The sequence below is a fragment of the Microcebus murinus genome, chromosome 2 (assembly GCF_040939455.1).
Source record: "Microcebus murinus isolate Inina chromosome 2, M.murinus_Inina_mat1.0, whole genome shotgun sequence".
Taxonomy (NCBI): Eukaryota; Metazoa; Chordata; class Mammalia; order Primates; family Cheirogaleidae; genus Microcebus; species Microcebus murinus.
In genome coordinates this window covers 52,963,905-53,252,262 of record NC_134105.1, presented here as the reverse complement: position 1 = coordinate 53,252,262, position 288,358 = coordinate 52,963,905, and the positions used below count along the sequence as shown (strand labels likewise).

General features: G+C 43.4%; 2 protein-coding genes, 2 long non-coding RNA genes and 1 other non-coding gene across 9 annotated transcripts; 3 read left to right on the top strand and 2 right to left on the bottom strand.

Moving 5' to 3' along the window:
* The first annotated feature begins 50,835 nt into the window (after positions 1 to 50,835).
* On the top strand, positions 50,836 to 184,356 carry GNG12 (G protein subunit gamma 12). Of its 4 annotated transcripts, XM_075999275.1 has the most exons (5): positions 50,836 to 50,979; positions 110,231 to 110,281; positions 152,956 to 152,973; positions 180,515 to 180,633; positions 182,274 to 184,356. In XM_075999275.1, the coding sequence occupies exons 4-5, from the start codon at positions 180,541 to 180,543 to the stop codon at positions 182,397 to 182,399; spliced, it is 219 nt and encodes a 72-aa protein (XP_075855390.1). In that variant the 5' UTR covers positions 50,836 to 50,979; positions 110,231 to 110,281; positions 152,956 to 152,973; positions 180,515 to 180,540; the 3' UTR covers positions 182,400 to 184,356. The 4 variants fall into 4 exon arrangements, with proteins under 4 accessions (XP_075855390.1, XP_075855384.1, XP_020144415.1 ...); XM_075999269.1 differs by lacking the exon at positions 152,956 to 152,973 and having other exon boundaries at positions 50,836 to 50,953; XM_020288826.2 differs by lacking the exon at positions 152,956 to 152,973.
* A 12,433-nt stretch (positions 184,357 to 196,789) lies between these two features.
* On the top strand, positions 196,790 to 196,899 carry LOC142869777 (U6 spliceosomal RNA). Its single transcript, XR_012918340.1, has one exon. It is a non-coding gene; the product is annotated as a U6 spliceosomal RNA (small nuclear RNA).
* Positions 196,900 to 202,516: 5,617 nt separating this feature from the next.
* Positions 202,517 to 205,631, bottom strand: GADD45A (growth arrest and DNA damage inducible alpha). Its single transcript, XM_012767243.3, has 4 exons — positions 205,276 to 205,631; positions 204,695 to 204,796; positions 204,249 to 204,486; positions 202,517 to 203,206 (listed from the first exon to the last, which is right to left on the bottom strand). Exons 1-4 carry the CDS (start codon positions 205,317 to 205,319, stop codon positions 203,093 to 203,095), a joined length of 498 nt encoding a protein of 165 aa, XP_012622697.1. The 5' UTR covers positions 205,320 to 205,631; the 3' UTR covers positions 202,517 to 203,092.
* A 10,142-nt stretch (positions 205,632 to 215,773) lies between these two features.
* Positions 215,774 to 262,878, top strand: LOC105872855 (uncharacterized). Of its 2 annotated transcripts, none has more exons than XR_012915943.1 (3): positions 215,774 to 215,829; positions 260,332 to 260,561; positions 262,358 to 262,878. It is a non-coding gene; the product is annotated as an uncharacterized LOC105872855 (long non-coding RNA). The 2 variants fall into 2 exon arrangements; XR_012915942.1 differs by having other exon boundaries at positions 260,332 to 260,627.
* Positions 262,879 to 267,136: 4,258 nt separating this feature from the next.
* Positions 267,137 to 288,099, bottom strand: LOC142865844 (uncharacterized). Its single transcript, XR_012915939.1, has 3 exons — positions 287,947 to 288,099; positions 277,200 to 277,353; positions 267,137 to 268,358 (listed from the first exon to the last, which is right to left on the bottom strand). It is a non-coding gene; the product is annotated as an uncharacterized LOC142865844 (long non-coding RNA).
* Positions 288,100 to 288,358: the final 259 nt, after the last annotated feature.

Genomic DNA, 288,358 nt, shown 5'->3' with positions numbered 1-288,358 from the left:
CAGGCAGGGTGCACTACTTCATTAAGTTGGAGATTACTGAACACAGCGTGCAGAATTATACAATGTTCATGCATATGCATGTGCATGTTAATTATGTGAAATTCGTGTTCTGAATCCCTGGGGCTGGAAACACGCTAAGCTTAATCAAGGGTTCCCTATGCTGACAGCTCGCTGGGAGGTGAGGGATTCCAGGTGTGTGTTTGTGAAAAAACTGTTCTGTAAAAGCAGCTGCTTTTCACTCTCACCAGCAATCCTGACAATAAACATCTCTCAAATCCCTTTTATGAATGGAGCTGTGTCAGGCACTGTGTTACCTGCCTTTACCTGCCCATTCTAATTTCCATTTGCACAATGTACATTTTTCAAAACACTTTCATACACATTAGTTCATTCAATTCTCAGAATAACTATGAGGTGAGGCAGAAGGGGTATTAGGTGTCTTTTACAGGTAAGGAAACTGAGGACATTCAGAACCAACAAGCCATACAAGGTAAGTAGCATATGACCTCTGCCAAAGCCAATGTCTGCAATGTGTGCTCCAGATTGAACCCTGCAAACTAAAGATGTGCTGGGGGAAGGCAGCACAGTGTGGAGGGAAAGGCCGGGCCTAGGCTTCCAAACATCTGTATCTGGTCCCAGCTATTCCCCAGACTGGCTTGAGATGCTTCCCCACCCTGTTAGATGTCTGTTTCCCTCTGTATTAAATGAAGCCGCAAGACTAATCAGTGGTTCTCCACCTGGTCTACACATTAGGACCACCAGGGAGCTTTTAAAAATCCCCATACTCAAACCACACCCCTGACCAATTAACTCCAGTCTCTGGAGCTGAGAGACTTGGATTCACCCATGTTTTATTAATGCTTGCTGGCTCTTGCAAAATGCAACCAAAGTTGAGAGCCCAAGCTAAATGATCCTTTGGATATTGCAACACACTGTACGCGTCCCTCTGAAGACAACTTAAAGCCTCTGACCAAAACAGAAGTTCACTATTAGAGCTGCCCCCAAAGAAACCTATTTAATATTGTTTAACCAAGCCTCTCCCAGTCATATGTGAGCACAAAAGCCTTTCTCATGTGATAATTACTAATAACCTAGTAATACCCAGAATATAATACTGAAAAACCTCCATTTGGGGGTGGGGAACCTGCGGCCTTGGGGCCACATGTGGCCTTCTGGATCCTTGACTGCGGCCAAGGACTTGACTTACTCCAAATATTATAATACAAATCCTATAGAACAAGGACTTTTGACTTACTCCAAATTTTATAGAACAAATCCTATAGAACAAGGACTTTTGACTTACTCCAAATTTTATAGAACAAATCCTTTTATTAAAAGAGGGCACAGCAGAGAAAGACGAAGCTTTTATTGCCTCCTTTGGTACTTAAAAAAAGAACAATCTTGAAATCAGAAGGCCACAGGTTCCCCACCCAATGGTCCCTAGATGGGGTGATGACCACTTCTACTTAACTCTCCTGTTTTGTGTTCACCTCTATAATTAACATTCTCTTCATCATATTCTATGTCTAGAGGTAAGAAGAGAGAACATTTCACATACATATGTTTAATATATTTCAGATGTTCTAAAGAGCCAAACATTAAAACAAGCCCATAAAAGTATAAACAAAATGTATTAGAATACATCAAGTCACAAAATGCAGAAATAAGAAAGGAAAGAAAAATAATTTTGAATACATCAAACTTTTAAATGGCAGAAGACCCCATAGACTAAAAATAAAAGAAATTATAGACTGGGAGGAAATATCTACAGCATACATAACAAATCACAAACATATGGAATATGTAAAGAAGTACTATAAATCAACAAGACAAAGACAAAGAGCCCAGACTACAAATAAATGAAGGTGTGAGGAGACAGTTCACAGGAGAAAGACAAATAGCCAATACTAAAAGATATGAAAAGATGCACAGCCTCAGCCTCAGGGAAAAGCAAACTAAAATAATAAGACTTCTTTTTTCACACAGGAGATTGGCACAGAACATAAGAAGATTGTTAACAGCAGGTTGTCCTGAGGAGTAGCAAAAGGTATACACCTCACGCACTGTTGGTAATGGTATAAATCGAAAAAGCCTTTTTGGAAGTCAATTTGGAGTATCTAATAAAGCTTTTAAGTTCATAAGGCCTCCCACCCAGAAATTCCACTTCTTGGTCTGTACCCCGCAGAGTGACTCTTAAGTTCACAAGGAGGCAGGTATAGGTATGGCCAATGCCCTGCTGTTTATAATGGGAAAAAACTGGACAACGTCTAAATAGTCATCACATACCTATTTGTAAGCAAAAAAAGAAACATCTGGACCCTCATGGGGGCTGATATATGGTGGCCAAAGTGACTACTTTATCTGTAGTATTTGATTTTTTTTTTTTTTTTGGACAAAAGTATCTTAATGACAGTGCTCAACTCATAAAGTTGTTGTAAGTATTAGATGAGCGAATATGTAAAGCACTCAGTGCCTGTCCTATAATAAGTATTGAAATGAATGTCATTGGTTGTATTTTTGTCATCTTTACCAAAAGAGAGTGATGTTACAATAACTGCCTCTTACCAGGAATGTCATCTTCCCTCTCCTCTGCCACCTCCTCTGTGGAAGGCCTGATGTCAACTACCCTGGCTATTAGATAGTCCTATTTTTAGTCCCTCTCTCCCCCATTCGACTATGCAGTGACCCCAGAGTTTCGCTTTTCTGTGTCAGAACCCATGTGCTTTCTCAAGCCTCTGAGGTGGAGACTGCCACAGGCTTCATGGGAGATACGTAAACACTGGTCACTGTGTTTAGTAATGGTGACTGCCAACTACCGAGTCACCTCTCAAAGAAACCATTCAGACTTCTTCTTTTCTACCTGCCCCCCCCCAAAAAAAGAGGTTTTACCCAGATATTTGGTCCTCTTTTCCTGCATTTCCAGCGCTCAAATTTCCATTTCTATTTGGCGGTACATGGCCTTAGAGACACCTTGCAGACTCCACGATTCTGGTACGTGGTGGTGACTTGCAAAGCTCTTGTTCTCCAGCTGCTTCTCCCTGGACGTCCACTGCAGTAGCTACCCTGTGGACACTGAATGGCCAGGGAACAGACTCCCTGTTTCTCCTCACCAGGACAAATCTCACCAGGTCTGATCCAATCCCACTTCTAAGAAGCCTTTCAGGTGATTTCCCCTACTCTGAACTCCTGTGTCACCTCACGTCTATATCACGTAAACACCCCCACCATCTCTGCAGTCTGTGAAGAACTACGGGGACTATGAGAGGTGCTGGCAGATGAAGCTGTACCCCTACATTCAATAAACATCTCTACCTTCTAGGTGCAGTGCTAGACATGGGCAGTGCAGAGACGATCAATAAATAATGTTTCCTTCCTTCATAGGCTTTTATAGTCTAGGAAGAAATACGCCGATTTAGCCGCATTTTCTCCCTGGTTCAATTGGATGGTTGGAAGAATTATCATTTGGTTCTTTTGGAGTTGGTCTCACCTAATTCCTGAACTAATCAGTATGACTTGGGACCTTTGATGAAATGACAGGTACATGTTACCTTAATCAGGGCAGTTTTTAGATTAATTCCTAGAAGCAATTAGTTCTGTGGGATAATTCCTCACTGGTATATTCCCTGCTTTCTTTTCTTACCACAATAAAAAACATCAGACACAAGTCACCATAACAAAATCTTACTGAAATATACATTTAATAGAAAATGCTTTATAACATACTTATTTCACATTCGATAGGCAAACCACTTCTAAACACTGAGCATCCCTGAATGGTCTTAGTTTCTAAAACTCACTCTGCTCACCACAGCTGCTACCCTAACACTCCTAACAGTTAGACCCACTTCCAAAAGCTCGGGTTTCCAATTTTCTTAGCTGTTCTAACTCTACTATATGTGTTGATTGAGAGTCTCTCCAAACCTTGTTGTGGAAGCAACATAAGATTTTATGTTGTTCTTACCCATAAGATAGATGCTCCAAGTATTCAGGCTGAGCAGAAAATGCTCCTTAAGTCTAGAAACACTATTTCTCTGTAACACCTAGATGTTAGCAACCACTCTTCAGATTTTCTCCCTTTGGTTCAGAACTTCAAATTCTGTGTACATTCATTTAAAAAGGTCACTTCACTGGCTCAAACTCTTCCATTTCTGTTCCATCTTAGATTTCTTGACTCTCTCTCTTTTTTCCTTAATTTGTTTCCCTAAGAGTCATTTCAGTTTACACTTGTGCCATTTCCCCAGTAAATCAATTTCAAAAGGTGTCTATGTGTGGAACATAGCATCTCTGTATGAAGGCTTCCTTCCATATAGGTCTCTTGCTCCATCTTTTGCATCTGTCCCTAGCTCTAAGTTATCCCTCCTGCATCAGATCTCCTGTAGGACGTTCTGATTCTGTCAAAGTACTTAGCTCTTTCTGTCTCAGTTTAGAATTACTGAACTCCATAGCTGACATCCCTAGTGTGTTATAAATTCCCCAGGACGGGATCTATGACTGACTCTTATTTCTATTTGTTACAGCACCTAGTATGATGCTTGGCTTATAATAGGCACTCAAAAATTTCTGCTGAATGAATTAATGATGAAAGGATGGATGGATGGATGGATGGATGGATGGATGGATGGATGGATGGATGGATGGATGGATAAGAAGCACAAGGTGAAATGGAAAAACTTTGGACTTAAATTCAAAAGAATGGAGTTCTGCTATTTCCCCTCCCTGTGACCCACCTCTTTGGGTCTCAGTTTCTCCAAAAGAAAAATGAGGATATTAAGACCTGCCTTACCTAAAGTTGTTCTAAAAATCAAATGAGGTAATTTATGTGAAAGTGCTTTGTGAACTCTAAAAGACTTTAAAAAATATAGGGACTCAAATGGCGATTTATAGGATTCCCAAGTGAATTCTGTGTAAGATATTTAAAGACATACAGATTATTTCTTCCTCTGGTACAAGTGCAAAAACACTACTGGAGAGGTGAATGAATAGAGGTTGATTAATGGGTATAAATATATAGTTTGATAGAAGAAATAGATTAGTAGGGTGACTATAGTTTATAATAATCTAGTATATATTTCAAATAGCTAGAAAAATAATTTGAATGTGTCTAGCCTAAAGAAAAGACAAATATTTAAGGTCATGGATATCCATTTATACCGATTTGATTTTTACAAATTATATGAATGTATTAAATTGTCACATGTACCCTGAAAATACATGTATCTACTATGTATCAATAAAAATAAAGTTTTAAAAAAAGAACACTGAAATCCTCAGCATTGCATAAATACCCACAGTCTTTAGGCCAAAGACTGGAAAGTATAAAGACAATTAAGTACATTACCATCACCAAATCTATTAAATTGTACTCCCAATAGCAAGTGGGAGTGAATTTTGATAATTAGGTGAGTTTATAGCCCTCTTATACTGCAAGTATATTACAATATTTTACATTACAAATTTGTGTTGAAAAGTATAAAAAGTCCTCCGGTGTTTTACAAACACTATACTGCTTTTCTCTTTTCTCCTTGGGAACAGTTTGGTGCTTTGCTTGCCTTAGAAAAACACGCACGCCATATTTCCCAGGCTTTATCAGCCTAGAGGGAAAGTAGGGACACGTAACCAAGCAGTACTCTGGCTCTACCTGTGATTTCCAAACTCAGGGGACTTTTATGGGACTTCAGCAGATACTCATGTCTCTGGGCCACTGTGCTTTTCTGCCACTGCTGCTTAGGCACCCTTCTTCTTGTGAGGTGTACAGCTGAAGTCCAGATTGATGCATCACTTGTACACCTACCAGCGACTTCCCAAATCACTAGGGTTTATATCGCAGCTCCTGGGAGGAGACCTGGGAGGTCTGGCTGACTGACCAATCTTCTATGGTTCTATCCTTCTGAAATGTGACCACTTCAAGTCAGTGGAAGAAATACTCCTTAACTACAAATCTACTCTATTCTTGTTTTTATTCCCCTTTCCAAGTCTTGGGCAAAAGTTCCTGGAGCAAAGGGCAAGACCAATACAAGTGTAAGACACCTCCTGTTGTCATTCTTCTCAAATAATGATTCTTTGTCCATATGCAAGCCTGCCCCTTTCAACAGCATCTGCTCTCAAATTAAGTTCCTTCCCATGAAGATCCCTGGACCAGTAAACAAGACTCCACACGGACCTATCCCTCTGACTATCCAAATAAGCATAACATATTTGTATACCTAGCTCCCATCATAGAATCCTGGATACAAATTCATCATGTACACCTACCAGCAACTTCTCGTTTCACCTGTGCTACATCCTGGCCTTCATTCAGAGCAGATAGCCTAAGATCTCAGATATAGTGTCTTTTTAAGAGTCTGCCCTTTTCTTCCTCTTGTGGGTGGAGACATTATAGCACAGTGTTCAAGAAGATGGACTTAAGAGCCAGGATGCCTGCATTCAAATTGCAACTCAACCTTGAATAAGTTTCTTTAACCTCTCTAGCACCAGTTTCCTTATCAGTAAAATGGTGCTATAATGGTATATATCTCATAGTGTTGTTATGAGGATGATCAAAATTATTTGTAAGCCATACCATAAACCAAGCCTCAACTAAAAAGTATTGAAATTATCCAAAGCATGTTCTCTGGAATATAAGTTAAAAATTAATAAGAATTTACTTGCTTGAAAATTCAGTAACCCATGGCTCAAATAGGGTGCTCAAGTTTTCCCCACCTGGTTTTTTTTTTATGTGGACTTGTATCCCTCAATTATCAGTGAAAATTGCTGGGGGTTCAGGGGTGGGAGGAAGCAACCCAAGCACTAATCAAGTGCAATCTAAGTGAGAACATTCCCTTAACCATCACATGCAGAAAACGGAGTGATACAGGATGCTGAGAATCATGGCCTCAGGCTTCTTTCATCATGTAGGAGCATATGTTCACACCAAACATGAGAATCACCCCTTCTTAATACACACATTTGCACAGTCTCACAACTATGTGAATTCCTATAATAGTTTTCCAGGGACACAAGCACATTTTACAGATTCCTGGAAAAAAAAGGGTTTATAAGCAAGGCACAATTTACACAGTTCAGCCTTCTCTGTTCAATAAATAGGAGAGTTATGAGCGTGTAAAATCAGAGATTTAGACACTATTTCTGAGAAGCAGAACTTACAAGCTGGAGGCCTTTCGGGCCAGGGGGTGCTGTCTGACTCACCAGGGTGCTAGCTGGAGGACTGTGTAAATGTTTCCAGGTTGCTGAACAATTTGCACTTGGCTAGAACCAGAACATTTTGTATGTGCGCCCGTGCCCAGCATTTCCGTCACCACATATGCGAAGGATATATCGCCTAGGAAACGTGAGAGATTGATGATAAAAATGTGAGTCATCACCCAGGGTTATGAATTAACCAATCCTACTCCACTCGACAAACATTTATAGAACATCTATATTTAGTTAGACACTAGGTCAGGACAACGGCGCCACTAAATGCAAACATCCAGATGGCCTGTTATAAAGAAAGCATTGAATCCTCACATCCATTTCACAGACAGGCTAGTCTAAGAAGTGAACAATGGACATGGAGTTGGAAAGTTTGTGTCCTAGTCCCAGCTCTGGCACTTCCTCAGTGCATCAGCAAGTAAAGTCTTTTAACCTTGCTTGCTGTCACACAACAAGGAAAAAAACAGTAAATCATACCTAATCCACCCTCAGTCATTTTCAATAAGGTAACAATGTGACAGCTGTTTTAATGTAGTTGAGGAGGCTCTTTGTGTAATACGGTGGAATGGTCTCCAAGAAAGTATTGTTAATTTTTTTTTAGAAAAGTGTACCCAAAAAATCGCTTCCATTTTTGTAAAAGAAAAGAAAGAAAAAGAGTACATCTATGTCCTGTTAAATGCATAGAATGTGTTTGGAGATAAACACAAAAAACTGGTATCACGTTGCTGACCTCTGAGAAGGATTACAGTGTGAAGGATCAATAATGCAATAATGGGGGCCAGGCGCGGTGGCTTATACCTGTAATCCTAGCACTCTGGGAGGCCAAGGTGGGGGATCGCTTGAGGTCAGGAGTTCAAGACCAGCCTGAGCAAGAGCAAGACCCTGTCTGTACAAAAAATAGAAAAAAATCATCTGGGTATAGTGGCACATGCTTGTAGTCCCAGCTACTTGGGAGGCTGAGATAGGAGAATCACTTGAGCCTAAGAGTTTGAAGTTGCAGTGAGCTGTGATAATGCCACTGCACTCTAGGCATGGTGACAGAGCAAGACTCTGTCTCAAAAAAAAAAAAAAATGCAATAACCATAAGAGACAAATTTTTTTTTGGAGACAGGGTCTTGCTCTATTGTCCAGGCTGAAGTGCGGTGCCATCATCATAGCTCACAGCAACCTCAAACTTCTGGGCTCAAGCCATCCTCCTGCCTCAGTCGCCCAAGTAGCTGGGACTACAGGCATACACCACCATGCCCAGCTAATTTTTCTTATTTTTTATAGAGATAGAGGTCTCACTATGTTGCCCAGGCTGGTCTTAAACTCCTGGGCTTGGACAATCCTCAAGATGGAGAATTTTTACTATATATCATAATGAACATTTAAATTGTGAACCATAGGAACTATTCAAAAATAACATTTAAATTTAAATAGATTTAAATATTAAAACAAAGCATTCCAAATATACTGAGTTTTTCTGTGAATATGTTAATTCTGTGTTGTATAAATTTCACCTCAATAATTTTTTTCTAGATAAGTTTTCAGTCCTCATTCTACTCACATTTTCATTTTCACCATTGACCGCCCCCCCCCCATCTGCTTCCCCCTTTGCTTTCTTGAGCATCAGTTGTTTTTTTTGCTCCTGGTTCTCCACTTCTTTGATCATTCTCACTCTGTCTCTTTTGCTAGTTTTGCTCTTTTTAGTAGTGATATAATTTTGGAGAATCCTCCAGATCCTTTATTTTTGGTACTTTTCTATTCTTGGTCTCCCAGGATCCTCACATTCGTGATCTCAGCTCTAGTAGAGGAAACTTTGTGCTCCTGTCCTCATGTTTCTGGATACTTCCATTCCCAAGAAAGAACAATGTTAGAAAAACCTTCTGGAATGCACCCCTCTTCCTCCCATGGGAGAAGGAGTAATTCATCTAACACCCATTTTTACACCGCTCTTTATAGGAACAGGTTAAGATGTTAAAGTCTATGGTTCCCACATAGCATATCCTCTCTCTTTTTGTACCATCCTATCTACGGAAATCACAAATTCTGTTCTCCTCTATATACTAAACTGAACTGTAGGCCTTTGGAATAAAGTTTGTAATTTCAAATCAGGAGTGAGAATTTTATGAAACCCAGTTGTGGAAACAGATCTAAGCCACAATCTCTAGGCCAGCCTTGTTAGTAATAAAACAGATATATTGATTTACATCTATTAGCATCTTTGTTTATTTCTCTATTGGTTTATTATTATTATTATTATTATTATTATTATTATTATTTTTGAGACAGAGTCTTACTCTGTTGCCTGGGCTAGAGTGCCGTGGTGTCAGCCTAGCTCACAGCAACCTCAAACTCCTGGGTTCAAGCAACCCTTCTGCCTCAGCCTCCCAAGTAGCTGGGACTACAGGCATGTGCCACTATGCCCGGCTAATTTTTTCTATATATTTTTAGTTAACCAATTAATTTCTTTCTATTTATAGTAGAGATGGGGTCTCGCTCTTGCTCAGGCTGGTTTCAAGCTACTGACCTTGAGCGATCTGCCCGCCTTGGCCTCCCAGAGTGCTAGGATTACAGGCGTGAGCCACTGCGCCCGGCCCTGTTTCTTTCTCTATTGGTTCTTAATTCAGAGGGAGATGGATATGGTTTAATATCCCCCTAAACCCCACGGGCTCAACCTCTACATCTGTGCCAATTGCTCCCAAGCTTACCTCTCTGGCCTTGACTTACTTTCAACTGACCAGCTGACTGTCTTCCATTCTAAACTTCTCCTATATTTTTTTTGTTTGTTTGTTTGGCTTTTAAACCACAAATTTTATTTAAGCATACTTTTTGAAGCTACAAAGTATATAACTTTCTTGATTCTCAAATTATTAAATATCAGAAAAATATGTAATCCACGCAAGATTATAAAATTGACAAATGTCAGGGATGGGAAGATCTAAGGAGTCATTTTTTTCCCATATTCTTGATCTTGAAAATGGCACCAGCACCCACCCAATCTCAGGAGGAGGAGAAGATGAATGGCAGGAGCTCAAGGAGGCTGAGATCATCAATAACCAAAGCAGCTGCCCTTGCCTTATTGTTCCAGGGGATACTCCCAATTCCCTTCTCACAAGTGTTCCTTTTTCACTTCAGGTCGCTTTAGAGAATTTCTATTACTTGCAATCAACATCTAATGTTTATGACATTTTTTTATACTTTTATTATTTCCCAGGCTTTTCTTGGGCATGTAACAATTACAGCACGTTTTTAAGTATAAAGTAGCATACACACACTACCCGGCATTTGCTCCCTGTAATGGGCTGACGGATTGACTCTGCTCCCTTTCCTCCCTCCCGTGGGTGTGCCTGTCCGTACTGCAAAATCTGGAAAGTCTGAAGTCTGCATGTCTGATTCCTTTGCAGCTAAGATGTAGACACAAATTATGTCCCCCAAATGGATGCACTTGTGCAAGATATAGGAGGCAGAAGTGGGGCAGAAGCCTTCTTGCTGCCCCTTTTAGACCATTTTTCTTCTGGCCAACATTATTTTGGAGACAGGAGCTTTTTCTACAGCAGGGTAGCAGTGCCTGCTCTCCAGCTTCCTGAGTGTAGACAGGCAGTTGCGGGAGAGGCACTGGGGATGGTGGCCTCTTGATCTGTCCTCACCATCCTTAGAGGTACCATTCAGATCATGCAGTGCAGGGTCCTTGACTATGAGGTGGTGAGTTCTACTTCTACTCAAAATTTCCAGGGGTGGCCTCAGAGGTGGTAACTCTCACAGGGGTTGGGAGTTGCTGTGTTATTCTGGGAGCAAGGATTTTTCTCCTCTTGCCTTTCCAATGATTTTTACTAGCACCCAATTTCCTTCATTAAATCCCTTCTTGCCTAAAATAGCTCTTTCCTGCACTGAACCCTAACTGATACTCTATCCTATTTCTACTCCCAGCACCAGCAAGCTTAGAGTGCAATATTAATGATTTTATGGCCAAAGACCCAGGCAAGCCCAAATCCTGCTCTATTTATCTCCCCTTCCATTGGAATTCTTGAGGGAGCCATCCACAAAAGGAATAATAAATAGAAATCAAAACACTACTTATTACTAGTTGTACACAAGCTTAACACCCAAATGCAATGCCTTGGTAAAGGTTACAATGGGCCTTCCTTCTCCAAATGTCTATCTTACCTTATCACTTGGCCAGGCATAGGTGGGGAGAAAGTTGAAGTGAGAGTAAGACAACAGCATCATCTAGAATACAGCTGTGAGGAGTAGGTGGGAAAGAAAAGAGGTCTACGCACTTTAAGGTGCAGTAATCTTGCCCACTAGTCACTGTGGCCCAATCAGTTGTCCTGGCTTCTGGCCACTCAAACTAACTTCTCTCCCCTGGAGGGGAACTGAGGGAGGATTTGAGAGAAGGGGGTTGACCATGGGAAGAGGCATAGGGTACATGAGAAAGGGCTGGCCAGGCAGACCAGAGAGGCGGGGACTACTGATAGACATATCGAGAACTTACTGATAAGTCCTCATTGAGTGTTAGTCTCCTCTTCTGCCCCATTATGAGAGCTTTGATGTATATTCTTGTCTGTCTCTCTGAGGTCACTTGTAGTGCTGAGACCTTCCAATTTGTACAAACACGTGATAGGTGGGAGTGTGTGTGAAGGAAGAGGAAGGAATAGTGATGAGGAAGCTGGCCTACGGGGGATGTATTAATCAGGCAAGAGGTGTAGATTGTTATCATCAAATATGTACAATTTTTAATTTCTTATTGATACATAATATTTATACTTATTTATGAGGTACCTGTGATGTTCTGTTACATACACAGAATGTGTAATGATAAGTCAGGGTATTTAGGATATCCATCACTTTGAGCATGTATCATTTCTTTTTTTTTTGAGACAGAGTCTCACTCTGTTGCCTGGGCTAGAGTGCCGTGGCATCAGCCTAGCTCACAGCAACCTCAAACTCCTGGGCTCAAGCAATCCTGCTGCCTCAGCCTCCCAAGTAGCTGGGACTACAGGCATGCACCACCATGCCCGGCTAATTTTTTCTGTATATTTTAGTTGGCCAATTAATTTCTTTCTATTTATAGTAGAGATGGGGTCTCGCTCTTGCTCAGGCTGGTTTCGAACTCCTGACCTTGAGCAATCCGCCTGCCTCGGCCTCCCAGAGTGCTAGTATTACAGGTGTGAGCCACTGCACCCAGCCTGAGCATCTATCATTTCTATGTGTTGGGAACACTTCAAGTCCTCTTTTTTAGTTATTTTGAATTGCTGTTAACTGTGTTCACCCTACTCTGTGTCAAACATTAGAACTTATTCCGTCTATCTCATTGGAAGGATAAATTCCATTGACCAATCTTTCTTCATCTCCCGCCTATCACACCACACCCTTCCCAGCCTCTGTTAACTGTCATTCTACTGTCTACCTCCATTAGGTCAACATTTTTAGCTACCACATTGAGTGATAACATGCAATATTTGTCTTTTTGTGCCTGGCTTATTTCACTTACCATAATGACCTCCAGTTCCATCCATGTTGCTACAAATGACATAATTTAATTCTTTTTCATGGCCAAATAGTATTCCATAATGTATACATATCAAATTTTCTTTACCTATTCATCTGTTGACGGACATTTGATTGGGTTGATTCCAGATCTTTGCTAGTGTGTGAATTTTTAAGATTAATTGGCCTTAATGAAAACACTAGTGGATACACTGCCAGAAAACACTGAGTTGTTTTTTTTTCTGGGAAGAAGAGACTAGGAGCAGAAATCCTGAATGTACCTTCCATAGGCTATTTGACTTAATCTCTCTGGAAGGAAATGAATGACATCAAGTTTAAAGTTCTGCGATTCTACTCTGTCCTCTGGAAGCACTTCAGAGTTTTTGCAATCTCTAAAGACCTTCCTGACTCAAACAAATCAACATTATGTTATTACCAACATAGAGTTATTACCTCTATGCCGGTAAAAACTACCTCCTCAAGACATCTCTGCCAAGTCCCCTTATTTTTGTCTGTGCTAAAGAAAAGAATACATCTTTCTGAAAGCAAAGAAGCTACACTTCAAAATTTAAAAAAAAAAATACTCAAATTGATTCTTTTTGAAACTAGGCAGGAGAAAGTCAGAAAAGTTTATTACCCAGGAAATAAAATTCTATTTTGTTTATATTCTTGAGAGTACCATTTATATTGTTGAATGAGCAGATCATGGATTCTTCAAGTTACAGCCAAGTACTTCACTAGCAATGTTCTGATAATGTTTAGGGCCTTCTATTAATACTGTCCTTGAGAATATATCCTGAGAATTGTGTCATCTCCACAAGAGATGAAATTTCTTGGGGGCAAGAACTGTGTCTCATTAACACCTACATCCTTCACAGCACAGGTGTGATGGAGTGGACTCTTAAGAACTGTGGATGAATGGAGAGATGGTGAGATAGATGTTTAGACAGATGGGCTCACAGATGGTTGGATGGATAAATACAATGAGTTATTTTTGTTATCTCAATCAACAAACTCCTTTGGAAGGGCTTCAAGATGAATCTGTATAATATTGGATCCTGTCAAAAGAGAGACAGGAGGGACAATGGATTATAGTAAAACCCAGATGAAACACAACAAAACAAAATAATATTAGAGGTTTTTTTAAACTCTACATTTTGAAATCCAGAGTCCTAATTAAATGTTTTGCTTTTTGTAGTTTGAAATTCTGTGTTCCATTCTTACCTTTCGTTACCCTCAAAATAATATTGTGTCAATATTAGCTCCAAGAAGAGTGTTAGAACCCAGGGATGCTCCAGTCCAGAACCTAACTACTCAAAGTATGGCCCACCAAACAGCAGCATCCTGGGACCACGTTAGACATGCAGAATCTCAGACTCCTCCCTAAACCTACTGAATAAGGATCTATATTTTAATAAGTTCCCCAGTTGATTCCTAGACACATTCATGTCTTAGAAACACTGGTCTAGACTCTAGATAATAATGAGTGGAAGCAGGCTAGTCCAAAAGCCATGACCTGCAGCATCAGAGACTTGGTCTAAACAAAGTGTAATAAATCCCAAGTAATGTCTTGCTGGTGGAGAAGTCTAAGGTGCTGAGGAAGAAAGTTTAATATGTTGGAACACAAAGAGTGAGCTTTGGAGATGAAGGATGAGGTCTTGGGTCAGGAGACAGTGTGTGTGTACATGGGGTAGAGGGGACAGTGCTAAAATTCATCTTATGGGTAACTAGAACCACAGGAAGCTCAGAAAGCTACAGTCAGCTGATTGAAATATAATGCAAGGCCTCCAGTTGGTTTCATTGCCTTAAAAGAGACTGTAAAAACCTGGAATACTCAAGTTGTCCCCAAAGAAACCTGACCTCCCTGATACCGCTGATGAGCCCTTTAACCTCAGAGGTGCAGCCAGGTGTATTTCCTGCTTGGAGAGGAAAAGAACTGAGAGTTCACTGAGTAGCCATGTCAGATTTTCTAACTTTGGCCAGAGGCCAAGCAGCCTGCAGCATACTGGATGCTTGCTTCAAAGACTTAAGGAAGACGTAGGATGGGAGGACAGAGCCAAACAGTGAGGATACATGGCTGGTATTAATCACCTGAGATGACATGTGGAGAAACTGAGGCAGGTAGATGAACTATCTTGCTTGCACTATCTGCCTCGGTGACCCTGTGCAAATCAACTCACTTGTTAACTATATATTTCTAGCTATGTCCTTATCAGTTGCTCTAGGGATTACAATATACAATCTACTTCAGGTTAATAGTGACAATTCTGGTAAAATATAGTGACTTTGCTTCACTATAGCTCAGACTTTGTTTACTGGAAATGTCTTTATTTCACCTCTGTTTTTGAAAGATAGTTTTGTTGAATATAGAATTCTTGGTTGACCTTTTTTTTCCTTTCAACACTTTGAATATGTATTCCATTGCCTTCTGACTCTGTTGTTTTTGAGATGTCAGTTGTTAATCACATAGTTGTTCTTCTGTGCATAATAAGTCATTTTTCTCTTGTTGCTTTCAATATTTTCTTTTTGTCTTTGGCTTTGAACAGCCTCTCTATGATGTATCTAGATGTGGATCTCTTTGTATTTATCCTATGTGGGGTTAGCTGAACTTCTTGGATCTATAGATAAATATCTTTTACCAAATTTGGAAACTGGTCAAACACTATGTCTTCATATATTTTTTCTGCATTCTTTCTCTCTTCCCTTGCCTTCTTGGATTTCCATTACATATATATTGATACTTAATGTTATCCCACAGATCTTCGAGGAACATTATTCTTCAATCTTTCTTCTATGTGTTCTATAGATTGGATAATCTATATCTGTCTTCAAGTTACCTGATTCTTTATTCTGATATCAAATATGCTTTTAATCCCATCTAGTAAAATTTTCATTGCTGTTATTACACTTTTCAACTCTATTATTTCCATTTTCACAGCATTTATATATTTATTGAGATTCCTTATTTGTTGAATCATTTTCATCTCTTATTTCTTCAGTCCTTTATGTGTAACTTCCTTTAATACTTTGAACATGTTTATAATATTTTCTTTAAAGTCTTTGTATGCTAAACCCAACATCTTGGTTCACTTAGAAATGGCTTATGTTGACTATGTTTTCTGTAAGTAAGGCTCATACTTTGTGGTGTCTGCCATTATTTTTTGAACATTTATCAAAAATTAGACATTATTTATTAGACATTTATCAAAAATTATCAAAATATATGTGGTAACTCTATGTTCTGATTTGTTTCTCTGAATCATTGTTGTTGGTTTGCTTGCTTATTTTGTTTATTAAGTAACTTGCCTGTATTGAATGTGGGAATCTGTCTCCTCTGTAGTATGCAGCCACTCATTGTCTCTACTTAGTATTATTAATTCTTATTTTTATTTTCTAGTCTGCCCTGTGTTGCCCCTGTGTCTACATAACTTAGTGGTTAGTCAATGACTGGTCAGAAGATGCTCAAACACCTTCAGTTTGTAAGACTGATGGGCATGAGTATGGACTGGAAATCTGTGCATACAAAATTCAGGTAGGTTTCAAGTCTGCCCCAGCTCTTACTTTCCACTAGGCCCCACCCAGACTTCTTGTGCATGCACATCCTCTCAGGCAGGCAGTGATATGTCAAGTACTTATCTTATTCCCAGGGTCTACTTGTTGAGTTCCTGGCCACAACCCCAGGCTAGCAAGGCTATGGGCTCTTCCTGTGTGTTTCCTAATGAGTTTTCTGATTTTACTGCAGTGTCCTCCACTTCAAATCCAGCCAGCCCCTTCTGGCAGCAAAGCTGCTGGATTTCACAAGCAGACCCACCCTGGTAACACTGTTGTGCCAACAGATCTGAGGCAAGGGTAAGAGGCAGCCCCGAGCAAGAAAACCACAGACTCCCATTGTTCTCACCCACAGTTCTCCAGGGTTTCATGATAAACTTTTCCCAGTTTGTTGTTTGCCTTTGTCAGTTTCCAGAACCATGAAGTGGTTTGGATAATTTTCTCCAGTTGTTTTTGAAAGAGAATTTATCATCCTCTTTACTCTGAATTACTAGAAATGCCACCTCCAAGTCACTTTAATGGACTTTAGATTTCTCATCAGCAAAATCAGGTTTCTTTCTCCCTAGTCCCATGCTATTTCCACTGGCCCAGGGTTTCCAAAGGTTTTGATGAACTAGAGTAGTATTAAAAGATGACAGAGGTTGGGCACGATGGCTCATGCCTATAATCCTAGCAGTTTGGGAAACCAAGGCAAGAGGATCACGTAAGGACAGGAGTTCGATACCAGCCTGAGCAACATGGCAAGACCTCCGTCTCTACAAAGATATTAAAAAATTAGCAGGGCATGATGGTGCATACCTGTAGTCCCAGCTACTGGGGAGGCTGAGGTAGAGAATTAGTTGCACCCAGGAGTTTGAGGTTTCAGTGAGCTGTGATCATGCCATGACACTCCAGCATGGATGACCAAGTGAGACTCTGTCTCTAAATAAATAAATGATGAAAGGGATGTATCACCTAAGGTTTGAGTATGAGCAACCACACCTGACTGTGACTAGCTGAAATATTTTAGAAGAATACAAGGCATCTCAGAAGACAGAACTGCCACTAGTACAAATTTAAAAGGATGCTTCTTCCTCAAATAAAACATTAAGCTAGCATATTACTGAACAACTAAGCGCCACACTCAGGCCACCCAGGAAAAGTAGAAGACACCAGGCAGGTAGCTACCTCACTTGTAAAGGAAGGAGAAGAGAAGGGGAGGGGAAGGAGTGAATGAATAAAAGGAGAGCAATGCTCCCAGCCCTACTCCCCAGGAAAGGAGACTGTGTCTAGATGGGTTTCTGAGAGCATCTAAGAGCAGTGGAAGGATAAGAGAAGCCACTTTAAGAATACCCAGAGTTGTATCGGGACAGGACCAGGTTGTGCATGTGTGGGCATCAACAGTGTGCACACAGGTCTCCAAAGTGAGTGCCTATTCCTGGGTGCTGGTGTAGGTTTACTTCATCAGGAGCTCCCCTCTCCTCCTTCCAGATGTAGCTGGAAGTCCCAGGCTCTACATGATCTACTCTCATTCTCATGGGAGTTAAGATAGATCTACGATGTGAATGCCTTCCTTTTCTTAGATATGGTGCCCTGACGCAGCACACAGCCTATGCAATCATACAAGGGAAATTTGGATAACCGGCATGTTAAAAGCACAAGAATGAGAGTAGCTCAAAAGATCTAGGGAGCAGGACACCACAACTGGGATAAATGAGTTTCAACAATATTGACTTACTGCATTGCATTGCTCCACTCAAGATACAAATTCCAGACAAAAAACGTCTGATTGGCCTGTCTTGGGCCATGTGCCCAAGGCTTGGCCAGGGCAGGGCAAGAGCCCTTGATTAACAGGGCTGTATTCCATCAAGAGGAATAATTTCCCAGAACAAAATTAGGGTGCTATTCCCAGAAAAGAGAACACACACTGAGCAGACAAAAACAACAGATGGCAAACATGAAAAGTTAATTAAGGATCAGATTTCTTTACTGTAGGACTTCTCAGAGCCTTTAATTAGCAAATTTTATTTTTCTGAATCTTTAATAGGAGATAAAATGTAGAACATTTCTCAACTATTTTACCAAGAAACCCTTTTTTGACAGAATATTTAAAAAGACTAATGAGTGTTCCTAAAATACTTTTAAGAAAATTAAATTATTTCAGGTTTTCCACGAAATTAGCCTTTACAACTTTTTTCTCTTAGTTTTGAGCATTTGTATGGTTAAATTGTTCAATGTTGCATTAATATGATATATTGTGTTTATTTCAGAATAATCAAGCAATTTTATCATAGAAATTGCATTACTCAAAAGCCCCTTTTCCTAAGACAGTAATATATTCAGATTAAAAAATACCTCAAGGCATGAAGCAGACAAAACAGGCATTCAAAAGTGCAAATCCAAAATAAGAGAAAGATCAACTGTGTTCTAAAATGAGATGAACAAAAACAATTTATCGATTTTAGTGTTTCAAGGGAGTGGACGAGAGGATGAAAAACTCATTTAAAACATTCTATTATCATAAAAACTCATATGGGGACATTTATTTACAGGGAAATAAAATAGAAACAGAATGCTGCATGTAAAATAGGTAGGCTGTTAGCCCCAACGCTAGAGCCACTTGGAAGACAGTTCCCAGAAATTAATTAAGAGGATACACTGAAATCAACCAGATATGAGTTGAAATCCAGGGCCCACCATAAAACAGCTATGTGATCTTGAACAAATTATAAGCTCTGTACCTATATTTTATTTCTAAAATAGGCACAATGATACCTACTTTAGAGGCTGGCTAACCAGTGTACTCTTCAGTTATGAACTACTGTCTTACTATGTATAAAGTTTGAAGCCAGATGAAAATATGAATTGTTCCCTAGAATAGCCTCTGGCCATCCAGTGCATCTAATGAAATGGGCACGTGACAGTGAAGGGGCATGGAGCTGGGCGCATCATGCAGGGACATTCACTAAGGGGCAGAGGGGCATAGGAAGGGAAATTATTCCCAGATTGAGCAAGTCAGGAGCTGCAGGTTTGCATATCAGTCTATAGCAGGCGCTACAGGATCATGATGAAAAGCAGGGACTTTTCAGTCACCCTAGGTTCTTATCCTCACTCCATCACCCACTGATTAGCTTTGTGATTTAGAGAATGTACCTATCCTCTCTGTGCTTCAGTTGCACAATTTTAAAAATTGCATGGTGAAGCCTATCTCACTGAATAGCTGTCAGAATTAAGTGTGAGGTCATGTGTATCATACGTTTATCACAGTGCTCAGGCACATAATAAATGCTCAGCCAATGCTAGCTGGGTTGCTGCGTAGTCATATTACTACTAGTACTAGCAGTAATAGTAGTAGAGTCTCTGTTTCCAGGCTTTGGTTCAAAGATAAAATGCCTGCCCCAACATGATTAAGGATTGAAAAGGAAAATTACAGAGTTATAATTCTATACAGACTGGGTTATCAAGGCAGGCACTCAGGGCAACAAGGCAAAGGTATTGACACAGAAACAAGGTACACTTGGGAAACCCAGTGATCATAACAGGGTAGAGACACAGTAACTAAAACTGGGACAAATAATTGGATTTTAACTAGCAGCAAGTACAACAGGATAAAGTTGAGCTAAAGCTACTGGCAGAGATCAAACCGGCTCAGCAGTGAGTAGAAAGAACTCTGAGAAAGGTGGACTGATGTGTAGTACCTCCTTATGGATCCAGAGATCATTTATTCAGTAGTCTCTTTTACAAAGTAAGTAAACTAAAAGGGCTTTGGAGCAACTTTGTCATAAAGCTCACAAAACAAAATGCCTATCTTTCACTTATAGGAAATTTTTCATCCCTTCATTCAGCTCCTAGTTACTCTTATTTTACATACAATTTTAATAAGCATTTGTATTTGGTTTCCTAGCCCATGACAAATTTTGGGGAAAACAGGAAACTTCTAGTGGTAGGAATTCTTTCTAAAAAAAGAAGCCCTATAAAATTATTTTTAAAATAGAAACAAACCTCATAAAGCATAGCAGCCATGTGTCATTTTGTGCAAGGGCAAATTGCCCTGCATGCCTCATAAACCAAAAAAGCGCATTATAGTACTAAGTGTTCATAATGATAATTTTGAGTCTTCTCATCTTAATAAATAGTATCACCAACCACCCACTGGATCAAGCCAAAACACTAGGAGTCATTTCCTTTGCCTTATCCTACACAGCCAACCATCAGCAAGTCTTATCAGTGATAACCTAAAATACATTCCGGATCTGTCCATACATTCTCACCACCATCACCACCGTAGTCCAAGCCACCATTGTCTCTTCTTGCCTGGATCATAGCAATGGCTTCCTAACTGGCCTCCACAATAATCCATTCCCCTCACAGAAGCCAAAGTGAGCTTTTAAAAACAAATATTTGTATACATTAATTCCCTGATTTAAGCTTCTAGGAGCTTTCTATCACTCTAAAAGGAAAACCAAGACTGAGTATTCTGTTTCTGAGACCTACAAGATCCAACCACTGCTATCCTGGCAGCTTATACACCACTCTCTGGCCACACTCTCCCCTCTGCTCTTGCGGGCTCCAAGATCACAGCCACCTGAGATCTTCTGCACCTGTTCTCTCTTCCTAGAGCCTCTTCACCCAGATCTTCACAGACACCAGCTCAAATGCCACCTCTTCCCACAAGTCTCTCCAATCATCCAGTCCAAAGCAGCTGCCCAGTCATTCTATTACTTCTCCTGATCTGATATTGGGGGGGGATAGCATGCAACATCACCAGATATTTCTTGTTTATTTCTTGAACATGATCTATCTCCTCACACTGCAATGAGCTCTTGTCTCTCTCATTCACCCTTGTATCCCCGGTACCTAGTACAGAGCTGGGCACCTAATAAATGCTTAATAAATATTTGTGCAATAAATATGAATGAAAATCTACCTAAAACTACATTTAAAAAAAATAAATAATCTGCAGACTTTAAACAGTATATGACTGGATACACACAAGTACACACAAGTCATTTGCAACCCTCACTCACCACTAGTCAGGTCCTGCCAATGGCTGAGAACGTCTACTATGCCCGATGACAAGAGGTGTAAGTGTGTTCTCACAGCAGGCAGCATGACAGTGAAGGACTTTTAGAGAGGTCAATCTGGAGGGCATGTGCAGGACCAATCAGAGGGGGACAGGCAAGAGCCAAAGTGGCCAGTGAGATTACCATTTTAGGTAGAAAAAAAAAAGATTCCCACTTTATCTGTCCAGGTGTGAAGTGATGAAGCCTGCACTAGTGTCAGGCAAAGGAAGGAACAGATGCCAGGATCACTGGGCTGGAAGAAATAATAGGGTTGGGGGCTGATTAGATTTGTGGAGGAAGCCACAAGCATGGAACCCTGGGAGCTCAAAATCTAGCAATGACCTCCCATTTATATGAAGTCTATATAATGATAAACTGCTTGATTTAATAAAGAATATATGGATTCATTAATTTAGCAGAATGCTTCTTTTTAATTTGATTTTCCTTACATGATAATCATGAATACCACCCATTCTTTTAAAAGACTGGAAAGATTTATTGGATACCAATAATCATATCAATTAAAAATGTTCAAGTAATTATAGCTATGTACTCTATGATACAATTGTACTCTATGATACAACTCTAAATACAATTATTTTGAATGAATTCAATTAAAAACAAGTTGGATCTGGGAGGCAGAGGCAGGAGGGTCATTTGAGCTCAGGAATTCGAGACCAGCCTGAGCAAGAGCAAGATCCTATCTCTACTAAAAAACAGAAAGAAATTAGCTGGACAACTAAAAAATATAGAGAAAAAATTAGCCGGGCATGGTGGCACATGCCTATAGTCCCAGCTACTTGGGAGGCTGTGGCAGTAGGATCCCTTGAGCCCAGGAGTTTGAGGTTGCTGTGAACTAGGCTGATGCCACGGCACTCTAGCCCAGGCAACAGAGTGAGACTCTGTCTCAAAAAAAAAAAAAAAAAAAACAAGTTGGGTCTTTTTAGTCTTCTTAACACTTTGATAATTTACCTTTTACTTAGCCTGGTGCATCAGTTTTCTTTTGCTTCTGTAAGAAATGACCACAAACTTAGCAGCTTAAACACAGTCCTGTAGGGGAGAAGTGTGGCACAGATCTCACCGGGCTAACACCAAGGTGCAGGCAGGGCTGCTTTCCTTGCTGGAGGTTCTAGTGGAGAATCCATTTCCTGGCCTTTCCAGCTTGTAGAGGTCACCAACTTTCCATGACTCTCAGCCTCTTCCTTCATCTTCAAAGCCCAAAACTTTGAATCTCTCTAATCCTCCTAAGGACCCTTAGATTACAATTAGATTGCACCCCACCCCCAGAGAACCCAGGATAATCACCCATCTCAAGATCCCTAACTTAATCACACTTGCAAAGTCCCTTTTGCCCACAGAAGGTCACATATTCACAGGTTCTAGTCACTGGGGCAGAGACATCTTTGGAAGGCCATTATTCTGCCTGCCACATCTAGTATCATAGAGTTATTGTTTTTATCTACAAAAAGTAATTATTTTAATGTTGCACGTTCCCATGTTTTGTAGCTAGATTCTCCAGGAGCTACTCACATGCAAGGAAAGAAGAGGCAAATAAAAAACTTGACTTAAATTTTATTCCTGAATTTTTAGAAAGATATTTTATTTCATTTATGTATTACTTCTGCCTTGTCCTAGGAAAAGTTTAAGAACCTCAAAGGTCCTTAAGAATATGGTAAGGATGCTGTGTCAGGTCCAGGAACGGCAGCCTCCTCCCTTTCTATCTATTCATGTGGACTACCCTGCGACAGCAGAGCCTAACGGTTCAGAGCACAGGCCCTGCGACCAGACTGGTGCCAGGACTGGGTTCACGTCTGGCTCTGCCACCTACCAGCTGTGTCTTTGCACATATTACCTAATATCTCTGTGACTCAGTCTCCTCATACATAAAATGGGAGTTCATTCATTCAACCAATATTTATTGAGCCCTTACTATGTGAGAGCATAATTCTAGGTGGGGGGGGTTCAGGCAGGACACACAAGTACAGCATCGCTGGTTGTTAAGAAATTACCCACCCCCACCCTGGACTTCAGGTCAGCCCCACCCTCTGCCCTGGGACTCTCTGGCCTTCCTGCAATCTAGCACCTAAAGGAGGAAAAGCTTGGCAGAGCCGGGGCGCTCTGGAAGCCTGCCTCAGTGCTGCTGCCCGCATCTGCAGGTGCCTGCGTGACAGCAGCTGTGCAGGGTGTTTTCATGTGTCCCCTGGATAGAGCCGTGAAAAAGAGAAAAATGAAAATCCTTTTTTTTTTTTTTTGAGACAGAGTCTCACTCTGTTGCCTGGGCTAGAGTGCCGTGGCATCAGCCTAGCTCACAGCAACCTCAAACTCCTGGGCTCAAGCAATCCTCCTGTGTCAGCCTCCCGAGTAGCTGGGGCTACAGTCATGCGACACCATGCCCGGCTAATTTTTTCTATATATTTTTAGTTGTCCAGCTAATTTGTGTCTATTTTTAGTAGGGATGGGGTCTCACTCTTCCTCAGGCTGGTTTCGAACTCCTGACCTTGAAAATCTTTTTTGAATCCCGGTAGGGAAACAGACAGTGAACAATAAATAGGGAATGAGGCTATGGAGAGAAATAAAGCAGGGAAGGAGGAGAGAGAATGTCATGTTTAAATAAGGCAGTCAGAGAAGGCTCACTGAGAACGAGACATGGGAGAGAAGACCTGAGAAGGGTGAGGGAGTGAGCCCCAGGGGTGTCTGGGCAGGAGGGGCTGGGCAATGACCTCAATGGGAAGCGGAGCAAGTCTGGAGTGGAGGGAAGTGATGGGACTGTCATATCAGTGCCTGCTCCATAGGACAGTGGTGAGGATGAAATGAGTTACATTTAATTAATTAATTGAATTGCCCTAACCCTTAGGGCAAGAGCTAACACACAAGTTTTAAATATTAACAAACAAACAAACAAAAATCCCCAAAACTATTAATTCAGTACTATGCCCCCTTGAGCAAAGTTCAGATGTTTTCCCCCTAAAGCTATAATTTCCTTCCTCAAACACCATCTGGGGGCGCTCCAGCACCTCATGGGGTCCACCATGACCTGAAGAGCCTTCTCCCTGCAGGAGCCAGCATGTTAGACCATGTCTCTGGCATCCAGGCCTGCAGTGACAGGGTCCTTTCATGCCCTGGAACTCTGAGACATCAGGTCCTGAGAACCTTTCCTCCAAGGAAAGATTCTGTGATATTTAGAAATTTACTGTTAGACACTTGAATGTGTATAATCATGTTAAATGCAAATAAAAAAAAAACTAGTTCATAGAAGAAAAAAAAAGAAATTCACAGCTTGAGTCAGAGTCCTTAATAGTCACTTTCCATATATTGCCTTGGAGAGTCAAGATAAAGTAACACCTTCTACCACTCCAATAAGGCTGCTTTCATCTTTGCTTCTCCCCTAAATACCCTGTTGGCCACTCTGCATCCGCTTGTGCTCCCCACAGCTTCCTGGGGCCCTGCCAGTCAGCAGGGACTTTTCCATGATGAGGGTGAGGGCCCTCATCTCAATCACTAAGGGGCTCCAATTGTAGGAGGGTGATGAGTCTATCATGCAGATATTTGGTACCCCAAAAGTTGTAAAATCCCAGCTGAACCCTTTACACACACACACACACACACACACACACACACACACACACACTATAACCAGCAGGTCCTGTCTTACAAATTCAGAGTACAAATATATCCATATCTCCTTTATTTATTACTTGAATACTCAAATACTCTCATGTCCTATTAGCAAGAAGTGGTATAGAGTTATTCTCAACTCCAGTCCACCCATCTCCCCGGAGCTTACACAAGTCAATAATGCTCAGACCTGCCCTTCTACACCACGCTCAAAGAGAAGTGGTTCTATGAATCCACAGCTGTGTGTCTTCTACCCGGTGTCACTGTCAGGAGTTAATTCTGCTGGTCCTTCCCATTGCCTACCTCCTCACCCAGACTCTGAGATTACAGGCCTTTCAGATGATTCCCACGTTCTCAGGAATTCTTCCCTTTATTCTTTCCATTGTGCCAGGTAGCCAGTCCAGAAGAGCAACTGATCGATGCATTGTGTGGGAACCAGCCCTACCTTGCAAAATTTAAGGTCTTGATCCCAGGTCATCAGCCTACACAGACCCCATCCATAAGGTTGAATTTATTTTAGGAACCCCATAATCCTTCCTTGCCCTGGGTTTAATGGGAGCCCTTCCACCTTCTTCAGCAGCTTGCCCTAATTAGACCTCAGGAAGCACAGTTTGGAATCTTGGTCCCTTGTCTTCCAAAATGCCTTGGATTCTTATGCAAGTCAATTTTCATCTTCCCCCAAAATCAGTTTCTCCAAGTAGCAGCCTTGCCTGATTGACAAAATTCAGGTATTCCTCAAACCCAGAATAATGGGTGCCTATTAGCCCCATATTAAATTACTAATGGGGCCACTCAAGAAATGGCACAGCACAGGAGATGAACCTCTCTCGATAACACGTATATCCAGACATTTCAGATTTAAAAGCAAAGGCCGAGTACAAAAGCAGATAATGTAGTGTGAGCTATTCGTATCTGACACATTTTTATTTGATCTGTCCAAACATCATAATACATTTAATTACTTTCCTTTTTGTCTAATTTGGGTGAGCCCAGGAAGTCTGGAAAAATTAAGATGTGCAGACAACAGTATAGATAGTATAACTCCACTTTAATTACTCAGCTGGTCACTGACAGCTTTCAGAAGGATATTTTGATACAAAAGCTCCACTCTTTCCTCAATTAAAAATATTTGTTGTGCACATCACTAGGAGATGGGAGCCCTGCAGACCTCCCTTTGCAAGAGGAAAGTGTCACCACTGTGGGTGGGCAATGCACCAAGTCCAAAGAAATCAACCTGTTTCCTCTCTCATGCTGAAAAGAAGTGATAGCAGGATGCATCACGTGCTCTTAATTGTGCATGATAGCTTAGAGACACAATGCTTTTAAACACATGATTTAAATAAGCTGGGAGAAACACATTCCACTCGCCAGAACCGTTAAAGTTTGTGAAACAACACTTTAGGAAGAGGCTTATTCCTGACCAACAATATTCGTGGCCATCTTAATCTGCAGATCAGTCTTCACAGGTCTTTAAGGCTACAATTTACTGAAAAACCTCAATTTCCTTTCAGAGAGAGAACTGATTAGGTCTCAGTGCTCTCTGTCTCTGAACCATGTATGCCTAAGCCAGGGATAACAGATTATCACCTAAAGTGCCAAGTCTGATCAATAGTGAATTCTGCACCTACATCCAGCTGACAGCCAAGAGGAATGGGTGCCTGGGCATGGGAGAAGCATGAACAGGTAAGGAGCTCACCTATTCACCTAGTGCTCCCTGTGTCCTGAATAGTGTCTGTCTCACAGAAGGCATTCAGTAAAAATGCTTGTTGAATGAATGAGTGAGCGAATCCATTAATCTATCACTTCTGGTTTACATCTTTGGAAAAATGCAGTGATGTAGAAGCACACTAAAATCTAGAAGATGCTAGTTCCAGGGCTACCAACTACCTGATTAAGTCTCTCCACCATGGAGTCTCAATTTCTCTCTCTGTACAATGAATGTAGCAATATCCACCCTGACTGGTCAGCAGCTGAAATAATCCAGCACCATATATTTTTCTGTAGTCGGATCCATCAAGTTACCGTTTTCTTAGAACTAATCTGCCCCTCTCAGCCTGTCTGACCCTCAGGACCTTTCTAGAAACATGCCTGATTATCTTTCAGGTGCAGCCCCCTCCTGGAAACCGACCTCAGCAGGATGGAGAAAGATAATCAGAATGTCAGAAAAGGCAGTTTGCAATGAGTAGACTCATCGGTAATGAAATTGTTAACTCCTGAGCAAAACTGCAGGGTGATCTTTACAATAACATAATAAAGGGAGAACATGAAAAATCTAAGTGCTACACAGTGACATTTATATTCAAAAGAAGAGGTTTCTAGATGTATCTCCTTGACAACCAAAGGCAGAGTGGAGGGAATGTAACCTTCTGTAGCCTGTTTCTGTCAAAACAAACCATCACTTCATTACATATGTTCTAATGGGGGCCTCTCTGCGTTTGCAAAAAAAAAAAAAAAAAAAATTACTCATTAGAATAAATTTCCTGCTCAGTAAATGATTCAGAAATAAAAATTGCAGGGACATTAAAGAATGATATGCAAACTATTTAGGGCAGCAATCCAGCCCCTCAAGGATCAGACCCCATCTATCTCGCATTCCCTTTCCTTCGCTCAGATCTCTCCACAGCCTGTTCCATTCTCTTGGAATAAAAATCTAAAATCCGCATAGTGCTGATGAGGTCTGCATGTTCTGGCCCACCCTGCCCCCACCCCACATGCATCTGCTATTGCCTTCCCCGCCCCCACTCTGCTGCAGACATGCTCTCCCCTAAGCATGCCGGGCGTGAGCCTCCCTCCAGACTTTCGCATCTGCTGTGCCCTCACCCTGGAACACTTTTCACCAGAAGATTCCAAAGAGTCTGTCCCTCACTTCTTTCAGATGCCTGTTGACACGTTACCTTAGCAAAGAGGACTTTCCTGGCCATTCTGTTTGAATTAACAGCTTCCACCCCAACTCTCTCGGTTCTCTAACCCTTTTAACATTTTTCTTCTTTGTTCTTACCATCTGTCTTTTTTCCATAGGTGTGCACACATATATATTTAAACATTTATGTGTTTATAGTTTATCTCCTTTATTAGAATAGAAGCCCCTGAAGGTAGGCATTACTCTGTCAGCAGCACCTACAGCAGTACCTCCTGTGCACTCAATAAACGTTTGTTGAATGAATGAATGAATGAACCACTCTTCCAAACCTACCCTCCCATCGTATTCAACTCCTCTCTTTTCCCCACACATATCATGCATCACACCTCCATGCTCGTCGCTGTTCCTCCCCCTGGAACGCCTTTTCCTTGTTTGTGGCCCCCAGAGGGATTTCTGCCTACAACACACTAGAGCTGAACTGACTGGCAGGGAAGGACAGGTGGTGGGAAGGAGAATTTTCCAGAAAAAGATTGCAGCAGAAAACAACTGTGAGAAGGAAGACAGAAAGAATTGAAAGGATCATTTACTATGGAGAAGGAGAAGGGAGAGAGTGAGGGGGGAACACTAAGCCACCTCCTTACCAACCTCAGACTATGCCTCACGCCCGCATTTAAGAGTCTGCTGGGCTGCCGTTGTCTGGAACCTGGTCTTCCCAGCTCCCCCTTTTTCCCACCTTCCCATCCATCAAAATCCTTCCTGTCTTTTCAGGAGCTCCCCGACCCAACCCTCCAGAGTTCATATACCTGCAACCCTGCTTAGGGGCCTCCTTTCAGCAGGTGTGTAACCCTACCCTGTATTAAAGAGGGGTTTATTTTTTTTTCCAACTACAGAGTAAACTCCTTGGAAATCAAAGGTGTATAGACTTTTTGGATATGTTTAAATTTTGACTACAATATGTAATATCATATTTCATTGAATCTAAGCTAACGTAATACACATTATTTTATATACCACTAAAACCAGAAAAATACTGCCAATTAACTTTCAGATACCATCAACAGTAAAAGGCATCCTGATTTCAGAGATAGGAGAGTGTGAAAAGGGAGCATCAAAAAATTGGTGAAATATGGAAGCCATGTGGCCTTATACACATGGCTAAGCCTCTCTGACCTTCAGACTTTCCATTTGTGAAATGAAAACCATAATTTTTCATTCATTAAACATATAATTATTGAGTGCTTAAGTGTTGAAATTTTTGTTTTAGAGACAGAGTCTCACTCTGTTGCCCAGGCTAGAGTGAGTGTCGTGACGTCAGCCTAGCTCACAGCAACCTCAAACTCCTGGGCTCAAGTCATCCTTCTGCCTCAGCCTCCCGAGTAGCTGGGACTACAGGCATGTGCCACCATACCCAGCTAATTTTTTCTATATATTTTTAGTTGTCCAGCTAATTTCTTTTGATATTTTTTATTGGAGACAGGGGCCTTGCCCTTGCTCTGGCTGGTCTCGAACTCCTGAGCTCCAACAATCCACCCGCCTCGGCCTCCCAGAGTGCTAGGATTACAGGCAGGCGTGAGCCACCTCGCCCAACCTTGAAACTGTTTTTTAATTGAAAGGAACATGAACTGGCTCTTGTTAACTTAAGCAAAAGGGGATTTACTGGAAAAATACTGGGAGCTCACAGAAATAGAGGCTATGGGAGCAGGCTGAGTGAGGGGAGGGGCCGGAGCAGCACCTGGCTGGGAAACGGGAACCATGGCAACAGCTCACACCAGGAGGGCTCTGGCCAGGACAGAGATGCTGGGAGTCAACCAGTCCTCTTGTCCTTGGGTATCGCAGGCGTCACTGATCGATGGAGCCTGCCCCCTGGCGCGAGGGTCTGGGCAGCATCTGCCCCCTCTGGCCTCCACAGTGGGAGGCAAACACTGAATCTGCTGACCCATCGAGACCACACAAGCAAGAGAGAGTGATTTGGGACACGATTAGGAAAGTGAGAAAGGAAAATGGATGTATGTAGTCAAAACGAAAGCAAAGAAAAGATCAATTCCACAAACCATTCCTATCATGTTTCCCCAAAAATAAGACAGGGCCTTATATTTATTTTTCCTCAAGAAGACACCCTAGGGCTTATTTTCAGGTGATGTGTTATTTTCCCCTCAGAGCCTCAGCTTGCAGCACGCACAGGATGGCCGGGACCTGACAGGGGGAGCCAACCTTGTTGGTGGGGCTGCCCACACCTTTCTAGTCACCTCTGGGATAGTAGCTGTCACGATTGGGCAGATGAGAAGGGCTATTGGTCTTCTTTACCACTCCGAGAAAAAATGCACAGGTTGTGCAGATACGCTGCATAGCCACGCCCATCACTAGGTCTTATTTTCAGGGCAGGGCTTATCTTGCACAAATGCCTAGAAATCCAGCTAGGGCTTATCTTATGGGTAGATCTTATTTTCGGGGAAACACAGCAATATGTGCCAGGCCCTATGCTCCAAAACAGCCATGGTCCCTGTTCCTATAGGGGTTACTGTCCAGCAAAGGAGGCAGAGGTTTCAAAAAAAGAAAAAGAAAACTTAGGACACTGTCAATGAAGAAAGCAGACTGCTATGGGATAGAATAACTGGGCAAGCCTACTGCTTGGCTGAATCAGGGGCCCATTTTCAGTCCTCATTTTACATGAACCGTCAACAGCTTTTGACTCAGTTAATCGCTCCCTCTCCATGAAGTGCTCTCTTCACTTAGCTTTGAGGAAATCACGTCCTCATGATTTTCCTCCTCTTTCACTAGCTGTTCCCTTTCTTTGATGGATCCTTCCTCTGTACGATCCTCAAGTGCTGGATGACTCTGTTAAGTTTTCAAACTGTTAGTCTATACCCTCCCTCTCTTAGTGGATCCATCCAATCTCAAGGTTTTAAATAACATCTTGAAGACTGCCAGATTTATTTATCCAGCCAGAACTGCTACACTGAACCCCAGCCTCATATATCCAAATTAAGTCTCCACATCTCCACCGACATGTCTAACTCGAAGTTCCAACTTATATCTAAATTTGATCACCCATCTTCCTTCTGCCAAACCTGCCCACCTACAGTGTCTTCACTTCAGGAAATGGTAACTCCATCCTTCCCCAGACCTTGGTGTCACCTTTGACTCCTGCCTTTCTCTCACATCCTACTGCTCATCCATCTGCAAACTCTGTTAGCTCCAGATCTGACCACCTCTCAGACTTCCACTGCTGTCCCCTGGTCCAAGCCAGCCTTCTCTCTCCTGTACCAGCCTCCCTCCTAATGGGTCTCCCTGTGTCTGCTCTTGCTCCCTACAGTCTCAATCCAACACAGCCTTGAGTGATACTTTAAAAATCTAGATTCGATCATGCACCTCTCCTCCCTAAATCTCGTGATGGCCCACAAGTCCTCACACCATCTTCCTTCTAATCTCTCTAGACCTTATCTCCTGGCTGTCTTTCTTTCATTCACTCTGTTCTAGGATATCTCTTCCTCCACATTTTTGCAACTGCTCTTGCCTCTATTCAGAATGTTCTTTCCTCTAGGTATCCACATGGCTTCTTCCCTCACCTTTTTCAGGTCTTTACCAAAATGTCCTCATCTCAATTAAGCACTCCCTAACCACCATATTTAAAATGGCAACACCACCTCCCCACAAACACCCACACACAATCCCCTTCCCAATTCCTCATTTTATTTTCTCCACACCACCCATCACTCTCTGGCATTTTGTATATTTTATCTGTGTGTGTTCCCCACTAGAACATAAACTGCAGGAGGGCAGGGCTTTCCTTCGTTGCTTATAACATTGCCTGGCACACAGTACACTCTCAATACATATTTGTTGAATGAACCATGTTGCCCAATCTTTCTGAGCACCATTTGAAGAAAATGTGGGAAACAACCCTGCCTACAACGTAATATCTACACAAAAAGCCAGTGAAATACTGTACCTTGTAAATGGGCTGCACTGCACATATGAGAGGAAGTATGAGAACCTGCTTTTCACTCGGCCACGTTTTAACACCTTGCTCAGTTAGCAGTCTTGCACATGCACTTAAATGTGAAAATTTGTTTTGCTACCTGCAAAGGTAGCAATATAGGTTAAAGGCCAGAAAATCTTTTCCTTCCCTCCATGACAAAGGTACCTTTCCTATCCATTTCTCACCACACTCTCCTTACCCCACCCCCAAGAACCTCCACATGAAATAGAACCTGAGAAGTGACGTTATTGGTAACATTATTGGTAAAATAACATTCCTGAAAATGTTATTTTTAAAGCACCCAGATATTTTAGGCTTTGATAAAGTAAAATGAAGCAGCTGATGGCCTACGCTGGTAAGAGAGGGAAAGGAAGATGAGTGCAGTGGGGCGAACTGGCTGCCCTCCCCATATAAGCATTCCCTACAGCGGAATCACAGGCACTAGCATCAAGTCAGCTTCTTCCCCAGGCAAATCTGAGCTCCATTCATACTGTGTCAAGCTTCAAACCAAATGAGCGCTTGGACCGATCCCACCTGGGAGGCTAGGAATATGTGACTATAACAGATAGCAACTGTCCGGTTTTCGGTAGATTGGGAAAGGCTACTCAGCAGAGAGTAATTGAATTCAGTGCAGTGTGTTAGGAAGGGGCCGATTTTCCAGTATTGGCATTCCACTCAGGAGCTTCCTGCCCCTCCATCTTCCTGGCTTGCCTGTCCAACCAGACAAGTCAATTGCGGAAGAACTCCATCTTGTGTAAATGTAGTTGCAAAGAAGGATTATCCAGAAAGAGCACCTGCCAGGAGCCGAGCCAAGGCTCAAGAGAAGCTGAAAGGGAGTTGCCATCTCGCCTCGACTCATGTGCTCACTTGTGAGGTCATGCTGGAAGGCTGCCCACAACCGAGGCTGGCAAAGAATACAGTCTTGGGGCAGGAAGAGTAGGGATCAGGTCACTGTGGGAATAATATGCTAAAAAGAGCATGTATTAACCGCTTACTTTGCCCCAGGACTGTGCTAGGCATATCATAGGCATGCATTATCTCATTTCGTATTTGCATTAACCCCAATGAGGTTGGTACTATAGATATACACCACATTCTACAGGTGAAGAAAGAGGCCCAGAGAGGTCATCTAAGGCTTCCAGTGTTACTCGGGGACTAACCCTAAGAGCTGTTAGGATTTGGAGGCTTTTCATGATACAAAGTACCCAGTCCCAGACAGTGCATGAATACAGACACACACAAGCCTTCTTATAAGAGGCCACAGAAAGGCTGGGCGAGGTGGCTCATGCCTGTAATCCTGGCACTCTGGGAGGCTGAGGTAGGTGGATTGCTTGAGGTCAGGAATTCAAAACCAGCCCAAGCAAGAGTGAGACCCTGTCTCTATTATAAATAGAAAGAAACTAATTGGCCAACTAATATATATATATATATATATATATATATATATACACACATATATATACATATATATATATACACACATATATATATACATATATATATATGTATATATATATATAAAATTAGCTGGGCATGGTGGCGCATACCTGTAGTCCCAGCTACTTGGGAGGCTGAGACAGAAGGATTGCTTGAGCCCAGGAGTTTGACGTTGCTGTGAGCTAGACTGACACCATGGCACTCACTCTAGCCTGGGCAACAAAAGCGAGACTCTGTCTCCAAAAAAAAGAAGAGGCCACAGAAGGATCTTGCTCATAAAACTACCTCCACTTATGTCCATTACTAGAACTCAGCAGGATCACCTGCACTTTCAAAAATTTTGACTAGAATCTGGCTGCGTGCCCCTCAAGAATCCACTTTGATATAGCTGAAAAGGTATGGCTTCTAAATCTGGGCTTTTTTAAAGAAATGTTGCCATCTGGTGGACACCCAGCCATACATTTAAAAGATATTCATGAAAAAATTTAAAAACGAGAGGAACGGTGATGTATTTTGAACTTGAGTTTTTCTCTTTTATCCTCAACTGTTTTAGCCTCAGTTGTTTGTACTATGCAGTTAAATGGGCTTATTCTTTTTGCAGACACACATTGGGCTTCAGAATTTACATTCATCTAAAAATAGCATGACTATTATCCACTGCTTACCCCCTGCCCCATACAAATTAAGTCCTCCTCTTGTTTCACCATCTAGGTAAAGTCACTTCCATTGACCAGATCATTCAATCAAGGAACCCGGCAGTCATTCTTCACACCTCTGTCTTCCTTTCCCCCCAGCCTATACAGTCCCTTGCCCGTGTCCTGCTGATTCCATCTCCAAAACACACCGCAAACTATCTGCTTCTCTCTTTATCCCCTTGACTACAATGCTGGTTCAAACCACTATGTCTTGCTTGGCCTAACACAGTTTCTCTGCTTCTGGTCTGGCACCTGCCTACCTGCTAAACTCATCTCGCATCACTCCTCCACTGCTACACCCCCTCCTAGCTACACTAACCTCCTTTTGGTTTCTGCATCATCCCAAGCTCTTTCCTGCCTCAGGACCTTCACACATGCTGCTTGGGCTGAGTTGCTCTTGCTCCACTGCACTTGAACATTACTTACTCATTTTTCAGGTACAATTTGAAAATACTTGACTCTGAATGTAAATTGTCTCTCTCATTCTTTTTTATGACATCCTGGTTTTTGTTTGTTTTTTCTTTCAGGGCACATCTTTTTTGTATTTGTTTTAAATACATTTGTGTACTTATTTTTTTTTAAGTTTTCCAATACCTCACCTACTTCAAGATTATAAATTCCATGAGGGAAAGAGCCCTATCTGTCTGGCCTAGCACAGAGTCTTATATGCAGGATTTTTAAAAGAAAAGGTAGAAAGACAGAAAGCTTACTATTATGACCAATATTATTACCACTCTTAATAACAATTCTCTACATTCTTTTAGCATGTGGCTTATCAAAAATGCTTGTTGTCATTTCACCAAAGAAGATATACAGATGGCAAATAAGCATGTGAAAAGATGTTCAATATTACTGGCCAATAGGGAGATGCAAATTTAAAAAATAATGAGATATCACTACATCCTAACAGAATGGCTAAAATAAAAAATAGTGACAACATCAAATGCTGGTGAGGATGCAGAGAAACTGTATCACCCATACACTGATGATTGGAATGTAAAATGTGGCAGCCAGTCTGGAAAACAGCAGTTTCTTTAAAAATCAACATGTAACTACCATACCAACTACCAACATGTAACTAAGCATTACTATGCTTAGTAATGCACTCCTGGACATTTATCCCAGAGAAATTAAGACTTATATTCACACAAAAACCTATACGCAAATGCTTATAGCAGCTTTATTGGAAACAGTCTGTGTATCGTTAAATGGGTGACTAGTTAAACAAATCCTAGTGCATTTATACCATGGAACACTACTCAGCAATAATAAAGGAATAAACCATTGACTAACACAACTCAGATAAATCTCTGAATTATGTTGAGTGCAAAAAAATCCATTCACAATAGGTTACATAATGTATCACTTGATTTATATAACACCTTTTTAAATGACAAACTTATAGAAATGGAATGGATTCATGGATACCATGGGTTCAGGATGTTGGAATAAGGGAGTGTGATTATAAAGGGACAACACCAGGAATACTTGTGATGATGTAAATGTTCTGTATCTTGACTGTATCGATGTCAATATCCTGGTCATGATATTATACTACAGTTTTGCAAAGTATTACCATTGGAGGATACCAAGAAAAGAATACATGAGATCTTTCTGTATTATTTCTTACAACTGTGTATTGTAGGGATAAAACTTCTCATCTCAATAAAAACTTTGATTAAAAAAATCCAAAGAAGCTCCTACTCATGGGGCCCCTATCTTAGCGGTATGAGGTGCCACTTGCAGCCACTTGTCTTCTCCTCGCGGGCTATCCCAGCATGCTCCAGACCCTAGAAATTCACTGCAATGGTGGGCTCCTGAAGTTTCATGGAATTTATTTCCCACCTTCTGGCCCTCTTTGTTGTACCAAGGAACTTAAGTTATTTGCACTTCCTGCAGAAACCCATCACACTGATGCAATGAGAGGGACCATTTGACAAACTGTCTTTTCTCTTACCTAAGAGCTTCTATCACTCAGATCTTCTCCACAAACTAAAACAGCGTCCGTCTCCAACACTGTGGCACTAGCCACACAGCCTCACAGCATCCAGACATAGCTGCCTTCTGTATTGAGGACACAGGGAAGAGACATGGAGAAACATTTCCCCAGAAGTGTGAGCAGTGAGCAGAGGCATGAAAGTGCATGTTTGTGAATACAGGTTGCACTGGGCCAGGACTGAGTGCTGGATTCCAGTGAAAGAGGTCCTTGTGTGTTCCTTAAGACATTTAAAATGGATTTCTCCATTCATGCATTTTGATTTGCAGACTCTCTGAGGTGTGGGTCCCATACTAGAGGTGAGGTGTGGGTCCCATACTAAAGAGGTGTTGGTCTCATACTGGAGAGCCATGATACAGACCTCTTTCCTGGGTCTAAGTTCAGTACTATGTGGCAAGGAACAGATCATTAATTTCATGAAAGTTTAATAGTGACTACTTACAAAGAGGTAGGGAGTGTTGAGTGAAACCAGCAAGTGGTAATGTAGTACCGAGAGGCTAGCAACACCAGGAACCATTACTCCCCAGGCCAACAGAGGCAAGGGGAGGGAGCAGGTTTCGGGAAGAGTGAGTTTGGTTGTGTGGAGATGGCCACCTCATGGGAGCTGTGGCCTTCATTGCAGGGAAGAAGGAGAGATGCAGTGAACCCACTGACAGCCAGCAGGGCAGAAATTGGGGAAATAAATATCCACATCTCATACTCCTTCTTTGACTTCCTACCATTGGCCAAACCCTACCAGAACCAGAGGACAAGGGAGCCCAGTGGTGTCATCCTGGGCACAGGGTGAGATCCTGTAGAAGAAACAAGATATAGAGCATAGTCAATTTCTTTAAAATCTAAAAATCAATAAATATAATAAATAACTCAAGTTCCTAAACCTATGTAATTGCAAAAAATCCAACCATTTCTCTAAAAAAAGTGCCGAGAATTCCCACAAAACATGTAGGCTTCCTGGTAAAAAATATACATCTGTTGTTGGCACTTGCCACCTCTCATTCAAGATAGCTGCTCCATCCTGGTCTGTTGGTCTCTTCTTAGAATCTCATAACTGCTTCCACAGGCTACTCTCTTGTCTCTGCATTGGTGCCTCAACTATGGACACCACCTTTCCTTTCCTTCCCTAAGTCATTTGTGTGATGCTGGACTGTAGTAATTAACCAGCCTCACTAAAGACATGAGGATACCTTGAAGTAATTATGATATAGTCATTAATACCACTCAAAACCCAGAGTTAGATATGAAACTACTACTTCCAATATTCACGGACCATGCCCCAGTCATAGTCAGAGCCTCCTTAGCTGTCACTGTTTTGGGCCCAGGTACGGGGCCCATTCCTGCTCAAAGTGTTCCCTATTCCCTCTTTCCACAGAGTCTTTATCCTTCCCTAAAGCTGCATCTTAGGCAGTGCCTTCAGACCCCAAACACCCCCCACAGCCAGGAAAATGCAAGTCAGTTAACTTCAGAATAATCTCTCTACCCATCTTTAAGAGAACATCTTTAACTTTATCATATTTTGTAATTTTACTAAACTACATGTCTTTGTCTCAACCACTCTCCTTTCCAATATAGGCCCTAATTCTTGCTTTATGTATAACCGAAGGGCCACTGACATGTTTTACAAACAAGAGTAGTTGCTTCCTTTAAAACTGTGTCAACAATACTCCTAGAGCAATGGTTTTCATGTTGAGGGTTCCAACCCACTAGTGGATCAAGAAACCCACTGTGTGAGTTGCAACCAACATTGATTTAAAAGATATGATAGAAGAAAAGACATCACAGTACATTATATACAGTAAAAAAAAAAAAATCACTGTGTATTACTGAGTCAGAGTAAAAAAATTGTTTTGAATTTAGAATATAGAGTTAGTCACAAGCAATGTTTAAAATGTTTGCATTTTTTTTTTTTTTTTTTTTTGAGACAGAGTCTCACTTTTGTTGCCCAGGCTAGAGTGAGTGCCGTGGCGTCAGCCTCGCTCACAGCAACCTCAAACTCCTGGGCTCAAGCGATCCTCCTGCCTCAGCCTCCCGAGTAGCTGGGACTACAGGCATGTACCACCATGCCCGGCTAATTTTTTGTATATATACTTTTAGTTGGTCAATTAATTTCTTTCTATTTTTAGTAGAGACGGGGTCTCGCTCAGGCTGGTTTCGAACTCCCGACCTCGAGCAATCCGCCCGCCTCGGCCTCCCAGAGTGCTAGGATTACAGGCGTGAGCCACTGCACCCGGCCTGTTTGCATTTTTTATCTCCACTAAATAGAAATGTTAGGAAGGGAAGCTCTGTTTGCTTCTCACATTTCTGCCTCAACCCACAGAAAAAAGAATGCTTCCACCAGCTTCCAGGAGAAAGAACATTCCCATCCATACTTCTCGAAGCCCCTTCACAGTTGGTTGGAGCCTGATTGACATTGGGCTACCTGGTCTGTTACCTGTATCTTCTTCTACTTCATGTGCCCATGTGCAGTGGACCCATTTCCCCATCCTGTACCCCTATGGGAATCCCACCCTGGGCACACAAGCTGTCTCTTTGAGACAGGCCTAGCAATTCTGTACTCTCTGGCCAGGCTTCTGGTCTACAACAGTGTGGGCAAGGCCAGCCAGCATTCTCCACTGCACAGCTGTTTAGGTCAGTGGCTTAGGACCCACTGTGCAGGGCTAGCCATTCTACACTCAGCCAGTCCCCACTCCAGGGAATGGAAAACTCCATGTTGGCTTCCAGACCCAACCCTCCAGCACAGCTAACCAGACAATCCCTGCTATTCTATCAGATAAATCTGATTCGCCATTTTCTAATTGGCTATTGATCCTTAGATGTGTAGCTCCCTCAGCAGGGAGCCTTCTAGGTTTGGGGCAACAAATTCGAAAGTCCTTCTTCGAACTCCTAACAAGAAATACATATGATTCTGATAATGAATAAATCACATTTATTTCATGAATATTTTATAACTTCACTCATTTGCTGTAAGAATTTAGGCAAGTTTCCATTCTCTGTTAGTCCTGCATTTATAAAATAAAGTGGTAAGACCTTATGTCTCATCTATAAAATGGAAATGATACCTATCTCATAGGGTGGTAATAGAGATTTCATAAGGTAATATGTATAAAGCTTAGGACAGTGCCTTACACACAGTAAGTGCTTAATGTTAGCTGCTAATAGTCCTGTTATTAATAGTTCCATCCAATTCTTTAACTTAAAAAAACTCACTATTTTATAAATCGCAATATATATATGCAGTGACTAGGAATTTAGTCCAAAATACTCTCTCTTCATAGATATCAAAGAAGAAAAAACATGAAGGTCAATAATAGAAGGAAAAGAAAATAAAAATGTGATTTGAAGGAGAATAAGTTAAATAACACATGTTCTAAGAACAAAGAGAAAGCAAGGAAGTGAGAGAGAGGGAAAGAGAGAAGGGAAGAAAATGAGAAAGGAAGAAAATGATAACAGGAGACCTGGAAACACTGACACGTATACACCTTTCTGTGATTTTATTCTAAATTCAAGCAATATAGCTTTACAAAAATGTGACTATCAGAAAATCTGAACCTGATACTACCACCATCCAGGCTGCTCCCATTTTTACCTGTCAAGCAAACAACTTTGTGCCCCTATGGAGAATTGCATTAATCTATTCACGAGGGTTCTGCCCGCATGGCCCCAATACCTCCCATGCTGGGGATCACATTTCAGCATGAGGTTTGGAGGGACAAACATCCAAACCATAGCAGGAGGACTGGTTGAAAGTCTTTATAAGGAGCCCTGGACCTGCAAATTCCTGCAGGACCTGCAAATTCCACTTCCTCTTGCAGCCTGCGCCCACCCCTCCCTCACCCTGGCAGAATACTGGAAATGTATTCCTGTGAGAACATCTCTATGAGGACGGGATTTCCATCTGTTCTGATTGCTAGTGGGCCCCCAAGCACCTATGCCTCACGCAAAGTGCTAAGGGGACACTCAATAAATATTTGTTGAATAAATGAGTGATCAAGCATCCAGAGAGTATGGACACGAGCCCCAGTTGAGTACAAAGTACTGTATTGAAAACAAGGAGATTAAGTGAAAAATCTACGTTAAAAACAAACAAACACACAAACAAAATATGATAACGAAACTTCCAGGCTCCTGGAATGCTGACAGCCAGGCTTAAATCCTTCCCTAACCCCAAGCGGAGTATCTGACCCTCTTTTGGGGGTATTTGACCCCCCTAGCCCAAGAGCAGAAACCTACAGAAACTAATAGAGTTCTGCAGACAAAATAGCCAAATTTCTGCTATATTACCTATTGCCACCACTCAGTAAGTCCTGCATGCACGTGCACGCACACACACACACACACACACACACACACACACACACACAGGCTCCTATGGAACCAGCCAAGGATCAGTAGACATTTGAGGAAAGCTGCTAACATGAAAGACACAGAAAATTTTTTTTTCGAAAAACAGAAAAGAAACAACAAAGATAATGAAAAGAATAGGAAAAAAGTCCAGGCCGGGCGTGGTGGCTCACGCCTGTAATCCTAGCACTCTGGGAGGCCGAGGCGGGCGGATTGCTCCAGGTCAGGAGTTCAAAACCAGCCTGAGCAAGAGCGAGACCTCGTCTCTACTATAAATAGAAAGAAATTAATTGGCCAACTAATATATATAGAGAAAAAATTAGCCGGGCATGGTGGCACATGCCTGTAGTCCCAGCTACTCAGGAGGCTGAGGCAACAGGATTGCTTGAGCCCAGGAGTTTGAGGTTGCTGTGAGCTAGGCTGACGCCACGGCACTCACTCTAGCCTGGGCAACAGAGTGAGACTCTGTCTCAAAAAAAAAAAAAAAAAAGTCCAAAAATATATATAATTAATACTTTCAAAAAGATAAGAGGATACTGCAGCCACAAAACCACAATACTTGCTATTAAAATATAAAATATTACATATATGTGGAGTCATCAGGGTGAAGAAGGAGGCATTCAGAGAACAGGAGTTCTTTTTTAAAATGCCAAGAAGATATAACAATTGTCAAGAAAAATAGACACTGTTAGAATGTATTTTATCTACATCCTATATTATAGAATTTATAACAGAGAATGCACTTTTGGAGAAAAGTATGGAACATCATGACATTTAATTTGAAGAATTCATAAGTATTATTCATATAAAAAGAGTATATAATGCCATTAACATAATACTAAAATAACATTTTTAATATTTTATAAAGACATATATAGATAAAAAGATACAAATCAGAAATAGATACACATTAGAATTAGAATGTCTATGGACGAAAAGGGAAATGGAGGTAGGAATAGTGTAAAAAGGAGACTGACTAAGTAAGTTAAGGATGGTGGTGAGACAGTACTCTATCCTTTCTCTTTTAGGAAGTAGGAGTAGGCACGTTACTATGGACCCGGAGTGCTGAACACTGGTCCCAGTGTTACCAGTCTAAGAAAAGAGGTCATGGTGGCAACTCCATTGTGAGACATAATTAATATTTGTAAAGGGCTTTGAGCCAATCAGATTAAGAGGCAGGGTCTAAAGCACAATCCATAATTAACTGCCGGGTTCTTGAATTCCAAGCAGATTCCAACAATGTGACCTAATCTGCCAGGAGCTTTGACAGATTTACGGACAGAGTAGCTTGAGTAAAGTCACCAGCACTGCAGCCCTCAAGGTCCTCACAGTACCAATGAACGGAGCGTGGCCTACATCCTTCTGGTGACAGAATAGGAGCTTCTGCTCTCAGCAAAATCTGTTCAGTTTTCTTGCTGGGTATTCAAGGCCTCCCACGATCCAGATCTAGCTTTTGTTCATTCATTCAGTATTTAATGTGCACTATGTGTCAGACAGTGTGACAGGTGCTGGGGAGACAACAGTAAACAAAACAGACATAATACTTGCCCTCATGGAGCTTACAGCCTGATGGGGAGATAGATAATATTAGATAACAATAAGTGAAAAAGAAAAATAATGCATGGTTTAGAGTGACAGGGAGACTTCATTTAGTCAAGATGGGATAAAGAAACTGGTTTTACCCTCCTACTTGAAACAACCAAAAAAAGAGACAAAATATATGAAACAACAGTTTGTAAAACACTGTACATCAGGTGACAAAAGGATAGTGATTCCTGAGAGATGGAAAACCAATGAGGTGAGCGCTACAACTCCTCCAGAATGCTCCCTTAAGGGAGTTTCCAGGTAACAGCAGAGAGGAGGAATTCACTTGAGTTGGGGAGATGGAGACGAGAAGAGATTAAGGCAACTAGAATTCACAGTACAGAGAACCAGAGAGAAGACAGCTGTTCAGGAAGAGATTAGCAGAAGGTCCCCCTTAAGTATGATGTGTGACGATGAGCTCATGCAGGTATAGCAACTCCCCAAGGCTGGGGAAAGAACCATGGGCAAGGATTAGAGGTAACAGTGCCTGATGCTCCCACAGGATCAACCAGGAATAGTTGATAGCCTCTTCCCCTCTTCCTACCAACCAGACTGGAAAAAATCTCAAGATTGATGCAGCATTGTGTGGACCCACAAGTCCTGCTTCAACAGAGGGAAAGTTAGCCCTACAGCGATAACTGCTCCAATCCAGTTGAACAAATCTTAGAAGCAAGACCTAAAAGGGGCCTGGCGCGGTGGCTCACGCCTGTAATCCTAGCACTCTGGGAGGGCCGGGCAGGAGGATTTCTTGAGCTAGGAGTTCGAGACCATGCTGAGCAAGAGTGAGAACCCATCTCTACTAAAAATAGAAAAATTAGCTGGACCTGGCGGAGGCTGAGGCAGGACCAGGGGTTTGAGGTTTTAGTGAGCTATGATGATACGACTGGACAGAGTGAGACTCTGTTTCAAAAAAAAAAAGGATAAATGACCTAAAAGGATAAATGTTTTCAAATAACTATATTCCAGAACAAAACTCAAGGTTATTTATAGGAATACAAAAATATCCAGCACAATCTATCAGAGACTTCCGGAAACAGATCCATGCCCAAATTGGTACTGGGACCATAGATGACTAACAAACATAAGGAAATATGTCCAACCTCCTCATAATCCATGAAACAGGAAAGAAAACAACAATAAGACACTTGAGAAGGAATGTGGAGAGGAATGTGGAAACAGGAGAGGAATGTGGTCAGAATACTCTTTAAACCACTGCACCTTTATTACCTTCAAAATTTTAATGTGGTATATAATTCTCAGGGTAGTCCTGAGACGGAAATGGTCCATGTTTTTATTTAAAAAAGAATACTGAGATAACTGAATAATACCAACAATAATTCCAGGGTTTTAGTACTCTAAAATATCATGTAATACTGAAATACTAAAATAAAATAGCATTTTAATCACATTTTCTGAGATTTCCCATATTCTGAAAAAATATTTAGATATTTTAGGAACCATGCAAATTGGAGTCATAGGCAGTGCAGGCTTGGTACTTTCCATTCTCACCAGTATCCAAAGCTAAATGAAATTAGCAGGTCTGTTATCAGAGTGCCAGAGTAAATACTTTCCATTCCCATCTTAACTTAGCTCACAGGTCCACATGGCTAGCTGACTGCGTATGAGTCAGAACCCAATAGTGTAGGCTATAGAGTACCTATAATCCAATCTTCCTCTCACAGGCTGCTTCCCTTTCTGATGCTGCAGGGGGCTATGTTTTCTTCACAGAAGGTCTTGGGTGAGCGGCTGACAAAGAGGAGGTTTCTGTTGAACCATTCAATTACTTAGCATCTGAGTAATCCCATGTCAGGGCCAATATCCAGCTTTTCTGGCTGAGTTCTGGAAATGAGCGAGGGCCTGGCATTGCCCAGACCGCCATTAGTTACCTGTTCCCGTGTGGTTTTGGCAAGTGGGAGCTCTGATGCTAGCTAGGTACCACGGAGTATGAAGGAGAAAATCCCCAAACCTCCTCTGTGTAGCTGGAGGCTACCCGGATGGCACAGGAAGGGTGTGACAGAGGGATGGGAAAGAGAGAAGATCTGCCCCATCCCATCCCGGCCTTTCTTCTGGAGCTGGGCACCCTCTCAGCTTCCTCAGCTCCCCTCCCCCTTTCCCTGGTTTTTTCTCTCTAGGTCTATTCCGTAGGACCTCACCCCACTCCTTTCCCCCAGGATAATTCATTTTGTCCAGGGCTTCTTCAAGCATTCCATCTTGGAGAGGGGAACCTCAGTCAGTCTTCCCCCATCTTCTCTCGAGTGGAACAGCATTTGAGAGCAAACTGAAGAACAGGATGGTGATCTTGCCTCATCAGAAGAATGAGAAGGGCTGGGCGCGGTGGCTCACGCCTGTAATCCTAGCACTCTGGGAGGCCAAGGCGGGTGGATCGCTCAAGGTCAAGAGTTCAAGACCAGCCTGAGCAAGAGTGAGACCCTATCTCTACTAAAAAATAGAAAGAAATTGTCTGGACAACTAAAAATATACATAAAGAAAAAAATTAGCTGGGCATGGTGGCGCATGCCTGTAGTCCCAGCTACTCGGGAGGGTGAGGCAGGAAGATCGCTTGAGCCCAGGAGTTTGAGGTTGCTGTGAGCTAGGCTGACTCCATGGCACTCACTCTAGCCTGGGCAGCAGAGCCAGACTCTGTCTGAAAAAAAAAAAAAAAAAAGAATGACAAGGAAAGGGAAGAGAAGAAAGGGGAGGAGGAGAAAAAGAAGGAAAAGAGGTGGAAAAAAGAGGAATAGGAAGAAAAGAATAAGGAAGAGAAAGAGAGGGAAGAGGAAGAAAGAAAACACCTAGACCTTAACTACCCAAATACTAGTATTGTCTCATGACTAGTATTGTCAATTTGCTCCATTATTATAATTACTATTCATAACTGGGAGGTACTTTAAAATATACAACCATTTTTTAAAAAAATAGAAATTCAGCTACATTGAAATCTGAAAAACTGGTAAAATCTAGGTTGCAATTTGCCACACTGAAAAGTTTCCTAGTCCAATTGCTTATACCAGGGGTTGCCACCCTTTTTCTCTAAAGGAGCAGATAAGTATTTTAGGCTTCACAAGCCACAAGTTGTAAGCTCTGTCATAGTGATTCAACTCTACCATTGTAAAGCAAAAACAGCTAGACAATAAATGGTAAATAAATGGTTGTGGTGTGTTCCAATGAAACTTTACTTACAAAAACAGGTGTCCTCTGGCACTCTGACCATAGTTTATCCACTCTGTGTAATGCCTTTTTTTTTCTTTTCTTAATATGAAAAAAGATACACTTATAATATTAAAAAAGTCACGATTCATAGAAAAGCTACACATTCATTAAGAATTCATGCAGTATAAAAAAAATATAGGTTACCTGAAATCCCACCACCCTGAGAAAGTCGTTGTTAGTATTTTGCCAAACATCATTGCAGATATACTCATAAAGAAATTCATGTGGGCCAGGCGTGGTGGCTCATGCCAGTAATCCTAGCATTCTGGGAAGCTGTGGCAGGAGGATCACTTGAGGTCAGAAGTTCGAGACCATCCTGAGCCAAAGCGAGACCCTGTCTCTACAAAAAAGTAGAAAACTTAGTCGGGTGTGTGTTGGCACACATCTGTAGTCCCAGGTATTCAGGAGGCTGAGGCAGGAGGATTGCTTGGGCCCAAGCTGATGCCACTGCACTCTAGCCCAGCGATAGAGAGATCCTATCTCAAAAAAAAGAGATTCATGTGTATGTATGCTCTTTTTATACATAAATGAGAACTATTATACCAGTCTATAACCTGCTTCTATGCTGAAAAATACATTTAAGGTATCTTTTCATATGACTATATTTAGATGTGTATCTTTTTTCACAGGGTACTTTAGAAAAAGGTATCATTTCTCCTCCGATGGACATCTGGGTTACTTCCCTGATGTCCTCTACACCTCTACTTTCTAGCTGACCATTGGTTGAATGCCTCCCATGACAGGAAATTCACCAACTCTTGAGCCCATATATTTGACCTCTAGACAACAGGATCTGGGGACTTCTGCTCTCCAGAGCTAGGCAGCCTCGCTCAGTAATAAGCCAGCAAGCTCATATTGAGTTAGTAATCAACTAACTTGCCTTAATGCCTCCATTTGGGGCCACTCCCACCCATGTCAGTATGGAACTATGTTGAGTTGCCTTCTGATCTATAGCCTCAGTTTGGGTCATAGCTCCTGCCTGTGGCAATACACGTTTCAACAGGTTATTTGGGGATTTCCAAGACTGTGGGCGCTTCTCCCTGACCTAACTTCTACAATACATGGGAATATGGCTGCCTCTGACTGAGCAGAAAAACCAGTTTGTAAAACACTTACCTAGGTAACCAACTCAAAAGGAGAGAGTTCTCCATAACTTCTAGGGCAGGTTCAGACAAAGAGTGTGGCCATGTGCAATAGGACAAATAAAATCCCTAAGGAGCAACACTGATATTCCATAAAAATTTTTCTCCAGTCTGTGAAAACCTGGTCACCCAGAGACTAACTTATTGGTCTCGTTTTTTTTTGTTTTGTTTTTTTTTCATATTTCTTCACTATCTCTTTCTGACTGATGCTTTAGCGAGGGTGTTGTTATTGAATATTGAATAGAAGTTCACAGTAGATTGACATGTGAATTGCAATTAACTTTCGAAACCAACTTTCCTGAGTTATAAAACCATTTCTCTTGCTTGCTTCACAAGGAACTGTATAGCCAAGAAAGCCACCTCTTTTATACAATTTAATTTCCATAGAATTGGGACTTTAGAGACCATTCTCTTATGATCCCTTTATTTTAAAGACAAGCAGAGACTCAGTGAGGTTGTCACTGTCCAAATTCACAGAGCTTGTTAGTGCCAAAGCCAGGACTCAATCCCAAAGATCTCATCTCACAAGGCATAAATTTCATTACACTCACTGTCACTCTTTCATAGGCAACTGATTTGTTTTAAATGCCATTGGGGGAGAGTAGAACCTAAGAACATAAAAAGGGAAGGAAAAAAAGAGTTTAAAAGAAGGATGGAGAAAATAAAAATAGGAAGTTAAATAGGCCCATGGTATCAGGAAGGTAAAGTACAACCAATAATTGGCCTAGTGCTACACAGAAGACCCAGGTCAGGTCCTCCTGGGCTGGGCAGTGTATTCATATTATGACTCACTGTAAGCCCAAGTGAGATCCTGGAGCTGACCTGCCTGTAGTGGGTACTATAGGGCTTCTCTCCAATCCTCTGTTAAAGGAAGAGACATTTATTACCCAGCTGCTGGGATATTGGCTCCTCAGCACTCACAGTTGTGTCCATCACTGGGCACTGCCTTGGGGAACTCTTTTGCTAAAGGTTACACTTCTTCCCACTAATGTAGGATATGGAGACACAAAGGCCAAATCCTCGGGACTCAATATGGGCCAACTCTGAAGAGCCACCCAGTTTCAGTCCTACACTGGGCTGCAGGCCCAGCCGAGGCCTCAGCTGTACCCACGCTGAGAAGCAATGCTCCTTCTACCCAATCCTGCCCACCTCACTTCCTTGCAGGTGTATCTCTTAACCACTCACCAATAAACCTTCTTCATGCAAGGTATGTTTCCACAAATCCAAACTAAGATACCACCCAAACTCATACTTTGTGGGTATCACTCAGTGTCAGAATTAGAACTAAAACCCAGGTTTCGTGACCCATCATTTCATTAACCTAAACCTTCCTCAACCACGAGACCTCTTTCTGTGGTCAAATTCATCCCCTCCAAGGTAGGTCTCCCAAGGTGTGGGATACTGACCACTAGTGTGTTACACAGATGACTTTGGTAGTACCTGGATGGGCTTTGTTTGTTTGTTTGAGACAGAGTCTTACTCTGTTGCCCGGGCTAGAGTGCTATGGCGTCAGCCTAGCTCACAGCAACCTCAAACTCCTGGACTCAAGCGATCCTACTGCCTCAGCCTCCCAGGTAGCTGGGACTACAGGCATGCGCCACCATGCTCGGCTAATTTTTTCTATATATTTTTAGTTGGCCGATTAATTTATTTCTATTTTTAGTAGAGATGGGGTCTCGCTCTTGCTCAGGCTAGTCTCTAACTCCTAACCTTGAGCGATCTACCCGCCTTGGCCTCCCAGACTGCTAGGATTACAGGCGCCAGCCACTATGCCTGGCCTGGATGGGCTTTTTAATAGTTATTATTTTTTCTTGGGATTCCCCAGAAGCAGATCCTGAGGTAAGGATTCAAGTGAAAATGAATTAATAGAATCCAGACCAGCTTCACCGATATAGGACCTATAGAATCATCTACCCGTGCAGTCACATAAAGCCTTGTGCTTGGTTCAGTACTCGGCTGTGGCCATCTTGAAAATCTTAATAATTTATGAACATTTTTCATTCTGTATTGGACCCCATAAATCAGGTAGTGGGTCCTCATTAGGATGGATTTCTAGGAAAAACTGATAGGGGAGTGGGAAGTGAAACCAGGAAGAGTAAGAAGGATGTGATAGTAAACAAAGTCCCATGGCAGAAGAGGGGAATTTGGCCTAACCATTTGGGGAGCCCTGTAGACAATGCAGATCCACTCAGAGCTATCCCAATTATGGGCAAAGGAGCTAGAGTATTTATACCTTCAGAATGGTTACCAGCAAGGCGTAGGGGTGGAGAACATTAATTCCCAGGCACTTCCAGCTTCCCAGTGTACAAGCAAAGCTAATCCTGCAGCTGAAGGTGGTACTCTGACAAGATGCAAGTGGTGGCAGGTGGGACACACCGGGAACCAATATGCACAAAACTAGAATAGAATCGGAGGGGATATGGCCAAGGACTGACAGCAATTGCTAGAGTAAGCATGTATTTTAATGTGAACTAGGGTAAGAGACTGATTCTTGCTTATCAAATCCATGATTTCATGAGTGGAATTGCTAACTTCAAGGGTAAGATATGTACGAAATAATAAAAGTGAGTTAAACATATAAATAAAAAATTGGAGGTAAGATGATATGAAAATGAAATGCAAATCACTGAAGTCTGGGAAACATCAGCAGAGTTAGAAGGGACATCAGATCCAGGACCATGGGTGAAAGCAGCATAGGGCCAGGAGCCTTGAGTTTGAATCCTGGTTCAAACCAGGCATAACCAGGTATGGCATAACCTTCCTGTGCCTACCTTCTAGGGTTGATAGGAGGATTAAAATATTTAATATGTAAAATACTTAAAGCACCATCTGCCATGCAAGAAGTGCTGGCTAAGGGTTAGCTATTATCATTCCTGCCTTGTTACCCATCGGTGCTTCTCAAACTATCTGTGATACTCTGTTTTCAATCTGTTGCAGGCTGATGCTTTTGTACAACATGATAAATACAAAATGGATAACGAGAAAAATGAAATAAAAAGCATGCATACAAAATACAAGGCTACATTTTTAATGATTAGACTTAGAGGCATAAAATTCTTCTGTCAAATTGCTGTAAGTTCTTACATCCCATTGCAGATAAGTAATGGTTTGCAGACCATCACTATTCTATAGATCATTCTTTGAATAGTACTCAACTAGGAAACCTCCAACAAGCCACTGAAGTTCTTACTGATTCAGTTTCCAGGTTTTTGCAAGAGACTAACAAGAGAAGAATAAGATTAAGTACATGAAAGCACTTACTAAACTATGAAGTGCCCCAGGAAGGGAAAGTAGTGGTATGGCTATCGGAGTGGATTTCTACAGTCTGTGCCTGAAAGATACAAACTCCAGTATGTGACTCTCTCAGTCCCTGTTGGTGTCAGGCTGTCCTGTATACCCTTTGAACTGTTAGTATCTGTGAATTAGTCAAGCATTTCCTAACGTTGTACGGAACAGGAAATAAAGGGCTTCTTTGGCAGGCTGTGGTTGGCAACCCAGCTACCACTGATATCCACAGGTTGCTAAGACCACACTCCTGGGGCAATGCATCTAACCATACACTTTCTCTACCTGTGACATCCCTTCTGCACTCCGTGCAAATGATTTCACTAAGCCTGATACTCGAGTAGGGGTCAGGAGGAAAGCAAGAGGGAAGGTAATGCCCTTACTGCAGTTCTCAGTGCCCAGCTTCCCTGGGGCCCACTACTCCTCAGTTGGTGAAACTGAATGCAGACACATCCCTCAAGAACGCTTTTAGATGCAATTTCACTTATGGCCTCTGCCCACACTGGTTCTAAGTGACCTACTTCGGCCTCACCTTCTCTTTTATCTCCACCCTGTCAAACAAGAAAGCAGCTACCTAGGGATACTCAAGAAGTCTGCTGAATGGTAAGGTTTCTGTAAGCCCATCTTCTTTACTGTCTCTGGACTCTTAAGCTTTTTGAGCACAAGCTGCCTGTCCGATTCATCATTATAGCTGCCCCATCACCTTTAGCACCATGCTTGGCACACAGCAGGTGCTAGAGGTTTGTTGGACAGCTGTATGAATTGCATGAGGTCTGGGAAACGGAAATGGCTCTTCCACCCTCTTGACCTTGAATCCATCCAGAAAAGACCAACCAAATCCAACCCATTCATTAAGCAGAACTCTTAATGCCAGGTACTGGGCATTCGGAAACACAAATTCCGTGGGGTGGGGGGAGATGACGGGAAGCTCCTGATGGGCGAATGTACTCCGAATTCAGCAACCGCAGTTAAACTCCCCTTTCTGGGGAACATTTTCTCTCCGTGGCCCCAGGGCCCTTTAAATGTTACTGTGACTGTTTTCCTCAGAAACGGCTGGAGCAGAGCCTAACTTTTGTGCGGGCGTTTGGCAGCGCTCATCTTCGCGGCCCAGGGGACCCCTGGCAGGGGGCGGGCGAGGCGCGGGCACCGAAGGAGACCTGTGAGGAGTCCGAGCGGCCGGTGCAGGGGCGGGTCGCGACGCGGGGCCCCTCCAGGGCCCGAACCTCGGCCCTGCGTGAGAACGGGGGGAAGAGGGGCGGCCAGACGTCCGCGTAGCTCCACCAGCCCGACCTCTCCCCCCTCCCGGCCGGGACGAGACGCGGCTCGCGGCGGGAGAGCCGAGCGCGGACAGCGGGCGTGCGGGCCGGAGGGAGGGCCGCGCGCGGAGGAAGGAGCGCCCGGCCGCCGCCGCCCGTCGGGCCGGCCGCCCCGCCCACCCCAGCGAGGCGGAGCCGGCGCCGGGAGGAGCGGGCGGAGGAGGAGAGGTCGGAGCCGTCTCCAGGAGCCCTTAGAGACCGAGTCCCCGGCGGCGGCGGCGGGGGAAGCGCACCGGCGGGCGGTGAGCGCCGAGCGGCGGGCGCGGTGGTGAGCTGGGTCTCCGCGGGGACCGGGGCGCGGCGCGGGGCGGCGGCCAGCGAGTTCGGGGCCGCCCCGGAGTCCCGGGCGCTGGGAAGCGAGATGGAGGGAGGGAACGAAGGAAGGAAGGAAGGAGGGAAGAGTGTCCCGGAGGGCGGGGACTGGTCGGGGCACTGGGCGCCGGGGAAAGGGTGGAGGAGGGAGGGCTAGGGACGCCGAGGTCTGGAGACGGACGGCGCGCGCGCCCTCGACGGGTGGCGGCCGGAGAGCGCAGGAAGCGGGCCCCCTAGGGCTGGGGCTGGGGGCAGCGGGAGAGGGCCCCCGCCGGCTCGCCCGCGTCCTCGCCCGCCTGCGGCCGTGCGCCCCGCTCCCGCCGGGTCGGGAGGCCCCAGTGTTCCCAGCCCTTGCTGGTGGCGGTGCCAGGCTTTGCAGGAGGGTTGGAAGCTGGGGGCGACGGGGACGCCACGCCCCTCTCCCCTACTTTCTTCCTCTCTTTGCTGAGACTAGCCGGCGGGAGCGCAACCCTGGAACCTTCTGGGGTCTGGCGGGGAAATAGCGGGTCGCAGAGGGCAGAACCCAGAAGACACACCCCGCGAGGGCCCCCCAGCAGTGACCCGGAGGCTGTCCTATTGCAAACTGCATTTGCAGATGATAAAGGGGAGGTCGAGGCTCAGTCTTAACGTGGTTTATAAAAAAAAGCATTGCCCAGGCAATTCTTCCGTGGATCAGGGTGACTTTTTTTTTTTTTAATCACTTTCATTAGGGCATATCAGTTGAAGCTAATTTTGAAACGCTGTAACCAGCGCCTCCCATCACTCACTTGTCCCTCGCTTTGTGTATCTTGTAAACTTGGCTGAAATCGTTAATGACGCACGGTAAGGAAGCCGTGATTCTCGTTAAACCCACCGCGGTGGAGTGAAACTTTGGACGACTGGAAATCCGAGTGAAGGAGCCGCCGAGGCCTGTCGTTTTGTGGCCATCCTGTTCGGGCGTGGTTGTATACAAACAAGTGGACGGAGGGGGAAACAGCCGGACACCAGAGTTAGAAGGGAGGTCCCCGGCGCCCACGTGTCAGGGCACGGTTAATGGCTGCCCCGAGTGCAGACAAACCCGGGATTTATTGGACCTTGTGGAGTTGGACAAACTTCACATGATCAGCTTCCTTCCCATCGGTTACTTCCTCTCCCCCCTGCCGTCTTTGCCGCCACAGTTTATGTTTCCTGGGGCGGTTGTAGCTTCGCCTGAATGGATTGTCTATAATGAATCTCTCGGATGCTGTCAGAGGCAGGGTCTGTGTCTGTGTGTTCTCTATTTTAAAAGCGGAGTTTAGCTTTGTTTTTTAAAGTGCTAGTCACCAGACTGCACCATTGCTAGTGCTTCTCAGCTCTCCAAGTAAAATTATCGCAGGATCGTGGCCCTCACCTAGGAGAACCAGGAAGGCAGGCAGCGCTAGAAGGACGGGATTGCATTTTACCATTGCCAAAACAATCACATTCAAGTTAAGGAGCTAGTTTTTCTTTTTTTCTTTTCTTTTTTTTTTTTAACCAAATTGTACTAGCAAGCCTGCTTTCCAATAAACTAACATGTGATTCATACAAACGCATTTTTTAAAAGTAATTAAACATTTTACAGAGAGTTAAGTGGAAGAGGACTTTCAGATCAAATGTTCAGTCCCTTGCCTTCTCTAATAGTTAACTAGCACCATAAAGCCCTGGTTTAAGTCCAAAAAATGCTGAACACTCTAACTACTACTACATCCTTAGACCTTATAAATGATGCAGTTATAGTTTTCCTGTGTTTAACCCAAGTAACTTACTAGGTATCAAACACTGGGCAGAGAGCATTTAGATTTCTATAGAAATATATTAAAATGTGAATCTGTGTTTCACAAAAGGCTGAAAAAATTACTATTATAAAAATTTCTATGTAGATAGCTCCGATCTTATTTGAAAGACTAGCTCTCTAACAATTGGATTTGTGGGTTTGTGTTGTCATTTGTCAGAGAAAATGGGGGTTTGTCACTTGCAGGAAAAAGAATCAAGTTTAGAATGTCATTTACTGTTGGATTTTTTATTAGGTGGGGTTTTTTTGTTGGTGGGGGGGCAAGTTTTATGTCAACTTAAATTTAACCTAAGAAGGTTAAGTTGTGAAAGTTAAGTAAATTTTTCTGAGCCCTAACTTGGAAGAGAAGCAGTTTAATAGTGGTTTGAGGTATGGGCTTTGGTGCCAGATAGTTTTGGATTAAAATATTAGTTATTTAACCTTTTTCAGTCAAGATTTGTAAAATGGAGAGAATAGTGTTCTCTCTCTCTCTCTCTCTCTCTCCCTCTCTCCAGTCTTCATGAAAGTATATGAAACAATCTTTGGAAAACACTTAGACTGAATCTAACACACAGTAAATATTCAAAATTTTTAGATATTTTACGTATCTATAATAGCTTGCTCAACCAGGCTATTGGATAAATTACAAGGTGGCAGCTTGAACCTTCTGGAAATGCTAGATAGAGCAATTTTAAATTCCAAAGAAGGTATGTTTATTTGTGTGTGTGTAAAATATTTATGTGTGTGTGTGTGTGTGTGTCATGCTCCTACCACAGCAGTATGAATAATTATGATTAAGGGATTAATAGTTTTAATACGCTTTTAGTGCTAAAGGTATAGTTGCATAGTAATTTTAACAGGCAGCCAGAAACATTTCATTAATTATCTTTTAAAGTTAAAGAGAATTTGTATTTCAAATAGCTGTGTTTATTAGCTCTGGGTAGAAAATTAAACCAGGAATAGAAAAAGTATTTGTCTTTAACCAAGTACGATTTTTTAATTAAAGTATGAAAAACTGTGACCCAGGGGTATCTGGTTATTATTTTTGCACGTGCCGATGTCCAAGGCCAATAGATATGAAGTGTTAGGACTGATTGTGAGTGTTTGTCTTATTTTTAAACTTTTGTAAGAATGAGTGTTCAGTTAATTCAAGGAATCTACTCATCACATCATTGACTCATTTGCTAAAATTTGCAAAATTTTTAAAATGCTTCCATCTTTAAAACAAAACCCTTTTAAGCTTCTGTTGTTTTCCTGTTTTGTTTTGTTCAATGTACATCAGGTGGACAGAATTAGGCAGATCGTGAATCTTAGCTCATGTCACAGATGACTTCTCATTTTACTACTAGTTCCACTGAGACACAGAGATGGTGGTTTATAATAATTTTAAATAACTATAAAGGCTACAGTGTTATTATGAATTGTTTCTTGACTATGACATTATACTCTCAAGCAGAGGAGAATTTGATTGAATAAATTATTCTTTTCACCCCTAAAACATCATAGCATAATGATGGATTCCTGGATCATACTTCCAGGTGTGTAGACTGTGGGCAAGTTACTTAATCTGTGCTTCAATTAGGTGTTGTGAGGAATAAATGAGTTTATCTACGTAGAGCATTTTAGAACAGTGCCTGGCACATAGTCCGTGTTCAATAAATATTAACATTAATTATTATTGAAATTTCCTCTTTCTAAATGTTATATTTTGAGCATGCATTATTTTTGTAACAGGAAAACAGCTCTACAAAATTTTAACATTTCGCCCAAATCTAAACAAGCTCAGTAATTTAAAAAGTCCTGCCAAATAGTACTTACAAAGTAAGAGAATATTATTAGGCAATCACCATTGCGTCTTTTACATGTGAAATGGATTGCAGTATTAATTTGTTGAACAAATTAGTTCTACTAGATCTCATCCATTTTCCTTTTTATTAGAAATTCTAAAAAATCAGTAATGCATGAAGTCTGCTATAGTTTAAAAGCGGAAAGACAGCATGCACAGTTACAGTGCATTATTACAACTACCTTAAAATTGTTTTTAAACTATGCATTAAAAAAGACTAGGAGAAAATATAGTCAAAGGGGTGATGGGATTATGGTGCCCCTCCTCCAGCTTTTCCCCTAATGAGTGAAAAATTCATTTGTAGAATACTCAAAAATAATTCTGGTTTATTAACTACAAAAGCAGGAATTGTTGTTTTGGAAAAAAACTCCAACTTTCATGGCAGTTGAATTACCTTTAGTTAAGTGTCAAAATGTTTTTCAGTGAGAATTGTTTAGCAGTAAAAGAGAGGCCCTTTTATTTTTATTTTTATTTTATTTTTTTTTTTTTTTAGCCGAAAGTTAGCCCGCCATTGTTGCCTAGAGAGGCCCTTTTAGAAGTTTGTGGGTTGATCTTCATAAGAGAGAGTTGAAAAGTTCACCAGTGGGTTATTAGCATTTGCATATAGACCTGGTCCATGGATCTTGAGTTTATGGAAGTTGTGACTTCCCAGGTCCAGGCTGGCATTAACAAGCTGCATTTGTACAGCACCTTCAGAGTATCAGACACTGGACGGTGGTGATGAGGAAGACATTGGTGCACACAGTTTAACGAGAAGGTTCAATAGATAAAAAGATAGTTACAGCACAATTGTGTGAATCCATTTTTTTGATGAATATCCTGGGCCCTTTCTAAGCCCTTCCCATATATGATCTTGCTCAGTCCTCACAGCAACCCAGACGAGGAAGCTGGGGTTCCCTAAGGGTATGAACCTTGCTCAGGTGGCAGGAGCAGCATTTGACCCAGAGTTGTTCTGGTGCCAGGTCTCATGCCGTAAGTGTTCTGCTGAGAATCGAGGTGCATCCAGCTGGAGGTAAGAGTGAAGAGAGCTTTATGGAGGCAGCTTTGTTTAAAAGTTATAAATCAAGAGAAACATGAAACATAAAACATCTCCTTTTATTTATTTTTATTTTTTTTGAGACAGAGTCTCGCTTTGTTGCCCCAGGCTAGAGTGAGTGCTGTGGTGTCAGCCTGGCTCACAGCAACCTCAAACTCCTGGGCTCAAGCAATCCTCTTGCCTCAGCTTCCCGAGTAGCTGGGACTACAGGCATGCGCCACCATGCCCGGCTAATTTTTTCTATATATATATTAGTTGGCCAATTAATTTCTTTCTATTTATAGTAGAGACGGGGTCTCGCTCTTGCTCAGGCTGGTTTCGAACTCCTGACCTCGAGCAATCCGCCCGCCTCGGCCTCCCAGAGTGCTAGGATTACAGGCGTGAGCCACCGCGCCCAGCAAAACATCTCCTTTTAAAAGTGAGGTGATCCCTGAGGAGACTCATCTTTGCCTGTCCCTTGGGCTCACCACTCTTCAGCCACAGCAGTCAAAGCTTCCCAGATGGCCACGAGACCCAGCAGGCCTGAAGTGGACACCCAGGCCCAGGGCCTTGGTGACCTGTGGAGTCCGCCTCTCCCATCCCTGGCCTCTCGGGGGCCTTGAGAGGACAGATGAAGGAACTGACCTGCCAAATCCTGTTCTAGAACCAACTCACACCAAAAGGTCCTGACCTCCCTGCTTTCCTCTCTCAGGAACAACGGGAGAATAGTGAACAGGTAGCTTGGATTCAGCGCTGAGAGTGGAGGCGATTTGACTGAAGGTAACTTCTAGCTGGATTAGTCCATGTATTCCGGAGTCTGTCTTGAAAATCGTTTCTAGTGTCACTTAAATGTTTGGTTTATCATGTCAGGCTTTATTGGGTATCATAAAAGTGCTTAGCTCTGAGTGTCTGGTTGCCATCCTGTGACAAGGAGGTTTTTTGTCTTCTTTTAATGGGTCTATATTTCAGAGGATTACTGTATAGTAAAAAGCAGAGTGTTGCAGACTGTTATGACTCTTGATACTTTCATTTCTGCTGGAGGATTAGGAGCTAAAAAAAGAACTTTTTTCAGGTCTATCTGAATGAATCACTTGCTAAGAATCTTCTGTATTTCCACAGTTATTGATTATAAGTAGGTGACTTTGGGGCCAAAGAGTCAGAGGCCTTATATTCTTTTTTTTTTTTTTAATTTGAGACAGAGTCTTGCTTTCTTGCCTAGGCTAGAGTGAGTACCGTGGCGTCAGCCTAGCTCACAGCAACCTCAAACTCCTGGGCTCAAGCAATCCTCCTGCCTCAGCCTCCCAGGTAGCTGGTACTACAGGCACGTGCCACCATGCCCAGCTAATTTTTTCTATTTTTAGTAGAGATGGGGTCTCAGTCTTGCTCAGGCTGGTTTCGAACTCCTGAGCTCAAGTAATCCTCCTGCCTTGGCCTCCCAGGCGTGAGCCACTGCACCCAGCCAGAGGCCTTATATTCTTATGCTTTCTTACACAATAGGCTACCAGTCCCCTTGCCTTCAAGGTCATGTAACAGACTTAGGATCCCATTTAGTTGACCAAGGAGAGAAGAGTACGCTCTGGTTGAATTAGAGTTTGCATGATCACAAATGCTCACTGGAGTGGGGTCTGAAGAAGCTGTCATTTCTGCACTTGCATTCTGTGCATGGAGAATTGCCTTCATTCAGCATGGCTGTGTGCAAACCCATATGTGCTCATTGCAGGTGGACTCTTAACTTCACTGATGTACAATAATCAGGCTTTTATTTAGCTGCAGGCAGTTGCTGCCAGCCAAGATGTCCCTGACCACTGGACACTACACCCTTAGCCCCCACTGGGACCCTCTGACTCAGACCCCAAGCTTGTGGTAACCTCAAATTTTGTCTGCTTTTTGGGAAAAAATCATTGCAGAGAAAAAGCACGAGGCCTTGCCTCAAAAGAAGACTCAAACTGAAATCCGTTAAATCCCAAATGAGCTACATCTAAGGATAGGAAGAGGAATCAAAATCCAAAAGCTGCTTAGACTTTCTTGAGGCTGTCTGAAGACCTTATTGAGATAAAATTGTCACCCCAGGTTTATTCAACCAGAATCTCAGGCACATTAGAAAGGTGTTGAAACCGATAGACTAGATGCCTGAGCTGTACCTAAACTAATGAAACCTTTTGGATTATTAGACCATCCATGGCCTGCAAATTAGACCACTGGGCTTCATGTGGGTGTATAAGGTCATGATTGGAAGTTCAGATAAGTTGTCATAAGAGGGTTGGATGTCTGGCCAAGAAGCAAGATTGTGACTTCTTCATGGGGCTGCCTTAAACTGTTGTCTGGGTTGTTCACTGCACAAGAGTACCTGGCCAAGGAGGTAAATGTGAGGCTCAAATCTGTTCAAAAATTCATGCATCCTGGGTTAAGATTGCCTCTGCAGAAAGAAGGGACACTTATTTCAATGCTATCGAGCCCACAAGGCTAGGTCCACATGGAGGAGGGCTTTTTTTTTTTTTTTTTTTAAACTTAAAGACACAATGTGGCTAAAAGCAGCTCTGCTTCTCAAAGCCCCTTCAGCCACAACTGCTCTGTGGCTGGCAGAGTCTGGCACATAGTAGGAGTGTAATAAATGCCAGAAGAATGAAGGAATAAAACTGTGTTCTCTGCAGTATATGCCAGCAAGCTACATGAGCCAGTTTTTTTAATCAAAAAAGTACAGTTGATCATATTTGCCAGGAAACACTCAGTGGGACACGTTCCCTCTAGTGGGCTTCTTTCTCCTCAGTTCATTTCCTAAGGGGCAGCTAATGACCAGTACTTGGGGTGCTGCTGACGCTGTTTACTGTTAGCTGAACACCAGCCTACTTGGTGTCACTTAATACATGTTGAGGTAGCCTGCACACCTCATGTAGTGTGCCTGGTGCAGGGAATGGAGTAATAGTAACTCCTGGGAATGTGGAGAGGGATTTGTGTTATTTATTGACCAGCTGTGGACCCTTTCCTTGGGGACAAGGTACAAGCGACAGTGGCTGCAGGAGTCTTTGGAACTTTTACCTATGAGCGGTTGCTGCTTCTGAAAAAGACTTTTCTAGTTTAGGCTAAGAAGTGGGAAGCCTTGTTGCCAAAGCTACCAAAAAGTAAGGAAGAGAGTTTATCAGTGTCTCCCTTAGTGCCAATGGGCACTTTTTGCATGCTTTCTGTTTTAAGTTGCTCCTTTAGAAAGTAGACTATCAGAATTAACTCCTCCTTTTGGCTGCTCTCTTGGGAGGCATTTGTACAGCAGGTAGGATCAGCTGTGTTTAGTGGCTCTAACTGCTAAGGCAGTGAGTGGTTCTGAGTATAAAGGTGCTAGTTCATGCTTTGGACTTTGGCCTGTGGTAATTTATGGAGAGACTACACCTTATGAAAAAAGCTAACAGGTGCAGAAATGTGATTGTCTTTTGCATTTAATATAGTTACATTCAGCCTTCTTCAGACAAACTCAGATTCCCAAAGCAGAAATAGCATAAAATGACAATTCCTAACAAGAATTCCCTACAGAATGTCTTTAAGTAGCAAACTCACCTGTTGCATTTACGGAATAATTTGATTTTATAAAATTCCAGGAGCCTCAACTTTTCAGGGATATTTCTCTGTTGAATGAAGCAGAATATTCTAGCACATGATTTGCCATCTTTTTTTAAACATAATATTTGATGAGCAGCATGCTTCAGTCATTACTGTCTAAATCCAGAGAGTAAATAAATGCCCCTGGCATGCTGCCTGGGAGGCAATCCTGGTGTTTCTATCTTTGCCTCTCATTCACTCTACAGTTCTCTGACTTCCTTCTGGCTGTAGTAAATATCAGGGCACTCAGAGCCACCCATGCCCAGCAGGTGACATAAAACCGAGCAGAAATCAACCTCTTCATGCTCACTGCGCTTACCTCCTAAACTCTGGACTGAGATTTCTCTGACTTACTGATTTTCATGTGAGAACTTACCTTCCTAAACCCAGGTTTTCCAGACCCCTTCTTCTGAGCTGGTTGAACTCCACCTTAGCTTTGTTTCTTCCAAGCTGTTATTGTCGTATTCTTCACACTTCTAGAAAAATAGCTTATACAACCTCTTCATTTTTAAAAAATATGAAATATATTTAAATGGTCTCCAAAAAAACCTCACAGCCATACAAAAAGGTAAACACTGAAAAAATCTTGCTCCCAGCTTGTCCCCATTCAAGTCTTTCCCACATTCTCTACAAGTAGCAATTTGCAAAAACAAGCAAATAAGAATATGTGATATTTTTATTCTTTCCCCTTCTTTCATAAAAGTTGGTATATTATTAATATATATACTCTTCTGTGCCTTGCTATTTTAAATTAGCAGCGTGTCCTGGAGATATCAGACATTTATCTGTCTCTGTGTCTGTCTGTCTCTGTCTCTCTCTCATTCTCTCTTTCCAACAACATAATAATTTTCTATCGTGGATGTGCCATGGTTTATTTGACCAGTCCCCTACTGTGGGACATTTGGGCTATTTCCAGTCTTTTGCTTTTACAACCAGTGCTGTGATAAAGGTGTAAGTAGTAAGTCGTTTGCCTTTGTGAGGGTGTGCCTAAACGTTGATTCCCAGAGGCGGGACTGCTGAATCACAGAGCTCTGTGGTACCCCTGTGGAAGAAGGGTCGACTCATTTTGCTCTCTCATTGGCAATGCGTTGGATAGGCTGGTCGCTGACAGGCCCACCAGTAAGAAGAGTGTAAGTTCTTTTTATTTTTGCTAATCTGGTTGTTAAGACATGGTGATTTAAAATAGTTTAAATTCCTCTGATTATGAGTGAGGTGGGTGGAGGTTTGGGGCTGTTTGTGCATCTTTTCCTGCATGTTGTGTAGGCCGGTAGACTCTCCTGTGGGCATTATTGACCTTTCTCCTTGCATACATCTCTGTCAGAATCTCTTAAATACAGACTTAAGAATGTGATGGCTTTTTTGGGCCTAAGGGAATAGTGGGCTGCCAAATTGTCAGTGCAAAATCAAGAGAAGTGGAAAGTAGGGTTTTATGCCAGTTGCTAATGTCTGAATTATAAATAGTTTCGGCTAATGGTATTATTAAACTGGGGCTTCTCCAAAACCATGATGAAGATGATCTTCTAGTCTAGAATTTCTCCCTCTCAAACAAAAACAAGAGAGAGAGAGAGAGATGGAGAATATGTAAGTTTCAATGGCATTTCCTGCAAAGTCTTTTAAGAAATCTAGGATTTTCCGTTTACCTGTATCTCCTGAAAGAAGGTTATATATGCCGCATTTTTTGTTTGTTTGGTTGTTTACTCCTGAATCGGGTTCCTGTTCTCCCTTTGATTTCACCATCAGAGAGCTGTCTATTCTATTGCCAAGGAGAAAGAGAAGATAAAAGTACAAACACGATGTAAGAAGAAAGGCCAGGGCTCAGGATTCTACAAAGGGTGTGGGCTGGTTGTTGCACAGAAACATCTTTCTTTTTGAGGTGCTCTTGGGATACTGTTTGAATATAAAGTTAATTTTCATCTTTTTAAAACTGAATTCCCTCAAAAGAGAGGGAAATTATGGTTGGTGAAAAAATGGCTGTGGTTTTGTTTGTTTTTAGAAATTCGTAAGAGGCAAGCCTGTATAAGGTTGGCCTACATCTCCATTAAAAAAAAAAAAAATCAACTACCACAAAAAACCATCTTTGTCAGAGTTCCCACACTAGCAGCGAGTGACCCATGAAAGATCCCAAAGAGAGGATCTTATCTTCCAGGCCCAGTTCTCGGTTTCTTTTCAGCTCCTGAGTATGTATTACAGGTTCTGACTTTTGTGATGGTTGGTTTAAAGCTCCCTGGATGCTTTGTTTTCCTTCTAGCCCTTATCTCAATCTATTGCGATAGTATTGATCTCCCTCACTGTGGTGTCAGCTCCATAAGGACAGGATATTGGTCTGTTATTCTGTCCCCAGTACCTAAAAGGGTAACCTAGCACCTTTGGGCGCTAGATCAATAGTGGATGAATGAATGCTTCCAGACCCACCTGGGTCTTTGTGGTCAGCTGCATTAGGGATCCTGTGTCACACAGGCCTGGGAGAGGTCATGTTAGCTGTTCCTTGCCCTTTTGGCAGGATACTCAACCCCTTTCCAGCTCTGGCAGCATGCATGGTGGTTTAGAGCTTGAATTTACAGTCTGAATCTCTTGGGCAAATCACCTGATGTCTGAGAATTCTCTGTTGCCCATTAGCAAAACAGAAATAATAACACCGTATTTCAGCAAATCTAAGATGCCATCCATTATGAGATGCGCCATTATTCTATACTTGTGCCACTAAGAAAGGAAAAAAAATGCTGACTATTAAATTATAACCCACATCAACTGTAAGAGTGTATTAGTTTTCTGTGGCTCCTGTAACAAATCACCACAAGTTGAGCAGCTTAACACAACACAGATGTATTATCTAACAGTTCTGTAAGTCAAAAAACAGGATGGGCTTGGCTGGTTTCTCTTCTCTGGGTTTTATGAGGCCGAAATCGAGGTGTTGGCCAGCTGGGCTCTTATTGGGTGGCTCTGGGAAGAATCCATGTCCAGGCTCATTGAGAGTGTCAGTGGAGTCAAGTTCCTTGCAATTCTAGGACTAAGGACCTATTTCTTTGCTGTCTGTCAGCAGAAGGCCACCCTCAGCTCTCAAGAGACCTTGCTCTGGTCCTTACCCATGAGCCCTACATCTCAGAGCCAGAAACTGCATGGCAAATCCTTCCCATGCTTGGAATCTCTCTGATGTCCCTTCTGCTCCATCTCTCTGTCTCCAGCCAGAGAAAATTCTCTGCTTTTAAGGATTCATTTGATTAGGTTGATTAGGGCTGGGCTAATGGGATACTCCTGGGCTATGGGATACTCCTCCTATATTAAGGTCTGTAACCTTAATTGCATAATGCAAAGTCCTTTTTGCCATATAATGTAACATTCACACATCAGGGTGGGGAACCTGCGGCCTTGGGGCTACATGTGGCCTTCCAGAACCCAAGCACGGCCCCTTAACAGAATCCAAATTTTACAGAATAAATTCTCTTAATAAAGGGATTTGTTCTGTGAAGTTTGGATTCAGTCAAAAGGCTGTGGCAAGGATCCAGAAGGATCCAGAAGGCCACATGTGGCCCCAAGGCCACAGGTTCTCCACCCAAACCAGGGGCATGAAGAGTTATACCAATATCAGGGCTGTTAAAATGTGAACAAGATATGCTGCTTAGAATTGATGGAATACTACCCTGGGCTTAGGCATAAAGGAACTACTGATGTATATAAAGCACTTGAGGGGGGAGGGTGTTAATAGCAAGTGCCCAGGTGTTAACTGTCGTTATAATTATAATCGACATTATGATCATAGTGGTCACATAATACCCATCACCTTTAATCTCAGTTGACATTACTTGTACAGTTAAATGCATTGATCAAACCCTTACTGAGGGAGGATAGTGTCCCGGCAGTAAATTTGATGATAATAATGATGACTGTTACCTTTGAGTGCCAACTGTGTACCAGCCTGTGCTAGGAACTTTGCATACATTTTCTCACTCCTTGTCATAGCCTTCTGAGGTAGGGAATACTGGCTCCATTTGCAGGTGAGGAAGCAGGTTCAGGGAGGTAGTGGTAGTGGCATTCTGCTTTGGGTCCAGATATGTCAGACTCTGATGTCCGGGCTCTTTTCATGACGCCATGTTGCCTGTCCACAGCCCTGATAGGACAGCGTGAAGAGTACAGCAGGAGAGGCAGCACCAAGTGGGCCGGAGGAGTGGCCTTCTGGGAGGGGAAGGGACACAGGGGAGGAGACATTGCCCTGTGTTGTCTCTCTCCTGTGCTCAGATGTTTCTTTCCTATTAGAAGTTTAGCTCATTGTGGACAAAGGCCCCATCTCTTCATCTTTTTTATTTTTTAACAAGACGATTGTTTTTCATTCAACAAATATTTATCAATTGTTTGCCCTATGGGGATATAGCTGTGAACAAGATACACAAAGTTCCTGAGTCAAAACCACATGAGCAAGGTCAGTTCAGGTAGAGTGAGTACTGCGAAGTCAGCAAAGCAGAGGACTGAGATGGGGAGAGATGGGTTGGGGATGGGGCTGGGAAAGGCCACTCTGTGGAGGTATCATTTGAGCTGAGAGCCACATGAGAAGGAGGCAGCCAGGTGAAATCTGGGAGAAGAGCATTCTAGGTAGAGGGAACAGCCAGTGCAAGGGCCTTGAGCTCGGAACAAGCTTAGGTGTTTGAGTGCGAATAGAAGGCCCTTGTGGTAGCATAAAGAACAAAGAGTGAGTGCATGGTAGGAGCTGAGTTTGGAGAAGTAGGCAGGGCCGATCACATAGGCCCTTGGAGGCCATTGTAAAGAGTCTGGATTTACTGAAAGTGCAAACAAGACTTCATAGAGAAATCTGCTTTTTGTTCACAAATAAGCTGTAGAGGGCAGGGAGTGTGGTACCCTGGATATGCCCTGTGTGTTATCTTCAAAGGGAGGAAAGTTTGGGATTGGGGAGCTTCCGCTTTTTAAACGACTGTAAGTATAACCAGGGCAAAGGGAGAGGAGAAAGGAGAAGAAGAGAGGTTTAGCAGAACTGGGGTAAAAATAGTAACTGCCCAAATTCAATAAACTAAGATCACAGTCTGCAGAAGTTTCCCAAAACACACTTGTAGATTGTCTTTCCTTGGGCTCTCCAAGTGCAGGTAGACATTGTTGAAAACTGATCTCATCATCTTCCCCTTAAAACCTGCTTTTCTTCCTCCCTTCTTTAAGTCAGTTTAGGATATTGCCATCCACCTAGGTTGCCAAGCTCTGAACCCTTGAGTCATCCGGAGCTTGTCCCTCATCTATGCTTCTCCCAGCTCAGACACCCTGCGCCCAGCCAAAGCCTGTGGCATCCACTCCCTGAACAGCCCCCGTGTCTGCAGCCCCCCTCCCCACACCACAGCACCTCCTGCCTGGGTTATTGTCCTGGCTTCTGACTGATGTCTACTCTCCACATTGCCAACAGCATGATTTCTCTAAAAATTTGATCTCAAGGGGTCACTTCCTGACTGAAAGCTGTCTGTGGGTTCCCCAAAGGCATCATAGTCTGATAGTTAAAGTTCACACTGCCCAGGTTCAAGGCCTGACTGTGCTTCTTTCCAGCTCTGGAATCTTGGAAATATTTTTAACTGCTCTGTGTCTCTAAAATGGGGTGGCAGTAGCACCCCCTCACAGACAGATTGTGAAATGCAATGAGTTAATAGGTGTGAAGCATTCCGAACAGTGCGCAGCACGTAGGAATCCTCAGTGAACGCTATTATCTCGCTTTCTCTTGTGGCAGGATTCGAGCTCCACTTTCCTGCAGCTCCACAAAGCAGCCCCTGCCCTGCCCCCAGAGGGCTGCAAAGTGTGGCCTGCAGACAGACCTCTTTGCTAACAGTCTGCAACTATTAATAGATAAGTACAGACATCGAGAGTACACATTTAGTATTTTTGTAGCAATTTGACCGTCATGTTACATTTGTGGAATCTAATAAAGAACTGGACTTGCATTTTGTTCTTCAATTTTTAGCAGTTCATTTTTGCTGCATTTTGTAAAAGTATTGGCCCGTGATGAACTAGAAATTTAAAAAGCTGGTCTTTCCCTATGAATAATTCGAGAAGCATTTCTGTGTTCCCACACACCCTCTGTGATTCACATAGGCCAAGTTACTCAAACTCACTGTGTAGTCTTAAATCTCCCTGCATTTCTTCATTCTGTTTCCTGTGCCTAGAGTTTATTACACATTTATTAAGCACCTGTAACAAGTTACAGAACTCTGGGGACAAAAGGATGCATAAGGAACTGCCTCTACTTCTGAGAAAGTTTCTCTCAAACTACTAGGTGAATTCCTGTTTTTGTCTCTTGAAACCTTGCATAATTTCATTCTTTTTTCATCCATCAAGAAAACATTTATGAAACACCAACTGTTTAGTAGACACTTACCGTAGACACATAAAGAATGACAATATGATGGGAGTGTTAAATGGCAGTGTGAAGAGACCAGTGTGGAGGTACAGAGGAGGGGCGTGCCTGGCATGGGTGGGTCAGGCATGGTGTCAGTTAAGGTAGAGATAGCGTATGGAAAGATTATGATCCAGGTCTTAGGGTCAAGCCCACAGCCAAAGTCCTGCTCTGCCACTCACTAGCCATGTGACTTTGCGTGCCTCTCTGAACTTTAGATTCCTCATCTATAAAATGGAGATAGGAGTACCTACCTACCTACCTACCCGCAAGGTGGTTGTGAGGCTCACTCGAGATTGTATACGGAAAGTGCTTAGAAGACCTGACATAGAAAGCTCCATCCATATTTACCTGATATCACTTTTGCTGTCACCTTCTTGCTCTCTTTTCTCCCCCCACCTCTGGACATACTTAAATTTCCCCTTGCCTGGGTTTCCAGCAGGATGCTATTCAACCAGCACACTAATTATTACATTGAATTATGCAGTTTTACCTTCCACATATCTGTCTCCCCTCCAGAATGTACTATTCCCTCGAATCCAGTGGCATTTTTTTCATCTTTATATTGCCAGGGACCGGCACTGTCCCACAGTTAGAAGACTCCATAAATGTCTAGGGAATTTGTATGGTATTAAAATAATCGAATTTGGAGCACTTCGTACTTTTCAAAAAGCTTTGTGAAGAGTCTAGTCAAACGTTAATTTCCACTTTACAGAAGGGCACACACTTTCTGGAAAGCTTCTAGCATTTGCCCAAGGTCATGGCACTAACAAATGGCAAAAGTCGAATTAGACCCCCACACTTCTTGTTTTCCTGTTTTTGTGCTGCCTGGTCAAATCTAGCAAGCTGGGGGCATCTGGGTGCTGGCCTGCCTAGACCAGAAGGCAGGGCTGAGTAAGCAGGAGCCCGGCCTGGAGGGAGGCCAGGGACACACCCTCTCCCTACCCTTCTCACTCACTGCTGCCCCACAGGTATTTATGGGTCACACCCTGAGCAGCCAGTGAGGGCTCACCTGGAAACCTGCGGTGGAGGTGAGGACAGAGGCCAGAGCCTGCCCCAGCTGGAGGAGGAGGCTGCAGGAGGATGGGAGGTGGGAGGACCTTCTCCTAAGAGTAATTTGTAACTAGACAAGAGGGCCGAGTGAGTCGGGGAGGAGGAGCAAATGAAGTCAGGGGCTTAGAAAGTCCTGGAAGCTCTTGCAAGGACAGCCAAGGAGCACTGAATCTGTTTCTTAAGACTTCTTTCCTACCTCCTCCTCTTGGTACATTTTCCTTCCCACCCTCTCTGAAAGGGGTGCCCTTTACACTCTGCCCAGGAATCTATTCTGTGCTCTAATCACCTGAGATTGGGTTGAAGGTGGGGCAGAGGGATGAATTCACACTAAGGACTTGACCTTGAACTCTCTTGACTTGAGAAAAGCCTAAAATTTATGGCAGCAAACATTATCTTATCTTTTTCTTTCTTTCTTTCTTTAGAAGAAAAGAGAAAGAATTCTCCAGGAGAATAGGATCTAGCAGCCTCCCTGAAAGCAGCAGTGCGGGGCAGTGGTTCTCAGGCTTGTCTGTACTTTAGAGTCACCTGAGGAGTGGTTTTTGAAAATCAAGGAGCCCAGGTTGCACCCCAACCCGTGGAGTTAGCTCGTCTTGTGTTGGGCCCAGACGGCACAGTCCCTAGTAAGGTTTCCAGGTGGGAGCACTGGGAGAGGAGTTTACTGTGTGGCTCTGCAGTGCAGAGAATTGACAGAAATCAGAGTTGGCTGCTGAGTGATCTTAAAGATTCTGGTTCATTTTCCTCCTTCAGTTATGGAGTCTGGGAACAGCCTTTGAGCACAAATCCTCAGCACACAGAGCCCCTTCCTCAAAACACGCTGAGTCCTACCTTTGGGCTGTCTAATCTGTTAAAAAAAGAAAAATGAAAACAAAAAACTCTTCCTACTTATGATTGCATTATTGATATGTCCTGCAATGACCTTGAAGGGAGAGCGTCACGGATCCCACTGTGACACAGTGACCCACAGGGTAATAATAGCACAGCAACTCCAGGGATGGGGGCACAGGGACAAAGGGGTTTGAGGAGGCCTCTGTCTGGCAGATCACACGTCAGGGACGGTTTTCTTGAGAAAGCTGAATCAGGAATTCTGGGGCGTCAGTATTATTCACGGCCAGGTTCATTATGTGGGGCAAATTATCGTTTTTGAAAGGCATATGTGGGCTCTTTGACTAGAAGTGACTTTAATGGTCAACATTAATTTTGTTTTATGTCCGGCAGTAAATTTTATTTTTAAGGGGTTTAGTATAGGAAAAATTATGAGGGAAGGCAACCTGTAAAATGTGCATTCATAGAAACAGTTTGTGGCTTTGTTTTGCCGGATACAAATACAGGTGTTTTTTCTTTTGTATTCAGAGAGGTTTTGTTTGGATTACATTTCCAATCCGTATATATTTCTTCATTCCCCCTGGAGAACTAGAAGCCTTTTGTATGGTAACGCTTTCCAGAAGTACCTGAGACGAGGAGTCCTTCAGGAACTTGATGGTCACAAACCAAATCAAAATGAAAAATGAAATCCTCAAGAGTGCAACTTGGTTTTGAAACTTTTCACAACTTTGATTATGGGAAAGAAAGGGAAGTAACTTTTGTTGTATGCCTACTCTTGACTAGGCATTACAACCCCATAAATATAATTAGTTTAATATATTAGTTAATATATTAGACAATATAATTAGTTCATTTTACAGAAGAAAGTGCAAACCAGAGAGGTTCAGTGACTTGCCCAAGGCTTCGCAGCTCATGAGGAGCAGAGCCAGAATTCAAACCTATGCCTGTTTGACTACACTACTCCTAGGACTAAAAACATACATAACTCAAGTGTTAATTTTCTAGTACATTTACGAGCCTTGTAGTCTTTTATTGTCCACAGAAGATATCCTGATAAGCATATAAATCATAAAAGCATATAAAGCATTGTAAAACTCGAGGCTTAACGGTGTCAGCATCTATTCGAGGACAGAAAGTCCAGGGAAGAGAAAGTGGAACTGTTTCCTGGCAGGTATCATGTTTATAAAGAGCCCAGCAATCACTCATGCAAATTCATTTTTAAACTGACTCATAACAGCTGCAAAGACTGGAATTATCAGTTCCCAGCTCAATTGTCTAATATGTGACCCACCCTTGTTAAATAAAGAGTTGTAATAGGTAGGAACAGTTTTGCTGATCATTAATCGGCCTTTAGTTGACTGTTACACTGAATGAAGGCTCTTTGGTTATTTCGCCAGAAAACAATGCCGAGGAAGTTCAGAGTGAATGTTGGACAGGTGACAGAATTAAAGGGTAGGCATTCTCCAAAATTTCTAAACAGGAAGGGCTCAGGGCTGGCAGTCTGGAAGGGTGCTAGGGGACAAATCTGGAAGCTGTTTAAAATGCTAAACAAGCACAATTTTTTTTTTTTTTTTTACTTGTGTGCTTCTGTAATGTTTTTAAATGATGTTTCTAATTTATACTTTATAAGGTGAGAAATGTTCATGGTCAGTATTAAAAAGGAAGTTCATGTAGTGGCAGAGAGCAGGAGCAGGGTTTAAATCCCAGCTCTGACACTTGCTACCTGTGTTACCTTAACAAGTTACTTAACCTTTCGGTGCCTTAGTGGCCTCTTCTCCTGGAAAATGGAGATGATGAGAATGCCTTCCTCCTGGGGTTATCGTGAGCATGAGAGAGAGGAAGAGAGAGATGCTTACAACTGTGCCTGACTAGACAGTCCGGGAATGCTTGCTATTGTTATCTTAATTAATTAGAGCTTAATTGATTCAATTGGAGGAGCTGATAGAGGTAAGGGGGGAGGGAGGAGGCTACAGTTGCCACAGTCCAGCCTTCTGCAAATTCTTCCAGGATAGATAATTCTGTTTAGCTCAGTGATATGAGGCTTATATTTTTTAATTCTCACGGTACTCCAAATATACATTTCACTACAGTATGGTATAGTGGGAAAATCATTGAACTATTTAATTTTTTTAAACATTATCATTTTAGCTCTACTTCCAAAAAAGTGTTAGATATGGCTTCTGCTGAAAATGTATTTAGATTGGCGTGGAGATAAAGCCCAGAGGGAGATCAGGAGCTCCGTGCTACAGACATAATCGTTCCATCAGTTAATGCCCTCCCATGGTTAGACATTAACTGATGCCTAAAAATCACAGTAAACAGTGTAGTTTTCATTCTGTGGTGAAAGGAAATGTACTAGTTCTTCTAGAGAAACACACTTTTTTCTGGCCCTAAATTGCAACAGATTTAAATCGTGCGGGTTCTTAGGAGCAACGTTGGGGATAGGCTGGTCACTATCTGCAGCAGTCCTTCCTGGTGAATATTTAGAGAGATCCTTCTATGTTGACCCTTGAAATAATTAGAAGCATGCTATTTAATTCTCATTCAGTAACTGCATTTCTACAGGAAACAATAAAATACACGGCCATTGTTCTTTTGCTCTAATTTGATAAAGGGCCCAGCATGGGAGGAAGAGTGGGTAGAGTCAGGAACCTGTCATCTGGGGTTTTAGGTACAGAATTATGGGATGTTACAACTGAAAGGGCCCATTGTCATTATGGAGTCCCACTTCTCCTTTGTACAGATGAAGGCATGGAGGCTCAGAGATTGCCTGAGTTCAAACAGCTAATTGGTGGCAGCTCCAGGAGTCCTGCTTCTCGCTGCCTGTCTCAACATTATATCCTTGTAAAGGGTGTGCTTCAGAGGAGCTCTGTGCAGAATGTTCTGCAGTGATGGAGATGTTCAGTCTGTCTTTTGTGGTGGCCACCAGCCACTTGTGGCTGTTGAGCGCTTGACATATGACTAATGTATTTTAGAAATTGAATTGTTTTGCTTTCTTTAATTTTAATTAAATTTAAATTTATATAGCTACCATTTTGGAGAATCCAGCTTTAGAGACACTGAGGAGGAGAAAAAGGCTTGTCCTCACCTCCTGCCTCATTCTCACCAGGTGAGAGAGAGGGTCTCTTTTCCAGTGGACCTTGTGCCAAACCAGGAGAATCACCTTGGGTCAATCATTCCCCTCCCTGCTCTCAGATGAAAGGCGGCTCCTCTGTACAATGGGAGGGGAGGACTAGATGTCTCTCTGAGGCCTCTTCCACCTCCGAAGCATTGTAACTGTAGACCTGGCTCTCCACTGATCATCAGGGTGACCTTTAGCAGGGGGCTTAGCTTGCCCGTGCCTCAGTTTCTTCATCTGTCAGCTAAATTAACACCTATTCTGCTCTTCTTTCAGAGAGGTTGGGAGAGGCTCAAAGGAGGAAATCAATGAGAACTCCCTGTGCAAGCTTTTTTTTCTTTAATAGTCTTTGGTATCTGGAAATATTTTTGGTTTTGATGAGTCGTGAGTGGGTTTTCTTTTCCCCAAGATACTGCAGATCCTAATTGTCAGAGTAGAGACAATAATAACTCACAGCCCGTATGAAATACGAGCTGGAAGACAGGTACTGGTGAAAGATGACTGATTTGATCAGAGGGTGTAAGTTGTCACAATAATCTTGCTGAAGGAGGCATTCCCTAGGTGATTGCTCCGTGGTCAGCTGTTTCACCTGAGGAACCCAAGTGGGTCCCCACTATCAAGAACTGCATCTCTCCATTTTGATTTTCTTTCTTTTGCACCTTTACTCATCTTCAGCCTCTGTTAACTCCCATTTTGAAAACGTGGTATTATGTGTTCTTCAACAAACAAATACACTCAAACCCTCTCACAAATGGTCTCCATAGTTATAGCTTCTATGTCCGAAGTTTTCAAGTGTAATTTCAAGCGAGTGGTTCTCAACTGGCATGTGCACCACTTCCTGGTGAGCTTCACCTCTCGGCAGGAATGTGCCACCAAATTTTGATCAGGACATAAAAAATGTATTTTTGCCACTGCCAAGTTAAGTAGGTCTTCTGACCTGATGGGGTACAGCTTGCTCTGAGTAGCAGACAGTGTAACATCAAGTTGAGGCCGAAGAAAGATAGCTAGATTGGCACTTCTGAGAAGATTGCCCCAAGCATGTACGATAGCCAAGTCTGGCCAGCAGTGCGGTACTGGAGGGTGACCCAGAAAGTATCATTTTACTGCAGCAGGGTTTGCCTTGTAATTGTGGTTGAATGGTTTAGCATCGTGTTGAGTCCTTTAATTTTTTCAGTGGTGCCACCAAAGATTGTAGTATCTGTAACTATGCCAGAAAGCACTTCTCTGCCCCAGAGGTCCCTTGGGAATGGCTGCAGGGAATAAGACGGGCCCCTCAAGGGCACATGTTGAACTTTCCTATCCAGTTCAGTCAGAGCTGTTTCAAATTTATGTGTTTTACACATCAGCCTTCTGAATAAGATCACTTTTAAAGAAAGGTTTCCTCTGCTTATAAAGAAAAAAAAAGTCAAAAACTGCGTTAGAACAGCAGTTCTCAAATTTTATTTTTAAAAATTTTTTTATTTTTTTACATTTTTTTTAATCTTTACTTTTTGACAGACCATCTGTCTGAAGCAATTCTTAAATTTTAGTGAGCATCAGAATCACCTGGAGGGGTCTGTTAAACACAGATTGCTGGGCCACCTCCAGAGGATGCAGTGTGTCTGAGTTGCAGCTTGAAAGTCTACATCTCCAACCAGTTTCCAGGTGATGCTGCTGCGTCTGGTCCAGGGACCACCCTTTGAAAACCGAGCCAGTGATTCTAGTAAACAGAAATGTTAATATTAACTGTTGTGTGCCAAGTGCTGGGTTAGATGTGATAAATTCAGTCTCATTTGAAGCATAAAAACCTTTTAAAGTATTCCTATCCCCATTTTACAAAGGAGAAAACTGAGGCATACTGAGTTTCAGTGACTCGCTGGTTATCACAGAACTGGAATTTGTACCAGGTCTGGGTAAGGCCAGGCACTTTTGTCTCCTGGATGTCACTTGCCTTTCTTGTAGACCAGGGTTCCCAACCTGTGGTCCAGGGTAGGGAGGCAGAGGGAGGATTTATGGTAAGGGGTTTGCAAATCCAGACATAAAGCAGGCGTTGCTGGCAGATTGAATGCGTCGCAGGTCAACGTCTTGTTTTAAAAAAAATAATGAATAAACTATTTTTTAAAGAAGTTTTGGGTTCACAGCAAAATTGAGCAGAAAGTACAGAGAATTTCCATATACCCACTGTCCCCATGCATGCACAACCTCTTCCCCTGTCCACATCCCACACCAGAGCGGTGCATTTGTTACAATCAGTGAACCTACATTGGCACATCTTTATCACCCAAAGTCCATAGTTTACATTAGGGGTCATTGTTGGTGTTCTACATTCTGTGCGTGTTGACAAATGTGTGATGACATATAGTCACCATTTTTAGTATCATACAGAATAGTTTCAATGTCCTAAAAAAAAATCCTCCATGTTCTGCCTATTCTTTCTTCCCTCCCTTCCAACCCCTGAAAACACCAGTATTTTCACTGTCTTCATGGTAGAAAGTCAAATAGCTGGACTCACATAGTACGTAGCCTTTTCAAATTGGCTTCTTTCACTTAATAGCATGCATTTAAAGTTCCTCCATGTCTTTTCGTGGCTTGATAGCTCATTTCTTTTGAGCACTGAATAATATTCCATTGCTTGGATATATCACAGTTTGTTTACCCACTCACCTACTAAAGGACATTTTGGTTGCTTCCACGTTTTAGCAATTATGAGTAAAGCTGCTGTAAACATCCATGTGCAAATTTTTGTGTGGACATAATTTTTTAATTCATTTTGGTAAATACCAAGTTATGTATTTCCTGGATTGTATGGTAAGACTGTAATTTTATAAGAAACTGCCAAACTGTCTTCCAAAGTGGATGTACCATTTTGCTTTCCCGCCAGCAATGAGTAAGAGTTCCTGTTTGTTGCTCCACATCCTTGCCAGCATTTGGTGGTGTCAGTGTTTTGGATTTTGGCCATTCTCTTAGGTATGTAGTAGTAACTCATTCTTGTTTTATTGTGTAATTCCCTGAAGACATGATACTGAACATCTTTTCATGTGCTTATTTATCATCTGTATTTCTTCTTTGGTGAGGTATCTATCTGTTCAGGTCTTTTGCCCATTTTTTGAATCAGGTGTTTATTTTCTTATTGTTGAGTTTTAAGAGTTCTTTATATATTTTGGATAAGAGTCCTCTATCAAAAGTATCTTTTGCAAATATTTTCTCCCAGTCTGTGGCTTGTCTTCTCATTTGCTTGACATTGTCTTTGGTAGAGTAGAAAGTTTTTCATTTTAATTAAGTCCAGCTTATCAGTCCTCTCTTTTGCGGATCATTCCTTTGGTATTATATCTAAAAAGTCACTGCCATATCCAAGGTCAATCTATAAAACTCTTATGTTATCTTCTAGGAGTTTTATAGATTTATGGTTTACATTTAGGCCTGTGATCAATTTTGAGTTAATTCTTATGAAGGTTGTAAGGTCTGTGTCTAGATTCTTTGGGTGTGTGGGGGAGGGGAGGGGGGATATCCAGTATCAGAACTATTTGTTGAAAAGTCTGTCTTTGCTCCATTTTATTGCCTTTGCTTCTTTGTCAAAGATCAGCCGACTATTTATGTGGGCATGTTTCTGGGCTCTCTGTTTTGTTCCATTGACCTATTTGTTCTTTTGCTAAAGCTACACTATCTTGATTATTGTAGCTGTATAGTAAGTCTTGAAGTCAGGTAGTGTAAGTCCTCTAACTTGGTTCTTCAATATTAAGTTGGCTATTCTGGGTCTTTTACTTCTCCATATAAACTTTAAAATCAGTTTGTCAATATCTATAAAATAATTTGCTGGAATTTTGATTGTGATTGCATTGAATCTATAGGTCAAATGGTGAAGAACTGACATCTTGACAATATTGAATCAAGATATCTCTTCATTATTTTAGTTCTTCTTTGATATATTTCTTCAACATTTTGAAGTTTTCTTCACACAGATCCTGTTCAAATTCCATTTGTTCATTGCTGATGCATAAGAAAGCAATTGACTTTTGTATATTAACCTCGTATCCTATAAGCTTGCTATCATTGCTTATTAGTTCCAGGAATTTTTTGTTAATTTTTTTCATATTTTCTATATAGATGACCATATATCATCTGTGAACAGACTTTTATTCTTTCTTTTTTTATTTCCTTTTTAAAAAATTGCATCAGCTAGAATTTCCAGTACAATGTTGAAAAGCAGTGGTGTTGCTGTTTTATGATAGTCTCAAAGGTCCTAAAGAGAGTGAGAGAGAGAAAAGCAGTGGTGAGAGGGGACATCCTGATCTTTTCCATTCATTCATTCATTCATTCATTCATTTGCTTGCTTACTTACAGCATATTACAGGGGTACAAATGTTTAGGTTACATATAGTGCCTTTGCCCCACCCGAGTCAGAACTTCAAATGTGTTTTATTTTGTTTTCTTTTTAATTAAACTGTAGCTGTGGGTCTGAGTGGTGGGACAGGCAGCAGAGCCACTGATCTTATTCCTGATCTTAGAGCAGGAAAGCTTTGAGTTGCTCACTATTAAATATAATGTGTTAGCTGTAGGTTTATTGTAGGTGTACTTTACCAAGTTGAGGAAGTTCCCCTCTATTTTTATTTTACAGAGTTTTTATCATGAATGTGTGTAAGGTTTTTGTCAATTGTTTTTCTGCATCTATTGATATAATTGTGTGATTTTTCTTTTTTGGCTTGTTGATGGGATGGATTCCATTAACCTATTTTCAAATGTTGAGAGCCAACCTTGCTTTCCTGAGATAAATCCCATTTGATAGCAGTGTATAATTCTTTGTATACATTTTTGGATTCAATTTGTTAATATTTTATTGAGGATTTTTACATCTTCATTCATGAGAGATGAAGTCTTCTTGTAATATCTTTATCTGGCTTTGCTCTCAGTAATGTTAGCCTCATAAAATGAGGAAGTGTTCTCTTTGCTTGTATCTTCTGAAATAGATTTTGGAGAATTGGTATAATTTTTTCCTTAAATATTTGGAAGAATTCACCAGTGAACCTATCTGAGCCTTGTGCTTTCTATTTTGGACAGTTATTAATTATTGATTCAATTTCATTAATAGAAATAGGCCTATTAAGATTATCAGTTTCTTCCATGAGTTTTGACAGACTGTGTCTTTGAAAGAATTGGTCCAATTCATTTAGGTTATCAAATTTGTAGACCTAGAGTTATATCTGTATATCTATATCTATACCTATATATGTTTCTTTATTAGCCTTTTAATGTCTGTAGAATCTGTAGTAATGTCCCTTCTTTCATTTTTTTTTTTTTTTTTTTGAGACAGAGTCTCACTTGTTGCCCAGGCTAGAGTTGAGTGCCGTGGCGTCAGCCTAGCTCACAGCAACCTCAAACTCCTGGGCTCAAGCGATCCTCCTGCCTCAGCCTCCCAAGTAGCTGGGACTACAGGCATGCGCCACCATGCCCGGCTAATTTTTTCTCTATATATTAGTTGGCCAATTAATTTATTTCTATTTATAGTAGAGACGAGGTCTCGCTCTTGCTCAGGCTGGTTTTGAACTCCTGACCTTGAGCAATCCGCCCGTCTCGGCCTCCCAGAGAGCTAGGATTACAGGCGTGAGCCACCGCACCGGCCCTTCTTTCATTTTTTACATTAGTTATTTGTGTCTTTTTCTTAGCCTTGCTGGACGCTTATCAATTTTATTGATCTTTTCAAAGAAACAGCTTTTGGTTTCATTGGTTTTTCTCTTTTTGATTTTCTGTTTTAAATTTCATTGATTTTTTGCTCTAATTTTTTTCTTTTGCTTAATTTGGATTTAATTTCTTTTTCTAATTTTGTAAGGTGGAAGCTTAAATTATTGATTTTAGATCTTTCTTCTTTTTTGGTGTATGTATTCAATGCCATAAATTTAGCTCTAAGCACTGCTTTTGCCGCATCCTACAAATTTGCTGTTCAGATTTGGAAGTTTCTCTTGTCATATCCTCCAGGTGCAGAGATTCTTTCCTCAGCTGTGTCCAATCTACTGATGAGCCTATAAAGGGCATTCTTCATTTCTGGGTTTTTAAGTTCTTAGAAATTTCATACATCCATTCTTGCATGTTGTCTGCTTTTTCCATTAAAGCCCTCAGTGTATTAATCTTACTTCTTTTAAATTCACGGTCTGGTAATTCCAACATTTCTGCCATATCTGACTCTGGTTCTGACGCTCATTCAGTCTTTTCACACTGTGTTTTTTATCTTTTAGTATGCCTTGTAATTTTTTGTTGAAAGGCAGACAACGTACAGGTGAAAGGCACTGTGGTGAGCAGGTCTTTAGTAATGTGGAGGTGAGGTTGGGGGAGGGGAAGCATTCTATAGTCCTGTGACTGGTCTCAGTCTTTTGAGGAGCCTGTGCCCGGGGACTATGAACTTCACAAGTGCTTCTCAGTATTTTGTCCCTTTATGTGGGACAGGACGGCTAGAGGGGGCTAGAGTGGGGTATCATCTATCCCCAGATAAGTTAGGCTCTGACAAAACCCCAGCATGTTAGACTTTGGAAAAATAGTTTCTCCTGAGGGCAGGCTTTGTTAATCAGAGCAGGATGCTCTGGCATATTTCAAAATGGTCCCTTTGGCCCCTCCCCCTGCTGGAAGTCTGAGGGGATTTTTCTTCCACATTCACGGTGAGAACCTGGTAGAACTCCTGCAGGTAAAACTCGCAAACACATGACCCTTCCTCTGTAACTCGGTCCCCCTGGAAATTTTAACTCCAAGATTTGTCCACACTGCGCTTCCAGCAGTTTGTCAGTTACAGTTAGATTTTCCTACCTTGGTACTAGTTCCCTTGGAGGTTTCTACTCTGAGATTTCTATTCCTGTGTGTTGGGATTCTCTGTATCCACCTGTGTGTCCCATCAATTTTGGGGGCAGTGGTTTGCCCCGTGGCCTCACTTCTCTGACAGATCCAAAAAAAGTTATTGATTTTTCGGTTCAGCTTTTTATAATACAACTACTGAGTACCTGAGAAATTATTTTTGTTTTTTGCTTCTAAAGGTAAGAAATTGTCTTCATACTAGAAAAAATTGGGAATTATTTCACTAAAGTATGGTGTCTGGTTGCCTTTTCTAAGTCTAGGGGCAATGGGAGGTAAGGAGGTATCATATTAATTGATTTTTATTTGAGAAGGTTGCTGGAGAAAGTGGTGCTGTCGTGTTGATTGAGTCCGACAGGAATTCTTACAATGTGACTTCAGCTGCAGGCTCCAGTGGGGATGGGACTTCCTCCCTCCAGCTCTCCTCTGAGCCCCAGCCCCTGTCACCTGCCCACAGCCCTCCACCACTTTCCCAGCTTCCTTCCTATCCCTCTTCTTTCTCTGCCGCTTGCCAAGGCCACTCCTTCCTTCTGGACGCTATCCCTGTCCTGCCGCCTGCATTCCTTACCCATCGTTTCCTCTCCGGGTCTCAGTTTTTGCTTCTCTGCTCTCATTCAAATAATATTTTTTAAAAATACACTTAACCATGTAGCAGAAACTCCTCCCTGCCTTCCAACAGATATGTTGAGGCCTGCTAGCTCTGCTCGTAGTTATGATAATTAAATCCTTACCATGTGTCAGACTTGTTTGTACTAAGTCCTCATCTTATATCACTTACCACTGACCAGTTGTGTGTCCTTGGGTGTGTTACCTGCATTCTCTAACCATCTGTAAAAAGGGAATGTAACTTCATAAGGTTGTTATGAGGATAAAATAAAACAATGCGTGTAAAGCACTTAACGCAGGGCCTGACGTGGTGTAAATGCTCAGTGTGGTTATGGTTCAGGCTTACCCATGGAGGGAAGGAGAAAAGTTACTGTCACTACTGTTTCCTGCCAATCTGCGTCTGCATTCAGTCCTTCCCGGCTGCCATTCTCTCACCTTTTAGGAAGGTGATCACCTTCCTTTAGGAAATCAGTGTTTCTCAACAATTTTTTCCCCATTATCACCATATAAGGAGAAAAATTAAGATAAATTTAAGTTAATAAACTTAATGAACTTAACTTGAAATTTCTCCCTAACGAGATAAATATTTTAAGGAATAAGATTTTGTTGGGCAGGGTTGAGCATTGGAGGGCCACAGACCACTGTAATATCTAAGAATTTTTTTACTTGCATTTCCCAAGAACCAACATGCACCCTTGCGGGGCAGTGTCCCTCCCCATGAGATTGTGTGCTTTAGACCCACAGCAGGCTCCTCTGTGAAACGCTGTAGCTGCTCCTGGACCAACTCACCCTTGGTTTCTCCTAACACCTCTTCGCCTCCCTGCCTGCTGCTGCTTCTCTTATGTCCCCCTTCCCTATCTGCCTTCCTGTCCTGCTCAGCCACACAGCAGGGACCTCGCAGATAGGTCCAGGACAGAGTGACCTGCAGGGGGAAAGAGACGCACCTAATTCTACCACAGCAGGAAGCCGACCGAGGAGTGGTGGGCAGAAGGATCAAAGTCCAGTGGGGAGCCTGGGAAAGGAGTGAACTAAGGCTGCCTGGACTGGGGCAAAGGGCAGTGTGTGTAGTGGGGCGTGGAGGGTGCAGCAGCAGGGCAAAGAGCAGTAGCCTGGGGCAAGGCTACCCAGGGGACAGTGAGGGAGCCCAGACCTTAAAAGGTGGCACAGTGATGCTGTCTCCCTAATGATCCTGGTTTGCCATTATCTTAACATATGACCTTAAAAATAACAAGTGCCACTTTCTGAGAAACTGTGCTTCCGGGGAAGAGGCATTGAGAGCGGAGTGTGCAGAACTGTGGAGCTGAGAAGCATCACATCTCAGGTTTGGCAGGGCAGCAGGAGTGGCTGGCTAGAGATGGGGAGGCAGAGCCTAAATGCGCCTTGCGGATTTAGGCTCTGGGTGTGCGGCTGATGAGTGGTTTTAAAGCAGGTGCTTCCTTGTTGTGTCTCAAATCCTGTTTTCTCCCATTTTTCCACTTGCCCTCGTTCACAAGGCCACGGGTCGCACCGACAGCACTGATCCTTTGCTCTGCGCCCTCCCCGGACTCGCCCGTTCCTTCTCTGCAGAGGACTTCCACGCCTGTGCCCTTTGGCAACCACAGCACCAGCCTGCGTGGCACCTTCACATCAGCTCATTCCTCTGCCCACCCAGGCTTGAAGCCTTGGAATGATCTGATGCTTCTCTCTTATTCTCTGGTAAAGAAACCACAAGCGGGCCTTGTAGATTCGCTCTCCCTCTGGCACTGCGCAGGCTCACGGGGGCATTCCACAGATATTTCTCTCTCCCCTGCCACTGTTCTTTCTGCGTCCCTCCCTCTTTTTCCTCCCTCACCTCCCTTCCTTCCTTCCTTTCCTCTTCCTCTCCCTTTCCCTCCCTCCCTCCGTCTCTCCATTCATTCCTTTTTCATAGCTATTATTTATTGAGCCTAGAACAGTGCTGCTTGCTTTATATGCATTTTTTCACTTAACCCTCACAACTAGTCTACAAAATTATGTATTATTATTTTTTTTTATCATTCAACAGACAGGGAAAGTAAGGATCAAACAGCAAAGGTAATGTGGCCAAATTCACTCAGTTAAATGCCAGAATCAGGGGAAATCAGTAAGGTCTGATACCCCCCTACACAGACACCCACATTGTGCTTCTCATCCAGACCACTGAACTAGGACCTAAATCAGTCTCTCCTGTCCTTCTCCACTCCAGCCATCCCAGATCCTGCTGAGTTTAACCTTTCTATAGTGCAAATGTGATCATGTCACTCTTTTACTAAAAGTTCCTCATTCTGAGAGCACCCCCCCCCAAGTACGGCCTGTGTTTCTATCACTGTGAAGGCGTTAGTGTGTGGGGAAACAGCATGTGATTTGGTTCCCAAAGACTGAGTTCGATCCTGGAGCCACCACTTCCCAGCTGTGTGACCTTAAGCAGATAATTAATTTCTCTGAGCCTCATCTGTTTATTCCTCCAGTGAATGGTTATTGTGTGCTTTCCATGCACTGGACACTGTGAGAGGGTTTTGAGTATTCATTAGTGAAGAAAATAGGCATGGTTCATGCCTTCAAAGAAGGGGTCCCGGAATGGCCTGGGCTTCCCCATCTCTGCCATAGGGATGCGTCGATGATGGTGGTAAGACCCCCTCCCTGGACTGTTTGGGGAATCGATAGAGGTGTGTATGCATGGCACACCTGGCTGTGTACAGGGTGCTCGTCACCTGAAGTGGCGCTGTCTCTGTTTCTGCTCTAGGGACATCCCCTGCCCTTTTGTAGCTCTCCTTTGTGCTCCTCCCAGCTTCCTCTACCTTTATCATCCTGTGTGAGCTTGATGGCTCAGCTGAAAAGGTCTCTTATCCATAAAACCTTTCCAGAACCTCCTGCCTAATACAAAGTTTATTCACCTGTTGAAGGATTCAAGAGTATTTATTAAACACTTTTTAGAACAGTGTTTTTCAAAGTACGGTACATAGACCCTGGTAGTCTCCAAGATCCTTTCAGGGAATCCACAAGATCAAATTTGTTTTTATAATAATATTAAGATATTATTTGACGCTTTGACATTTGGAATTTGTTGGCATTTGGAATGATGCTACAAAAGCAGTTGGTGGATAAAACTGCTGTTACCTAATCCTTAATCAAGGCAGCAGTCACATTCCTTACCAGCCAACACTCAAAGCAGAAAAAAATGCCATTTTCACTTAGGAATATTCTTGAAGCAATAAAAATTATTTAAGTCTCATAATTATGAGAACACACTTTTAAAAATATTTTGTATAGACACAGCAGAAAGAATAAAGCTCTTCTGCTGATAATAAAGTACGTTGGTTGTCTCAAGGAAAAATACTTGTGTGATTATTTCAGTTGCAAGCTGAACTAGCCACTTTTTTCACCCAACACCATTTTTACCTGACAGAATGTCTGGCAGACAAGTTGTGATGAATCAGACTTGGATATTTGGCAGTCATTTTCTTGAAAAAGAACAAAGTCAGCCTGTCACTTCAAGAAAAACAATTGTCCATATTTGTTGCCAATGATAAAATTCTATCATTGCAAAAATAGATTTTAGAAAATTTATTATCTGCTGCCAAGAGCTTGACCACTTCCCAATACTTAAAGACTTTTCTGATGAGATCAGTGATGATAATGAGTATGCATTTTTTATATTGTGTGATGCAGTGTGTCAACATTTGGACAACGTGTATGACTTGGGGAACCAGTATTTTCAGTGATCAGTGTGTGATGTTAAAAACCATGCATGGGTCAAGGTCTATACTATTTCAAGCAAGAGAAACAAATTGATTGTAATATAGCATAATATGAAAAGTTCATTGACAGGGTTTCAGCTAACCTTTAAGAAGCCACCACTTGTAAAGTTTTGGTGTAGTATCGAAGAATATCCACAGGTATCTGAAAAGGTTTTTTATCTAATACTGTGTAAGGCCAGACTTCCTTCATACACTATAACCAAAACAACATATCACAAAAAATTAGATTTAGAAACAGAAATGAAAACAAACAGAGATTCCAGCTGTCTTCTTTTAAAGAGATTTGCAAAGATACTTGTCATTAAAGAGATTTTTAAAAATGTAAAACAGCCAGGCACGATGGCTCATGCCTGTAATACTAGCACTCTGGGAGGCCAAGGCAGGAGGATTGCTTGAGCTCAGGAGTTTGAGACCAGCCTGAGCAAGAGTGAGACCCCCGTCTCCACTAAAAATAGAAAAATTAGTCACGTGTCGTGGCACGTGCCTGTAATACCAGCTAATTGGGAAGCTGAGGCAGGAGGATTGCTTGAGCCCAGAATTTGGAGATTGCAGTGAGGTATGATGATACCACTGCACTCTACCCAGGGCAACAGAGTAAGCTCTGTCTTAAAAAAAAAAAAAGACAAGTAAAATAGTTCTCATTAAAATTTCTTATATTTTAGAAAATACAGTTGGTTTTCATGAATTTTGTTTGTTTGTTGTTTTGTTTTTGAGACAGAGTCTCCCTCTATTACTCAGGCTGGAGTGCCGTGGCATCAGCGTAGCTCACAACAACCTCAAACCCCTGGGCTCAAGCAATCTTTCTGCCTCAGCCTCCTAAGTAGCTGGGACACTATAGGCACATGCCACCACATTCAGCTAATTATTTCTATTTTTAGTTACCTGGCTAATTTTTTATTTTTTCTATTTTTTAGTAGAGACAGGGTCTCTTGCTCAGGCTGGTCTTGAATTCGTGACCTCAGGTGATCCTCCTGCCTCGGCCTCCCAGAGTGTTTGGGTTGCAGACATGAGCCACCATGCCCGGCCATAAAATAGTTTTGTTAAGATCTAGTAAATTTATCATTATTATATTTTTAATGAATTAATATTTTTTAAATTTCTCAGTTTCAGTTTCTATATCAGTAGATTAAGCCAAATAAATAAAACCCCTCAGGGTTCTCAATTTTTTTAGGAATGGAAAGGGTCCTGAGACCAAGAAGTTTGAGAACTGCTATATTAGAACTGTGTGCAAATGGTCTAATTGCTGGCTTACATGTGAAAGCTAAGTCCTCTAGTGAAGTTTATCCATGAACATCACCATGGTCTGGGTTCACTGGCACTACCTAACAAGATACAAAGTCAGGACAAATGGCTTGAAATGATTGTAGAATCCTACACAATGCTCTGCTGTCTGTGGCCAAGCCTGGGATACATGCTTATCAATGCATTAGAAATGTATAGAACAGTTCACTGGAGAGGTTGATAAATGTACCTGTTGTGCCTATAGTACCTTCTAAAAAGCCCAGTTCCTGCTAAGGGAAGCAGCCCTGTACTGTTTGTAAAAAAAAAAAAAAATTGGTGGCCATGTTCCTAACAGCTCTTAATGATGTAGGGGTTAGAGGCAATGACCCCTCCCCATCACAGTTGAAAATCCATGTATAACTTTTTACTCCTCAAAAATTTAACTGCTTCTGGTCTACTGTTGACCAGAAGCCTTACCAATAACATAAATGTCCATTAGCACATACTTTATATGTAATGTGTATTGTGTACTGTAGTCATCTAAAGTAAGTTAGAGAAAAGAAAATGTTTCTACCCTTTAATTTTAGTGCCTGTATCATAGAAGGGTCCATGTTATAAAAGAAATCAAAAGCAGTCTTGAATAATCAGAACCCTTCTGCCAGATTGTCTAATGTCCATTTGTTTTCTGGCACTGCTTTTTTTTTTTTTTTTAACACAGGATCTCCCTTTGTCACCCAGGCTGGAGTGCAGTGGCATGATCATAGCTCACTGCCCTCTTGAACACCTGAACTCAGGCGATTCTCCTGCCTCAGCCTCCCGGGTAGCTAGGATTGTAGGCATGTGCCACCATGCCTGGCTTGGCCTTCTACGTCTTCTTCCTCATTGTCTGGCACTGGTTCAGAAGCACTCATCTCCATCAAGTTGTTTTCTGTTAATTCTTCTGATGTGGTGTCTGTTAGTTTTAAATTTCTCCAAGATCCCTACCTTGAAACCCTTCACCCCCTGCAACCTATTTTTACTGTATCCACAATCTCTTTCATAATTATATTGCTTGGCTCTGTCATAAATCCTGTGAAGTCATGTACAACCTTTGGACATAGTTTTCTCTAGCAGAAATTTTTTGTTTCAGACTGGGTGGCTTTCACAGCTCTTTTCTGTAACAACAATGACATCTTCAGTGGTATAATCTTTCCATGCTTTCATGATATTCTATTGGGGTTCTCTTTCATAGGATTGGCATTCCATTCCACATAAGTACCATGGATAATGAGCTTTAAAGGTCCTTATGCCCCCCTGATCTATAGGCTGAATTAGAGGAGATGTTAAGTTTAGGGCAAGTAGATCACTTCATTGGGTTCTGGATGGCCAGGGGCATTATCCAATATCAAAATAACTTTAAAAAGTAGTTCATAACTTTAGGGACAAAGCATTGATGGAACCAATCCAGAAAAGGGATACTTGTTGTTCAGGCCTCCTTACTGTACAACCAAAAGACTGGCAGGTGGTAATTATCTTTTCCCATCAAGGCTGGGGGTGGGGAAGAGGTTAGCAGCTTTATAGATAAGGGCAGTCCTGATAATAAACTTGGCTGCATTTGCACAAAGCAGTGGAGTTAGCCTATCACTTCCTGCTTTAAATCCTAGTGTTCATTTCTCTTTCTTATTAAAAATGTCCTTGGTGGCATTTTTTTTTCTAGAATAGGGTACTTTCATCTGCATTAAAAATCTATTCAAGGCCAGGCGTGGTGGCTCACGCTTGTAATCCTAGCACTCTGGGAGGCCGAGGCGGGCGGATTGCTCAAGGTCAGGAGTTCAAAACCAGCCTGAGCAAGACCCTGTCTCTACTATAAAAATAGAAATTAATCGGCCAACTAATATATATATATAAAATTAGCTGGGCATGGTGGCGCGTGCCTGTAGTCCCAGCTACTCGGGAGGCTGAGGCAGAAGGATCGCTTGAGCCCAGGAGTTTGAGGTTGCTGTGAGCTAGGCTGACGCCATAGCACTCACTATAGCCTGGGCAACAAGCGAGACTCTGTCTCAAAAAAAAAAAAAAAAAATCTATTCAGACAGATGTCCTTTTTTCTCAATGATTTTCTTACTGGCCTCTGGGAATTTGTTGCTTCTTAGTTGCCAAGAAGGTGCTTCTCCTGTTATCTTGACATTTTTAAAGCCAGACCTCTTTCTAAACTTGTCCAACCATCTTTTCCTGGCATTAAATTTTCCAACTTTAGATCCTTCATCTTTCCATTGCTTTAAGTTGTCATATAGTATATAATAATTTTGCTTTTTCTTGAATCATATTAGAGTCTATAGCTATGCCTTTCTTATAGCAATCCTGCACCTACATAAAAGCTGCATTTTCATACCTTTTTATCAGGTGATAAAAAGGTATTTTGAGGCCAAGCCTGTGGCTCACATCTGTAATCCCAGTACTTTGGGAGGCCAAGGTGGGAGGATCACATGAGGCCAGGAGTTAGAGACCAGCCTGAGCAACAGTGAGACCCCATCTCTACAAAAAAATAGAAAAATCAGCCCTGCGTGGTGGCACATGCCTGGAGCCCCAGCTACTACAGAGGCTGGCATAGGAAGATTGCTTCAGCCCAGGAGTTTGAGGTTGCAGTGAGCTGTGATGATGCTATTGCACTCTAGCCTGCATGACAGAGCAGACCCTGTCTCCAAAAAAAAAAAAAAAAGACATTTTGAAAAATGGCCAAGATTTTCACACCCGCTGGTGTAGCTGCAACAACAGCTTCACGAATTTTCTTTTCTTTTTCTTTTCACAGTGGTCCTTATACTAGTTTCCCTTATCTTGAAATGGTGGGCAACTGCAGCTGCAGATCTCAATCTGTGGTACATCTCAAAAATAAATAAATAAAAAACAATTCAACTTTTTCTGGTAATGTTGGTAATGTCATGACTTTTTTTTCCTTCTTGGGAGCATTTCCAGGCATCACTAATGACCTTCCGTATGGGTCCCGTGGTGTTATTCAAAGTTTATGGTATTGGACTAAACATAGTGAAAAATACCCAAGAACCATGAAAGATCACTTTATACTGTGATGAGCAATTTACTGGAGAAGACTTGGTCACGCAGAGATGATTAGCATCACCCAGCATTTTAAGCAGATATAATACTTGAGCTCACCATAGTAGCAACAGGAAGTGGCTATGAAATTAGTATAGTAGTATACAGTATGTACTGCAGTAAATTTTCTGCAGTTATGATTTAATACTCCATCTCTACTGTTGTTTACATTTTTCTCTAGTGCAAATGGCACCATGTATAGTCTATATGTGTGTGCATAAGTTTTGATAAAGTTTAACTTTCTATAGTACATTTGTGTATGTTTTATGGCAGTGATACAATAGACTAGTATCTATGTATAATTTATGCATTCATGACATACCTTTTAATTTTTCACTATTTTTAGGCTATGTAGTTCATCTGGGAGTTTTTTCAAATTGTTGCAAAGCTCCAAAAATTTTTCTAATATATTTATTTTTTTTAAATCTGCATGTAAGTGGACTCACGCAACTCATGTTGTCCAAGGGTCAAGTGTATGGTGTGATTTCTTCTCTTCCTACCCCTCTCCTTTAGCCCAGTGGATTGGGTCAAGAAGAGCTGTAAGCTGACAAGCAACCTGGTCTGCCATGAAAAAATCAGCCCAGTTTAAACCACCAGCACCATGTACCCATAAGATTCTTTATATGAGATTGTGAGTAAAAGGTCCCCAGGACAAGGAGAGTTGGCAAGTGGCGTCCTAGCCTGTGGCTGGGAAGACAGTCACAGAGAGAGAGGCCATGAGACAAACTCTGAGTGAGCAGAAGCAGAAAGGAGACCCAAGGTGTGTGGCAGCATCAGTAGGAGCAGAGAGAGAGAGGCTGGGTCATGGTCAAGAAGGGGACCCCACCCTGCCGCTGATGATATGAGACCACAAAGTCCAGCCCTGGTGCCACCCTGGCTTCTCTCAGCTCCCTGTCTGGTCTCAGTGAGGCCCGTCTCCTTGGCCTTAGGGTCATGTGTATCCTTACAGTAAACCTCTAATATCTGAGGCCACCTGAGGGAGTCTGTTCCTTTCCATAAAAGTGTTTGACATACATGAAAGTGACTGTAAGTCGGGGTGGGGACTGGGGTGAGGTCTCCTTGGAGGAGATGGAGCTGGCTGGGCCTGGCAGGACTTGAGTGGACAGGGGCCTTCCAGGCATAAGGAGAGGAAGAGGATGGGAGGGGAAGCCATCAAAGTTGACTGGTTACCTCAAGTGGCCTCCTACTGTGTAGCGTGCTGGACAGCCAACAGAAGAGAGCACACTGAGGCAGAAGCTGAAAGGAGCCTCCTGTAGGTTCTTGAGCAGAGGACTGAAAATGGAGTTTGGGGAAGGGTAGACTGGCCTGATGAATAGGAAGGATCTGAGGAAAGAGCACTTGAGTCAGGGAGGCTGGTTCAAGGCCATCACAGTCATCTGACGGTGCCAGCGGGGGCGCTTGTCACCTCAGCCCTTTTACCATGGAACTTGAAGAGCCTGGCTCACTCGCTCACCTGAGAAAGGCCTGGCCTCTGAGGGGATGGTTTTCTTGCCAAATGCTCTGTGTGCGCCCATGGTATGGAACACCCGGAGGTGGCACCCCTGTTGACTGGAACTGAGCTAACTGTTCTTTTTCCCATTTCCCACCCCATATTCTAGATCAGTACCTCTTTAGGAAAAGCGTGGGGTATTTAACCTGGAATCGTTTAATGAAATCAGTTGGGTCAGAACTACCACAGCAAAGAGTCCTTTTCCCTAAGCCACATACCCCTAGCTGGGCTTCTTTAGACTTAGGGTGTGGAGTGTTAAGCTTTATTTTTGTGTTGTTCGCACTTGAGTTGTTTTGTTTTCACAGTCGATACATTATAATTTATGGTTCATGCATCTCAGGGCACAGCAAGCAGCAGGACTGCCTTCCTCCGAATGGTCTTGCCTGGAACTTGGTGAGACATTTTAGGAGAGCATACCTTCTGACACAGGAAAGTAATTCCCAACACTGGGAATCACTTGAAGTCCAAGTGGGTTCTTGGTTTTGCGCAAGAAAGAATTCAGGAGCAAACCAACAGTGTAAACTGAAAGTGAGATTTATTCAGAAAGTATAGAAAATTTCCTCCATGGTAAGAGATGGGGCTAGTTCTTCCTGTGGAGGAGGACCAGCCCCCATGGCTTCTTGGGTCCCTCTGTTTAAGCAACAGCGTAATTGTAAGCTAAGCAAGGGGAGGGATATTCATGTTATTTCTTGGAAAGGGGTGGTGTTTCCTGGCATTAGGGTGACACCCTTCTTTTGACTAAATATGGTCAAATAGGAAGTGTCATGGCATCAGGTGCATTATCAGAATGGGAGATTTTCTTAGAAACTTCTATGGTAATGAAGTGTATAATAAGGCTATGAGGTCAAGAGGCGGTCAATTCCTCTGCCATCTTGTTTCTAACTGGCTAAAATTGCCCTGCCTCCATCTTGTTTTGATCAGGATATCTCGAAACAAAATTTTGAGACTTTCAGACTTAGTTAAGTAATGCCTGCACCATTAAACAGTGCCTGAAGCAGTGCCTAAAACAATGCCTGCCAGTTCTCTGACTTCCATTGAAGTATAGAGGGCAGGGGATCTCTGCCTTTCAGGGACCTATATTTTAATGGCAGGACAAGTTAGGTATGTATAGAAAAATAATTTTAGAGCTTATTTTGACTTTTTGTGTTCTACCAGTTAATTTTTAACTCATAAAAGTATAATATTCCAGGTGAAAATGAGCCAGGGATTGAAATGGAGTGAGCTGAGGTAGGAAGCTAACTATTTCTACTGGCCTTAGCAAAATGTCAGTCAGCTATTAAGCAATTGACATTACCTCTCTGTACCCTACCTACAAAATGTTGATAATTATAATACCTCTTTCATAGTGTGGACATGTGAGTTACGTGAACTAAACTGTAACTCAACTAATTAATCAAGTATTTGTAGAGTGCCTGCCATATGTCATATACTTTGTTTGGAGTTTTACTGGAAAACAAGATTGACATGAGGCATATAAGAAAGTGCTTGCAAATGTGCCCAGTATGTAGTAAAAAAAAAAACCCAAAACATATATATATATATTTTTTTTTTTCAATAAACCGTACCTATTGTTATCATTTGAGAGAGGTACACCAAGTTCAGAAATTCTTGAACAAAGCAGAGTTAGCCAAGGGAGGGGTGTAGAAGTGCAGGCCTCAGGCAAAAAGCATCCTGAGTGTACCAGTCTCAGCCAGGAATGGCTGTCCCTGCAAAGCAAAGACTAGATTATCTGAATGTGCAATCTGAAAAGAGTCACGCATTGGGCTTTTCACACAAACACCATTCACTATCGTGTGGCCTTCAGACACTGACAATAATGTAGTATATATTTTATGCAGCAAATAAATGGATGTCTTTTGTCGGGCATTCATTTTCATCTTAGGCACATAGAAGGCATGTTATTCTAAATTGGTCACATGTTAAATTGCGAACATGCATTTTGTAAGAATTCTGTAACATTGATCCTAAGAAGGGCTGGAGAGATAAAATAGTAGAAAGAAGAGCCAGATGTCAATTATTTTATTAAATTCTGAATTTTTATCACACACTTAAGTATTCATATGAGTCCAGCTTCACATTCTGAAGCCGGTCAGTTTCCATGTGCATATTTTTGCATAGTTGGAGTCAGTGTGTTCATTCTCTTTCTTGGTCTGCCTTTGCATCTGACCTTGGTTCATGTTGCCCTTTTCCTGTTTCCTCACACTCCATGTCCTCCTCCTTGTAATGGCAATAAAATAAGCCCTGCACTGATAAGTGGCCATTGGTTTAACTTTTCATCCAAATACTGGACATTTGGGTTATTTCCAGTGTTTCACAGTGAGGAACATATTTGCTATAAACATTGTGTCCAGAAGGCTTAGTCAGCAACTTATTAAACACCTTCTGGAATGGGACTCTCTGCCAAGGTCTTTGAAGTGATATCAACTCATTAAATTAAGAGACCTAAGAACTGGCATTCGGGATTTCCTGAGACAGCACCTTATTCTTTGGCTTATTTTTCTTCCTACATTTAATCAGCAGATATGTATGGAGACCTCATTGTGTGCCACAGAGTGTAGCAGGGACTGGTGAGCAAGGTAGAAAAGGTCCCTGACTCCTGGTGCAGACAGCAGCCAGTAGGTGCAAGATGAGTGCTGTGGAAGCAGAAATCGTCATGGTGGTACTGCCATCCTGAAGGCACGATGTCCAACCTACTGCCAGCTGGAAAGTGGACCTAGGGTCTGCAGCAAATGTCTAGAAATGGTGCAGTATAACTACTTTAATGGCAGATGACAGGGCTGGGGCAGTCAAAATTGTAGAATATTAAAAAGCAATATGTTTTTTTTTTTTTTTTTTTTTGAGACAGAGTCTCACTTTGTTGTCCAGGCTAGAGTGAGTGCTGTGGCGTCAGCCTAGCTCACAGCAACCTCAAACTCCTGGGCTTGAGTGATCCTTCTGCCTCAGCCTCCTGAGTAGCTGGGACTACAGGCATGTGCCACTATGCCCGGCTAATTTTTTATATATATATATCAGTTGGCCAATTAATTTCTTTCTATTTATAGTAGAGACGGGGTCTCGCTCTTGCTCAGGCTGGTTTTGAACTCCTGACCTTGAGCAATCCGCCCGCCTCGGCCTCCCAAGAGCTAGGATTACAGGCGTGAGCCACAGCGCCCGGCCTGCAATATGTTTTTTGTTATTAATGAATCAGACCAACGAAGTGATGGCTAGTATTTGAAGCCACATAGCAGAGTGAAGAACACAAGGCCTATAAATTCACATGGTCCTAGATTTGAATCCTAACTCAGCCACTTGTAGACTTTTGGTTTTAGGAAAAACATTTAAACCTTCTGAACCTCAGTGTCCTTATCTTTAAAATGGGTACAGTATTTTCTGTCCTCTGGGTTGTTTGTATCCCCAGTGCCTGGCTCAGCAGTTGGTGGTTGTCAGAAAGAAAGAAAAAAGGGAGTGGTGGGTAGATGGTTGATTAGATGGATGGATGGGTACAGCAAGCACTCTGGATTGAGACAGACCAGGTACCTCTGTGCTAAGTAATATGGGAGCAAGTCGTATCTGCCCTAATAGCTTGAAGCTTGCTAAGCAGATTTTCTCACTTCTAAATTAGAGGAGGAGACCAAACTAAGAAGCCATAAGCCATTCTTTTCACCTCACATATATTAAGACTATAACATAACAGAAAAGAAAAGCTAACTAATAGTGGCCTTAAGAAATAGAGGGTAGTTTCTCCACATCTTCAGAAACTCTGGAGGGGGCAGCTACTCCTGCCATTTGCCATTAGAGACCTCTGCTCTTTTCATCCCTGTGATCTACTTCTTTGTTGTGTTGAGTTTTTAAAAATTTAGACTTGCATTGTCATGGCCACAGTTGTCACATTCCTATGCCTCATGACCAGTTTCACAGTTGAGAACCAAGGAGGCACCTGTCACACTGCTTCTGGCTTTTACGAAGAAGCAGACTCTTTTCCCAGCATCCTCACGGCGGCGTCTCCCCTCAGGCGTCACTGGCGTGAACGGGGCACATGCCCACCCTTAGACCAGGGCTCCGCTCCAACAAACCCGGGCTCTGCCAGCAGGGCAATGTTGAGGACTGGCTGGGGGGTGGACTGCTATAGTGTCAGCCACGTTTTCACACAAGTAAGCAGGAAGGAAAAAGCAAATGTTAAAGTTTAGTGGATATGGCTGACTCGCAAGACTTCGTTTTTGGCATTAAGGGATTTGGGATTTGCAAGCCCTTAGTTGGTGTTTTAAGATTCTGTTGGTTTAAAGCTGAATAGAAATGTTTTTGTGGCTGTATGTCTCTTTGTTGTATTTGTGAGAAGTTTTTTTTCCACCCTCCTCCTTTGGAAAGATGACAGAAGGAAAAAAGAAGTAAAAGAGTTCCAATAGGGAGGTATTTCCTGGAGTCAGTGCTGAAGAGCTACAACCCTGACTAATGCCAGAAACCCTCTGCTGAAACTGGCCAAGAACTGTTAACAAAATACTTCCCCAACCAAGCTGAGTGAAGAGGAAAAAATGTAAAACAGTGTTTGAAGGAGGCAGGGGCCTGGGAAGGGGCTTGGCAGTGAAGCTTTGCAGAAGAGTGCAGGAATTTGAGGGTCGTTCACAATGTCACCAGCATGTGGTTTGTGTTGGCTCTGCCCACGTTCCGTGTTCAGAGAACAGAGGAAGAGAGGAAGCCACTTGGACAGCCGGAGAGGGCTGCGAAGACTGCAGTGAAATTAAGTCCAGAGTTAAACTACACACACACAACATTCCAGGAATCCAGATTTGTGATTTAAAAAAAAAAAAAAATCAAAGTTGACTTGGATGAGCAAATGCTTAATAATCAATATCTACCAAGGTCCTTTTTTGGACAGACCACCCAAATAACTTAAATTCCTAACTGATTAAATAGGATTTTGTGTCACAGATATCAAGACTTTTAAGCTTTAAAGAAATACATAAACCTGTAAATAAAAGTTCATCAAGACTTGCATATGACGTACTGCATGTTATGTATTAAGGAGGGGAAGGGGGCTGAACTGATGCTGACCAGTTTTCGATCTGTGTTATTGCTAATGTTAGAATTTGACCAGATCCTTGAACTGTGCTGTGTCTTATTCCTCAAGTATTAGTAATTAGAAATTAATAATATATTGTTTTCATATAAGAATTCCAGAGTCTTCTAAAAAGCTCCAGAAAGATTAGGCTTTAAGAAAAGGAGAAAAGGCACAACAGACAATTGCCAGTTGAAGGAATTCTCTGCAGCTGAGGTTTGCTAAGGGGCCCAGTGAAGGGAAGGTGGAATTCACGGAGACAGACAGTGGTCTCTGTGGGGTGGCATTCACTGCCGCACTGGGAAAACGCCAGAGGGCTTCGAACGGTTGTCCCCTGGAAGCTGACGCTGCCCACTGAGTGCATTATGATAAATGGGGCTCATTCATGAAGGAAAACACTGCTCTTCTGAAAAGCACCCATATTGGCCAGGCAGCCAGAAAGCCCAAATATTGGAGACTCCTGGCAGTCAGGATCTGTGTTTCCTTCTGGGTCTCCTCTGAGGGGTTTGCTTAACATTCCACGGTGTTTTCTGTGGCGGCCGGGCCCAAGCTGCATGGAACCTTACAACAAAAGCAGTGTAGCAGACCACTTGGTGGTGAAATCTGAGCCAGCCACGTTCAGAAATAACTGAAAGAAGCACTGCCACTACCGTAGATAAGGGAGACAGTGTCTTTGAAGGTAAGAAAGCTTTAAGGCTTCAGTAAGAGGCAAAAGACTACAAGACGTGCCAGGTGCTTAGTGAACATTCAGGTGATAGCCACGGGTTTTAATACATGGAAACACTCCAGCCAGGTGTTTTAGAGAGGGCCGACGTCAGAATCTACGGGGGAGGCATAAGTACTTTCAAAGTCATACATTATCTTATGATTCACTTGAAAAGGGGGGAAATAGTTATTTTCATAATTCTAACACCAGAAAATTAAGTGCATTTGATATTTCTGGCCAGTCGAAAATATGTGTTCATTCAGTAACCAAAAAAAAAAATTTTTTTTGTTGAATGCCTACTCTGTGTGTGTGTGGGGGGGTCGCCTCTGGCACTGGGGTGCAACAGTGAACAAACGGCATCCTTTTCTCATGGCGTTTCCATCCCAGTGAAGGAGAGGGTTAATGCTTCCATAGATAGGAAACAGTGCCAGGAAGAGGTAAGTACTGTGAAGATAAAGCCAAGCAGGGGAAGGGGAGAGCAGGGCCTTTCTGAGGCGATATGTGCAGGCCTGCGTGTCTCTGAGAAGTTCAGGCAGAAGGAAGATCTGTATGGAGGCCTTGGGGCAGGGTTGCTGGGCAGATTTGAGGAGAAGTGGGGGTCAGTGTGCGCTGGACAGAGTGCGCTGGAGCCAGTTCTTGTAGGGCCTGGTTGGCCAAGGGGTCAACTTTCGTGAGTGTGCTAAGCACACCAGGAAGTGAAGTGACTGACTCACGCTGCCTGTTAGAGACTACAGTGGGGGTTGGAGAAGGAGCAAGCGTGACTGCCCAGAATCCACAAGGGCCTGGCTCAGTCACCCAGGCGAGGGAAGCTGCCAGCTTGCACCAGGTGGGAGTGGAGATGTGATTGGATTCAAGAGATTTCGAAGGTGGTAGGGCTGGGAGGATTTGCTGGTGGACTGATTAGATTTGGAGTTGGTGAGAAAGGAGCCAAAGCTGAATGAGGATTTGGGCTTGAACGAGGGCATGCGTGGTAATGTCCCACTGGCACCATTGCTGTCCCTCGGGCCACCCAAGAGGGGAGCAATGTGGGGGGATGATTAAGAATTTGGTTGTGGCCATTCTTAAGTCCGAGATGCTTACTACAGTGTCCCAGGGGAGATGTCAAGAAGTCAGTCAGGTCATTGAGTCTGGAGTTCAAAGAGAAGGCTGCAACTGGAGATAGAGATTTGAGAGTCATCAGATTTGGGTAAGAGGAGAGAGTTCAGCAAAGGAGACTGAGAATACATATCACGGTTTCCCAGGACAGCCAGGGAGGGTGCATCACAATCTGGTTATGGAGGGTGAGGTTTTTGTAGTTATCAAAAATGGGTGTGAATTTTGAAAGGTTAAGAAAGACTGTCTTACATTATCAATATCCACAGTCGATGTAATTGTTGAATTAGGAGGGACGTGTGCACAGGAACAAAAGCTAGCTCTGACAGTGGAAGATAAGTAGAAGTGAATTTCAGAATTAGCTGTGCCATTACCTTTCCCCTGAGCCACTGTGAACATTTCAGTTATAGATAATTAGATATAAATATGAACATCCAGAGCTTATTTTTCCATTTATTGAAAACCTAGGTTGTGCCAAGTAAAGCACTGATTCTTGGGGGAAGGAAAGCAAATATGTAGAAGAATAAAGTACGGCCCCTGCAGTCAAAGGACCTTATAATCAAGCTGTTGATGCCAATACTTAAGCAAATGAGAAACAGGAAGATCCCATGGAGAAGGGTTGAGCATGTACGTGGCTAGCTTCAGTTAGAACCTTGTCAACTGCCTTGAGCTGCCCTCCCACCTGGTATGGTGGGTGGCAGATTTTTTTCCCTTGGCTTTCAGGTTTTTTGTTTTGGGTTTATATTGTTGTTTTCTGGTACGGTGATTATATGTTGTATACCTGCCCAAATGATGGTCAGCAGATTGTAGTACAGAATATACAAAATGGAAAGGTGTACAAGAATGTCTGGTGGAGGGGTGCAAACTAATACTACAATAGAGCTAGCAAAGGTGGCTTTACCCAGGAAGCAAATGGTAGTTTTAAGAATAGGTAGGTCGTGCTGGATTTGCTGGTTTTCTTCATAGTTGTCTTCTTCCTGTTGAATTGTGACTTTGAGTGGTTCACATTGAGCACAGTTGGGTTTTTTTTTGTTGTTGTTTTTTAGCTGTTCATCGCTTGATGACTCAGGAAAAGATGAACAACAAGTCCTTTAAAATCTGTTTCTGGGTGGGTGTGGTGGCTCACACCTGTAATCCTAGCACTCTGGGAGGCCAAGGTGGGAAGCTTGCTTGAGGTCAGGAGTTCAAGACCAGCCTGAGTAAGAGGGAGACCCCGTCCCTACTAAAAATAGAAAAATTAGCCAGACGTGGTAGCGTGTACCTATAGTCCCAGCTACTGAGGAGGCTGAGGCAGGAGGATTGCTTGAGCCCAGGAGTTTGAGGTTGCAGTGAGTGACGATGATGCCATTGCATTCTAGCTGGGCGACTGAGCGAGGCTCTTGTCATTCATTCATACATGAATACATACATACATACATAACTTACCTACTCCTTTGATTGATTTTTAATGACAAAAAGGTTTCAGTGCTCAGCCGTGTTGTGGTAGCTGTATTTAAGACGAAACTGTTTAGTGGAATCAAATCCCCAGACTCAGGGTGGGACATTTCATAGCACAGCTGCCTCACGTGACTGTGAACCGAGTCCAAGGCCGGGGAAGCAAGCGCATGGCAGCCACTCCAGAAGTCTGGCAGAGTGAAGACGAGCCTTTCTGGGTCCTGTGTTTCTGATCCCGGCTCAGGGCAGTGCCCTTTGCTCCCTCCAGCTCCAAATGTGCTGCCCGGTCCTGGGCCCCAGACGTAACCTGAACACTTCTGTGGTGACTCTGAACACTTCTGTGGTGACTCTTTCTGTCTCAGCATCTGACAAAGTCATCATCAAAAAGAGTGATATGATTAGAGAACTAAACCTCATAGCCAAAATGATATAATTTTCAGCATATATCAAAATCTCAGTTACCTAGAATGTGCCAATAAAACTGGAATTTTTAGGAGGAAACATAGTTATAATATTATTACCAGTGAAAAAATGCTGCTAAATTTTACTTCTTTCTTTTTTTTAGTTTTCTGAGGCTAATGAAAGTTTAGTTTACTTTTGTTTTGATAGCTTCATTCAAGCACGTTTAGATTTCAAAGTATTTTTTCCTTTGAAACCTAACCAAAAATGTGTTGGAGGTCATTGGTTTTTGTCAGAGAAAGATGCGAAGACTCATATCTTCATCCATTCCTGTCAGGATTCTCACCAAAGAGCACTGAGCCTGGATGACATTTGCTGAGCTTCCCAGGAGGATGCCTTGCGAATCAGGACTTAACGGTGGGCCCTTGGCACTTACCAGTTTGCAGTCTTTCTGCATCCTCTGCTGAACTGGAGGCCGATCACCTATTCCACTCGTTACCACTGTTTTAAGAAAAAGACTGCTCTTGAGGAGCTTTTGCTTTCTTTTATCAGAACTGTGTGTGGCGGCTTTGAGTCCGCGCCGCCTTAGTCAACAACTCTGTAACAAAAGCATAAGTATAGCTTTTATCTCATCCACAGTCCTTGTCATTTTCTTTTCTATATTTCTGTATTGCCCAATTTTCCACCATTATTCAGTCTATAAAGATTTGTCAGCCACCCTCTGCCTGTCAAATATTGCTATACAGAGGCCAGGTGTGATGGCTCACACCTATGATCCAAGCACTCTGGGAGGCCCAGGCAGGAGGATCTCTTGAGCTCAGGAGTTCAAGACCAGCCTGAGCAAGAGCGAGACCCTGTCTCTACTAAAAATAGAAAAAATTAGCCAGGTGTCGTGGCATGCACCACAGCTACTCAGGAGGCTGAGGCGGGAGTTTGAGGTTGTAGTGAGCTAGGCTGATGCCACAGCACTCTACGCAGGACAACAGAGTGAGACTCTGTCTCAAAAAAAAAAAATATTGTCATAAAGTAATGTCCTATTATGACTGTTTTTACTGGAAGCTATGGTTTCCAATAGTGTGTTCTTACTGTCTTCTAAACCTTCTTAACTCTATTGAACAGTAAGAATGTAAGGGTGAGGCACTGTAATAAGATCCCTAGTTAAAAAGGATACATGAAAATATGTTTATATCTACTCTCTATATAACTAGACTTGTAGGAAGACTTTCAATATCATAAGTTAAAGCTGAAAGACATTTGGTTAACTCTTAGTTAATGACAATAAAATTAAATTCAGACTGCTCTTCTGGCCATTTGCTGTTAAGTATGTAATGCTTTCTTTCACCTTAGCAGGGTGGATAGTAACCACTAGGCCCTCAGCTAGTCCTTTGCTTTGCGGGTATTATTCAGAATGAGTTATTGCCAATGCTATAGGAGTCCCAGAGAAACCCCCAAGTGATTCCAAAGGATTCCATAGTTCAGTGGGTCCAGGTTAGCTTGAGGAGATAGATACCATTTAACTTTGTACCAGTACCCCTACAAAACCTGGGTCATAAATCCTATTGACCACTTCATGTGCTTTGTACACTCTGAGTAGTATATCCAACCATCTCAGCTTCTGTGACACTGAGGGGATTCCTGGGACAGGGGACTTCCAGCTAAAACTGGAAGTTGGTGTCCCTAGTCAGAGGCAGGATCAATTAACAGGAAGGAATATAAGTAAATATTGTCTTCTAAAACCAGCAGATTATCCATAAGATGGAGATAATCCCATCTTTCTCGTGGGACTGTGATAAGGCCTGCTCACCGTCCCCATCTGTTGGGTTGAGTAACTGGCTCTTGGTTTTTTCCTTGGAATTGGTACCAGCATTGACTGGTGAGGTTGTGGCCATGGGGCCGTCTGTGTTCTTGCCCCAGAGAGGTCTGTTACCTGAAAGGGCTTTAGCTGTTCCCTCTGTCAGTGCCAGCTCTTTTCTGATGGGAGGATGCTAGAGATGCCAGGCCATTTCCATTGGTCCCATGGTTCTCACTGTAGTCACCTGCTTTAGGTTTTGCCCGACTATGCAGCCTGTTAGTCAGTAAAGATCTGGATCTGGAACTCTGCCCCAGCACTCTGAGCTCTTGCAGCCCCCAGGGCGCATAGGGACTCCCTTCCTCTCAAGCCTTTGCACAATCTGCTCCCTCTTCCTTGCTTATGCCTCCTTTCTTTTCTTTCCCAGTTAACCCTGGTCATTCACATTATATTTTATTTTATTTTTTGCCTCTCCAGTGAGGAATCAAACCCCAGTCTCCCACATGACAGGAGAGGAAACTCAAGGATTCTTTGCATTTTAGGTTCAGCACTGCTTCCTCCTGGAAGCCTTCTCTGATCGTCCCAAACTGGTAGAGGTGCCCCCCACTGTGTTCTCAGAGCTCCTTGTACTTAGTATGAGTAGATTGTTGCCGTCAGAGCTAAAGTTGTCTGCTTAGCTGTCTATTTTACTATGGGCTCCTTGAGGAGAGGGACTATATTTTGTTCTCTGTTGTACTCCCCAGAACCTTCCACATTGCTAGGCACATAGGAGGTCAGAGAAGCACATAAGGAGCAGGATGATGGGAGACCCAACCAGCTACAAACCCCCTTCACTTACGGTTTGCTTTGGCCTTGCTCTGTGGCTTTGCTCTGTGGGTGTCCATCACTGTCCTTCCAGCTCTCCTAGGGAGAGACATAGTCACGCTAGATCATTCTCAAAAGAGCCACATCCTCTCCATCCAGGGACCACCATCCAGTTTAGTTAGGTCTTAGTTAAGGCACTGAGCATGTTAGACAAATACCCACGAAATAGCCAACCCAAATTGCCAAGGGTTATGTAAATATCAGTGGGGAGACATAGAATCTAAGAGTATTATTATGTAGGGTAAGACATACAATTTTATGCTTATTTGCATATACATGGAATAAAAATATTTCTACTGTGACAAGTATTTCAGTAAAATCTGAAAAATCTTCCCCTCAGTTCTGAAGATCTGATGACTCACAGGACTCACTGTAGTGAGTTGTGAATTTTGGTTGTTTTCATTTCATAATTTGATACAGATTCATCTTCCTAGTTAACATTAATCATTTCCTGTTAATTTTCCTGATATTAGGAAACAGATGTCCCATATTTTTATCTGAGCCTTTCCCAAATGCTGACCAAGACTTTTTAGTGGGGATGTGTGTGTGTGTACACAGTGAATTTTTGAGGAATGAGTTATATCAGAATTTGCAAATAAAAGCAAAACAGATATATCTACAGAATTATACAGATTTGTTCAAGGTCGGAAACATTTTTGGACATTCTGTTTAATGTAGTTTAGTATTGTTTAGCTAATGTGGACTTCTGGCTTAAGAATGTGTTAGAACTGTCTCATGAAAGTATACTTGCCAGGACACGGAATGGTACAGTCAGTGCAACCTGTACTTTAATGCTCTTATTTTAACAAAACTGTCCTCCTTTTTTTTTTTTTCCTGTTGTCTCGTAACTATGTAAAATTCTTCCCCCATCTCTCAGTACAACATTCAATGAGTCCTCCTCTGTACAGAGCAGGGTGCCAGGCAATTTAGGAGATATAAATAAAGTGGACCCTTGGGACCTTACCATCCAGTATAAGAAGTGCAACATCTTCTGAAATACCTGTAATAAAAGGTAGAAAGTGGAAAAAGTTGTAGAAATTCAGAGAAGAGATTGGTTTAATTGGGCCAAAGAATGAGGGTATACTTGGTGGAAGAAGTGGTATTCATGCCAGATAAAATGATGATAATTATAATAAAACAAAATTTAATTTGAGTCTAAGTTATTTAAATTATTTTGCCACAGAAAAAACTGTATAAGGATGGTCCATTATGTAAGCCATTGTTTTGGTGGATTTACTAAAATAATATTAAAATAATAATGTTTCTTGGGAGACTCCACTTCAGCATACATGGTTCTCTGATGCTCTATGTAAAGGCTTTCTAATAGGGAATGATACAGAATTGGTGCTTTGAAGAATAATCCATTGTGCACAAAATATACCTCTTCATTTTTACCTCACAAGCTTCCTTTCACAAGGGGCCCTAGGGTTCAGAGAAAGAGGGACTCAGAGTCTGGTTGTGGCCAACTCCAGGATTCAGTGACCCTGTCTTAATCATCTTTCCTGTCTGGATCTGTTTTTTCATCGTTATACTTCCCAACTCACAAAGTTGCTACAAAGATCAACCTGGATATAAATGGACTTTGAAAAGCTATCAGAAGCCAAACATTTTGCCAAGAAGCAATGTCATAGCTCATGAGGTTTATACAAAATATGTCTGTTGCATATGATTTATTAAATGCTATATAAATGAAAACATGAGTCCAAGAAGCAATGTCATAGCTCATGAGGTTTGTACAAAATTTGGCTGTGCATATTATTTATTAAATGCAATATAAATGAAAAGATGAGTCTCTTTTTTTTCTTTGAGACAGTCTCACTTTGTTGCCCAGGCTAGAGTGAGTGCCGTGGTGTCAGTCTAACTCACAGCAACCTCAATCTTCTGGGCTCAAGTGATCCTACTGCCTCAGCCTCCCAAGTAGCTGGGACTATAGTCATGCGCCACCACGCCCGGCTAATTTTTTGTATATATATTTTAGTTGGTCAATTAATTTCTTTCTGTTTTTAGTAGAGACACAGGGTCTTGCTCTTGCTCAAGCTGGTTTTGAACTCCTGACCTCGAGTGATCCACCTGCCTCGGCCTCCTAGAGTGCTAGGATTACAGGCGTGAGCCACCCCGCCTGGCCTAAGATGATTCTCTTAAAATTGCAAAAGTTTTAGGAATATATTTTTAGCAAACATGAACTGTTGATTATCATGTACTATTAAGAACTCATTCAGATTCATAAGAAAAATATCAAGATCCTTGTACATGAATGGACAGAGAATATAAATGTATTATTTTTCAAAGTGACAAACCATTAATGTGAAAAAATTTCTAATTATCTTAGAAATGCAAAATAAAAAACAGCATTAAGAATACTATTTTATGTATAAAATGTCAAGATCTCAGAAACCGTCCATTATTTTGTTGGTGGCATTATTGTATGTTAGTAAAAACCTCTTTAAAAGCAGAAAAAACGGTAATTCTGTTAGGAATTTAAGGAAGCTAGAGAAATAAGGTAAAGAAATGAGAAAACTGGGCCGGGCGTGGTGGCTCACGCCTGTAATCCTAGCACTTTGGGAGGCTGAGGCGGGCGGATTGCTCAAGGTCAGGAGTTTGAAACCAGCCTGAGCGAGACCCCGTCTCTACCAAAAATAGAAATAAATTAATTGACCAACTAAAAAATATATATACAAAAAATTAGCCGGGCATGGTGGTGCATGCCTGTAGTCCCAGCTACTTGGGAGGCTGAGGCAGTAGGATCCCTGAGCCCCAGAGATTGAGGTTGCTGTGAGCTAGGCTGACGCCACCACGGCACTCACTCTAGCCTGGGCAACAAAGTGAGACTCTGTCTCAAAAAAAAAAAGAAATGAGAAAACTAAGGCATGAAGATGTCCAATGTAATCATATTTATAATAATAAAAACTGGTAGTAACTTAAATATCCTGCATTAGGGGAGTTATTTAGTAGATTATGGCTTTTCAACATGAAGGATTTATGAATAGGTGTAGAAATATGAAAATATTTAAAATTTAAGGTGAAATTTAAAAAGAAATAATAGCCACCATTCATAGAGGTTTTTCTAGTGGCACTGCGCTAATGTTTTCTCTTTTTATCCTTATAGCAACTAATATGCAAAAGGCATTATTAGTCTTGTTTTGCACTTTAGGAAATTGAGATTTAGAAATAAATTGTCCAAGGACTTGCAGCCCATTAGTTGAGGATGTGGGGTTCAAACCTAGATCTGTCCAACTCCAAAGTCTTTACTGGATTTAATACCAATGGCATGTAAACTACAGCCATAGTCATATAAAAACACATATGTCTATCAAAGGTAATAGGCAACAATAAATATCAGCACTAGAATGGTCTGAATGTGGGTAAATTCCAGAGACACTTGGTATCCTTTTAAAAGTGCTATTGTCCTTTCATTACAAAAATGTGAGAAAAATATGTTGAGTGTAATGCTTTAATTTATTGTTCACTCCGACTTTTTAATATACTCTCTTAAGGTATGACAAAATAGGAATCCATGTGTATTTTTTTAATTTGACACTGACTGGCTTTGGCATTATCGGAATATCTTCCCCAAACTTATCTGCAAATTAGTTGAGGACATATACCACCAGCTCCTCGATGAAAAACAAAATTTTAAGTCTCCAGAAGCTTTCTGTGGATTAGGATAGTGACCAGGTAGAAGAGTCTGTTCCGATGAACAGCCCAGACCAGCTCTTCCAGCCCGGAGCCAGTGCCAAGGTGGAGATAATGGGGTGGTACCATTTGGTGAAAGTAGGCCAGTGCACTCTCTTGGGGTGTGCCATTCCCTGGGACAAAAGCCCTTGCACAATGGGGCAAAATGTCCCCATTTTGCTTCCTACTCTCTTTTACCTTTGGAGCTCAAGACTTAACATGTGATCCTTTGATACATACAGCATTACTTTATAACACCAGTGGCCCTGTCAGCATCTAATAACAGACAAATTTCTCTGTGATGGACCTAAAGCATAGAGTATATTTCTTTCAACTTTGCCTCACCTCTATGGAGCATTTACCTTTTATCCTTACAGCAGGGTTCTTATGTGTGTCAAGGGCCCTTTTGCATCTGATTTGCTATTTGAGATAATATCACATTATAATTTGCAAGTGAAAACGTAATAGTACCTGTGCCGTTCCATACAATAGCTGTCTCTGTGGATACTCGACCACTCCAAATGTGGCTCATTTAGCTGGGGAAGTGAGTTTCTAATTGTATCTCATTTAAATGTAAAGACTCACATGTGCAAGTAGCTACTATATTGGAAAGCATAGTTCTAGACTTCCTGATGCTTTCTTGACAGCAACCCTTGGATGTCTCAGAGTTAACCAGGTCAAATCAGAATTTTTGATTTTTGTCCTCTACCTGTTTCTCCCCCATCATTGACCCAGATGCTTGAGGGAAAAACCTAGGCTTCTTCCCTCACATCCACGACATCGGCAAGTCCTAGTTGTTTTACCTCCAGAAACTATACTGAATCCATTTCTCTCTATCCTTCCCATTACTGCCCTAGGCCAAGGTACCATATCTCACCTGAAGAGTCAAAGGGACCCGTAACTGGTCACCATTTATCCACTGTTGCCTCTTTGAGACTGCTCTAAGCATCTGCCAGAGAGACCTGTTAAACTCTTCATTAAGTCACATCACTACCTGTTTGTGTGAAAACATTGGTAGAACGTGTCATTGTTTTAAAATGACCGTATTTACTTCTTTATAATATTTGTGTTTATTTGCTGGTCCGCCTTACAATGTAAGGGCCTCAAGTCAGGAACTTTGTTTACCCCATTCACTGCTGTAGCTGTAGCACCTACAGCCATACCCAGCACATAACTTACACTGAGTAAACCTCCCAATGATAACTACATTAATGTGATTATTGTTTTTGTAGAAGAGTAAAAATACAGATTTACAGTTTGGTCGTTAGTGACATGATGCTGACATTCATGTGTATGGGAAGACAGTGGTTCCTTTTACACTCGGGATGCAGTCTACAGGGTGGATGTGGTGGCTGATTGCATTTATCTGTGAGTGGGGAGGCTGGGCCACAGTCCTGATGCAACCTCCGAGGGAGCTAGAGAGAGCGCCTTCTCTCTCTAGAGGTCTGTGTACCTCCCAGATCTTGAAACTTTTGTCTTTCACATTGTTAGAGAAAGAGGAGAGTGTCCTCCTATAAGGTTACTTTTTATAGTCATGTCACTTCCCTATACTCCAAGGAGAGTTTAGGTAATAAGGCTTTATTATGAGGCTCCATGGTAGAAAATGTCCAAGCCATGTCTAGACAGCCAAAGGAGATTTTCAACAGGTGTCTTTTCTGCCATTCCTTTTTAATGGCCAGCCAACCTCACTGGCGTGCTATTACATAGGTGTGTTATTACTTAGATCCATGTGCAAAGTAAAATGAAGCTGATGAACTTCTCAGAGATATGATCAAGTCTGCCAAGCTCTGAGTTGCTGCTTTTTTTTTTTTTTTTTTTTTTTGAGTCTCTGTTGCCCAGGCTAGAGTGAGTGCCATGGCATCAGCCTAGCTCACAGCAACCTCTGACTCCTGGGCTCAGGCAATCCTGCTGCCTCAGCCTCCCGAGTAGCTGGGACTACAGCCTCCATGCCCGGCTATCTGAGTTGCTTCTGATCCCTCTGAAACTAAACAAGTCTAGGAAGCGGTCGTCTCCTTGGTACTGGTTAGATTGAAAAGCTGAAGTTAAAGGTTGCTTTGTTAAAGTGTGTGTTTGCTCTTTATCCTGGTGTGTTTTGTATCAGGTCCAAGTTTATAGTCTTGTTTCCTCTCCTTCCAGCACTACTGTAACATTTTCCTTTGTGTGCCTTTATTGAGCATCTACTATATACTAAACATGTCACTAGGTCATGGAGAGACAAAGATGAGTTAGACACATTCTCAGCCTTCAGAGATTCCACAAACAAGTGGGCAGAGAGACCAGTGAATGGAAATCTAAAGTATAGGAGCTACTTGAGATAACAAAGGGAAGAACGAAGGCAGTGAGAGTAGAGGGCAGTGGACCCTAGCTGGAGGCAAGCGTGGAGTAAGCTGTTAAGCATGCAGGCTCTGGAACCTGGTTGTCTGGGTTCACATCTGGCTCTGTCACTTATAAGCCGTGTGACCTTAGGCTACTGACTTAACCTCTATGCCTCAGTTTGCTCACCTGCTAAATGGGATAAAAAATAACCCACCTTATAGGATTACTAAAAGGATTTTGCAAAGCACTTGAACAGTGCCTGGCACATAGCTCCATAAAATCCAGCTTTTAGTATTACCAGTAATATAGTCATGCCCCGTATAACAATGTTTCAGTCAACGATGGAGCACATATACAACAGTGGTCCCAGAAGATTATAATACCATATTCTTACTGTACGTTTTCTACGTTTGGATATGTTTACATACACAAATACTTACCATTGTGTTACAATTGCCTGCAGTATTCAATATAGTAACATGCTATCCAGGTTTGTAGCCTAGGAGCAATAGGCTATACCATATAGCCCAGGTGTTCAGTAGGCTGCACCATCCAGGTTTGTGTAAGTGAACTCTATGATGTTCACACAAGGATGAAATTGCCTAACGAAACATTTCTCAGAATGTATCCCCAGCATTAAGAGACACATGACCATAGTAGTGCATAACTGTGGAGTGAATTGAGTGAATACCACTTTGCTACTGCAGAGGCGTGGTTGCAAAGCCATTCCAGGGAATTCACAAAAGCTTCCCAGAGGTAGCGACTTTTGCACGGAGACATGAAGGCAGGCTGAGGCTACAGGGAAAGAACATGTGTGGCAGAAAGAACAGGATCTACAAAGGCACAGGGAAGTGTGAGAGGAGGGGAATCTCGGGACCTGCTAGGGAGATGCCTGAGGGAGAGTGCCCGGAGTGGGGACTGGGCTGAGGAGCTTGGACTGGATCCTAAAGCCTAGAGGAAGCCAGGGAAGGATTTTCAGCAGGTTCAGAGCTCATCATGGGAGACTGGGTTGCAGCGCCCCGCAGTGGCCTCAGCCCAAAGTGTCGCTGCCCAGCCTCCTTCCCTGTGATTTAAGCAGGAAGCTCAAGTGTGTGGACCTGATTTTGCTTACTGGGTGTGATTTCTTTGGAGCCTCTGGATCAATAAAGTAAAAGTATCTGTTTTCTTAATTCTTTTCTCCATGATTTCTTTGTCTCTAACTCCCTACCCCTGCTGAGAAAGATAAAGGGATATCTATCTTACAGACCCTTCTGAGAGTGTGATGAAAGCCGTAGGCCCTTCCCTCGGAAAAACCATGAAGACAAGATTTTTCCATCGATCCTGCACTAACCTCCCCCTCCTCCCCACGTCCGCCATCCAGGCAGGCCCTCAGACCCAGGGCAGTCTTTCCCACCCAGGCCTGCTTGCAGGTTTTGCGCTCCCATCTCAAATTGTTGTTAATTTAGTTTGCTAGTGCCTCCAATAACTCTTCCACCTGCCATCACTGTTATTATCTAACCATGTTATCTTGAGAGCAGACTTGGGTCATTTGATGGCTATAATTAAAACTGAAAGTAATTATCTTATTTTGAGCTGTTCAAATTTAATTGAGAGGATAGTGGCTAAGAGCATGGGCTCTAGAGGCAGATGGCTTGGATGGATTCGAATCCCAGCTCTGTCACTGTCTTACAGCCTCAGGAAAGCGATGCGACCTCTCTGTGCCTCAGTTGCCTCATCACAAAATGAGAATAGTGATATACTTACCTCATAGAGTCATCGTGAGGATCCATTGAGGTAACGTAGGGACATGCCTAGAACAGTTCCTGGCACATAGTAAGTGCTATAGAAGTACTCGCTGTCATCATGTTATGATTTCTATTTAAATGACATCATGAAATAGGGTAATAATGGATTACTGGGAGAAGAAAAATAGGTAAATAAAATCTCCATATGCCTTGGATCCTTGCCAGTACCTGAAGGCTAAGAATAGATTCCCTAGACCTGTGCTGTCTAGTATGGTAGCCACTAGCCACATGGGGCTTTTGACCACTTGAAATGCAGCTAGCTCGAGCTGAGATGCCCTGAATCTGGAAGCTTTAGTATGAAAAAAAAGTAAAATATCTCATTAATAATTTTTATATTTATTATATGTTAAAATAATATTCTGCATAAATTAGGTTAGATTAAATATATTATTAACATTAATTTTATCTGTTTCTTTTGTTTTTTATTATTTTTTTTTTTTTCCTTTTTTTTTTTTTGAGACAGAGTCTCGCTTTGTTGTCCAGGCTAGAGTGAGTGCCGTGGCGTCAGCCTAGCTCACAGCAACCTCAAACTCCTGGGCTCAAGCGATCCTCCTGCCTCAGCCTCCCGAGTAGCTGGGACTACAGGCATGCGCCACTATGCCCGGCTAATTTTATATATATATATATCAGTTGGCCAATTAATTTCTTTCTATTAATAGTAGAGACGGGGTCTCGCTCTTGCTCAGGCTGGTTTTGAACTCCTGACCTTGAGCAATCCGCCCGCCTCGGCCTCCCAAGAGCTAGGATTACAGGCGTGAGCCACAGCGCCCGGCCTCTTTTGTTTTTTAAATGTGGCTACTAGAACATAGAATTTTTTAATTGTTTAAAAAATTTTTTCCCATTTATTTTTTAATTTTGTTTTTTTGAGACAGAGTGTCACTCTGTTGCCCAGGCTAGAGTGCCTAGCTCACAGCAACCTCCAACTCCTGGGCTCAAGCCATCCTCTTGCCTCAGCCTCCTGGGTAGCTGGGACTACAGGCACGCGCCACCATGCCTGGCTAATTTTTTCTATATATTTTTAGTTGGCCAATTAATTTCTTTCTGTTTTTTTAGTAGAGACGGGGTCTCGCTCTTGCTCAGGCTGGTTTTGAACTCCTGACCTTGAGCGATCTGCCCGCCTCGGTCTCCCAGAGTGCTAGGATTACAGGCGTGAGCCACTGCACCCGGCCTATTTTTTATTTGTATATATTCATGTAATATAAGTGCAATTTTGCTATATTGATATATTGCATCGTAGTGAAGTCAGGGCCTTCAGTACGTATATCACTGAAGCAACAGTCATGGTACCCACCAAGCAACCTCCCCTCATCCACCATCCTCCAAGCCCCCCCACCTCTCTAAGTTTCCAGTATCCATCATTCCACACTCTGTTTCTATGTGTACACATTATTTAGTGTCTGCTTATAAGTGAGGACATGCAGTATTTGTCTTTCTGTGTCTGAGTTGTTTCACTTAAGATAGTAGCCTTCAGCTCCAGTCATGTTGCTGCAAAAAAACATTATTTCATTCTTTTTTGTGGCTGAATAGTATTCCCTTGTATATCTATACCATATTTTCTTTATCCATTCATCTGTTGATGGACATTTAGGTTGATTCCATATCTTTGCTATTGTGAATAATACTTCAATAAATATATAAGTGCAGGTATCATTTTTATTGATTTCTTTTCCTTTGGATAGATACCCAGAAGTAGGATTGCTGGATCATATGGTAGTTCTATTTTTAGTTCTTTGAGAAATCACCATACTGTTTTCCATAGAAGTTGTACTAATTTACGTTCCCACCAATGGTGTATAAGAATTCCTTTTTCTCTGTATCCTCACCAACATCTGTCTTTTTTCTTTTTAGTCATAGCCATTCTGATTGGTGTAAGATGATACCTGGTTGTGGTTTAATTTGCATTTCTCTGAAGATTAGTGAGCTTGAACATTTTTCATATGTTTCTTGCACAATTTTTAGTCTTCTTTTGAAAAATGTTCATTTTCTTAACCCACTTTTTTTTTTTTTTTTTTTTTTTTTTGAGACAGAGTCTCGCTTTGTTGCCCAGGCTAGAGTGAGTGCCCTGGCGTCAGCCTAGCTCACAGCAACCTCAAACTCCTGGGCTCGAGTGATCCTTCTGCCTCAGCCTCCCGGGTAGCTGGGACTACAGGCATGCGCCACCATGCCCGGCTAATTTTCTCTATATATATCAGTTGGCCAATTAATTTCTTTCTATTTATAGTAGAGACGGGGTCTCGCTCTTGCTCAGGCTGGTTTCGAACTCCTGACCTCGAGCAATCCGCCCGCCTCGGCCTCCCAGAGAGCTAGGATTACAGGCGTGAGCCACCGCGCCCGGCCTAACCCACTTTTTAATGGGGTTTTAATTGCTTTTTGTCGTTGTTGTTATTGAGTTGTTTGAGTTTCTTGTAAATTCTGGATTTTAGTCCCTTGTCAGATGTATAGTTTGCAAATATTGTCTCCCATTCTGCAGGTTGTTCACTCTGTTGATTATTTCTTTTACTGTGCAAAAGCTTTGTAGTTTGGTTAAGACCCATTTGTTTATTTTTGGTTTTGTTGCCTGTGCTTTTGAGGTCTTCGTTATGAATTCTTTGCCTAGACCAATGTCCAGAAAAGTTTCCCACAGGTTTTCTTCTAATAGTTTAATAGGTTCAGGTCTGACATTGAAATCTTTAATTTATCTTGTTGATTTTTTGTGTATGGTAAGAGATAGGGGTCCAGTTTTATTCTTCTGCCTATGGCAGTCCAATTTTCCTAGAACCATTAATTCAAAAGGATGTCCCTTCCCCAGTGTATGTTCTTGTCAACTTTTTGTCAAAGATCAGTTGGCTGTATGTGGCTTTATTTCTGGGTTCTCTATTCTGTTCCATTGATCTATATGTCTGTTTTTATACCAGCACCATCCTATTTTGGTTACTGTAGCCTTGTATCATAATTTGAAGTCAGGTAGTACGATGCCTCTAGCTTTATTCTTTTTGCTCAAGATTGCTTTGGCTGTTCAGGCTCTTTTTTGGTCCCATATAGAACATTTAATATTATGTATATGGCTTGCATTGTATTTCTATTGAACAGCACTACTTTAGGCTCACCATTATCAATAAGACAAAAATGTATGGCTATTTACATGATCTGGTGGCCTCTATTAGAAAGCCCTATATGCCCATCCTACTGCCCTTCAAGTTATGCTATACCACTAGCTTTTTAATTGGTTCCTTAGAGGAAACCATGGTTTGGTCCTAGAAGAAGAGGTTTGAGGGACCAAGGCAAGAGCAAGAACTAGAGAGACTTCCCCTGACTAGGAGGTGTTTGGACAGAAACACTGCCATTTATAGTTATACTGGCCTCAGACTTTCGGCACTCCCCAAAGTAGATGAGAGAATGCTCTCTATTCAGGAAGTTGAAATATGTAGGCGAAAAATGCTCCCTATTCCATCAGGAGCCAGAAAAAGCTTTGTTAATCTTTAACCAAAAGAATAAATGCTCGACATTATGGCAGTCACTTGGGATCGAAAGCACACTCTTTCCAAGTGTGATTTACTTATGGAATGTTTGTTTAATTCTATTTCAGATTCACTCCATCACTTAAAACCTGAAAACATTGGACCACACAGTCTTACTGGTAAGTTCTTCTTTATTTTTTAAACAAAGTGACTGTTTGACATTATTTTTGAAATGTTGTTCACACTTCTAAGTTAGATGCATCCCTACCAGTACTATGATTAGATGTCTGTTTCTTTGCACTTTTTTTGGTCTTCAAAATAATTTATGATGTTTCCATGCCTTAAAAAAAACAGAGTAACCCATGTTCTTTTGCTAAGACCATGGGCAGGAAAAAGATCCATGATTACATGCCAAATACTATTAAAATAAAAGCCTTTTTTTTTGGTAATGAAACTATTTCCAGGCCCCTGTCGATGGCCTGCTTGTTTCAGCAGTATCCAAAACAACAGAGTGTTACTTCGGCCAAGGAATTCAGACAGTCCCTTGCAGTGTGTTGTAATGAAAATTGGCTCACAGCTGCAACATATTGGGGCTCTACTCTTTCTTATTGCTGTATTTTTTTCTCTCATTTCCCACCTCTCCTAGATGTGGTTGTTGTGAGTTAACAGTTCTGCAGTGGTAAAAAAAAAAAAAAAAAATTACTTAAGACCTAGAAGGGTAATATACTTCTTAAGGGAAAAAGCGTCTATGGCTTCAGGTGGCATCACTCTCTGATATTGTGGCTATACAGTTATTTGCAGTGTGTTATTAGTTAGCTTTTGCTGCATGACAAACCACCCCAAAATGTATTGCCACTACTTTGTGCCAATATTTATGGGCTCAAAATAACCATCATTTATCTATCTCACAGTTCTGTGGGTTAGCGATTTGAGCTGGGCTCAGCTGCATGATTCTTCTGGTTTTAGCTGGGACTGTTGATGTTTCCACAGGCAGTCGCAGGTCCAGGTCAACTAGGCTGTGTTTCTGGGGGTCACCTGGCTGTCGGGTGAAGTGATAACAGGGACTAAGCCATGTGTCTCATCATCCTGCAGATTGCCCTGAGTTTGTTCACATGGTGACTAGGCTGGCGTACCAAGAGAGAGCAGAAGCATCTTGAAGCCGAGGCTCAGAACTCGATTCACAGAACGTTGCCTCCACTTTGTTCTGTTAGTTAAAGCAAGCTCTATGGGTAGCCTGGATTCAAGAAGTATAGATAGAGATGCTACCTCTTGCTGAGAGGAGTTGCAGAATCATATTGCAAGGAGCATGGATACAGGAAGGGGAAGAATTGTAGCCATTTTTCACAATCTACCATAGCATTTATGGGTCACATAAAAACAGCTATGCTGGGATGAGAAGAATATGGAGAGTAAGCAGATTCAGAACAGACTCCCACCTGTGGCGCATCCTCTTGCCCCATCCTGACTGTCAGCACCTTAGAATCCTAGTCTTTCCCCTACCGTCTGGCATCTCAATCTGTTCAGCAGGTTCCTAGGTGGTCTTGCCAATACCAGGTTTTTCCCCCTCCAAACCTCCCTTCATTCTCCACAGCACCGCCACATTAGTCATCCTTCAGTTCATCTTTCAGAAAGTTGCTCCTCTGCTCAAAACCCTCCATGCCTGCCTCTGTGCCACCCACCACACCAGCCTGGGCTCCTCGCTCTGGCTTCTCCACTCATTAGCTGGCCTCATCCTCTCTTGCTCAACTCCCACTCTTCCTTTTATTTTTGCCAATCTATTCAGCATCCCTCTTGAGGGTATCTTTCTGCTTACCCCTTCTCTACCTGGAAATCCTGCCCATTTTGCAAGGCCCAGTGGAATTTTCCCTTCTCTGTGACTTGGCCTTCCTGCCTACCCCTGCCATCTGTGATCTCACCCACTCTGACCACCTTCAGAGCCAAGCAGAGTGAGTCTTTGGCTCACTCTTCTTTCACCTTGGCTGGTCTGACTTCCTTAGTTGCTTTGTTAGCTCTTTGAGAGCCGAAGGCTACATACGCCTTCCTCGTAGTAGGCAGCACAGGGCTGAGAGTACAGCAGGCACTTAGTCAACCAAGAAGCAGCTTAGGCACTGGGCATGCTCACCCGCCAGCAGCTGCCCAGAATCAGATGAAGCACCTCTTAAATACAAACTCACACAGTCCCTTCCACTGGGCCATCCACATTCATTAGGTCTGGGGTGGACCCCAGGAATCTTAAAGCACTCGGATGATTCTGCGATCACTCCACAGTTGGCAACCACTTGTTATGGCGAGAACAAGAAATTTATACAAGACCTGGGTTTGAGCCTGGCTCTGAGCACAGCTCTGGGACCTTACAAACTCAGTCTTCCTGAGCTTTAATTTTCCCATCTGTAACATGGGAATGAATAATATTTAACTCATGGATTGCTGGGAAGCTCAGAAAGGATAATGTATGTAAAAGTGCTTTATAAACCATAAAATATAATGAAAATGCATTAATTGATTATCCAGCTAGCCACTGTTCTAAAAAGAGTAGTTACCTATGTGGTGATGGTAGAGGACTAGGCAGTGAGTGGAGTGGTGGTAGAGGTGGAATTAACAATAAAAGCAACAATAATAAAAATTAGTGTCTACTGTTTTTTGGGTGCTGACTGTGTACCGGGATGTGCTGTTTTACATAGAATTATTTGAGATTTATGGGACGATGCCCCTGTTCAATTGCATGTGCACCATTTTTATAATATTAATATATTCCACCATTAGTGAATTATTCTGGTGATCTTTTTTTTCCTCTTCAAAATACCTAGTTAAAATGTGCCTCTCTTTAAGGAAGGAAAGATGTAAAGCTATTATTGATCATTGACAACGTGTAATCAAGTATGAACACAAGGTCCTACAGAGGGGAAGGAGTCAAGAAGGGAGAACAACCATTGGTACTAAAGAGGCAGTAGGTGTGGGTGCTCAGGGTTGAACCAGGGGGCAGGAGGCTGGCCTAGGAAGGATGTGGGTGCAGGGGAGGTGAGGAGGAGGGAGGATCGAGATACTTGCTGACTTGACAGTTCGGCCCAAGGCTATTCCTGTTCTAAGGCTACCACCCTCTGGCTGCCACAGCAGGCAGCATTTGTAAAATTGTCCTCCACTCACCAGCCAGTTTATTATTTTGCATTATTTGGCTGCTGTTGACCTAGTGTGTGTGCTTGTCTTCTCTCAGAGATTTTTGAAGTAGCTTTTAAATGTACATATAATGAGATTCAGAAAAATAAGCAAGGGAGAAAATTTGTGGGGAAGGAAAAGAAGGGTGAAGACAGAGATAAGGCAAGCCCAGCGCATCGGTGAGAGCCTGTGTGTTCGCTAGCAGGCCCCACAGTCTCGCCTCTGAGCTTCTGAGCAGTCAGTACCAGAGGGAAATTGTGATCCGGTAACAACTCACAGTGGCCAGGAGATAAAAGCACACTGGTTACTCAGAAGCAGCAAGGTTAATCATGGTCAACAGTAGAGACATTCCTCTAGAGTGCTCATCCAGAGAGTGCCACACGGGGTGGCGAACAGCACCCCTACTGCGAGTAGAGTAATGACGGCCACCCTGAGTGTAGGTGAATGATGTAACATCCCAGTGCAGTCCAAGAAAAGCCCTTCCGGTCCAGATGTGCATTTCTCTGTTGGCTTTGCTTAATTCAGGGATAAAGTTTAATGGTTTCAGCTGGAATAACAAATACATATATTCATATTCCCCCTTCTCTTGCCTACCTCATGATGGACTTCACAGACTACCACTGCTGTCTGTCTTTTTGTTTGTTTTGTTTTTTCTTTATTTTTTTTATTTGTCTTTTTTTTTTTTAACTACTGCTTCCTTGATGCTGAGCGTGACATTTTAGTTGTGGACTAGATTTGGCACTTGAGTTGAAAGCTACTTACTAAAGAATAGGAAGCAACTTGCCAATAGTGCTGTGTGAATATTGTTTCTCTCCATTCTACACTGTGACTCAGTCTGTGGAGCAGCTTTTCAATACACAGGATTTACATCCATCCTGCGTGGTCCTCTTCCCTTGCTCCACGCACCTCTCCTTCTGTTCTGAGCCCCGCTGCTCTAGGTCCTTTGTCATACTGGAGTGTTCAGTACGTCTTGGGGGCAGTTTGAGAGGCTCATGACTCTTGACCGCAAGTATTTGTTTGATGGTAGCAAACTATAAGCTGGGCTACTGTGGTCTACTTCTGGGTCTCCCTTCTTTCAGTTGGGAACTTTAATATTTATTATAAGAGAGAGTGTCTGATGGGCGGCAGCACTGGTAAGATGAACTGCTGGTGCAGAGGGTGATACAGGGGTGATGTTTCTGCAGGAATGTCATAGGAAGAAAAAAATTTTAATTTAGTTAAGATCATTGTGAGAGAAGAACCCAGAATTCCATAAGGACTATCCATGAAGGGGAATTTCCTTTCGGGCTTTATTTTTCTTTAGATCAGATTTCTTATTAATAGTTAGAATGATATTGGTTGCAAGCAAAAGAAATCCAACTTAAATAAGTTTCTTGACCTACATGACTAAGATATCCATGCTAATATATCCAGGAGCTCAAAAGATATCATCAGACCATTGTCTTTCACTCTCTCTCTGGGCTTTGCTTAATTCTGTCAGCTTCATTCTCAGGCACCCTCTCCGACACCATGGTGGTAATGGTAGCCGTCAGCACTGGGTTTCTAGTGTTCTCACAGCTGTGGATCTCCACGAAGAGAGTGCCTCTTTTGCCATAGTTCTAGCAACAGTACTAAGGAGAGATCTTGACTGGCCCGGTTTGGATTGCCTGAGTCAGCATGGCCAGAAGTAAGTGGTAGACAATAATCAGATCTCTTTGGCCAGAGCTTGTTCACTCCTCCCATGAGAGAGGGCAGATCCCACCAGAATCACATGGAATAGGTTCCCATGGAAAAGGAGAAGGTGTTTGTTACCACAAGAAGAAAGAAAGGAAAGAGAATGGCAAGCAGATAAAATGTCTGGGTACCGAGAGTCTACTGGTTTAGACATTCTTAATATGGAGTCCATTAAACTTAAAAGGTTGCAAATTAGATTCGGCACAAGTGACGCCGACTGCCTATTTCAAGTCTGGCATCATGGTCCAGACTATCAACAGTATGTGGTGAGGACAAGGACAGGTGGCCCCACTGCAGAATCCAGTGGCAGCTCCTGGTCTGAGGACCTTGTGTTGCATCCCCAGGATCTACAGGAGTAGTTCTTAATGGACAATCGATACACTTCGGCAGATCTATGAATCTGTGAATCTTCTTTGATTATTTGTAAGATGGAGCATATGCACTTTTTTACTGGGCTAAGGGATCATGCTTTCCATCCTTATCTCACAGGGTTCCACAGCCCCCTACTGCTTAAGAACCATTGCTTCAAACTTACTCTAGTTATTTTAGATTTGGCTGGCTTAATCTCATGCATTCCTTTCTTGGCTTAGCTGAATTCAAGTAAAGTGTAGTGTCTGTGATAAACATAGCTCCTTATGGAACAGACACAGTGACGTCAGTGGCTGGGCATGTCGCATTAAATTATATGTTGAGGTTTTTAGGCATATATGTAAACTTTTCGCAATCATAGTTGCCATTTACCTAATTCTGAGCTCTGTGCTAAGTGCTTTATGTGCTTTATGTAACTACATCTTTATATATATGACTGTAATTCTGTGAACCTCAGGTCTGTTACAGTACCACCTGCTGGAACCAGCTCCTCCCAGCTGCCTGTCTGGGAACACAGGACACAAACTGAGTTTTTCCTCCCTCCCATGTCTGCTGTCGCGGATCTACCTCTCTCCACCTTCCCCCCCTCAGACGATATTAATAGAATCATAGAATCCCAGTGTTGGAAGACACTGCTAAGCTCATGCGGTGCAGTGGTTTTCTAACTCTGCTCTTTGGTTTTCTAGCTCAGGGACTCCTGAGCAGGAAGGATGGGCAGGATCCAAGTCCTTTTCCTACGTGAATCACAAATGTGCCACTGAAAACCAGTCATCTGGAATGATAAAAGAGTTCAGGGTTAGATGTCAGACTTGTGGTTGAGTGCAGGTTCTGACTGCTTTACTTACCTACCTGTGTGCCCCTAGGCAAGCTGCCTCATCTCTCTGAGCCACAGTTTCCTTATCTGTCAAATACCTGCCTGGCGGAGTTGTTAGAGGGACTCAGGGCAGTATCTGTGAAGTCCTTGCCCAGCGCCTGGCGCCATGCAGTGCGTAGCGAAGATTAGCTGTAACTAGTACACGCACAACACGGCTCGTGAGGCATCATGAAGACACAGCTTCATTCTGGTCTCCTGTTGTACCTTTAAAGTTTGTTTGATGAAGTGGTTTTCCCCATTTCCTGGTAAAAAGTTGATCAGGCCAATGACTTTTCTGGCTCCTCTTTGGTAATGAAAAGTCCTAAGGCCACTTGAAGTCAGTCTCTCTCTCTCTCTCTCTCTCTCTCTCTCTCTCTCTCTCTCTCTCTCTCTCTCTCTCTCTCTCTCTCTCTCTCTCTCACACACACACACACACACACACACACAAACACATGTGCACACGCACACCAGGCTCACTGGGAAATTTGAAATGCCCTCTTTAGTCTATGAACAGTCAGTATTCATTCCCTTCCTCTTCCAGCTCCCCACTGCTCCGGACCCTGCCAGCGGTGGGGGAGGGGGAGAGGGTGCAGCAAAGTCCTTACCTGACTGCAGGTAACACACCTGGCACTGAGTTCTCTGAACCTGGCAGAAGGGGAAGGGGTCTTTTTTTTTGTCTCCTGGCTGCTTCCTTGACTTTCTGCAGGACTCCCACTGGACCTTTCTCTCCAGGTCTCCCGGGCCTCCTGTCTGCTGCTGTCCCTCCGCAGCTTCAGGGGCCACCCTTTCTCTCTGGGGTCCTCTCACTCTCCAGCAACGCCCTCTTGGGTAGAGCCTGTTCTGGGGAGACCAGGCTGGGATTCTGGGTACCCAGGGTTCACATTAGGGGAAGGGGGCAGCAGTCACTTCCCAACTCAGGCAGCTTTAACCACTTCTCATGACGTTGCATACCAGTGCCAGAACTCTAGAAGATGCATATCAAACCCTCCAGACATGCCCTTCAAAACCTTTTTCTCTAGGCTTGAGGCTAAAGGCCGGCCCTCTCTACCATGGGGACAATAGGAATCAGAGTAATTTCCAAGGAATCTTCCTCACACTGGTCTTTCCCTTTCCATTGTCCTGACCTGTTTATATCCTCCTCCTGGGTCTTAAAGTCAGTTAGATCAACTCCTTAAAAATTTCCACATGATAGTCTGGCTCTCTGCTTTGGAATTTCCCATCTGTTGTATCTTGATGTTGTGGTGGAAACTTCCTCTTTAGCATCTTGTTATATTAGCTCTTAACCCCTGACCTTGTAAAAGAAGCTCCTCTTCAACACCCTGAAAAGTGGTCCTTCATCTGCTGCTTCAAACCTATCCAGGAATAAGGAGCTCCTTACTTCCCGCCCTCCCAAGTCATCCCATTCAGATAGATAACGTGGGGTTGTTGGAAAGATACTGCTCCTACCAAGCCAAACCTTGTTCCTTGTGCCATTCCTTTTAATGGGGTCGGAAGTGGGGGTGTGTACATGTGTACGTGTGTGTGTGCATATGTGTGCACCTCTTCTGAGAAAATCAGCCTAGGCAGTAGGGGTTGTAGGCTTGGACACATTTTCTCCAAGACCACAGGGAAGCCTTTGACCTATGTCTCTGGGTGGGTTTTCCTTACCTGCAAACCAAAGTGCACTTGCTATAACCCCAACAGAAAACTACTATTTGGAAACTGTGTGCTCAGTCACCATTTCTCATGCTCATGACCCTAACTAACATAGTTTCTCTTGATCTGAGGGCCGATTTGCTGTGCTTCATGGGGGCATTTGGATCAGGGCTCCAGGCAGAGTTTAAGAACTCTGCAAATTCAAGCCTCACGGAATGTGCTCTACCTCCCTCCAAAGACCCTCCCCCACTGCCCTTTTTGCAGTTTTGCTTTTATGTTCACGTAGCCTTTGGAGTCAGCATATTTTTCTGCCTTCTCTGACCTCAGCACTGTGAACTCAGCCTCTCTGCCAATGTGCCCTTCTTTGTCATGTGCATTTGGGCCACTTTGATGTTGGGTCTTAGAACATTCAGATCACTCTCTGAGTTTAGGTCCTCCCCGCCCCCGTGGTGAAGGCAGCATCTCGAATGAGCAAATGACACATGCTAGCAAGATACTTGGGTCAGCTAAAGTTGAAGTCACCCTGGGGACAATGGCCTAAGAATGAATTAAATGCATTTTGGGTAGTTCCATCATAGACTGATTCCCTTGGCAAGACTCAACATTATATTATATATCCAGATGTGTACCTGGTTTATGTCCTCATGTTATTTTTACTGGCTGTTTACAAAGATGATAGAATATAGCTCCTTCCCTCCCTCCTACCCACTCTCCCTTCTTTCCCCTCCCCCAGATACATCACATGAGCTTTGTGCCCCAGATGATTTTGGAGACAGAGGCTCAGACAGCAGAACTAAACTCCCCTGGGAATGCTCATCTGTCTTCTTTTGGCCTGAAAGAATACAGTGATTTCCATTGGCCATTCCGAGGGGTTTGTGTGTATGTGTGTATGCTTACATAAGTAAAATAGCTAACAGGATGTTAACTAAAGTATGCTTTCTATTTGTGTACATTTTACAGTAGGGAAGTGGCATAGTGTGGCCAGATAGAGTTCAAATCTTTGTTCAGCTGCTGAGACACTTTGGACAGAGTGGCTTAACCTTTCTGAGCCTCAGTTTCCTCATCTTTTAAATAGGGATAATATCATTTGCCTTACAAGATAGGTATTTTAAAGGAAACCCTGCACATAATGAACTCAGCACAGTGACCTGTCACATAATATATGTTCAATAAATGGTCACTATTATCATCATTTGCATTTGGTTGTTGTGATGATTTCTAAAAACTTTTAAAGCCTTGAAAATAGTAGCCCAATTCTTTGTCAACAGTTTTTTCTTTAAATCAGATAGGAATTTGAGGGAAATTCTAAATATATGAAACTACCTGCTTTAAAAAAATATCTTGCAAAACTCATTAGTTCTTTATAGGATAGAAAGTGGATTTTGGCTGCAGAGGCAGCATGGCACAGGGACTAAAAATAAGGCTCAACCTACCCAGCCTCAAATCTATCACTAGATACCTTTGTGACCTTGGGCAAGTCACTAACCTCTTAAAGCATTAATTTCTGCATCAATAAAATGGAAATAATACTGCATAAGGTTGCTGAGGGGATTGAGTAATCTATATGAAAAATGCTTAGCACAGGCATGGTACACAGTAAGGACTCAAATATTGGTGGCCAATATTTTCCCATCACAGTATTACCTCCATTTTACAGATAAGAATTTGCAGAACAAGCCGGGCATGGTGGCACCTGCCTGTAGTCCCAGCTAACTGGGAAGCTGAAGCAGAAGGATCCCTTGAGCCCAGGAGTTTGAGTCTACCCTGGGCAATACAGCAAGACCTGTCTCTATTTTAAAATATAACATAAAATAAAAGAATCTGCAGAATACTTTGTTTCTTGTGATAAATGGCTTCATGAGGACACTTTTGTATATAACAAGTTGTACCCACTGTTTTGTTCAAGAAAGAATGTTTAGTAGCTGGTTTGCTTATAAATACCACACCATAGCACATATGAAAACAAGCTACATTAACTAAACAACTTTATGTTTTTTTAAGGCCTTGCCTCATTTTGTTGTTTAGATTTGGGTAAGTGATTTTGCCACCAGATTAAGAGAAATTTATGTATTATTTTTACAAGGCCTGTGAAAATATGCAAAGAAACTATATTTAGCTAAATGCTCTTGATTCAGATCAGTTTGTTTTGCTGTCTTTCACTAAAGACTGGCATAGTTGGCACCTTTGTGCAGCCCAAGGAGGTCTGGAATGAGACATAAACTTACCATGGGTGGAAAAAGTGGAGAAGGCAGCAGGGCCTGAACTAATGGGATAACCCAGACTGGAGACCAGAGGCTTGGCCAGGCAAGTGCGGAGAGCTGGCCCATGGCAGAGCTGGGATTGCTCTCTGAGGAGTTTCCTTTCATGGTGCAATGCAGGTGTTCCCTTCTGCAGTTTCTCTCCAGGGTCTGTCTCTGGGCAGTGGGCGGTCCTAAGTAGGTGGTGCTCGGGTCCCCCTGTGTCTTATTGACCATGTGCCCATGCTGCGCCAAACACAGGGTGTGTATAGAGTGAAGACTATGTCATCATTTGTTCGGCTAATTTTTGAAATTTGGGTAACTCCTGCCTGGGCACTTGTGGTGAATGAATTACCCAGGTGAGCAAGAAACCCACTCTTGGGTTGCCTCCGACTTACTCCCCAGACAGTAATCTTTCTTGATGTGGATCTTGGGATGTGGCTGGCAAGCCAGAAAGAGGGCAGCAAGGCAGCAGGGACGGTAAGTGGCAGAGCAGCAGGGCCACTTCATTTGGTCAGTCAGCCTGTACTTAGTGGACATCAGCCGTGTACTTAGGGCTGGCTGAGAGGGGAGACTCCATCTGCAGCCCACCTTGCACTCTTCCTTCCCAAGCTCCTCAGTCCACTCCCTGAAGCAGAGGCTGAGCCACAGGGCCTCTGGAAAACCATGGTGCTATTGCGCAGACAAGGCTCCTCAACCAGCAGCAGGGCGTGCCCAGGAGCTGACGACAGCTATGAAGCTTAAGTTTCAGGGTCTTTCACTGGCAATGACCCCATCTGATGCCCTGTAGGCAATGTGGTATTCCTAATTTTGAAGTCTTTTTCTAAAGCAGACCCCCACCCAATTGTGTAAGGCACGGAAGCCACAAAAACTGGATCTGTCTCTGGGTGAGGGACACACCCTCTGGGCCTTTCCTTATGCCCTGTTGGGTGGTCCCCAAGGTGCTAAAATTCTGGTTGCCTCTCCCTCAGGAATAGGCATTGCTATGTGTGCCCTTTGTGGGGCCAGCCCTGAGTTCCCTCTGGGGGCTCTTAACCCTTTATGTGAAGGGAAGGGAGGCCCAGCAAGGAGCTCTGTCTGGGCCCCTTCCTGGCCACCAGACGCTGTCCCACTGTCCGCAGGGTGGAAAGGTCCCCATCCCTGCAGGAAGGCAGAGCAGGCACTCTCAGACCTCCAGCGGCTTTGTGGTATCTCAGAGGGAGGCCTGACAGAGGCGACGGGGTGGGAGGGAGCCCCGTGTGAGGCTTCAGCTGCCTGGAATAGACCCAGTGGAAAATTCTCCTTAAAAAAGAAAAAGAATATTCTTGAAACAGTGTCAGCTTTGGCAAAACCATAGCTGTGATCTCAAGTTTAAGGAGAAGGGGCTGGCTGCCTGCAGGACTGTGCTGATACAGTGTCCCTGCTTCCTCTGAGCCCGTCCCCAAGTCCCCTCCCTGTCACCGCACAGGAGAACTGGCATGCTTTGCTCCTTGGCCAGAGTGAAATGTATTGAGAAAAAATGGGAGGAGGGAAAGGGCCCTTTGTAGTGAGTATCCTTTTGGTACTATGGGAAAATCACAGCTTGAAAGTAATTTCCTTTTTCAGGGACATGCTAGCCAAGTTCGCCCCCTGGAGGAGAATCAGGGAATTGTTTAAAATAGGCCATCCAGGGCGTTCTCCCTGCTTTTCTGATGGGCTTTCTGGAAAGATTGTCAGCCTGGGATGAGGTGGGACAGTGCAAGGGGCGGGGTCTGTGAGGCTTTTGTTTTAGGTGTTTGCTTTGTGTTGGTTTGGTTTTGGGGTTTTTTTGTGTTTTTTGCTTTGAGACAATTATTGTAAACTTAGGGTTGAATACTCTTTTATACCTCTCTAAAGAGTAAAATGATTAAAAACCACCAGGTTTAAGGCTCACAACTGTTAAACCCACAATGGGCTTTTTGTATTTTTTATTTTTTATTTTTTTTGCCAAGTTTCCACCACCAGCACTGGCAGCCTTGGGCTTTCTTTTGCTCCTTAGGTTTGTGGCAGAGACGATAAAAGCAACCAGAACACAGGAATTTTCAGCCACAAGCTGGATAGCTATTATAGATCCTAAATTACAAACTTCAGCTACATAGCCCACATTGAGATCTTCTGATTTAGTCCTGCTAGTTTAAATGATTTGCATCATTTCATTTATGCTTGCTACTAACAAATGCCAAAATTTAATCACAGCTAGGTAATAGTTATTTCACAACTACTTCTCATACTTCTTGTGTATTTTTATTTTTATTTATTTATTTTTGAGACAGAGTCTCACTTTGTTGCCCAGGCTAGAGTGAGTGCCATGGCGTCAGCCTAGTTCACAGCAACCTCAAACTCTTGAGCTCAAGCAATCCTGCTGCCTCAGCCTCCCGAGTAGCTGGGGCTACAGGCATGCACCACCATGCCCGGCTAATTTTCTCTCTATATATTGGCCAATTAATTTCTTTCTATTTATAGTAGAGACGGGGTCTTGCTCTTGCTCAGGCTGGTTTCGAACTCCCAACCTTGACCAATCCGCCCACCTTGGCCTCCTAGAAAGCTAGGATTACAGGTGTGAGCCACCGCACCTGGCCGTTCTTGTGTATTTTTAAAAGAAAAATACAAAACAGAGGGATAATTGTTGAAATATAAAAACCTTCCCATATATTTTATCTTCTGTTAAATATGATCCTTACACCTTTGTTGATTATTCAGCTGCTTTTAATTACCAGATCTGACCCAATTATTTAGCTTCTATTGTGTCCTCTATAAATAGAGCCTTTATAATAAAAATCTCATCTATCTTTTGCTCACCGAATAGTATTTTGTGTTTCTAGATGAATGTTTATCATCTTCATTGTTCTAGATCTTCATCCATCAAGTGGAGGATACAATTATATTGTTTATATTAGTAATTATTTTAATTTTCCTTTTTTTCTTTTTTTGTCTTTCTGTGCCCTCAGAAACACGGAGTGCACTTTAGTATTTGAGGGCATGGCACTGTTAAGAGATTGTTATTCATACATCAGATTAATTGCTTTCTTGGAGCTGTTTTTCCTCAAAAGGCTGTGAAAAGAAAATGCAAATACATCTTATAGATTATTGTGGATTATTTTTTCAGTATTTGACAAGGGCTTTTAGTGATTCTTGATAATGCTCTTATGTATGTTGTCTAATTTTTTTCATTTCATGCAAATTTTAATGTAAGAAAAATTTTTTTTCACAGTGTTATCTGTTTGCTTTTTAGTATATGGAAACCAATTTCTCTAAGCACCGGCCTTTATTTAGGGGAGGCAGATATATTTCTCCCAGGACTAGCTCCTGGGGGAGCTCCTCTCTTTTCCTGCCTCTTGATTCCCTCTGGCAAAGTCTAAGGTGATGGTGGGGCTTGGGGAGCCAGAATTCCTGCTGGACCAGATGGAGTCCACACAACATAGGCTGGTTGCTTTTTTTTTTTTTGGTGGACACTCGTCTTCCTGCCTGTGGCCACAACCACCATCTCTATTATTTGGAGGAGAATACACAACACACACACAGCCGTTAGTACCTTTCTCTCTCCTTGGACATCTGTCCCTTTTCCACTGTTGAAAGTAGCCATTATTCTAATATTGAGACCATCTGATTCATTAATGGTCCCTTTATGGCAGGTAATTGCAACGCTGAGTGCTATCAGGATGGTATGTAAGTTCCCTGTAATTTCAGAGCATTTTCAAGCTTTCATTATTATTCATAAATTACAACACACTGAAATTTAGACTGTGCTGACTAGGGCAGGCAGGAAGAAGGGCGGGCTTTGGAAGTAGGTACTTGGGATATGTTGGGATAGAGGTTTATATTTTCAGTAAGGGCAATGTTTTGCAGACATTTTGAGGAATTTTGTGGTGAGTGCTGAGAATGAAACTGGCAGCAGAGACTGCACCTCTTCCCCTAGTGCCGCCCAGCTGCAGCACATGGCTCCTTTGTCTTGCTCAAAGTCCTGTCTCAGCCCTGTCTACCTGGAGCACTCCCTCCAGGTACCCAGTGTTGCACCAACCTGTGTGTATCTTATCCCTTACCACAATTCACATTATTGCTTTTATAACTTTACTTGAGATCTTTTATCTTACACCTAGAATACTGGCCCAGAGTGGACGCTCAGTGAATATTTACTGAGTGAATGAATGAACAAGCAAACAAACAAATGTATTCAGGGTCACAAGAGGAATAACACCCTTTGCAATCAAGCTTTAAGATAAAAGCCACTAAAACAGCAGTGCAATACTATTTTTTGTCTTGCCAAGTTAAAATTATTTTATATCATGTCAGCATGCGAGACTAGTTAGCGCAAGGTAGAGTTGACATTCTTATCACTTGTTGGATTGCAAATTGACTGAACTTTTTAGAAAAAAGTTGTTAATATCAACAGCCTTAAAATATTCATTCTTCTAAACAAAGAAATTATCACTTATAGAAATTAATGGGGGACAACCAATAGATAGATAGTTGATAGGAAGGGGAGGGGAGTTGATTTGGAATTATCGAAAAATTATAAAACCATCTACAATTCTACAATAAGGAAAAGCTTGTATAAAATGGAATCTCATGACAATCATTTAAAGTGATGCATATTTGTTTCTGTGTTACCTGCCAAAAGTGTATAACCTGCATCTAATCAGAAAGAAACATTGGACAAACCTAAATGAAGGGGCATTCTACAAAATAACGGTCTTTAAATATCAATGTCACAAAATACAAAGAAAGACTCAGAAGGTGCCCCAGGTTAAAGAAGACTTAAGAGACATGACAGTTGAACATAGTATATAATTTTAGATTTTCTTTTGTTGTAAAGGAAAATATTCAGACAATTTCCAAAATCTGAGTAAGGTTGTAGATTAGATAAAATAATATATCAATGTTAATTTTCTCATTTGACTAATTATGGTGTGGTCATATATGAAAACTCTTTATTCATAGGAGTACACACACTGAAATATTTAGGAGTAAAACACCATCATGTCTGTATTCTCTCTCTCTCTCTCTCTTTGTCTTTATCTCTCCCTCTCTCTCTCCCCCTCACCCCTCTCTCCTACCGCTCTGCCTCATCCCCTCTCTCCCTCTCTCCATCTCTCCCTCCTGAAAGGATGGGTTGTTAAATATAGTAAAATGTTGGAATCCAAATCTGGGTGAAGGGTATCAGAGAATTCTTTGTGCTATTCTTGTAACTATTCTAAGTCTGAACTCATGCCAAAATAAAAGTTTTCAAACATGCTTACAAATCTGTAATCACATAGGGAAATTCTTTTACTAAAACGGAGCAAAATATAAAATTGTATATCAGAATGTGATTTCAACTACCTTAAAAACTCATAGAGAAAAGATTAGAAGAAAATACAGCAGCATGTTAACTTTTGTTATTTTATTCATATTGATATATTTTACAAATTTTTATCTAAATTGCATGTATTTCTTGAAAAATTAAGGAAGAAAAAATTTTTAAAAAGATAAAGGCTCTCAGGGCCAGGTGCAGTGGCTCAGGCCTGTAATCCTAGCAATCTGGGAGGCAGAGGCAGGAGGATCACTCAAGGTCAGGAGTTTGAGACCAGCCTGAGCAAGAGGGAGACCCTGTCTCTACTAAAAAATAGAAAGAAATTAATTGGCCAACTAAAAATATGTAGAAAAAATTAGCTGGGCATAGTGGCACATGCCTATAGTCCCAGGTACTCAGAAGGCTGAGGCAGGAGGATTGCTTGAGCCCAGGAGTTTGAGGTTGCTATGAGCTAGGCTGACGCCACAGCACTCTAGCCCAGGGAACAGAGCGAGACTTTGTCTAAAAAAAAAAAAAAAAACATAAAGGCTCTCAAGATCTGAGTGACTTTTTGTGTCTTTACTACCATGCACCCCATTCCAAGAAGGATGCATGGATGTATACACACATGCGTGTGTGTGTGTGTACATAAGTACACTTTTTTAAAAAAACCTTTTTTTAATATTTTGAGGGAAACTCTATACTGGGCAGGCTTATAAATGAGATAAACTCTTAAGTCTCATCTAGGGCTTGGAACTCCTTACTCTACTTCCCAGTTCTTTGGGAGTTGGCACTGCTCAGTACATAGCACTAAGTTGTAAGTGGATAAGCCACCCACTCCATCTTCTAGAGATGTTCACAGTCCACAGGAGTAGGCAGGTAAACTAGTTAGTGGTTGCAGTCCTGTGCTAGGTACTGTGTGAGAGTAGCAGCTCCCACTGTGGACAGACTTAGGTTGGGGCAGGGGTGGTTTTCAGACAAGGCTGAACTAAGGAGAGGGCATTGATTCTAAGGCATTGAGCCCTAGAATGTTCAGTGAGAGCTCGTCCTTCAGGGAAGGCTGGCAGAGCATTCTAGGCTGAACATTCTAGCATATGTAGTGGAGGGTGTCACCCTGCCCCACCAGAGTATCATTCTGGAGACCCTGGACAAGGCAAGGCAAGGCAAGGGTCTTGCAAGACCTGGGAAGCTCCCAGTCCTGCTGGGTCGGCTCCTCCAGGTGTGGGAGGGCATGGTCTGCTGCATGTAGCAGCAGGTGCTTTCGGTGATCCTGGAGCAAAGTCCTGATTGAACTTGTGCCCGCATTTACAGGATCATGGTGGGAGTTTGCCTGATTGCCCCCACCACAGAAAGCAGATGGGGTGCAGATACCCTCAGGGAGGCCGGAGGGAAGGGCAGTGGGACCACCGTGGAGAGTTTGCTGGTATACTCTGATATACTCCATTGAACTGCTGGAATACGCTTTATTCATTTGGAATCATAAGTAAAACCAGGGAGCGAAGTCTGCCTGGTACTTGGCTTTGCAGGCTTTATAGATATTTCTGGATACTCAGAGTTACCCCAGAGCAGTGTTGTTGAGCAATGTGCTCCCTGTTTCCCTGGACAGTAACTAATCTTTGAGCCACTTGCTTGGGCCCATTGTCCATTCCCATCATGAGAGCCTGAAGACACCAATACGTAAATTTTTTAATCTAATGTAACTAAATCAAATAGAGCAGTGGTTAAGAATCCTACAACTAAGTTAGGTTGAAAGTCTCTCCATTTATCTTGGGAATTTTTTTAACCGTTTTAGAGTATAATTTTTTACTCAGGCATTAATTACTTTCGTTTTTAAGATATCTCATGGATTGTTATCAAGGTTGCACATGCAGATGTAAATTCAGGGCACAGCACATGGTAAGCATTCAATAACTACCAGTCGTTACGACTAAAGATTAACCAGCACAGTGTATATAGAGAGAGCACTAAACTCTTAGTCAGGAAACCTGGTTTCTGATCCCAGCTCTACCCCAAAAATCCTAGAGGTAAAGAGAAACTGAGCTGGGAAAAGGCCTTATGAATCTTTTAGTATCAGCCAGGCTCAGTGGTTCACGCCTGTAATCCTAACATTTTGGGAGGCCAAGGCGGGAGGATTGTTCCAGCCCAGGAGTTTGAAACAAGCCTGGGCAACACAGCAAGACCCCATCTCTATGAAAAACTTTAAAAATTAGCCAGGCGTGGTGGATGCACCTAGTCCCAGATACTCTGGAGGCTGAGTAGGATCTCTGGAGCGCAGGAGTTCTAGGCTACACAGTGAGCTATGACCGTGCCACTGCACTCTACCCAGGCAACAGAGGGAGACCCTATCTCTAAAAACAAAAAAAAAAAAGAAGAAAGAAAGAAATCTTCTAGTATTTAGTACAACAACATTATTTTCAGAAACTTAGACCTAGAAAAGCATAAGGGCCCAGGTTTATTAGCCGTAACTTAAATGTTCTCTCAAACATTTTTTTTTTTTTTTTGAGACAGAGTCTCGCTTTGTTGCCCAGGCTAGAGTGAGTGCCATGGCATCAGCCTAGCTCACAGCAACCTCAAACTCCTGGGCTTAAGCAATCCTTCTGCCTCAGCCTCCCGAGTAGCTGGGACTACAGGCATGCGCCACCATGCCCGGCTAATTTTTTCTATATATATTAATTGCCCAATTAATTTCTTTCTATTTATAGTAGAGACGGGGTCTCGCTCTTGGTCAGGCTGGTTTTGAACTCCTGACCTTGAGCAATCCACCTGCCTCGGCCTCCCAGAGTGCTAGGATTACAGGCGTGAGCCACCGCGCCCAGCCCTCTCATACATTTTTAAAGCAAGAAGAATAATTGCTCCATCCCATTCTAGGATTATTTCAAGGACAAAGAGTTAGTGCATGTCAAGCTCAGACAGCAGAGTAAGTCCTTAATTAATACACATCATCTAGTAGCATTGTTATTGTCAATTCCCTGTTTGGTTACCTTCCCCTTCTGTTTGACTGCAAGGATAGAGACTTGTCCTCCTTGCTTATTGTCCTGTCCCCACCATCTAGCACAGTGTGTCACAAGTAAGTGCTCAGCCAGTGTGTGCTGAATGACTGAAGGAAGTATCTTACTGAGGGTAGAATTTAGGCCAAGTCTGAATCAGAACACGTACCTCAACTCTAAGGTCCAGGCTTTCCACACGGTTCCACATAGGCTTTGACCTCTGAGCCTCAGTTTCCTCACCTTGTACATGATCCATAGGTCCCTCCTGGGGGTGGGCACCATGTATACTGTAGGTGAAGGTCCCTCCTATACGCCAGTTTTTTGTGGAGACCCGTGTTTATGTTAGACTGGCCACTAGATGTCGTGGTTGGTCAAAGAGCAGAGAAACCAAACCAAAAAAAAAAAAAAAAAGAGGAATTGAACCTTTTGCTCTACCTGTAGTATAGTGGGAGTGATCTTATATGGTAATCGGAAACTAGTAACCTTTGGAAGAGTTGGCTAGGTCCCCGGGAGTTCCCCCAGGATTTGCATGCATGGACTTTGGAACCAGGTTTGAGTAAGAGCCCACAGCTCTGCTCACACCAGCTGGGACCTCTTGAGGCACACTGGAACTTCCCAGGGTGCTTGTTTTAGCATTTTGCCATGGTGGAGGAAGAGTGCCACAAAGTTAGTAGCTATGAGGACCATTTCTGGTATTTGATACCATAAAACGCCACTTTTTTTGTTCCCTGCCAAGCCAAGTGCTAAAGCTTTGCAGGTTTTGTGCTTTACTCCCTGTTTTACAAAGCCAGATTTAAAAATAGCCCCTTAAACAGCAGAGTGGACAGTGCGTCAGTGTCAGGCTAAAAGGGCAGCCTAGGATATTTGGAGGGATATCAGAACTCCTTGGACTGTCACCGTGGAGCTTCGTCAGCACAAAGCAGAGTGTTTTATACATACTTGGGGGTGGGGTGGTGAGAAACAGCATTGTCACAAAATGTCCCTTGCTGAAATTGTTCGAGGAAAGGATTCCTTTGTTGCATGGACTACTGTTCAGATCTGGGTGTGTTATTTTTTAAATAATTTGGGGAGACTCATCTAGGAATAGTAACGACTAGTATTTATTGCACACTTACTGTGTACAAGGTATTGTGCAAAACACCATGCATGTACTGTTGCATTTAATCCTCACAGCAACCATATGCGGTGCAGGTATAGTTATTATGCCCATTTTATAGATAGATGAGGAAATTGAGGTGCGGCAAGATTATAATAATAATAGCCAGCAGGTATTAAGTACTTACTAGAAGTCAGGCATTATTCTAAGAGCTTTAAGTATTATTCTTACAATAATCCCATAAGGTACGTGCCATTATTCAGTTTAGAGAACTGAGACACAGAGAGGTTATATAGCTTTGTCAAGGTCACACAGGGAATGAGTAGAAGAGTCAGCACACAAACCCAGACCTACCTGATTCCAGAGTTCCTTTTTTTTACCCACTGCACTATGTTGCCTCCCACAGTACGTTGTATGCAGTAGGTCCTTGGTAAATATTTACTGAGTTGAATAGGTCTCAGGCTATAATTAGTCAACACGGAGAAGACTCCCTAAGTAGGAATCATACAGACCTTAACACTCCTCCCGCCCACCACACCCCCACTGGCCTCCATTAGTATTATGGGATACATATGCTGTTCCCTGTGCTGGATTTCACTCCTCTAACTTTAAAAAAAATTTTTTTTTACTGATGTATAATAGTTATATATATCTTAGGGGTACATACAATATTTTCCTATATGTATATAATGTGTAGTGGTCAAATCAGAATAATTGGGATAGCTATCACCTCGAGCATTTTTATCTTTTCTTTGTGTTGGGAACATTACAAATCTTCTCATCTAGCTGTTTGGAAATATACAGTAAATTAAAACTGTTACTTCCCACTGTGCTATCGAATACTAGAATTTATTTCTTCCATCTAACTGTATTTTTGTACTCCTTAACCACCTTCTCTTCACACCCCTGGCCCTTTCCCGCCATGGCCTCTGGCAACCACCCTTCTACCCTGTCCCTCCATGAGATCCACTTTGTTAGGTCCCACATGTCACCCCTCACTTTTTGTTTATAATAAGATACTCTTCCTTCCATGAGAGCAGTCAGGAAGAGGCGCTCACCATGGCGAATGTCTTGAAGACATACTTCCACAGGAAGCATCTCAGCTCATTTTCTTTGCTTCACGTTTTTCTGGCAGAGACACTTCTTGGGGCTGTTTGTTCTGCCATAGCCCTGTCTGGCTTTGTCTCTTGAGCCTCTACAAGCCAGGGCCGGGGGTCACCAGGCAGCCGTCTGTGCTGCCCCGTGAGTGCGCGCTCCAGTGTGCGTGTGGTGGCCACTCAGCCGTCCACCAGCACGCTCCCCGGTCCTGCCGCCAGGCCGGTGCCAGCGGTGGCGAAGAACACAGGGGTCTGCTGCCCGGGGTAGACAGCTAGCTGCTGTTAGCACGCAGTAGTGTACCCGGAAGTCTGAGGAGGGAAAGCAGGACCCAGGGCACACGAATCCTTCGCCAGGTGTAATAATTCACCTGGATCTGTAATAATTCACCAAGGATCTGGTCGCTTATTTGTTCTAATGTGTCTCTACAATAGGAACCTCAAACAAAATGGAAACCTCCTTTTCAGACCTGTGAGTTTGAGCACTGAGTTTTGTTTTTTGTAGCCCCCTGTCCATTGCACCTTTTTCTCTTTAAGTGAGCTGAGCCGTCTCGAATCTTTCTCAGAACTTCTCAGGACTCCCTGGCATCTCTGGGCAGCCCTGGTTTAGCCTCTCAAGGAAAGCAGTGATTTTCCTTCTGAAATTTTCTCCTTCTAAATACAAGATTTTTTCCAGTAACTAAGATTATACATATCAAACGAGATAGTGGGAGAGTTGGAGCTGCTGGAGGGAAGGTGATAGTCAGTAAAGTCCATACGGAGGCAGGAGGGCGTGCAGTTGAGAGGCCAGGTGACAAGGCTCCCATTTGTCACAGCCCCTGTGACAAAGGTGCTCTTGCTTGGCACCTTCTGACCGTGTCTGTCTTCGTTCACCTTCCCGGTGTACAGTTGGAAGCAAGTTAGTGTTTGCCTTGTCATTAGAGAGCTGGTGGACACTCAAGCGCCAGAAAGAGGTGTGAGTCATGGGTCAGAGGAGATTCTAGGTTCATATGGATGTTTTCTTTCTCCTGTTTAGAGCAGTGCTTCCTACCTGTTTTCTCATACAAATTGAACATTCCTAATCCAAAAATCTGAAATCCAAAATGCTCCAAAATTGGAACCTTCTGGAGTGCCAACAAATAGAGTGATGCTACAAATAGGAAATTTCACACCTCACTCCGTTACTTTCTAATAGTTAAATGTACACAAACTTTGTTTCATGCACGGAATTATTGAACTATTGCATAAAATTACCATCAGGCTATGTGTGTAAAGTATATATGAAACATAAGTGAATTTTGTGTTTAGGCTTGGGTCCCATCTCCAAAATACCTTATATATATATATGCAAATATTCTAAAATCCAAACTCCGAAACACTTCAGTCCCAAGCATTTCATATAAGGCTGTGGTCCCCAGCCCCTGGGCTTCAGCCTGGTACTGGTCCACGGCCGGTTAGGAACTGGGCCACCTGAGCTCTCTTCCACCTGCCCCCAGCCCTGTCCCCCCATTTGTGGAAAAATTGTCTTCCATGAAACCAGTCTCTGGTGGCAGAAATGTTGGGGACTGCTGATATAAGGGATACTCACCCTGTAATGGCACACGTGGAAAAGTCGCACTGTAGTATGGAGGAAGATGCGCATGGCTGGAGGTTCTGCATGCCCAGGCCCTGCCTGGCCACCTGCGGCTGAGGCACACTGGTTGGGACGCTATGCTTCAGAGGATCGTAAACCTGGGAGTGCACGTGACCCCTGCAGTCCAGTTGGTCGATTTTAGACAATGTGAGGCCCAACCTCTTGGTGGGACTTGTGGAAAAACTGAAGGTCAAAGAGGTGTGACCACTTGCACTGGGTCACTGAGGGATCAGTGGCCGTGCTGGGACCAGAACCATCCCCGTGCTCACAGATCTGTGGGACGGGCAAACGAGGAGGCAGGGCTGCACGTCACACCCGTACACACCCATGAGCACACACATGCTCACACAGCCTCAACAGGAGCTGCTCTGTTTCTCTGAAGGTATCAGGCGCCCATATTTCATTCCAGCAAAGTGTTCTACAACCAAAAAGAAATATTAAAACAGCTGCACTCTACCATGTGGCCTCCAGCTCAAACTTACTGCCCATCCTGGACCAGAAGATGGGAGGCTGGTGTCCAGAGCCATCATCTTGTGAGCAGTAGCCACAGCATCACATGCTTCTGGGGACCCATGCCTGGCATTGTCTGTCATCGGCTTATTTCTTGGATGAGAAGCCCCTGTTATTCTGCAAGGAATTACTGTAGCAGCCCCTCCCCTGCTTGCCCTGATTTCAGCCTTGTCTCTCCCACCCCATGATGCAGCCAGAGGGGCTCTTTATAAACTACAGAACTGATCACGCCGCTCTCCTTGTTCCCTCTTTGTCTCCCTTTGATTGACGAACTTCTGCTTGTGTTCGGATGCAGCGTGGGTGTTCCACTGGAAGGAACGCAGCACGCTAGGTCTGGCCTCGAAATCCCTATTGCGCCCTGTCCCTTACCTGTTACAGCATTCATCACTCTGTTTTGAAGTTGTCTGTTTTCCCCTCCTCCCCCTAGACTTAAGCCCCTGGAGGACAGTGCGACTGTCTCATCTGTGGTTGTAGCCCCGGGGCATGGCACAAACAGGTGGGCATTCGGTGCCCTCACATCCAGCAGGCAGCTCTGCCACTCAAACTTCAGGCTTTGCTTCATTATACAATGGTTAGCTCTGCTTGTTCTATTTTTAAAGCTTTAGCATCTTGGCGGGATCAAGGTTCTCATATAAACAACCCAAAACAACTTAACACTAGTGATTTCCTAGGACCAGGATATATTTAGCAAAATTTGTTGATAATTATTGTTCATCACTATGACCGTAGGACATTATAAAAGTCTTAAGTGCCCTTGACTCATCAGAGGCAAGTTAGATTATTCATTTAGCAAACATTTGGAGTCTCCACTTTGTACAAAGCATGTGGAGTACATGTGCTCAGTGCAGTGAGGCATGTAAGGATGGACACGATGCGTTTGCCTCTTGATGTGGACTATAGAGCTTTCATATTTTGTTCATGTTTGTTCCTATGTTGAGCATTAAAAAAAAAGAAACAAACAAATTAGTCCACTGAAGTCCCATCTGAAGCGCAGTGGGACCTTATAGTGTGAGGTCAGAAGAAGATGGTTGCTCTTCATTCAAGCCCTGGAGCAGGATAAGCCACCCACCTTTGGAGCATACAAGGATATAACAAATGCAAACCCTGTCCTCTTAAAGCCCACAGTCTAAAAAGAGAAACAAGGCTTGACCGTGAGTACCTCTAAGACAAAGTAAGAAGTGAAAAATACCTAACAGTCTATATCTGTTGAGCTACAAGTAACAGAAAACCCAACTCAAACTGGCCTAAACCAAAAAGAGACTTATCTATTATAAAAAGTTCACATATAGTCTGTGTCTCCAGTTCACTAATTCAACAGATCAAAGCAACATCATGTGCTTTCCATCTGTTATGCCATCAGAGCATCAGCCGGCTCTCCTCCTAGGCACAGAAAGGTTGCAGGCATCCTGTCCTCTCATACCAGTGCCAAGGCAGAGAAAGAATTATTTTTTGTGTATCTTTCTCTAAGAATGAAGAGACTTGGAAACCCCCCAGCCAACTTCCCCTCATGTGTCATTGGCCAGAACTGGAACACATGCCCTCCCTCACAAACAGGCTGGGCCATTTATGTGACCTAAACCAATCTGAATTTACCCTTGTCACATGCAGAATGAGTGAACTTGGAAGGGGAAGGCTAGCAAGGAGGGGCGAGAGTGCCTGCTGTAGAGGGTGTCAATAAAAACCTTCCATGCCCCAGAGGAGGCCAGCACGGGCGCTCACAGAGCTCGCTGCTAGTGCAGAAGACCGAGAGCATGCTCCCTGTTCTAATGGGAGAGACGGGGCACTGGGAGCACGTCAGCAGGGCTCCCTGGAGGAGGTGATGTCTCCGTTGTGAATACGGTTTAAAGAGGGGAGGGCCACGATCAGATTTTCCCTTCCGAGCGAACTCTCTGGCTGAGAAGGATGCACTGGAGGGGCTGCTGAGGGAGGCAGAGAGAGCTGGCACGCTGTTGCAGTTATCCAGTGGTGTGCCCCTTATTGCCCCAACAAGGGTGGAGGCAGTGGGGCTAAAAACATACTCATTTGAGAAATGCTGAGGAGGACTAAGCAGGACTTGGGATAGAAGAAGGGGTGCGGTGGAGGAGAGGGGGGAGTCCGGGATGCCTCCAGGGAGTCTGGCTTGGGCAGCTGCCCGGATGGCAGTGCCACTCCCTGAGCTGAGCCCACAGCAGTAGGCGGAGCTCTGTGGTGGGGACGGGAATGATGAGGTCAGGAATGACCGGAGCTTAGCGTGTGGGAGGCGGGCGGGGTCTCGCCGAGCTGGAGAGGTAACCCGGAGTCAGAGCCCGCAGGGCCCTGTGGGCTGTGCAGAGTTGGAGGTGGGGAGAGGTGGAGGAAAGGAGATGCCATGAGCAGAGCACACCTCTCCAGGCACACACGGGCAACACGTATGTGACAGGAAAATGGTCTGCACAAAGTGCACTAGAGGAGAGGGTGAGGCAGCCAAAAAGGGATGGGGACACACTAGAGTGACAACACCTGCCTTGTGTACAGCAGCCTCAAAAGAGAAGGGACCACCTGCTTGCAACCTGGTAGAGTGCTTACGTGCACTGCCACGCTCGCCACTCACCACCTGTCCTGCAGGCAGGCATCTCCCTCTGACAAATACAGAAACAGCCGCCCACGGAAACTGCCCCAGGGAGTCAGGCCAATTCTGTTCTCCCTTCTCAGGCCAGTAAAGATGCTCTCTTTACTACAGACCCCTTCAAAGGATCTTTATTCACTAACGACCAAGTGTTTTGCTAAGTGCTATGGATACAGAGCACAGTCCAATATGGGACACAGAGAAAGGCAAAAAGAAAAAAAAAAAAAAAACCAGCATCGAAGCATGAAGGCAGAAACAGAGCTACGAGTGACCGTGGTGCTCCCCACGCTCGGAGGTGAGTGCGTGCCAGGAGCAGATGCGTGCCAGCCATCGGTTCTGGCTCGCCTGCCTGCGCAGCACTCCCTGCTTTATGATGTAAATAACTAAATAGCCTCCAGTGGTGACACTTGTCCTGGATCATCTGTGCACTGTAGAGCATGAGTTGAAACACAGAGAGTACAGGTTGAGTATCCCTTATGCAAAATGCTTGGGACCAGAAGTGTTCCAGATTTGGGATTTGGGGATATTTGCATTATGTACTTACAACTTGAGCATCCCAAATCTGAAGTGCCCCAGTGAGCATTTCCTTTGAGTATCATGCCAGTGCCTCAAAAATTTCAGATTTTGGGATATTTTGGATCTCAGATTTTCAGATTTGGGATGGTCAACCTGTATTTGAAAACAGGAGCTTTGGGCTGGGTGCAGTGGCTCACACCTATAATCCTAGCACTTCAGGAGGCCAAAGCGGGAGGATCGCTTGAGGCCAGGAGTTTAAGACTAGCCTGGGCAATAGTGGGACCCCATCTCACAAAAAATAAAAAAATTAGCCAGGCATGGTGGCATGTGCCTGTAGTTCCAGCTACTGGAAGGCCAAAGCAGAAGGATTCCTTGAGCCCAGGTGTTGGAGGTTGCTGTGAGCTATGATGATGCCACTACACTCCAGGCTGGGTGACACAGCAAGACCCTATTTCAAAAAAAAAAAAGAAAGAAAAGAAAAGAGAGAGAGAGAGAAAGGAAAGAAAGAGAGAAAGGAAGAAAGAGAGAAAGAAAGGAAGGAAGGAAGGAAGGGAGGGAGGGAGGGAGGGAGGGAGGGAGGGAGGGAGGAGGAAAGAGGGGGAGAGGGGGAGAGAGAGAGAGAGAAAGAGAAAACAGGAGCTTTGGAAAAATTATTCCAACATATTTACTAAACACCCACTATGTACTCAGCATTATTCCAGGTGGTAGGCATCCAAAGATGAGTAAGACATGGGTCTTGCCTTCATGGAGTTGAGTAGAGAAGAAGGTCACGTAAACAGACCATGGTAGTGCAACGAAGTAAATGCAACATTGGCACTGCAGGAGGCCAAAGGAGGCCAGGAATTCAGCCTGGCAGTTGTCAGGGAAAGTTGCTGGAAGCTCTAATACAAATCAGGTTCCCCACCTTGAGATTTTTTTAAGGACACAGAGCCACAAGTTGGCACTTAGTGTCTGGCAGTGGATGACAGCTCATAGTATTTATAGCTCAGATTAGTGGATGAATAAGCTGAGAATAGAGTGTTGCTAAAATAAAGTAGTGATACCCTAGTCAACTGTCAGTTGCATAAAGGTAAGAAATTAAAGTATATGAAATCAATTAGAATAGGAATAACTAATTGTTTCCAACTTATGTGCCGCCTACAGTTCATTGGTGCCAAATTTTAAGTAAAGGTATTAACTAATGTCTGGCCCCAGCAAGAAAGAGTGCCATGATCCATTAGTGATGCCTGCTGTAAGTGCTGATCCATTAATGATGTCTGCCATGAGTGCAATAGTAAAATAGGCAACCTACATGCCACACATTGCCATCCTTAAATTAGAATACTGGTTCAACTAACTGGGATCTGACTATGTAAGACCTATTAACTCCAAACCCCTTACATGCTTGGCGTTTTTCAGAGACGAAGTAAACAATCATACATTCAGAGTGTCTGTTGGAATCCAGGTATATTCGGACTAGTCTTTTATATGTGCTACCTCTAGACAGCCGCCCTCGTCACTGGTCAGACCTGGAAGCAGAGCAACATTCTGAAATGCCAAGGAAAGATGAATATGGAGTAATTAATTGCTATCTTGATTAAATTTCTTCCAGTGGTAGGAAATTGAAGGAACATATGTTGGATTTTCTGTAAGAATTGATCAAAGGGCTGCTGACGAGAATATCTGGTTATGCAGAACTTCTTATTAAAAGATCATCTCAATCAATCAAGGATGGGCCATATTGAATCACTATGAGATGTGATGGGGCCGGGAAGGGACCACAGTTTTTTGTGTCTTGGTAATAACTCTTTCTGAAAGACGGGTGTAAAATAAATGTACTGAGACTTGTCATGCATCATAGCCATTAACCTGATATCTGTGTTGTGCTGCCTTAAATGCTGACTTGGGTTGGAAAAGTAGCCATGAACTCTGGAGGACAAGGAGAGGCCTATTTCATGTAGTAAGTGCACTCAGCATGTTAGGTTTGGGACAGGTTCCTGTTTGCTTGTTGTTTAGACTTGACTCTTCTAGGGTATCTGCATGACGACCCTTTCTACCAGCATTAGAGATGTTATACAAGAGACACGTCGCTTGCCATGCTGGAAAATGGCATTCAGGATACTGTTGAATGGGAATAGGGAAGAAGATATGGCTTTCAGGTTACCTGAGTGTCCAGCAAGTTGTCATGGGGAAGTAGTACAACAGTTGACATTGGTGTGCATGTGCTTTTGTACTCATGGTCTCTAACACAGCAACCCTAACTAGTTTGAAGGCCCTACCTGGACAGGGAACAGTGTTCCTCTGAAGCTGCCACTTTCTCTCAGGAAACTGAGCACGGAGGCCCCGGACTAGACTCACTGTGGGCCAGGCAACTGGAGGTGTCTGTCCTTCTCTGAGCCACTGAAGCTTTCTTCTACAGATACGATGCTATTTCCAGAGGCAGACCATTAAACGTTCTCCCTACATTCCAGCAAGGAAGTGTCTCACAGACTCTGCCTTATCAATGAACTGCTATAGCTTTTACTTTTAAAGCTAATATTATTCGTTTATTTAGTAGCTAATAAATATTTTTAGTAGCCCAGAATGCATTTTACCAAAAAACAGACATACATATGTATGTATGTATATTAATATTTGTATTAATGGCCAGTCCTCGAGACTATCATTTTTGTTAACTTTTTTGGAACTAGGTAGACTATGAATGGGTGTATATGTGGGTGAGTGTGTGTAAATGGTTGGGAAAGTCTGGAGCAGCCCTAACAATAATTGAGGTTAAAAACTGTTGAAAAAATATTCCAATACAAGAGAAAAAAAAAAGTGTGTTCATCTTTTTTAAATGATGAGCAAAATTAATTCCTTACCTATTAATGTTGTTTTTAAGTATCTAATGTATAGATTAGTACCTGATGCTATATATAGTGTCATAAAATATGAAGATACAGCTAACAAAGGAGGGGAGATATCTGTGCAAGTCAGTGTTGCTATAATTCAAAGAACAAAAGTTTATTCTGCCCGTGGACTGCCAGCCTAATGTGTCTGAGACAGATGATAGAGCCCGACAAGAAGGTAGATAAAATATATATAGGATATTCTGAGAAGTGAGCAGGCCTGGAAACTGAAGCCCCAGTATAATACTGTTTCTATGGGAAAATATGCTCTACAAGTATCTTCTTTGAAACCAACTTTGAAAACCCTGCTGATTTATGAGTTGGGGGCTAATGATATAAAATGATCACCTACTGATCTGTAAAATTCTCAGCACTAGTCTGTCATCAAGCGTTTATTGAGTAACTGCTGGGCGGATTGCCCTGTGATAAGCATAGCAGGGTGAAACAAAAGAAATAAAGGAGCGTTTCTGCCCTCAAGAACCGCGTACCTTGTTGGAGAGAGAAAACCTGCCCACAAAGCAACCGGAGAACTTTTACAATGCGTGAGCCCACAAAGCAAGAGTCCTGCAGGCAGCCGCGTGAAGGAGGGATGCCGGGCAAGCGTGGTTAATCAGGAAAATGTGGGGTTCCACCAGCAGAGCATGTCCCCTATTCATTTGTAATCTCCAGGGGCACACCAAAGACTCTGCCTCATTCTTCCTGGAGAGCCTGGATTATTGTGTGTGAAGTGGTAGCTGCAGTGGATGCCATATGATCCCAGCGTGCCTAGCAATTCAAAACCACAAATGGCATGTGTCATTACCTTATTAGGAAAGGTTTGGGCTTTTTTCTTTCTTCTTTTTTGTTTTTCAAAGGAAGATAGGCCGTGGGCAGGTCGGGCAGTGTGGGTACCTCCTGTCCCCAGAGTTCCAGCTGCGAAGCACGCCCTGGTGAATCAGAGCCTTTCTGAGAGCGCCTGAGATTTGGAGCCCGACTTTGTGTTTTTGTGTAATTTTCTGGGAGAGTCTGTAAATGGGACAGGTCCTAACCAGTGACTCAGTACCAGAGAGGCAGAGTCCTTGCCTTATTTGCGAGGTGGAGCTGTTGCTTTTCATTTCCCTTAAGCCTTGAGGTCTCCAAAAGAGAGATTGGGCGGAGGAACAAATTGGCAGTGAAATTCCCAAATCTGGGGCCGTGGTGCACACCACCGGGGAGGGGGATGCCGACAGCCCGTGGAGAGGGGTGTGTGGGTGAGGCTGCTCTGCCAGGTAAGGCATCCAGATCAACCAGTCTGTCCTCATTGGAGACTCCTAAAATAAGCCTTTGCTCTGGGGTGCACACGGCTTCTGATAAGTGCTTCCGAGGGGCTGCTAGCAACAAGTGATTGCCCCTGTTTTAGCTTGTAGAAGCCCTGCATCCTTGTTACTATCCATGCAGTGGGGGAAAGGATGACATTCCTATCCAAAGGATTTATATAATAATAATAATGTAATAATAGCAGCATTTATTGAGTGCTTGCCGCATTCCAGCACTGGAGGCATGCCATATGCTTTGTTTCATTTAATTCCCTTTATACCCCTGGAAGGGTTTTTACATCATTAAAAGCTTCTAATAATTTCATTCTGAACTGATAATTTTACCCTAATTTAAAGTTCCATTTTGCAGGTGAGAAAACTGAAGTTCCAGGGGGAAGTTAAGTAACCTATCCATATAGTCTCACCACTAGTAAGTGACAAAAACAGAACACAAACCCAGATTTGTCTACCTCCAAACTTAACTAGGTTATTCTCCTGAGACACCTTTTTATTTACAGTTATTTATGGACTTTATTTCTGCTTTATTCTTCTGCATTATTCAAGAAGGAGTGGAGGGTGCCCCCGCCCCAAGGAGTGGGAAGAGGGAGAGGCCTTGGAAAAATAAGTCAGAGATGAATTTATTTTAAAAAGGAAGGTTTGCGAAGGAAATCTTGACTTGGCTAGCAGAGGGAGAGGCCATTCTGGACTTCACATGTGTTATGGAAGAATGCATGGAAATGAGTGGGAGAAACAGAAAGTAAACCAGGACAGGGCAGGAGCAAATAGAAGGAAATGTGATAGGCAGCAAAGAAAGGGGCAGGCCTGCCTCCAGAAGCCACCGTGTTAATGATTAGCACTCTGCAGACTTTTCGGATCTCACATGCTGTCAGCGGTATGCAGAACTCCCTTATTTGAGGTAGAGTTTGCCTTTCCGAAAAACAAAACCATGACGTGTAATTCAGAGTTTCTGTAGGGACTGGATGAAATCACCACTGGAAAAACAAGAATAGCAGTTCATGTTAATTACTCCAGGAACTCTCCAAGGGTGCAAATAAAACAGCTGCCATTCCAAGGAGGGACGCTGCAGTTCTTCCTCCACCCTCTCTTCTTGTTGTCATCCCCCATCCCTAGCCCTGAGTTCTGCTTCCTGTGCCCTTCTTGCTACTTGAAGATTCCACATCCCTTGTGTTTCTCTGGGGGAAAAAAAAATGAACACAGGAGATTTTTATAAAGCAAGTTGCATCTTCCCAGTAGCCTTTGGTATGGTTGCAGGACTACTCTGTTATATCTGATTGATCTTTGATTGGGAGCCTGCCTGTCTCCTCACCCTTGAGGTTTCTCTGCCGCCAGCTTAAGGAAAGGCAGGGATTTCTTTATTGATCTTTAATCAAACTCTTAAACGCCCAAGACTTCCACTCTTCAAAAGAAACATTTTACAAGCAGAAGACTCCTTTGAAAAGTGAATTGTAGTCTACTTTGCAGGGTCTCTCCTTCTACCCTACCCCTGACACCCACCCCAAAAGGAAGGTTCTTTATCCCTGCCCTCTCCCTCTTCCTTCCCAACCCTGCCCCAGCCATGCATACTAAGTCTCTTGTTCTGACATAGCAAGTTCTGTAATTATTTGTCCTTTGCAGATTAGGATAATGAAACATTTCAGCCACTCTCTTGTGGATTCTCACTCTGTCCCAGTGAACAGAACTATGCTCCACCATCCCTCTCCCAGCCAGCAGCCTCAAGTCCCACAATATCTCTGCCTTGGCACAGGGAGCCAACATTGTTTGCATAGTGAACATTCCTGGACAACTGAAATATCCAATTTAACCTTCAGAGCATCCCCATCAGTTTGTGGGTGTTTGTTCCGGAGAGAGGGGGAGGGATGGTGACTTTCATGGTCCGCACATGATGCTACCCACACCCCCCCACACACAAATCCAAATCTTTATGCTCTAGAGATTATCTGAAAATTGTGTTGCTGAAGCTCACAGGTAAAACCAAATATTTAAGGTACTTCAATGTTTTTGTCCAGAAGCAGATAGCATTAATGCTTCTTATAACACCACCTACCCACCCCACTCCTTTTAAAACTAGTCTAATTTCATGTGAAATTCATCGTCACTAATTAAGATCTGTAATAGCATACCTTTCTGGAAATACATTCTGGCTATGATTGGTGCCTGAGGGAGGCTTTAAAATTCTTATTCCAAAGACATAGTTTTGGGCCACCCAACACTCAGAAGATTCTTTATGCTTTTAAAGCTGCCTGTTAGGAATTATTTACAGTTTTGCATGCTTGAAGGTTGGATCCAGAAATGACATCAGGAAAGATAAGAGTAACTAAGTTAAAATGTACCAGTTTTTCTTCCATTTATTTGGAGTAAATTAAAAAAAAAAAAAAAACTTTTACAATATGTTATTTGCTTTGGGATTGTCTAGCTACCTTTTGTTTTTAAATTGGAATTTAAGCCTTCTATGTCATATTACCCACCCTTTTATTTCCTTTAACTTTTCCTCAGAGTCTGAGAGAATGAATGTTTTAGAACTTTGAAATCAATAAAACTGCAGCCTCCTTGAATTACTGACCAGTACTCACTGGGTTTTAAGCATAAATTGTTGCACATAATTTAAAAATCAAAACACCAGCTGGTGGATTTAAGCTAAACTCCCTATTTTTAGAACAGTATTTTTTAAATGGCAACTTTTATTTTAGAGGATATGGACATGGACGGAGAGTCCTGGCGGAGGTTCCTGGGCACTTCTCCATCCCCACCCCAAGAGCTGGGTGACCACCCCTCCCACCCACCCCCCACCCCGGTTGCCTCTTCCCTGGCACCAGCCACTTCCCAGCCTCCACCCATTGGTTCCTGGGAAGAAGGGATGTTGCAGGCTTAGTTTTGTTTTTTGGTGTTTTGTTTGTTTGTTTTTTAAGTATTTTGTAACTTTCCTTTTAGTTCTGGTGAATTTAAGTGCTCATTGAGCTTGGGGGGGGGGAAGTGGAGACTTTTTTTTTTTTAATTAAGAATGAAGGAGAAAAGTTTCCTTATGTGTTCTTCCAGGAATCAACTTAATTATGCCTTTGTCAGCAGGTAGTTTATAGGGGAGTCAATTAAAAAAAGGAGAAGGCTCTGGCCTTTAATTATCCCAGTTGGTATTCAGCTTTAGAAAGTCTGCGTACCTGCTGAGTATGTTAATTTAACCACTTTATAGTATCTTAACTCTGCCATTCCCCCGAGTCAGATGACACACCAAGAGCTTTATCCCTACGTATCTTTACCATTTCCTAGTACTTTGGGCTTTTGCTAGAATTTTTAGGTCAGTGTGTTTGCTTTTCATGTAACTTCAAAGCCATTAATTCGTTGATTCATGTATTCATACTTCCCACAAATTCAATCAATAAATATTTATTAAGTGCTGACCCTTTACCAGGTGCAGGAATATAGACAAAGATGTCCCTGCTTTCGGGGACCTGAGATTCTAGGGGGTGGAGAGACAAGTAATAAACAAATACAGGGAATTCCTTCAGACAGTGGTAGGTGGTGCGAGTCATTTCCACAAATATTTATCAGTGTCCACCTGTTTCCCAGCAACAGGAGGTGCTTGGTGGGGGGGGGGAGCTGTTTACAGAGCTGCTCTCACATTTGCTTTCTTATTTGACTCCAACCCTGTGAAATAGGGGGACAGGCATCATTTTCTCCATTTTAGAGGAAAAGAAATTGAAATCAAAGGAATGAAGCAGTACGTCCAAAGTTATAAAATCCGTATGTGGGAGAACCAGACCCCAGGGGATTTGGGCTCCATTTCTGGGCTGTCCCCTTCCCGGTCATGCCAGGGCAGCTTTTAACACGGGAAAAAACTGAGGCCCTGAAGAGTGAAATCCCTTCTCCAAGTCACACAGCTAATTCACGGTCAGATCTGGGACTAAAGCCTAGAGCTCTTTTCCAAACATATTCTTCAGTTCAATAGCTCAGACAGAAAGCTACCAAGTCCCACAGCAGCGTTTGTGGTGGGCTTGCTACGTTGGCTACCGCGAGAGTTGATTTATATACGTTTCCCTCCCGTTGGTACTGCATTCCATTGGTACTACTACCCTGGTTTATTTGGCATCTGTGTTTAAGTGCCCACATAAGAGGGAGTTTTATATTTATTTCACACACTTAGGTAAATATTTACTATGTGCCATTGTTCTAACCCTTTACAAAAATATTAATGCATTCATTCCTCAGTACAACCCAATAGAATAGGTATAATTATTATTCTCATCTTACAGATGTGGAAAGAGGCACAGAGAAAAATAAGTGATTTGCCTTCAGTCATACAGCAAGTAGGTGGTAGAGCTGGTCAAACCCAGACAGTCTGGCTCCAGTCTATGAACTTAGCCACTACTCTTGCCTGTGGTTTTAAATAGGATCACATACTCCCTTAGGTGATGTGCTAGGAGGGACAGAAGATTTGGAGCTAGAGAGGCCTGGTCTCCAATTCCAGGTCTACCCCTTGCTAGGTGTGTAATTTTGGTGCAAATGATTGAAGCTCGCTCTTCCCATCTATAACGCAGGTCTAATGCATATAGTGAGGATGAAATAAGACGGCATCTACATGGCCTTTCACAAAAAACACCTGAGTCCTCCTACCAACTGCTGGATAAGTGGCAGTCACATAACTCATGATTCTGGAATCATGCCTTGTCTCCATTTCCATAAGAGCTAGAGCAAGATATGTGGGCCCTCTTGGCAGACTACAGACTGGCAGTCCTTCTTACGAACATTCCTTACGTGTCTGAAAATCAATTATTTAGAGAAGTGCCTGAGCACAGCGTAGGGCACAGTGGACAAGAAATACCAGAGGTAGCTTCTGCCTTTCTTCAGGCACCTGAGAAGGTCAGCCTGGGCTCTAGGCTTGCATACAGCATTGGTAGTACAGAAACCCTGTGGTTTAACACAGAACCGTCTTGCTGAAAAGGCAGCTGGCGGACCAGCATTTTAAGAGCAAAAGTTTGAAGTCAGTCTGCCTAGGATCAGATCCCAGCTCTGTGACTTCCTAGCTCTAATTTACTTAATTTCTTCATGCCTCAGTTTCTCCTGACATCAAGTAGGAATGATAATAGTAGCCCCTCATAGGGTTAGTGTACATATTCCATGAGGTAATCCTCATATAATACTTAGCACAAATGCTTGCTACACAGTAGGCGCCCAGTAAATACTGTTATGATTATTGCAGGTATTATTATTATCATCATCATTCAAGCAATGCTCTTTGGAGTCCCTCCCCTTCCTCACATACATACTCAGGCTAACACACCCAAAGTGGCTTATTACCGTATTTCTACTGGCCGTTTTCAGTACTTCACTGGCAGATAAATGCCATTTTATCCATTCTGATATATTTCCAGGAAAGTGATTAACATACAACTGCTGTTCTCCTGTCTCTTAGAAACCGACGTCCTTGAGAAAGCAGCGTGACTGTTCTGCCTCAGAACTCACCTGTTCCCAAACACAAAGAATTCTGTTTGAGGAATTGAGGAATAGAAACATAGAAACATAGAAATTCTGTTTGAGGAATTGAGGAATAGAAACATTTTAAGCATTACAGCAGTCTATATTAATTGCTCCTTGAATTTTTTGAAATGTTAAAATATGTATGTCATAAATTCAGATAGGACTTTTGTGGGGAGTAGTCAGGCAGCAGATTGGATAGAGGCAGATGTGAGTAAACCTAAACTGTCTTACTTCCCCCTTGCAGAATCCCTGCATGCAAAGGCATTCTGGCCTATCCTGGTCCTTATCTAATCCAGCCTTATCTAGGTTTCACCCTTTCCTTCTGTTGCCTTTGGCTACGGCAGCCATAAATAAAAATTCTCTATCATTTGCTGTATAGAAGCATGGGATTAGGTGCAGTTTTTATTTTTAACCAAAGTATGTTGCATTTTGTTTTATCTGTGTTTCGATGTTATTTTGCCTACCCAGCTAACAATGGCACCAAGACCCTTGTTTCCGCTTCAGGTACTACTCAGTACATACTAAATCCTGATGCTGAGAATTCAAGATTCAAATTTCTAAAAACACCGGACAGCATTTCATTCTCACTCAGCTGCCCCTGCCCCACCCCTCCTAGGCTGCAAGTCCCAGGAGGGACCTTCTAATTTAACCTTGTCTCAAATAATATCCATAAAACCACTGGGTTGGTGTGTCTCTTTATCTTTTTCAAGTAAATATGAACTATTCCTATTAAAATAAAGAATATATATCTATCTACTACCAAAAATCATTATATGTTCCCGAGAGTGGAAAATTGCTCTCTTTAATGTACAGACCAATCAAATGGTATAAATTGCCAGTGATCTTTCACTGAAATTTAGTGACTTCATTTATCATAAAGATTTCTTTCTTTTAGGTTGTGTATGTCCCATTCTACACACTGTTCTACACTATTTTTCTTCAATTTCTTTGGACCCTACGTATCATTTCAGGTGACCAAACTTATCACTCTTTTTGAAATAATAATCATATGTCATGGAGTAATTGTGAGGACAGAAGCCCTGAGTACAATGCCTGGCATAGAGCTAGGGCTATTATCTTCTCTTTGGTCTCAGTAGGAGTTTTCTTCCCAGCTGAATTTCCAAAGCCTTGGGGTCAGGGAATTCCTGGATTCTTTGTGGGTATGTAGCGTAGTGGCTTGCCTCTTTCTGATGCTGACCCTTGTTTATTAGATGATTAAAGATTAGATCCGTTTAGAGTAGGTCAGGGGAGGTAAACAGAACTGGGCTCATTAGAATAAAACATTTCTCAGTATTAATTGATTAATGCACATTGTGGTGGACAAGTCTTTTGTGAATTTTGTGAACCTTTATTTAAGTCATTTCTAGAAAGGTGTTAGAGAATCTGCCAGCTTCACCCTCATTCATGCCACCTCTAAGTGGAGAAGCAGAAAGAACTTAAATACAGTCTCAGCACTTTAAAGGTTTTGGTTTGCAAACTTGTCATTGGTCCCATCGCCTGCTGAAAACATCGGGACAACTTTTCAAAAGATGGCTTACCCTCTGATCGCAACCTCAGCCACCTATGGGGCCCAGGCAAGTACCGTGGTGTAGGGAGTAGGGCTGGACCCTATCCCAAGAGCATCTGCTACTCAACCCCAGCTGAGCATCCACGTGGGAATGTGCTCTCTGAAAAGAAGCCAGAAATCTTGGTTTTTTAAACGTGAAAACTCTCAATTTCTAAATGTTGGCTGCATTTTTTTTTTTTTTAATAATTCTCTGTGGGCCAAATAAAACAGATCTGCAAGCCAACTTCAGTCTTCCAACTGCCAGTTTGGGACTTTTGACTTAGACTTTACTTCCTTGATCCAATTTTAGAATTTGTCCTAAGTTATATAATATTTTTAAATAATTTTTTCTAATATCAAACAGCTAGTTTAATTGTTATAGATCTAAGAGTACTGGAATCAAAGAGCAATTTCTGGTCATTTTCTATTTGGGGCAATGCCAGCCCCTCCAAACTCTGATAATGAGCCGTTGACCATAAGCATGGGCAAACAAAGGAGACAGATGCCAGGCAGTTAATGGCACAGGTAACTTGTTAGGGACTTTGGGTAGAATATGGTGAACTTTATCCAGGGTCAATGCATTTTTATAGTGCCATGGGGAATAGCTTGGAAGAAAAATCTATGTAGTCTGTATGTGTTAATGACCTTACACCAGAAGGTGGTGGCCATGAAGTCCAGGTGTGCAATCAGTCAGACTAGCCAGGAAATCTGACTTGTTTATTCTTCCCAAAGGCCAGAGATGTTTTTAAAAGCAGACAAAAACACCCTTAAATTGGGAGAAATACTTTCTAGTTCTTGGCATAACCTTTAACTTAAGAAGCATTTCTCTGTCTCCTTTCCCCAGTCTGTATCTTATAAAAATGAATTAAGGTTTAAATTAGATAATAAGCTATCTGATTAATGCATGGCCTTCTTATCCAAGTTGAAGTAGAAACAGATAGTGGGGAAGTGTATTTGGGGGAATAGCTTTATTCTTTGGGGTTTTTTTTCCTTAAGAACTAGTGGATGAAAGTATAAACCATAGATGATTCCTTGTTCATTTATCCATATTCATGGTTGTTACAACAAAAATACCATAAATTGGGCAGCTTATAAACAATAAATATTTATTTCTCACAGTTACGGAGGCTAGGAAGCCCAAGAGCAAGGCTCTGGTAGATTCCGTGTCTGGTGAGGTCCTGCTTTCTCATAGATGGCACCTTCTCACTGTTTACTCACAAAGTGGAAAGGGCCATTGCGCTCCCTTGGGCCCACTTTATAAGGACATTAACCCCATTTGTGAAGGCTCCATGCTCACTGTCTAATCACTACCTCTTAATACCTTCACCTTGAAGGTTAGGATTTCAGCATAAGAATTTGTGGAAGACACAAACATTTAAATCATAGCAGTTATACATGTGGTAGACTTCTAGGATGAAGCATGGTCTTTCCTTACTCTAGATCAGAGGATGACAAACTTGTTCTGTAAAGGACCAAACAGTAGATATTTCAGGCTTTGTGGGCCTTACAGTCTCCATCACAACCACTCAGCTCTGCCACTGTAGGGCAAAAGCAGCCATGGATAATACATAAATAAGTGGGAGCATGCCTGTGTTCCAATAAAACTTTATTTACAAAACTCAGCAGCAGACTGGATTTGGCCCACTGGCTGTAATTTGCAGACCCAAGTTCCAGGTGAGGGAAGAGAAAATTAAGAGACATATTCTATTTCTAATTGTTCTTATTGTTCAAACAACAATAGTAAGAGTATTCATAGTCTTGTCTAGCAAATTAACTTCATTTTGGTATGTTCTGCTCACTCTTTATCCATTTTATATATAATTTTTATATACCTTGTAAAAAGCAGTAATATCCTAAACATGTTTTATATAGCAATACAGTTTTCAAAAATTATACCTTCAGTGGTACAGAATGCTTCATGCAGCTGGTATGCCATAACTTATCTATTTCTAAGTTTGTTTTGTTTTGTTTGAGACAGAGTCTCACTCTGTTGCCTCAGCTAGAGTGCTGTGGTGTCCGCCTAGCTCACAGCAACCTCAAACTCCTGGGCTCAAGCAATCCTCCTGCCTCAGCCTCCCAAGTAGCTGGGACTACATGCGCCACCATGCCTGGTTAAATTTTTCTATATATTTTTAGTTGGCCAATTAATGTCTTTCAATTTTTTTTTTAGTAGAGACAGGGTCTCGCTCTTGCTCAGGCTGGTTTTGAACTCCTGACCTTGAGCGATTCACCCATCTTGGCCTCCCAGAGTGCTAGGATTACAGGCATGAGCCACTGTGCCTGGCCTATTTCTAAGTTTTATGTATTCTTTTCCTTCTTCATTTTTAATTTTTCAGTAAATAACACTGTAGTAAATATCTCAGTGCACATACTTTGGATTATTTCCTTAGGATAAATTCCCTGGGTTTAGATGATTGCATCAAAAGATATGAACATTTTCTTTCTGAAGAGGACGGAAAGTGGCTTTAATACAAAGTTTAGGCTGCTCATGGTGGCAGGTGCCTGTTCCTAGCTACTTGGGAGGCTGAGGTGGGAGGATCCCTTGAGGCCAGGAGTTCCAGGCTGCAGTGCATTGTGATGACACCTGAGAATAGCCACTGCACTACACTACACTTCATCCTGGTGGTCTCTGTTTAAAAAAAAAAGAAAGTTGTAACTATTTACTACTTACTGAGCCTTTGGGAAATTCCAGTTTCCCAGTGGCTTTCATGGCTAGGTTAGGCTTAGATTAAGCAGGTCGGTCGTTCATTTGGTCTTAGATGTCTGAGCTCACTGTTTCCAGTTTATGCCCAGCTCTGATTTGCTCTGGCCCTCACCCCTGACGCTCAGAAGCCAGATATTCTGAGTAATGGGAGTATTATTAGTAGTAGATTTCTAACCTTCCACGTAGACTACTTTGAAGCAGGCTCTTCCTTTCAGGGTGTAGATCCTGAGCACCACTTCCGAGAGGCCACCAGAACCAGTGAGAGCTCCTTGGCTCTCTGATTTCCCAGCATTGAGCACATGCCCTCCAGCACTCACAACACTCTTTATCGCCTGTGCAGTGTCAACCTCCCCTCTCTTCTGTGTCCCTGTGTGGGGCCTGGCACGCAGTAGGCTCTCAGTAAACTTACGTTGGATTGAGATCTTACTGGTCCCTGTGATGAACTCTGTAGATTACCTCCTTGAGGGAGAGGATCTCAGGAAAGAAACTTTTGGGCCTGAGCATTGGGTGAATGCTGTTACCACTTCAGAGATGGGGGATGATGCCACCAGAGGAAGGATTTTGGCAAACATGGGGGGAGGAGTCCAGAGGTTTGCTTTACACAGGTTATGTTTGAGATGCATTGTAGATATCCAAGTGGAGATGTTGAGCAGACAAGTGGAGATTGGAGACCATCGCTCCAGGGGAAGGTTGAGGCTAAAGATAAACAGAGGGGAATACTTAGGACCGAGGAAAAGACTTGTAGACCAAAGCTGTGTGAGCATTCAGTATACATCTGATGAGTGAATCAATCCGTGGCTATTGTTGTACAATGAGTGTTTAATGCAAAACAGAATCACTAACTGAAAATTTGTTTTATTATTCAAAACAAAAACTAGAAGCCTGGCATATAGTTTCTTAGAAACAATTGGCTTATATGCTATGATAAAGCTTTACACTGAAAGGAACCTTTGAGGCCATTTAATACAAATATTCAAAATTTACAGGCAAAGAATGGTAAGAAGAATGGACTGTTTATTGCAAAGGGTAAGCGAATGTTTTTAGAGGCCACATATTGACCATAAATTGAATAATAGTGTCTTAAACTTAAAAGCACTACTCTTGTTCCAATATATGAAGATATTGTTGCAATTAATAAAATAAAGAGAGCATTTCTGTTCATTTTTTATTATATATTCTCCTTAACCAATAGGCTTCAAAACAACAACTATCTTTGGGTGGGGAAAGAATCTATTAAGTGTTTGTACATTAAAAGGAGTCTTCATATTGCAACCAGTAGGAAACGCTGATCTAATCTAAGCCTTTGTTTTACTGATGCAGAAGGAGAAGGAGATTAAGTGACTTGCATAAATTACACAGTTAATTAACTAACAACTGGGCCTGCATAGACTCTAGGTCGCTTGACCCTAGGTGCAGAGCTCTTTCCACCATCCGTATGGCTGTGCTCTCATTTAAAACCAACTTTCTTCAGGCCAATTACCAAGATACTACAGTAGAACAGAAGTCATTTATATTTGGCCCATGGAATTGTTTTAGTGATTTATTTTGCTAATGATTTCATATGAGAATTATAGTTAGACTTTGCTTTAGCTAATTTCAAAATACATTTACAATTCCCTAAGCACATTCCATTTGGCAATATAAGAGAATAAGTAGCCCAAGAAGGGCTGATGAAAATAAGATTTTTAATTTGCAGTAGATAATTTACTAAGTGAGTAATGCTCACGTTGAAAATTAACACTTGATTTTAGTTGCAAACATCATTTTAAGGTAGCTTAGATGCCTATGTAGAATTTCAGGAGACACATCTGAATATTCACAATTCTCAGTTTAAATCTTAGCTGCATGAGTTTAGTGCCTGTACAGTGTTGGCCACGCTCACTCACTCCTTCAAGCCTCAGTTTACACACCTGCAAAATGGGATGTGAGATAGTTCCTTTCTAGTGTTGTTGTGAACATTAGGAAGCACACACATTCCGCGCCTACACAGATGATGCCCTGAAAAAGAGATGAGCCCCTCTCATCTTGCATGAGGAAACTGAGGCTGATTGGAAGTGACACAAGGAAACCATTCTGAGTTCAGCCTGGAGTCTAATCCCCTAGGTTTTGATCATCCTCCAACTCAGTTCCCATCTCCTGAGGTTCGTGGCTTCTGTCTTCCCCAGGCTGTGCTTGCCAGGGAATTGTCTGCCCCGTCCTGCCACATGGATGGCTTCCTTGGCAAGGCAGTGTCCCATGAGGGGTCACTGCTTCTGGGCTTGGCTGGCATTGGGGGTCTGAGCCTGCAGGGTGCACGAGCGAGTTCCACTGAGAGGCTGTGCTGGCGGCTCCATTACTCACACGTCCCTGCCACGGGGCACAGCTGGCCCACAGCGCTGGCCCCAGCACAAGATGCATTTACATAGTCACACAGCAGGAAGCAGGTCCAGCGTCCACAGCTGCTCTGGCCCACTGAGAACACATCGCTTCAGGTGCCCTGGCTCCTGGAGCCTCGGCTGTGCCTGAGGGAGCAGTAGCTGTCGTGGACTGCAGCCTTCTTCCTGCCCGCTGCTTGGTGGCGGTGTGGGGATTTTTGTTTTGTTTCTTGTCAACTCTTACGTGTTTGGCAGGCACGACCGACCGGAAGAAGGGGGTGGGGGTGAGTGTTGTGTCAGGCAGGGACTGGGGATGCCTGTGTGGAGCCTGGGTCCCTGATGAACAGACTCCTAGCTCTGCTCCCACAGTGGCGGCAAGTGAAATGGCAGTGGCGTGAGTCATTCCGGCAGACGGGAACAGGAAGATATCCTGTGGATGCCAAGCCACTTTCAGTGCAGTGATGAGAATTTACCCCCCCCAAAAGTTAGTGTGCATCTTCCTCCCGTCACCAAACACTGTGGGGCCAGCCCCCGGCTCTTTCTCCTCTGAAGGGCTCCTTAGCTGGATTTAGCACTCAGGAAATTGGCCCTTGTCTTTGGTCTGCATCTATTGCAGTATCAGAGGGCCCACTTTGCCAAAGAAACTTTAAATCTGAGCTATTTTTTTTTTTAATATTTTCCCTTATTTCTCCTTCCCTTAGAATAATATTGCACTCTGTGGTGTTTCGGGATTTTCTTTCATGTGAGAATTTCTCATGGTTTTCTGACAGAGACTGTTGTGTAGATCACTCAGAGGTCGTAGTATTTGCTGTGATTCTCTGCTCCTTTTCACTGAATTCTCGTAATTCTTTTATTATTAAATTAATATTTAGTATTCCTTATCATCATTATGAGAGCTCCCGTTAATTGAATGCTTAGAACTTTGCCATATGCATTAATCCTCAAACAGTTCCATAAGGCATAGAAACTATTGTTATTCCCATTTTTTTACAGATGTGAGACGGGCTCAAGGTAAGCAATTTTGAAAGTCACGCGGTGAAATGACAAGAACTAAAGCTTACACCCTGTTCCTAGCAACTCCCTCTGCCAGCATTTACTCAGTGTGGTTAGTAGAACACTGATCTCATGAGATGTTCCTAGGAAAACATTTCTATGCTCAAATAATTTGGGGATATTCTACAAACCATATGCTTCTTGCAGATCATAAATGTATCTTAGTGTAGGAAAGACCCTGAGAAGTCTTGCGTGAAAGAAGCCTGCTTATTATCTTTGTAGCATAGCGTGATGGTGAAGTGTGTGGGCTTTGGAGCCAGGGTGCCTGGGTTCACGTCCCATGTCTGCTAGTCCCTAGGTAAGTGATCTAGCTTCCTATGCCCAACTTCCCCATCCATGTAATGGGGAAAATGTCACAGCACTCTCTCATAGGGCGATTGTGAGGACTAAATTACTTTGTGCATCTAAAGGACCTAGAACACTATTGTGTACAGAGAGAAGTACTCAGTGTTCTAAATGTAGCAGAAGGAATCAAAAAATGTGTTCCCTATGGGCTCTGGCTGAAGCCAAAATGCTGTCTCACAGCTCTTCAGAAAACTGTATCACAGAAACAGCATGCCCCACCCCCGTCTCCTCCAGGGCTTTCTCTGGCTGCCCTGTCCTCTCTCTGCCCGGCCCCATCTGGTTGTTCCAGATAGCAGCCCAGACCTTTGCTCAGGTCTAGGCAGGAGATCTCTCTGCCCTTAAGTCAGGATGAACACACACTCCTCCTGGGACAGGGGACAGCTATCAGGGTTAGCCACACACTGTAGGTGGGCCCAGCAGAATCTACACCAATATTCTAGTGAGAAAGGAACTCAAGTTCCCTGTGTTTGAGCAAGGCAATTGCCCTTGCAAACCACTGACCCCTGGGTTTCCAAAAGGGGAAACAATCACCAAGCATTGCACTTTCGCTGAATTTGCCACTGCCTTCTGTTACTCAGACTATTTTCCAATGGGAATGAGCTCTGGATGATGAGCTGCAGGCTCAGCTTCTGGGCTGTTCGCTCAGCACTCAGCCTGCCTAGGGCACTTGTTGGAAAGTCCTGCAACAGGCAGATAACATTTGGTTTTGCTCTTCCCCTTCCTTGCACGCTCTGAAGTGGTCTTGCAATGACTTCCAGGATGATTGGAGGAAGTCCACTGGGGAAGAGAGCAATTGCAGGAATTTGCTAATTTTCAAAACTGACCCGAGGTATTTTTTATGTTGCCCCATATATATATATATATATATATATATATATATATATATATATATATATATATATATAAATTTTAAAGTCTCAAAATGAGAAATTAAAATTAGAAAAATACACCAACGCTCTGTATGAGCACCTGGCTCTGTATGAGCCACCACTATGGTGGCTCATGATTATGTTTATTGTTGAATGAAAAATGCAATTTGCAGAACTATATGTAAATATGAACCCATTGGTTTAAAAATCATATACATGTGTATGGTGTGTATGTTTGCAAAGGCCAGAAGAAGTTGTGGAAGGAAGAAAAAGACTAAATTGACAGTAACTACCCTTTTGGAGTGAAATTAGAAGGAAAGTTTTAACTTTTTATTTTATTCACATGCATAAAATTTGAATTCTCAGCGTATTTCTTTTTTATTTAAAAAAAGAAGAAGAAAAGGAAAACACCCCAAGATAGCTCCAAAAATAGGGCTAGACTAAATAGCAACTTGCAATGGGTGTTGTCGCCTGCCTAGCTGGAAAGCTTTGCAGAGAAGGAAGGAAACTCAGACCTTCTGGGCCAGTTCCAGTCGCAGTCAGCACTGCATGTTACACACTTGACTAGGCCGTGCAGTGTGGCCGTGCAGGCTTGGGAGCCTGTGCAGTCGCAAATGGTGCTAAATTTCTCTTTTCCTTTCCCACGCCCTCCTTTGGGTAAGCCACACCAGCTGCTCAGATCCTGCAGGGTTCAGCTTCCCATGTATTGCCCTTGGCCATGATAAAGTGCTTAATCACCCAGGCCAGACCAAATGGAGGTCCCCACCCCAATTCATACAAGTGGGCACAACTGCCAGGAGGGCAGCAGCTATCACCGGGTCACCCCTGAGGAGGCATCACTGCTCTTGGTGAAAGTTACTGCACCAGAGTCCATGAGACCTAGAAAGAGCCTTGTCTGGGAGTTGGGAATCCAGGTTCTTTCTCCAGTTCTGAGGGACCTTGAGCAGGTCATCAAATCTCCTTTTGCCTCAGTTTTCTCCTATGGCAGCCAGACAAAGCAATTTAATTTACAGGGTGGTTGTGAGGTGCAATAATAAACATGAGCATCAAAAGCAAAAAGTGATGATATACAAAGAAGAAATAGCGCAGTGAACATTATTATTAGCTGTCGTGAGCTGTGGGACCCACTACTCGGTACCTAAGTTAATTTCTTTCCCAGTAGAGTGTTTTCTTCCTTCTTGATTTGCAGGCAGAGCCCCTTTCTTCCCAGCATTCAAAGTACTTAATCTCCTCTTTTTAGATAAGAAACCCAAGGACCTGAGAGATTAAACAGTTTATCTCTTTTCTCCACTTCCAGAGCACCCTGGAAGTCAGGGAACAGGGCCAAGGGTGAGGCTGGACTTTCTGATTTCATGTTCTAGGTGGTAAGCATTGAACAGGACTCTCTTGATGTGTAATAGTCCCTTTATTCTGAGGACTCCCCAACTGATAATCAGCAGTTAACTTGAGATCATAGGATGGGGCACCACTCCGCACAGCCACTTCATATAGAGTCCTTGGGTAACTTGGTATTTATTTATTTATTTTTTTGAGACAGAGTCTTGCTTTGTTTCCCAGGCTAGAGTGAGTGCCATGGCATCAGACTAGCTCACAGCAACCTCAAACTCCTGGGCTTAAGCGATCCTACTGCCTCAGCCTCCCAAGTAGCTGGGACTACAGGCATGCGCCACCATGACCAGCTAATTTTTTCTGTATGTATTAGTTGGCCAATTAATTTCTTTCTATTTATAGTAGAGACAGGGTCTCGCTCTTGCTCAGGCTGGTTTCGAACTCCTGACCTCGAGCATTCCGCCCACCTCGGCCTCCCAGAGTGCTAGGATTACAGGCGTGAGCCACTATGCCTGGCCCCTTGGGTAACTTTAAACATCGTTCTTTACGAGTGCAGTTTTTTCCTCTAGATGTCAGACATTCCGAATAGTGAACATCTAGGCATAGACATAGAATCTCAAAGGTGAACCAGATACTGAACTTGTCCAACTCATTTATATTACGCCCTGAATGATTTTTCTTTTGCACCTTCCCACCCTCTTTCCTCATTCATTCACAAACAAGTTTAAGTTGATATTGCATGTTTATGTGCCAAATACATTTTATTTTATTAGAGATGAGGTCTCATTCTGTCACCCAGGCAGGAGTACAGTGGCACAATCATAGCTCACTGCAGCCTCCAACTCCTGGGCTCAAGTGATCCTCCTGCCTCACCCTCCTGAGTATCTGGGACTACAGGCACCCACCACTGCACCCAGCTAATTTTTCAGAATTTTTCTTGAGATGGGGTCTCAATATGTTGCTTGGTCTGTTCTCAAACTCCTGGCTTCAAATGATCCTCCACCTCTCCCTCCCAAGTAGCCAGTATTACAGGCACAAGCCACTGTACCTGGCATTAATATTTACTCAGTGCCACTATGTATAACATGATATACTAGCACTAAAACCATATGGTCTTCCATTAGGTTGAATCAAGTCAAAGTGGAGATTACAAAAAAAGCATACAAATAACCATATAACAAAGCAAAAGGCAGTGAAGTACCATAGAGGCAGAACAATGTTAGACCCCCAGAGGAGGAGGAGGTCATCCTAATCTATCTGAGATAGTAAGGCACATATCTGATCATATCATACCCTGCTTAAAATTTATCTGCAACATTCAGTTACATCCAGCATAAAATTCAAACTCCTGAGCCTGGCAGCCAATCTTTTGATTCCAGCCAACACCCTTCCAGATCTTCTTTGTGGTGTCTCTCCTCTGGGAGAACCTGCCCGCCCTTCTCTGCATAGGCTCAGGGCTTTGACTGCACTTGCCTTTGCCCCTCCACTTAGAATGCCCTTCCCTCCCAGTTCTATAGCATGCAGGGCAATGCCACCACCTCCATGAAGCAGCCTGGATTTCCCCTAGCCAAAAGGAATCCTTTCCTCCTCTGAACTCTCCTTGGACTTACCCCTCTCTCTGTCTTGTTGCTGCCTTTCTGCTAAAAGTTAGGTATGGATGTGTCTGTTTTCCCACTACTGCATAGAAAACTCCTTGAGGGCAGGGATTAGGGTTTGTTTGTGCACCCTCAGGGCCTACCTGAGTATCATAGCAGACCCCTGATAAATAGCTGTGGAAGCCAGAGAGCCGGTAGTTATTTGTTGGGGATCAACAGAGGTGTGGTGATAGAGGTGACCTGGTAGGCCCTAGAAACAGGTAGGATCTCCACTGGGGCCAGTCAGAGAGGGGAGGACTTCCTGAGGAGAAGACAAACACAACAGGAGTGAGTCACAGAGTTCAATTTCAGGGACCATGTGAGGAGCAGCAAGCAGAGCAGTTGTTCTTTACCTTTTCTGGGTTGGCGGGCCCCTTTGAAACTCTGACGAAGTGCAATGGATGAACGCTATGGAATGCTGTGGAACCTCTCTCCAGAAAGCATACATTTCCACAGCATTTCGCAGGAATACCTGGACCCTTTAGGTGCAAAGAATCCCCAGCGTAAAGAGAGAGAAGACTCCAGAAGGGTCAATTACAGTCACAGTGAAAGTTGCATTTAGTTCAGTAGTTAATCGGGGACATTTGATGGTTGATTTGTTTTAAGTGTTTTATTGAAGTAAAATATTGTACAGAAAAGTACCCAAAGCATAAGTTTAATGATTTATTCATAAGCTAAACACACAGCCAGCACTTGGAAGCTCATTGTGTTTCCTCTGCCACCTTCCCTGTCAAAGATAACCACCATCCACTGTCCTAATGACAGTGTAGGTCCGTCCCCCTGGTGCAGTGCGTGATGTGAACAGAATCACGTGGCAGGTGCTCCTTTTTCTCTCTCTTGCAGCTGGCTTCTCTCAGCGTTATGTTTGTGAAACTCATCCATGTTGCGTGTTTTCAAAGCGTGTCCCCTGCCGTTTGCCGTGTGCCGTTCCGCCGAGTGATACAGTATGCTCCTGTTTGCTCATTTGAGTAGTTTCCATCTGGGGCATGTTTTGAAAAGTGCTGCTATGAACATTCTAGTAGGTGTCTTTTGATGAGCATAGGTACACATTTCTTTTGGGAATATACCTGGGACTAGCATATGCGAATGTCCTGCCTAAGTTAGTATTGCCATAATTTACATTCCCACCAACCTGTGGATGATTTTTGAGGGGTTATGATATCATTAGAGCTGAATTTTAAATTCATCGGGCTGAGGTATCTGTAGCGGCTTGCAGCAGTGGTTTCAAAATGTGTTTCAGGAAGCCCTGGGCATCTGCAAAGTCCCCTCAGGGTGCCACTGGGGAGCGAGAGGGGAGAGCTGATCAGTGGTGGTGCCTTGGGCCCCTCAGACAGAGAGGGCCTGCTCACACCTGTTTAATTAGCTTTTGCCCTGATCTAGGACTCCTGGGCCCTGCCAGCAGTCTGACAGGTCGAAAGCCATGGAGCAGAACACAGGGGAAACCGAGAAAGCCAAGGCTATCGGCATCATCTCCTGACACAACAAGGGAGGGCTGGCCTGGGCACAAGGTTGACGTGGAGGACCAGAGAAGAAGAGCTGATGAGAAGTAGAAGCGGTAGAACTGGTCAGCTCTTCGGATGTGATGGGGCAAGGCGGTGGTCTCAGAAACGGAACTAGCATTTTGAGTCTAGGTAACTGTAATAAAAGTCATTTTATTCAGAGAGAGAGAGAGAGAGAGAGAGAAGCTGATGACCTGGCGCGGTGGCTCACGCCTGTAATCCTAGCACTCTGGGAGGCTGAGGCGGGCGGATTGCTCAAGGTCAGGAGTTTGAAACCAGCCTGAGCAGGAGTGAGACCCTATCTCTACTAAAAATAGAAAGAAATTGATTGGCCAACTAAATATATATATATAAAATTAGCCGGGCATGGTGGCGCATGCCTGTAGTCCCAGCTACTTGGGAGGCTGAGGCAGAAGGATTGCTTGAGCCTAGGCATTTGAGGTTGCTGTGAGCGAGGCTGATGCCATGGACTCTAGCCTGGGCAACAGAGTGACTCTGTCTCAATAAAAAAGAGAAAGAAACTGAGTCCAGAGCAGGGCCCCCTGTGTAGAGAAAGGGGAGTCCAACTTTTTGAGTTCTAGAAACTGGCATGCTGTCTGGAAGTGGATCTCACAGACAGGCTCAGGACTAGAGGCAGATACAAGAGTCCTCTGCAAGCCCTTGGGAGTGGATGAGAGGAGGCAACGGAGTGAGGAAAAGGAGGCATTCGGGCAAAATCTCCAAGGACAGCCGCGTTTAGAATGGGAAAGATGTCAGGAGACAGGGCAGGGCCGGTCAGAAACGTGAGGACGCACCCAAGGCAGGGCCCAGGCCTGAGATGAGGGCAGGCCGTGTAGCAGTGTCAGTGCCAAAACGTGGACTTGTTCAAAGAGCCCTTCAGCTTTATCAGGAATTGTGAAATTTCACAGAAATGCCTCTTAACCGTCACTTAGGTTCCAGGTCTCATGTGTATTCTGCTGTTCTCTTTGAAAACTAGCAACAGTGGCGCCCTTGCGTGTGGTAACTCAACCAGAAATTTCAATTTGCTATGATATCCTTTCCCAGAACATGCTGGCTGAAAGAAAACTTTCTGTATTTGTGGGTGTGTGTGGTTGTTTTTTTTTAACCCATTGATACTAGTTTCCCTCCTGAATGCTTGCCTGCTCTAGAACCGCCTTGGTAAGGAAAGCTGCCCGACGGCCCCCTCCCCCAGTTGCAATGCTTTCTGGGGCTGCAGAAGCAGCTAAGTGCTGACCCCAGCCCTCCACCCCCTCCTGCATGTGCATAATTCTATCAGGCACTAGATGTACTTGCTGCAGCTTGTGGTACCTATTCAGCTCCCTTTAGCGACATTTACAGCACCTGCCTTGATCATTGTGATGATGTATAAGCATCAAAAGTTTAAGCCAGTGGTCTGAGTAGTTCTGAAGAGCAGGGAAAGGGAGGGCTGTTCAGAGAGAAGCAGAGAAGGGGTGCAGAGCATCTGCATTGTCCTCCCCTGTTAAGGATGAGGAAGCTGAGGCCCAGAGGGAAAGTGACTTGCCTGAGGCCACCAGGCAGAGCAGTCAGGGAGACCATGGCCCTGGGACTGAGCAGTCCTGATGTGTGCTGTTCCCGTGGTTCTTACCAGGAGTGCACATCAGAATCACTGGAGCTTTTCCACAATGCACTTTTGCCAGGTCCTACCCCTGATTTTCTGATTTTGGAGGTGTAGGGTAAGGTTTGAACCTGGGTGTGTTAAAAGAGCTGCCCAAGTGATTCTGAAAGGCATCCCTATTGGAATCCATCTTCTATGAGCTTTGTTTGTGGTTTTGGTCTTTCCCTCCACCCTACCTCTTAAGTGCAGGTATAATCTGCTTCTAAGAAAGTATCACCAAATGGGAAAAACAATACTTTCCTCTATTTAACATCTATGAGAAATTATTAAAAGTGAAAATACAGCCAAGCGTGGTGGCACACGGCCTATAGTCCCAGCTACTCAGGAGGCTGAGGTGGGAGGATCACTTGAGCCCAGGAGTCAGAGGCTGCTGTGTCCTAAGATCCTACCACTACACTCCAGCCTAGGTGACAGAACAAGATCCTGTCTCTTAGGAAGGAAAAAAGTGAAAATACACTAAATATTCAGGTCAGGCACAAGTGGCTAATGCTTGTAATGCTAGCATTTTGGGAGACTGAGTCAGGAGGATTGCTTGAGCCCAGGAGTTCTAAGCCAGACTGGGGATTATAGCAAGACCTCATATCTACAAAAAAAAAAAAAAGAAAAGAAAAGAAAAATTAGCCAGGTATGCTGGTACATACCTGTAGTCTCAGCTCTTAGGGAGGCTAAGGCAGGAGGATCCCTGAGTCCAGGAGTTTGAGGTTGCACTGAGCCATGATGACACCACTGCACTCCAGTCTGGGCAACAGAGTGAAACCTTGTCTCAAAAAAAAATTAAGAGGGAAAGCACCTTATTGGCTAGTAAGAAATCAGTGTCTCATGAGACAAAAAGATTATATCTTTTCCAATTATCTGCAAAAATATCTTACTTATTAATCACAAATTTGCATGTGAAATTCAAGAGGTTCGTGCAAGTCCCAAATTAGAAATGAAAATAAAATTAAGTAAGTAACTGACCCTGTCCCATATATAGACAGTATATGAGAAAGCACTTTGTAAATTGCCATGTGTTGATAGCATTATTATCATATCAGGCTTGCCACATTAGAAATAGGACACCAGAATCCTACATTGGGTGAAGGCCGAAGTGACATACAAACACGTGGCATCTCCTACATGGGACACTTAGATACATTTCCCCAGAATTCAGCCGGTTTTCATTTCTAAATCCCTGCAGCACATGAAGGCACACACATCCAGTGATGATGTGAATGCCAGAGCTGCTCATTTATAAATGTTTCACTGACAGGAAATGGCTGTTTATAAGAATTGCATGCTTTTAATTTATTCAGTCTACTAAAATAAATCTTAAAATGTTCACATGTAATATTAACACATCATTTATTTTGCCTTACACTGTACATAAAAGAGTTCCAGAGAATATCACATACTACTGAAAAACATCCTAAGAACAGACTTTTTGTAGAATCTGCTTCAACCTTCCGAAGCTCCTGTTTGGTCACAGACAACTAAATGCTCATCTCTGTGATCTCTCCCAGGAGTTTAATCCCTGGACGCATTAAGTAAGTTTTAGAAAAGTTTAAATGTCCTTACAATTGAATACGCAGGCATCAGTATTGTATTCGCTGTTAGGATTTGCTTGGAAGTGTGTGCTGTGCCCAGTGCTATGGCCATAAGATGATTACCCTGGGGAAGCCGCCCTCTCTCTCCCCTCCACTCTTAAGGACCTGACCTACACAGGCAGCGTGAACCAGCGAAGGCATGTGGGGCACTTCTTTCTTTCCAGAGCTTGCAGGATCAGAAATGCACTTTCCTATAGTTGTCCTTGATACAAAGGGGAAAGTGCCACCAAGGACAGAGACCAGAAAAGAAACTGCTTTTGAAACCAAAAGTAGCAGATAGCCTAAAACCAAAGTCTGTGTCACCCTCCCTTTCACAAGTACAGGAATGGTGAGAGTACATGCACTAGTATTGTACTTTGTAGACTTAAGTAGAGCTGTACTCAAGACACACAAGAAATTGTACAAAAATGCTATATTTTAATTTAAAGATGTTTATTATGATTCCTAATTGATATGCGATTAGAACCAGAGCCAAATAATTAGTTTTTTGAACTTAATCTCTTCATTCAGTATGTAATACATATGGGAAAACATTCTCTGGAGGAATCCTTTTGTAATAATGTGACATCATCCCCATTTGTTACACAAATTCTGATTTTCACACATTGGGTCAGGCCCTTATTGTCACTCACCTAAAACACTGCCACGGATTCCTGTGTCGTCATTTCATTGGCTGAGGGTTTATTGAGTTCCTGCTCAGTGCCCAGCCCCAAGAAGATGTTGTCCCTCTGCTTCCTGAATTATGAAGAATTGCAAAGCTGTCACTTCCTGCCAGGGTCATCCACCTGTCTCATGATAAATCAGTGTATATTTATTCTTTGTATATTGCATATGGAAGATATAAAGAACTATGTAATACAGGGTGTTCACCATCAGATACAGGATAAGACTTAAAGACTCTCGGTGAAGTAGATGTCAATTATTTGCAGAAAGTCTGACGACCATAGTTTTAAAGTCAACACTTGGGATTCCTGGTCTGTTCAGTTGCTCACGCACCAAAAGAATATTTCAAATCAGTCTGACCTAGAAAATCTGGAACTGAAAGGAGCCACAGAGTTTCTTTTTTTGGGTCTTAGAGATGGGAATCTTCCATTCCATTTGGCAATCTTGTTTTGTAAAGTTCTTGAATGTAAGGAGAGCAAACCTTTTTTTTTTTTTTTTTTTTGAGACAGAGTCTCACTTTCTCACTTTCTGGCTCTGGGTAGTGTGCAGTGGTGTCATTGTAGCTCATTGCAGCCTCCAACTCCTGGGCTCAAGCCATCCTCCTGCTTCAGCCTCCCTAGTAGCTGGGACTACAGGTGCATGCCACAATGCCCAACTAATTTTTCTATTTTTAGGAGAGACAGGGTCTCACTCTTGCTCAGGCTGGTCTCGAACTCCACAGCTCAAGCAATCCTCCCGCCTCGGCCTCCCAAAGTGCTAGGATTATAGGTATGAGCCACCAGGCCCAATCAGGAGAGTGAAACTTAACAAGCAGGTTGTTTGTAGTAACATATACATATTTAAATTGGTGTCATTTTTTCAATTGTTTGTTATGATTTATTTGTTTGACCCAACCACCTTTCTCAAAAGTTCTATATCCCATTTAAAGAAAAATTTTAATGCATTTGAATTAATTCATATGTTTGAGAAATTATATGTTACTCCTTAAAATGAACTGAGACAGTCTGAAATTTTATAAAACTCAGTGAGCTAAGGCTGAAGTGTACCTTACGGGCACTACATTATTTAAACTGTATTGATATTGCTGATGGGGTTTGGAGCTTAAATGACTTGGCTTCCTTTCCTGTTCCATGTTTTCCCTCAAGTAACATTTTAAAAAAGAAGTTGTTAATCAACAAGTTTGCTTTTAGAGGGAGACTTCTAATTAATTCAAATAGGGAATAAACTAGAACTGCAAGAAGTAAATTTGGGGACATCTTGTATCTTTAGTCCTTTTCCCTTTGAATATATATAGACATTTAAGTATTATGAGGCTCAAAACAAGCGCTTTAACTGTGATGGCTAGCACAGAATGTTCATCTTACTAATGACTCTGGGAATACCACAGACTTTGCTCTTTATCAAAGTCCAGACGTATTTGAAAGACACGTTTCCTCAAGTCCAAACATGTTTGAAAGGCAGTGACAGCATGTTTTCTTGCTATATTTTCATGGGAAAAGATGAAATGAAGGAAGAAAGAAAAATATCCTATTTTGCAGTTTTTTGACATGTCCAAGTTATGGGTAATTGGACCACAGGGTTGGGCCCTGCCTTTTTTGTGAGCGCCTCCAGGAAACGATGCTTCTTGGCAAGTTAAATTTGGGCATCTGTGACCTAGTGCTGTGTGAAATGGGCAGAAGGCCCAGATTGTGGCTGTTTTAATTGCATCTGTCCCTCCTCAAAAGGTAATTGCTTCCTTTGCATTGTGGACATTGGACGTACTTGTTGGATCATGATCTGAAAAAGGAAATTGTAGATAATCATTTACATATCTTTCATTCCGTAAGGATGAATCTCAACTGATAATGTTAATAATTACCATATAATATGTTATGAGGTGTTTAGGATCATTGAATTTTAATTTTTTACTCTTAAAATTTTCAAACATATACAAAAGGAAAATGAACCCATGCAACTTAATTGTTGAAGTCACCCAGCTTCAACATTTAGCAACTAAGTCACTGCCAATCTCGCTTCATCTATATCCCCACCCACTCTACGCTCTTGTAGTTTCTATCACCATAGATCTGTTTTGCCTGTTCTTGAACTTTATATTAAATATAAATGGAATTGGACAGTACGTGCTTTTCTGTGACTGGCTTCTTTTGCTCGGTAGACATCTGAGATTCACCCGTGTTGCGTGTATTTAGAAGGGTTTCAGCCCCAGCTGCTTCCCTCCCTGTTCCCCACTTTTCCACCTCTGCATCCTCCACGGCTCTTTTCTCCTCTAATTTCTGAGCCCAGTCCTGAACTCACGCCCTTCCAGTCTCTGATAGTCTCTCCTTCGAGCATCTTCACTCTGTTAGTTTCTCAGTGCTCCTCCTCTGCTTTTCAACATGCTCTCTGGTGCCAGTCATCCCTTCCAACAATCCTCCTGCCCCTGAAAGATCCCATCCAATTCCTTGTCTTCCCTGCACTGCCAGTTTCTCTGACTTTCCCCTATGTTCCCTGCCACGTCCCTGAACTAATAGTTCTCTCTGCAACCCTTCATCGTCTGTCCTCCGTTCCTTTCCCACTGTGGAAACTGCTCAGAGGTCCCTAGTCACTCCCCAGCCACCAAGTCCAGTGAGCTATTCTTGCCCTGCACTTCCTTTTACCCCTCCTCCCAGCTTTGTGAATAACAATTACTGGGTGTTCCACCCCCCCCCCCCATCATAAAAGTATCACGTGTGGTTAGGAGCACAGAATCTGGAGCCAGGCTGCCGGGATTGTGCTGCTGACTCCTCCATTAACCTCCTCTCTGACCTTGGCTGTGTTCTCAGTGGCTACCTCCCTCCGTTCCCTTAATTCTAAACTGGAAAGAACAATAGGAACACTCTCGTGGCATTGTTTTGAGGATTAAATAAATTAATACGTGTAAAGCCTTTAGAACAATGCTTGGCAAGGGCTACATAAGTATTAGCTCTTAATTCCAAAAAACTAATAGTTACAGACTACAGGAGTGCATAAACACTAACAATCCCCTTAAAATTCTTACCACGTAGTAATAGCTACACTTTAGAGTATATTCTTCTAATATGTTTTCTGAGTATAATATGTTTTTTTTTTTTTTTTTTTTTTCTTTTTTTTTTTTTTTTTTTTTTTTTTAGACTCTCAAGGGTGTTGATATAATATGTTTTTAACTAAATGTGTTTATACAGAATTAACTTACCCTTCCTCCTTAACACCTCCTTGCTTTTACTAAGCAGATAGGATCTTACCCACTTGCCTAGAGCACATTTTTAAAAGGAAGCCAAGAAACCCAAACATCTAATGGGAGAGTTGAAAGTGAGACGACAGGCACTCCTAGCTTTTGTGATGGTGCTGCCTGGTCCCTCTGTGTTCCTTTGAAGCTGCCCTACCTGTCCCCATCCAGCTGAGGAAGGCCCAAGGCAGAGTTCTGCTCTTTTCTTCATGTGCTTGTGGGAAGTCACCGGCCATCTCTGGGCTGCCACTCCGCATTCAGCCCCAAAAATAAAGTTTTATTTGTTCCTACATTTTCATATCTCATACATCCAGCTTTTTTTTTTTGCATTCCAATGCCTTCATCTGTTTGAAATCTCATGCTCTAACTCATAATGATGATGATGAAGACAGTTGTATAGCTAACACTGGGTGGGCTCTTTTCTGTATTTCATCTAATCATTACAGTCCTATGAGTTAGGCATGCTTGTTATCCTGTTTCACAGATAGAGAACTTGGGGGTTCAGGGAGACTAAGGGACTTGTTCAACATCATACAGTAATAAGTGGCAAAGTCCAAATTTGAGCCCAGTTCCATCTGACCCCAAAGCCTAACCATATTGCCTGCCCCTAGGCCTTCCATGGAAATAGTCTACCTTGTCTTTCTCTTTCATTTCTATTCTACCCTACATAAGGTTGCTCAATCATTTTTCCAAGAACTCTTCCTTAGGCCTACCACTTCTGCTCAGAAACCTTCAGTGGATCCCATTTCCACAGGAAAGCCACCTTTTAACCTGCTCTTCACTATGCTCCTCAATAACCATTTTGAAATTCCCCCTGCCTCCCCACCCCTACCTCTCCAGTTCCTACCCTTCAAGATTGATTCATTTACGACCTGTCTTCTCTGACTGCTGGAGTTCTCACTGACATTGCTTCTCGAAGCTCCTGATGCTTACCTTTGGCCTGTTTGATTGGCCCACTTATATTCCTTACTTATATTCGGGACTTAGTCCCTCCTGCTGGAGTCACAGCCCTTTAACCACCAGCCCAGCAGGCCACGTTCACTGCTGGTGCTGCCCAGCCCCAGCTGGTGACTGTAAATGTCAGTGAGCTGCACAGACTCTTCTCAGTCTGTCCTCAGCCTTTTCCTCTCCTGAATTCATTTCTCCTGCCCCTTCAAGAAGCTGGCACCATTCAACACAAGGGAATGACCTCTTAGTCTAAAATGGATGCAGCAGCATTTGCCTGTTGCCTCATTTCAGCTCTTCCACTGGGTGTTGGAATTTTGGGGTTTCTTTTTTTAAGTGCACTCTAAGCAAGAGGGTGAACTCCTATCTGCTTAGCTATATTATAAAGTATGCCCTCTGCTTAACGTGGATCAGATGCTAGGCCTTTAAGGCCAGAATCCTATATATCTCTGTTCTTCTGCTGTGTCAGCCCGCCAGCTATGGGGGTAGAATAGGTATGTGCAGGCAACATCTCCGGTAAGGAGTTCTGTTGCAGACACCCTCCAGCCCTGCTTAGCCAGGAGGAGGTAGACGGTCAGAGGCAGGTCCTTCAGGAAGCCTGATGGGGAGGGCTCCCAGTTGGTCACATAGATGGAAAGGAAGGTATACATTTTCTTGGTTTAGGTATCCAAAGGGCTACAGACCATTTTATCATAGGTGAGAGATGGAGCCCTCAACCAGCACATTTGGAATATTCTTCCTCCTTCCTTAAATACATTGGTCTTATGTCCTTTGCCAGTAACCTCCTTAAGGTACAGGATCTATCTTAGTGTCCCCCACCCTCAGCTTATTCCCAAAATAATGCCAGGAATATGGATCAAGCTTGGTTTAAATAGACTGATAATTTACTTGACGGCTATATTCTCATCCTGTTTAAAAGTTCTGAATCAGAAATCACCTCCTCCTAGCAAAGTGGTCTTGAGCCTTAGGGAGCATCAAATCACCTGTAAGCATTTTTAAAGTGCAGATTGCCAAGGCCCACCCCCAGACTTTTCTGATTAGGTAAGGCTGGGGTACACTTCTAAGAAGTACATTTCTAAGATGTTGAATGTTGCTACCTTCTTGTATGGGGACCACATGTTAAGAACCACTGTTCTAAAGAACTTCCTCACTGGAGTCACCGCCCCACCCTCTGAGGCTCCTTCTTCCCTTCACAGTGCTTAGCTCCTTGGGGGTACAGTGTGTCCTGGATATGTTCTTATGTTGTCTGGAAATCTTCTCTCACTTCATGTAGTGTTGTTTGCCCCCCAAAACAACGAGTCCTTTTAGGGCAGGATTTTATCTACTGCTTCTGCGATTATTCCTGGTTCCTCTGTCCGGTCTCAAAATGCTTCTGAGGGGTGCAGGAGGCTGCAGTGTGGAGTAATGACTGGGAGCACCAGGTTGCGTTTCAGCCCTGGCATGTACTGACTAGGTATCCCTGAGAGCTCCAGTGTCCGCATTTGGAAAATAGGTTAATGATACTAACTTTATGATCTCCAGCATATAATGTTAGTTAAAATGTGGTACAGAGCAATGTGTATAACACAGTCCCATTTATATTTTTTTGTTTTTATTTATTTATTTTTTTTTTAAGAGACAGGGCCTTGCTGTCACCCAAGCTAGAGTGTGGTGGCACAACTGTAGCTCACTACAACTTCAAACTCCTAGGCTCAAGCAATCCTCATGCCTCAGCCTCCCGAGTGGCTGGAACTACATACAGGTGTGCACCACCACACCTGGTGAATTTTTCCTTTTCCTTTATCTTTTCTTTTCTTTCCTTTTCTTTCTTTCTTTTTTTTTTTTTTTTTTTTTGTAGAGAGAGGGTCTCTCACTATGTTGCCCAGGCTGATCTTTAACTCCTGGCCTCAAGTGATCCTCCTGCCATGATCTCTTAAAATTTTAGGATTACAGTACAGGTGTGAGCCATCACACTCAGCCTCATTTGTATTTTTAGAGACAGATATATATCATTGTGTCTGTATATGCATGGCATGTCTTCAGAAGGGAACATAAGAAACTGTGATTGCCTGAGAAAGCCTAGAGTACAAGGAGAGCCAGTTTTTGTTGTATACCCTTTGGGACTGTTTATAAGTTTTACTATATGCATGTATCCTTTTAAAATTTTAAAAATATTTAATGAGTAATAGTAATCTCTTTTTCAGGGATGTTTTGAAGAGTAAATAAAATAAGTTTCCATAAAGCCCTTAACACAGAAAAAGCACTATCAATGTTCCCTTTTGTTTTCCTTCTTAAATGGTTGTTGAATTCATTCATTTATTCATTCATTTATGGATAAACACATGAAAACATCTGGCTCACGCCAGCCATGCAGATATTAACACACCCAAATCTTTTCTCACCCAGTCTTGCTACACTAAGTCGAGAGTAAAACTTGTTTGTAAATGTCATTCTCTATGTTGACTGTAAACACATGCCCAGCCTAGCACAGAAGGCACTGGGTCCTGCACCTCCATGGGTCCTCAGCAGAGGACCACTCCCCATGGGCCCACATTCACCAGCTGAAAACCTGTTTGGGGCACAGTATGAAGAAGGTACATGGCACTTGGAATCTGGGTGCCACACAAGTGGCCATCCCATGCTGGAGGTGAAAGTTCAGAGTATCAGCAACTGGTCCTAATCAAGTACATGCGAACTCCACCCAGGCTTCTCAGATCTGTGCAGGGAACCAGGCAGGTGGGATCCAGGGGCTCAGAGCAGTCACTATTTTGCAGAATACCTGTGGGAAGGAGCAGCAAGGTGTATCCTGTTCCTAAGAAAACAAACACTGGGCACACATACACCCCAGGGTGATAGGTTCATGTTGGCTGATGTGTTGGTTGCTACATCACATATCTTAATCTAACCCAGTATTTATTGAGGCCTCCTTCTCTGCCTTAGTCAATATAAGAGAGAAGATGGCAAGGGGTAACTCACCTGCCTGCTTAGAGCATGGCTTTGAAGTCAGAGAGATCTGGGGGTTAAAATCCTGTTTCTACCACTTCATAGCCATATGATCTCGGGCAAATTATGTGCTTTGGTCTGAATAAGTATGATAAATCCAACTTCTTAGGGTTGCAGAGAATATTAAAGGAACTAAAATCTGTATAGAGTACTTGACATAGTAGCTGGGACATAGTAATGAATAAATGTAGTTGCTGTATTATTAGGGAGTTAACAGATTAGTGGGAAGACAATATTTATACACACAAAGTCAGTTACAAAACAAAAGACATTAAATATCATACAATTAAGCACTGAAGTAAATGGTGTTATAGTCCCTTTTGAGAGCTGGATGATAGCTATAATCCTCTCCTGGGAGTTAGGGGGGGCACACCCAGGCATGCACACCAAGTGTTGCATGCAGTTGTTGGGCATTATTGCACAGCTCTGCCTGCCTGCCCTTTTCATGCATGGGCCGTCCCTTCAGCAGTCCCCAAACCCTGAGTCATAAACATAGAGCAGGAATTCATATAGGGAGTTAGTAACTATAAGCAAAAATAGTTAGGGAGAGCTTCCTTGGAAGAGGTAAATATGTGAACTAAGGCCTAAAAAGAATTTCCATAGGCCAAGAGACACAGGAGAGAACTTGAACGGAGGCTCACAGGCAGGACTTGTAGACACAGCCCCACCTGTCCAGGGAATGGGACGACACTCCAGCACGTAGCAATAGAGGCTCTGGGCCAGGCCTCTGGAATCAGCCTGCCTGGGCTCGCATCCCAGCCAAACAGCTTGCTAGCCATTTGACATTAGGCATATACTTAATTTCTCTGTGCCTCAGGTTCTTCATTTGTAAAATGGGCATGGAAAGAGAGCCTATGTCACCAGGGCCCTTGTGAAGATTCAGTAGGGTAAGGTATTGACAGTGATTGGCATATAGTCCAGTGTCTGGCATATTGCAAGCTCTGTGTAGAAATCAACTTCTTTTATGATTAGGATTTTTATTATGGTGGCAGAAACATGAGAGAGGATCTTGAGTGCAAATCCAAGCCCTTTGGATTCTTCCTGGGGGAGGGGGGGGAGGAGCATCTTGGGAAAGCCAGAGATGAATAAGCTCAAACTGGCGCTGTATCTGATGATAGGGTCAGGATGGATCAGGCTGGAGAAAGACTAGGGGCAAGAGTGCTGTTACAGGCTGATCCAGTAGTTGGATCTTGGTGGCACCAAGATGCCGGTAAAATGGAAGCAGAAGAATAGGGAAAATAAAAACGTGGGGTTTGTCAAAGTGGGATTCAAGAGAATTTGGGAAGTCCCAGAGTCTAAAGTCGCTCTGTCCAATAAAGCTGCCACTATTTTGTCTAAATTGAGATGTGCTATTAAGTGTAAAGTGCCTATGGGGTTTCAAAGATTTAGTACAAAAAAATATAACCTACCTCAATTTTTTACAATGATTACTTGTCACTTTTGTTCTTGTTGGGCTAAAAAAATATTTAAAATTAATTTCGCCTTTTTTTTCTTGTAGCTACTAAAAAAGTTTAAATCACATACGTGACTTACAGTTCTATTGACACTGAGGCAAAAGGGTACCTCAGTGACTGGGACAATGGTGATGTCTCTCCTCAAGAAAGGACATGGGAAAGGTTGGGGGCAGGCAGTGCTGGCTGAACTGTGAACCATTCGAGTGTAAGTTTCAATAGTCTGTCATTTAGACATTGGAATTCAGGTGAAGGGTCAGGGCTACATGGGAAGCGTGTTGGTCATAGCCAAGGTCATAGGGTGGAGAGAGCATCACCTACCTTTGCTGAGGACCAGCGTGTGCAGGCGAGTGCTGAGTAATTGACATGTGTTCTCTCCATTCATCCTGGTAACAGCCCTTTGAAGTAGGTGCTATTATTATCCCTTCCCATCTTACAGGTGAGGGAACTGAGGCTCAGAGAAGTAAAGCAACGTGGGGTAGTAAGTGATTAGCCAGGATTTGAATTTATCTGATGGTAAAAAAGCCCTTGTTCACTCTGTACACCAGTGTTCCAGGACTGAGCCCCTGAGAATACCCGGTCAGAAGAAGGAGCAAGAGCTGTAGCAAAGGAATATCCTTGAGCAGGCAAGAACAGGATAGTCTAGCATCACTGAAGCCAGGGAGAAGGTACTTTCCAGAAGGAAGTGGCTGTTAAGAAAACAAATTTAGACTTTGTAGCAAAGAGGTATGTCAAATGGTAAGAGCAGTTGCAAGCTGAAGAAGGCTTAATCCTGTAGGTTAAGGTCATTAAAAGGAGTCAGAATTTTCCAGGGCTTGTTCAGAGCTTTGAAAAGTTAAGCATAGAAAGGAAGTGGCATTCTTTTAAACTGGCATGTTTAAAATTCCCGGGCAGAAATAAACGTGGGCAGGATTGAGAGGCAGAGACTCTGACCATCACTGTCACTATCGGTGTTTCTCAAAAGGACCCATATCAGAATCACCTAGGAGACTTTTAAACACAGATTCTTGAGCCCCGCCCCAGACCTACTGAATCAGATTTTTTTTTAAACAAGTGCCACAGGTGTTCTGGACACACAGGGAAGTTGGGAACTGGCCGCCCAGGCTCTGCAGCTCTCTGTCCTCTGGGTTTATCGCCCAGGATTGGCTCATTCTCCTGGCTCCCTGCCAGCTTCCCTAAGGCACGAGAGGATGATGGGATCATCTGTGTTTTTAGCAGTAGCCTTATCTAGAATCTGGGGCAGTCCCTCTTTCAAATAAGAACAACCAATTGTCCTTCTCTTAGCCCTTCTTGTAAGGCCACTTAGCGTCACACTTCCTGCTATTTGCTGTGGGGACACCTGTCCGAATGAGGGACAGCCCCGAAATCGCGGCCAGATCGCTTTCTGTTCTGTGCTTCTGGCTGACACTTGCCCTCCTTTCCCCCAGCCCTGTCCCGGCATTCTTGCTGTCTGGAGGCAGGCAGTGCAGGGCGGTGAGTAAGACCAGGAGCTTGAGAGTCAGGTAGCCCTGAGTCCCAGCTCCACCGTATAAACCCATGTGCTCTAGGCAAGAATTTTTTTTAACCTCCTGTGCTTCATCTGTAAAACAAATGATGAAAAGGATTCATCTCTTAGAGTTGTTGAGACGATTGAATGCAATGATGCATGACATTTACTTACCTGACACTGACTCAGTACTCAGCAAATGGTGTCGTCAAAATTAATCATTATAGTTTATTATCTTTATTATTATTCAGGGACGTGTACCCTGGATGGCAGGTAAAATCAACTAATGAAAGACACCAGATAAGGACCTCGGAAAGGATGTCCACATCTCAAAGCATATACTTTCACAGAATGAGCTCTGTTGAGGTCTGGAGAGAGAGCTGTTCTCATTCTCATTCATTCTGCTGATTCTGAGCTTAGAAGAGCTCTAGACACTCTCTTCCCCCTCCCAAACCGCATTTCCCACATGCAGCCCTTCGTCATCCGTCCTTCATTTTCCTCCCTGGAAGCCAGCGACATGTGCCTTTTGCCCTTTGCTCTCAGAACTGCAGGAGCAGGGCAGCACATGCAGCTGGCACCGGTTCAGTCTTCCTGGCCTCGTGGCCTGCAGCTTTGGCTGGGGAGAAGGAGAAAGAGTTTTACACCTTACTCCTCCCTCCTTTCAAGTCTTAGGGTTTGGGGTGCTCCGCAATGATGACATGATAATAATCGAAATCATAGCTAATATTTGTAAGTTGTTTACAAAACAAGAGATTAATAATCAGTTGGGGTTCAGTTACAGCAGATAGAAAACGCTCCTGGCAATTTGAGCAGAATGGGCTTTAACACAGAGAAGGCTTGCATAAGCATTGGCAGAGCAGGAGGAGCAGGCTCTGGATGGAGCAACCCCCAGGCACCGTCACCGAACTGGCCACTGGGGCCCCGAGGAGCGGGGGAGTTGGGAGGTTGCTGCAGGCATACGGCTTCTCTGGACCAGGCTGCTAGTGACTGGAAGCTGGGATGCCCCCACTTCCTCAAAGAGTAACTTGCCACCACCCTGCGTGTCAGCAGAAATAAGCCAAGCAGCAAGAAACTGGCCTTCTCACTTCCACCTGTCAAATCTTCCTAAATGCATTGAATTGGCAGAGCCTGCCTCACCGGGGGCCCCAGCAGCAGGAGTGCCAGAACGAATAACCACAGGCAAGGGGGCTTAAGCTACCGAAGTGTATTTTCTCACATTTCTGGAAGCCAGAAGTCTGAGAGCAAAGTGTTGGCAGGGTTGGTTTCTTCTAAGGCACCTGTCTTTGGCTTACAGATGTCTGTCTTCTCCCTGTGTCTTCATGTGGTCTTCCCTCGGTGCCCATCTATGTCCAGACTTCCTCTTCTTATAAGCACCCCATATTGGATTAAGGCTCACCTTAATGACCTCATTTTAACTTAATTACCTCCTTAAAGACCCTGTGTCCAAATACAGTCACCATCTGAGTTACTGGGGGTTAGAACTTCAACTTAAGACTTTTGAGGGACATGGTTCAGCTCGTAACACTGGAAGATGCGGTTTTCCGCTTCCCAGCCCTGCAGTTCAGTGAGGGAGAACGGTGGCCCGGAGCCGATCCATTAGGGCCTGCAAAGTGCTTGGTGCACGTCACACAGTCCAGGATGAGAGGCTGCAGGTACCAAACACTCAGAAAAAGTATCCATTATATTTATTACATTTATGCTCATTTTATCTGATGCTCTTAACAGTCCTTTGAGATAGGAAATTATTGTTTTCCCCATTTTTCCCATGAGAAAACTGAGGCTTGAGTAGGTTACAAATCCTGCCCAGGGCCTTAGATCTAGGGAGTGGCAGGGCAGGAGGGAGCTAATCCCCTGGCTAATCCTTGAACATTGTCCCTGGAACTAAATATCCAAGGCATAGTGCAAAGGTGGCGTCCCAAGTTCAGAGGGCCTAGCACGTGCATCAGGAAATGTTAAAGGGGCAGCCGCCAACTACTCGGATCCAGCCAAGTTTTGTAGGATTTTCTAATTTTTCCAGAAATCTTCCTTTTAAAGTAAAATCTCCTTTTCCAAATGTTGACTATCAACTTGTTAAAACGCTCACACACACAATTGAGTTAACGCTGTGTGGGGCCCAACCAAACACATCTGTAATCTGGATTTCGCCTGCAGGCTCTGATACAAATAGTAAGTGTTCATGAGAATAGAAAAATTATTCTTAAGAACCCGATTCTGTACTCTCTGCATTCTAAGACTGTGTTAGAAAGCTGCTGCTACCTGGTCATGTTAACTTGAAGTTCTTCTGTTGCTGCCTGAATCTTTCTCTTGTTTCTACAAAATACATGTTTTTCATCCTGTCACTGAGCCTAGGGGCCCAGCATTTAGCAAACGTTTGTGTGCACAGGGCGCACTGCTGAGAGGTGCTCCTGTTTCTCTCCTAACAGCCCTGTGAGATAGGTATTGTTGCCCCCCTTTTACAAAAGAGGGGCAGACAAGGAGCTGGAATAAGACACTGAAAGTCAAAGGCAAGATCAGGGCTAAGTAGAAGCCTGTGGCTTTTTTTTTTTGGTCTGCCCTTTTATTACAGCCACAAGGGGTGTGTTTGCTCATGAAAGTTGGCTTCGCTCCAACGATTCAATTACTGGCCAGGCCATGATGACTTGTGATTCAGACCCTGGGGCTTCCTGGTGCCTTACTCCCAGAGTGTGCCGTGTGCTCTGTGACATTCATGCTGTCTCCACCCTCCTCTTCCTGCTTCAGGCCCCTCACCACAAAGATTAAAATGCCCGTATTTCCCTAAAGGAACATCTTGTTCCTGGGAATTTCTAGGAACCTGAGAATTCAGATGAACCATAGCATTAAAACCAATGCAAAATATTTGAATAGCTAAACGCTGCATGTGTATTCAAATCTGTTGCCCATATATGAAAATGAAAGCCAGGCTGCAGAAGTGATAGCCAGAGTTTTATCAGACAGGCAGTCTGCACAGGCCTTTGTCCTTCTGGGCAGGATAGACTACTGGTGGCTCAGGACTTCCAGATGCTGGCTTCAGTCCTTGCCTAGGAGGGGCCAAAGAGAACATTCTTGCTTAGCTTGCATGCTTTCCAGGGGAGGCCTCCCCTCCAGGCACTGGATAGACAAACTAGAGCCTTCTGCATCAGAAAGGACTGTTGCACAAACAGGAAGCAATCAGCAAGCCCCCAACTCCAGGTCATGGTGTGTCAAAGTCACTCCTGATTAAGAACCACATTGTGGAGTGTTCTGCGATGCCCTGAGTATTTGAGAATGAAATCAATTGGAATAGTGTCTTTTCCTTGGTGCAGCGGGAAGGGTAGCTTCTGGAGTGAAGAGGCTTATGAGCTGGTCCAAGGCTTAGGAGCTGGGTTAACTTGAAGCAAAGTTTTCTAACTTCATTTGCCTCATCTGTAGAACAAGGATGGAACAGTGACACACCTTTCAGGACTTTAGTGAGGCTTCATGGAATAATGCGTATGAAAGCAATGTGTGCCCTCTCAGGTTCCAGACAAATAGCAGGTGTTGTTTGCCTTAGAAGCTATTCTTGGTGTAAGAATAAAGCAAGCTTTTTATCCACCTAGTAGCACAAACAAACAGCCAGTCTGACATCCTCACCATTGAGGGAAGACCAAAGAAAACCCTCCAAAGGCACAGAGATGTTTGAAGATACTGGTTTCCCCAGCCTCTGTTTTGCTCGGCCCAGTCCAGCTGTTGAGGGAGGTGCAGAGCAGCTGCAAGCAGGAAGGAAGTCCTTGGCTAGACTTCCAGCTGCTGTGAACACCTCCACTGCCCAAGAATGACACAGGGGTGGCCCTCCTTGCACAGTCATGTGGCCACTCCGCAGACCAGCTCCTCGAAGAGGCTCCTGAACTTGAAACAATATTGTCCATAGGAAGAATGTTATAATCAGAGACTACATTCTTTTCCAGTGGCCCACTGTGCAGCTTTTTCTAGGAATGACCAAAGGCATTCAGGAAATGCCACCCTAAAATATGATGCTTTGGCTTGCCAATTACTTTGAACTGAGCACATCCGGGGAACAGCCGATGCAGGCCAGAGGCTTTCTCTGAGCTCCCCTTTATCTGCCTAAAGACAATCCTCCAAAAGAAACTCAGTTGTCATGAATCCCCTCCCTGGGAATCTTATCAACCGGGGAAGATTAGCTGAGATCACAGGAGAGGAGACTGGAGGTGACACCATGCCCAGACAGACTGTCACCTCCTCTGCTGAGGGCTGATCCAAGAGAGACCGCCTTTATCACCTGAGACACTTTTATGTGGTTACACGACAGCCTTTATTCACCAAATTTTTCCTCCTCTCACCCTCCCACAACTTGTGTCTCTCCCACCCCCCAGAAGCCCTGAGCCCTCTCTGTAGCTTAGGATGCTATATAAGCTTCAATCAGTTGATCCTTCTTTGAGTCTCATACTTTGTGGAACTCCCACAAGCATGTACATAATTAAATATGATTTTTCTCCTGTCAATCTGTCTATGTCCATTTTAATTTGTATCCCAGCCAAAGAACCTAGGAAATATAGAGGGAAGCCATTTTTCATTCCCCTACAACCACAAATACCCTATCTCGTTGACTTCCCAAAAATATTCCTACACAATATTCAGTAGAAAGTTGTTTGTGATTAATAAATCTTTGAAGCTGTGAAAATTACCCATCTCCTAAACTTTACTTTCCTGGGTGGGGGAGAGGGTTATCCATATTTGTACCAGCAGAGGGGAAGGGACTTTCAGAAGAGCAACTGCATTTGGGTTGGGAGCCTGGGAAGGGTGGCAGAGCAGGAAGAGGGGTTGGGCTACCCCTGCACAGAAGAGGAAAGTAGCTAATGACTTATTTAGTGCTGTCTCTGTGAGGGCAGGAGCTGTTATCTGTCCTACCAACCCATTCTTAACACTCTGTACCTAGTTTCAGTAGTACTCAATTAAAAAATGTTGCATGGACTTTTGTAGAGCCTGGGCCCTGCAAGACTCCCCCCTGGAAGGGAGCAGGGAGCTGTCTGCACGAGGAGGCAGAAGGCCCTCTGTGCAGGAGCAGGTCACGACACAAATACCAGAAGGGGAGGGACAGCAGGAAGCTGAGCCGAATTGTGAACTGCTAGCTGTTTTTACTCCTGACTATAATACAGTCAGGAAGTAAGAAAGTCCTCCAAGTACTAAATGCCAAGTTGCTGGCCAATTTTAGAGGGGCCTGCCCAAGCATTTTATAAATAGAGCCTGACTATAGACTGTTTGCTTGTGGCCGTGCTGCAGGGTGGGAGCAAAGACTAATCCAGTCCTGATTTGGGTGAACTGTTCTACAGTTACAGGAAAACTTGCTCAGCCCTGGGAAACTTTATGCCCTGGAGGTTAAGAAGAAGGAGGGAATGCAAGGCGTTATTCCCATGCACCGAGAACACTGAGAAAGTCCTTAGGGTGGTGCCTAGAAACCACAGACCACTCAGAAAGGGTGTCACGTTCACATTCTGGAGGCTGGGGGCCTCAGAGCCAGCGCCAGCTGGAAAGGGAGCCCAATTTAATGTGTTGCAGGGAACAAAATATATAACCGACTTGCTTGAATCAGGGCGCTGCACACGGTGCAGGGTGAGGTTGCCCACTGCCTCAGCCGCATCCCAGATGCTTTGTTAACAAGCACTGGCCTGGGAGCACAGAAAGGGGCTGGGACGGGTTCTGGGTGTGAGCAAAATCAAAGAGACCCTAGACCTGTCCTTTGAGTTGGGCAAGATGACTGAGGAATCTCAGGAAGCGGTAGCTACTTCCATAGTGTGTTGAAACGAGGTCACCCAACGCCTAGGACAAGGCAAGGCCACCCTGCCCTGCCCGTAGCTTCCTTATTCCTAAGGAAATTCTCCACTGGCTGTTGCCAGACCTTGCATTCTGCCCTGACATTAGTGTAGCAGAATGGCTTAGGGACTCTCTAAAAAGGGCAGGTGCACATAGCCCCACCCAGGCCCAGCCAAAACCCTGGGGCTCCTTGACCAGGGGTAGGGAGGTGGTTGGAACTGTTAAGTAAACAAGGAATTCCAATTGATTGTGCTGTGTGGGACCCCCAGGATAAAAACCACAGCAGCTGCAGCTGCAGTTGAAGGAGTGCCTTGGTCCCATGCTGCATGCACACAGTAGATGTGCATCAGCACACTGAATCCCCCCACCCACACAAAAATCCCTCCAAAGAGAGTAATAGTATCCTTATAGTACAAATGAGAAAACTTGGGCTCATAGAGGCAAAGTAACCTGCCTGGTTTCATCCAGCTAGTAAGTGGCACAGGCAGGGTCCAAATGCAGGAATGTGAAGCTTGCTGATTAGGCCGATTTCAAAGGTCTGCACAGAGTTAAAAGCAGTCTTATTTGCACATTTGACCCCATTGACCTCTGAGGCTACAGGCCCTAGCCAAGTGCTTGAACTCAGCCTTTGGGAACATTCCAAGTCTGGTGGTACTCAGTATGAGTACCAGAGTGCCCTCGTGCTGGATACTATGGAGCCTGTGGGTGGCTGGTGTTTCTTGCAGCCTTCTCTGGTCTAAGCCTTTATGGCAGAATTGCTTTGTGCAGCTGCGGCTCCAAAAGGTTGAGTCAGCCTGGGTCTGCTGCTGGCGCCGCAGCGCCTGAAGACTTTGCTGAGCCCTTGCATAGCGCCAGGGAGGCACACCTACTGTCCACCTGCTCCCATGAGTCATGAAACTGCCACACTGCTGCCAGGCCTGCCAGCCCTGTGCTTTCCTCCAGTCATCACCATGCCAAGAGTGAACTTAGCCATATATGTCAGGTCACCGGGCAGTGCTTTTCCCCAGGCCGGCCTTCCTCTCACAATGCGCCATGGACAAGCAGACAGGCTAAAGCACGAGGCCCAGGATGCCTCCGCTGCTTTACAGCAGGTGGCTGGGGAGAGGGCAGCAGGGCAGCCTGGAGTCCAAGGGCTCGGGCCAGAGAGGAGAGTGAGCGTATAGTGGGGTGGGTAACAGGATTAGCAAGTGCCTGGGCCACCGGGATGGGCCTGGGAGAGGTCAAAGGAGGGGACGATAAAGTTTTATGAATTATTTCAGGCTTTAGGCTATTTCTGTATCCCATTTGATATTTACTGTGGGTGTGTCTTATCATTGAGAGTCTCAGCTGAAAGCTTCCCATTTTTTCTTTTTTTTGGGAATAAAGAATTTCTTATCTGCCTAACTAACATTCTCAAAATGATTGCATATCATGATAGCACCTAAAAATGCACACTTCGTTCCCTTCTCTTTTTTGGGATGCCATGCCATCTCATTCTCTCTCTCTGTCTCTCCTCTAAGAAGGATAAAATTAACTTTTTTACTTTTATGTCTTTAAAAAAATGCACCCTTTGTGCAAAGTTCTCTAGAGGAGCTCTTTCTCCCTGTATTCTATTGCCAGGATTTACATCAGCCTCATAGTTGGATAAGAGAGCCCAAAAGAAATAAACTCAAACCTTCTATTAAAGTAGATAGCAGTGATACTAACTGGCCTGTAATGTGGCCTCTGGTGGCAAATGCTCACTTTGGCCAGAAGTTTCCTAACTAGTGCAGATGTTTATGTGTATTTGTTTCCTCATAGAAAATATGAGAAAAGGCTACTATTAATGTTCTATGTTGAGGTACATTGATTGAACTTCTCGTGCTAAGTTTTTGCAAACCAAGGATTGTGTAGGGGCTCAAATGTATGACAGGCTTCCACATCAAGGCCACCACTCCAGTTGCTGAGGGGCATTTTAGTAACTGCCTCCAAGAAGGCCATGAGGACTGGGAAAATGTGTCCATTTCCCTTAACTAGCACAAATTATTATCAATGCTTACATAGCTTAAAGACGACTGTTCTTCACCTTTTAAAAAAAGTACTTCTCAGATTTCAGGTAAAAACAGTTATTGAAGATGTCCAGCAAAACAGCAAGCACCAACAACATAGCCCAGGCAAGGAGAACCGTGCAGCAGTTAAGACTAGAAGCCTCCATTGAAAGAATAAAGGTAAGCGACCTTGATTGGATTAGATGTGCTTTCTGTTTAAGGCTGGGCCACAGGTCAGAGAAGATAATGCCATTCAATTCAGCTTGCTTCCAGGATTTTGCTAGAGCAGGCAGACAGCCTCAGAATCTTCACTTTCATTTCCTACCTAGCTCGGGCCTCATTCCAAGTGAGCTGAGGCGCCAAAGTGTCTGAGTGACCCTTTCTGTAAAACTCTGGACAGGATTTCCTGAGAACCCACCTTCCCTGAATGAAAATAGTCAAGCCCAGCAATCCTTGTGTTCTGTATCGGGACAGGGTTCCTGGTAGACTTTATGAACACCTCATCATCCTTCTGGAATTAGAAGGGTGAGAATTCTAGATCAGTGCAGCTGACGTAGCTTTATATAACAAGTCCACAGTCCAGATCTCCTTTTAAGGAAGTTGCAGCTTTTTAAATGTGTGTGGTCCTCCATGACCACTCTCTGCACCCATGGTTAGCAATCCTAGGTTTGGTTAGGCCCCATAGAGAAACTGGAGTGCATTTCTTAGGTCACCTGACTTTGAAGTCGTTTCCCCCAAATCCCAAGAGAGGACTGGCAGTGAGTACCCTGGAATGTCATGACTCATGCTGCTTCCTAGAAACTGAAGCAGTCACCTGATAAATTCCTCTGGGCCTGGAGAATAGTCATCTGTCTTCCAAGCAGGAGGCCTCCTGTGCTATGCTTGATGGGGCTCTGCTGCCCCATGCTTCTTGCCTTAGGGCACCTACCGGATGGTCCTCCAGGGTCTCCCTGCCAGGCTTCTGAAACACACCATGGTATTTTCCATTTTTAACTCATGCTAGAGTAAGGTGCATGCTGGTTTCGTCACTTTTTATTTTCCCAAGCCCAGTCTATGACAGTAAATCTTCAAGCTCCAGAGTTTTGGCTCCAAGTTCATAATTCAGTTCATAAACTCTGTTCTGCATTCCAATCTATTTTTTCTTGGATAGAAACTAAGATACAACAGATACAACCTTCTTTTGATTCACATACACTTTTTCTTCCCTGCCACGCCCCACCCCCAATGTTTTATTTTGAGGAATTTCAAACCTACAGAAGAGTTATAACAACAAACAATTATATACTCTTTACCAAGATTCCCCAATGGCGATATTTGGCCCCATTTGTTTTCTTACTCTCCCCTCTCTCCTTCCTCTCTCTCTCCTTCTATCTGTACACACACCAACACACATCATTTTTTCTTTAAACCACTTGAAAGTTATTTGCAGTTCAGGATTCTCTAGCAATAATACCTCATACACAGTCCATTTTTCAAGAATTCAGGCCACTGATTTTGCAGGACCTCCCTCACCTTGGATGTGATCGCTGGCTGATTAGATCCCAGTTAAAACGTTTTGGCAGGAATGCTAGCTAGCCAGCTGCTGGCGTGTCTTCAGTACTCACATGAGGGCTGAGGCCTTACCTGCCAGATTGCTCCATTTTAAAGGTGCTGTTTCCCTTTTTACCTGGCAAGGAATCCGAGAGTGATGCTCTGAGACTCTGATTGTCCTGTTCACATCAGTCCTGCACTCAATGGCCCAACATTCAAATCCACTCCGAAAGTTTGTAAATAAAGTATTTTCTTTCTTATTCATTTGCTTTTCTTTGTCTCCATGTCAGGTTTCAAAAGCATCAGCGGACCTCATGTCCTACTGCGAGGAACATGCCAGGAGTGACCCTTTGCTGATAGGGATACCAACTTCAGAAAACCCTTTCAAGGATAAAAAAACTTGCATCATCTTATAGTGGAATAGTAAAACAGTTCCTGCCTCTCCACAAAGCAATGATGAGCAGCTCCTTGAAGAGATTTACCTTCAGCTTATTTGGTAACCACTGCTAATAACTAAAATGCTCTTAGCTTGGAATAATGGACTCTGAAGTCTTTATTTTCCAAGTTGCTCTTTCTCTAAAATACCCTATACAGAATAACAATCTTGTTTTCCATGTGATAACTTTGGTGTTACATTGGGTTACTGTTTAAGGAAAGTTGGTCTGGGCCTTTTTAAAAACACGATTATATACTTTCAATATACAGTTGATTCAGATGTGTCAAAACCTAAATTGCTTAAGCACCTGCTAAATCAAAATGCCAAGAATAAATTAAATCCTGAAATCTTTGTATCATAATATGTTCTTAGTAAGGTTGTGCCAACCTGTATAGTATACAAGGGGAGGGGTGTTTTGTGTGTATATATATATATGTCTTTGTGTATACACATATCAAAGCTATTTTCTTATGAAAACTTCCCTCTCGCTATACCATCAGTTTCTCAGTTCCAGAAGTTACATCTTTATCTTGAACTGTGAATGGACTGAATAAAAAAGTCTTTCGTAGTTATTATACAAAAAGTAAAGAACATCCCAAAGATTGTATTCGTTGTAATCAAGTAATGCAGTCATCTCTCCTCTCTTGAAATCTTTCTGGACTTCTTAGGCTGTGATAAACTGTGCCAATTAAAAAATGTAAACTGAATTAAAAGCCCTTTGATAATATGCGACATTAATTCACAAGGAGCCTTGTGGCTTCAGTGGTCCTAAGTCTAAAAAAGGGGAGGAGACCCTGGGGAGGACTCGGGCAGCTGTGCTACCGGGGCTCATGTTCTCCACTGGATTAGGGATAGACACCTCTGACATTTCCGCCCTGGTGATCGGAATGAGACGAAGTGAACATGAGCCCAGCCCAGAGAGGAGCAGGAATGTGTGGAAACCAGCTGCTCTTCTTGGCCCAGCTTTGTGGTTGAGCACTCGCTCTCCTCTCTGGGGTCTTTCATCTCCTGCCACAGCATCTATCTGCAGAGGCAATGTTCCCGTCCCCGGCCCCAGGTGGGTGGAGCATGGTGGGAAAAGAAACATGCAGAAAGTGTAAAGGTATCAAGACACTCACAGTCTTTTCAAGTGGCTGCAGTTTCATCCCTGCCTTGTCCACAGACTGAGAGGGGCGTAGGCCACCCAAGTGAGGCTTGGATTCAGTGGCACACTACTTAGGACCCAAGGGTTTCTGGCAGCTGGGCAACGGGTTCCTTGATTTTCCCCTGGGAATGAGTATATCCTTCACATCTTTGGAATTTCCAGTGGGGATCCCAAAAGAAGGAATCTCCTATGGCCAAGACGGCATCAAAGAGGAAGCGAGGGTCCTATTTTAAATGCTTATTTAGGGGCTCAAACCATATACAAGGCCTTTGTTATTTTAATTCATCTTTAGTTCATTAAAAGCACCTAATAATGATGGATTAAAAGCTTACTCTCAGAGAGGACTCAACCCAAGAAAAAATTATTTACAGCGGCTTTCCCGAATTTTATACAGTCTGCCCTGCAACCCAAACCCCTTTTAAAATCTAACATCTAGGCTTTGCATGTTATGCTCATTGAGGGTGAACAAATGCAGTGCTATTTTTAAACTGCTCACATATATTCAGTGTTTCTCCAAGTATCCTATCGACTCAGCATTGGGAATTGCCCTCACTTTTCCAAAGACCACATGAAAGTCACGGCACTGCCCTTGACCTTGTGTCATCTGCTGCTCAGTTCTGCGATATTCCCAGGTCTCAAATACATTATAGGTACCTGTTTTAGGAAAGATAAAGGTTTTACCTTTCAAAGGGTGAAATTTGATATGTACACTAAAAAGACAATTTTACATTTAATGCTTCACTTAATAAGACATTCTTTTTTTTATAAGTATATTTTTCTACCAGTAGCTTCAGAACAGTAGTCTTATTTTCACTCTGATTTTTAGCATGTGTCTTTGAATATTTATAATGCAGCTTATTACAAAATATTTTCATGAAATTACTTTTATTATTTTATTATTCTATTATGTACACATTATTGGTAGCAAGCATAGTTTATTCCTTAGTACTAAAATATGCTCTTTAACCTAACAGTAAACAAATATGTTTTGCTATATATTTGTTAATATGCTTATAGTGGTAGGAAGTGGACTTGAGGTCCTAGGAGATTTCACTTTATTTTCCCTGGTCAGATATAATAAAAGTTATGAATATAAATGCTGTGTAACTTCCTCACCAGGTGTAGGGCATATTCATAAAAAAATGGAATCAAAAATCCTTTAATGCTGGACCGAAAAAAAATTGTAACTGAATATTGATTTACTTATAAATAGACATCTATGTGAGAAAATATGTGTGTACATATATATGTACACACACATATGATATACAGAAGTCACTTTTATTTATCAGGCTTTATTCTAGTTATGAAGCCACAGTTTAACTGTCTGCAGCAGTTGGTTTATGATAATGATAAATGCCCAGTGTGTCTTACTTTTTCCAACTACCACTATAATGACATACATACTCACAAGTATACATGCAACTTCTTAGCTTCATTTCCATGAAGCTATTTAAATATGTTCAATATACTTTGCCTTTAATGCTGCTGCTGTTAATGGTGATCTCTTTCTTTTTTTCTTTCTTATATCTTTGTTCATCATAAATCATCTGTCCTATTGAGGCCTCAGGACCATGGCAGGATCTCATGACTACAAGAATTTTACAGAAACACATTTTTTAATAGGAAAATATTTTATATACCAGGTGGTTCACAAACTATGGGTTGTAGCTAAATACTTTTTTTTCCTAAAAACAAAAAAAGTCAAGTTTTCAAATTACTTACCTTATTAAAATGAAAAGTGCTATACTTAACCTTTTAAAGGAAAGACCTGATTTGCTTTCTCCCTGTTTGGACTATTTTTATACTTTAATCTCTTAAACTATCAGGAAAAAAACCAAAACTTTATACCAATGATTTAGCAATTTCGAGGCATAGGTTAGCTTACATAGTGTGAAAGATGTGCCAAATTTTCTCTTCAAATGCCACCTTCTCAACCAATCTATAGCTAAGACAGTGTCCTCTGACTGATTACTCTGAATTTTGATTTAAGATATATATGGGCCCAAGAAATGAATTACATGTGCAGTGTGTGTTACTTTACATGCCAGTCATTTATCAATGAAATACATATAATACCAGACTATATTATGGGTTGTATTGATTTCTTTTATGGTAGACCTGTTAATAGGAAGAAAATACAGCAAATCAGAACTGTGTGTGTGTGTGTATATATATATATATATAGAGAGAGAGAGAGAGAGAGAGAACACGCGTGCACTTACCTGAAGTCAATGGCTTGGATTTTAGTGCTGTATCATTTTTCTAGTCAGTTCTGTGTCGTGTGACTTTGGACAAGGCACTTCATCTCTTTGGGCCTCTATTTCTCCATTTGTAAAGCAAGGAGCTGGAAGTAGATGATGGCTGAGATTCCTTCCTGCTCCCACATGCTTCAGTCCAGTGACCCTACCCCTCTGCTGGTCCTGCCCACATGTTGGTGCTATAAGCTGCTTCATATATATATAAAATTGGTTTGTCTATAATGTATGCTCATTTAATAGCTTATAAAAGGCCTTTTTGTTATACAGTACTTTTTTCCCCTAGTTTTATGGACTTGGTTCCTGTAACAGTGTCTTGTTTTTAGCCATGTAACTACAAACATATATTCTCTTGATGTCTCAGTAAACTTGCATTTGGTATATCATTGATGAGATTTTGTTATTTGTTAACGTTCTTGGCTACTCACCTGTCCGGCATCTTATTAACCTTAACACTGTGATCATTTGGAAATCTGTCCTATGGAAAGAATAAAAGTATTCACTTCACAGCTAGCATGTTCACAGATTTGAAAGAAGTTCCATTAAAAGCACTATTGCTTTCTTTACTGGGTCAGTGCCTCATTGTATCGTCTACCTGTGTTTTGCTCAATAACTTAATAAAAAGCCATTTCTTTTCCTTTTTCCCTTCATTCATTCCATTAACATTTTCTGAGCACCTGCTAGGAGGAAGGTGCTGAGAGGTAGGCTCTGGTGGCACTCAAATGAATAAGACACACACCAACCTGTGAGAAGCTCACAGTCCCAGCACAAGGAGGGTGGGGAGGACAGATATATAAACTAATCATCACAGTATCCTGTGACAAGTGCCCTAACTCAGGTGAACAGAGTGCTGGGGGGGGGAGGGGCAGAGGAAGCAGGGAGTAGCCCCACATCTGGGAAGCCCTGTGAGAAGGCTTCCAAGCAAGGCGGTGTTTCAGCTGAGTCTGGAAGATGAAGAAGAAACACAGTGCGCACTGGGATGCAGTCTCAGGGGATGAAAGGAGGAGAAAAGTGGCCTCGAAGCTAGCGTGCAGAAGGTCTCCCATTCTACTCACCCATCCTGTAAGCGAGGAGGAGGCTGCAGAGGTTGTTAAGCAGTGACGTACTGGTTGCCGGCCTGTGGAGGGCTGTTTCCCATGCTGGGACCCAGCTGTGACCATGGAAACAGATAACAAGTGGAAAGTTCATTAGACTCCTGGTGACTCACGTTGGCCCGTTTGTTTGCAGAAGGGGCCCTGATTCCTCTGCCCCGCCCCCAGGGCTGGGATTCCCAGAGACAAGGTGAGGGCAGTCCCAGAGCCACTAGTTTGTGAACCGGGCAGGCTACAGAGGTGGCCCCACATCTGAGAACCAGTGTTCACGCACTCACGAAGGGCAGGATCAAAAGATAGTCACTCAGCCCTTTCTTGTAGAGAACTGAAGAATTTAGATACTTTGGTTATGAAAAATAGGCAACAACTGATGCAAGCACTTCACCAGTTCTGAGCAAGTGTGGAAGTCCTTGTGACTCAGTGGAGGACAGCTGTATTGGGGATGGTGGATGGGATTGGGTAGGGGACACTTTTTCAAAGGTGGCAGGAGTGAGGGTCATGAAGCTGAGAGGGGTAGAATGTGTAAGTAAACGATGCAGGTGAAATGTACACTGCCTTAACGTTGTGAACAAGAAACTCAATCCTAGCACTCTGGGAAGCTGAGGCAGAAGGATCGCTTGAGGCCAGGAGTTCTGGATCAGCCTGCACAAGAGTGAGACCCTATCCTGCTCAAGAGCGAGACCAAAAAGAAAAAAAAAAGAAAAATTAGCCAGGGTGTCTTGGCACATGTCTGTAGTCCCAGCTACTTGGGAGGTTGAGACAAGAGAATCACTTAAGCCCATGAATTTGAGGTTGCCGTGAGCTATGATGCACCCTAGCCTGGATGACAGAATGAGACTCTTCTAAAAAAAAACATTAAAGAAAAAGGGAAAGAAAGAAAAATGAAGCTAGAGCCTTCAAGGAGTGATGGGAACTTGGTGTGGAGATGCATGTCACTTGGCTTTTCAGCTCTTTTGTATGTGGGCCATGATCATCTTTTTCATTGGCAGGAGGGTCAGTTATGCATAAACACATGGGTATCCAAGCCAAGCCTTTTTATTTGGGGCTCTATAAGCCTTGTTTAGGGCCAGGTAGACAGTCTTGTAGATGTGTCCCTCACTCCCTATGCCCAGGTTTACAGTATTCCCCAGCACAGCCCTGACCACGTTTATAGAACCTAGTCCCATTGTCAACTCTGGCCATCTTTGCTCAGCCTCGTGTGGCTAGCGCCTTTGGCTTGTTGTCAGGTCATGGCCCTTCTTGCTACTCTACCCCTTCACCACTGTGGGTGACAACCTTTGCCTTCACAGGAGCCCCTTGGCCCCAGTTACTATCTCCTTATCTGAGTCACTCAAGCCTATTAAGACCATTTAACTGTAGGCCAGCCCTGGGCAAACATGCATTTAGGCTGTGGAACCCTCACCTCAACTATCAGTTTTTTCAGAAACTAATACTTCTCTACCCTGAAGGAAAATGCAGTCCAAGCAAATTCATGCTAAAGTGCTGACAACTTAATGCATTGGTCTACAGAAGTCCTTTGGCACTATAAAATGGAACTCTGGAGAGAGCAGCACTTAGCGCAAAGCAATGGAAGTTAACAGTGAAGTTTTAGGCATTGAGAATTAATTTTACATATGAAGGGTTCCTATACCCTCTGAATTCTCTTGAACAATGTGTTCAATGACAAAAGCAAGTAATTGAAATGGTTGCAATTCGTAATGGTAAAATGCCAGGTTTGGAAGTCTAGGAAATTCACAGCTGAGACATCTTTGTGCAAGTTGCTACTTTTAATCTCTAAAGCCAATCACCACTCACCCCTCCACTCTCACACCCTGTTTAGTGATAGGAGGGCTTTATCCACTAGAAGACCTTAAATCTGGTCCTAACAGTGGATATTAGCCATGTGACACCACAAGGGCCTTGTGGATCTGTAAGTTTGTGTACTGGGGCAGGCGTAAAGCTGTCACTCCCTGAACAAATATGAGCAGTGCTACCTCCTTTGAGCCAAGCGCTGACAGACTTGGTCATTAATGTCCCCTGGGATCAAGGTAAGGACAACTTGTAAGTAAAGGTTGGCATGTAAGATTTAGGTAATACACATATTAATATTCTAACTTATCTTACTAATTGTTTAGTTATTTATACGTAATAAGAAACTAGAACTAGTACCTTGTGATATAGTTTCTTTCTCAAGTAAGTTTAAATTAAAAGTAAACTAAAATAAATTTAAATTAAAAGTAGATGAAATTTAACCCCATTTTACAGATGAGGAAAGTGAGGCCCAGAGGAGTTAAGAAGGTTATGCTACAGACAATTTATATTTTTTTACATGGAAGTATGTAACACCACAGCTTCTACTTGGATATGGCAAAAATTGTGGAGAAGCCTTACACTATGTCAGAAGACAAGCATCCCTTTTGAGAACCTCACTCCAAGACTTATCTATGTAGAGCAGTCGGGTTCACGTTTCTACTTTTAACTTTGAAATATTTTCCCATGGCCAATGCATTAGAAGTGCTTTGTTCTAAACCTTTTAGATCTGACATCAGTGAAGTATATACCTTTCAATATGGGCCACAGAACATCTGTGAGTATTTACAGACATTTGCACAAGGCACTGGAGAAAGGAGGGACCCAACATTTAATTCCAGACACCAGGCTGGGCATTTTGCATGTGTTCTCTCATTTAAGCCTCACAAAAAACTCTTTAGAGGAAAGCAGATATAATTTAACCCCATTTTACAGATAAGAAAACTGAGGCCCAGAGAAGTTAAGAAGGTTACAACTAAAAACTGCAACTAAAAACTAAAACTGCAAATCCTAAGTGCATATACCTAGGCCAGCCAGATTCTACAGCCCATGGACAGTTTTCATATTTGTAATATGGTTTGAATAGGAGGTTAAAAAAAAAGACAATACTTTGGGAATTTTAAATTTTTTTTTTTTTTTTTTTTTTTTTTTTTTTGAGACAGAGTCTCATTTTGTTGCCCAGGCTAGAGTGAGTGCCGTGGCATCAGCCTGGCTCACAGCAACCTCAATCTCCGGGGCTCAGCGATCCTGCTGCCTCAGCCTCCCGAGTAGCTGGGACTACAGGCATGTGCCACCATGCCCGGCTAATGTTTTCTATATATATTAGTTGGTCAATTAATTTATTTCTATTTTTGGTAGAGACGGGGTCTCGCTCAGGCTGGTTTCGAACTCCTGACCTTGAGCAATCCGCCCGCCTCAGCCTCCCAAAGTGCTAGGATTACAGGCGTGAGCCACCACGCCCGGCCGGGAATTTTAAAATTAAGTAAGGTAAGATAAGCAAATAATTTCTTCAGTAGCCAAAAGTATAATATCCTGGGCCTTGAATAATACAAATAAACAGTGGTATATTGGAGGTATTTGCTATTACCAGGTATTATTATTACCATTTTGTATTTATTCTTTTAACTCTCACAGCAAATCCAGGAAATAACTACTGTTATTAATCATATTTTACATATGAGAAAATAGAAGCTTGAAGAGATCCAGAAGTGTGCATCTGATATGCTTAAAAAAAAAAAAAAAAAAACCTGCATTTTGCACGGTAGCCAGATAACGTAAGAAAAAGAATACATAGCTTGGAATCAGAACACGTATGTTCGGCACTAATCTGTCATGTGACCTTAGAACACTTATGATTTCTAGTCTGTTTCCTCACTATTAAAGAAAAACAGGCCGGGCGTGGTGGCTCATGCCTGTAATCCTAGCACTCTGGGAGGCTGAGGCAGGAGGATTGCTTGAGCCCAGGAGTTTGAGGTTGCCGTGAGCTAGGCTGACGCCATGGCACTCACTCTAGCCTGGGCAACAAAGTGAGACTCTGCCTCAAAAAAAAAAGTAAAAAAAGAAAAACGATTTAAACCGGGTGCAGTGGCTCACACCTGTAATCCCAGCACTTTGGGAGGTGGGCCTTCAAGGTAGGAGGATCCCTTGAGACCAGGAGTTTGAGACCAGCCTGAGCAACATAGTAAGACTCGTCTCTACAAAAAATAGAAAAATTAGCCAGCCATGGTGGCATGTACCTGAAGTCCCAGCTACTCAGGAGGCTGAGGCAGGAGGATCACTTGAGCCCAGGAGTTTGAGGTTGCTGTGAGCTATGATGACACCACTGCATTCTAGCCTGGGTGACAGAGCAAGACTCTGTCTCAAAAAAAAAAAAAAAAGAAAGAAAGACTCAGGCTAGGTGATTTTTAATGTTTCCTCTAGCTTTAAATTTTATATAAATCTGAGAGAGGAGAGCAACCCTCCTGCCATCTCCAATGCCATCTTCTGTATTTCCCTCCTTGAACTGGAAATCAGGAGGAGAAAAACCAAAGTCCAGGGTATGGAGTCAGAGAAGGGTATGTGGGTTTGCTGCGTATAATTACAGGTATTTAAAAGATATTTAAAGAATCACTTCCCGATACTTCAGCTACTGACTCATCAGCAGGACTGGAAAGAATTTTTAAGGAAAAATGAATTGCAGAAAGGTATTTTGAATATTGACTGCCTACAACTAATAAAATTAAGTGAACAAAGTTCTGTGACAAACTTTGTCAATGACACCTTACGAGTTCATAAACATAATTATATAAAAAAGAAAAATACCTCACTCAAACATTAAATGTGAATGATGGCATTTTTTATAGAAGCAGGTCAAAGAGGATTCCATTCACTTGTTGAGCTCCTACTAGGAGTGAGTAACTGCTACTAGCACTGTGGTAGGATAAACCCCGGAAAAAATGAGGATCTCCCAGGATAGTGGGGGTGGGGTAGTGGGGGAGGGGAGTAGGAGGTACTCCCCTCCTACATTATTATGCGATGTGTTAAAGGCTATTATACGAAGTTGTTCTGCCTTGAATGAGTCAGAAAAGTTTTCACGGAGGAGACAGCCCAACCTATCAGTTGGGCTTGTAAGGATGAGCAGGAGTTTGCTGGTAAAGAATAAGGAAAAGATTTTGTTTTTGTTTTTTTTTTTTTGAGACAGAGTCTCACTTTGTTGCCCAGGCTAGAGCGAGTGCCATGGCGTCAGCCTAGCTCACAGCAACCTCAAACTCCTGGGTTCAAGCAATCCTCCTGCCTCAGCCTCCCAAGTAGCTGGGACTACAGGCATGCACCACCATGCCCGGCTAACTTTTTCTATATATATATTAGTTGTCCAATTAATTTCTTTCTATTTATAATAGAGACGGGGTCTCGCTCTTGCTCAGGCTGGTTTTGAACTCCTGACCTCGAGCAATCCTCCCGCCTCGGCCTCCCAGAGTGCTAGGATTACAGGAATGTGCCACCGTGCCCCGCCAAGGAAAAGATATTGTCAGCAGTGAAAATAATGTGTGCAAAGCCCTTGGTTCTAAAGAAGCCAGGGGTGTCAGAGCAACAGAGATCTCCATGACAGAAGTATCGAGAGGGGAAAGTGGTTGAGGCTAGGAAGGAAGGTTGGGCAAAATTATCATTGTATCGGAGAGGTGGATAGTTGATAGAGATTTTTGAACAGGGACTTGACATCTTGACATGATAACCTTTGTTATCACGAAGATAATTAGAGTGAACAAGGAGAATAAACTGTAGTATGGGGGGCAGTAATATTTCACTATTCTTATATTAGTCCTTGTTCAGCTCCTTCTCTATTCCAAACCCTTATAACCCTCCTTAAACCTTGCACACTATCTCCTTTCTACTGTGTAATCCTGTCTTCTCCTTCAAAAAAACATTGGGCCATCTGGCCTAAATTCTTGAAACATCTTTCTCCCCACATCCAGAGCGAATCCAATGGGAAGATACTCTGATGGTGTGATGGAGACATGGACGGTGTCTTAATCACATTGATCCAAATATCTTCCATCAGACTCACAGGCTGAGAGCAACACCCACTCCCCTCCCTGCCATCCCCCAACCCTCGTCAATGCCAAGCCCTCCAGCTATTCCTTATCCTTTTCTCTCCATCTTTACCAAAACTTTCCAATGGTCTCCCTTCCATCTCCCATCTTCCCAAGGGACTACAGTCTGGCTATTACTCCCACCATAATAATGAAACTGATCTCACCAAGCAAAATGACCCTAGCGAACTCCTAACTTCTGAATTCAGTGGAGCCTTTCAGTCCCTGCTTCATGGACCCCTCTAACAGTGTGAATCTTTCTCCTGCATAAACTCACCATTCTGTACCTCCAGCTTCTGGGACACTAGACTCTCCTTTTCCCTCCTCTGTCTCCTCTTCCTACGATCTGTCCCTTTAATTTTCACCCTCAGTCTCAAGTTTCTGTCCTCGGCCCTTTGCTGCTCTTCGTACTTTCCCCACTCTTCTTGGGGAGTTGACTCCCCTCTCTTAGCTGTTATGTGATGAAGATTCCCAGATCAAAAAATCTAGCCCCAATCTCTTATCTAAGCATGAGATTTATCTGTCCTACTGCCTATTGGATATTTTTAACAGATAGTCACCAAGGACCTCAAACATAATGAGTCCAAGACTAAACCCATCTCCCCTCCCTATTATCACTAAATTACCTGAGCTGGAAACCTGAGAGGCAATCAAGATTACCCCTCATTCCTTATACTGATCACCAAGGCTCACCTATATGATTTCCCAAATACTTAAATCCATCTCCTACTTTCTGCATCAACTGTAACAAGTTCAGGTCCATGTCATCCCCTGACTGAACAAGCCTTCTGTTTAGATTCCAGCCTTTATGTTTGCTCCTTGGCATTAGCATAACCAATTGTCTCAGTTTTAGTACTGAAAATTCCTCAACCCTGAAATCCCTCAGTCCACCATAGTTTTAAGTGCAAACGAAACTAAGCATATAATTGAAAATCCATGGGCCCAACTTCAGGTACAGTTGAATCCTGAAACTCTGCTTCCAGGTTTCTTTTCTGCCCTTTTTTCTATTTATTAGATTTTTGTTTTGTTTTGTCGGGGGTGGGGGGGGGATGACAAGGCCTATGTTGTCCAGGTTGGACTGGAACTCCTGGGTTCAAGCAATCCTTCCACCTCAGCCCTCTCCAGTAGCTGGGATCATAGGTTAGCCATGCACCACTGTGCCTGGCCCTGCCCTTTTATCTTGAATAGACTTATTCTCTGTGGCAGGCAAGCAACATGACTGCCAGCAATCGTAGACACTTTTTTTTTTTTTTTTTGAGTCAGAGTCTCACTCTTTTGCCTGGGCTAGAGTGCCATGGCATCAGCCTAGCTCACAGCAACCTCAAACCCCTGGGCTCAAGCAATCCTACTACCTCAGCCTCCTGACTAGCTGGGACTACAGGCATGTGCCACCATGCCCGGCTAATTTTTTCTATATATATTTTTAGTTGGCCAATTAATTTCTTCCTATTTTTAGTAGAGATGGGGTCTCGCTCTTGCTCAGGCTGGTTTTGAACTCCTCACCCTGAGCGATCCACCCACCTTGGCCTCCCAGAGTGCTAGGATTACAGGCATGAGCTACTGCACCAGGCCTCATAGACACTTCTATCAACCCAACTCCCAAAGAGATGCCCTACTCTGACAGAAAAGTCTCAGGAAGGTCTCTGATTGGCCAGCTGAAGTCACATGTCTACCTCTGACCCAATCATCATGGCCAGGAGGATTGGCCAGGTCTACAGGACAAATTTACCCTTGCAGCTGGGTGAGGGCTGTTAAGAAAGAAGGTTGGCCGAGGAAGAGGGAGGGGAGCAGGACAGACAAGAACAATAAATAGCTGTCCCTTTACATTATGCTCCCCTTAAATCCTTTCTGGTACCCTGTGGCCTAGGCAGTTGAATCCGTCTCAGAATTGTGAACCATGGAACACTCAAATTTGAAACTTTTTTCTACATAAAATTCTCAGAGCCTCCTCATTGCCTGCAGGGGAAAGTCCAAGCTCTTGAGAAGGGTATGGGTCCCTCTGTGATCTGTTTCTATCCACCTTTTCTGCCTGCCTTTCTCCAATTCCTTCCTTAACACTTAATCCTGTAGTAAACACACAGACTAGAAGAGTCCCACGTCTGCCACACCCTTGTCCCCTGATGAAGTCCTCCTAATCATGCTTCAAGACTCATCAAACATCACCTTTTCCTGGAAGGCTTCCTGACCTCCACCTACACACACACACACACACACACACCAGTGTGCATGACCAAACTTGCCATGATACCACACTTGAAAATTATCTGTCTGTCAGTTTCCTGTACTTCCTATACTGGACTGCAGGTGAAACTGTACCCCAATCATCTTAGGAAGCTCTAGTGCACTTCTTGACACACAGTATGTGCTCAGCTCTTGATTTTGAACAGAAACTGTTCTGATAGTCCAAATGAGAGAGAAAGAGCAAAATTAAGTTCATGGAAATGGAGAGGAGAAACTAGATTAATGAAAATGAACATAATTTAATTGAATGGTGTCTAGCTGACTCAGATATGTTGGGCTATGTAGTTTATTGTACTTTTCTTTTTTACTTATATAACCCTCAAATTTGCAAACATAGAATAATTGCATAGCATACATACACATACACATAGAAAATCACGAACTCGTGAGAGCTGTGATTGTTATTAGATTGCACGTAGTGAGTGCTTCTAAGTGCTTTCCGGGCATTGTTTCATTTAACCTTTCACAACCACCCGATGACATAAGCCTTGTTTATTTTCTCCATTTTACGGGAGAAATAACTGAGGCTTAGAGAAGTTACACTAACTTTCCCCCATTCTACGATCCAGGATCTGAGCCCAGTTCATTCTGATTTTCAAAGACCACTGTCTTAACTGCTATGCTCTTATTCTTTATCTTTTGCCAGCCCTGTCCTTAAAAGTTACACAAAGAAGCAAAATGAAATCAGAAGACCCTTCTCCAGGTGAGCCATTTCTTGCTGAGTGCTTATTTCAATGGTTGTAAGATTACAATACGGTGATATAATGGTGTGTTAAGCGATAATACTAAGAAAGTTTGCTGCTTTTCTGCATAAATTCTTTCTCAGGTCCTTAATTCTAAAAAAGATGTTAGCAATGAAAGCACACAAGGACACAGTGATCATTTTTTACAGTGATCCTTAGAACTTTTCCAGTTCTGAGATGAAAGACAACAATTCTTAGAAATCTCTCCTCCTAGCTTTTAGTTTTCCTGAGGCTCTGTCCCACTTAATGGATAAGTAAAAGATTAGATTCAATTAATTTCATCCTACCTCAGGCTAATCTCTGCTCTCCAACTGGCCTCTTTGAGAGACAGCTCTAGTATAAAGAGCACTGAGTTTGCAGTAAATTCTGATTCTTCTACTTCCTTGCCATGGGACCCTGGAGATAGTCCTCGACCTCGCTGAGATTCAGTTGCTTGGCAGAGAATCAAATGAGTTAATAAATGTGAAAGCCCATTGTAAGGAAGAAAATGCTAGTGGATTTAAGAAAAACAGAAACCTCACTTACTTCTCAGCCCCTACTATGTGCCTGACACTGAGCACACTCCTTGTATAACAATAACAGGTTGTTTTTATCATGCTGATCAGCTTCTTCCTGGTCTTCAAAGTGCAGGGCACTGTGTCTAGTTCATAAGAGATCTGTTGATCTGTCAATTCAAGGAGAGGTGACAACCATTCTGTTTGTGGACTCTCCCACCTCTTGTAGTTCTGACATCTTAGTTAACTAAGAAATTCTAACTCTGTCCCCAGGTAGCAAAATGGTTCTGATACACCTCTTCCCTGGGAATCCCTGCAACTTTTGCAGAGAAATCTGCATTCCTCCTGGTGGGCTGACATCAAGAGAGACTGGGAACTGATTCATGTAGTGGAAGCTTCTCACTCTCTAACCCCTGAGATTTGTAGAGTGGCTCTGCTGAATCTTCAGCTGGAAGAACTCCAAGAGAGCATGCAGTGTTTCTCGAACTTCCTTTATAATAAGCGTTACCTGAAGTACTTGTTTAAAAAATTAAATTCTCTGATGCTCGCTTCGGCAGCACATATACTAAAAATTGGGACAATATAGAGAAGATTAGTGTGGCCCCCTGTGCAAGGATGACATGATAAAAATAATTAAAAACATAAAAATAAAAAATAAATAAATTCTCTGACCTGGGCAACACAGCTAGACTGTCTCTATAAAAAATAGAAAAATTACCTCGGTGTGGTGGCTCACACCAGTAGTCCCAGCTACTCAGGAGGCACAAGTGGAAGAATTACGTTGAGCCCAGAAATTTGAGGTTACAGTGACCTATGATTGGATCACTGCACTCTAGCGTGGGTGACAGAGCGAGACACTATCTCTTTAAAAAAAGGAAAGAAAGAAAGAAAAATTACTAGCCTTATCCTAGCCTCACTTAATGGAAAGCTTCTGGGAAGGGGTCTTGAAACAGTATTTTTAATAAGCACCACAAGGCCTTATTATCATCAGAAGAGTGTGAGAAATTCTGACAGTGTAAACTCTTCATTTTACACAGGAAGATTCTGAGCCTCAGACTGAGAGATGTTCGTTGTTGGGGTTGGGGGTAAAGGGTGGACCACAGATGCCTAAAAGGATTAGGGAGGGAAGTACCTCAGTCCAGCGAGCTATAATAGGGAGGGGTGAGGTCTGTGGCAATTCCTAAGGGGGAGGGGCCTCCTTTCAGCTCCAGCCAATTACCTCCATGCAGAATGTACACCATTGTCACCACATACAGGAAGTTTTCAAGACAATAGAAATCAGGATTTTGCTAAGAAATTTACCCATGTTTAAATGTTTACAATTGACTTTTTTTATAAAGCTATTAAACATTGTGTGAACCAAATTTCTCCTAGCTACCAGTTTCCATCCTCACGTTAGGACTTTGTGAGCTATAGTATCTTATCCTTGACTCTCTCGTGGTGGTGACAGCACCGTGTCTCCTCTCTTAGCTCTACCAGTGATTTTTTCAATGGCTTTCTGTCACCTAGCAGAGAAAAGCATGGCTTGCTGGAAAATCATGCTCTGGTTCCTACTATCTTTCCCACTTCATCACCCACCATTGGAGAACATGTTTGCATCCTGGTCTTGCCACTTACTAACTATATGATTCTGAGCAAATAAATTTCCCTGTACATCAGTCTTTTCACCTTCAAAATGGGGATAATAATAGCACTTCCTTCCACAGGGCTGTTGTGAGCGCTAAGGAGTTGCTGTAGGTAAAATGCTCAGTGTGCAGCATGTAGCAAGCCCTGTGTAAGTCGTCTTGTCCCCCAGAAGCCAGGCTCAAAATGCTTTGAATCTGTACCCTTCTGAGCTGTAGTTCTTCCTCCTACAATAAATGCCCTTCACGTTCACCTGGCAAATCTCTTCGTCTTTCCGGTCTCACTGAACCTGGCAAACGTTCCCTGACTGCAGGAACACTTAGGTCTTGAATATACCCCATTATCACTTATCACCCAGGATTACAGATATCTTTCCTAAATTGTGCACATCCTTGAAGGCAAATGCTTTTTCACTTTTGTAGCCTTGGGACCAAACACAGTGCCAGGAACATGATAGGCATTCAATAAATAGCATTAAAGGAATGAGTGTGCTTATCTGTTTTTAAAAAATGTGCTTATCACAATTTCCCTATAGATTATAAACCTGTTAAGGACAAGTGCTTCCATAGGCTACATCTTTGTACTCTCTGCCACACCTAGCAGAATTATATTCGATATTCAATCAATCAAGAGTTTTTGTGCTGTTGAAAAATACAATGCTAGCTTCTGATCAGAGAGCTTCCAACCTTTTTCCGTTCTATTTCTATATATTCTCCAGAGATTTGTATCCTTTGAACTCTATAACTGTTTTCTAGACCTTTTGTATGTTGCTGGGCATTTTCTGTTTTGGACAATATGTATCAATGTACATATCTCATTGCTTCACTAGACTGTGAGCTCCTGGAGGCCAGAGTATTTTCTGATTTCCTTGTAGAATTCAACATAACAAGCACCTTTGCCTACAGTAAGTAAGCCTACATGGTGGTTTTCATGAATACAACCTTTTCAACAGAAGTTCTTATGTTTATCAAAGGATTGTTAAAAAAAAAAAAAAAAAAGTCAAGCATTGTGGCTCACACCTGTAATCCCAGCACTTTGAGAGGCCAAGGCAGGAGGATCACTTGAGCCCAGGAGTTCAAGAACAGCCGGGGCAATATACCAAGACCCTGGCTGTAAAAAGAAAAAATTTAAAATTAGCTGGCTGTGCTTGTACACACCTGTGGTCCTAGCTATCAGGGAGGCTAAGGCAGAAAGATGGCTTGAGCCCAGGAGTTTGAGGTTACAGTGAGCTATGATCATACTATTGCACTCCAGCCTGGGCGACAGAGTGAGACCTGATTTCTTTACAAAAAAAAAAAAACAAAAACAGATTCAATTCTTAATTTGAGGGAACTGGTTTGGTGTCAAATCATGCCATTAAGTTTTGTTCATGTGAAGAAAACATGTCTCAGGCCGGGCGCGGTGGCTCACGCCTGTAATCCTAGCTCTTGGGAGGCCGAGGCGGGCGGATTGCTCAAGGTCAGGAGTTCAAAACCAGCCTGAGCAAGAGCGAGACCCCGTCTCTACTATAAATAGAAAGAAACTAATTGGCCAACTGATATATATATATAAAAAATTAGCCGGGCATGGTGGCTCATGCCTGTAGTCCCAGCTACTCGGGAGGCTGAGGCAGAAGGATTGCTTGAGCCCAGGAGTTTGAGGTTGCTGTGAGCTAGGCTGACGCCACGGCACTCACTCTAGCCTGGACAACAAAGCGAGACTCTGTCTCAAAAAAAAAAAAAAAAAAAAAAAAAAAGAAAACATGTCTCACTGCTTGCAGCCTTTTACCATATATCAAAGAATAAAATTTAACCCATGTAGTTAAGAAAATTAAGGAAACAATTACTTCACCAGGGTTACAGTAGGTATCTCAAAACATGCTTTGGAAATACTTTCAAACGGCAGTTTACAAACAACTCTTTCCTAGAAATGACCTTCTTTTCTTGATTTCAGAAATAATATATGTATTATAGGAGATTAACTACTTCATGGATCCTGTCATTATGAAAGTTTAACTTACCGAGGGCCTTGGTTAATTATAAAAAGGAGGAGGCGATGCTATTTATGGCACTGAGGTGAAGTTGCCAGTGGAAAAAATATAGGTATTTTCCAATTTTCAACATACAACACACCTTAGGTAGATGAGGGGATTTTTGTTCTTACAGTAACATTTCTACCTAGCTGGTAGTAAGTAGGTTTAATGTTTTTTAAGGAGACCAGTGAGGAATATTAATATCAATTAGAGGTGAAGCCATTCAGGTAATTTTATACTTGTTTATAATTAACTGTTTCATGATTAGATTTTTCAATGTTGTGTGTGTTAACTTTGTGTTACGTTCAATCAGGAAAGAAAAGCAACAGTTAAAACCTAAAACAAGGCCGGGCGTAGTGGCTCACTCCTGTAATCCTAGCACTTTGGGAGGCCGAGGCGGGCGGATTGCTCAAGGTCAGGAGTTCGAAACCAGCCTGAGCAAGACCCCGTCTCTACCAAAAGTAGAAATAAATTAATTGACTTGCTAAAAATATATATACAAAAAATTAGCCGGGCATGGTGGCGCATGCCTGTAGTCCCAGCTACTCAGGAGACTGAGGCAGAAGGATCACTGAGCCCCAGAGATTGAGGTTGCTGTGAGCCAGGCTGACGCCACGGCACTCACTCTAGCCTGGGCAACAAAGTGAGACTCTGTCTCAAAAAAAAACAAAAACCTAAAACAAAAACAAAAACAACAGCATTGTATTAATTGCTGAGATTTTCCTCAAACAAAATAATGTAAAGAATATATAACTACTACTACTTCATCTCTAAGCAGTATGAATTTTGAAGAGATTCACAAAACCTCTTTTTAAAAGTATAAATCAATATATAAACGTACATGTTATAAGCAACAGACAGCTCTCTGATGTCTTAAAATTCTTCCTCTTGTTACCACTGGGGTTTTAGTGGTAGACACTCTCTTGAGTACTCATCATGTGCCAGGTAGTTGCATTCATTTTTTTCTAATCATGTATTTATTCAACAAATATTAATTCAGTACCTACTGCTTGCTGGCACGTGTGTCAACTGCTGGGCTACCACCATCAGATATTAGTCCTGCCTTCCAGGAGGTTCCAGAATTGTAGGAGAGGCTACAGCTCTGCAAGATGAGTAATGTGATCTCCATTTTATGGAAAGCAGGATGGAGGATTAACCAAGACTGGCTGCTGGCATGCTTTCCGCCAGGCAAAGCTGCTTTCTCCACTCTGCCTACCTAGTTTCACACATCTTTGCAGAACGGTTTTTATCAAATAGTTGTGAAAAAGGATAAAAACTCCCTGAGTGGAAATGCAAAAAAATCCTTCTGTTTAAAATTCACCACTCTCAATCTTTTGGTAATATAAAAACAATTATTAAATACCAGCTATATTTCAGACTGGGCGTTGGCTTAAAAGAAAAAAGGATACAAGCCTAAATAAGGCCTAAAACCCACATTTCTAGCAGATGTGGAAAAACAAACTTAATTGCAACGTGAAGGGCTTAGGGGCCTATGTTATTCCTAAAATATGCAGAAGCTTGGAATTATTGGTATTGGTTGATTTTTCTCTACTTTTTCCTGATTGTATGTAGTCATGACAAGGCTGAGCGACAGATGGCAGGGGAGCCATGGGAGTATGGTTTGAGAAGTAGGCAAAGAAAAATCCTATGGACCAAAGCTCTACTAGGCCTTGCCTCAGTAAGCATTTTTGCTTTCTTTGGCTATGACTAGATGAGATTGTTGCAGTTAATTATCAAGTGTCTGTTCCAACTAAAGATGATTGTTGTGCTAAAGCCTTTCTTTTGCTTTTTCTTTTCTGCCATCTCTCCCACCTGATATAATTTAATCTAACCAGACCCTTCAGAACCATAGTAGAAAGGTTGAGCTAGAAGGTACAAAGCTCCAGGGAGAGACTAAGGGCATCAGAAGACTGCCAGGCCACTTCCCTGTTTGCTCGGTAAATATAGTTCTGCAAGGTGCAGTCTTGGTTTCTTAGTCACTTCCTCATTGGCCTTCTTACCTACAGCCCCTCATCCCAATCACCAGCTTTCACAGCTTCTAGAACACTGATCATGCCACTTCCTCCATGAACGCCTCTATCTGCCTGAAGTTTACAGAAGGAAGCCCAAATGCATAAGAGTGACGCAGGATGCCCTTCATAGCCTCGGCCTAATCCCCACCTTCCTTTTGCAGCTATCTCTCTCTTATCTTTCCACACCAGAGGCACACACAGAATCGCTCTGTGTTCCCTGACCACGTTGTGATCTTTCAGGCCTCCACACCTTTGCACAAACTAGTGCAGCTACTAGCAATATCCCTTTCCTTGCTAGCTAGGAAAAGGAAACTCATTTTTTAAGACCCAAATACAATGATCTCTCCCTCAGTAAAAACTTCACTTGGTCTTGCAGGTAGCTTTGGTCACTCTGCTTTTTCAACATTTTGCATATAATTTTATTATTACAGCACTAATATCATTGAACTATAATATTCAAATTTTGCAAGTCGAATCTCTAATCATTTTTCCCTAACAGCAGCCCCAGTTGCTCTTAAGTCACCTGTTTTTCTGACTTAGGACCTAGTGTAGAGCAAAGCATCAGTAAAATATGTTAATAATGTCCAAGCTAAAAGAAACAAAAGCACACATTGAGAAATGATGCAATTATTCCATACCAGTTTATTGTAGGCATTGTTTCAAAAAATTTATAGCATAAATAACTTTTCATGTCATAAAATAACTTAGTACGATTTATAATAAAACTTTTGAGAATTAACATCTCATCGAAATACAATAAAATATGGTTTTAAAATATGATGAACCCATTCAGCTTTTCTTTTTCTTTTTTTTTTTTTTTTTGAGGGCATATAAACCAAAAATACCCAAACTATGGCTGCACATTTAAACTTTAACAAAGCATATTTGGTTTATTTTAATGTAACTCAACCATCCTAAATTAATACATAGTTTTCCTTCCTGCGTGGTTCTCTGTAATTTTTGTTCCTTTTGACTTGTATTTCTGTTTCAACACAGCTTCCTTCTTCATTTTCACCTCTATCCATCTGCAAAGTCATCTATCTCCGGGCCCCTAGAACATGTAGTTGAACTCACTCAGCCCCTTGACATCAGTTTCTGTAATCCTTGCATCAGTGTAGGGAGTAACTGCTTGAGTAACTACAAAGGTATTTCAAAAACTTCAGTGCAATTTGGTTCAGTTATTTTCATTCAGATGCCATCACCGTTCAGGGAGGTTAATCACTGGAACCCACTGATCCATGTAGCGGCTTTCCCGGCAAAAACAAATAAGTTGACTTAAGGCAGGATCCTTCCATTGCGACGAATGTGGATTCTGGGAACAAATTTAGAACAATAAACTTACTATTAAAAAAAAATCAGCATTTGCTAATCATTATACTACTTTGGAGGGGAAGACACTTAAACATTCTATATTTTGGCTATGTGACAGGGAGACAAGTTACAAGCACAAAAAATAAAGTTTCTTCTAGGTAGTTGGGTTTCCTGCAAAACTGTCACGGGTAATTATCTATTAAACTACACTCTGCAAAGACTGAACACTTGCCATCTGCGTTGAGCCACATACATGTTTGCGTGATATCCTTTCAGTTTTGCATAAGAGTATCTTGTGTACCCTGGCAGAGAGCCCTGAGTGAAAGTTTTGGGAAAGATTTCCGTGCTGCATGTACGATGAGATGAGAGGTCCTCAGCAGTTAAATGGAATTGCCAGCAGTTGTCTTCCCAAAAGACAGAGCAGTACTTTCCAGGACTAGCAAAATAATTAGGCTGCCACTTCCCCAATCAAAAAGGAGTAAAATTTAGAAGACAAAGGCAGCACACTTACCTATGAAAACACAATTTATCTACCTACCAAAGGTTTTCATCAGGAAAAAAAAGGTCCATTTAACAAAATGCAAGATTGCAAAGAAAAAAGAATTCCACTCTATCCTCTTAATGTATTTCTAGAGAATAAGGTCTGTCTCCTACACCATTTCTATTTTTAGCTTTGACTGGCAGAGAATGAAGCTGACTCCTTAATGAAGGGTGAGCCAGGAATTTATTTGGCTTTATCTAATCTGCCCTGTTAAAGGAATTAGTCACGGGAGGTAGTACAGATGTAGGTAGGGAGTAGCTGGGCTGACTGCTGACTCACAGGGATCTAGGGATCTCTTCCGCTGCTGGCAGCCTCCAACATGCTTAGACATGTTCTGTACCAGAGAAAATCCTGACGATGAAACTAGTACATCTCGGCTGAAAGTCCAGCCGCTCATCAGCGGGGCAAAGGCAAGCACTCTCTTGACCCCCACCCCTTCCAGATCTGCAGTCAGGCGCCGGCCCTGCTCCCCTCCTTCCCGGGTTCCAGCCCGCGCTCTTACCGTCACCAGCACGCAGTGCAGGTCCGGGGGCTGCGCGGCGCCCTCGCTCGCCGCCGGGCTCGTGTCGGTCTCCAGGAGCAGGAGCTCGGCCAGCCGGCCCGGGTTGCTGACGCGCAGGATGTTGATGTCGTTCTCGCAGCAGAATGCCTGGATCAGGGTGAAGTGGATCTGCAGAGCCACATCCCTGTCGTCGTCCTCGTCCGCCGCCAGCAGGCACAGCACCACGTTATCAGGGTCGCTGGGGGCAGCGGGCGGGGCCAGTGACCACAGGGCCACGACCCACCCGCGTGGGCGCCCGCAGCCCCGCCCGGGTCCCCGGGGGGCGCCACCCGGCTCGCGCGCTCCCCTGGGGCTGGCAGCCACGGGGGCAGATGGAAAGCGGCCGAAGGCGGCGCTGCAGGGGGTGGGAGGGGTGCGGCGAGAAGACACGCAAGGGCCCCACTTACACATTGAGCAGCTTGGCCGCCTCGTACACCCCGACGGTGATAGTGCGCTGACTCAGGGCTTTGCTGAGCACTTCCTCCAGGGCATCCCCCACCTTATCCATCCTACACGCCGGCAAAGGTGAGGGGGTCCCGTCAGCCCGGCTGCCCTTGGCGCCGTCGCCACCCTCAACCCCGCATCACCACCGACCCTCCCTCCCTCCCCGAGTGCAAGTGCCACCGTGCACCCGGGCTTTCCGCAAGTCCAGGGCTCCCCCAGCTCCGTCACCCCCCATGACCCCTTGCAGCCCCTGTGAGGAGCCCCAAGAGTGCCCCCTGCTACCCTGCCCGGAGGACACTGCCACAGGCTGTGGGAGCCGCGGGAGCCGCACGGGCAGCGACGGCCACTTCTGCCCTTTGTAAAGGCCCCTGGCAGGACTCGGCCGGATTAGGGGGCAAATTCTTTCCACCCACGGGCGCCCTTGGGAGGCACCTCTGCAAACTTTCCCGCTCGTTCTCCTGCAAACCATCCACGGCCCGGCTGCACTGGGGTGCACGGGGAGCAAAAGAGGAGTTCGGTCCGAAAAGGCCGCAGACCGACTTACCTTTCAGTCTTCTGCTCTCCAGCCGAGAATTCTTCCAAAGTCATATTGCAACTGCAGGTCGCCCACAGAGAGAGCGCGGCGTGCGGGCTGCTCCTGCCACCGTGCGCGCGCGGGCGCCTGCTCTCTGCTCCCGCTTACCCGCGCCGCGCGGCAAGCTCCGGCCCCGGCGCGCTCCGGCCTCCCCTCGCCCGCCCGGGCTCCTCCTCCAGCGTCCGCCGCCGCCGCCGCGCAGTTCTCCCTCCCGCCCCACTCGCTCGTCCGCAGGCTCTAGGGCCCTCGTCTCGCCGCCCGCAGCGACACCTACCCGGCAGCTGCCTCCCAGCCACTGGAGGACAAAAGGCCCCGCTCGCCGGAGTTATCCTGCCAAGCTTCAGCCAACCACCTCCCGCCTCATTTGCATACGGCGCGGCCATTGGCCTATGCAAATGAGTCTGCTGTGGCAATTTGGCCCCAGCCCCTGGAACTAGGCTAAGAGGAGCAGAAGGGGGAGGAGCCACGCGGGAGGTGACCCGAGGGGAGGGGGCGGTGCTGGTGCCGCCAGAGGTAGAAAGGCGGGTCCCCTGCAGGCGGTCTTGCCAGGTTGGTGGGGGCCCTGTGGAGTGGAGGGCTTCGCAGTGGCAGGAGGTGTCTTCAACTTGGGCCCAAGCAGCCTGCCAAGTGTTTTTCTAGTTGGTGCACTTTTTAAAAAAATTACCGTTTCATGTCGTTTGTTTTAAGGGGTGGCTATTAAAATCTATTTCCAGGGTTAATGCACCCAAGTCTAGTAATTATTAGTAAGCGAGATTACATAAAGAAAAGTGTCTCCAGACCTCTGGGGCAAAGTTTACCTCAGAAGTGTTGTTTGTGTAAGTCTAGGCAAAGCTGCTTATTAGTAGTAGTATTATTTCGGTGCCCTGATGGCTGGTTTGATTTATTTTTGGAAGGTTGCAAGGGTTGGAAGCTCAAAAAAGAAAAACCAACACATTTGTGTTTAGTGATGGCAGGGAACCAAGTTGCAATCTTTTCCACTAAAAGCAGAAAGGCATCCCACCTGCCCAGTGTAATTCTGGAAAACTGCGCGCTGGGATAGGTGGAGAGCCGGGATAGGTGGGGACCTGGTGACCACATGTGTGAATCCCAGCCTGACAACCCAAATTCACCTTTCTGAAGGAGCCTTTCCCAAAGAAGGATCCTTCTGCACTCCTACCAGCTGAGAGACAAATATCTGACACCCCCACAAGCCACAAGTCTTAATTCAAAATGCTCTCGATATGCCCTAAGCTTCCCTTCATAAGGCATGTATGTCACTACCTTCCACAGAGAGCCTATGATCTCACTGTGAATTATTGATGTTGCTGCTGAATCATGAAGCTGTAGCTATAGGAAGTTTTAGTCATATGCTAACATTTCACCTTTGAGATAATGGCAACTTGTAGGTGGAAAGCAGACCTTTATAACTGTAAGCAGTAGTTAGACATTTTTGAAAAACAAACTTTATAGACTCTCACTGAATAGTTTGAAAGCCCCTTCCTTTGTTTTATGAGTTTATGCAATAAATGCAAAAACATTTCTGAAGCCTACCGAAGTCACCAGAAGTAGTGAAAATGCCTCCCACATGCTTGCATTCAAAACAATGCTTGCATTATTAAGGTCACTACTCAGCCAAAGGTCACAGAAGAAATTTTTTGCAAAGGTACATGGGAGTTTTGCACCCTTATGTTTTTATCATTCTAGTTCTCGTGATCTTAATTTAGTGAAAATGGAAAGTGATAGGTCAGTTTTCTGGTTCATTTATTTGAGCTGCCATTTTGCACTCAATTTCTAACTGCGTTGTTAGAACATTTGAGTAAAGAAATGGTCATGGTCAGTGCATAATTCACTCAAGGAAAATTGTGTACCTCACATTTATACCTTAAATCCTAGCATGTGATGTCTTTGTTAAAGAATTTCCTCAACATAGAAATTTAAGTAGGTTCTGAAGCATTTTCAGTTTTGCAGACAAAACCTGAGTTACACAATCTGGCCTGAGTCATCATTTGGAGATTGTTGAACTGTTCTAAGGAACTTCAAGGTTGTATCCACTAGGCATTGCTTAGAAATTCTTTGGAAGGAAATGTGATCATAGCAAGCTGATAACGAATTAGGGATCATGTGAGTTTCTTGACAGGAGGGACTGTGACTTATCAACTTGGTGTCCTCAGCACCTAGCACAATTCCTGCATTTAATTGAAGCAGTCAGTGTTAATTGAGTCAAGTAGAATCTGAGAGTTAAACAACATCTCAGAATCCTGCAGTCCTGTGCATTGCATGAATTCTAAGGTAGTCCACATTTAACTTTAGTTCAAAAACACTTTTTCATGTCCTACTATATACCAAGACCTGTACAATTCCTGGTCCTTTGCCTTTAAACAGCTTACTATCTAACTGGTATGTCCAGGCTTGAACTGGATTTTGGGACAAAATAGTATGCACTGTCATCAGCTAGCTATGCTGAAAGTCCCATGACTTTAGTCATCTGAATGGAAGCTGTAGGACAGTAGAACCCATGTATTGTTTACACCAATTCAAATGAACCAAAGTTCTAATAGTGCCCCGCCCAAGTCAACCATATGCAGTAAAAATGTGGTTTGAAATGGCTCCTTATCATAGGCTTTGTCCCTCACTCAAAAACTATACTGCACGCTATTTCCTGGGAAAGTTATTTGTTCAAGTGTTGTCGAGGTTTTCTCTGTGAGATAAGCTCAGGCTTCCAGTATTCAAAAATATTCATTTGTCATACTTTCTGACTCAGATATATTACATCATTTTACTCAGTGCTGAGTCTACCTAGAATGTTTCATCAGTGATTATCTTCAAAGTTGGGCCTTGTGGCTGGAAGTAGAAACTACTTCTAGCTACACAGTTAGATTGCAGTTATACATTAGAATGATCATAGATGATTTATTTAATGCTCATTAGTCCTAGGGGGAGTTGGTATCAAATTGTAAATCAGAGAAATTTTCCTACATCATTGTAACTGATATGTATATACTTTTTTAAAAAATCAGTGTAATAACTCCAACATGTGAAGGCATTTTTAAAACTACTACAGGTAATCCTGAGTACTATAAGTACTCAAGTATACAGGACTAGAATTACCTTGTAGTAATGTTTGTAAGGATGCCAAATGGTTATATTTGGAAATCATATGGAAATATGTACTCAAGAATTTCTCAATTATTTTAGCATTGCTCCCTGCTTTGCATATTAAAGATCTTTTTGATATTTTCTTCACTCTTATCATACATACATTCCCACTACTGGTTCTATAATACAGAATTATTATATTTCTTTATTTCAAAAATTGTCAGTGCTTTAACAACTGAAAGAAATATAATGCTTAGACAAATCATTGTTTACATTAAAGGAGAAGATTAGACTATGACAGATATATTTATCACCTACCTAAAATTATATTATATTTTTATTGTTAAAAATCATAAAGTTCCTAGCTAGGCACGGTGGCTCACACCTCTAATCTTAGCACTTTGGGAGGCCAAGGCAGGAGCATCTCTTGGGCCCAGGAGTTTGAGATAAGCGTGGCTGGGCAACATGGTGAGACTCTCTACAAAAAATTTAAAAATTAGCTGGGTATAGTGGCATGCACCAATAGTCCCAGCTACTTAGGAGTCTGAGGCAAGAGCATCACTTGAGTGAGGAGTTCAAGGTTGCAGTAAGTTGTGATCTTGCCACTGTACTCTAGACTGGGTGACAGAGTGGGCCCCCGTTTCTTAGAAAAACAACTACCTCCAGGCACTGTGGCTCATGCCTGTAATCCTAGCACTCTGGGAGGCTGAGGCCAGGGGATTGCTCAAGGTCAGGAGTTCAAAACCAGCTTGAGCAAGACTGAGACCCCATCTCTACTATAAATAGAAAGAAATTACTTGGCCAACTAAAAATATATAGAAAAATTAGCCAGGCATGGTGGTGCATGCCTGTAGTCCCAGCTACTCGGGAGGCTAAGGCAGAAGGATCACTTGAGCCCGGGAGTCTGAGGGTGCTGTGAGCTAGGCTGATGCCATGGCACTCTAGCCCAGGCAACAGAGTGAGACTCTGTCTCAAAACAAACAAACAAAAAACCCCCACAACTACCAAATGTAAGTTTCCTGACTTTTTTTTTTTTTTTTTGTATAAATCTGGTGAAGTTATTTGCTCAAGGCAGGCCTGCGAATTTCCCTCATTTTTTTCCCCAGGGAAGATCATTCAAACAAGATTTGCTGTCACCTAAAAATAGATCTTTCTTAGGACCAGTACTTCTATTTCAATCTAACATCAAGTTTTAGTCTCTTGGACAATCACTGTGGTGGGCACAATTCTAAGATGTCCTCAATATCTCTAACCCTTGGTGTTATACTCTGTATATCCCCTCTCCCTGATTGTGGGCAAAACCCATGACTTTCTAACCAATAGACTATGGCAATAGTGTTGGGCTATCATGCCCACGATTATATTACATTCTACTGCAAAGGTGAAAGGATTTGGCAGATACAATTAAGGCCCTTAATTCATTGACATCCAGTTAATCAAAAGAGAGATTATCCCAGGCAGGCCTGGCTTAATCACGAGAGTCCTGTGGAAAAGGGCCCAGGACTTCTCCCAAGAGAGCCTGGAAGCATGAAACTCTCCACTGCTGGCTTGGAAGAAGCAGACTACAACTCAAAGGAAATGAAGTTTTCCAACATATGCTTCCCTAGTCTAGCCTCTAGATGAGAATGCACCATGGCCAATACTGATCTTAGCTTTCTGAGACCCTAAGAAGGAAATCCAGCTGAGCCATGCAAGGACTTCTGAGGTACAGAAACTGTGAGACAATAAATAGGTGCTGTTTTAAGCCCTTAAGTTTTTTTTTGGTTTTTTTTTTTGAGACAGAGTCTAACTCTGTTGCCCTGGCTTGAGTGCCATGGCAGCATCATAGTTCACAACAACCTCAAACTCCTGGGCTCAAGCTGTTCTCTTGCCTCAGCTTCCTGAGTAGCTGGGACTACAGGCGTGTGCCACCACACCCAGCTAATTTTTTCTATTTTTAATAGAGACAGGGTCTCACTCTTGTTCAGGCTGGTCTCGAACTCCTGAGCTCAAGCAATCCGCCTGCCTAGACCTTCAAGAGTGCTAGGGGTACAGGCGTGAGCCACCACGCCTAGCCAAGCCCCTAAGTTTGTGGTAATTTGTTACTTACCATCAAAAATTAATATAATACCCTTAATGCCATCTTTGTGTGTGTGTGTGTTCAATAAATCCTTATCCTGTGGAAATTCCCTTCAGCTAATAAGAATTATGGTAGTGAAGTCATGGTGTTGATTTGAGCTTTGGGCTAACTACCTTGTGCTGCCACCAGCTGTTCACGTTTCACCAGCCAAGCAGGGCCCAGTCAGTTGAGGTGTCAGATGAAGAGACTCACTAGGACATTCAAGATTCCCCTCACCAACCCAGCTTCCCCACATCCCTAAGATTCCACCACAGGAGGAATGTTCTGAGAGGCTTTGCTTGGCAGGCTAATCACTGGTAAGGAAGGTAGGTGGTCTGAGTTGGTAATTAGCCATTGGTAGTTTGTTTTTGCACCTTGAACATATTTCTGAGTTTTCTTTCTCTGAAATAGAAGAGACAATTCTATTCGCCCATCAACTTCCTTGCAAAGTTTTCTTCTTCCAAACCACTTAACAGCTCAGTCCTTGGACCTCTTCTCTTCTCTGTCTATATTTACTCTCCTGGTGATCTCATCTGGTCTCATGGCTATATGCTGATGACTCCCAAATATATTTCCAACCTAGTCAGTCATCTGTTCTGAGCCTCAGAGCTTACTCATCATTTCTGTGTCAATATCCAATAAGCATCTCAAACTTAAAATGACAAAACTTGCTCTCCTGATTGTCCTCCTGAATCTGTCCCTACTCAATGGCAACTCCATTCTTCCCATTGTTCAGCCCCCAAACCTTGGTGTCATTCTTGACTACTTTCTCTCACAGCCCACACCCAGCCCATCAGCAAATCCTATCCACTGTGCTTCAAAATGTGACATAATTCAACCACTTCTCATCACTAACACTATCACCTCCCACCTGGTCTCTCTTTGCTTTGCCCCTGCTCCATTCATCTTCAGCAACCAAAGTGATCCTATAAGTAACAAATCAGACCACGGTCAATTCTCAGACCTAAACTTACCAATGGCTTCTTTTCACTCAGAGTAAAAGCCAAAGTCCTTACTATGGCTTAAAATATCCTACAGAATTTGTTCCCCACAATGAAAATGTTCTAATGTTGATAGTGGTAATAATCGCACAACTCTGTGGATACAGTAAAAACCATGGAATAGTACATTTAGGGTGAATTGGATAGGGTGTAAATTATATCTCAATAAAGCTGTTATAAAAACAATCTGATCCCTGGTCCAATGTCATCTTCTATTCCCCTCCCTCTCCCCCACTCCATGCTTATTCTTCCCTAGCTGCACTGGCCTTCCTTCTGCCGCAGGGCATTGGTACTGACTGAATGCCTGGAATCGTCTTTCTCCTCATGTCCACACAGCTCATTCCCTTCAAGTCCTCTTCCTAGCCAAGCCCCACCCTGCCCACTCTATGTTAGCTGCAATACCTTCACGCCTTGACACTACTAATCCCTTCAACCCTGTTCTTTCTCTTTTAGAAATCATACCATTGATGACCTTCTCACATATCTTTTACTCATATGTATTGTTTTTTATCTGAATCCCCTCTGCTGCCCACCCTACTCCCCAAGAATAGGTTCAATGGGGTTGAATAATTTTTTTGTTCACTGATTAATCCCCAAATGACTACAAAAGTGCCTTGCACAAAGTGGACTCAAGAAATATATGTTAAAGCAGGTATTGTTGAATGAATAAGGTGTACAGATTTAAAGATGTAATTAATGAACTAGATCATAGGGCTATAAACCTTCTGGTCTCTTTTCATATATAAGAAGTCTTGATGAAATATTAATACTAGTTTGCTGCTTGGAATTTTTTAATGACAGAAGGTTATGTGCCCTTTTCTGCATTTTATATTCCTCTTCATCCTCCCTCCACCCCCACCCAAATGTTTTCTTGTATATATTATTTTCAGGAGCTACCAACTGGCCCATTTTGTAAATGAAGGATTTGTGACCTCTACCAGTCTGTACTGCATATACATATAAAACCCAGTAGATTAAAAGGCACTTAATTGCCAAGCTTCAAGTCTCGTTCTTTCAATGTAGCATAAAGAGATTATAATGATGATGAAAACAACCTCGAGAGGTTTTATGAAGGTGAGTTTTGAAGTGGAAGATTCAAAAGGGCAAAGATGTTTTGTTTTGTTATAGAAGCAACATGCAAAAATTGCAAATGGATATGAAATTAAGGAACTCAAGTAATATCTAGGAGACTGAGAACAAAAGAAAAAGGAGTACAGGAAAATAAGAGCATTCTTTACTACTCTTTGAACTTTTACCTCTCTCTCTGGCTTTAGTGCTTATAAGTGTTTAATCTTTATTAACTGTAATTTTCTACCAGGAAAGCTTATACTTTGAAATTGTTCATTCGATTTGTTGTTGTTATTCTGTGAATAACATGCATTCTTATATTTCTCTCTGGTCCTCCTTTCCTTTGGCAATGAAATGTCAGTCTCAAGATCTGAAATATATTAAATATTAAAACAGGTTAATTTAGGCACTATAAGACTGATCTTTTGAAGGTCTAGGTGAACATGGTCTTTTGGCATCCTCATTTCTGGACGGCTGCTCTCGGAGGCTGGCCATGTCTATCTGACATGCTTTTCTGGCTACTGTATGACTTTATATTGTAAAGGTCCTAAGTAGCTTCATTTTTAGTAACCAAAGAATGCAGTGAACAGACTGTTATCTGGCTGTCCATTATGAACACTTTACTCCTGTGCTTCTTGGACCATATCAGTCTGTGGCAAAGTGATGGATTGTGTTTAACATTCTGTTGTTGACCTATAAGGATTTCTGCCATATGTTCCTGCTCATTCCCTTAAGATATAGGGGGAAAAGGCTTATTAGTATCACTGGCCACTAAGCAGAAATGTGTCAGGGATTTTGCTTTCTCAGCTGGAGCCTCCCCTTTGGCAAGCCATCCTCCCTATTTTAGGAAAGCATCACCATCAAATACAAGAAGGCCTGTTTATAGGCTTGTTTATATTTTATATCTGATTTGCATTTAAGGAAGTTTTGAAATGATGCTGTCAAATTAAGACCTATGTGGCTACTTTGCATACACAGCCAACTGTGGTACATCTAATGTGATGTCCCTCCAAGAATGTGGCTTGCATGATGTGTGAGCTCAGGTAGGCTGTTTACCCTGTCCCTTCCTCAGTTTCCTCATTTGTCAAATACTTGTGAACTTTTTTTTTTTTGTGAGACAGAGTCTCACTTTGTTGCCCAGGCTAGAGTGAGTGCTGTGACGTCATCCTAGCTCACAGCAACCTCAATCTCCTGGACTCAAGCGATCTTCCTGCCTCAGCCTCCCAAGTAGCTGGGACTACAGGCATGCGCCACCATGACCAGCTAATTTTTTCTATATATATTAGTTGGCCAATGAATTTCTTTCTATTTATAGTAGAGACGGGGTCTCGCTCTTGCTCAGGCTGGTTTCGAGCTCCTGACCTCGAGCAATCTGCCCACCTCGTCCTCCCAGGATTACCTCGGCTTCCTAGGATTACAGGTGTGAGCCACCGTGCCAGGCCGTGAACTTTTTTTTTATTAAGAGAACTTCACTTCCCTGAAAGACATAGCAGGCATAATCCTCACATATAGATAGATAAAGGCAGAAATGTCCCGGCTGAAGTGGCCAGATGGGAGTGGGGGAGAGGGGCAGAGGTCTGCTCTTGCTCCCCCAACTCACTCACAGCCCTTGAGACACATGCCAGTCACAACTGGAAGTGAAGTTTGTTCTCCAAGACCCTTCCAGCTCTAACATTTTTTTACTTTAATAGTTTTGTTATTCTACAATTATTCTATAATTGTCTGCAGTCACTGAGAAACCTCAAATACCTTACCACAAAAACATATTTTTCTGGGCCTTAAAAAAAGTCAGTCCCCAGATAATGTGTCTAAAGAAATAAAAGCACATTCATATTCCTCTGCTTTAATATCAATTTTCAAAAATTTCATTCCATTTCTGTAGGCTAGTTGAGGTTATGTTACAACTTTTGCCTTGTTAACCTTAATTTATTGTCTGGTTACCAAATGCCACGGACTGTGATTTGGCACTGCGTCTTAGTAAACAGGTCGCACCTGGGAGCCAGTGAGAACTCTCCCATCTGAGAAGAAATAGCTACAACAGATGGTAAAACGACAGAAAACCAGGTGGGGTCATTGTTTAATGACCATGTGAATTAAGTTTGGTTAATTTGGCGTGTCTCTAATTATCCCTAGCAACTGGACCCTCTACTCCATTTTGTAAGTTTGGATTTATATCTTTTACGTAAACTATCAAAACAAGTCCATCTGTGACCCTGAAGCTATATTGCCTTAAATCTAACCACAGTGTAAATCCTAATTTCTTTGGCTCTAGTCGTCAGGAGCCCTTAAACACTGGGCTTTTATGAGGCTCTGCATTTTACTTTTTCTCAGCTTACTTGTCATCCATGACATGGGTACTTCCTGTCATTCTTTTCTAAGTTTTTATTAATAAAAAGTACTTCCTTTTAACCTAAGACACTTATTAGCATAGTTTCAAAAAAATCAGAGATTGCAACTTCAACCTATGTGCACCCCTTTAGAAGATTTTCTTATAAAATCTGTGAGCAACTGTGAGTTGGTATCGAGAGATGTTTCAGAGGATTCAGAAATTGTGCTGTCCTCAACACTACAACAGATTCAAAGCCTCCTGGCTTCTTCTTCCTTTTTTTTTATTTTTGTTGAGACAGAGTCTTGCTCTGTTGCCCTAGGTAGAGTTCAGTGGCGTCATCATAGCTCTCTGCAACCTCCAAATCCTTGGGCTCCCAGTGATCCTCCTGCCTCAGCCTCTTGAGTAGCTGAGACTAAAGGCCTGTGCCACAACACTAGACTCATTTTTGTATTGTTAGTAGAGACAGGGTCTCCTTCTTGCTCCGGCTGGTCTCGAACTCCTGACCTCAAGCAATCCTCCTGCCTCAGCCTCCTAGAGTGCTAGGATAACAGGCATGAGCTACCCACCGTGCCTGGCCCCTGCTGGCTTCTTTAAAGGCACTTATTTTCTGACTAGACCTATTTATTAATAATAAAAAAAACAAATTGGTTAATGTTTATCATATACTTGGCACTATGATAAACTTTTATTTACAGGACATCACTAGACCCTCACTATAATCTATGAGCTGGATACTATTATCTTCATTTTATTGCTGAGTAAGCTATAACCTATTGGAGAGGTTAAGCTAGTTATTAGCTCAACGGACCAAAACTAAGTGGCTGAGCCAAGATGCAAATATGCGTCTGTGGGCTCCAAATCTCACATTCTTAACCACATGCTATCCTCCTCTAGAACAGCTGTAGTTCACGTGGCCTCGGAGTGCAGTGCTCAGAATGCAGACTCAGGCTTGGGTAAGTCACCTAACCTCTTTTGTCTCTTTCCTGCCAAAAGCTATCTAATAAGTTTATTGTGAAGATTAAATGAGATAATATATGTACGGCACTTACAGTGCACGGCACATAATAGGACACCATGAATGTGAATTATATGACACCCATTTTCCAATTTCTTTTTCTTTTTTTCCCCCATTTTCCAATGTCTGTTCTAATTTTCTTTGTGCTTAATTCCTTCAACTAAGTAAAATATTGTATTTATTTCCATTTTCTCCAACAGCTGGGGCATCATTGCTGATGGCAAAGTACCGGACTTCACAGTCCTCACCTCCTGCTGTGAAAAATTCCCCTGAATTTTAATGCAGCCACAGATAAATCCAATGTATGTGCCCCCTCTCTGACTGCAGATAAACCGAGGTTCACCGTTTGTGCACTTTAGATCTTTAGGCAGTTTTGATAACATGAATGATGTATTTCTGTGTGTGCTAAGCAACAGGGCTGGATGTTATTCCAACCCTTCTCGTGATGTGTATGTGTGTGTGTGTGTGTGTGTTTAATGCAGAACAATGGATTTCTCAAATTCACTGTAGAACACCCATACATTTTCTTTTATCCTCTGAGAGCTTCCTGTATTTGTGAACTCCTTTCAAATCAGCAACTGCAGCCTCAACATCTGGATCCTCCCCACGGTAGGGAACATAAATTAACCGGCAGCGTCCTGTAAATGCTATGGGCGGGAGCTGGGGCGCACGCAGGCTGGCCGGGTGCTCTTGGTTTGCAGCAGCTGGTCCCAAGGCAGTGCCTCAGAACTGGTTTTAGCTGACGTCAGATAACGCTGATGTGCACCAGATTGGCTCGTAGTGCCAGTAAAGCTGACCCCTCCCACTTCCCTTACTGCCCCCGTGCTTGCCAGAATGCTGGAGACCATTATGAACTCACAGTTGTCATTTGATCTCCATCTGGCTGCTGTCACTAAAGCTGCCTTTTATCATTTGCCAAAAGTGTAACGCTAAAGACATTTCTCTTTCTCACAGATCTTTGCTTCCAGTCCTTGCTTTTCTAATTTTCTGGGTGGTTCCAAATAATTCTCCTTCTGTCTAGGTCTGGGTAGCTCCCTCAGGAAACTAACAAAGGACTCGCTGGAATATTTACTTATGTGTCTGCTTCTTGGCGAACTGGATTCAGCAACAGATTTTTGAGGAAGTATTAGAGGTGGGCTGTGGCTTTGCTGACTTCAAATATTATGTCTTAAGTTTGATGTGGTTTGAATTTCTGATATAAATGTGAGATTTGCGTGTATGAGCTCATGCTGTGGCAAATTTTATGAGGATGTAGATCACAACAGTCTAGCCATACAATTATGTGGGTCCCTGTATTGAATTAGAATCCACCCAAATTAAACAATAAATATAATCATAATATGCTATAAATTGAATCTTATAACAGCTTAATAATCTGAGGGGGACAGAAGAATGAATTCTGAGGTGATGCTTAGTGTACTCAGTCACTGGAATGTTCTTAAAGCTGATTGTAAATCTGGTACCAGCTTAAAGATTTACTGTTAGCAATCATCTAGTAGTTAAGATTTAGCAATCTTAGCACCACAGCCTAAGGATCATCCTTGGTCAAGAAAACTCTTTAGGGATGACATTTCACAGTCAGTAAGTGTTGATGGTGATGATGATGGAATATCATATGGTCCAAAAGTTTTGGAAACAAATTTGGGATCCTGATTTTTATGCAGTTTAGCAGATTAATCCTTTACGAGGAAATTATAAAGAAACTTTTATGTATGTTCTCAGTACATTGTTATAAAAAAAATAAAAGGTGCTACATTCTGTATTAATCTATACTCTATGTGTATGTAGCATAAGCAAAGAAATTGGAAGAACATACCTCAAAATGTAAGCAGATGACCAATGAGTGAGCTGTCAAAAAGAAATGTAGGCAGTGTTCCTCTTTGAGTGATAGAATTATCAGCCATTTTTTATTTTCTTATTTTTGCTTACTTTTATTTGGTGATATTTGATGTAATAAACATATGTTACTTTAAAAATATTTTTAGTTGAGGTAACATTTATCTTCAGTAAACATTCAGATCATAAAGGTATAGTCTAATGAGTTTTGACAAATCTATTTTTTTTTTTTTTGAGACAGTCTCACTCTGACCCCCAGGCTAGAATGCCATGGCATAATTATAGTTCACTGCAACCTCCAACTCCTGGGCTCAAGTGATTCTCCCGCCTCAGCCTCCTGAGTAGCTGGGACTACTGGCATGTGCCACCACTCCTGGCTAATTTTTCTGTTTTTGGTACAGACGGGATCTCACTCCTGCTCAGGCTGGTCTCAAACTCCTGACCTCAAGCAATCCTCCCTCCTCAGTCTCCCTGAGTGCTAGGATTACAGGTGTGAGCCACCAAGCCCAGCCCACAAATGTATATTCTTGTGTAACCCAATCAAGATGTAAAGTCCAATTAAGACATGATCCCATTAATGATATATCCCCAATCAAGATTATAACATTCCTATCACTCCAGAAAGCTCCATTCTTCCCCCTTCCAGTCAATCCCCACATCCAATAAGCAACCATTGTTCTGATTTCTATCAGCATAGATTAGTATGTATCACTTTATGATGAAAAAACTTAACAGTTTCTTAAAAGAAGATTTTGTGTAGGACACACACAAATTGAAAAAGTTCTCTGCCTTCAAGAATCTTACCTTGTTGGTGAGATGAGAAAATAACATAGAGAGTGCTTAGGAGGGAGTATGTAAGGGTTAAATCATGTCACTCAAGAGAACTCGGAGAAGAGCCAGATAATCAGGTACGATTTTATTAGAGCTTAGATCCGATATTTTATTCCAGTAGAAAAAAATGAAAAGGTTTATTAGACTATAAGCTCTACAAGGTCAGGGACTGTTGTTTATCTTGTTCACTGTATCCTCAGTGCCTTACACATTACCTGGCAGGGGGCACTGATTCATTCAATACTTGTGGACTGAATATGTGGATACCATGTATTCAGTTACTTAGTCAACGAATATTTATTTACTCTTCCAACAAATATTTATGGAATTCTTACTATGTGCCATGGATCGTGCTAAGCCCTGGAGATATAACAGTACAATGACAGACACGGTCCCTAACCTAATGGAGCGTACAGTGGTATCTCATGGGTATCTCACTGCTCCTGTATTCACAGTGGGTTAGAGACCGATAGAAGAGCACTATGCAGGAATAAAGAAGAAGGAGCTCGGTGAGCCTGAGGCACATTCAGAGGGAGGACTGGGCTTTGGCAAATGATTGGCTCTGATGAATACATGAAAAAAAAAAAAAGTGACTTCAGGTCCTGGCATGAACAACTTGGTTGATGGTAGAATTGCTTGATTTTTTTCTTGTGGATCATTATGCAAGAGGCCAAGCTCACAGATTGACTGTAGTGAGAGTCAGACATCTGTTAGTCACAGTTCAAGCCATGGATCTATATGTCCCTTGCATTCCTTAGGGGCAAAGGTGGTGATTTGCAGAGCCAGGTGGTGACTTGAAAGTATTTTTATTTGGTGCTCACCACCTGTTCTGTTAGGTTCCTCTTCCTTTTTCCCATTCTTCTACCAACCTTCATATCAGGTATATGAGAACTTATTCCTAAGCCTTAGTAGTAACCAAGGTGATTACTGATAATTGTGGCTCTCAGGTAGAGATGCCTTCTTTCTACCTCCTAAACCCTCACATACCTAGAATGTTTGCCTTTTAAGAGGAATGGGGTGGATACTAGGGGGATAAGGACAGGTCACAGAGCCAGTTGTTCCAATTGTTTCAATTGTAATTTCCAGGAGAAAGGAGGCTGCCCTTAGGCCTGGGCAGACTAGGTCCATCCTATTGTTCTCTATTTCCCTATATTTTCTTCTTTGCCTTTTTCTGGTATTTTCTTTGTACTCTTTGCCTATCATTTGCCTTTATTTTGAATCCTAGTTTTGTGACCTTGCAAAGTTTACTTATTAGTATGTCTGAACCTCTGTTTCTTCAACTACAGTTGGGGGACAGTATCAATGGCAGTGGATTCAGCACTTCCACATGGTAGTTTCTCAGTATTAGTTGCTTTTTCCCACCACCCACTTGTTGGCTCCATTGCTGGGAGTCCTACACTCAAGAAGTCACTCTCAGGCACGCTCACCTCATATAGGCAAACGTAGTGGCACCACCTCACTGGATTTGGGAGGTGTTTCTCTCATCTCTGTCCCCTTCCTCACTTGCCCAGTCTGTGAGGTCATGGCATCTTTGAGAGATGGTCATTTGTCTCCACAGGTTGTAAATGTATACCTTTGGACACAATCATATTATTAAGGGAGAGAATGTGGCTGGATCTGTGCAAATCCATCCCACTGTGGCGAAAGCAATTCAGTAAGTGTGCTATATTGATTACCAATTGCAAATTTCTTGTGTGTTAAGACTAGTCCTTAATTTGAAGAGTACACATGTGAATTAAGCAAAGTAACCCAAATCATTTGTATCTATGAATAATATATGCGTTTATCCAAATAAGTTAACAAGGGCCCAGCATCCATTCATTCACTTAGTCATACATAGCTATTAAGTACTTACTACATACAAGGGAGTGCACTAGATACTAGGTCTGTAGAACAAGACGGATTTCCAGCAGAGTTAACATTGAGATGCCCTTGAAACAACTAATTACAGGCCTGGGCAGTGGCTCCCGCCTGTAATCCTAGCACTCTGGGAGGCTGAGGCAGGAGGATTGCTCGAGGCCAGGAGTTCAAGACTCAGCCTGAGCAAGACTGAGACCCCATCTCTACCAAAAATGGAAAAATTAGCTGGGTGTGGTGATGCACATCTATAGTCCTAGCTACTCAGGAGGCTGAGGCAGGGGGATCACTTGAACCTAGCAGTTTGCAGGTACAATAGCTACAATGATGCCATTGCACGCTAGCCCGAGTGATAGAGCAAGACCCTGTTACCTGCTCCAAAAAAATAAACAACTAATGAAAGAATTAATTGTTGAATTATAATTGCAGCAAGTTCTACAAAGTTTATAGCAGGGAATCTGATCAAGTGGGGAAGTTGGGGGAGACTTCTAAGGAAATTACTGAAGCACTGAATATAAAGGCTGAAAGCAATTTGTGGGAAGAAGAAATGAGAAGAGCTGCCCAGTTGTTTGTAAGACGAAGATTCTCAGTTCCCCAGAGCTGGTGGTATTGTCTCCGGCTCTAACAGCAGGAGAGCTGATTTCAGGCCTTACTTTCTTGTTGATGTTCTGAAGCTGAGATCACGAAGGATCTTCCCACTTGGTTACTCCCAAAGGAAAGAAACCCACTCACCATGGAAAGCTAAGCAACCGGTTAAAATTGAGGAGAAAGTTAAAAAAGTATTAAGTATCATTTAATTTTCCTCACCAAAGACACACACAGGTTACCCAGAAACCTGACTTTATTGAGACAACTGTTTTACACACCCACGAGCTCACTCAGTCTTCCATTAACCTTCTGATACAGACGTAAACCTCAGTTTACACCCAGGGTAACTGAAGGTGAGAGAGGTTAAATAACTTGTCCCACAGCACACCTGTACCAACCTTCATCCCTCTGATTTGGAAACCCATGATCTTTCAGCTACACCAAGCTGCCCAGCTGTTCGCCTACTGTCACATGACTACTGTCCTTTTTGTCACCACCTGGAACGGTGAAGTTTAAAAAGTGACAGTTGTCTCTGGAACTGGAAAAATAAACCCTAGTACAATCTGCCATGTTCCCCTTTTTAAAAATTGTTATTTAACAAAGATGATTATGAGTTGTGAGCAGATCTATACTTTGACGATTTAAATTTGTGTATACTGACATTTTAGTACCTAAAACTTTAGTCCCTAAGTTTTATCAGCAAAGAGGTGAAAGGGAAGTTAGTGTGATTTGGAGAGTTTCCACACGTGGACTGAACCTTGAAATACTGAAAAGAAGGTACCATTAGAGGGTTAAGAAGAGGTAATTTAGTTGTGTAAACTATTGTCAGCCTCCCAGGATCCCGCTTCATATAAATGGAGCTGATATTGCTGTATCTACATTTAACCTCCAAAGCACTGTGTTTATTTTTATCCTTATTATATTGTATATCACATTCAAATAATGCTAGTAAACCAAAGAGAACTCAGGAAGCTTCCTGGGAATAGTTTGGTAATTGAGAAATCTCATCAGAAGGGTGTAAGGATCATTTCTTTCTATTTCATGGGAAAAATTCAAGTGACCCAAAAAGCCATGGGTCTTTGGAAGGAGATCAAGAAACAAATAAATAGACTCTTCATGTGCCTCTTTGCTTGTGGGAGTTACAGAAATGGAAATCTGCACGACTTCATTTCTTGCAGTTTGTGCATTAGCCTTCTCCAGGATGGGGAATGTTCCTGATATAAATGACACTAAATCATTACATCAAGCACTGCTATAAATTGATCTGGTAGGCTGAAACAAAATGGTGACGTTTCCTCTTGAAACCCACACCCTTGTCCGAGCCTTTAATTCATTCCTCTTTCCTCATGAGCTCCTGTGCTCCTTGAGTGTCAACTCCTGCAAGCCTTGCCTCCTATTCATTTCTCAGGTCTGCCTTTCTTGGACCTCCCCACTGCAAAGGCCAAGTTCAAGACTTAAGCCTCTCTGCCCCATACAATGGGCACTGCTGCTGTGCTGGTCCTCTGTTTTCCTCTCTTACCCTCCAGTCTACTTTCAGAGGTGCTGCCCAAAGTATCTTCCTGCAAACGAATCCACTCAGGCTGCATCACTGCTGAGATCCCTTCTATGGCTTCTTGTTAACTATTGGACAAAGTTCAGGCTACTTAGCACGGCATATAATCTGGCCTCTGCTGATCTCACCAGTGTCATTTCCTGCCTCATAAAGTACTTATTCTCCAGGTACTTCTTGTTCTAGCAATGTTGAAGCATTTATGGTGCCCAATAGATCTGGCTTAATGGGTTTGCAAACTGTGCTGTTGCACAGGGCCCTGAGCTTAGAAGAGCTCTGATTGTTTTCAGGCTCTGTTCTGTTTTGAAATTTTTTTTGTGTGTGTGTGTGTGAGACAAGAGTCTTGCTCTGTTGCCTGGGCTCAAATGCAGAGGCATCATCATAGCTCATTGCAACCTCAAACTTCTGGGCTCAAGCAATCCTCCTGCCTCAGCCTCCTGGGTAGCTGGGACTAACAGGTATGCCACCGCACCCAACTAATTTTTCTATTTTTGGTAGAGATGGGGTCTTACTCTTGCTCAGGAGAGTCTTGAACTCCTGGCTTCAGGCAATCCTCTTGCCTCAGTCTCCCAGAGCGCTAAGATTACTGTTTTGAAATTCTTAATAATTTATGCACAAGGGGCTCCACATCTTCATTTTGCACTGGATCCTGCAAATTATGTAGCCAGCCCTGCTGCCCAAACATCATGTAGTGTCACTCCTCTGTATATTGCTTCTGCTCATCTCTGTGCCTAGCCTCTCTTTCCCTTCACTCCATTTCTATGTGCTGTTCTTTGTCTTTCAAGCCCAATCTGAATACCATATATAATGGTATACCATTATATACCATAATCTGAATACCAATACCACTTTCTTTAGTGAAAGTGTCCCTGAACACTTGCCCTTCCACCCCTACCACATTAATCACTTCCTCCTCTGTGCTAGCCCTTTATGTTGCACATACATCTACCATAGTCCTTCTGTGAGATATGGTGATTAACCATTTACCTGCCCATCTTCCTCTACTGACTTTGAGGAAGGTCAAAGTCAGTAGACAGGGTCCTGCAGACAGGGTCCATGCAGAGTCCAAGCAGTGGAGCACAATGGTTGGGAAATCTGGAATGAGATTACCTGGTTGTGATTCTGGAGAAATCACTTGGCCTCTCTGCGTCTTAGTTTCCTTATTTAACAAAAGGAGGATAATCATAGAATCTACCCTGAAGGGTTGGCGCAATGAGGTTGGAATAAGAGAATCCAAGTCAGATGCTCGGAACAGTGCCTGGCACATAGTAAGTGCTGAATAAATGTTACCTGTTTGTATATATTACTCTCTTTTGTGTTCCTCGAACCTAGTACAGTGGTTAGAACTTTTATGGTCCAGTATGAGCCATTATGGTCCAGTAAAAAAAATGCTAAGTGCTTTCAGCACACAGAAGAAAGGCATCGGAATCAGACTGGGAAATTGAAGCTTGATGTGAATTATGCAGGATGAGTAGGAGTTAGCTAAACATGTAAAAAGAGGAAGAATATTCTGGGGGAGGAAACATATGCAAAGGCACATACGTGTGTGGAAAAGTCTTGCATGTTTAGAGAACTACATGTAATTTTATGTGATGGAGCAAATGGTGTTTGGGGAAGTTCTAGAATGCTAAAGAGGTAGGAAGGACTAGCAAGTAGATTTTCACTCTGGTCTATTGGTAGTGGCTGCCTGGAACATTGTGTTGTGAAGGATTCTGAAGCCATGTGCATGCTCAGCAGGAAAGAGTGATGGGCTACATTAGTTCCATTTGTTGTGGAAGCAGAAGAGGGGAGTGGGAGCCTGCATGTCACATATGTGCCATTATTGATGGATTATGTGGAGCCTCATATTCTGTATTGAGAAGCTTGAATTTTATCCTGAAAGCCACAGGGAATTATTGAAAGATTTCAAGCATGGGAGTGACATGATCATGTTACATAGTAGGTGCTCCATAAATGCCTGTTGGATTGAACTGATTATGAACCCACTTCACCTATTAATGATTTAGTGCATCAAATAGCACTCAAATGATCTGAGCCCAGCAAATAGAACATGTATAACTGAGCCTCTCACGCTCAGAGGCACCGTGCTAAGTGCTGAAAGAGTTAGAACAGTGTCTAAAGGTGATTAACATGCTCCCATGGTGTGGCTTACATAGGAAAACAGTCTGCTTCACACTGCATTTTCAAACGGAGGATTAAAGTGGTGTTAATAATTTATGCAGATATATTGTTTCATGCAATGAGCTGGGTGTATCTCAAAAGGAAGACTTACAGGGGGCGTTTTGAACCTTCAGCTATCCTGTTCATTACAAACAGTAAGAAAATGATTAGGAGAAAGAGACTGCAATGTTTTTAGATATAAATATATTAGTACGTATTTTTATTAATATTACGATAGATCTTTGTAACTTGGTGGAAAGTGCTCTAAAATTTGGGTTATTATTACAAATAAATACCCAGATATTATCCTTATTAAGAAAATAAATTAAAACCTTATAAAATTGACATTTGTTATTGTCATCATTAACTTTTAACTGTCAATGGTTCAAGAATCTTGTGAGAATCTGTGCTTCTGAAAGAATACACAAAGTGAGGTTGTTTCCTCAACACAATTAATTAGTGTAATAGCCAAAGGCATATGTTTCTATTTATTTTGTCTTGATTCCAAAGGAGTAGCATGAAACAATGTAGCAAGGAAACATTAATTTAAAATAATTATGAAAGATGGCATCAAGGGACTTTGAATGGAAGAAAATCCAATGGGGTCCATGTATGAGATTAATTTACAACATGCAAGAAAATTTAGGTATCTCAAGAGACTCAAACTAAGAATTCTTATTATATACCAAAAAGAAAATGTAGGCCGGGCACGGTGGCTCATGCCTGTAATCCTAGCACTTTGGGAGGCAGAGGCGGGTGGATCACTCAAGGTCAGGAGTTCGAAACCAGTCTGAGCTACAGCTAGACCCCGTCTCTACTAAAAGTAGAAAGAAATTAATTGGCCAACTAATATATATAGAAAAAATTAGCCGGGCATGGTGGCACATGCCTGTCATCCCAGCTAATCGGGAGGCTGAGGCAGTAGGATTGCTTGAGCCCAGGAGTTTGAGGTTGCTGTGAGCTAGGCTGATGCCATGGCACTCACTCTAGCCTGGGCAACAAAGTGAAACTCTGTCTCCAAAAAAAAAGAAAAGGAAATTTAAGTAATTGAAATTTCTGATTAAATTTTTATAAGTGAAAAGACTGAAAATAGATTTTTAAAAAATTTATTTATTATTTTTTTAATAGAGACAGGGTATTATTCTTGCTCAGGCTGGTCTTGAACTCCTGACCTCAAGCAATCCTCCTGCCTCAGTATCCAAGAGTGCTAGTATTACAGGCAGAGCCACTGTGCCTGGCCTAAAAGCCAATTTCTCAGATACTTCCTAGAAATGATTAAAAGAATCAATGAAGATATTGAAATTAAAATTAAAATTTGAACTGCAGGGATTAATTATTACTCTCTTCTTTATGAGTCTGTTTTGTCTTTGTTGCCTCCTGGCATTTCCCCCCCTTTGACTTCCTATTATTATAAAAGCTGACAATTGTCATAGATCAGTATGAAAAAGAGTTTTGTCTTTGTGTAAATGTTCCTGTTTGCAGTCACATTTGTGGGGTTGGGAGTAGGAGGAAAGGATTTGTAATGCAAACAACTTGAACTAACAGTCATACCTAGCACAGTTCCTAATAGATACTTGACCCTTAATAGTTGTGAGTTGAAAGAGGAAATGAAGCTTCACAGAACCTATTATCCTTACAAAAATGCCTAGCCACTAAAGATTGATGTCAATGGGCTATCTTTATCATTGCTTCCAATACTTAATTCTTAATTTGTATGGTCATGTTACCTGAACATTTTGTTCTAAAAGCATCTAGACTACAGGCAGCCCTAAGAAGAAGATAGGTTAGGAAGACAGGAAATAGAAATCAAAGAAAAATCAAAGAGGGCACTCAGTAATTCATCTTCCTTTGCTGCTCCATTATTTATTGTTTCCTTAATTCATGCTTTTGTAAAAACAGGAAGACTTCTAACAAGACTCTCCCACTCATCCAGCTGCCCCTTATTCTCCAAAAGGATTTTTTAAACTCCCTTTCACTAAGTCTCTAGAATACTCAAGGAATCTGGGAAGGAAAGAGGAGCTCACTGTTTTTGTTGTTGCTTTGTTTGTTTGTTGTTGTTGTTGTTTTTGTTATCTACTTTGTCCTGGGTGCTCTGCTAGGCAATTTAGCAGAGATTACGTTATTTAGTCCTCACAGAAATCGTGATAGGCCAGTATGTTCCCACTTTATAAATGAAGAAGCTACTGCTCACAAAGATACCCAGCTCCCAAATAATGTCAGGGAGCTAGGATTCAGCTCAGGTCTACTCAACTTCCTTCCCCTCTACTGTGTAAGAGAGTATGCCTCCCACTCTCAAACCTTTTTCTGAGTCCTTTTTGTTTTAACTGTTGATCAAGATCTTCCATAATCTATAATCCCGAGGACTCAGTATTCCTCCCCTGGAATGGGCACTAATATTGTTGTTTATATTGCCAGCGCATCTGGCATTAACTGTTCCCATGACAGATCAATCCAGTTGGCCAAGTACTTTACAATGATCCATTGTCTGAGTAGAGAAAGGAGGCCATGGCAAGTGCATAGAGAAAATACTTTCTGTACTGTCACCGACATGATAGATCTCTAGTTCCATGAGAAGACCATTAGAGTGTGCTACTCAAATTACCAATATGAGGATGATAATGATGATGGAAATGATGACGATAGTAACACTCTCATTTACTGAGCACTTGACATGTGTCAAGGACTGTTTAAACCTTCCTGTTGTCTCATCTGACCTTCCTAATAAATGTATGAAGTAGGTGTTATTGTCCTTGCTTTACGGATGAGAAAGCTAAAGCTCAGAGTTGTGACTTGCCAAGTTTTTACAGTACTAAATGACAGAGCTGGGTTTGAACCCAGGTTTGATGCTCCTGATCCTATTTTTAGCCATGATGCTACACAGCCTTCTGCAATAACAACTAGTGTAATGTTGTTATCCTTTAGATCTTAGTTGTGCTTTCAAGTCTCTTTTACAATTGCATTTGCTGGAATTCTTTTTGATGTGTGTGTTTGTGTGTGTGTGTGTTATGTAGTATGTGGTTGTAGTTATTTCTACTATATGGGAGAGTTCTGCCAATAATTCCATGATTTTAATATTCTTCATGCCTATAATATGCTGGTTTATTGTATAACTTAATTTTTGTATAACTTATAATGTTTATTTTCTGAAATTGGCTTCAGAATATGCAATTATGTCATTTTACTTCATGTATATGTATATATTCATACATTATATGGAAAACATGTACATATAAACTCATTGGTAGTATTTTACCTCTAAGGTGAAATGGTGTCCCCTCTTGTGACCTAACTCCTGCAGCTTTTCACTCATCTGATAGGTATTGAGCTCTCACTGTGAGTTAGATATTGAGCTAGACATCCTAGGCACCAAGATGTAAGGACATTGTTCCTGCACTAGAGGAATTCATAATCCTCATTCTAGTTTATGCTTAAAGCACAGATGAGGTTAATCTTAAATCTGTGGTATAGTCCAAGTCTAACTGATAGAACATATCCAAGTATTCCCTTTCCCGATCTTGTATAGAAACCCTTTTGTGATTTGATGCAATCTATAAAATACCCATGTTGAGCATACTAGAATAAGAGATGCCCAATAGTTTATGGATGAATTTTAGTTAGTTTCTGCTCAAGAAGTTCCCCAAAGTTCCATCAAATAAGATGTTGAAGGGGTTACAGAAACTAACAAAGAGATCACGTTTATAACTGCTGGCAAATTCTGTTAATTTAACTGTGTTATCCAAAGCCTTCAAAAACACACCCTATATTCAAATCCTGGTTTCTTCAGCTACTATCTGTATCCTGTTGCTATGTTATACAACCATTCTCAAACCCCAATATCTTTATCTGAGGATTATATCCTTAATAATGTCTGTTATTAGTTTGCTTATTTATTCATTTATTCATTCATCCAGAAACATTTTTTTTAAATGCCCACTGCATCCCAGGCATTGAGGTAAGCACCAGATAAATAATGTTCAACAGGATAGACAGTGTTCTTACACTCATGAGCCTTACAGCCTAGGGAGGAAGAGAGGCCATAGATGAACTGGGCACTTTGAGGATGGATAAAGGGAAGGCAACCTGCTTTCAAGTGGATGGTCAGAATATGCTTCTCTGTGGAGTGATATTCCGCTGGCAGCTAAAGAACGCACAGCACAAGCTTTGTCAATGACAAGTGGGCAGAGTGTTTCAGGTAAGGGAAATGGTTTGTGCAAAAGCCCCTGAACTGGTAAAGAAGGAGCTGAGGGCCTGAAAGCAGCCCAGTAGATTGAAAAAGGAAAAGGAGGGCATTATCTTAAACAGTGGACATTTTGTCCACCTTAAAACCCTTAAAACCATCAGTCATTTCACTGATGGTACATAACCTAAACAAATTCTTGCATGTCTCTACTAGGAGACATGTATAAGAATACTGCTAGTAGCACTAACCTTTGTTCCTGATAACACATAACTAAAACAATATCCAGACATTGACAAAAGAAAGGATAAGTCTTGGTATATTTACCCAATGGAAGGTTATACAGTAGTGGAAATGAATGAATTGTAGTTATCCAGACCAACAAAGATGAATCTTATAAATAGTACTTTGAGTGGAGGAAAAAAAAAATAATTAAAAAAATCTTACAATATTATTTACTGTGTCCTTAAAATCTTAAAATATCCCAAATTTAAAAATATTTTTGCAGATACATATTATATTATAAAAGTATTTTTATTTTTATTTATTTTTTTGAGACAGAGTTTCACTCTGTTGCCCGGGCCAGAGTGCTGTGGCGTCAACCTAGCTCACAGCAACCTCAAACTCCTGGGCTCAAGCAATCCTCCTGCCTCAGCCTCTGGAGTAGCTGGGACTACAGGCATGTGCCACCATGCCTGGCTAATTTTTTCTATATATTTTTAGTTAGCCAAGTAATTTCTTTCTATTTTTAGTAGAGACGGGGTCTCTCTTACTCAGGCTGGTTTCCCACTCCTCACCTTGAGCCATCCTCCTGACTGGGCCTCCCAGAGTGCTAGGATTACAGGCGTGAGCCACCATGCCCGGCCTATAAAAGTATTTTTAAAAAGCAAAAGAACTAGCCGGGTGTGGTGGCTCACGCCTGTAATCCTAGCACTCTGGGAGGCTGAGGCGGGGGGATTGCTCCAGGTCAGGAGTTTGAAACCAGCCTGAGCAAGAGTGAGACCCTCATCTCTACTATAAATAGAAAGAAATTAATTGGCCAGCTAATATATATAGAAAAATGGTGGTGCATGCCTGTAGTCCCAGCTACTCGGGAGGCTGAGGTAGTAGGATTGCTTGAGCCCAGGAGATTGAGGTTGCTGTGAGCTAGGCTGATGCCATGGCATTCACTCTAGCCTGGGCAACAAAGTGAGACCCTGTCTCAAAAAACAAAAGAAAGAAATTGGACAATAGGCAGAGCAGGACTGTAACGCCTGAGTGAAGGAAAGCAAACAAGGTGAGCTCTGTAGTTGTACCAGCTTAGCCACTGGAAGCAGTGCCATGGAGTAGCACAGAAAGCAGGACCCCAGACAGAGTCCGGTGGTCTTGCTGAATGGAGGAAACAGAGATTGGCATTTGGGGAAACAAGGCAGCTGCAATTTACAGGGCAGAATACTATGGAGGAGAGAGCTATGCAAGGGAGCTCCAGCATCTGCAGAGGGATCTATTTAATACCTTTGGCCTAGTACTTATCTATACCTGAGTCAGGGAAATGACCTGAGATCAGGGAAAGACCTACCAGAAAGGAATAGATGGAACAATTCCCAGACCTCATACAGGACTGGAAAAAGCTCTTGTTCCCATTAAATCAGAGTAGAAAGATCTCATAATGTACGGACCACCAGGTAGGAACCTTACAAGTAAAACACCGTAGTTGTGACCTAAAACCTAGCTAGACACTGCTGTGGACGAAGCGTAAAAGCAAGCTTGAAAGGATCCAACTGTGATAGACATAACTTAACTATCTGCCAGAAAAAAGTATATTATTAAAACAATATAAGAAAATCCAGCCACCAGCAACATAAATTCACAATGCCCCATATCTGAGAAAATGAATAAATAACATGAGACATGACAAGAAGCAGGAAAATAATGACCCAGAATAGACAAATAGACAAAAAGCAATTGATGAAAATTGACACAGAATAGTATCAATGATGAAACTAGTGGATAAAAATATTAAAACAGCTGTTATAAATATGTTCTATATGTTCAAAAGGTAGAAGAAAACATAGCCATAATGAGGAGAGAATTTGAAAATGTGAAAAAGGCCCAAATGGAACTTCTAGAGATTATCCAAAGTGAAAGATTCACTGGGTGAGATTTGTGTCTTTGAATTTAAAGTGCAGCTCTGATATAAATCATATATTAAGTCTTGCTTTCCAATCCAGTCTGACAATCTCTGGCTTTTTTTTTTTTTTTTTTTTTTTTTTTCTGAAATAGGGTCTCTCTTGGCTGGGTGTGGTGTCTCACACCTATAATCCTAGCACTAGGCTAATGTCATGGCACTCTAGCCCGGGCAAGAGAGCAAGATTCTGTCTCAAAAAAAAGTAGAGCTAGGGTCTCTCTTTGTTGACCAGGCTAGAGTGCAATGGCGTCGTCGCAGCTCACAGCAACCTCAGAACTCCTGGGCCCAAGTGATCCTCCTGCCTCAGCCTCTCTAGTACTTGGGACTATAGGTGAGCACTACCACACCTGGCTAATTTTTAAATTTTTTGTACAGACAGGGTCTCCAAATGTTGGCCAGGCTGATCTCTGACTTTTGATTGGAATGTTTAGTTCATTCACATTAAATGTAAGTATCGGTCATTCTTTCCTGTTTCTTCTTTTTTCTTTTTTAGGAGACAGAGTCTCGCTCTGTTGCCTGGGCTAGAGTGCTGTGGCATCAGCCTAGCTCACAGCAACCTCAAACTCCTGGGCTCAAGTGATCCTCATGCCTCAGCCTCCCAGGTAGCTGGGACTACAGGCATGCGCCACCATGCCTGGCTAATTTTTTCTATATATTTTTAGTTGGCCAGTTAATTTCTTTCTATTTTTAGTAGAGACAATGTCTCACTCTTGCTCAGGCTGGTTTCAAACTCCTGAACTTGAGTGATCCTCCTGCCTCGACCTCCCAGAGTGCTAGGATTACAGGTGTGAGCCACCGCACTCGGCCTGTTTCTTTGCTTATCTAGCAATTTTCTTGGTTAAAAAGTGAAACTGTAAGTAATACATTTAATGATTTTGGATTCTGTTTTATTATTCTCATAATTGTTGTTTTTGTTTCAGCAGGTAACTAACTAGTCTACACTCAAAATTGCAAATTATGCCTCTCCCAGAGTGTGTAGCCATTCATGTCTCTGGTCAATTTTTAATTTTTATTTTTCACCTGAAGGCGAAGTAGTTGGCTCCCTAAGGTCTCCCCTGCACCTACATAGTTTATTCGTAAGCCAGTGATTTGGCAGAGGTTATGCGGGGATACCTCAAGCCAGCAAGGCTTTCACTCTGCACTGTCTGAGTTGTGTATGGGTTGAGGAGCACGTTTAAAGATACAGCAGATCATAAGTCTCTGTAGACTTTTCATTTTCACAGGGCTCTTTGAAATGCACACACAGGTTAAAATTCATCCAGATCTACGTGGAGATTCTGTTATATAAGCCATTCTGTGAATCTTTCACTTTTAAAATTTCCCCATACTAGCTGATCTGCCATCCTCCCCGAACCAAAACAACTACCTCCAGCTGATATAACTGTAGGTTTTTGCAACTCAATACAGGTAGGTGCATAGGAATGCCTACCAGGTTTTCAGCATAATGAAGGCCACAGACTCACTCCTATTTGGACTGGGTAGAGTTTTCATGAGTAGAACTTCTCAAGTTGTTGCATGACTTTGGTCATTTCCCAGTGCTCCAAAATGGTTGTTGTTAATAATTTGTCCAGTTTTATACTTGTTTGCTGTAGAGAGGAACTTTTCTAACTCTTCTTCATGCCACCAATATAGAAAGTAGAGAGTCTGACAGGAGCAACTGGAACTCTCATTCATTGCTGGTGGGGATGAAAAGATGGCACACTCACTTTGGAAAAAGCTTGGCAGTTTCTCATAAAGTTAAACATACACTTTCCAAACGATCCAACAATACCATCCCTGAGTGTATTTACCCAAGAGAAATGAAAACATATGTTCATGTAAAGACCTGTACCTGAATGTTCAAAGCAGCATTAGGAGATGTAATAGCCTAAAACTAGAAACAACCCAATGTCCCTCAACTGATGAGTGAATAAGCAAATTGTGGTTTATCCACACAAAGCAACACTATTCAGCATGAGGAGTGAGCTATTAATACATAGAACGACATGGATAAATCTCAAAAGTATTATGCTAACTGAAAGAGATCAAACACAAAAGACTACATATTATATAATTCCATTTATATAAAATTTTAGAAAAGACAAGACTATAGTTATAGAAATCAGTGGGTGCTACTGACTGAGGGTGGGGATGGAAATTGACTACAAAGAGGCAAGAGAACTTTTTGTGGTAAAAGAAATGTTCTAGATTATGATTGTGGTGGTGGCTACATTATGGCATATGTCCAGCAAAATTCATTGCCTTGTATTTTTAAATTATGTTAATTATTGCATGTAAATTATTTGATGGCAAATCTGATTAAGAAAAAAGCAAGAGAATGATAACAAAATTTAGGATAGTGGTTACCATTGGAAGGAATGCAGGGAGATAGAATCTGAGGAATACACATAAGAATCTTGAACACTGGTGATGTTTTATGTAGTTTTTCTGTATATTAAATTAAAATTTAAAATAATAGAGGAGACGGCATAGTAGCTCATGCCTGTAGTTCCAACACTTTGGGAGGCCAAGGTGGGAGGATCACTTGAGGCCAGGAGTTTCAGACCAGCCTGGGCAACATAGCAAGACCCCATCTCTTTAAAAAAAAATAGCTAGGGGGTGTGGTGGCACACGCCTGTAGTCCTAGCTACCTAGGAGGCTGAGCCCAGGATTTTGGGGCTGCAGTGAGCTACGATCATGCCACTGCACTCCATCCTGGGAGACACAGCAAGACCCTGTCTCAAAATAAAATAAAATAGGGGGGAAATGAGCAAATAGGGGAGAGGAAATAAGGACATTCACAGACAACCTTAGAAAACTAAGGTTGCAGCTAGGAAAGAGCGTCATGTCAAGACTTTTGTTTGTTTTTAAATTAGGAGATGCTAGAACATGTTGTACCAATGAGAATGGTTTGCTAGAGAGAGAATAATGATGGAAGTAGAAGGGAACCGAGAAGGAGCAAAGTCCCTGGGAGGTCCAGAGGGGACAGCTTCTGGAGCCAACTGGAGGGACTGGCCTTCGGTCGTGGGAAGGTCCTTTCCTGCATGGTAACAAGAGGGAATAAGGAAAAAATAGGTACAGATTCAACTAAGCTGAGGCATTTAGTGGTGGGAAGATGAGGCAATTTCCTTCTGAAAATTTCTACTTTCTCAGTAAAGTACAGTTAAGGCCATCAGTGGAAGTGGGGAGGGGTGGGAGGTTTGAGGAGGGCGTTTGACATGGCCATCTGCAGAGTGTTGTGAAGAGCTCTCAGGGAATGTGTGCTCCATGCCGGGTATGCAACACCCCTTCCTCCTACCTAGTACCCACTTGAGCTAAACGCGGGGCATCTGTTGGGTGAGGGTTATTTACTCCTGTGGCTGTGGTCTGGAGGGGAGACTGCTCAGTCAGTAGGTAATGAGTAAGAGTCAGCAGAGGAGCAGCTGTCTTCCTGGCAGTCTCCTTGCCCTGGATCTGTCGTCGAAAACATTGCTAGAGATCTGTTTACAGCATTTTGCAATCCAAGAAGGGCAGCCTCTTCTACAAGTTTTGCTTCTAGGTTGGCCATTGCCAAACAGAGTGTTCTTTCGGGTTGTTTTTGTTTGGGGCATTTGTACACAGTGCTGTTGGATCTGTACTGAATTGATCAATCAATTGCTCCTTTTGTCGTGCTCCCACTCTCTGTGCTATCCTAGGCTACGTTATAGATTATGCTATAGATATGTGTTTAGGTACACTGGGTTATACACTATAACAGTGTTTCCTACTATAACCTGTGCTTTGTTTTGCTGTCTGCCATTGTAGACACTCAATAAATGTGGGATGAACAATCAATCAAAATGTATTTATTTAATGCTTATTGTGGTCTTTGAAATACAGGCTTTAGCGAGAAGTACAGACACTGCTACTTACAATCTGACTGGTAAGACCAACACACTGTAAAGAGATGGTGTGGTGTAAACATTCAGAATTTGGAGTTGAATTTGACGTCCGTAGAAACTAACTGAATTTGTGACCTTGAGCAAGTTGCTTTACTTTCTGGGCCTCGGTTTCCTTGTTTGTAGAAAATGGGGGCTGGATCATTTGAGAGAAATAAAAAAAAGACCATTTAGGTGAAGGGACTAGCATACCACCCAAGCATAGTTAGTGCTCAGTAAGACTAACCCAGTCACATGGAACCGTCTGGTTAATTAAGGGCTGCATCTGAAGTTGCAGACCATCACTTTCTCATTTGTCAAATGGAGACCAGAGCAGCACATACCTTCTCAGGGTCATTGTGGGGACTGTGCTGTAACAAGACCAGGTGGATTGTCTGTATTATCTCATTTGCTCTTCATCATACCCCTCTGAGGTAGGAAGGCTCTTATGCCTATTTTACAGGTGAGAAAACTCAAATGGAGAGAGATAGATTGATTTTCTCAAGGTCAGACAACTAGTAAGTGGGAGAATCAAGGCATATAAACCTAGGGAGTCTTTCTTTCTTTTTTTGAGACAGAGTCTCACCCTGTTGCCCAGGCTAGAGTGCCATGACATCACCCTAGCTCACAGCAACCTCAAACTCCTGGGCTCAAGCGATCTCTTGCCTTAGCCTCCCGAGTAGCCAGGACTATAGGCATGCGCCATGACGCCTGGCTAATTTTTCTATTTTTATTAAAGACGGGTTCTCGTTCTTGCTCAGGCTGGTACCGAACTTCTGAGCTCAAGGTATCCTCCTGCCTCAGCCTCCTGGAGTGCTAGGATTACAGGCGTGAGCCACCCACCAGGCCTGGCCCTAGGCAGTCTTTTAAGTAGATACATGTACTCATAGTGGTATTAGTGGTATTAGCAGTTCTACTAGTCGCTGTTGTAGAAGTAAGAGTAAAGAGAGATCACCGTGGTGGGGATGGGATCTGAGTTTGGCTTATAAATATGGCAAGGTTTCTGTAGGCAGAGAGAGATGAAGGCTTCCCGAAGCAGAGGGCAATTGTGAGCAGGAGCTCAGAGCCTGGGCAGGTGCAGGCTTGCTTGCAGAACTAGGCCTTTTTGATCACTGCAGAGGGTCTGCCTTATAGAGAAACAGAGTAAGATGAGGCCTGAAAAGATGGGTGGGGGCCTGATGCGGAGGGAACTAAACCCTGGCATAAGACATTTGCTTACGAGTTTGTAAGGGGAGTCTTTGATGCGGTGTGCCAGCCTGGACCTCGGGACACGGGCCAGGGTAGAACTGAAGATTTGGGATTTGTGTGCGCAGAGGTGGTAATAATATCCCGTCTTGCAGAGCTTTAGCTTTAGCCCAGTGCTTTCCCACCCAAGGTTTTTGCTGATCTTCACCATAAACTTGTCATTGGGGTAGGCAGGTGACTCCTATTAAGTGAGTTACCATGTGTGGAGTGCTTGCTTAGAGTGGGGACTTAATTAAGGCCATGCTCTTTTTCACAGACAAGGCTATGAGGATGAAACATGTTAAGTAAGGTGCCCAAGCTCACAGCACTCGTAAAGTGTCGGGGTTAGAACTTGAACGCAACTCCCTGCTCCCGGCTCATTTCGTTTCACAAGCTTTCCAGTGTTAGCCCAGTCATGATCGCTATCTACAGAAATTCATTCAACAAACAACTGAGCGCCTATGGTATGTCTCACATAGAATCAGGCTGTAGCAGTGCAAAGATAAATATGTTTTCAAGAATGGAAAAACGAGCACCACATATACTCACCAGCAAATTGGTAATTAACTGAGCAGCACCTAAGTGGACACATAGGTACTACAGTAACAGGGTACTGGGCAGGTGGAGGGGGGAGGGGGCAGGTATATACATATATAATGAGTGAGATGTGCACCATCTGGGGGATGGTCATGCTGGAGACTCAGACTTGTGGGGGGAGGGGGGAATGGGCATTTATTGAAACCTTAAAATCTGTACCCCCATAATATGCCGAAATAATAAATAAATAAATAAAAAAGATAAATATGTTTACATATTTTACAAATATGCTCACAAACCATTGGGGAAAGTAGGCTTTTACTTTTCTTTTTAAACAACAGAATTTGACAAGTGCAGTGCTGGGTGTGCAAGTGTTATGGGATGGGGGTGGGTGAGGGGAGAATGGCTTCACAGAGAAGGCAAGGTTTGAGCTGAGCCATGTGTACGAAGTGCGCTCTTACCGGTGATGGCCTGAGTCTCACACTAACTGTCCCGGGATATCGAGTGCTAGTGGCCACGCTGGAGCTAAGGAGCTGGAGCCAGGGCGAGTGGGCGGCTGTGGGAGCCTGGGCGTGCACCCGCAGAGCTCCTTCCAGCGGATCGAGGACCGGATGGGAAGAGTGTAGGAGCTGACAGTTGGCAGCTGCTGTCCCTCTGGGGCCCACCTCGGCAGCACTCCTATGGAGGTGACACTCTCGCTGGCCGCTCCTGGCTAACGGCTGAGCATGGTAACAAGTGCTCTTTGCTCAGGAGCTCAGCAGAGGCACAGGCAGCCTGGGGCTCTTCCTACCGTCCTTGCTTCCCTGTCCTTTCCCAGATGTCCGAGCCTGCCAGGCTCTTTCTACCGACTCCCTCCCGCTTCCTGTCCTGTAACCCAGGCTGCAGCGTCAGGGAGGGAGAGAAGCCAGGGCAAACTCTTGGGAAATGCTTTTGTTTCCTAAGTGCGGAGAGGAGGAGAAGGAAGAACACCAGAACACCGTGGACACAGGGGCAAGCCAGCAGAAAGCCCTGTGACCAAGACTCAGAGAGAGCAGATTTCAGGAGGACAATCCCCAGTGGGATTCTGAAGAGAAAATAAGGGTAATGACAACATCCACACCTACAGGCCAGGCACATGATCAGTGCTAAAAAAAAAAAAAAAAAAAAAAAAAGGAGATTGAATGAAGGAACAGAAGTGACAGAATACTCTTAGGGTATTTAAAGCCAGCAGCTGCAACAGAAAACCCCAAATTCTCAGGTGGCTTAACCCCATAAAAGTTTATTTTTCTCTCACAGCGAGCCCAGTCCTGGTCTACAGGACCCTCCTCTAGCTTGTGGCTTGTCCCTACGAGGACACAGGAGTTTCCACTGATGACAAAGAAGGGGAGGAGAGAATGGGGAGGGACGTGGGGGGTTATTTTAAGGGTGTAGCCTAGGGGGTGGCCTGTACCCCTTCTCCTCACACCTCATTTGCCAGAACCTGGGCACACGCCCCCAACCTGAGGAGGATGTAGGAGAAAAGAGCTGTTCCCGAGTGCCCAGGACAAGGAAAATGAAACAAGCGGTGTTATTTCTGCCACTTAGAACGTACCACAGAGTTTTGCAATTGGGACCACACTATAAACCTTAAAAAAAGATGCATGTATACCTGGGGTGGGAAGGGATGGGGCATTTAAACCGAAAAATGTTTTAGTAGAGTGAACAGGCAGGCAAATGGCAAGGTGTGAGGGAAAGTGGGGGTGGGTTGTAAGGCGTGGGGTAACTCCACATTGCCTCTGGGAATGCCTCCCTGCTGCCCCCTCCCACCTTCTGACCCCAGGGCCGAGAGCTCCCCTCCCATCTCCCACACACTCATTGCTTTTGCCCCTCTGTATGCCAAGCCCCGGCTCTCTTCCCTAGGCTGGGAGCTCTTTAAACAGGGGATGCTGTGTGCCTCGTGCCTGTGTCCCCAGCCCCCAGCATAGCGCCTGGAAGAGTCACTGTCCGCTGGATAAACAAAATCCATTCACTACTCTGGAGATTATGATTCAGGGGAGCTGGGCTGGGAAAAGGGTATCCACACTTTTGAAAAAAAGTTTTTTATTTATTTAAAATGGTGATAGGGCCGGGTGCTGTGGCTTATACCTGTAATCCCAGAGCATTCAGAGACCGAGACGGGAGGATTGCTTGAGCCCAGGAGTTCGAGACCAGCCTGGACAGCATAGCGAGACCCCTTCTCTACAAAAAATAGAAAAATTAACCGGGCATGGTGGTGTGTGTGCCTGTCGTCCCAGCTACCCGGGAGGCTGAGGCAGGAGGATCACTTAAGCCCAGGCGTTTGAGGTTGCTGTGAGCCATGCGCCACTGCACTCCAGCCTGGGCAACAGAATGAGACTCTTTCTCAAATAAATAAATACATTGTGATAAAATATATATAACATCAAATTTAACCATTTTTAAATATGCAGTTCAGTGGCATTATGTACACTTATATTGTGCAAACGTCATCCATCCACAGAACATTTTCACATTGCAAAACTGAAACACTGTACCCATTGAGCAATAACTCCTCGTTCTCCCCTGCCCTCAGCCGCTGGCAACCACCATTCTACTTTCTGTCTCTGTGACTTTGACTAATCTAGGTGCCTTACGTAAGTAGGATCATACAGAATTTGCACTTTTGTGACTGGCCTATTTCACTTAGCATAATGTCTTTAAGGTTCATCCAGTTTGTGGCATGTGTCAGAATTCCCTTCCTTTTTAAGGCTGAATAATATTCATTGAATGGATATGCCACATTTTGTTTATCCATTCATCCCTCATTTGACAGATATTTCTCTGAGATCCTGCTTTTAATTCTTTTGGGTGTATCCCTACTTTTTAAAGGTTCTTTAGGTGATTTGAAGCCCAGCTAAAGCTGAAAACCTCCCTTTCATGCATAGAAGAAGAAGGGAGTGAAAGGAATGATGTAGAGATTTGAGGGATATGCAAACAGTGTAGAGCTTGGGAGGAGACAGGCGGGGGCAGAGAGGGAGGAAAAACACAGGACTATGACAAGGAGAGGGTGGCAGATGACCCAGTTCTCCATGGTGAGGCGATGTCATCTGCTGACCAGAGCAACGAGGGAGGAAGGAGAAGATTCATGGCAGTTGTGGAGAGGGATGCAATTGGGAGATGATCAAAGATTTAAGACAAGTAAAGCACCCAGGGGCCTGTGTGTTTTGTGTTTTGGGGGAGAAGGGTGGAAATAGAATGAAGTCCTTTGCATTAAAATCAGGCTTATGTGGGGCATGCCTGTAGTCCCAGCTACTCGGGAGGCTGAGGCAGAAGGATTGCTTGAGCCCAGGAGTTTGAGGTTGCTGTGAGCTAGGCTGACGCCACGGCACTCTAGCCCGGGTGACAGAGTGAGAGACTCTGTCTCAAAATAAAATAAAATAAAAATAAAAATAAAAATAAAATAAAATAAAGCTTACTTGAGGGCAGGGAAGAAAGAAAGTGGCAAGTGTGCTCAGAAATGGACAAGAAATCATCAGACGGCTCTAAGATGTGTCTGGAAGGGCCAAGGCAGAGTGGACATGTGGCAGGCTCGGGGACTCCATGGCAAGGTGGAAAAAATGGATCATGGAAATGATCCAGGTTTGGAAATGGGCCAGAGGATGTGGCAGAAGGTCAAGGGAGGAGAGGCAGGCGAAGTGCCAGGGAAGTGCTGAGTAGTGCATACCTAGACAAGCTTGGGCCTCACGGGGGTTCCCGGTGAAAGTAAGGAGAGTCACTGTCCGCGGAGAACCATTAGCTACTCCGGCAAGTCCGTCACAATGCTTCCCCTGAGACTGCCTTGCCACGAGCCCTCTCTGTCCCCAGAATGACTGTCTTCCTCGTAGATCAAGGTCTTTCTTGCTGCGTTCAGATACCAGAGTTCCGCCTTTGTGCCTGCCTCATGGTCCCCTCCCTGCAGCCAGCAGCCCAGTCCAGGGCCCCCAGTAACAGATGTCCAACATCTCAGGGAGTCCCCTCAATGAGTCAATGGGTGACTTTGCATTTCTAGAAGTCCTTGACCTCCCTACTGAACAACAGCAGCTGTGGGCCGAAGTGATAGTCCCCAGTGATCTCATTTTGAGCTCATCTTTGTTTTGTTTTGTTTTTAATAAATCGGAAGTTTTTTTTAAACTATTGTCCTGAAAAATCCATTCTTATCCTCCTCCCTTCCTCCTAGATGACCCGGTATGTCTTACTGACCTGGAACATTATTTTGCACTTAATGGTTAATACGAAGCTTTGTTCCTATGTCCCTGTGACGCCCCATTTACCCGCAGTCTTTTTTTTTTTTTTTTTTTTTTTTTTTTTTTTTTTTTTTTTTTGGTATATGTATACAATGGAATAAGGGATAGATTCCTATTTTTTTTTTTTTTTTTTTTTTTTTGAGACAGAGTCTCACTTTTGTTGCCCAGGCTAGAGTGAGTGCTGTGGCGTCAGCCTAGTTCACAGCAACCTCAAACTCCTGGGCTCAAGCGATCCTCCTGCCTCAGCCTCCCGAGTAGCTGGGACTACAGGCATGCACCACCATGCCCGGCTAATTTTTTGTATATATACTTTTAGTTGGTCAATTAATTTCTTTCTATTTTTAGTAGAGACGGGGTCTCGCTCAGGCTGGTTTCGAACTCCTGACCTTGAGCAATCCGCCCGCCTCGGCCTCCCAGAGTGCTAGGATTACAGGCGTGAGCCACCGCGCCCGGCCTACCCGCAGTCTTTGTTGGCGTTGTTCCACCTCCTTGCATGGCTTTGTGGGGCTCAGCTTTATCCCTGCATAATTGCTCAGACTACCTCCTGCCTGCTCGGAGAATCTGTCAGTTGCTGCCTGCTGCTTGCTGTCTGTTATCTTTTACTTGCTTCGCTGGGCTTTTGGCCGCCCTCTGGACATTGCTGCTATTCTAGGACTAGATATAGATCTGTTTGTTTTTCTAAGTAGCCTTTTACTCTAGCATTTTGCTGTCCACATTTTATTGCCTTTCTCTGTCTTGTTATTCCTCCTCCTTGCAGGCACGTCAGAGGCTCTGCAGCAGGCAGGCAGCCTAGGGAAACTACCGTCCCGCTGGCGTCCTTGAAGTGTCCAGACAGACTGCGTCCTTCAGCTGCAAATGTGTAGGCAGCCCTGCAAGGGGCTGGTGACTCTGGGCAGCCGATCCTTAGGGGATATGAGGGAATCAACTTTGTTTAATTACTAAAATGGCCAAAGTTAACTATAAAAGATGTGGGGCTGGGGAAAGAAAGAGATGCACAGGAGGTATTTTCTTGTTCTTCCTTTTGCGTGTGCAGGCATGCGCCATGGGGCTTGATTGATAGTGCCAAGTGAGGCCCCTCCAAGGCTCTTCTTGGAAGAACCCGAACCCTCTTTGCTTCATTCCCAGTCAGCTTCCATTTTGTTCTAGCTTCTGCAGAGCTGCTGACCTTTGATTCCTTCTCTTTGCTTCTAGAGACAGGTGTGGCCCTTGGCTTCCTGTGTGTGTACATCAGCACACCCTGGGGATTCAGGCTGTTTCGATTCTTGGCCGCCCCAGGCAGAACACCCCACGCTGACGTTGGCCCCATCTTGCACTGACCGACCAGAGGCACCGTGGTCAGGCCTTCCCTCTCTACCCGGGCCTTCAGACGCTGTCATGTTTGGAAGGTGGAGGGGGAAGTTGAACAGAGTCCAAGGAATATTTGAAGTATGTTGTCCCTAAGTGGCAGAAATGTGAGAAGAGAGAATTTTCAAGGAAGGGGTGAAAAGAGATTTAAAATAAATTCTTTGTAATACGAGTAAAAGAAATAAAGAGGGGGGCAGCTAGAGCATCCACCAAGTGCTTAAGAATACCATGAACCCAAAATTGGTAAAGGTCTTAAGCAATGGGATAAATATTGCATCAAATATTTAAGTAGAACATAAAAATCTGCGTGGTGTAATAACAGTAATCTAGATCTGTGGTTCCCCAACCTTTTTGGCACCAGGGACTGGTTTCGTGGAAGACAATTTTGGACTGGGGTGGGGGATGGTTTGGGGATGATTCGAGCACATTACATTTTTTGTGCAGTCAAACCTCTCTGCCAATGATAATCTGTATTTGCAGCTGCTCCCCAGCGCTAGCATCACCACCTCAGCTCCAGCTCAGATCATCAGGCATTGGATTCTCATAAGGAGCGAGCAACCTAGATCCCTCACATGCAGTTTATGGTAGGGTTCGTGCTCCCATGAGAATCTAATAGGTTCTGATAGGAGGCAGAGCTTATATGCAGTGATGCAAGCGATAGGGAGCGGCTGCAAATACAGATGAAGCTTTACTCTCTTCCCCACTACTCACCTTGTGCTGTGTGGCCCCGTTCCTAATAGGCCACAGATTAGTACCGGCCTGTGGCCCAGGGGCTGGGGACTGCAGATCTAGACCATCCCTTTCCAACTGGCTTCACTGCTAAATACCACTCCACGCTCAAGGGGGCGAGGGTGTCCGGCTTTTCTCTTTCATTCTTTCACTGAGCTATTTTACCAATATTTTTTAGCACTAGCCCAGCACTGGTGCTCGATGCTGTGGGAAGTACAAAGACGTATAACACATAGGAGCTGCCCTCAAGACAGCTAGACACATATTAATATAAAAAGCTAAGTGAGAATAAAGGTGCAAAAGTGGCTGCAAGAGAATATATTATTAAGTATCGATTAAGAAAGTACCAAGGGTCCTCATGAGGGAGTATTCCTGCAGGCTGGAGTGATCACAGAGGGTTTATGGAAAAGATGGGCCTTAAAGGGACCTTAAAAAGCAGGCATGACTGTAAAGGAGAAGACAAATTCTCATGCTTAGTAGTGACTTACAGAGTTCTCATTACAGATGACAGACTGTAGAACAGCTATAGCTGTCTCGTGTGAAAATCGACAAGAGGCATGTTTGCTAACTTCCAAAAACCTGTCTGAGAGGAGGACAAGAAGACTCAGTGACACACATCCGGTTTCTGGTTGTTGGGTTGCTAGGCAGGGTGTGTTTTGGATGCATCCTTATTGTGGTACAGACCCGGAAGGTGCATTCTGCACGCTGGAGAGCCAAGGTATAGGTTTAGATGCATTTAGCTTCCAGTAACGGGATGCTTCTCTTCTAGAACAGGGAACCTCCTGTGATGGAGAAAAGTAAGGGATTTAGGATGCCAAATCCCAGATGACTCTTTCATTTCCTATTTTTCTCGGTGCCTTTTCTGAGCTCTCCAGTCAGCTCATTGAATGTTCTCGTTCTGAAAGTTCTCCTTTCATCAAAAGGGTGGTTTTACACTTCTAGGCAGATCCCTTGCTATCCCCAGGGCTCTAGTGACACAAAGCAGACAGGAGCAACGTAGGCTGTCTGAGCACCACTGGAGGAAAGCCCAGAAGAGGCGGCCACCCACGCTGCTCACACTCCCCTGGCTCAGAGAGCAGTTGCTTTGTTAGACCCTGTACCAAAAGATTTGCTCTAACCCCGCTGAGACCATTCCCCCAGATTGCAATAATTACAGAACAGCGCTTCTCACTGCTCTTCGTAAAGTGTGCATGAAACCAGCCAGGCCTGTGATCATCCACTGCAGTGAAAACTCTGTAATTTCACATTTTCAATTTGAGGTCCTCATGTTCAAACTGAAAGTACCTTTATTTTTGAAGGATTTCATTCAATAGACATTCATTCACCAAGTATTTATTAATACCTGCTATGTGTCAGGCAATATGAGGTGCCAAGGAAAACGATACATGCTGACTTATTGGTCTGAACAATACATAAATTAATCATTCAGCGGACCTGTAAATAAGTTATATGTTTATTTATCTGAACTATCAGAGGCGAAGAGAAGCACAGATAATTTTTAAAAGCATAAAGCAAGGACCTGTCTTCACATAAAATAGTATATACTTGCCACCCTGGTTCAGAACCACGTTCTCTCTGGACCAATATTTTGTCTATGACAGTGGCAGCAAACACCCTTGGTGTAATTCTAGGAATCCATTCTGCAGAAATAATCAGAGACATGATCAAAAGTTTATATATATGGGAGCTGTTGCAATGCTATTTAAAAGAGAAAAAAAAGGGAAACTCTAACTGTTGAATAAGAGCAGTTTGCTGGAATATATTGGGGCCTATCCATACAATGGCAAATCATTACAAATCCAGGTTTAAAGAATATTTAGTGATGTGAGAGAATGTTTCCCATATATATTAAGATTTAAAAACCAGGATATAAAATACATTGTATATGCTTTCAATGTGGAGGAAATATCTGTTTACATACGCAGAGAAAAAATACTGAAATGTTAGCAGTGTATCTCTGGGGGCAAGATTATGCATGGCTTTATTTTCTTTACATTTTAAATAACTGGTTGGGTGTGGTGGCTCACTCCTGTAATCCTAGCACTCTGGGAGGCTGAGGTGGGAGGATCACTTGAAGTCAGGAGTTTAAGACCAGCCTCAGCAAAAGTGAAACCCTGTCTCCACTAAAAATAGAAAAAATTAGCCGGGCGACTAAAAAAAAAAAAAAATTTAAACAGGCATGGTGGTGCGTGCCTGTAGTCCCAGCTACCTGGGAGGCTGAGGCTGAGGATCACTCGAGCCCAGGAGTTTGAGGTTGCTGTGAGCTAGGCTGACACCACGGCACTCTAGCCTGGGCAACAGAGTGAGACTCTGTCTCAAAAAAAAAAAAAAAAAAAAAAGTTTAATTAGTTACTATTTCTGCAATAAGAAAAAAACTTTTAAAAGAATATTGGTGCAGGGGCATTATTTTCCTTTATGGAATTAATTTTTAAGTATTAAAAAAACCCTCAGTCTTCCCTATACCTCATTCCTATATTTCCTTAAATATTCTTTCTGGATTTGTCACACTTGACTTCATCTAAAACTTTTGAAGCAATCTGTGACTGTCCATGACATACTATGTAGGCAACGAAATCCATGAACTGACTTGCTGGCATTATTTGGGCAACGCTACTTACCGTCCGGGTCACCGGGCAGGCTGGGTGGTTCAGAGCCCGTTCAGAGCCTGGCCTGTGAGGCGCCCTCACCACCGTTCCATGCCCGGCTTTATTTATTCCCCTCACAACTCTCTGCTTTAAACAATGTTTTCTTAAAAATTAAGAATTCATTTTTTTTTTATTGTGGTAAAATATACATTCCATATGTTTAAGTATACCCTTAAATGGCATTAAGTACATTCACATTGTTGTGCAACCATCACCACCATCCCTCTCCAGATCTCTGTCATCTGCCCAAACTGCAACTCTGTTCCCTTTAAACAGTAACTCTCCATCCCCCTCCCCCCAGCCCCTGGCAACCACCATTCTACTCTCTGTCTCTGTGAATTTGACTACTCTAGGTACCTCATATAAGTGGGATATTACAATATTTGTCCTTTTGTGACTGGTTTATTTGCCTTGGGATCATGTTCACCCATATTGTACCATGTGTCAGCATTTTATTCCATTTATTTATTCATCTATTTAGACACAAAGTCTCACTCTGTTGCCCAGGCTAGAGTTCTGTGGCGTCAGCCTAGCTCACAGCAGCCTCAAACTCCTTAGTTCAACCAATCTTATTGCCTCAGCCTCCCGAGTAGCTGGGACTACAGGCATGTGCCACCATGCCTGGCTAATTTTTTTTTAAAATATATATATTTTTAGTTGTCTAGCTAATTTCTTTCTATTTTTTTTTTTTTAGTAGAGACAGTCTCACTCTTGCTCAGTCTGGTCTCGAACTCCTGAGCGCAAGTGATCCGCCTGCCTTGACCTCCCAGAGTGCTAGGATTACAGGCATGAGCCATCATGCCCAGCCTATTTTCTTCCTTTTAAAGAGTGAATCTGGCCGGGCGTGGTGGCTCACGCCTGTAATCCCAACACTCTGGGAGGCCAAGGCAGGAGGATGGCTCAAGGCCTGGAGTTCGAGACCACCCTGAGTAAGAGCGAGACCCCATCTCTGCTAAAAGTAGGAAGAAATTAATTGGCCAACTAAAAAAAATATAGAAAAAATTAGTGCATGCCTGTAGTCCCAGCTACTTGGGAGGCAGAGGCAGAAGGATTGCTTGAGCCTTGAGCCTAGGAATTTGAAGTTGCTGTGAGCTAGGCTGATGCCACAGCACTCTAGTCCAGGCAACAGAGTGAGACTCTGTCTCAAAAAAAAAAAAAACAAAGAATGAATCATGTGCCATTGTATATATATACCACCTTTGGCGTATCCACTCAAATGTTCATGGTATTTTGGTTGCTTGTACATTTTGGGCTTATTGTGAATAATGCTGCTATGAACATGAATGTACAAATATTTATTTGAGCAATTCTTTTGCTCAAAGCAGAATTGCTGGGTCATGTGATAATTCTATTTTTAATTTTTTGAGAAGCTGCTAAATAAACTGTTTTTCATAGTGGCTGCACCATTCCACATTGTATGGTTGTTATTTTTATTCACTTTTATCCTCCCTAATTAAATTTCTATTTTCTTGAGATCAAGTACCCTGTTGCATTCACCTCTGAATCCCTCAGAGCACCTACAAAACTGCCTCAAGGATTTTAGGTGTTCAATAAATATGTGAATAAAAGCTTTTTTTCCCCCAAGCTCTTAGAAGATCCTCTCCACTCTTGGTGTGCTCCTCCTTCTTGTTCTTCCCTTCCTTGTTCTTCTTTCAGCTCTCATAGTTTGTGATTTAGTGGATCTCTGCTAATAAATCTCTATCTTAATGATTTATAATCTTTGGCCATGCAGCTAAGAGCATGGGCAATACAGTCAGAACGACCTGGCCTCAAGTCCCGGCTCTGCCACTTACAAATTGTATGACCCTGGGCAAGCTTCTAAACTTTCATTTCAGATATTTGTTTATTTACTTATTTTTATTTTTTAAAAATTTTTTTAAGCCAGTCAAATTTAGCAGTGGGGGTCAGATATTTGTTGCTGCATAACAAAACACTCCAAAACTTGGTGGCCTGAAACAATGACTATTTTATTATTTATTTGGATTCTGTGCATCTGCTGGGTCATTCTTGTACTCCACGTGGTGTTGTCTGGGGTCACTCACATGCAGCATTCATCAGTGAGCTTGGCCAGGGTTGGAATGACTTAGAAGGCCCCACTCACATGTCTGGCATCTCATGTCCGGGGGAGTTGGAATTGCTGGGGCCTGGCTGAGTCTTTCCCTCTCTCTTCTAAGTTTCCCATAAAAACTGGGCCCTTTTCTCCATGTGGCCTTTCTCCATATGGCCTTTCTCTCTCAACAGGTTAGTCAGGCCTCTTTACATGGCAACTGCCTTCTAAGACAGCAGAAATGGAAACTGCCAGTGTTCTTTTTTATTTTATTATTATTTTTTTGAGACAGAGTCTCACTCTGTTGTGCAGGCTAGAGTGCTGTGGCATCAGCCTAGCTCACAGCAACCTCAAACTCCTAGGCTCAAGCAATCCTCCTGCCTCAGCCTCCCAAGTAGCTGGGACTATGGGCATGTGCCACCAAACCCAGCTAATTTAGTAGAGACAGGATCTCACTCTTGCTCAGGCTGGTCTTGAACTCCTGAGTTCAAATGATCCTCCAGCCTTGGTCTCCCAGAGTGATAGGATTACCAGTATATTCTTTTTCTGAAAGCAGCCACTGGCCAGCTGAGGCTCAGCAGGAGGGGAAATGGACTCCAATACCTGGTGGGAGGAAGGGCACTTGCATACTGGGATGAGAGGAATTAGTGGCCATGTTTGAAGACAACCCATCTCTAAGCCTCAGTTTCTCTACCTGTGAAATGGGAGATAATAATAGTGACTGTCTTTCTAAGATTATAGTGAAGACGAAATGTGATAATGCATGTAAGATGGGCACAAATCATGATTCTAATCATTATTATTATATTTTTTTTATTTTAGCGTATTATAGGGGTACAAGTGTTAAGGTTACATATATTGCCCATGCCCCCCTCCCCCCTCGGGTCAGAGCTTTAAGCGTGTACATCCCCCAAACGTCGCACATCTTACTCGTTGTGGTTGTATATACCCATCTATTATTATATTCTTATTGCCATTTTATTCCAACCAGGATGGATGTTGTTCATGTCCATTTTGCAATTCTCTTGTCTTTCTTTATTCAATAAGATCAATACAGTGCTAATCACCACAAAGAGTACTGAAATCAATATAAGAATTCCTACCCTCCCTGGGAAAAGCCAGGATGGACTCGCAGGAATCCTCAGGGTTTTCAGTCTTTGTACCTGTGTTCCACTTCCTCCTTGAGGGGTCCTTCCTTCTTTCCCTTCCTTCCAACCCTATCCTTGTTGGAATAAAATGGCGATAAGAATATAATAATAAGGATTGGAATCATGATTAGTGCCCATCTTACTTGCATTATCATATTTCATCTTCACTATCATCTTGGAAAAACAGTTATTATTATCTCCCATTTCACAGATGGAGAAACTGAGGCTTAGAGATGGGTTGTCTGCAAACATGGCTCCCTCCCTCCCTCCCTCCCTCCCTCCCTCCCTCCCTCCCTCCCTCCCTCCCTCCCTCCCTCCCTCCCTCCCTTCCTTCCTTCCTTCCTTCCTTCCTTCCTTCCTTCCTTCCTCTGCTGTCCAGACTGGAGTGCAGTGGCCCAATCATAGGTCACTGTAACCTCGAATTCCTGGTGGGTTTAAACAACATAAATTAATTAATTAATTAATTAATTTCTCACAGTTCTGGAGGCTGGAAATGTGAGGTCAAAGTGCCAGTGGTGTGGGCTCATCTCTCAGGTTGCAGATAATGCCTGCTCACCGTGTCCTCACTGGCCTTTCTTCAGTGAGAGAGATCTCTTCCTTTTTTTATAAGGCCACCAAGGATTTGAACCCTACTCTTATGACCTCATTTAACCTTAATTACCTCCTAAAAGCCCTATCTCCCAATACAATCACATTGAGGGTTTGGGGTTCAACAAATAAATGTGGGGGGAACACAATTCAGTCAATAGCACCAGGATACTATTCTTTTACCTCTTATATGTGTTTGTATATGTATGTGTACGTACATATGCAAATGGAGAAAATGCAAATATTTTCTCACCTAGACCATAACTTTTCATTTTTTTCTTAATGATATCTTTTGTCCTAGATAATTTTTTAGTTTTGATGTGTCAAATTTGTTTACCTTTTTCTTTGTCTTAATGATTTAAGGAGGCTTGTACCCCTAAGGTCATGAACATACTATGTGCTCTTCTATATTTTAGAAGAACTTGCCTATTGCCTATTGCATTTTGAGCTGGAAGGAGGTACATTTTTAACTAACAGTTCAATTTCTTTAATGGCTATTAGTTTATTAATGTCTTCTACTTCTTGGACAAATTTTGGTTATTTATATTTTCTTAGAAAATCATCTTTTTCATCTGGGTCTCAAATTCATTGGTATAAAGTTGTACCTAATATTCCTTTTAAAAGCTATCCTTTATATTTGTACATATCCCTTTTCATACTTGACAGGACTTATTAAGCATTTTCTCTTTTTTATTAATGATTCTAGCCAAATAATTTTTTATCTTAAAAAAGCAAATCTGTGGTTTTATTGATCAATTTTGCTGAGTGTTCCCCCTATATCACTAATTTCTGCTTCTATATTAATTCAGTTCTTACCACTTACTTGGCTTTACTTTGTTTTTCTTTTCAGTGTTTTTTATAGTCTAATAAATAAATGTAAGGCTACAGTTTTTTCCTGAAAATTATTTTGGCCACATCCCATTGGTTTTGATGTGTGCTACTTTCATTGTGGTTCAGTTCCAAGTAGTTTACTTCCTTTTTAAAGCAAGAGATCTTTAGAAGTATGTTTTTATATTTCAGGAGTATGGGTTCTTTTGGCTCCTCGTTTGTTCATTTCTAAATTTATTGCATTATGGTTAATGAATGTGGCCTGTATAATAACAGTTTTTTAAAAAATGTGTTGTTATTTCCTTTAGGCATAGAACAGAGTCAAATTCGGTGAACTTTGCATGTGTGTTTTTGACTTATAAAAACAGTATACTATTGCATTATTTTTACCTTCCAGTGTTGGCATAGCTTCTGAGATGGGCGATAATTTAGTTGGATTTACTAGGAAGACTATCATTGACTTATTTATTCAACCGATATTTATTGAGTGCCTGCACGTTCTGGGAACCGTAGGTTTGGGAGGACACAGAAGTGAACAACAACCAACAGTCTGCGTGGAGAAGCCGACACAAACCACACAGTCCTGTTAGCAAAATACAGGGCTGAAGAAAACACATTTGATTCTGTGAGCGTGTATCACAAAGACCCTGTTCTAGGGAAAGCCTTCCTAATACTCCGACAGAGCTAGAAGGTGAGTGGAAGTGAACTAGGAAAAAGGGCTGGAGAAGCGAGGAGGAGAGTGATCCAGAAAAATAGCAGGGCGTGGAGCCCTCCAAAGAATGCAAACCAGGTGTGCTAGGGCCCTAAGGAGGCCAGTGAGGCTGCAGCTCCCAAAGCAGGGGTTCAAGGTGCTGTAGGCAGCTGGGAAGGGCGGGGAGTGTGTGTGGGGGTGCAGACCACTTAAGGCCTTATGAAGAATTTTTGTCTTTTTTTTTTTTTTAAGAAAAATGAGAAATCCTTAAAAGAGTTTAGGTAGGCTTACAGGATCATATTAGTAGTTTTAAAAGATAATGTTAAGAGGAACTTTTCATGTTTGCTCTGGGGAGTTTTTGTATATGGAGAGGTTCTACTTTTCGCCTTGCTCCCTCCCTTTAGTGGTGTTGAACTAAATGTATTAGGAAAATACCCAGTGCATCTTCTATGAGCTGCCTACAAATGACCCTGTGCTTTTGGAGCCAAAGTCTGCGTTGGTGGTAGATTGTAACAATGAAAACAACAATGTCATTATAAGAAGAGGAATGACGGCTACCATTGTCGGAACACTTACGATGTGTCCTAGCTTTGTGCTAGGTCCTCTGCAAGTTTTATCTCATGGACTCTTCACAGTCACCTTAGGAGACTTAAAAAAATTTTTTTTGCTACCACATAGGCCAGTCACTATGCCTGGCATCCCTCTAAAGGGGAACGCTCCTGCCTACCACCTCAGCAAAACGTGGGGTGCCCTGACTGGACTGGGGGAGCCTGGACCCAACAGCAACCAACCCATTGGCCGGCCAGCGGCCTATAGGGTATCAGAAGACAAAAGGCTTCATCCACATTGACTGTTGCTTTTAGAAATTTTAAGTTGGGATACGTAGAGGAAATCAGTTCACTGCAAAGACTGAAGTTGAGAGATGAGGAGGCAGAGAGCCACGGTGAGCCCGGCTGAGGTGAGGGCGTGAGCAAGCAGCAGCTGTGAGGTACAGGAAAGGTATGTGGGGAGGGAGAGAAACTAAGGCACAGGGGACAGGGAACACTTGGAGAGCAGACAGCTCGCATAGATGGTGAGCAGTAGAGAACAGATCCCTGGGATCCGTACCCGGCCCTCGCCCCTCAGAATGGTTCCTCCTCGCTCTGCGTGAGGTGCCTGCCTCCCACATCAGACCCTCATTACCAGAGAGCACCTCAAAGAATCTCCGCTCCAGGCAACCCCGGGGACTCAGCACTCCCGGGCGCAGATGAAGAAACAGACTCAGAGAGGTAAAGTAACCTGCACAAATTGCCACAGCTAATTGGCAGAGCAGAAATTCGAACTCCAGTTTGTGTGATTCTGATGCCCCTGTTTTTAAGCCTAATACTATTTATTCTAGCAGCAGGAATCATCTGCTCAAAAACATTTGCTCAGACTGCTAGCTTTTCCTTACCGTGAACACAAACACAACAGGCACACAACTTTAAAATGGTAGGTCAAGTTACCTGCACTATTGGCCTGTTGTTAGCTATTGTGGCCTAAGAGTCCTGACATAAGAGGACTGTTGCTTTTGTGCTCACTGGTCAAAAACAGTTTCTTCACCTCGTCAGCTACTGAGGGGGAGGAGCAGAGAAGGTGGCAGGGGCACTTCAGGAGATAGGTTTATAATTTCTCTTCCGAGAACTGGTAAAAGCCTTGCAGGTCTGAGACATCACCATCCACTCACTCAGGGAGCGGTCTCGGGAGAACTGGGTCATGCAAAAGAAACACCCAGCAATCACTGGGAAGTAGATGGCTGTGACTCTAGTTTTTGGTAAGTGGAGGAACAGAGCTGGGTGCCTAACCAACCAGAATTGTGGTCCTCTGTGTGGAATGTTCTCTTCCAGGGTCAGTGGGAAGGGAGGGAATTGAGAACAAATTTAATGAGTACCTAGAATGGGAGGCTTTGTGCCCACAGAAAGTGTAAAGTTCAGAGTCACTGGCACATAGGCCTGAAATAGGTCTTCTTCACTGCGACACAGCAGAAAACCTCTGAGGCTGCAGCCCCCTGGTAAACGCAGCCCCTTCCCTCCAGAGACCCTCTCTGTGCACGCCTGGACCCAACTGCCGCTCCTGACTTGCTCCAGGTCCCGTGCTGAGGACAGAGGGGATCCCCGTCTTTCGTGTTCCACCCTAGTGAGCCCTTGTGTGTCCTGTGCCAATTGCAGCTGGAGACGCTTCCTTGCCAGATCACCCTTTCCCTGATTCCTGGTGTTTATCCTGTCAAGGTGGGGCACCCTGACCCAGAGACCAGACGGACCCACACCGGCGAGATCGACCAGGACAGGCCCAATGTGACGCGTGTCCCGTGAAGGTCGGCAGACTGCCAGCGTCACAGAGTCCAACAGCAAAGATCAAATCAGCCGTGAGGGCGGCCCGGGATCCCACAGATCACCTGAGTCATCCACCTTCGCTCTTTCCTTATCACAGACCCGCTGCGCCCCTGCTCTCTGAACATTTGTCTTTTAAACGTTCACTTTCTAACTTAATTAAATAAAACTTTCTAGCATTACAGTAAATGAAAAATGAGAATCAGCTGTCAAGAATAAAGAAGGACGCTTTGATAATCAATGTAACCATATTGTAGAAATCACTGGTCCATGTTTCATCTAAAACGGCCGCTCACCACCTTCGAGGCCTGCCTGCCTGACCTTGGCCTGGCTGGGGCTGGAGAGTCTGGGCCCGGCCTGGGGTTCCAGGGTCAGCCCTGCAGATGGTGTTCTACCGTGTGTGGCTGAGAGACTGCAGAGAGGTGACTGAAGCCTGCTGGGCCTATTTTCCTTCCCCATCAACGGGGAATCCCGGGGATACCTGCCCTGCAGGGCTGCCGCAGAGATCGGATGAAGTACTGCAACAGCAAGCGCTCAGCACGAGGCCTGGCACACATACCCTCCACTGGGGCTGCCTGGCCTTCCCAGGGTTCCTTCTGTAAGTGCACCTTGTGATTTTCTCAGACTGCCTATCACAATCTTTGGAAATGTGGCTTTTATTTGTTTATTTCTTGGACTTACATAAGAATATTTTTTCCATGCTCAGGTGATGCAGGTTGACTCCAGGTGGATTAATCTTGGATGGGCACGGATGGGTGGCTTTGCTTTAGGTTGCTAGTTTGTCTGGATTGGGTTCCAGCTTGCCAACACGTTTCTCTCATCATCCCTGGCCCAGCTGCTATCCACAGCATATTTTTCTCAAGGTGGATGGTGGCATGCTTTTGTCAGGATAAGTGGCAGGAGCAAGCGAGATCAAACCAAACTGTGCAAACCTTTATGGCACCTTTTCTTTCTTTTTGTCCAATCCCGTCCTGTGATGCTATGGCACCTTTTTATATCACATTTGCTGACATTCCATTGGCCAAAGCAAGTAACACCCTCATGCCCAACATTAATGGTGAAAAATATGGTTTTTGGAGGTAAGACCAAAGTCCGATTTGAAACAGAAGGCAACTACGAAACAGTGAGAAGGGTGTCATTGTGGTGTTACTCTTGCTAAGGATGAGAAACAACAAACTAGAGCCGCAGTTTATGAGGATCAAGAGCAGAGGTGAATGCTTCTCCATGAAGGGAGTCCGGGGCCGCCTGCAACAGGTGTCGCAGGTCCTCCCTAGCGCAGCCCCTCACCCCACAGCTCTTGGGAGAAACCTGAGATTCTCCGCAGCACAAGCCGGAGGCAAAGCAAGCCTGTCTGAGTCCAGAGTGAGCGCTCGGGCCCCTTGGCGCAGTGCCGGCGCAGGTCTGGGCTCCCCGGCGTGCCCAGGTCCAGCCGGAAGTGTGGCCCTCTGCAGAGTTGGGTGCCACTCAGCCTGGGCAGGGGCGAGGGCGTGCCTGTGGCAGCCCCCAGGCTCGGCACAGCAGCTCCCAGACATTCTGGTGCAGATTTTCCCCGGATGAAACAGCCTCTTCCTGTGCAACCTCCCATCAGCACCTGACCTTCACTCACTTTTAACCACTTCCTTGCTTTCTCTACGCCCGGCTTCCCTCTACACATCCCGAGTTTATTCACAGTGTCGCTTCACCCTTCTTCCAGGGTATGAATCTACCTTTTTTCTCCTTTCCCCTCCTCTCTCTTCTGTTTCTCTCATTTTCTCTTTCTGTCTCTCTCTTATCTATTTCATCCTGCCTCTCCTTCTCTCCTTCCCTCCCTCTCTCCTTTCCTTCTTCACAAATGCCCCTTACTCATGGGCTAGGTGTTGTGCTAGAGGTTACAGTGGTAACGGGATCCTTGTCCTTATGGGATGTTTAGTCTAAAAGGGAAGACCAACACTAACGAATATGCTCAAATAATAACTTAATTATACCAGCAATAATGCTATGAGAGATCCAAGTGGGCCACATTCTTTGAACTCATTTGACATTTTCCATGTCTGACTGGAATATTGGTTGCAGTAGATTGTGAATACCCTGGATTATGCGATTATGTCTGCTTTGCATGTAGCTCCAGTGCCTAGTACAGAGCCTGGCTCATGCACAGTATGCACTCAGTGATTACTTGTGACATACTTTGAAATGTAACCAGTCAGTGTTCATATGACATAGGAGTCATGAGGGGAAGTCAGAGGCGGCAAATCTCTTCCTCCATCCCATGCTTCCCTCACCCTACCCACAGCCAACTAGATGCCAAAGGTGTAAGGTGTCAAGGAAGGGATGCAGGCCAAGTGTCATCCTAGGTTCTCTGCCCATAGCTCTCCCCTTGAGAAAACCTCCCCAGGAGCCCCCTTCCATGAACCTCCAACTTTAGAAGAAATAAAGGAACAATCTCTCTGCCTGGCTTCTTGTCTTCCTTGGCATGGATTGGATGCACTTCGACCACTCTCACCTGGGCCAGGTAAGTGTTTTCCAACTGACATCCACTTTGGGATTTTTATTCTAACTCCTTTAATTATGCAGGAAGCAGTTGGTCATTGAACATCATGTAAATATGATCAGCTATGAAGAGAAGCTTGTCAGAAATGGGGAGTGCAACTTTCAGCAGCAATAGAAAGGGGAAAATACCCAGAATACATTTACTCCATTACATTTTCCCTTCAAACAGGAAGAGAACAGCAAAGCATTGAAGGATGGGAGAAAACAAGTTAACAAATGAACCCAAACCCTTGATTACAGCAGAGACGCTCTTTTAGAGAGGTCAGAGCACCGGTGTCCGTCTTCCCCGACGCCAGGCCATCAGGAGGGCGGGTGGACACCTCGGCGGGCGCGGAGGCCTTGTGCGATCAGACATCGTGCAGAGCGACAACAGGCTTAGGCTTTCCTGGATGTGACTTGGCTCTGATAAGAATCTGTCCAACGTGGCCGTGATATGACAGTAAATTCCATGGATTTGAACAGCACGATTCATGCCAAAAAAAAACTTGATGGCTTTTTTGGACAGAATTGTCTTCATTGTTACTGGGTACGGGACAAAAAGAAAAAGTGCAAGAGATGCAGCATCTGTAACTTTGTGGCATCTGAGGACGCCGTCAGCCCTCTTTTCCCCTCCACAGGGGGGGAGGAGGCTGATGCAAGGGCTGGGCGAGGTCACCTTCAGCGTGCTGAGTGCGCCCAGGGAGCACGCCAGGGTGAAAAGGAGATGGACGCACAGCCCGCGTGGGGACAGGCAGTAGCTCCGTGTGCTAGCTCGTAAACTCAGAATGGAACTCGGAATTTTATAGCTGTAAAGGATATTAGCAGCTGCCCAGTCCAAAAGCTCTGAACTAGTTCAACGCCATTGCTTCCAAGGTGAGACTGAGGTCAAGACACGGGAAATGACGGACTTAGAGACTTCACTGAGTTAGTAGCAGAGCCATGACCTGCTTCTACTTCCACTGTCTCCCTGGTAAGTGCTCATTAAATGTTAGCCATCCTCACCATCACCACGCTTACTTTCTTATACGCCCTCCGCATACCCTGTGCAATTAGGTGGTATTTTCCCACGTCGTGAATGCAGAAAACAGGGAATTTACCCAGGGACACCCAGCTGACATGTGTCAGAGAAGGCCTGGAAGCTGGCTGTTCTGACTGTCCCTCCAGGGCTCTTCGCAGCCCTCATCCTGTCTGCCCTGTGACCTGTGCACTGTGACTCGTGAGCCCAGAGAGATCCCGTGATGGACTCTAGAGAACAGCTCTGCGGACCCGTCTACATAGCAGCTCTGCAGCTGGGGTGCTCCCCAGAGCACACAGCAAAAGATTTGAGATGAGCACTGCCTTGGCCGGGCACAGTGGCTCACGCCTGTAATCCTAGCTCTCTGGAAGGCCGAGGCAGGCGGATTGCTCGAGGTCAGGAGTTTGAAACCAGCCTGAGCAAGATCAAGACCCTGTGTCTACTATAAATAGAAAGAAATTAATTGGCCAACTAATACATATAGAAACAATTAGCTGGGCATGGTGGCGCATGCCTATAGTCCCAGCTACTCGGGAGGCTGAGGCAGGAGGATTGCTTGAGCCCAGAAGTTTGAGGTTGCTGTGAGCTAGGCTGATGCTACGGCACTCACTCTAGCCTGGGCAACAGAGTGAGACTCCGTCTAAAAAAAAAACCAAAAAGATGAGCACTGCCTTTCCCTCTGGCGCGGGCACACTGGGAACTGCCGGGAAGCGTACGCAGTCCACAGATGCTGGAGAGGTGCGTAAGGAGCAGCTCCCAGAAGGCCTCATGTCATAATAAAGTACCTGGATTTCATCTTTCCCATGGAGCCTTTGATGGGGCTTAAGTAAAGAAATGCCATGGCGCGTTGTACGCTTGAGCTATTTCATGCTGGCAACTGGGGGCAGGATGGATTTGGGAGGATGGGAGCAGCGAAGGTGAGATGACAGGGGCTTACGCAGTGGTTTCAGGGGAGGGTGGACAGGCAGAGTCAGGACTGACTTCGGGTCGGGATAAGTAAGAGGGGAGAGTCAACAGTGAGCTCCAGTGGCAGCTTTGAAGACTGAGTGGGAGGAGAGTAGAGGAGGAGGAGTTCAACTGGGGGCAAGACGATGAGTTCTGTTTTAGACACATCGACAGAGAGGGGTCTAAAGGATATTTTAGCCTAGATTCCCTCAAAGGCAGGCCTGGGACAAAGGTTTGTGTCTGGGTCATTTATTTGGGAAGTGACCCAAAGAAACAGGAGAGAGGGATCAGGGAGGGTGAAATAAGGAGGCGTCTCAGGACTGTGCACCCAGGAGATAAGAGGGAGAAGCGGTTATTCTCTGGTCCTCCACCTCGCTGGGCCAGGGCTTCCCCAGGCAGGGTTATCCCCACCCAACTCCACATGTGGCTTGCACATGCACAAGTGTTGGCACTTCCACAGGCTTCCAGAGTGAATGAACAGGCTTCCAGGGGCATCCCTGAAGCCCCGAGACACGAAGCACAGTGTAAGCTAATTGTTGAAAAAAGTTCTATCAATGCAAACTGAGTCAAAGCCAGGGCAGAGCCACTCGTCAGAGCCTCTAATGGACTCAGAGATCAGCCCATAGTGCTGAGAGGTGGTGCACAGGAGACATCCGATCCATGGGACATGCAGGCGGGGCTGTCCAGATGGAGATGTGTGACTCATCTAAAGTTTTGGAGAGAGGTGGGGGATGGAGAGGAAGATTGAGAAATCATCGGTATCCAGGTGCTGGTTGAAACAAACCACGGGGAGAGTATGTCGGGTGCACAGAGCAGTGAGCTGAGGACAGCACCCTAGGGACCCAGAGGGAGTGGGCAGAGAATGAGGAGCCCCTGGGAGCACAGGAACAGCCAGGGAAGTGTGGTGCCATGCGAGCCAAAGTAGCAGAGAAGGTGACAAGGAGATTGGCCAAAGGTCTGCAACATATCACACCCTATAAAAATGCCTGCCGGGTTTGGCAATCAGGAGGTCTTGGATGCCACCAACAAGAGGGAGCTCAGTAGAATTTCAGTGTCAGAGGCCAGTAAATGTCGGCCTGAGGTATGAACAAGAGGTAGGAAACTGGAAAGAACAGTGCAACCCAGCTGGGTGTGATGGCCCATGTCTGTAATCCTAGTTACTCAGGAGGCTGAGGCAGGAAGGTTGCTTGAGGCCAAGAGTTCAAGACCAGCCTGAGCAACATAATAAGACTCCATCTCTACAAAAAAATAAAAAGTTTACTGGGCTTGATGGCACATAGCTGTAGTCCCAGCTACTCAGGAAGCTGAGGCAGGAGGATTGCTTGAGCCCAGGAGTTTGAGGCTGCTGTGGCCTATGATGGTGCCCCTGCACTCTATCCGGGGTGACAGAGTGAGACCTTGTCTCTAAAAAAATAAAGAAGAAGAATAGTGCAAGATGCACAGTCACGAGGATTGCCCTTGAATAGGGTGCGCAGTGAGGAGGAGAGGGCAGATGTGGAGACAGGCCAGATTTTAGGACGGAGAGTGGGGAGCTGAGGGACAGCAGGCAGAGGAGCCTTGCTTGGCTTCTGCGAAGGAACAATACTATGTGCTGAGGCTGTAGGAGTGCAGGGACTAGAATTGGCCTCTTGCCGTGTCCTACTGTGAGTGCTCAACCTGAGGGCTGCAGGGGAGAGCTTGGGCTGGCATCTAGTCCCTGCTGTTAGTCACTCAGTATTTACTGAGCATTAGCAATGTGCAAGGCCATATGTAAGTAACTGAGGTGACTGTGATTGAGTCCCTACTCATAAGGAGCTTTCAATCTTAGGTCCCAGGAATTAGCTACACTCTAGATAACGTCAGAAATTGGACTGGGTCAGAGTTATAATCTGTGTCTAGGAGTCTACTCATTTACTCCACAAGTTTACTTGTTGGGGGACTTGAGGGACTATTAAGTGCTAGTCACTGATCCAGGTCCCCAGAATATATCAGAGAGCAAAACAGATACAAATCCTGCTCTTGGGGACCTTATATTCTGATGGGGTGTATTTGTCAGGAAAATCTAAATTATATTGTATTAACAAGTGGCTGCAAAATACCAGTGACTTAATAAAATAATGCTTCATTTCTTTTCTAAATCTTTAATTAAAAATTTTATTTGTATTTATATATATATATATCCTTTTTTTTTTTTTTTTGAGACAGAATATCATTTTGTTGCCCAGGCTAGAGTGAGTGCCGTGGCATCAGCCTAGCTCACAGCAACCTCAATCTCCTGGGCTCAAGCAATCCTCCTGCCTCAGCCTCCCTAGTAGCTGGGACTACAGGCATGCGCCACCATGCCCGGCTAATTTTTTCCATATATATTAGTTGGCCAATTAATTTCTTTCTATTTATAGTAGAGATGGGGTCTTGCTGTTGTTCAGGCTGGTTTCGAACTCCTGAGCTCAAACGATCCACCCGCCTCGGCCTCCCAGAGAGCTAGGATTACAGGCGTGAGCCACTGCGCCTGGCCTGTATTAATATATTTTTAAAATTTCAAATCCTTTATTTCTCATTTGCACGAAGTTGATTGTGATTCTGCAGGGCAACTGTCCTCCACGCAGTGACTCGGGGCCCAGTAGGCTTCACCTTCGCAAGCTGAGACTCCTTGGTTGCTATCGCAGAGGAAAGAGAGAGAAGCTGAAGAACTTTCCGTGGGTTTGTCAGTTCTGCAGTGTGGAAACGAGCCACATCCATTTCTCTCAGGACTAACCACACGGCCTCACCTAACGACACAGAGACCAGGAAATGTGAGGGAGCGTGTGGAGTATTTGGTGAGCATCACTGTCTCGGCCTTGTGGCGGGAGACCGTCTGTGGGCATAACAGATACGTCAATAAGGTGCGTCCTGCGTTAGCGGGGATGCGTGCGGTGGGGACGCAGGGCAGGGTGAGGAGGGGGGGTGGTGTCGGGGAGGGAGTGGAAAGGGCAGCGTTATTAAACAGGGCGGCCAGGGCAGGCCTCCCTGAGAAGGTGGCAGGTAAGCAGAGCCTTAGAGGAGGCGAGGGAGCTATTGGGATATCTGAAAGGAGAGTGGTCTCAATAGAAGAAATGATCCAGAAGGAGATGGAGTGTGTCAGGACGTAGAGCCAAATAGCCCGCAGACTGTGCGGGGGTCAGAGACGGAAACCCAGGCTGGAGTCACAAGAACTGGTTCCAATTTCACTTTTGTGACAAATTAGTTATGATAGGTTGTAAAGTTACTTTAACCTTAGTGAGCTTCAGTTTCCTTGTCTGAAATACGGGGATAATAAAAACTATCTCATAGGATGTTGTAACAGATGTAATATATGTAACATAACATGCCTGGCTCAGAATAGAAGGATGTGGTAGATCCTGTAAATTGGTTCACTCAAAATCTATTCTCAAACACCCTCTTCTTTGCTTTCCTTTACTAGAAAAGGTAAAAGAGGAAATACTCCAGCTCCCCTGAAGCTAGGGGTGGCCACAAAGCCCAGTTATGGCCAGTGAGATGTAAACAGGAGTCCTTGACTTTTCCAAAAAAAAAGGCAGAGCTTCTGAGCAGCAAGTCCTTTCCCCTCTGACTCTGCCTCCTTCTCTCTTCTTGCCTGGATCGCAACTGTGAGGCTGGAGGTAGAGCAGCCACCTTGCAACCATGAGGCAACAAGCACAAGGTTCAGGCTAAGGAGTGGCAGGATAGAAAGAGTTGGGGCCGGGCACGGTGGCTCACACCTGTAATCCTAGCACTTTGGGAGGCCGAGGTGGGAGGATTGCTCGAGGTCAGGAGTTCGAAACCAGCCTGAGCAAGAGTGAGACCCCGTCTCTACTATAAATAGAAAGAAATTAATTGGCCAACTAATATATATAGAAAAAATTAGCCAGGCATGGTGGTACATGCCTGTAGTCCCAGCTACTCAGGAGGCTGAGGCAGAAGGATCACTTGAGCCCAGGAGTTGGAGGTTGCTGTGAGCTAGGCTGACGCCACGGCACTCACTGTAGCCTGGGCAACAAAGTGAGACTCTGTCTCAAAAAAAAAAAAAAAAAAAAAAAAGAAAGAGTTGGGTACTTGATGACATTGTTGAGCCACTGTCCAGGGCTATCTGCCCAGAAATTTATTGTTGTGTGAGACAAGTACCTTATTGCTGGTATTTCCCAGTGTTTGTTGGGGTCTCTGCTGTGTGAAACTAACACAGTAACAATAGCTAAAATTGTCATCATCATCATCTTCCTATCTATTCTAAAACTGCAACAACATCCAGCTCACAGCTTTAGATTTTATTACCTACTTTGGGAGCCAATTAAGATTTATTAAATGAATCTCCAAGGTATTGAGATTCGTATTCCAAGTATTCTAAGAACATTGGCTCTTTGAGATATTAATAGGTCTTCTGAGAAAAGAAAAAGTGCTATTGTCAAGTCAACAAATAATGATACCTGGTAGAGATCTTTATACCAGTGGTGTTCAAGTTGGTGTACTATTTGAGGGCTTTCCAAAGGATTTTAAAGACTCAATTTCAGATCCTCAATTACCATAAGTACTCTTTCCAAAAATTCATGTGTCTGAGGACTCCTCATTAAGGTTCTCCTCTCCCTGCTTCTCTGTCCACCAGGTCCATTCTCCCACCCTACAAGAGAAAAGCACAGCTCTCTGCTGACCTGACTTACCCTGGGCACTGCTCCAAGGTCTACAAACCTCTGTGCTACAAAGGGAGAATTCCAAATATCAACACCTAACTGGATTCTAATGATTGGGGAATAAATCCTGCTGTAACTCCTGTGGTTCCCACATCTTTGCTTTCAATGAAATTGAAGGATATCCTAATTGAATTATCAGCTGATAGATCATTAAAAATATTTTTATGGTAAATGATTATGTGATCTTTGTCTTATGTCTCTGACATAGTTTAGACTTGAGTGGCAATGCTGTTAAGTCTATCTCCACCTACTTATTGATGTAAACACAGTTTCTCAATGCCTGTATCTGTAAAAATAATAAATAGGAATAGAATGGATGCTGCACCCTGTCTCATTCTAGCAATAAATAATTCATTTGTGAGTATAAGAAGCAAGTGAAAAAAAAAAAACAACTAGTCAGCTTACTAATAAATGCAATTCCAATAAAAATTTACTTTAATAATTATGCATTAAAATTTGTAATATGTGTCTGTTGTTTTGACTGTGCTAATGATAGCTAAATCCAGAAATGAATTTAAAACACTTGCAGCCTTCACCTTACATATTTAGTTTGTGTTTTTGTTGTGGAGGTAGAGAATTATGATAAAATGACCAGTAAAAGACTTTCAAGTATTACAACTTAATTTTAGAAATAATTTCTGCTGTAGAAGTGGAATGGAGAAAAAATGGTGAAAATGTTTATTAAAGAAGGGCTTGTTCATGTAATTTCAACTAGATGGTTATGGATATCAAACATGGTAGTTTGTGGTGATGTTTAGAATTCCTTGGGAAACATTTAAGAGAGTAATATAAGACCTGTATTTTTATATGGCAATATTTATAATATGTCCAAAATTATATCCTTTACAACTATTTAAACTTCTCATGAAACTTTTTAGAAGTTTATTTAAAAAATGGATGAGAGGTATATAGTTTTCAAATTTTTTGGAGTGTGCAGGCAAAGATTTAGAGATGATTGCCTTAGAGATCTGTTTTTACTAATAGATAAAATTGTCAAGTAATCAAGAATGATATTGTATCTGATTCTACTCCCTGCTCAAAAAAAAAAAAAAAAAAGAATGATATTGTAGAAAAGGTGCATCTACCAATAACCCTTTGTACTTCGTAAAAACACTAATCATGATCACTACCTTGCATGCTATGCAGGTACTTGACAAACCTTTACTCATAGATTATGCAAAGGTGAACTTCGCCTCCTGTCTCTCTCCCACCTAATCACAAGGAAGATGTCTGGAATCCAAAGTGATCAATCTAGTAATAAGATTTCATCTAAACTGTGCGGATAAAAAGATAATACAGTCCATAATCAAATAGTTCAAAAGAGAAATACATTTGGAGAACAAAATACAGAAAAAAATAGGGAGAGAATAGGGCTCATAACAAAAAGCAAATTAAGTATGTTGTCAGTGAGGCTGAATAGAAAAAATAGGCAGTGCAGAGGGATGATAGCTCAGCTTTCCGTCCCAGCTGTCTTTTGTAGATGGTATTTTCTACTCTTATGAGATACATATGTTGGGGCCCAGCAGCTAGAAAGAGATAGAAAAGACAAAGAATATCAATCAAGAATAATAAAGAGCTGATTTTACTGAGAGGCCTGGATACATTTTAAAGTAGTGCATTTATTAAAAGATTTATGTTTCTGTCTAAATGTAATAGGAAGTTGAATGGTAACTCAAGAGATGTTTTAGAAAGAGCCAAACTTTAAAGAGGGAATTATTTAGGGTGTATTAAGGATGCATTAAAAATTTTTTGAAGGGATTATTTGTCTTAATAAAGAACCCTTCATGATCAAATTCCTGCTTAAATTTCTTCCACTACATAATAGAAAAAATAGGATAGAAGTAAAGGAAATAAAATTTCAGGTTAAAGGATATTTCCTCTACTGTGAGATGATCAAACTGTAGCTTGAAATAATTCTAATAACTACAGGCAGTTCTGGGTAATTAATTTAACAATAGTTGATGTTATTAATAAGCCCATAATTAATTTAAAATTAATCACTTAATACATTATTCTGTTTTATACCTAATTTTCAAGCTTCATTTAAACAGAAAATCCTAAAATCTCCTCCGATAGAAGTGTCAAAATGGTCTAAAGACAGAAGATACTTGGAGACTTTCTGTTTTAAAGAAAAAAAAATAAAATAAAATAAAAAAATAAAGACAGAAGAGATGTGAGAAAGACATGAATGATTCACGATAGGGATTTCTGTTGTCTCAAAGTAAGGAGCCAAGTGAATGTAGCAGGAAAGTGGATTTTCTGGTCCACTCAAGAGAGAACAGAAGATATTCATTCATTGTTTTAAGAAAACAAAACAGTTCTCTCCATTCTAGTCCATTCCAATATCATAAATCAAGTATTAGCACTGTGGTATCAAGAATAAGACTCTTCCCCATTGAACTTGCCCCTCCTCCATTGTGAGTTCACAGCCTGCAAAACTGCACATGGCAGCCCTGATCCACTCTCTACCCATTCACCTAAACCGGAAACCTGAGATTCATTCTTGGTTTTCTCTAATATTTCATTCATTGACTTCTCTCCCTCCCTACTGCTATTCTCTAGTTCCCAAGCTACTCCTGGGAGTGCTTGTCTCCTAGCAAAGAGCTCAGTAAACATGTGTGGAATAAATGACCTGATTTGATATGATCTATGATCTATGATCTCTTTCCTCAAGGAGTGCTCTGCCAAGAGTGAGGAGATGGACACAAAAACTCCTTGTCCTTTAGGCTGTTCAGGTGTTGCCTCCTCCACGAAGCCTTCGGAATTCTCTCCCCCCATTCAGACTGGGGTATGTGACCCTCCTCTGATTCCCAAAGCACTTTCTGCTTACCTTTACTAAAACACTTATAATTCTGTCTTGTAACAATTGATCTGCTTCTCTGAGTTCCCCGCTAGATAGGGACTTGTATGCCTGGGTCCCTAGTACCTAGCATAGTACTTGGTGTCAAGTCCAAAGACAATGAATGTTGTGGAGTGAATGAATGATACAGGAAAAAAAGTGCAATAAGAGGCACACACAAAGTAGTCTCACGGGGTGACAGATGAAAGAGAAGCTAATTCTGCTATTAGGGCGAGTGACAGTGAGAAATGGCCTTTTCAGCTGATCTCGAAAGGTGAGTTGGAGTTTCTCTCTCGATTAAGGTAAGGAAAGGTATTCCAAGCAGAAGGAATGGCATGAACAAAAGCATGTAGGCAAGAAAGCAAATGAAGGATTTAAGACAATGGGCGCCTGGCACAGCTCACAGCTTTGAGTGGGAGGAAATGGGGCCAGCGTGGCCAGAAAGGTTGTTTTAAACAAGTTGGGAAAGACCTGGAAGTGATACGGAGGGGTTTGAAGATTATAAACTAGAAAGTCACTGAAGTTTTTAAGAAGAGTAATAACATGTTCAGATCTCTAAAAGAAAAAAAAAATATTTTGTTTCCTTTTTAGTAACTAAAAGCCATAGATCTAACTTCCTCTATTTTTACATATCTTGATACTTCAGGAAAATAAAAAACAAAGGCCAGCTGAAGCAATTCTTCTTTCCTTGAGTGGTCTGAATGAGGCATATTTTTTTTTTTTTTCCTTTTCCTTGTTTTCTGGCCAGCCGCTTGGTGAAATGAGTGCATCACGCAGCTGGGAAAACACGAGCTTCTCGGGTTTGTTTGGCTTCTGAGCTATGTGGGTGAGCGCGAGTCTGGGCAGTGTGTCAGCTCCTTCCTGAAAGTCTGGGTCAAGGAAGTCCACAACACGAGCTTGTTTACTTGATTTTGCTTTCAGTGTTGCGAACACTGGTTCTGATTACTGCAAAGGTGTATGTGGTTGCTGCTGGCTCCCAACCCTGTAATTCCTTTGAAAAGATGATCTGATTGGGACAACTGTGACTTGACTTTAATGCCCCAGTTCCTTTTGAAACACCCAGATGAAAAGTGATGCGTTATTTTCCCAGTGGCTTTTGTTCCTGGCTAGCCATAATAGTTTGTTGGATCACTGGGAGTCATTCTGCGGAACTGAGTTTGCTGGGCTGGCAGATTTGGAGGGGTAGACAAAGCATGACCAGTCTGGAGAGACTCTTCTAGCCCAGACACGTGAAGTTAATCGACAAATGCTTACGGAGTGCCAGCTATGTGCCAAGCACTGTCCCAGGCACTGGGGCACCAAGATGAATAAGATAGTTTCCGCTAGAGTCTAGTAACCAGACTGAAAACTCATCAAAGGTAAAAGCCAGCTCGTAATTCTCTTTACATCCCCCCAAATTGCTTAGCACAGTGGTTAGCTTAAGGAGGAGCCCCAATCAATACCAGTGTTTAAATAAGCATGTATATTTCAATTTTGTACAACAAATATTTACTAAGCACCTACTATGGGCTGACGTTGCGTTAGGTGATAAAGATGAGCAGGGTGGAGCCCACGCTCTCAAGCTGCTTACAGGTCCGGGGGGGAAGACAGACATTAAAACATTATCCAGCCTGTACAAATATGAGCCCCCAAGGGGCTCGCTTACTTCCTTTTCATCCTTTGCAAAGCTGATGCTTAGAGTCTAGACATATTATGGATTCTTCAGCATCCCGAAGAAAAAAAGAAAGAAAGAAGAAAGAAAGAAAGAGAAAGAAAGAAAGAAAGAAAGAAAGAAAGAAAGAAAGAAAGAAAGAAAGAAAGAAAGAAAGAAAGAAAGAAAGAAAGAAAGAAAGATGGGGAGAGAGAAGGGGAAAAAAGGAAGGAAAGAAAAAAAGGGGGGGAGGTGGGAGGAAGAAAAAAAGAGAGGAAACAATCAACTAAGCAGAAAACAAGCTTTTCTTTCCAAACTTCTTTTCAGATTTTCAAAATATAGATTTGTAACACCCTGAAGCTAAAAGGGCCAATTTCCCACTTGTAAATGCCTCAAACATCACCTGAGCTGGTTTCTCACCAGGAGCCACAATTATTCCCGGGAAATATGTCGACTGTGCCTGGCTCAAAATTTTATAAGCAAAACAATGAAACGAATTACACTTGTCTGTGTTCTGTAGGTAATTGAATCTGGCTTCTTAACATTCAGGTGTTGGACTGTTGCGAACACACTACTTCTTTTATTAACTCTTTTGTTTTTACTGCCGTTCACTCAGAGCAGGAGTTCATAATGTCGATCATTTCAAGATAAATTACTGGCATGAGACTAGATTAGTTTTTAGTCATTTCTCTGGCCTCCCCTTCCTTCACCTCTTGCTTTGCACACAGACTACAGTGCTGCACCCCCAGCAGACAACGCACCATTTCCGCTTCAGGCATTCTTACGCTGTCGCCTAGCCATAGAATGACCCTCCCTCAATTTTCCCTAGAAGTATGTTCCGCTCCTGGACGACTCTCCTCGTCTCCCTTCCTCCTCTGGGTAAGGATCCCTCCCTCTGTGCTCCTATTTCACGCTCAGCCCCTGTCCGTCATCACACCTAGCACCTTCGACTGTAAGTACCGTGTCTGTGTGCATACCTGTCTCCCTGTCCCCAGACACAGTGCCCAGGCATCACTCATTTTTCTTAAGACCTCAAATACCTTAAGACCTGAAAATAGTAGGTGTTTGTATCAGTCATCTGTTGCTGTGTAACAAATTATCCCGAAATGTAGCAACTTAAAATGAGAATATTTATTAGCTCATAGCTTCTGTGGCGGGAGTTTAGGTGTGGGTGCAACCTGGTTGACGGTGGCTCAGGTCTCCCACAAGGCAGCAATCGAGGTTTCAGTTGGGCTGCAGTCATCTCAGGGGTCAACTGTGGGGGGCGCTGTTTCCAAGCTCCCTGTCGTGGCTCCCGTCAGGCTTTGGGTCTTGGCTGGCTGTTGAGTATTTCCTTGCCACATGAGCTTCTCCATGATGTTAGTCAAAGCACAGCAGCTGCGTGTCACCGGAGTGAGGGCTGAGGTAGGGAGAGCTAGCCAGATGGGAGTCACGGTCCTCTTGTAACCTGCTCTCAGAAGTGACAGTCCATCACTTTTGCTTATTCTAGTTGTTAGAAGTGAGCCACTTGGTCTAGCACACACACTCAAGGGGAGGACACTGCACACAGATGTGACAACCAGGGCGTGGGGACCATTGGGGGGCCATCGTGGAGGCTGCCTGCCACAGTGCTCGACAACGTGTGCACAAATGGGTGGGTCTCCCTAGTCAGAATGAACCTTTCCTTCCCTGAGGATCCATGGCATTTGAACTCCTACTAGAGACCACAGCACAACGTGACTTTAGCTGAGTGAATGTGCATGTACATTGGTGGATTATAAGCAACTGAGTAACAACGATGCCAAACATCTGGCTGGCACGCAACAAATAATTTGTTGAGTGGGTGAATAAGTGAAAGAAAGGGTGCTGTCAGGCGCAGTGGCTCATGCCTGTAGTCCTAGCACTTTGGGAGGCTGAGGCAGGAGCATCACTTGAGGCCAGGAGTTGGAGACCAGCCTGGCCAACATAGCGAGATCCCATCTCTACAAAAAAAACGTTTTAAATTAGCTGAGCATGGTGACACATGCCTGTAATTCTAGCTACTTGTGAGGTTGATGTGCGAGGATGGCTTGAGCCCAGGACTTGGAGGTTGCAGTGAGCTATGATGATGCCACTGCACTCTAGCCTGGGTGACAGAGTGAGACCCTATCTCTAAAAAAAGGAAAGAAAGAAAGAGAGAAAGAAAGAAAGAAAGAAAGAAAGAGAGAGAGAGAAAGAAAGAACGCAAGAAAAAGGAGGGAAGGAGGGAAAGAAAGAACAAAAAGTTGGCAGAGATGAGTACATGTCCATTAAAATCTGTTCTTCAATTTTAAACTTTTTGGGTTTGGGCAGGCACATAGGACTCCACTGCTGGAGACTACATTTCCCAATATCCCTTGTAACTCAAGGCTACCAATCTGGGGCTAATGAGATGTTTCTCCTTTCCCCCTTACTGGGATACAGAGGTTCGGGTGGAACCGTGAGAAGAAAGAGATGCAACGAGGCTAGCAGAACCACCCTGTCAGACTACCTACCTCTGGATAGGCACATGAAGCAGAACTGAACTTCTGTCTTATAAAAGCTACTGCTCTTTAGAGTTTTGTTACATCAGCACAGAATATAACTGAAGTGGAGTTTAAAAAGCAAGCAAGGAAGAAGGCTTCCACCACCCCTCCCCCTACTTTGTGATTAGCTCATGCTTTAAACACACCATAAGAGCTCCGTAAACACTTGTTAGCGTGGATTGTGCCTGTGGGCCCACTGGGCTGTGTTGGTGGAAGGGGAGCATGTAAGTCATCTTTCCCCTTAGTCAGGCAAGTGCAGGCTTCCTCAGTCAACCCTTGTACAGTTCAGAGGCTCCTCAGGGAAGCAGCCCATAGCAGCCTGGAGTGCTCTCAACTTTCAAAGGAAGGAGGCACTGAGCCACCTAGAAGAGGCATACATCAGAACATATCCCTCCCAAGAAAAACCTGTCCAGGTTGCGGTTTCCTCAGAGGAGTTTGATTTGTTTTCCCCAAAAGGGGAAGAGTTCTCATCACAGCCCCACCAAAGGGCCAGGCCAGCAGCTCTCCAGGGCCAGTGTCCTCTGGGCAGCAGCCGCCACAGTGTCCTTGCTCCCACTCCTCTGCTCTCGGGGAGCTGGCCGGCGCTTTGATCCCGGAGGAGCAGGGCTTCTGCCCTCATCTGGAACTGGAGAGGGGCCACGGCCTAACACTGGATGTTTTTGTTGTGTTTGTGTTTTTTCACAGTGTTCAGATAGAAGACGCCAACCAACACCATCTCCACATGCCAAAATAAAATGCTCACCCGGCCAAATCATCTCTGCTGAGGCAAGCTCAAGGAGCTGACAAAAGCTTGTTAAAATACAGGAAGGGGATAGGAAGGAAGTGGAATAAGCTTTTATTGCTTGGATTGAAAAACTGTTAATAGGACAGATATATGCCAAGTATAGCACTTGCAGATATTTCTTTTTCATGGGAAGGCAAATTGAGAAACCAGAAGAGAAAGGAGGGGTGAAGAACTCCGGGTTGACATCTACAGATTCAGTTGTCTTAGAATGAGGGAAAGTTTTAAAGCACCTGCCGTTCCTGGGCCGTCTAGAAGCATTCAAGACACTAAAGAAGGAAGCTATGTCCACCCCCCACAATGACTCTGAGTGTGAAAACACTTTAATGTTTTAATGCTGCTGATGTTCGAGGAGAGAGCCGGACAATCTGAACTTGAGGGAGGATTAAGATGTAACAGGTGGTTGCTGGCGGACAGAGGAGAGAATGTCAGGCAGGGATGGCATGAACCACACTCTGGAGGTCCGAGAATGCTAGGTGTGTTTCTGGAATTCCCAGGGACCCAGTGAGAAAGAATCCTACGGTACTTGAGTCGGGTCTTTGATAAGAGTGTAGATGACTTCAATTAAAAATATGAAGAAACTAGTGCAAAGGAGATGGGAGAACCCAAGGAAGGGTTAACGGAGGAGACAGAGAAGAGAGACGCAGTCTACTCTGCAGAACTCAGCTGCACCAGCAGTACAGGAGTTAACACCACGGCTGTATAACTCGGTGGTTTAAGTCACATCCTCTTGATTCAGCCACTGTATTAGTATCCTGGGCTGCTGTAACAAAGTACCACAATCTGGGTGGCTTAAACATCAGAAATGTATTGTGTCACAGTTCCAAAGAAGTCTGAGGTCAAATGTTGGCAGGGTTGGTTCCTGCTGAGGGCTGAGGGAGAAGCCATCCCGTGCCTCCCTGCTAGCTTCTGGGGCTTTGCTGGCAGTCTCTGGAGTTCTTGGCTTGTAGATACAGTACCCTGATCTCTGCTTTCATTCATATGGTGTTCTCCTTGTGTGTGTCTGTCTCTATGCCAAATTTCCCCTTTTTATAAGGACACAGGTGTAATGCATCAGGCCCACCCTAATAACCTCATCTTAATTTTATCATCTACAAAGACCCTTTGTCTAAAGAAAGTCATATTCACAGGTACTGGAGTTAGGACTTTAATATCTTTGGGGAGGACACAATTCAACCTGTGGCAGCCATGTGGGTTTGAATCTCAACTCTCCACTTGCTGGCTGTGTGGTTTGGGGGAAATTATTGGCCGTGTGCCCTTGCAAAACCTGCTATGTCTCTGAGCCCCAGGAGCCTGTCTAAAACGGGACAAAGACTACCCTTGGTGTAAGGATTAGCACAAAGTGCCTAATAAACATCAGTAGTTACGACTGTGCACACAGGGGCGTGTCTAGATAGCCAAGCCCTGGCATCACTTGTTCAGGAATGTGACCTGAATGGGAGGGACCACTGATGGGTTCCCATTTTACTCATTTCTCCCCCCAACCTCCAGCCCCAGTTTCTTGCCTAGTGCCTACACTCTTAGGGGCTCAATAAATATTTTCTGTAGTTTATGACTCTGTAACTTAATTTGCACTGTGAGCCACTATACCCCCAGGGAGACAGAGGCTGAAACGCTGTCAGTTTGGGGTTTCCCTCACCCTTTTCCTAGGATTGTGGCTAAGTTTCCACAAATCATGCCATGCCAGGACTCGGAGCAGAGGGATGGGAGCTGCTTTGTGTTTCACTGATCTACCCAGGCTTCTGATGAGGCCCGCAGTGTCCTGGTTGCTCCTCCAGCAGCAGTGCCCAGAGGCCTTGTTTGTGTTCCAGCACCCCCTGCGGTCTGGTGGGGCTCCCTGCCGCCCCCATGCGTGGCCAGGGCACAAGATCCTTCTGCTGCCTCTGTACCAGGCTGGAGCAGGGGAGTTTGGGTCTGTCTAAAGCTTCGACTCTGCAGCCACTGCCTCGTGGGGTCTCCCAGGCTCTGCCCAGGAAGGAGATAGAGCATCCCCCTGCCCCTGGGCTTCCCAAAGCGCTCTGGGGACCTGTGCTTCTGGGGGTCCCTTGCACCCACCTTGCTGTCGGTAACTTCTCTCTCTACCTCCCCAAGACCGGCTTCACTGTATTTTCCCCCAGACATTCTGGGGATGCCCTAATCCTCTTTGTTCCTTTGAGGACTCAAAGTTTTGGAAAGCAAAACCAGGAAGACAGCAGCAGACTTTATGTACCTTCTTCCCTGACACCTCCCTCCCCTGGGGTATGGACTCAGACCAGCATATTGCATCAAGGGGGAAACACCAAGGGGAAAAAGGTTAATATTTAAAAATATATTAGCCTGGCTTGCCTTGGTGACTAAATAAATAAATACATACATATATACATAAATGGTGCTGGCCCAAGGCCCTTGGGGGTGGGGGTGGATCCTGAGCCACTTCCCTGAAAACCTGTCTTCTGAGGTCCCACTAACACCTGGTGTTCCCAGTGGGAAAGCCCTGAGCCCCCAAACCTTTTGCAGCCAGAAGACAGAGTTGAGGCTGCAGCCTCTAAGGTGGCCGGGTGCTCCCGGGCCACCTGCCCCAGGTGGAATCACCGGTTTCTTCCTCTGCGCTCCCAAGCACAGCTGCGGTTCTAATGAGCACTCAGCCGTGCCACCTGGGATTGTCACAGTTAATATTCTACATCTGACCTCTTTACTGCCTGGAACCTGTTCTTACACAAGCTATGCAGTCAAGTGAAAGCTTTGTCACTCGCTACCCAGGTGACCTTGGATGACATTGTCTTTCCCCTCATTTTCCTCATAGGTAAAATGGGGATAAGACACCCACCTGCTGGGTTTCTTCCAGGATTAAGTAACACAACCTAAATAAAGCCCCAAACCCGAGGCCTGACAGGCGGTGGCTGGCTTGACCGAGCTCTCCTTCGCCTTACGAAGGCAGAGCAGGAAGCAGGTGATCATGCCAACAAAGTTGCTACGGCAGAAGGGGCTCAACCTGTGGACTTTCACCCAACAGAAAGGTGATCATGAAAACTCACATATGCCTTAAACCACCCCAGGTTAAGATCAGTGCGGACCCCTTCAATAACTGGGCACTCGTAGAATATCAGCGGTGAGCTGGGCATTTTCATACACCTGAGAAAGGGCTCCACAGATTGTTGGGTGGGCAGACATGGACAGAGTAACAGAAGAACAATGAAAAGAGCTGAAACAGCTGGGTTCAAGGTGTCATGGCATCATGGAGGAACAATGTTCACTTGAGGTCATTTATCCATACCACCTTCACAGCCACCTGTTTTTCCAGAACGGATATAAGGAGGCCCAGGAGAAATAAGGACTTCTACCCAACAGGTCGTCAGTGAGATGGGGGCCCTGAAGGAGAAGCACAGCAGGACAACAGACAGTGTCCAGGCTTGGGGGACAGCAGTCTCAAGGGCTCGGCTGTGTGGACACACCAGGCCTGAGATGCTGCTTTTCCCAGGAAGGAAGCAGAGTGTTTGTCCCCAGATGTCACCTCTTGCTCCCTCACCTCTTCAAGGTTTCTGTTCAAATGTCACTTTCTCAACAAGGACTTCCCACCGGTGGCGTGCCGGAGCCAGCTAGTACCAGCTCACGAGAGCTGCCTATTAAACTTTCAGGAAATTTGGGATCCCATTAGTAAACACAGACATTAATGAAAACTAAGTTATGTAAACTTATAATTAAATAAATTTTATTAGAAGATAAAAAGCCCTCAGATCTCATCATTTCCTAATCATTTTACGTTTTATTATAACATCTATATTTAATGTTATTTACATCCATTGTATCTGTATGGTGGAAATACTATATGCTGTGCTACTGTGCACTTCCAGATTTCACGTTTATCGATGTCAACTTCATAGCTTGCAATCCACCATAGTGAGAATATTTACACCGCAGAAATTGGCCATTGCTACAAATCACGGCTTTGCCCCCTCAGAAAGCCATTTGTTAAACACCAGCACACCACTGCTAGCCACCTTATTTAAAATTGTAACCCCCTTCCCACCTCCAGGCCCACTTACTCCGATTTATTTTTTCCCAGAGAACATATTGCTTTCTAACACGTTACACAATTTATTTAGCATCCTGTGTCACCATATCAGAATGTAAGCTCCAAGAGGGCAAGGAGGATTTTTGTTCTGCTACATCCTCCATGTATTTCCAGTGCCCAGAGGGATGCCTGGCCCCCAGCTGGTGCTCAACAAGTGTTTACTGAGTGAATATCGGTGAACGCAGGGCTTCTGTGGAGGTTACGGTGGGTGGGGTAGGGGCTGGGGCTCCTCATCCCACCTTGCCCTGCCCCACTGGAGTCTGTCCTGGCTCCGGGCTGACCCCACCTGAAGTGGCTCTCTGTTTCTCTCCCTCCCTCCATCCCTGCTGTCTCCTCGGTGCCTGCAGACTGAGGGAGGTCTGTGTAAATGTGTTTCTCATGAGCTGAAGTCTACGGGATTTCTCTTTTCTCTGCCAGCTCTAGCCTCAGGCACAAAAGTGCTCAGCACATGTCTCTTCAAGTTACTGAGACCAGAACAGAGCCTTGCTGGCCTTTACGGCAGTGGTTCCCAAGTGGCCCCTGACCAGCAGCCCCAGCAGCACCGGGGAACTCGTTAGAAACGCAAGTTCTCAGGCCCCACCCAGACACACTGAACCAGAAATTCTGGGGATGGGGCCCAGCAATCTGTGTTTCTGAGGTTCTGATACACACCAGTTGAGAACTGCTGGCTTAGGCCACAGGGGACATGTGGCGGTGTCCGGAGACACTTCTGGTCATCATAGCTGGGAGGGGGGAGGTGGAGGCCACGGACACTGCTAACCCTCCAACAATGCACAGGGCAGCCCCTAAACAGAACTGTCTATCCCAAACGTGCACAGCGCCCAGGATGAGAAACCCCGCTTTGGACGATCCTCACTTTCCTACGTCCATCCGGCCCTCCCTTCCTTCTTTCCTGTAATATTTTCTGGGCAGCTGGCAGCTGACAATAACCAATATGCCGCCTCTGACAGTCAGCTGTGTCAAACACACATGAGAATGGGGACCTGCTTCATGGATGTTTTCATGCCCTAAGCAATAGGGACACTTAAGCTGATCTTTACAATCCAGTGTGTTGTGATTGGGGAAATATCCAGGTGATGCCTCCAACCCAAGCTCGAAACACCTGGGAGGGCTTCCTGGAGAAAGTGGCGTCTGTGCTGAGACTTCAAGGCAGAGTTAGAATCACTCACGGTGATAGGATGGCTTTCGTCATGGACACTTACTGTATTTCAGTCACTGTGCTAAGTAAATACCAACCTTATCTCACCTAATCCCCTCAACATGTTCCAAGATTGACACTATTGTCAGCTCCATTTTATAGATGGGGACACTAAAGCCCAGAGACACTAAATAACTGGAGCCAGACCACTAGAAAATGTTGAAGCAGGAATTTTAATCAGGTCTACAGACTCCAAAGCCTGAAAGGAGGTGGTTGCAGTTTCTAAAGGACAAAAGGGTAGACTGAGAAATGTTTTTTAAAAACACAGTTAACCCTTGTGTTATGGGCCAAGTTGTGTCCCCCTCTAAATCCGTATGTTGAAGTCCCAACCTCCAGGCCCTTAGAATGTGATCGTATGTGGAGAAAGGGTCTTTAACGGGGTGATTTAGTTGGAGTGGGCTTTAATCCAGTATGACTGGTGTGTCCTTATCAGAAGAGACACTAGAGATGCTTGTGCACAAAGAAAAGGCCACCTGGGGACACAGGAAGGAGGCTGCGGCCTGCATGCCAGGGAGGGAGGCCTCAGGAGAAACCAAGCCTGCTGGCACCTTACCTTGGACTCCAAGCCTCCGGCACTGTGAGAAAATGAATTTCTGTTGTTTCTGTGGTACTTTGTTATGGCAGCCCTAGGAAACCAATGTACCTTAATTCCTCTTTGGGGACGTTGCTTTGACAGGGACCTTAAGGAAAACTTATGGGATGTCAGTTGTGTTCTGTTTTCTCTGTGGTAGAATAAAAACGCCAGCACATTTTGGGTTTCTGTCTTCCTCTCTCTATACTGACACACACACATCTCAAGAGAATCTCCAGGCCCCTCTGTTTCCTCTGCCTCGGGGGCATCTGCTGACCAGAGTTGCTGAGGGACAATTTCTCTTTCTGGCTTTTGCAAGAGTCAGAATTCATTAAGGAGATTGTGCAGTATGGCCTGGAGGGGAGGAGAGAGCCTTAAGTTGTAGAGACAGATTCTCTGAGGCGAAGAGGTAAGAGAGATCTGAGGGTGCCAGGAGCTGGGTGGAAGGTGACACTCAAGTCCCATTTCCTTGCAGCACCACAGAGAGGGGCCATTCCGTTCAACACCTGGCGTGGCCCGCTAGGCCTACATTCTCACGCAATAGAGCCCCGGACCTCAAGGCCTAGATTACGGGCGGCTCAGCAATGCCAGGATGGGTCCACCACTGCGGGGACCACTAAGACATTCTTCTCTGCTTACAGGCCCTAGAACTGACCCAGCCTCTAGGGTGTGAGGCGCAGTTAGCACCAGTAAAAGCTGAGACCGAATCTCCCATCAGCCCAGGGAGATGGAGGGCCCACGTGACACTGAGCTGAACTTAAAGCTAAGAGGAAAGCAACTTATTTTTGCACACTCAAATTTGTGCATTAAGATTCAAACCAACGAGGCTTTACTTTCACAACTGGGATACCGAAGAGCAGGGCAGAAGCCAATTCAAGGCAGAACTGAAAACACTTCTTTCAGCAAGACAGACAGTGGGCCAGGAGAGAGGAATAAGCTACCCAGTGTTTTTCTTCTGGCTCTGCCGCTGTCTCCTGGCTCTGTTTTGTCTCTTGACTAGGACTAATTAAGCTTGTCATCTGCATCAGAGGGATGGGGCTAAGATTAACAAGTTAAGTGGGGAAAAGCTCTTGAAGCTCAGTAGATGAAAGGGGATCTAATTGGCAAGGCCAGCAATGACCGCAGGCAGGCAGGCAGGCGCTCTACCCCTTGTATGAGTACTTACCAAAGAGCTAGTTTTAGCTCCTGGGAGGGCCTTCTGCAAACTCCACCCAAGCCTTCAGCACCAAGAGAAGAATCTTCCACATTTTCCTCCAGCTCTATGCTTCTGTGGTTCTTCACAAGCTGGGGGTCGGGGCGGGGGGAATGTGTGCACCTCTCTAAACCCACCGAGAGAAAGAAAAGATGTAAGGCTCACTCCTTTTCCCTAGGCACAGGCTGATCTGCATGAATAGGGGTTAATGACACACAGGGAAGCAAGCAGGGCACAGAAGTCAAGCAAGTCAGGTGATGGCATGAGAGAGATGTCGGTTCAAATCCTGACTCTGCCACGTACTGGATACAAGAACGTCAGCAAAACCCTTAGCACCCTTGAGACTCAGGTTCTCCATTTGCCCAAATGGGGATAGTACTTCCTGCCTCATGGAAGGCTTAGATTTCTTCGTGCTGGGCACATGGTACCCAAGTAAATGGCTGCTTTTATTTATGAACGTTAATCAATACTAGTACTGCCTGGCACATAATGGGTGCTTGAAATATTGGTTGGATTGAACCTCTTCATTCAACAACTACTTACTGCGATATTTATGACGGGTCAGGGAATGCGGGCATCGTATACCCTGGGTGTGCAACACTCAGCCACACAGACAGGATCACGGTCTGCCTGCCCGCACAGAGCTGATGTGTGTCTCAGAGCATCTCCACAAACCCTCAAATCCTGCCTCGATGCCTGCTTCTACTCTAAAAAGGCATCACTTGAGTATTTTTTAAAAATAAAAAAATCCTGAAACCAGCTCACAGGTACGTTTGCCTGAAAGAAAAAGACAGCTGATTCTCCCCTAAGAATTAAAGGAGATTATTAGTTTAGAACACCAAAAATTAGCCAAGAAGGAGCCGAGAATTTTAAAGTGCAGGTGCAGGGGCAAGTCTTTTAATCTTGTCCCTTCAGTTCCAGGACAAGGCCCCAGAGTGCTGCTGTCTTACCTGTTATGTAAATAGACACCTGGCGGGAATGAGGGGAATGAGCACTGGGCAGAACCTGCCCGTTCCTGCTCCATGGGGTCCTTCTCAGCATTTCTTCCCGCTGCCACGGAGCATGAGCTCATGTAAATATTTACGTGACATCTGTCTCCCCCACTGGGCCTGGAGCTGCAGGAGGGCAGGGCACAGGACCCCTGACACTGGGCTCCTTCCTGATTGACTCTCCGGGGCCTGGTGTCCCCTTCTATGCCGGGCTCATGGCAGGCAGCGTTTCAGAAAGCTCTGCGTGTGCAGGGACTGCGCCAAGACCTCTCTTTACGGTTTCATCTAATCCTCGAGCCACCCTAGGAGGTGGGTGCTCTTATCTAGCACTCTTTTGCAAATGAGGAATATGAAGCATATGAGGGTTTTCTGCGGCTTGACGACTTGATTCTGCAGAGTGCAGAGCCAAACTTGCTCAGAACACGCAGCAAGGCTCCCAAGTTCTGGCACTGGCCTGGTCCTCCCTGTCCATGCGGCCTCAACACGGGTTCGCACGACGGGATAGGTGGAGGGTGGGCTGGCTGAGACATGGGTGAGAGGTTGCTTCGGTGCAGCAGGGCCCACACTCTAGGCCTGTGGGCTTCAGCTGCTCCCTCCAGAGCTGCCCCAGGAACAGAGTAGGGGGCAGGCTGGTCTCTGCAGATGAGTTGGGTGATTCGGGGCAAGTTACCTTGTATATCTCAGACTCCTCTTTTGCAAAATGGTGATTAAAAACGAATAAATCATAAAATCAAAACCACCATGAGATACCATCTCACATGCATTAGTATGGCTATTATTTAAAAAAAAAAACCAACAGAAAAAGCAAGTGCTTGTGAGAATGCAGAGAAATTGGAACCCCTGTACACTCTTGGTGCAAATGTAAAATGGCACAGCCACTATGAAAAACAGTATGGTAAGTATTCAAAAACATTTTTTAAAAATTACCACATGATTCAGCACGGCTGCTTCTGGGTATATACCGAAGGAACTGGAAGCAGAGTCGGGGAGACATTTGTAAGCCATGTTCTTAGCAGCATTATTTATAATAGCCAAAATGGGGAAGCAACCCAGGTATCCATCAGTGGATGAATAGAGCAACCAAATGTGGCCTCTACATACAAAGGAATCATATTCAGCCTTAAAAAGGAAGGAAATTCTGACACATGCTGCAACACAGATAAATCCTGAAGACATTAAACAAAGTGAAATGAGTCAGTCACAAAAGTACAAATACTGCAGGATTCCACTTACGTGAGGTACACAGAGTAGGCAAATTCACAGAGACAAAGTAGAACGGTGGTTGCCGGGGGCTGCAGGATGTGGGGGATGGCGAGGTATTGTTTAAAGGGTATAGCCTTTCAGCTGGGGCAGACGACAGAGTTCTAGAGATGTATGGTGGTGACAGTAAATGCACTTACACTTCACCATCAGTTCCGTTCAAAATGAACTGTACTGTTAAAAATGGTTAAGGTTGTAAATGTTATGTGTGTCTTAGCCCAATTAAAAAAAAAAAAAAAACTAATAAAAAACGAATCCATCTCCAAAGAGTGTTGTGAGGGTCATGTCACAGAAACTCTATTGAGTTAAGGGGTTGATGGCCCAAATACCTTAGGGTCTCCCTCTGGAGCTTGCATTTTTTTTTTTTTTTTTTTTTGAGACAGAGTCTCACTCTATTTCCTGGGCTAGAGTGCCATGGCGTCAGCCTAGCTCACAGCAACCTCAAACTCCTAGGCTCAAGCGATCCTTCTGCCTCAGCCTCCCGAGTAGTTGGGACTACAGGCACGCGCCACCACGCCCAGCTAATTTTTTCTAATTTTGGTAGGGGGGGTGTGTCTCGCTCTCGTTCAGGCTGGTCTTGAACTCCTGAGCTCAAAGGATCCGCCAGCCTCAGCCTCCCAGAGTGCTAGGATTACAGGCGTGAGCCACTGTGCCTGGCCAGGAGCTTGCATTTTAAGAGAGGGTTTCTATACCTTTGGCCCTAAAGAAGTGGTAAGCACTGTCAGACTTTTATCCAGGGTGGCAGGCCACACAGAGAAGTTTATTGTTGAGGATAGGATTTGGGTTTCTTTTTTTAAGCAGGGAGGACTTTGGGTGCAACTGCTGACTTCAAAGCAGACACCTCCCACCACCCACAGTCACAGGGAGTGCTTGGAACCAGCCTCCAGGCAGGGCAGGGCAAGAACAAGGCCCGATGGGGTGAGGTCCCGTTTTTATGTCTCTGCCAGACACTGGTGCCAGTTTGCTCTCAGCTGCTCGAATCTTCCAGTGCTGCCAATAAAAGGTTCAGGAATGCTCACCAAGCCAGAAATGCCAGGCTCCATTCTGGTCAGCACTCAGCACAGCTGTCTGCGCTAGCAGGCACTTGCCGTGGAGCAGGAACAATAGCTCCCATTTATAGACACCCTGGTGTTTTGCATATATTCTCTCATTTAATCCTCACAACAACTTGATCGGGTGAGTGTTATTTATTTTTCAGATGTGCACACTGAAGTTCAAAGAGCTAGCGACTTGCTAAACCTAGTGCATGGAAGAAACTGGATTTGAACTTAGGTTGGGTCCAAAGCTGAAATCCATTTCATTGTGCTACATCATGAATGAATGAATGAATGAATGAATGAACAAAAATGGTAGGGGTTGCTTTTTCCAAAACGCCCTTTACCTGATGATTTCAAAGCAGTTTTCAAGAATTCCACAGTAATTTACTGCATATCTACTCTATAGGCACCACAGAATGCTGGGTTTATAAAGTTAGGCCACAGTTGTCTTTGTCCTTAGAAGGCTTGCAGCCAACTGGGGAGACAAACATGTAGTAACTAGTAATAGCTAACATTTACTGACATTGCTGGGCTAGCTTTTATAGGGGTTATTTTATTTAATCCATACCCCCCAAAAAAAAGCTCATGAAAGAGGTACTAATTTCCATATTTCAAATGAGGATACTGAGGTTCAGATGGGTTAAAAAACTAACCTATGGTACTATAACTAACTCATTGCTACTCAAAATGTTGTTTTTGGATATAACTGCTTGTCAGTGGTCTGCTACAAAATAAGTACAGAAATCAAGTATAAGTGTTCCGCGTCAGTTTGACAGAGCTATTTTATGTCACTTGAATAAAGTTATCTTTAAAAAGTTGGTCTTATATTTCATACACTCATTTCTTTTTTAAAATTTCATTCTTTCAAAGTAATCCACTTTATTTTACTTTACAAAAGTATTGATCTGAAGTGGACAGGGGAAAAACAACTGCTCCTTTGCCACAGATATTTTCAGAAGCAGCTGGTAATGGCAGCCCTGGGATTTGACAGAGACAGTCTGACTCCAGAGCCTATGCCTACCCTCAGGGCTGAAAGATGGCTGCTGCACCTCCAGGCTCTGCATCTGCATTCCAAGGAAAAGAAGAGAAAGGTGAAGGGAAGAGGCACATGCCAGTTGAGTCACACTGGCTTTCTTACTACTTGTCTGTCATGCCAAACTTATTCCCCCCTCTCAGCCTTTGTTCTTGGCAGTCTCTATTATTCTCCAGATGTCCGTAAGGCTTGGTCCTTTACTTCTGCAGCCCCCAACCCCTGGGCTTCGGACTGATACCGATCCATGGCCTGTTAGAAACTGGGTCGCACAGCAGGAGGTGAGTGGAGGGTGGGCAAGCGAAGCTTCATCTGTATTTATGACTGCTCCCCATTACTCGCATCACCGCCTGAGCTCCGCCTCCTGTCAGATCAGCGGCGGCATTAGATTCTGCATTATGGTGAGTTGTATAATTATCTCATCACATACACAGTGTAATCATAATAGAAATAAAGTGCACAGTAAACATAATGTGCTTGAATCATCCCCAAACCATCCCTTCCCCACCGTAGTCTGTAGAAAAATTGTCTTCCATGAAACTGGGCCCTGGTGCCAAAAAGGTTGGGGACAGCTGCTTTACTTCACTCAGATCCGCACCTGCCTCAGAGACAAGGTCTTCAGCCACCCCATGTAAAATATGACCATTGTCCTTTTACTTGCTAATCCTGTGCTGTCCAACAGAGTAGCCACTAACTGCTTGTGCCTATCGAGCACTTGAAACGTGACAGTCCAAACCGAGATGAGCTGTATGTGGAAAATACACACCGAATTTCAAAGACTTCTTTCAAAAAAGAATGTAAAATGCCTCATTGCTAATTTTTATATTTATCACATGTTGAAATGGTAATATTTTGGAAATACTGTATTAAGTTAAATAAAATATGTATCGATAAAATTACTTTCACCTGTTTCTTCTTACTCTTTTCAATGTGGCTTCTAGGAAACCGAAAATCACATAAGCAGCATTCATTATACACTCTGGCACCACACAATGACGTTTCAGTCAACAACAGACTGCGTATACAATGGTGGTCCCAATAATGTCTGAGTGCAACACATTACTCATAAGTTTGTGGTGATGCTGTTGTGAAAAAAGCCACTGCACTGCCAGGTGTATAAAAGTATAGCACATACAATTAGGTACCCTACATCCCCGGTCCTCAACCCTGGGCCACAGACCAGTATCAGTCCGTGGTGAGTATCGGGGAGCAAGCAAAGCTTCATCTGTATTTACAGCCACTCCCCATCACTCGCATCACCGCCTGAGCTCTGCCACTCCCCGCCACCCCCACAGCCCGGTCTGTGGAAAAGTTGTCTTCCATGAAACTGGCCCCTGGCGCCGAAGGTTGGGGACTACTGCCTTATATAACATACTTGATAATGATAATGAACAACTATGTTACTGATTTATATAATCTCTATACTATACTTCTTACTGTTGTTTTAGAGTGCATCCCTTTACTTAGAAAAAAAAAGTTAACTGTAAGCTGGCCTTGGCCTGAAGATATGCCCTTCAGGAGGCAATTCCAGAAGAAGGCATTGTTATCACAGGAGATGACAGCTTCAGGCATGTTATTGCCTCTGATAAGATGTGGAGGTAGAAGACAGTGATATTGATGATCCTGACCTTGTGGAGACCTAGGCCAATGTGTGTGTTTGTGTCTTAGTTTTTAATAAAAAAGTTTAAAAAGTAAAAACAAATTTTTTTTAATAGAGAAAAGCTTACAGTATAAAGATATAAAGAAAGAAAATACAACATGTTTGTGTCTTGAGCTAAGTGTTGTTACAAAATAGTCAAAAGTTTAAAAAAATTTTTTTTAAATTTCCGTTCATAAAGTAGAAACATTACAGTAAGCTAAGATTAATTTATTATTGAAGAAAGAAAATTTTTTTCTAAGCCTAAGTGTACAGTGTTTATAAAGTCTACAGTAGTGCACAGTAATATCCAAGGCCTTTACGCTCACTCACTGACTCACCCACAGCGACTTCCAGTCCTGCAAGCTCCATTCATGGTAAATGCCCTATATAGGTGTACTGATTTTGTTTGGCTTTTTGGTTTTGTTTTTTTTTTTTACCACATTTTTACCGTAACTTTTCAATGTTCAGCAATGTTTAGATACACAAACACCATTGTGTTACAGTTGCCTACCGTATTCAGTACAGTAACATGCTGTATAGGTGTGTAGCCTAGGAGCAATGGGCTATACCATATAGCCTAGGTGTGCAGTAGGTCATGCCACTAGGTTCGTGTTAGTACTCTCTATGATGTTCTCACGATGACGACAAAATCACCTAATGACGCGAGTCTCAGAATATATCCCCTTTGTTAAATGACACACGACTACATTTCTGTTGGACGGAGCTATGGTAACTCTGACACTGCTTTATTTTCCTTCGTAGGAGCTATCACCACCAGGCATTAGACGATATACTTAGGTTTTATTTGTCATCGGCCTCTCCCAGTGGCATAATGTCAGGGACTTTATTTCCTGTTCACCACTCTAATCCCAGTGCCTAGAACAGTGCTGGCATAAGACATGCATTTCAGAAACGTATGAATGGATGAATAAATGAATGAACAAACCCAACTGCACTAGAGAGTCTCTCAGGCCCCTTTCATCTCTGTGTTTGTATCCTTTTGCCTGCGTAACAATTTGCTTGAAAGTAGGTCTTTGTGAAAAGGGGTAGCACACGTGAGTATGCTGACTTCAATCCACACTCTCAAGGCAGGCAGGTAACATTCGAAGTGCCCTACTCAGAAGCCCGCGCTGTAGAGGAGACCGCTCACGCTCTTCAAATACAGAAATCTACGCCATGAGTTTGTTAATTGGCATCGGGAATGTCGAAAATAATCATCCATTTGGGGAGAAAAAGCAGTGCTGAAGGAAGCTTAGCGAGAAAGGCGACACACAGCTCAGCTTCCTTGCAAAACGAGGTACGGGGATCAGAGGGAGTTCAGGGCATCGTACCCTGGGCAGCCCGCAAGGTCCCGGCCCCTGAGTTTGCGCCTCATGCTTCCCGAGGGACTCCTGTGCTTGACCTGAGTGAATCTTTCAAGCAGAGTGCTTGCAGCTCGCCCTTCGTTTACCTCCCAGGCTTAAAAGCACTGATTCTAGTTTTTGTGTCTAACTTGCAAATAAACACAAGTCTGGCGGAGTTAAGTTTGGTCTAAGACCCGCTTTCATCACAGCGTGCCTCCAGGTGGCGGGGTGAGCGGGACTGGGGCATTGGATGGATGCCGCTGCCTCCGCCCCATCTGCCTCGGAGGCTGCTGATATTTATCTAAAGAAGCTGACGCTGTTAAACCAGTGGATTGGTTTAGGCCTATTAGTCAGAGACTGTTAGACTTTTTCATCCCAGATTCTGCTCTGTAGCTTTTGCTTTCTCTTCAAGAAACCTGACTGTGGTTCAGACAGTGCCTGTCTGCACTTAGGCTGTGGTGGTTCTGGTCTCTTCCGTGCCCGCTGCAACGAGCTGCCGCCAGGGCGGTGGTCACCTCCGCAGTGTCAAAGGTCAGGGTGAGTTGCTGCTCAATGTGAGCCACATTTTAGAGGCAGCTGATTTTCTCAGGGCCAGGCCTCTGGAATTAGCCTTGGGCCCTTATTATTCCCCCTGTGGAGAAAGAAGAGCTAGGACTCTACCAGGTTCACAGCTGGGGGCATTGCCCTTGGCAGGCCTAGGTATGGCCAGCTGGGCCTGGGCACACTAGGCACTGTCCATGGGCTGAAAAAATAAAACGTTTCTCATGTGCACACACCATGTTTTGTACGCTTGAAGATAAATAAAATTCATGTTGATGTGTTACAGACTTCATGGAAACTTGTTGCTAACTGAATCCATGGACCCTAAAGGAATAAATGCTATCCCTCAGGGTCCTTGTACTCAAGGGCTGGGTGCTGCTGAGCTTATTACAACCTTTTAAGCTAGAAAGGAGTTCAGAGAGCACTTGGTAGACCAGTGGTTTTCAAATTTTTCAAGGTAGAATCTTTTTTCCCCCCTAAACTAAAATTCAATCTGAAAAAAGAGCGATATAAGCCACAGAAGTCTCCCTGCACGAGCAAGTTCCATGCAGAGATGGAGGGCGGGCCTACTCCGGGCAGAGGCAGACCTGGGCTAAGACAACACATTGCTTGTGCTCTACAAACGTCTGCAGAGCCCCACACCCCTTCGGTCTGGGATCCACTACCTGTCCCTCTGGAGGCATCCATTCATTCTACCATTCGACAAACAGTTATGAGCACCTACTGTGTGCCAGGCAGAGTAACAGGCTCTGAGAAGACAGTGGCAAATCATCCGGTGAGAGTCATCAGACAAGGACACGGTGGCATCACGGTAGAATAAGCAGCCACAGGAGTGCAGAGGTGGAGCCTGTAAACCCTTTAGGGGGCCAGGGAAAGCTACCCGCAGGGAGGAATATCTCAGTTGACCCCGAAGGTATGTAGTTGAGTGGAAGGAGTGTGGGGATGGGGACAATATGAATTCCATGAGTATTCCCGGCTAAGGGAATGGCTTGAGGATCGAATAATTATTACAACTAACACACGTGAAGTACACAGCCTTCTAAGGAAGGTACCATTATTTGTTCCATCTTGCAGGTGAGAAAACTGAAGCACAGAGCAGTCAAATACTTTGCCCAAGGTCACATAGCTAGAAAGTAGAAGAGCCAGGATTCAAACCCAGACTGTCTGGAGCCAGCATCTTTGCGCTTAACCACTGTGCTGTACTGCCTGAAATATCAAAAGAGCAAGAAAAAAAAAATGCAATTGGGTTCAGATTCATGCTGTGGCAGACTCGAGGTGAGGCTGGGGAGGCAGGAGGGACCAGACCATGCCTGACTTTCTTCCTAGTGCTGAGGAGTTTGGACTTGATCCAAAGTGCAATGAGAAGCTATTAAAGGTATTTAATCAGAGAAGTGAAATGATCAGATGTCATTACATTTCCTGCTACAAAACCAGATTCTTGTGAGATCAGCAACACTAACACCATCATTCCGCCCCCCCCATTCACCTCGGTCACCTCCAGAAGGTCAAGCCCCCTCCCAGGTCATCCACCCTTAGCCCATGGTACTCTGCACACGCAGTCATCTGAGCCAACTGCCACCCTGCCCATCATCTCAGCAGCCTCCCCCCTACAGCCTCCATCCCTCTCTGAGCCTCCTCCACCTCTTACCCCGACCAGTGCCTGGATTTGCACTCAGACTTTTGCTTCCATTGCAGCTACATGGAGGCAGGTTGGCTCTCCCCCCTCATATGCTGCCGATGCACCTGGAGATGGGACAAGTGTGTGCTTTGCCTCCATGGCCACCTCCAAGCCATTTGCTTCCTTCTTCAACCCCTTCCTTTGAAGTTCATGTCTCCAGACTTTGCCCTTCTGGGTGGCTGCCCTTTCTGCCCGCCCTGTCTCACCCCGCTCACTAATGACTTTAGAATTCTCTCATTTCCTTGAGTTGCCACCATTCTTGATGACCTTGATATTCAGGTGGCTTATCCATTCAGTATCCCGGCTGCTTTGTTCTTCAACCAACTCATATGATGACCTTTTCCTCCACCCTATCTAGTGATCCTCTTCCTTGCTCAGAGCCCTTCACACTGTAGACCTTACTAAATGCACACCACTGAAATTGCAAACTCAAGTGTTCCGGTCTCTATACTTCCTGCTCACTTTCTCTGGTCCTCCAGTGCAACCGGTTTGCGAGCCCATGGAGACCTTCGGTTATTACCGACACTGCCACTGCCTCATCAGACACCTCCCTCTCATCTCAGCCCAGAGTGTGGCTCTTTCTTACAATCACGGCCCTGCAACCCCCTCCCACAGCCTCACCGGCCAAGCGCCGACTCTCCAGCTGTCACGCCTGCACCCAGGCAGCTGCGGGTTCTTGCAGAATCCACCGCTTATGAGGATGGGATTCCTTTTACATTTGGGGACACAAATCTCAAGTGGGTACTTAACCACTGACAAACACTTCCTCAGTATCTTCACTTCCAGAGCTACCGTTCACACCTTCCCCTCTGTCCTCAAGCTGCCTGTATCTCCTCTCCTGCCTTCACTCTCAGCTGATGGCCTTGACCTCTCGTTCATGGGGGAAAAAAAGAAACAAGCACTTAGAAACCTCCTCATCTTCTTGATGGCAAAACTTCCAACTTAACTCAGCCTGTACCTGTATTCTGTGCCTTTCCTTCTGTTTCTACGGAAGTCATGTGTCCCTGCGCCTATCTCAGACCTGCCCTCACTCCCCTCTGGCCTTTTCCTGGGCAGGCTTCTGCGAGTATCTCTTGTCCTCAGGCATTGCTGTCTTCCTTTCTACTGGCTCGTTCCACTTGCCCTCCATCCCTCCCTCCACAGAGGCTCAAGAATCAAGGTTCACAAAAACAAAACCAGAAACAAATAAACACAATTTTCTTACCTCCCCATTCCTCTCCTTTACCGCAAACCTAGCTGGAAGTGGCTCTCTAGAGCTGCCACTGCTCTTTCTTGCCTTGTGTTCTCTTGTCCACCTGTTCCTACCCGTCTGTGCTAAAGGGCTCTTGGCAAAGTGGCAGGTGACCTCCAGATGGCCAAGCCCAATGGTCACTGTGCTCTTCTTACCAGAACTTTGCCGCAGCACTCAGCAAAGATTACCAGGCCCTCCGCTGGGAAGTCTTGTTTTCTTTTGGTTTCTGTAACCCCAGACTTCCTTGGATTACTCTTACTTCACTGGCAGCTCCTTCATCTCCTTTGCTGATTTTTTTCCTCTTTGATTTTAACTATAGTCAGCCCTCTTTATCCGTTGGGGATATGTTCCGAGACCCCAGTGGATGCCTGAAACCACAGATAGT

Bases quoted from the DNA above. Each gene is read 5' to 3' on its own strand.
- GNG12 (XM_075999269.1), top strand. From the start codon at position 180,541: ATGTCCAGCAAAACAGCAAGCACCAACAACATAGCCCAGGCAAGGAGA. The intron at 180,634-182,273 runs GTAAGCGACCTT...TCTCCATGTCAG, and splicing joins CCTCCATTGAAAGAATAAAG to GTTTCAAAAGCATCAGCGGA.
- GADD45A (XM_012767243.3), bottom strand. From the start codon at position 205,319: ATGACTTTGGAAGAATTCTCGGCTGGAGAGCAGAAGACTGAAAG. The intron at 204,797-205,275 runs GTAAGTCGGTCT...GCCGGCGTGTAG, and splicing joins GGAGAGCAGAAGACTGAAAG to GATGGATAAGGTGGGGGATG. The intron at 204,487-204,694 runs GTAAGTGGGGCC...CGCTGCCCCCAG, and splicing joins GCGGCCAAGCTGCTCAATGT to CGACCCTGATAACGTGGTGC.